The sequence below is a fragment of the Anolis carolinensis genome, chromosome 2 (assembly GCF_035594765.1).
Source record: "Anolis carolinensis isolate JA03-04 chromosome 2, rAnoCar3.1.pri, whole genome shotgun sequence".
Taxonomy (NCBI): Eukaryota; Metazoa; Chordata; class Lepidosauria; order Squamata; family Dactyloidae; genus Anolis; species Anolis carolinensis.
In genome coordinates, this window is record NC_085842.1 from 240,469,511 (window position 1) to 240,757,868 (window position 288,358).

General features: G+C 39.5%; 4 protein-coding genes and 1 long non-coding RNA gene across 6 annotated transcripts; 2 read left to right on the top strand and 3 right to left on the bottom strand.

Moving 5' to 3' along the window:
• The first annotated feature begins 1,108 nt into the window (after positions 1-1,108).
• Positions 1,109-53,711, top strand: gldc (glycine decarboxylase). Its single transcript, XM_003216567.4, has 25 exons — positions 1,109-1,398; positions 3,882-3,960; positions 14,779-14,914; positions 20,951-21,115; positions 21,850-21,927; positions 22,204-22,351; positions 24,661-24,857; positions 26,427-26,523; positions 27,149-27,254; positions 27,899-28,038; positions 29,449-29,529; positions 31,049-31,146; positions 32,370-32,454; positions 32,540-32,581; positions 33,420-33,562; positions 35,104-35,179; positions 42,247-42,372; positions 43,666-43,815; positions 45,113-45,225; positions 47,007-47,148; positions 48,317-48,428; positions 50,551-50,646; positions 51,476-51,648; positions 52,282-52,362; positions 52,878-53,711. Exons 1-25 carry the CDS (start codon positions 1,123-1,125, stop codon positions 53,019-53,021), a joined length of 3,084 nt encoding a protein of 1,027 aa, XP_003216615.2. The 5' UTR covers positions 1,109-1,122; the 3' UTR covers positions 53,022-53,711.
• Positions 53,712-55,058: 1,347 nt separating this feature from the next.
• uhrf2 (ubiquitin like with PHD and ring finger domains 2) lies at positions 55,059-144,725 on the bottom strand. The gene is made up of 18 exons (XM_062971940.1): positions 144,709-144,725; positions 144,227-144,471; positions 124,169-124,411; positions 116,596-116,858; positions 95,974-96,192; positions 87,463-87,572; positions 86,579-86,765; positions 84,976-85,099; positions 83,796-83,903; positions 83,145-83,249; positions 75,855-75,961; positions 74,783-74,945; positions 72,878-73,015; positions 72,068-72,191; positions 65,813-65,976; positions 65,508-65,606; positions 63,975-64,180; positions 55,059-57,624 (listed from the first exon to the last, which is right to left on the bottom strand). Exons 2-17 carry the CDS (start codon positions 144,377-144,379, stop codon positions 64,034-64,036), a joined length of 2,454 nt encoding a protein of 817 aa, XP_062828010.1. The 5' UTR covers positions 144,380-144,471; positions 144,709-144,725; the 3' UTR covers positions 55,059-57,624; positions 63,975-64,033.
• A 52,944-nt stretch (positions 144,726-197,669) lies between these two features.
• Positions 197,670-208,033, bottom strand: LOC134296602 (uncharacterized). The gene is made up of 2 exons (XR_010003397.1): positions 200,548-208,033; positions 197,670-198,037 (listed from the first exon to the last, which is right to left on the bottom strand). It is a non-coding gene; the product is annotated as an uncharacterized LOC134296602 (long non-coding RNA).
• Positions 208,029-260,837, top strand: brd10 (bromodomain containing 10). 2 transcript variants are annotated; one of them, XM_016991046.2, is made up of 8 exons: positions 208,029-208,714; positions 228,861-229,061; positions 239,966-241,353; positions 245,099-245,175; positions 249,403-249,492; positions 253,879-253,994; positions 254,203-254,375; positions 255,328-260,837. In XM_016991046.2, the coding sequence occupies exons 1-8, from the start codon at positions 208,062-208,064 to the stop codon at positions 258,966-258,968; spliced, it is 6,339 nt and encodes a 2,112-aa protein (XP_016846535.2). In that variant the 5' UTR covers positions 208,029-208,061; the 3' UTR covers positions 258,969-260,837. The 2 variants fall into 2 exon arrangements, with proteins under 2 accessions (XP_016846535.2, XP_062828011.1); XM_062971941.1 differs by lacking the exon at positions 228,861-229,061.
• A 4,336-nt stretch (positions 260,838-265,173) lies between these two features.
• Positions 265,174-274,723, bottom strand: mlana (melan-A). Its single transcript, XM_003216494.4, has 5 exons — positions 274,620-274,723; positions 270,990-271,084; positions 269,344-269,440; positions 267,529-267,633; positions 265,174-265,509 (listed from the first exon to the last, which is right to left on the bottom strand). The coding sequence occupies exons 2-5, from the start codon at positions 271,061-271,063 to the stop codon at positions 265,441-265,443; spliced, it is 345 nt and encodes a 114-aa protein (XP_003216542.1). The 5' UTR covers positions 271,064-271,084; positions 274,620-274,723; the 3' UTR covers positions 265,174-265,440.
• Positions 274,724-288,358: the final 13,635 nt, after the last annotated feature.

Consider the following 288,358-nt stretch of genomic DNA (forward strand, 5'->3'; position numbering starts at 1 on the left):
AATGCGGTTGCTGTTGCCCGCTTTTGGTCCAAAACTATTTAGTTGCTTGTGATTTCTTCTTTTTTTATTTCCATTATTTGAAATGTATTTGTTGTACAATGCTTTTGACACGAAATAAAATAAAGGAATTGTGGGAGTTGAAGTCCAAAACACCTGGAGAGATGAAGTGGGCTGTTATAAATTGTGGAAATTGAAGTCCAAAACACAGAGAGGGTCAAAGTTTGCCCATGCCTGGTCTACAGTGTTGGATCAATGAAGTTTGACATCACTTCAACTGCTATGGCCCAAAGCTGTGGAAAACTGGGAGTCATAGTTTGCCAAGAGTGTCCAAGAGCACTGATGCCTCACCAGACTGCATATCCCATGTGCACTGGAATGCATTCATTTCATCAATTCCTATTAAATGAATGAATTCCTATGCACACTGCAAATGTTTTATTCATAGTGCAGGGAAAAAACCATGAAGGAACAGCACAATAATTAAAATAAAGAACATAACCGATCACCACTGGGACCACCTTGACTGGCTTGTGCTAGAGTCTTTGTAATTCGTTCTTTAAATCCTCCTATCCTGTCAGTTTTTCCAGTTGTTTCTGCTCAATCCTGCTGTCACCTGGGATTGCAGCATCGACAGTCCATACTTTGTTTTTAATTATATTAATTATTTATTGATTAGATGCACCCTAGGAAGCACACACACGAAGCAACGGGAAATATTCTTGTGGGAAGCCATCTCTTTTTATGGTGGCAGGAGGCAAACCCCGAGGGCAGGGCGCTCCTGGCACAGAAACCCTTGGGGCAAAGGTTGCTGGCGGTGGGGGCGTGGGGCTGGCGAGCCTATGGAAGGCGTGGGCGCTCCTGGCCAGCCCCTCTCCTGCCCTCCCCCCCCCCTTGCGCCCATCCCGCCCGGAGAGAGGCGAGAGAGAGGAAGGGCCTAAGCGACCCGGGCGGCAGGTGCCTTGGGCGGGGCGAGGCCGGCGGGGGCCCCGCCTCCTGGGCTCGCTCAATCACCCCCTCACGCGCTCCGCGTGGGCTTGTGTATATAAGGCGCCCTCGCCGGCAGCAAGCGAAGGGTCGCGGGTTTGCCTTTGCCGGGGCTGAGAGATCCCACTCGGCTTGGCCATGCAGTCCTGCGCGCGGTGGTGGGGGAGAATGGTGGGCCGGGCTCCCAGATGGGCTGCGAAGAGGGCGCCCGGGCAGCAGCCAAGGCTGGCCGGAGTCAGGAGCGCCTCCAGCAGCAAAGACAGCAAAGCCGCCGCCTCTTCTCCTTCATCCTCCTCCCCGCACACCGTTCGGCACATCGAGCGCCTCCTGCCCCGCCACGACGACTTCTCCGAGCGGCACATCGGCCCCGGGGACAAAGAGAAGCGCGAGATGCTCCAGACCCTGGAGGTGGCGGTGAGGAAACTTTCTCCCTTTCTTTCTTTCTATTTGTCCCTGGACCTCGTTTCTTGCCCGGTCCGCTCCTCTTTGTCTTCGCCCTCCTCTCATCCTTGGCCTCGGAGCCTCCGGTGGCCTAGGGGATAAAAGCCTTGTCACTTGAAGGTTGGGTTGCTGACCTGAAGGCTGCTAGGTTCGAATCCCACCCGGGGAGAGCGCGGATGAGCTCCCTCTATCAGCTCCAGCTCCATGCGGGGACATGAGAGAAGCCTCCCACAAGGATGGTAAAAACATAAAAACATCCGGGCGTCCCCTGGGCAACGTCCTTGCAGACGGCCAATTCTCTCACTCCGGTTGCTCCTGACACGAAAAAAATAAATCCTTGGCCTCGTTTCTCTTGTGAGGGAAGAGAAGGGAGAGGGAGCCTGACACCCAGGCTCACAACACCCGCCTCTTGTTGACCTCGAAGCCCCTTTGTTCCCCTCAGAGCCAAACTGAACTCCTCTCTTGTTCTCTTCAGAGCCAGGATGAAGTCCCTCTTCCCTTTGTTGCCCTCAAAGCCAGCATGTACAGTAGAGTCTCACTTAACCAACATAAACGTTGGATAAGCGAATATGTTGGATAATAAGGAGGGATTAAGGAAAAGCCTATTAAACATCAAATTACATTATGATTTTACAAATTAAGCACCAAAACATCATGTTTTACAACAAATCAACAGAAAAAAGTAGTTCAATACAGAGTAATGCTATGTAGTAATTACTGTATTTACAAATTTAGCACCAAAATATCACAATGTATTGAAAACATTGACTACAAAAATGCATTGGATAATCCAGAACGTTGGATAAGCAAGTGTTGGATAAGTGAGACTCTACTGTATTTGAGAGCACAAAAATGCAGGACCACTCTGACAACCACCAGGTCAGGCTACACAGAGAAGGCGCTGAAATCCACAAGAAGCATGTGGACAATTTCAAGAGGAAGGAGGAAACCATGAAAATGAACACAATCTGGCTACCTGTATTTAAAAGGCTCTAAAATCAGGACAGTAAATAAAGAACAACACTCGGAAAACAGGGGAACTCCAGACAAGAAATAATCAGGGCCAGCTAATCACCTCCCAACAAAAGGATTCCCCCAAGCATGAAGCAGCCAAGCTTTGAAGCTGCAAGGCTATTCAGTGCTAATCAAGGTAGCCAATTGCAACATTCACATCTGCCTCAAACAGACAAGAGTTCTTTCTCCCACCCTGGACATTATTCCACAGATATAGAAACCCCACTTGCCTAGTTTCCAACACACTTCACAGCCACTGAGGATGCCTGCCCTAGATGCAGGTGAAACATCAGGAGAGAAAACTTCTGGAACATGGCCATGCAGCCCGGAAAACTCACAGCAACCCTGTTAACATTTTGTCCAGGACGCTACTAAAACATCCGATCAGCATTCCGGACAACAAAAAAGAAAACAGCAAGAGAGAAATATCCATTCTAGAAACACATTAGCCAGTCCTCTGCAAGAGTCAATCATCAATGGACATAATTTTTGAAAGAGCAGAGAAACCCATCTATGGGATGCACTCCTCTTCAGTGATGAAAAAGAAGAGGGGGAAAAAAACTTCTCTCACTGCTGGGAGACTCTATGATTCAATGGAGAAATAATCAGGGCCAGCTAACACCTCCCAACAAAAGATTCCCCCAAGCAGGAAGCAACCAGGCCTTGAAGCTACAAGGCTAATCAATAATAATAATAATAATAATCAACTTTATTTATATCCCACCACCATCTCCCCGAAGAGACTTGGGACGGCTTACAAAGGTAGTCCAAGGTGCACATAGAACATACAGTACATAAGTATAAACAAGTCACCTAAAATTATAGCAATCAATGCTAATCAAGCTGGCCAATTGCAACATTCACGTTTGCCTCAGGTAGACAAGAGTTCTTTCTCCCAACCTGGACTTTCTACAGATATATAAACCCCATTTTCTTAGTTTCCAACAGACCTCACACCTTTGAGGATGCCTGCCACAGATGTGGGCGAAAAGTCAGGAGAGAATGTTTCTGGAACATGGCCATACAGCCTGGAACACTCTCAGCAACCCAGTGATTCTGGCCATGAAAGCCTTCGACAACACATCCAATATGAATCTCCATCCTCTTAGCCAGAAAGCTAGCATGAACCCACTTTTGTTACTCTCACAGTGGGATAACCCTCCTCTTGTTGCTCTCAAAGCCAGGATGAATCTCTCTCCCCTTGTTCCCCTCTAAGCCAGCATGAACCCCCACTTAACTGTTACCCTCAAAGTGGGATAACCCTCCTCTTGCAACCCTCCGCGCCAGGATAGCATCTCCCCTTCTTCCCCAGGCCTTTCCCCCCAGTGCTTTTCCTTTGGGCCCCTTTGTCTGCATCTCTGCTCCAATCTCCTGAGAGGCTGTCCAACTTTGAACCTGCTGATGGCTCATGTGATGCTCTGCTTTGTTCCTTGCCTTTTTAGAGCATGGATGAGTTGATCGATAAAACAATCCCTGCCAATATCCGCTTGCGACGGCCTCTGAAGATGGATGACCAGATATGTAAGTGCCGCTTTGCCTTAAATGCCAATAAAATGCCCTCATGTGAAGGTTCTTCTTCCCTTTACTGTTTAGCTGGGTAGAAAATCACTGTTTCCTCATCACTTATACAATTATCAAGGAGAATTGTCTAAAAGACTCGTTGCAAGAACAATAAAGTACAGTGTGGAGTTTGCATAAACATGCCAGGGCATCCATATTAGTTTTCAAACTGATCCTGTTGTTTATTTATATTAATCATCTCTCAATACAGCATCACATTAATAAAGAATCTATTGTGCATAGTACATGTCGAATATCCCTTATCTAGAAACTCCAAAATATTCCAAATCTGAAATTGCCTACATGGGCGGCTTTTGTTTTTGTGTCAGGAGTGATTTGAGAAACTGCAAGTCGCTTCTGGTGTAAGAGAATTGGCCATCTTCAAGGACGTTGCCCAGGGGATGCCCAGATGTTTTATCATCCTGTGGGAGGCTTCTCTCATGTCCCCATGTGGAAAGCTGGAGCTGACACAGGAGCTCATCCCATTCCTCAAATTCGAACCACCAACCTTTTGGCCAGCAGTCCTGCCAGCACAAGGGTTTAACCCATTGCACCACCAGGGGCTGAGATAATGACACTTTTGCTTTTTGATTATTCAGTGTACAAAAACTTTGTTTCATACACACAATTATTTTTGAAATATTCCATAAAATTTTATTCCTGCTATGTGTTGAAGGTGGATATAAATGTTGTATTTAAAGTTGGGTCCCATCTCCAAGATATCTTACAGATATGCCAATAGAGATATTTCAAAATCTGAAATATAAAACACTTCTGGTCCCAGCCATTCCAGATAAAGGATGCTCAACCTGTATTGTAGGAAATGATGCCAGCTGAATTGGAATATTTATTTCAGTAAGAACAGATAGGTGTCAATCTTTCAAATAGGGAAGATGAGAAGTTTTAGAACTGTGTTATAGGACTTGCCATCATGTTTTGAGCTACAACAAATACAACATTTCTATCCAAAATATATCTGAAAGGTTTTGACATAAAGCTTATTGTATTCTTACAGTCTAGAAGTTTTCCTTTTATATGACATTATGAAAGACTTGCGTAGCTTTGTATGTCAGTTCATTGTTCAATGAGTGCTTCTTGCTGTCAGTTACAATGTGTGTAAGATATTGATTGCCAAAGTGATTGATGGAAGAGATCAAATCCTAACATCTAAAAATATTTGTTCTTTTATTTTAGTCTGCAGTGCCACTATAACATTATCCATAATAATATTCTATTTTGCAACTCAATACACAAATCCATTTTTTGCATCCCCTTTCCAAAGTGATCCTGTTTTTGTAAAACTTCAATATTCAAAATCTTTTCCTGGGCCCCTTCCACACAGCTGAATAAAATCCCACATTATCTGCTTTGAACTAGAATATATGGCAGTGTGGACTCAGATAACCCACTTCAAAGCAGATATTGTGGGATTTTCTGCCCTGATATTCTGGGATTGTGGCTGTGTGGAAGGGCCCCTGGTTTATTTTAAGCAACCCTTAAAAGTAAAGAAATTTGGAAGACTTTTAGTGGCAACTTAATGAATACGTTCTTAATAATTTGTCAGTAAAAGGTTCAGATTTGTGCCTTTCCTATTGGGAAGGAAGCAATAAGGATTTAGAGGAAGTATTTTAATTCAGCTGTTGTCTCTTCTCGTATAAAGTATTTTCTAATATGATAATGCTATCTACAAAAATTCCTATTTTAGGAAAGGTAATAAAGACACAATAAGATCATTCGCTCACACATCTTGCAGTCTCTCGACTCCCTGAAGACTATTTTTTGTCGTTTTCTCTTCTAATCCAGGATAACATATCAGTACATAGAAGCTAAAGTGATTTTGAGCCCTCTTTCTTTGTTTTTTGATGTTGCTCATCAGCACATTGCAGTTTGAGTGTAAACTTCAGGCCTTGCAGCCTCTTAGGTTTCTGGCCAGTTCAATCTGGTTAGTTCATGTTGATCTCAGACAACAGAAGCAGCAGCTGGGATGACAAGGCTGGGAGAATGATAGCTTGAAAAGGCAAGGCAAAAAAATATAGGCAGAGATAACAGATGATGGAAGGTTATTTATTTTCAAGCTTTTTGTTTATTCACTTTTTAGGTCAATATAATTTTAAAAGCATACATTATAAGTGATATAACCCTCTAGCAGAAATATTGCTGTTAACATGTCACATCCTTAAATCAATCAAACATAAGGGTTAGCATTTCCATATATTTACACAATTAAATTTATTTGCATAAATCTCTGAAATTTGTCCCAATGATGTCATCAAGTCTTTCAATACAAGTTTTGATGGGGTATCTGATTTTGGCAACACAATAGAAAATAAAGCAGTAGACATCCAAAGAGAAGTCACACATTTGCATATTTTGAATGAAAGTCAAATCCTTTCCCAGGGTGCATCTGCAATGTAGAATGAATGCAATTTATCACCACTTTAACTGCCATGGTTCCAGGATATGGGGTCCTGGGTGTTGTAGTTTTATAAAGTCTTTAGCCACCTCTACTTAAGTGATGATGCACCATCAAACTATAACTCCTAGGATTCCATAGTATTGAGCTATGGCAGTTAAAGTAGGAAGGAGCCGCAGTGGCACAATGGGTTAAACCCCTGTACTGGCTGAATGCTGACTTGAAGGTTGGCGGTTCGAATCCGCGAGATGGAGTAATTTCCCATCTGTCAGCCCCATCTTCCCATGTGGGGGCATGAAAGAAGCCCCCCGCAGGATGGTAACAAATCTGGATGTCCCCTGGGCAACATTTTTGTAGACCAGAGGTTCCCAAACTAAGGTCTGTGGGCCGGATGCGGCCCTCCAAGGTCATTTACCTGGCCCCTGTCCTAAACTTTAGGCTTAGGGTTGACCTAAGTCTGAAATGACTTGAAGGCGCACAACAACAACAATCCTAATTTTGGACTATTTCATCATAATCTGGCATCCCCAACAGTCTGAGGGACCGTGAACCAGCCCTCCACTTAAATGGTTAGAAGACCCCAGTTGTAGAAGGTCGATTCTCTCACACCAGAAGTGGCTTGCTTCAATTTTCTTCTGACACAATAAAAAAAAGTTAAAGTGGGGTCAAAGTGCATTAATTCTACAATGTAGATGCACCCCTAGTTATTCCTTATGCGCATTCATATGAGATACAGCATGTGTATCAGTGTGTTGATATCAAATATTCTCACCCAAAGTGCCTCTTGTTGTTAAAACGAATACAGAATACAGATTCCACCATGGAACTGGTTTCTGTGAAAATGTAGTTTTACAAGGCAGGATTGGGGAAATGCAGTTTCCCAACTACCCTAGACTCATCTCTCCTTTAACTAGTTTGTGCTGTTAGCAGTTGTATGGTTGTATGGCTCAGACACCTGTTGAATTACTTTTCTGTGTAATTCTAGCGACGTTGTGAACAATTAAATAAAGCCCTGATACCCTTTTAAGATACTTCATTCACTTCTTTTGAGAAGTCATTTATAACACCAAAGTCTAGGAGACTTGACCTATTCATTTAGTAAAATATCCTCTCCGAACCCCCTACACCAGTGGTTCTCAACCTGTGGGTCCCCAAATGTTTTTGTCTTCAACTCCCAGAAATACTAACTGGCTGGGATTTCTGGGAGTTGTGGGCCAGAACACCTGGGGACCCACAGTTTGAGAACCACTGCCCTACACCCTGCAGCACTTCTTTGGTTTTTAGATTCATTGTATTTCATATATGTCCTCCCTATACAGAGCAGAACTGCACAATGTCTGTGTGGTGTTAATAAGCTGAGTTCCACCTCACCACTCTATATATTTTGACATCATTTATGAATTTTTAAAAAAACAGATAGGATTGACTGCATTTTAACTATTGCGCATTGGCTCTAAGGAAAAATCCTGGCCCAAAGTTTATAACCTAAATTAGTAAATGCAGAGTCTCTATGATACAGCCTGTTTTGTTTGAATGGGGATGATGTTAATGTTGAGATTATATGTTCTGGAGCATTCTCTATTTTGTGCTGCCTTTCTGACTCTTGAAAAATGAACTCCATGCCACGAGTATGAATTAGAAACTTTCTGTAACAGTCACCTGTGATCCTCTGATAACGTGATGGGAACATTGATAGCCTTTCCATTCATGGCCACAGCGAGTTTATTCTGGTAATTAGTGTTACTGTTTAGTAAACTAGTGTTATTCTTTGTTAAACCAGTTTTGCTTGTTAAGAAACTAGTTTTATTAGGGTTTTTTATGTTCAAGTCACTAAAGGGTGTTAGTGAATATGGCACACCTCTAGTAAAAATAGTCCTGCCCGTTTTTTTTTTTGTTTTTTTTGGGGGGGGGGTTTGTCAGGAGCGACTTGAGAAACTGCAAGTCACTTCTGGTGTGAGAGAATTGGCCATCTGCAAGGACGTTGCCTGGGGGACACCCAGATGTTTTACAATCTTGTGGAAAGCTTCTCTCATGTCCCTGCATGGGTAGCTGAAGCTGACAGACAGGCGTTCACCCCGCTCCCCGGATTCGAACCGCCAATCTTTAGGTCAGCAGTCCTGCCGGCACAAGGATTTAACCCATTGCGTCATGCTTACCTCCAATTTTCAACTTGTAAGCTGATTTTTTTTCCAAAAACAAAGCATGTCGACAATAAGACAAATTCTGAAGACCCTATTGTGGTAATACCTTTATAAGGCCACCAAATCTTTTTCCAAAATTCTAAAAGACTATGATTATGCAATGTGATAACTCATGTCTATTCTAATTTGGTCTCCCTACCAGCATATGATTAATGTTGAATACATTTACCAGATCAACATGTTTATAAAGCAACAAGTCCAACAACTGGATTTTATTACTGAACATTTTGTACTTAGAAGCATTACTGATTCTGAAACAGAACAACAATGTGGAGTTACTGAGGAGGACAAGTACATAGTCTGACCATTCTCAGAGAAACTGTGATACAAACATTGAGCTAAATGTTCAAAGGGCTTTTCATTCTCTGCACATTCATTAGGGTCATTTTCTGATACTGGAGAAAGTGAAAGGAACAAGTGCTCACGTGGAACCTACTTAGGGCACATCTACATCAGAGCTTTCTAGATTGCTGCTCCAGTCTGGACTTCAACTCCCACAATTCCCAACAGCTGGTAAACTGGCTGTTTAACTGCCACTTTAACTGCCATGGCTCAATGCTATGGGATTGTGGGAGATGTACTTTTACAATATGTTTGGCCTTCGCTGCCAAAGAATACTGGTGCCTCACAAATCTACAAATCCCAGGATTCCATAGCATTGGGCCATGGCAGTTCAAGTGATATTAGGTAAAGGTTTCCCCTGACGTTAAGTCCAGTCATGTCTGACTCTGGGGGTTGGTGCTCATCTCCATTTCTAAGCCGAAGAGCCGGCATTGTCTGTAGACACCTCCAAGGTCATGTGGCCGGCATGACTGCATGGAGCGCCGTTACCTTCCCACCGGAGCTGTACCTATTGATCTACTCACATTAGCATGTTTTCGAACTACTAGGTTGGCAGAAGCTGGAGCTAACAGCGGGCGCTCACTCCGCTCCCGGGATTTGAACCTGGGACCTTTCGGTCTGCAAGTTCAGCAGCTCAGTGCTTTAACACACTTTGCCACCAGGGCTCCTTAAGTGAAATTAAAGTAAAGGTAAAGGGATTCCCCTGACATTAAGTCCAGTCGTGACCGACTCTGTGGGTTGGTGCTCATCTCCATTTCTAAACCGAAGAGCCGGCGTTGTCCGTAGACACCTCCAAGGTCATGTAGCCGGCATGACTGCATGGAGCGCCGTTACCTTCCCGCCGGAGCGGTACCTATTGATCTATTCACATTTGCATGTTTTTGAACTGCTAGATTGGCTGGGGCTAACAGCGGGCGCTCATTCTGCTCCCGGGATTTGAACCTAGGACCTTTTGGTCTGCAAGTTCAGCAGCTCAGCGCTTTAACACACTGTGCCACCACAAACTACATTAATTCTACAATGTGAATGTACCCTGGCCATGATTGTGTTAGGATTTTCTGGGTGTTATAGAAAACTACTCAAAACAGCAGAACATCCAAAAATAATCAAGAGCAGGATAGTTATTGTCGAGCAGTCAGCTCACAGCAAGCAGAGTGTGAAGTGCAATGTGGCAGTAAAGAATTTAGAGTTTAGGAGGCAAATATGCAGAGTTCTGTCTTTAAAATCAGAAAAGGTTTATTTACAAAAATAATAATTACATTTCTTAATAGTAAATAACTAGGTCTGAGCTTCTGCCAACCGAGCAGTTCAAAAACATGCAAATGTGACTAGATCAATAGGTACCTCTCCAGCGGGAAGGTAACGGCGCTCCATGCAGTCATGCCAGCCACATGATCTTGGCTGTTCAGCTTAGAAATTGAAATGAGCACCAACCCCCAGAGTCAGACACGATTAGACTTAATGTCAAGGGAAAATCTTTACCCTTACCTAGGTCTATGCTACTCTCAACTCCATCTCTCTGGGGATCAAAAGAGAGGGGAAAATCTCCAGACACTACATCTCTCCTGATACATAAGCAGAGAGAGATCTCAATCCACACAGCACACACTAAAAAGTAAGAAGCAGAAGTCAAAAGACAAAAGGCATGCACCTGCAAAGTATCTATTCTACATAACCAATCAGAATGAGAGCAGAAACAGAGAGAAGATATAGATAGAAATAGATACATTTCAACTGTCATTCAGTGTGAAAGGGATTTTCTTCAGCCTATTCTAAAGCTAACTAACTTCCTCACTGAGGTCTGCAGACTTGGGCAGTGTGGGGTTGTATTCCAACAGGTTGCACATGCTATCCCTTTAAATTCCATAGGAAACCTGACTTGCACCTATCAACAAGTTTGGCAGGGAAGAGGAAATCCAGCCACTAACCTCCCATCCTGGACCGTTTGGCAGTATTACACTTTTCTTTGGAAATCTGCATGTTGACAGCCACAGCTACATGATCACGATGAAAAATGATACATGAAGAATTTGTTTTCATGTAGCTTTTTCCATGCAAACATGCAAATGTTAGTAGATCAATAGGTACTGCTCCGGTGGGAAGGTAATGGCACTCCATGCAGTCATGCCGGCCACATGATCTTGGAGGTGTCTACGGATAACGCCGGCTTCTCAGCTTAGAAATGGAGATGAGCGCCAACCCCCAGAGTTGAACACAACTGGGCTTAATGTCAGGGGATAACCTTTACTTTTACTAGATTTTTCCATCCAACTGGGAATGGTCTTGGAAACTTATTTAAGCGCATGTATGGCACACCAGAGACCAAATTAATGCAATTGATTAGTTTTAAGTGCACCTAAGTAGCACTTTAAAAAACAAAACCTGAGCCATTATATTCCCTTTCTATAGGCCATATTGTGTGTTTCTGATATAGACAAATACAGATAGGGTAAGGGAGCAATTCACAACTCAAGTGGTTAAGTTCATTTCAGTAAGTGATATATGAACTGCCTTGAACACTTTGTGTAAATGGTCTTGTATCTTGCTTTTTTTAAAAAAAGTAATTTTCAATATTAAAAGATATTAAACTTTGAAAAGTTTTTATTAAATAAAAAGGAAGGTTTTTAAAAATGCCACATTTAGAGTGATATGCTCAATCTTTGAGGTGTGGAGAGTGAATTTTGTTGCTCTAAATCTGAAAAACAATCTATGTTCCGTTTAGAAACGTGCACTTTTCCAGAGAGAAGTAGCACCTTGTGTGTGAAGATCTGTACATGTTGGCACAGAACTTGATGCGAAGTGTTTCTTTAAACCCTCTTGCCTTTCCCAGGTTTCCAGATAACAGTTCCAAAAGATCAATGAACTCTTTTCTTGGTACATTAAGATCATTGCCTCTGATCATGTTATGCAATACCCTCAGCCAGCAGAAATAAACAAGATCAGCAGGAGGCATTTGTCCAGTAAAAAGAAATTGCCAGCTAAAGTTCCTGAAGGATTTCTCAACTATTTCAATGTAGTACGTTTGGTGTAATGCCGTTCATCCTATTCAGTGCCCTAGAAAACTGGAAACGGTAGGCTGAGTAGGATGGCTGGTTTCCAAGTGTTTCTTAATGAGTGTTTACTGTCCTCTTGTATTTCCAGCTTCCCTTTTATTGGTTTATAGCTTTCTCATTGCACAACAAGAAGGGGACACTCTCAAATTAACCAAATAGTTGAATGATGAAAGTCTAATGTCAGCTCTGTAATATGAGAATAAATGCAGCATACCAAAACGTTTGATACGTTTTTGTATTTTGGTCTAGACTCTCTGTGGAAAAACACTCCTAGAAAATAGTGAATTAAAAGATATCTGAAGCTACAGTGCCCAATTTAGTTAATTCTCTGAAACTGGAGCTAACTGGCTTTGTTGTATGAGTACCTTGTTTAGTGGCTCGTTTACTTTTGAAAGTGAGGAGTCAAAAGGAAGAAATGAAAAACGTTAAATTCTTAAGAGATAAGAAGTAACTTACCTGTGACATTAATTCAATTATAAGCTATTGTTATGGTCAGAACTGAGAGAAAAAACACAAATTATAAGTGGTATCTCAGGTGGTACAGGATGATAACACTAGAATCCCATATATGGATTGAAGTCAGATATTGAGAATAATATGCACCAAAACACTTAAAGACCATGCGTACAAATTAACAAAGGAAATTTTGGTTTGGGCTACCTAAGGGTGGATATCTGTGGGTGACTTTTCTCACTGTGTGACCTTCTAAAAGCCAACAGACAATGACAACAATAACATAAAAACAAATCACACCTCTATTGCAAGTCATCTTAGCAAGATATCTTTTTATGTATATATCATCTTAGCAAGAGGTCTCACTACCTATACATTATAAAATAAAATAATATTTTGCTATTTGAGTGCACTATTTCTTTCTGAATAGTGTTACAAGAAATAATATCATACAAAAGCTGACTGGCACAACCCTGGGGATCACAATCAAACACAGTGAAGACATCTGCCCTTTCGCTATTCTACTGCTGAATATGCATGTCCAGTGTGGAATACATCTCACCATGTTAAAACTGTGGATGTGGCTCTTAATGAGACATGCCACATTATCACAGGGTGCCTACGCCCAACACCACTGGAGAAATTATACTGTTTAGCCAGTATTGTACCACCTGACATCCATCGGGAAGTATCAGCCAATGATGAAAGGACCAAGGCAGTGACATCTCCGACCCATTCTCTGTTTGGATATTAGCCAGCATACCAACATCTTAAATCAAGAAATAACTTTCTAAGATCTGTAGAGATACTTGCAGCAAGCGAGAGTCCAAAAGAGCCCTCAGTAAGAATCCAAAAGTGGCAGGTTAACCCCCAAAACCTCAATCAGTGGCTGAGACCAGACGAGAAACTCCCCCCTAGGCACACAGAAGACTGGCGACTTGGAAGATTCTGAACAGACTGTGTTCTGGCATCACGAGATGCAGAGCCAATCTTAAGAAATGGGACCACAAAGTGGAGTCCACGACATGCGAGTGTAGAGAAGAGTAAACCACAGACTACTTACTACAATGCAACCTGAGCCCTGCCACATGCACAATGGAGGACCTTCTTACAGCGACACCAGAAGCACTCGAGGTAGCCAGCTTCTGGTCAAAGGACATTTAGTATAATACCAAGTTATTAACTTTGTTTGTGGTTTTTCTATACATTATAATGTATTCTCAATTCGCTTCTGACATGATAAATAAATAAATAAATAAATAAAATCTGAATAATACGTTATAAACTTTAAAACTGATTTAAAATATATTTTTCTGGGGTTGAAGGCTCAGTTTTAAGTATTGTGTCCTAGGGTACAGATTTTACAAGATCTTTAAAAGTTTGCCATTACAGATAATAGTGAACCATATCAGCAGGAAGTCTCCTCACCATTTAAGGGGTTTTAGTCTTCATTTGCATAATTTTGTTCTGAACATAAACATCACAATTAGTGCTATTGGAGTGGTTGCTGATAAAATGCTTGAATAATTAAATGATAACAGTCTAAATCCAATGTTCATCCTACGTAGAGTAGGTTGATTGAAATAAATGAGAGTTGTAAGACGCAACTAACTTAAGTGCCATTGTTTTCAAAAGGTCTACCAATTGCCATCTAACATACGTCTAACAATAGTCCTATCCTAAAGTTTCAAATAGCCTTGATAAACATCTCAACAGCTTTGCAGTGTTCTGTTCTCATGTGGCCATTTTTCCCTTCTGAGAAGCAAAGATCATTAGGAAGGATCCTGTTGTATTTCCCTCAGAAATAATTGAGAGTACTCAGTGAACAGCGGCAAAGATTTATTCATGTTTGCTTTGTAGTTTTGCAGAATTTATTCATGGATTTCAGAATTTGGAATTAAAGTTGTCAGTTGCCCTAAAACTACTAGATATTCAGCCCAGGACTTGACATATGATATCACAGGCTAGCATATTAGAATAGCTAATTAAGTAACAACCGAAAACATGAATTATAACCCGTACAGCAGTAGATTGACCTACAAATTTTTTTAAATGTATGACCTGGCAGGCTTTTTATGTGTCTCATGTGAAATAAAATAATTGTGACAAAGCTCTATTTACCTGTGGATTTAATTATTAACATTAGACAAGGCAAACAGACAGCTAGGATGGATCAGAATGTACAATGGATAGGAAATTGAAAAGGCACATAATGTCAGCATGCTCTCAATCAGGATTCTAATGCTTGCACAAGTTCATAATGTGTAACATTATTGGATCCACTGTAAAACCGATTTTCTAACTTTCTTTTTATTAGGTGAGAATGAAATCCTTGAAACTTTGCACAATATTGCCAGCAAGAACAAGATCTGGAGATCCTATATTGGCATGGGATATTATAACTGTTCCGTTCCCCCAGCCATTGTGAGGAATCTGTTGGAGAATGCAGGATGGTAAGTACTACATCCATTCCTCTATGTGCGTATATTAAAGAGATTGAGTTTGGGATTAATGTGTGGGAGTGTGCAAAAGCACCCACATCAGGCTGTTTTTTTTTGTTTTGTTTTTTTGTCCGTTGAATTTCAGCGAGCACAAATTTAGGTTCAAAAAGTTTTTAAGGCAATAATCTGGTTTTAAAAATAGGTTTCACTTTTTGAAAGCATTTCATATTTAAATGTACTGCTATTGGTATGCCCTCTCTGCAATGCGAGTAACACCAATATTTTAACCTGGAAGATGAGAAACTGAAATGGAAGTGAAAACAAATAGTAAAAAATGCTGATTCCATCTCTTCCTATAGCTTCGGCAACCTCCATGTGAGGAATGCTTCTTAAAAACTAGCCAAAAATAGAGGGAAAACTTCCCTTCCTTTGTAAAGTGTATTTGTTTTTCTCCCATGTACGTGATGGGGCTATAAGGTCAAATGCTATTAGGATTATCTTTGTTTCTCTAGGACTGTTTCCTTGTTTTTCTAGAGATGTTGATTGATGCATACACATTAAAAGCATTCCCATAATGAGAGATAAGGATATACTGCTTGCCATAACTAAATCAGCAGTCCATAGTCCACTTGCTTCAAAGTCAATTTGAATGATCTTGTCAGAATGGCAAAATCACCTTTTGAAATCTACCATTTCTTAATCAACAAGATCTCCCAGATATGGATCCCTTTTGCTGTATCGTTGCATGCATTTCATGCTGTGTGATATGAATGATAAAACATCGGTTTTACAATGAAGCCTTGTAAAAATATGGTTCATACCATTTTAAGATATGGCTTACTGAACTGATTTGCATGAGCAAGCTTAGAGTGAATATTGGCGAGCAACACAGCTTTGTGGATACACTGTTTCCTTTAAATTTTAGAGACAGAAAACTGGGTGTATACTAGTCTTGTGCATTTGTATGGAATTGCTAGCTGTTTCTATTTGTACCATTCGCATGGTCCCGTTTCCGTTTTCGTCCTCCGCTTACGGAAATGGATGCCTATACGAATGGGCTTTTCTGTCCAAGGTCCAAAAAAAATTTCAGGCCTTGGGCGGAAAAGCGCTAGGCTCTGTGAGCTGGGCCTACAAGCATGGAGCTCTCAATGCTCAACTGTAGGCCCTACAAGCCAGGCCTATGAGCATTGAGTGCTCGATGGCTCGTAGGCCCGGCTCGTAGGGCCTACAGTCGAGCGCTCAATTGAAGGCCTGGCAGGCTGGGCCTATGAGCATAGAGCACCCGGCTCTCAGCTGTAGGGCTTGCCAGCCAGTGCCTACAGCCAAGCACCAAAAATCAGCCAACCAAACAGCTACTGTTCCTTTTTTTCATTCGTTTCACTGTTTCTTTTGTTCCCATGGGGCTGTGCCATTCCATGCAATCCGAATGGACAGAACGGTACAAAACCACAAAAGAAACAGATAAAACAAGATTTAGGCCCTACTTTAGTATACACACAAACACAAAAAGTAGAATATTTTGCAAAATTAATACAGTCAACATGCTTTTGTAATATGAGTACAAATTACCTTTCTGGTAATTATCTCTCCCCCACCCCCCAGCTCAAAGAGTTGTGAAGTGACACAATTTTAAACCCATTGATTATCTGCCATTTATCTGTTTATCTGTTTAAAAGTTTATCCAAAGTATAAAATGGGTAAACATTCAAAATGAATGGTTTGGCTCACTAACCTACAATCAGCTGTTCGCAGGGTGACATTGTGGGAGTATGTTAGACTACACACATTTTTGTGCCTATGCTTCCTGACTGCCTTCATGCTCTGAGTCTACTATGGTGTTGCCCTAGAAACCAAACTAATTAATTCAGGTGACGTGACATGAACACAAATGAGTGGGCAGAGAATAGAAAGAATGCTTGGCTTCTTGAGTGAGTTGACTATAAGTCTAGACTTAACCCTAGAAAAACCACATTATCCAAGTAATCGTTGCTGCTTGGTTTTTATGGCACTGGTTGGAAATGTTTTGAGTACCATATTTTTGCAGCTTCATATATCGTTTACATATGTCTCTGGGATACACCGTATGATGCTATACTAATGTTATTTTAAAAATATAGACTGATTAATAAAAGCCAACTCAAGCAAAATTCTATACATGATCTTTAAGTATGAAACTTGTGTAGTCAGCTCTACCATCTTAAGTGCTGATATCAGGGGAGTGTGGAGGAAAATATGTACATGGAAAGTCGTTTACAGGAATGCTCTTCCTATGTGTAAACCAGGAATAATCAACTAGCAGATCTAGGGGTAAATTCCACTTCTTCCCTCCTCCCATGGGTTATAGTACCTCCTTCCAGCAACATTGGAAGTGAATAGAAGCTCATCTTCATTTTTTACTTTCTCTTCCATCTTCCTGAGGCTGCTGTATCTGGAGATCCTGTGTTGAGTAGGAAGAACGGTTGAACTCAGTGGCCCATTCGACCCCTTCAGTCTCTTATGATTCTTCCTCCCTCCTCTCTCTCTCTCTCCTTTGTTAACTAGAGATTGCTCACTTTGTTTTAAGGTTGAACAGTGAAGGGGAAGCATTCAGAAGAGGGCCTCCAGAAAATGTGGATAGAAGTCCATGTTGCCCACACAAGCGTTGTTTCCCAACCCTTCTGTAAATGGGATATTGGATGAGAAGGATTTTCTCACAGATCTAAGAAGGTGTCAAATACAGATTGAGTATCCCTACTCCAATAATTGTCCACATAGGTGGCTGCGATAGTGTTACCTTTTCTGATTGTTCAATATATACAAACTTTGTTTCATGCACAAAATTCTTAAATGTTGTGTATAAAATTACTTTCAGGCTATGTATATATTATATGAAATATAAATGAATTTCGTGTTCACACTTGTGTTTCCTCACCATGATATCTCATTAAGTATACACAAATATCCCAAATCCTGAAAAAAAATCCAAAACACTTATAATTTCAAGCATTTCAGATAAGAGGTATGCAACTTATGTTAATGTTATTATGAATAAAAATTATGTTGTTGCCTTTATAAGGCTGCTGTATGTCAGTTGGCTACTGAAAAACCTTGCAACTACTTTTGTAAGATCAAAGAGAAACCTTGTGTTTCTGCATTAAGAAGCCACTATCAACCACAATAAACTATTTTCAAAACTAAGTTTATCCAAGAACTTCCTAGTTCATGGGTAAAGGAAAATGCCTAAAGAGGAAGAATTAAAACGGTTGTTATGATAACTCTTTTGTATAGTTCATCTTGCTGGCTGTGAGTTATTAATAAAAGACTCCCAATACTTTAGCATAATAACACATGGTGGCAGTGTACAGACTGAAAGATCACACTATTGAAAACAAAAACAAAGGAAAATTACACCTCCGAGGAGACAGAGCACATGAGGACCTATAGTTGATTAAACATTAGGGAAGCATGTCAATAAACATTATGTCAACCGGAATTATCTACATTCTTTCATGTTCTTTGATGGATGAAAACACCACAAAATCTATTCAAAATGGATTTTGTAGACAGAAAGAAATTGATTTTTAGACAGCAGAGTGAGTTTCCCTGCTCTACAAATTCAAGAAAATGGTAGAAGAATTACAGTATTGAAAGGCGGAGTATTGATTCACTTGATGAATACACAGAGTGGTGTGCTGTAGTTGTCATTAGAGGTAAACAAAATGACGGTGTATATCCTCTGTGTTGCTTTGCCCCAGTTGAATAAAAATTAATCATGGAGTGCACAATGGAGTAGCTTGGAGAAGCCAAAGGTTTTGTCAAATTATTTCTTAACATTGACTTCATGAAACTAAATACATTGGTCAGTGCTTCAGACACTAAGAAAATGAACCATAATACTGAAGATATTCTATTATATGTTATCGTCACAGAAATCATGGTGGAACATCACAGTGCCCAACTATATCAGGTTTTTCAATGATCCTGGAAAGTTAAACAAGACAAAATGTGCACATGGTATATAAACTCTTCTTTTTTTGGGACATGGGATTAATGGAGAGATATCTGACCTGGAAAAAAAATAAGGATGTATTTCAGCCCACAAATCAGCTATGGAACTGCTTCCGTCTCTAGGTACAGTACCTCTCCTGTCTTACTTTACATTTACAAGCACATTGAAGAACTGTTCAAATCAAACAAAGAGTTTGCAGATGCCTAAGATTGGAACAAAGCTTCCAGAAGAGCAAAAACCATTGCACTTCCTCCAGTCACATTTGAATTAATGAGGAGATACCTCAACAGTCTTTCAACAAAGCCAAGATGTTGGCCAGCTTCATCCAGTTGGGAATATTTTGTATCAAAGATGCTTCAGAAATAGAATAGTATTATTTACTGAACTAACAAAGGAGAAGGTTGCAAATTACACTGAAGGAGAATGGCCAAATAAATACAGAGTGGGACTGAATCTACACGGGTTAAATAAAACTGCATCCTTACCTCAATCCCAGTCTTGTTGAAACTCTCAACGTTCCTTTCATTCCAAGATGAGAACATTTCTTTCTGACAACTGAGAGCTTTCAGGTAATTTTACATAATCTCTCATTTTTTGTTGTTGTTCATTTGTTCGGTTGCTCCTGACTCTTCGTGACCTCATGGTCACGGGAGCTCTGGTCCAGGCCAGAGCTCCCTGTCAGCCATCACTACCACCTCCTTCAAGATTAATCCAGTCACTTCAAGGATACCATCCATCCATTTTGCCCTTGGTCGGCTCCTATTCCTTTTTCCTTCCATTTTCCCCAGCATCATTCTCTTCTCCAAGCTTTCCTGTCTTCCCATTATGTGGACAAAGTACTTCATCTTTGCTTCTAATATCCTTCCCTCCAGTGAGTAGCCGGGCATTATTTCCTGGAGAATGGACTGATTTGATCTTCTTGCGGTCCAAGGCACTCTCAGAATTTTCCTCCAACACCACAGTTCAAAAGCGTCTATCTTTCTTCATCCAGCCTTCCTTATGGTTCAGCTCTTGCATCCATAGGTTACTATGGGGATACTAGTACTTTAACTATACAGACCTTCATTGCCAGTATGATGTTTCTACTCTTCACTATTTTATCGAGATTGGTCATTGCTCTCCTCCCAGGAAGTAGACATCTTCTGATTTCCTGGCTACAGTCTGCATGTGCAGTAATCTTTGCACCTAGAAATACAAAATCTGTCACTGCCTCCACATTTTCTCCCTCCATTTGCCAGTTATCCCTCAGTCTGGTTGCCATAATCTTGGGATTTTCAGTGCAACCCAGCTTTTTCACTTTCTTCTTTCAACTTGGTGAAAAGGCTCTTCGGCTCCTCCTCCCTTTCAGTCATCAGAGTGGTATCATCTGTATACCTAAAGTTGTTAATGTTTCTTCCAACAATTTTAACTCCAGCCTTGGATTAATCAAGCCCCGCACATCGCATGATGTGTTCTGCATACAAGTTGAATAGGTAGCATGAGAGTATTCAGCCCTGCCGTACTCCTTTTCCAGTCTTGAACCAGTCTGTTGTTCTGTGGTCTGTTCTTACTGTTGCTACTTGGTCATTATATAGATTCCTCAGGAGACGGACAAGGTGACTTGGTATCCCCATACCACCAAGAACTTGCCACATTTTATTATGATCCACACATTTACTCCACTGTTTTTGACAAAAACTAGGGGTTTTAAAATGTGAAGTTTGACCCATGAATTGAGATCGCAGTGATTTGGGGTAGAAGAGAAGTTACCCTGTAGAGCTGCACAGGTAAAGTTACACTTTAAAAAGGTACCTGTTCCGACTTACATACAAATTCAACAGAACCTATCTTGTTCATAACTTGGAGACTGACTGTATTTCTAAATTCCCCCTTCTGTTCATATTATAGCAATTGTTTAAATGCAAATAATATTACAATATTTATTATCTCATAGATCTGTAATTATGACACTGTCAGGAGCACCTTGGTGTTATTGGTGGTAGTGATGTCTCTGTGTTTGTGTTATTTAAACATACTTTTTAAAATGTATTGCTGTCTGAAGTATATGTGTTTTTTAATAGGGTGACTCAGTATACACCTTACCAGCCAGAAGTATCGCAAGGCAGGTTGGAGAGTTTGTTAAATTACCAAACCATGGTGTGCGACATCACAGGAATGGATGTGGCCAATGCTTCTTTACTGGATGAAGGGACTGCTGCAGCAGAAGCTATGCAATTATGCCACAGGTAACAATTTTTTAAAAAATCTCATTAATAAACTATCTCAAAATATATGTGCCACTGAATGAGTAATGCCATAGGCCTGCAGTATAAAATACAACTCCAAGGAGAAAGAGGACTAAATCAGAAAACATATATTGAATTTGGCTAAATCATAACCAAGTGAAAATTAGTAGGTCTTCCCTTGTTCAGAACAAGGGTGCATATATTCTAGTATGTTATTTGTGCAGTGTCCACCAAGACACTTCTGAAAAACTCACAGAATTCAGACTGAGGGTAATACTCTTCCTTTTTTTTTGCCAACCAGCAAATCAACCTAAATGCCATAAAAGGACTAGATTTTCTCTGATTTTAGAGGTGATTCAAGTCATCCCTGGTTTATTCTTGGATGGGAAACCACCAAAGAATAACAGCTGTACTAGGCTGTATTTCAGAGGAAGGAATTGGTATAATTATTTCTGAGTATTTCTTGCCCAAGAAAACCCTATGAAATTAATGGAGTTGTCATAAGTCAATAGATGACTTGAAGGAGCCCAGACACAACGAAGCATAGGAAGGCGTTCCATAAAAACTATATATTTTCTTTTTTTATTATAGCGGTCAACTATTGATATATCAAGATAGATAGAAGAAATATTTATTTTGGCTTGCATGGTGTAGGCCATTACAATTTTTCACATAATATATCAGAAATAATTACATTGCATGTATGCATTTTTCTCTCTCTCTCCTTCCAACAGACATAATAAGCGAAGGAAGTTTTATGTTGACATCAGATGCCATCCGCAGACAATAGCAGTGGTGCAGACTAGAGCAAAGTAATGTTTGTTTCATATTTTCTCTTGAAGACAATATAGCAAATATTCAAACTACTATTCTTGCATGGACAGTCCTATCATCTATACTAGTAAAACTGGCTAAATAATAAATGTGATTGCGATTCACTTGACAATAATTATTGCTAAGGGACAATAAATCAGATCATTGGTTTTCTGTCAGATATTCCTATTTGAATTTTGCTTTATTTTTTTAAAAAACATCTTCTCAAACAGGAAATAGATTGTTTTATTAGAACATGTAACTCTTGCTTCCAGTTATACCGGCATAACTGTTGAGTTGAAGTTGCCCCATGAGATGGACTTCAACAATAAAGATATCAGTGGAGTGCTGTTTCAGTACCCAGATACAGAGGGAAAAGTGGAAGACTTCACTGGACTGGTGGATCGAGCTCATCAGAACGGGGTAAAACAAGCCGATAACAACATCCCTCCATGATTTATATGCCTGGAAAGTTTTAATTGACAATTACATATAGATAATTAATCTGATCTAGGAGATTCTTGACATATATAGCTACTTATGTGCACTTACACAACTAACCCTACCTAACCTCTACCCCATTTTTGGTAAATAGCATTCATAATTTGATTCTTTACATATATAGCTACTTATGTGCACTTACACAACTAACCCTACCTAACCTCTGCCCCATTTTTTTGGTAAAAAGCATTCATGATTTGTTTTGGGAAAAGCATGACCTGTTAGAGCAGTGGTTCTCAACCTGTGGGTCCCCAGATGTTTTGGCCTTCAATTCCCAGAAATCCTAACAGCTGGTAAACTGGCTGGAATTTCTGGAAGTTGTAGGCCAAAACACCTGGGGACCCACAGCTTGAGAACCACTGTGTTAAGAGTCATAAACTTTTGGACACATAACCTTTTGAAAGGCATGATGTTCAGAGAAGACCTAAAAACTCGTTTGAGTGAATCTCTTCTTTAGTGGCAAATATCCACTAGCATTCATGCAAGGCAATGTGGCTTCAGTTATTAGACTGAACCTATTATCTCTGGTCTGTTAAGAACAACGTTATACCAATGCACAAAAATATAGCAGAGTTTTAGAAGTGTTGTTTCAGTTGCCCAAAAACAACCCATCTACTTTCCCTTAAAACATCTTGGTTTAAATCATTCTCTTAAGAGACAAACTAAAGTAGTCTTCATTATAAATAACATAGTTGGTTTACTCACAAACTTCATGTATTCAGCATACAGCTACATTACTTATCAATCCAGTTACAAGCTGATTTGAAATAGTTTTTCTGAGCAAATAACACAGGGCATCATTCTTAGAATCAACAGTCCAAAGTCTAAAGCATCTCTCAGAGTCTAATGGCGTCTGTACTCTCTGAAAGTCTAATGTCGTGTCTCCACTCTGAGTCTGATGAAGTCTTGTGGCATCTGTCCCCTGAAATGGAGTCTCAGGTCTGAATAGTCCCAGATCTGGGTCACATGGTCTGCAGTCCCTCCCACAACATAGAGTGAAGGTAAAACTGCATACCAGTGCACACATATACAATACAGTAAGCAATCTGAATTATATACGTAACAAATAACTAGTATAGGAGGCTTGTAGAAGGATGCTATTTCTGATACCATTTGTTTTTCAATGGGGGCAGCAAATCTACAGACAGGTTCTTCTTTCCTAGTCAAGGTACTATCCTTGTTCAGGGAAGCAGAAGATCTCTTGCAGATGGAACCAGTGATTTGATTCAGTATGAAGTAGCTTCCTAAAGCTCCATGTATGAATTGGTTATTGCCAGAATTTTGGAAAGTTGCTTTTTAGATGTGTTTTTGTTTCTGTTACTCATTATAGTGATCATCAATATAGTGTGCAAGCATTATTCATCTCTGTTTTTATATGTTACTTATTGTGCTATTTGTTGCACTGTTTATTGTGTTTTGTTACTTCGGGTGACCCTTTAGGATTTATAAGAGAATAGTATAAAAGTACTGTCAGCTCGCTTCTTAAAATGCCTTTAAAGTGAAATAAATTTAAAGGTGACTAGCTAATGTGATATATTATGTCAAGTGTTGGGCTTTGACTTTGGGGTCTGGCAATCCCTGTTCAGTCATGGACACCCAGTGGATCACCTTGAGCAAGTCACACTCTCTCATCCTCAGAGGAAGACAAAGGCAAACCTCCCCTAGACAAATATTTTCAAGAAAACCTCTGTGATTGGTTTGCTGTAGATTCGCCATACATCAGAAAGGACTTGAAGGCACATAACAACAAAGTAAACATTATTTCAGTAATAGTAACTTTATTCTTGTTCATTGTATTCTCACTGGTTGTAACACACTGTAGATAACTCAATAAATTTTGAGTTATTACTTCTAAGCTGTGATGATAGCACAGTATTTTCTATAAACCATTGGCAACAAGTAATTTATTTCCCTCTGCATTCATAAGACATCACATTAAGGTACTTTTATCGTTGATTTTTTAAATTTGAGAATTATCAGTTTCACACACTTTAAACCTTAGAATTTTTGGTTCATATTAGTTGTCTATAACATGTCTGTATAGACCAGGCATGGGCAAACTTTGGCCCTCCAGATGTTTTGGACTTCAACTCCCACGATTCCTAAAAGCTGGTAGGCTATTAGGAATTGTGGCCGTTGAAGTCCAAAACATCTGGATGGCCAAAGTTTGTCCATACCTGATATAGACAGTGGTTTGTAAAAGATCCAAGCAAATGTACCTGTTCTTTCAGACTCTTGCCTGCTGTGCCACTGACCTGTTAGCCCTGTGCGTCTTGAGGCCTCCTGGAGAATTTGGTGTAGATGTGGCCCTGGGGAGCTCCCAGAGGTTTGGGGTGCCTCTTTGCTATGGAGGGCCACATGCAGCCTTTTTTGCAGTTAAGGAGAATCTGGTGCGAATGATGCCTGGGCGAATGGTGGGAGTCACAAGGTAAGCTAACTTCCAGTCCACTATTTCCCAGGATACCTATGCTAAAAATAGCCTTTGCATATTTTTGATGCTCTCCATTCTTGCCATGTAATGCCTCTGTTTGGATAAGGTGGTTTAAGATTGTGGTCTTAGACACCCAAAAACTAGAATTTTACAATTGTTTGCTTATTGGTGCACTAATAGATCATTTTTTAGTTTTTTAAATCTCTAACTATATGTCTTCTAAATCTTGCTGCATAACAAATATACTTACATCAAACGAAAATGTTTACATTTTTCAGCCAGAGAGCTCTGGAGAGGAAAAGACACAGTGAAGTACTGTATATACTCATATATTAGTCTAGAAATTTTTAGCAAAACATTGACCCCAAAAATGGACCAATTTGTTCATGGGTCAATGTAAATACAGTAGAGTCTCACTAATCCAAGCCTCCCTTATCCAAGCCTCTGGATAATCCAAGCCATTTTTGTAGTCAATGTTTCCAATAAATCGTGATATTTTGGTGCTAAATTCATAAATACAGTAATTACAACATAACATTACTGCGTATTGAACTACTTTTTCTGTCAAATTTGTTGTATAACATGAAGTTTTGGTGCTTAATTTGTAAAATCATAACCTAATTTGATGTTTAATAAGCTTTTCCTTGATCAGTCCTTATAATCCAAGATATTCGCTTATCCAAGCTTCTGCCGGCCCGTTTAGCTTGGATTAGTGAGACTCTACTGTACTGTACCTTAATTCTTATCAAAAAAGAAAGAAAGAAAGAAAGAAAGAAAGAAAGAAAGAAAGAAAGAAAGAAAGAAACCATCCCCTTCTCTGAGTAGAAGGATGACGGTTGAAAGCCAAGCCCTGGGAGAACCTAAAACGTTTTTTGTGTGTGTGTCAGGAGTAAATTGAGAAACTGCGAGTTACTTCTTATGTGAGAGAATTTGCCGTCTGCAAGGACGTTGCCCAGGGGACACCCGGATGTTTGATATTTTACCATCTGTGGGAGGCTTTTCTCATATCCCTGCATGGGGAGCTAGAGCTGACAGACTGGAGCTCACCCCACTCCCTGGATTCAAACCGCCGATCTTTCAGCCAGCAGTCCTGCTGGGACAAGGGTTTAACCCATTATGCCACCGAGGACTCCTACCTAAAAAACGGAGGCCTCATCAGTGCCATATATAATCCAGATTATCTACTTTGAACTGGATTATATGAGTCTACACTGCCATATAATCCAGTTCAAAGCACATAATCTGGATTTTACATGGCACTGTAGATGGGATCTGACTCTCTTATTTCACAGGACTGTAATTTGCACAGTTAGATTTTGGAATTGAGCTATTTCGTCCCATTGCTCCATTATATTTTAAATGATACTGAAAATGTCTGTCTTAACAAACAAATTTGTTCAAAAATGCCTTAGAATTGTTCAAACCAGATTTAATAGTGCTTAAGCTTCTCAGTGTCACTGTTCATTTTTAACACATGCGAGTGTTGGGGAGCTCTCTTTATTAAAAAATACAGTGATTAATTTGGCTAGATTAAGGAGAGAGCAATATTTTCTTGTATGGTTCAAGGGACGCTACTGGGAAAGAAGTATATCGACTTGCATTACAAACCAGAGAACAGCATATCAGAAGGGATAAAGCCACAAGCAACATCTGTACTGCTCAGGTGAATTTTACTGCACTGTTCTATGACTTTAACTGCTAAATCCAGTGGGTATTTATATAACTACAGTATGTTTTTAAAAGGATATGTTGTTTAGATTAGAGCAGTGGTTCTCAACCTGTGGGTCCCCAGATGTTTTGGCTTTCAACTCCCAGAAATTCTAACAGCTGGTAAACTGGCTGGGATTTCTGGGAGTTGTAGGCCCAAACACCTGGGGACCCACAGATTGAGAACCACTGGATTAGAGCTTCCAACCCTGTGATTTTATGAGTCCCTTTGGGAGATAGGACTCACAAATAAATTACGATTATGATTATGATTATGATTACTACTACTACTACCACTACTACTATTATACTGCATCTCTGTTTAATGATGAAGGTGCAAAGGAGATCTCCATTAAGTAATTGTCTGAATGTAGAAGTAGTATAATATGTGGGCATATCTCTGTGTAATGTAGTCTTTTGAAGCAAAATCTCTGAGTGCTGAAGTATTCTGAAGTGTCAGAAATATCATTGTATCCTTTAGCTGAGTATGATTCCATTAAAATCAGACTTTTCCAATCAAATATATTTACATTAACAAACTAGCAAACATATTTATTTATTTCCAACTTTGTGCCTTTTAGGCTCTTCTGGCTAATATGGCTGCTATGTTTGGAGTCTATCATGGTGCTAATGGATTAAAACACATTGCAAGGAGGGTGCACAATGCCACTTTAATCTTAGCTGAAGGTGAGTGAGGATTTAATGCATGCATGAAGATAATTCTTCAGAAATGTGGATCATAGAATCATAGAGTTGGAAGAGACCTCATGGGCCATCCAGTCCAAATCCCCTGCCAAGAAGCAGGAAAATCGTATTCAAAGGACCCTCGACATGTGGCTATCCAGCCTCTGTTTAAAAGCCTCCAAAAAGGAGCCTCCACTACAGAGAGTTCCACTGCTGAACAGCTCTCACAGTTAGGAAGTTCTTCCTAATGTTCAGGTGGAATCTCCTTTTCTGTAGTTTGAAGCCATTTCTCCATCTTCTAATCTCAGAAGAAGACCTTTATGTAAAAGCTAATATCCACATTTATAGTATGCTAAGTCGAGGAATTGTTCATTGGACAACCTCAACTGCTTTGAGAGAAGGTCAGAAGAGTTACAATCATGAAATTTTATCTGCATGAGTTATTTATGCACCAGATCTCAGTATGGGTTTTCTTTCTACTATTCTATTTTCACCAAACCCAAACACATTTATATGTCCACTATAGTGCCAGTAGTCAGGAATTCTAGTACAATTCTTAATAAAATATTAACAACCAAAAGACATGCAGAACTTCATGGAAATGTGAGAAACCGTTGGAACAAAAATGCATATGTTATGACTTCCAGGTTTAAAGAGAGCTGGCCATAACCTTAAACATGACCTATTTTTTGATACCTTGAAAATTCAGTGTGGATGTGGCACCCAAGAGGTCTTGGACAGAGCAGCTCAGAGACAAATAAACCTGAGGATTTACAGTGATGGTGCAGTAAGTGATGATTACATTATCCATTATCCTGGAGTTATTACATTAGCTAGTTATTTTGCCCATTCTTCCAAAGCCTTGGAAAGTTGCTTTAAAAAGTAATTTAGGGCAAGGGAATGTAATCTGTTAGCACTGCAGCCTACTTTCATTAATTTTTCATTGCCTTTTTGAAAAAAGTAATTAAAAATAAGAAAATTGCTAAAATCGAGAAATGTCGCTCTCCTAAAATTTTTCAGTAATGCATAGTCATTTATTAAAACCTCTAAAAATCCTTTAAAAACAGTGGTAAAGTGATTTTCAAGATAGTTCTTTATTTCCAGGTTTATCACACAGTTAGTTACTTGTCAAACAGCATTGTGTACTGTGAGAAGGTCCTCCCTTGTGCATGTGGCAGGGCTCAGACCACATTGTAGTAAGTGGTCTGTGGTTTGCTCTTCTCCATACCCGCATGCCGTGGACTCCACTTTGTAGCCTTATTTCTTAAGGTTAGCTCTGCATCTCGTGGTGCCAGAGTGCAGTCTTTTCAGTGCCTTCCAACTCACCCAGTCTTCTGTGTGCCCATGGTGACACTATCAATCAGAGATCTCCAAGTCTAGGTCTTGCAGGCTCAGGGCCATGACTTCCGTGATTGAGTCTATCCATCCAGAAAGCAGTCTCCTACTGCCCTTCTAGCTTATCAAGCATTATTGTATTTTCAATGAGTAGTGTCATCTCCTGATATGGTCTGAGTTTAGTCATCCCTGTTTCTATGGACCAGTTTAGGCTTGATTTGCACTTTACCCATTTTGTTTGTTTATTTGGGGTGTGGCAATCTATAGTATCCACAAAACCCTCTTTCGGAATTTAGATTAACAATAAAAGAAAAATTCCTGATGGGCATCAATATGCAGGCAATAATGTTGGAACTTGATTCAATACAACCCATAGGTAGAATTTTCAAGATTGTGGAAAAAGGAATGATACATATTATTGGGAGGTTTTTGGGGGTTTTTTGTCTCTCATCCCTTTCATTTTGTTTTGCATCTTCAAAATTCATGTTCATTATAGCAGGAAACTGAAATTATATTTAAAGACAAGAAAAAATCTGATCCCATTTACACTACCATATAAGTAGACTTATATAATGCAGAATAAACTTCATTGAACTGGATTATATGAGTCTACACTGCCATATAATCCAATTCAATGCAGTTATTCTGCATTCTGAAACTGCATTATATGGCAATGTAGATTGGGCCTTAATAGAAATGAACTAATATTATTTAGCACATTATTTAGGGCTGAGACAAATGCATACAATGAACCTATGAGTTTGAAAATGCGAAAGAGAAAAGATTACAATTTTTCAATATGAAGCATTTACTGTGGATGATGTCTCAATTATTATAATTTCTCTCTCCAAACTGTCATTAGCTTGGAGTATCGCTTGATGAAACTGTAACGGAAAAAGATCTGGATGACCTATTATGGATCTTTGGCTGCGAATCTTCTGCTGTAAGTCAACCACAGCTCAGCATGAACACATTGGTGTGTGTGTCAGTTTGTATCTGTTAGATGGCTCATAACATAGTCCAAGATATCTCTCTAGAGTATTGAGCACGTTTGTGGTGTTAAACAAAAACTAGGAGGATTTGTAGACCTCAATAATTCATTCTCTCACTTGATGAAACTCTAGACAAAGTTAGCTACACACTAGAGTGCAGGTTCAAGTCAGACTAGTAATACGACGTGATACTAGAGAATGGGAATCTGGGAGAAGCATTTAAATGACTACTTCGCAGTGTCCCATATCTTTCTGAAAAGTTTCAATGTGAAATGCTCTGCTTGAAAAAGGTATCAAGTCTGCTTTCAGTAAAGAATATGAACTTTACTTATTATGAAATGAGATTTACAAGAAATAATGCAATTAATTAGTGAATTGTGAATAGCTCTACAAATTGGCAGAATCTGAAATAAGTTTCAATAAGCTAGCGCGTATCGGAAATTGCAGGCATTCTTCAATGGATCAAGAATGGTTAAGCCACCTAATCCTTTATGTCTACTGAAAGGGAATTTGAAAGAGATGTGAGTGAGATTTTTTTTCAGTGAAAAGGATCAGAAAAATAAAGTTTTAATGTCATTTAGCCCAATATTTTCAGCCATGTTAATATGTACAGTAAAAATAGTCAAAACTTGCACAAGATAATATCAGTGACCAAAAACTGCAAAATAGTTTGCAAACCTCAGCCTGAATCACATGTTCAAACCATTTTAAATGGAGAATATGTGATTTCAGAATCAAAGCAAATTGTTTCACAGTTCATTGGATTTTATTTATGGTGTATGTGTCTTCAAGTTGTCTGTCAATTTATGGCAGCTCCATGAATTTCAAAGGGTTTTCTTAGACAAGAAATTCTCAAAGGTTGTTTGGCATTTCCTTCCTCTGAAATATAGCCTACAGTACCTGGTATTTGTTGGTGGTCTGCCATCCAAGGACTAATCAGGATTGATCCTGCTTAATTCACAAGATCAAGCAGGACTTGATGCCTTCACGTATGGGATGTGGCAGAATTATAAGAAGGAAGGGCCATATTCTCGGTGCTTCTGACTGCATAATTAGTTTCTTCTTACTGCTTGAGAATTGTTCTTATAGAAACAGGAAGATTACTAAACCCTGTATAATTTTAATTCCACTTTTTCCTGGAACATTTAGGTATCCCTCCCTTGATATTTCTGATTCCTGTGCAACAGACTTGCATTTTACACCAAGCTTTTTGATTTTTTTTATTTCATTAATTAATGTTACACTCATCTTTTCTGCAGTTCAAAGAAAGATGTCGTTATATCTGCACATACATGTTTGTAGATCTTCTTCAAAAGTAATTTCTCCATTTTCTGGGTTGCTTGGTTCTCCAGTACTATTCAGTCAGAATTATTGAATCAGGGACAAAATTCTTACCTTACTCCTCGGAATAAACTATTTCTAAGAGAGGAGAAATCATGCCTAAGAGTCTTTCTCTCTTGTGTTTCAAAGGAACTGGTTGCAGAGAGCATGGGTGAAGAAACAAGAGGCCTTTTTGCTACTGCATTTAAAAGAACATCAACATTCCTAACACATAAAGTATTCAACAGGTTAGTGGACATCAGTGGAACTTCTTTACCTGTTTGATACTGGCATCCTACATATTATTTGATTTATTTATTTTGTATCAAAAGCATTGCATAAGTAAGTATAAAACTGATAAAAATAGAGGGAACACAAGTGCTTAAATAATTTTTGACTAAAAACAGGCAACAGTGACCGCATTGTCTTTAGCTTTAAACAATTCTTTAAACAATATAGATGTGGAGTTTTCTGTTCTGCTTCACAGTTGCACAAGGTGGAGGATTCTTCTAGGTAGTGCCATTTTGCCAGATTGTCTTTTGATCTGCCCACTCCGCTTCTGAGTCTGTTCCAGGGACTTCCAAGCTGCCCATTCTTGGTTTGTCCTGGAAGCAGACCCTCGTGGGAGACCATTCAGTTTGGATTTCCTGGTTTAGCTGCGCCGAAGGATACTCTTGCTGTGGCTGGGGGAACATTAAAAGGGGTGGTTGTTCTCATGAAACTTTTCCTTGATTTGAGTCTACTGGGAGGAGGCTGATAGTGATACAGAGGATAGCTTTCACAGTGTTCAACCTTATTTCTCTCATAGTTAGCAGCAACTTCCTGTCACACTTTGGGGGGGGGGCAATATTACTTGATAAGACAATATAAGAGATTCTATTACAACAGAATCCGGATGTTTTATTTCAAAACATTACTACAATGCTAGTCATGAAGCTAAAAATTAAGCAACCCACCTCACATTTTTGTATTCTATATTTATAATGCAATTTTGGCAGAGTCAATGCACAATCCATGTCTAATGGCAAAGGGTGTATCTACACTATAGAATGAATGCAGTTTTCACCCCTTTTATTGCCATACCTCAATGGTATGGAATGGTGGCACCAGCACTATTTGGCAAAGAAGACTAAATACCTTATATAACTACCTTTCCTGTGATTCCATAGCATTGAGCCTTGGCAAAATAGTGCCAAACTGCATTAATTCTGCAGTGTAGATGAACCCAGTGGCACATTTAGTATAGGATGCTCATAGTCATACTCAGTTGTTTTTGTATGTTTAAATCTGGAAGCTTCTTCCTAGCACAGATTTTAGCTGCTTGTTACGATTTGTGTTGTATTCATATTGTTTGTATAGCAACTTAATTTGGGGACAAACATAAACATTAAACAAGATGAAATTATTTTTGGATATATCTGTCATTTGACTTACATAATTTGTTTGCTGACTTTACATTTTATATCTGCAGCTATCACTCTGAAACAAACATTGTTCGGTATATGAAAAGATTAGAAAACAAAGATATTTCCCTTGTTCACAGCATGATTCCCTTGGTAGGTCTTAATTTAAATTGAATTTTTAAATATAGTTTTTAGTCTCCTTAGATGAAATCAACTGATCATATTTTCCCTTTCTCAGGGATCCTGTACAATGAAGTTGAATAGTTCATCAGAACTTATGGTAAGCTTTTCTCAGAGTCGTTACTTTTCTGAAACCAATATAGAAAAAAACCAATAATAGGTCCCTGATCCAGAGTTCCATGTGAGCATAAAGAAAAGTCCATTTTTAATGGTAGGTTCCACAAACCTTTATTGAGAAGGAATCTTTAATGAGAAGCAACCTTTAATGAGAAGGAATGGACTGGGCTTTGCACAGCTGGTTAATCACCAGCTGCAATAAATCTTACTAATCGAAAGGTTGGCAGTTTGAAGCCTGGAGGAGGTATTTTTTGGCATCATAAAAAGGAAATACCAAAAAAAAAGTGGCGATCAAAAGAAAGGAGGGACGTCTGTAATCAAAGCTCTTCGACATGTAGGATGGAGCGACAGCACCCCCCTGTGACCAGAATCAAGCACAACCTCCAGGTTGCCGAAGATGAGAAATGCCTCTATCTGTTGTCTGTCTTGTTTGTATAACAGCATTGAATGTTTGCCATATAAATGCTGTAAATAAATACATAATTAATTAATAAATCTTTGGAACTGGTGCCCATCTGGAGATTATCACTGGAATAGTTCCAGTTATTTGGGACATATATTGTAATAACTGATTTTATTTTGAGCATTTGTTTTATAATCTATTTTTAAAATAACTTTGCCCCTCAATCCTATTAAATTTCAAGAGTGTATTGGAATAAGTTTAGAAGTTTTCATTACAGTGTTGACCCAAGCCTAGCCATTGCATAAATCCTATGAAGAAGGTTGAGTCACATGTTGGAATTATTAATATTATTAGCATCATATAATTAATATACTTAAATTATTTGACCAAAAAAGTCTATCTTTTTTTTCTTGTGTAGCCTATTACATGGAAGGAATTTGCCAATATCCACCCCTTTGTGCCACTAGATCAGGCTCAAGGCTACCAGCAGCTTTTCAAGGAACTGGAGAAGGATCTGTGTGAGATCACCGGTTATGACAAAATTTCTTTTCAACCAAATAGGTATGATCAATCTTGCTTAAATCTCTGGGTAGGCTGCTTTTGCTTTCCTCATGCTAACCTGCACAAATGTGGATTGCAGCTACCAGTTATGTGGGCTAGAGTTGATGGGTTTGGCTGTCCTAAACCTTCTGGAGGTCCAGAGTCTTAATCCTAAAAGCTGCTTCACGCAACCAGATCACTTAATTTATATTATATCCCACCTTTATCTGGGACTCAATAGGGCTTCCATAATCATTTTCCTGTCCAAATGAGTAGCAGGCCAATTACACATACATGAACATAAGAATATAACTCACATAACATAGAGCAATTACTATGATGCCATATATGTATTGCAAATACATTCAGTTTAATATTTTCATATGGAAAAAGGATAAACTAATAGTAGAAATGGTATGTTGGAGTTCTGACATTGCAACTGCCTAACAAGAGTAGTGAGCACAGACTTTTTGTATACCTTAAACAGGGTTGAACTTAGAAAGTATAAATTATTATATGATCTTAATATGTGATGGGCAGAGATCCTGGTCCCAGTACCATACTTTCTGACCTTGTAGATGGAATTACAGCTATTTGATTATCACTGGCCAACATGCATTTTGGTGCCTCAAATGTTTGCCCTGTTTCTGGGTGTATTTGACCTACTGATTCCAAAAACAGCATCAGTTTTTCCCCCATCAGCTCTAGGTTTTGAGATACAGAACATATGCCATCTACTAGTTGCCATCTGCTCACCTATAGAAAATCATGATAACCATATATCGGAAACATAGGTTATGTGGTCTAGCAAAAAACCTAAAAACCAAGACACCAAGAAATTATTTTTTGTTGGGCTGTATTATTCTCCCAGGGCACTACCTATTTATAACATTATGGTTCCATTTTTAGTGCCATGGCTACATTCTTTCAAAATATAGAGCAGGTAGCTTGGACTTGGGCTAAAGCTCTCCAAATATCTCTCTCTACATACCAAATCCTATTATTCCCTAGGATGGAACCATGGCAGTTAAAGTGAACTTATAGTTGTAGAATTGTGTAGTATGAAGGGACCCCATAATCTGTATGTAGATTGAGGACTGGCACTTGTTTTTTTGGACTGTAGGAGTCCTGTGCCAAACCTGTATTGATACAATTCCATGCTGTTACCACCTATTAAAAACAAAGGAGATCGCTTTGGGATAGGAGAAGGTAACATGTCCTAAGCAGTGTTGTCAGAGCTCGTTAGTTAAAACACCTCAGTACTTTACTCCTTTCTTGACTTCTTCACAAAGAAGTCTAAAAGAGAAACTACTTAGTTACAAACACATAGTAATGGAACATCTTCTAGTCTGTTGAATAAACTACTTGCTTTCCAACATGGAATATAATGAAAGTAAATATTAAGTCACATTTTATATTCTCATGTCTCTATTCCAGGTTGATAGGGTGTATGTATAAAGTTCTTAAAGTATATGTTTAGGAACATTTGTTTTGATTATTAGTTCTGAATTAGTTATACTAACCTTGATTATTTTGCTACCTGTCTGGAAATTATCAAACAGTGGGGCTCAAGGTGAATATGCTGGACTGGCTGCAATCAAGGCATATTTAAATGCAAAAGGAGAATGGCAGCGAAGTGTGAGTAAAAAAAAGATAAATCTTGTCTAATGTCTAAACTCTTGAAAAAGAGCCTGGTTTTTCAGTGTGCACAGTCTAGTTGTGCTTAATGTAGGCTCAAAGGAGGACTGGTTATATGCTTATTTACCATGCCTATGAAGTCTAGATGTTTGTTATGCAACATAATTTTTCTCTGCAACAAAATTCACAAACAAGTGGTGCTTTTACTGGCCAACCAAAATCCAGAAAAATACATCAGATATGTTTACAAAGCTTCATTAGCTTCTTCATCATTGCTTGGCCAGGAAAGGTATTGTTCTTTTCTGTATTTTGGGTTTTGTTATAATCCTCCCCTGTTTTTTTTTCCCAGTCTTTTGCAGACACACTCCTTTTTATTATTTTGCATATAATCATCTTCAGACTATGTTTCTAATGTGTGTATGAAACATAAATGAATTTCAAGTTTAGATTTTGGGTCCCATTTCTAAGATATTCCATTATGAGTATGTAACTATTCCAAATCCGCCCCCCCCCCCAAAAAAAATAATAATATCCTAAATACAAAACACTTCAGTTCCCAAGCATGTCTGATAAGCATAGGCCTGGCTTTAGCACAGCAGGTTAAACATTAGCTGCAGTAAATCTTGTCAATCCAAGGTTAACGGTTCGAAGCCCAGGTCAGGGTGAGCTCCTGGTCTTTAGCCCAGCATTCGCCAACCTAGCGGTTCCAAAGAAAAAAAATGTGAGTAGATAAATAGGTAACACTTAAAAGCGGGGGAGGTATTTTAAGACATCCTTAAGAGAAAAATCCCAGTGATTGACTAAAAAAGAGGAAGTTTAGAAACAAAAAGCTCTTTGGCAGGGAGAAGGAGTGACAGTGCACCCCGCCCCCCCGGTGGCTGGAAACGAGCATAAGCCTCCAACATGCCGGGGATGGGAAAAGCCTATAGATATCTCCTATGTACAATTGTCTGTCTTGTCTGTGTATAAAATGCCATTGAATGTTTGCTGTATATGTATGTTCTGTGATCCGCCCTGAGTCCCCTTCAGGGTGAGAAGGGCGAAATATAAATACTGCAAATAAATAAATAAGGGATTCTCAACATTTATATCAGTGCTTTGGACTTCAGCTCCCAGAATTCTTGAGACTTGGACAAGCTGTATGGGGTTATGGGAGTTGGAGTCCCAAACACCTTGAGGACCAGATTGGACATCACTGATGCATATGGAAAACATAAAGCCTTATCAGCTACAGGTTAAAAGCTCCACTTATCAGGGCCCGATCAATGTTCTTCCCAGTGGACTCCACAGTGGCTCTCCAGATAAGTACACTTGCACGACCTATTTGAGCCTTAAAGTAATAGAGTCATTGTTGGATTTGTGTTGGGTTTCGGAGGCTCTTGGATTCAACAAGCAGTTTGGCAGACTTCATTGTTCCCCCCAAAACTCACAGTGTTTTTATTCAGAGGTAGGACAAGACTAATAGGGGTTTTGGCCTCTTAAAGTGATGCTGAGCTGACAGTACTTCTGACATCTTCAGATTCCTCCCCTGAAGCTCAGTGATGGAACAGAAGTAAAGCTTCTCCCCAGGAGAAAAAGAATGCTTGGACGTTGTCACAAGTTTTGACGCTCAAAGTGAGCCAAAATCTGTGGACCCTGCCCTCAGTTCTTCAGATAACAACCAACGAGTACAAGCATAATACAGATTTGTTGAAAGTGTTAGCTCCTTTATTTTTTGTTCCTCAGTACATTCCTTTCTCACTGGAAGTTCCCACTGAGGCCCCGTCTCTTGTGTCTGGAGAACAGCTATGCGCAGCTGGGTTTTTACTGCAGAAATCCGGGAAGTAGCTCATTAGCAACATTAAAGCAAAGCTGAGATTAGCAGAAAGGCATACCAAGAACTGGGCCAGGGCACGATGATTTTTCAAAACCTTGTTGGGTCAGCCAGAAGGCTTTTGTGTAGGGATTAGAGCAGTATTGTGAACTAAAATTCACAGCTAGGTTGCCTTGCTAATACAAAGTTGTCGGCTTCCGCGGCCATTCTTGGAAACCTCCTTCCCCATTACCATAATCCATAAAAATAATAAAAACCTCTGTTTAATTTTAGATCAATACAGATCATTATTTCAAATTTATATAGTAAAGAAGCACACATTTTTAAATTATATTAATTAAAAATATAAACTGCAACAGAATGAAAAGCAATTAAAAGTCTGATTATAAAAAAGAACAGTTAATTTAATGGGTTGCTGTGAGTTTAATTAATTAATTAATTAAATATCTTGATGGTAACCAAATAAGATAATATATTTAATCAAGCATTATACTATTCTTGATAATAAATTTGCTCTATGGAAGGCAATTGTTTAGACTGAAAAACTTTCTGAAGGAAAAATATATTTAATACAATGTTTTAAATGCAATATTATTAATTTCTATCTCGCCTTGCTTTCCATACAGACTCACAGTGTCTAACAATAAGCTTTTTCCTGACATCTTTGTGAATATTTTGTAAGGATAGGAAACAATTTTACCAAAGCCACAGCAGCTTTATATGTATTCTGTCTTTTGGCATTGTGGATAAAGGTATTGATAACTGTCAGGAAGGGATGAGAAACATGTGGCTCTCCAGATATTATTGGACTGCAACTCCTAGCTGAAGGAGAAAGAGAACAAACATCAGTGGAACTTGATATAAAGGAAAATCAGACTATTGGGATATATTAAAAAACGTTTTATTACACACAGAGAGGAAGTTCAATGTGTTTTAGCCAAACAATATTTTTTTAAAATTATGTTCAGAAGCGACTTGAGAACATACTGCAAGTCATTTCTGGTGTGAGAAAATTGGCTGTCTGCAGAGAGGTTGCCCAGGGGATGCCGGGATGTGTTAGCTGGGAGGCTTCTCTCATGTCCCCCGCAAGCTAGAGCTGACAGGTGGGAGCTTACCCTGTCTTGCGGATTCGGACTAGCAACCTTCAGGTCAGAAGTCCAGCCGGCACAAGGGTTTAACCCATTGCACTACCGCAGCTCCTTAACTTGTTGAACTTCCTTTATAGTGTTAAAGAAAGAGGGATGATGCCTATATATTTGAATGCAAAACACACACTGGTCACTTTTAAAAAAAACTCAGTGCACATTTGTCAGATATTCATAGGTACACAAAATAAAATCACTAAAAATATTAGAGAAAATCCAGTAGAGTTCCATTTAAATAAAACAAGACTCCTTATATAGTTACAAAGAAATATAAAAATCTATTTGGAGGTATTTCAGATATGTATGTCTTCAATCTACCAACATCAGCTAGTAGATTTCAGAATGGTACAGGTTGAGCATCCCTTATCCAGGATTCCAAAATATTCCAAAATCCAAATTTCTCCACATGGGCAGCTGCAGTAGTGACACCTTTGACCTCAGATAATTCAGTATCCACAAACTTTTTTATGCCCAAAAGTATTAAAATATTTTGTATACAATTAACTTCAGGCCATGTGTATAAGGCATATATGAAACATTCATGTTTAGACTTGGGTCCCATCTCCACAATATCTCATTATGTACATATGTACAAATACAGATATTCCAAAATCCAAAAATCCTGAAATAGAAGACACTTCTGGTCTTAAGCATTTTGGATAAAGAATACTCAGCCTGTAGCTGGGTATTATACTTTCTCGGATGTCTGTATATGTCTGTGTATAGAATAAATTTTCTTTTATCCAATACTCTGCTTCTCCTTTATATTTGGACAAAAATCCCTCTCAGCCTTAGCTAATATAACCAATTGATATGGGATGATGGGATATCCAGGCAGGCAGCATCTGGAAGGCCTTCTGTTCCACATCCCTATCAGAAGGCACAAGACTAAAGAAATGAATTTAAAAACTTTTTGTCACTTGTTGTTGTAAAAGAAGGACACTTTTCAATAGCTTCACAAGTGCTGGAAGTGAGTAATTAGCTTTTCAGCTATTTATGGTCATTCAGATCATTTAAGGAGACAAAGCCTTGTGTCAATATTTATGTGATCCTGAGCCAAACTTACAATCTCCTAACATTTTGGATTCATATTTCTGGTTGTTAATGGCTGAACATGATCGCCAAAGCCTATCTCTTCAAGCCATGCGGCATCACAATCAAAGGGTTTCTGATGTGCCACATATTGGGGTATTGTGAAATGATGCCTGAAATATTTCCTGGTTATGGGTCATGTTCAGACAAGCAGTTGCAGCAGAACCTCCCAGGACCTTTGCTGTGACAGCTGGCCTTAATCTGCATAGCTACTTCTGATAATGCAAGATTTTTGGCAATACAGTATTTTAAAATAGATAACTTCTAAAGTTGATGATGATAATAATAATAATAATAATAATAATAATAATAATAATAATAATAATAATAGCTTATTTATCTGTAGACCGCCCTATCTCCCCAGAGGGATTCAAGGTAGTTTCCAAAATATTCAGTGACAGCAAGGAGAAATATACAAACAAATTACAACAAAGCAGATCACATCAGACAATAGCAAAGATAAAACTTTAAAACCTATATAAACAAACACATAATATAAATTTATCACTAGGTAAAACAACTAGAAATTAATGACTAAAACCTAAAGAGATTTGAGGTGATTTGCCACAAGGAACAAGTTACTCTGTGTATTGTTTTCTCAGACCTAAGGCACTTAATCTCAGCATGCTCTCTCAATATTTTCTGGCATAAAAATAATAGCTGGCCACTAAGAGGGGAAAAATATTTTTAGAAGAATTGTACTTGCTTTTCAACTGATTCCTTTGTGTAAATAGGCAGAAAGTGTGGTAACAGAACTTGGATATCACAAAATGTTATATGGCAATACAGGGTGGATAGAGGTAGGGCTATATTTATAGCAATTGCTAACTCTTTAGCTAACCAGAACACTAGGAAAGGTAACAATATGCCCACCTGTAAAACAGAACCATGACAACCTAAATACCCTAAAGCAGGCATGGGCAAACTTCGGCCCTCCAGGTGTTTTGGACCTCAACTCCCGCAGTTCTGAACAGCTGATAAACTGGAAGTTGCAGTCCTAAACACCTGGAGGGCCTAAAGGCACCAGATGTTGTTTGTTCTCAGAAACTAACCTGGGTCAGCCCTGGCTAGTATTTGGATCAGGAATCATCCAAAAATACCAGGTGATGTAGATCAAGACTCCTTAAACTTTTCCATCCGTGACCCCTTTTGGCCCTATAAATGTTTACATGACCTCAAGTATATCAGTATATAAAATAGGTATAAAACTCAAACATTTATTGATACCAAATCAGCATTTGCAGGGCTAGCTAAGCAGGTTGATTTTCATTTTTATGAAGTACAGCTAAAGCATCTTCTGCGGATTCCATTATAAATACTACAGTTTGTGTACATGTCTAAAACAGCCACTGGGTGAGGTCCAGTAACCGTTTGTTGTTAACCAATTATTTTGTGACCCCAAGATTAAATGAAGGGAGCCTCATTTGGGGTCCGGACTCACCGTTTAAGAAAGAGTGCTGTAAACTACATGTCAGAGGAAGGAACTGGCAAACCTGCCTTTGAGTATTCTTTGTCTAGGAAAACGCAGTGAAATTAATGAAGTCACCATTAGAGATGTGAGCGAAAATTTTTCTTTTGTTTCCTTCATATTATCGTTTTGTTTCGACTGTTCGTCTACACAAAACAAATGATGACATTTCCATAGGAAACAAGAGGCAACACAAAAATGAAAGCCGCACAGTCATCATGCTTGCTTTCATTTTCCTTTCATTTTGGCCCATAACAATAAGCAGGTACTGACAGAAGGCTGCTTTCCCATTACAGCTGATGTATACCAATGGGTGTTAACAATAATATTAATATATATAAATAACAATAGTTATTTTGGGACCCTAAGTTGAGTCTGGGAGAGGAGTGCTTCCCCATTACATCTGATATGTACCAATGGGTCTCTCTCTCTCTCTCTCTCTCTCTCTCTCTCTCTCTCTCTCTCTCTCTCTGTATATATATATATATTTATATATATATACACACCCTTTCCCCCTAAAAATAAGACATCCCCTCAAAATAAGACCTAGTAGAGGTTTTGCTGAATCGCTAAATATAAGGCCTCCCCTGAAAGTAAGACCTAGCAAAGTTTTTGTTTGTAAGCATGCCCGCCAAACACAACACTAAAGCATGCAGGATTGGCAAATGTACACACCATAGATTATTGTACATGGAAATAATGGTAATAACAAGACATTCTTGATAGAATTCACAGTTTTTCTGGTTATGCTGGTTTGTGATGACAACTACTGTACAGTATATAATAAATGTTCATTTTTTTGTTCAACAATAAATGTGCATTCTTCTTCATGGAAAAACAAGACATCCCCTGAAAATAAGACCTAGTGCATCTTTGGGAGCAAAAATTAATATAAGACACAGTCTTATTTTCGGGGAAACACTGTATATAAATAATGATAGTTACTCTGGGACCCTAAGCTGAGTCTGGAAGATGAGTGCCTTCCCATTACATCTGATGTGTACCAATAGGTCTTAATTATATATTCATATTCCTCTGGAACCCTAAGCTGAGTCTGGAAGAGGAGTACCTCTCCATGACAGCTAATGTGTGCCAATGGGAGTTAATAATAATAATAACAATAGTACTCTGCAGAAGATCCAAACATTTTAAAAGTTGGTGGGCTAAAAGGGTAGAAGTGCCCTCAGTGTGTGGCAATTTTGACCACTCGGGGGGGGGGGGGGAGCCTCGGAAGCCCTCCCATTGCAGCCAATGGTCCAAAAATTTTCAGTCTTTTTCGTAAGGCAGACAAAAATTTTGTTCACATAGGCGTCCCATTTTCATTAGCGGGAACAAATACAAAACTGAGATGGAAACGAATGAAATTACACAAAACAAACAGCAATTCCATACAAAAGCACAACACTAGTCGCCAATAAGTTGAAAGATGAATTGAAGACACAGACACAATATAGTCTTAGGGCTTAACTGCTGAACTATTAACATCTTGAGATCAGATATGTACAAGATGAACTTTCTATTAATGTTAAGTCTCTTTTTTCCACTTTAGGTTTGTCTTATTCCTAAATCTGCCCATGGTACTAACCCAGCAAGTGCTCAGATGGCAGGGATGAAAATTCAGCCAGTGGAAGTAGATAAAAATGGAAACATTGATGCTGGCCATCTTAAGGCAATGGTGAGTTTCTCTCGTATTATACAGCTTTGGTTATTAGTTGCCTCTAAATCTCAAGATCTTGAAAAAATATTCATAGCAGAAAAACATTTTATGTCTTAAAACACTTGTTGATGCTAGATAATTTAGCAATTTAAACCAACACTGTGCAGCTGCTTCTCTTAGTTTCTAGACCATGTCTGCTGATCCATGACACTCTGCCTTATTTACTAAAAAAAGGTAGGCTTCTTGATCAGTAATTACAAAGTCTGTCCTTTGACATTGTAATTATGCAATTTATTGTCAAAGGCTTTCAAGGCCGGAATCACTGGGTTGCTGTGGGTCTTTCAGGCTGCATGGCCATGTTCCAGAAGTTTTCTCTCCTGACATTTCACCTACATCTATGGCAGGCAATCTCTGAGGATGCCTGCCATAGATATGGGTGAGATGTCAGGAGAGAAAGCTTCTGGAACATGGCCATACAGCCCGAAAGACCCACAACAACCCAATTATACAATTGCAGTTTTACAATCATTACACTGCTGCAATGACCAAAAGTGCCCCCACTAACAGTGATATTTGTTTAGAGAGGAGTATTTGAATTTTCAGCTCTAGCACCTTGCCAGACTACAAACCCCAACGTTCCTTTTATTGCAAATTTTAAAATATATTAAAAGTATAAAGATTAGAAACAAAAAAAACAAAAAGCTGAAATACAATGAAATAAAAGAAGACAGAGCAAAAATAAAGAGGGATAAGAAGAAAAAGAGACTTCTCCATCGTGGTCTCTGTGAAATTGCACATATGGCAGTTTGTGTGCCTGTGCATCAATCCCAGATCCTTTTAGCAGCTGTTTTAAGGTGCTTTGACTACAGCCTCACCCACCTTCCCCAAAAGGTATATATGCACCTGGAAGGGGTTGTAGCCTCAGTTCTCCACCACTGAGTAGCAACTGAAGAGCAAGACATGACAGATAGTGGGGAGGATGGGCAGGGATATGTGGTCCCACATATATAAGAATCATACTGTATATAGGTATAATTTTTGATTTACCCCACCTCGAGCCGTAAGGAAAGGTGGGTAATAAATTATTATTTATTGCCTCTCTCTTCAAAATTAAAAACCCCAAGATCCCATGAAATGCACCCATAGCAGTTAAAGTGAAATCATAGTGCTACCCTTCTGTAGTGTGAAAGTGTTTTAACCAGAGATATTATACTCTTTGCTCTGAGATATTGCAACGACCTAGAAAAGTGTTGATCTCTCTCACATTTTTCTTTCCCTTTCCACATTGTTCTCTTTTTTCTTATTGTGAAGGTGGATAAGCACAAAGAAAACCTAGCAGCCATCATGATCACATATCCATCCACTAATGGTGTCTTTGAAGAGGAAATCAGTGAATTGTGTGACTTAATTCACAAACACGGAGGCCAAGTTTACCTAGATGGAGCAAATATGAATGCCCAGGTAGGAAAAAAGTTTGCAAATTCCTTCAATTTGTAGAGGAGGAAGGGGTTTTTGGACAATGGCATATATAACCTTCTGGAAAAACACCTTTTGGAGATCATAACTTTTAGAAAAGCATGACCTTTCAGAGAAGAGTCAAAAACCATTTAGAGTAGAATCTTCTCTTATGCTATACAACTAGAATCAATGGTTTCAATTGTTAGACTGAATAACCTGCTATCTCTGATCTGTTAGGAAAACAGGGATTTGCCAGTGCATAAAAACAGCAGAGCTTTAGAAGTGTTTTTCAGTGCCCAAAAATATATACTCTCCCATCATGCACTCAAGAGACAAAAATGAAGTAGACTTTGATAAAAAAAAATATTCACAACCTTTATGTATTCAGCATACACTGTGCCAATTCTCTGTGCCATCCAGCCAGAACATCACTCACAACAAAACAGCAAGCAAGTGTGTGATCTCCGGTTTCGTGTCAGCAAGCAACTCTGGTTGCTCCTGACACTGAAAAAAAAAAGTGTGTGATCTAAAATCTGAAGTAATCTGCAGTAGCCTGGTCATGATCATGTGATCTGCAGCCCCTTTTATAACTTCTCAGGAACCATAGAGTAAAGGAAGCTGCATATTAGAACATACATACAGGAGACAATAAACAACAGGATCATAGATAAACATTACTAGAGAAGGCTTGAAGAAGCTTGTCATTTCCAACAGAGAGAGAAGAAAAAGAAGAGGAGGAACAACAACATCAACTGTAGCATGAAAAATGGGAGGAGCAACTAATTGAGAAGACAGTAGAATGTGTAGCCTGATGCTCCCAGATTGGCACTTGCCAACCATTGCAGTAAGCCCTGGTGCTAATGGGGAGGAGATAGTTGTCTAGGCTCTAAAAGCTCCCCATACATTAAAACCAAATTTTCACCCCTTCCAGCACCACTCACCTTGAGATATATTTCCATCTGGAGGCCTGGGGAAGCACAACAGTTCATTGAGACTTCGCCCTGTGTCCTGGAACCTGGCAACCCTTCCTTTGACCACAAGAATAAATTGGTTGGACTTCGCAGCTAATGTTGAGCAGAGCCAAATCCAAAAATGGATGCCCTGTTCAGCACTGCACAATTGGATAACTGCCTCTTATTGTGTGATAGTTTTCATCCCATTTTCACACCCATTTCTTGTCTATGTCTCCCCCATGGAGCCATTAGGCTACACGTCCCCCACTCACCCCAGTTATAAGCCGTCAACTTTTGAATTTGAAATGTGATGTCTTTGAAATGTTGTGATGTCCTTTCTCTAATAGGTTGGCCTGTGTCGTCCTGGAGATTATGGGTCAGATGTCTCCCATTTAAATCTTCACAAAACTTTCTGCATTCCTCATGGAGGAGGAGGACCTGGCATGGGACCAATTGGAGTGTTAGTATTGAACTCGTGTGATAAAGAATATTCATGTTTCTTTCTTTATTCATTAATATTTTAATAAAAATATACATTGCTGAATGTATTTGCTTGTAAACAAGCCCATCTGATTTTGTATACCTGAGATTATAATGTAAATAATCCTGTGCCATAGGGAAGGAGTCAGTCTACCAAATTTCCTGTTTTCAAGTGCACGTAACTTATTAGACCAAACTTTATTTTAAAAAGGTTTGAAGTGGTCGTTTCATTATTTTACAGAATACATCCTTTCATCCTATAACCTTCAAGAAGTAAAGTGAGAAGTATCCTTAATTCAAAACATTTGCCTTCCAGGTTCTGCATAGGGAGGAGGGAATTCTCCTTTTTAAAGAATTATTTGATGATTACTGTTTTAAGGACAGAAAGATGAACTACTGGAGCTATTTATGACATGTTGATAAGAATGATAGTGTTTTTTTAAATAGCCTTTGTATGATGGATTGCAAATGGAAGCTGGTCTTTAGATATTGGACCACTTGGCTAAAACTGATAAGCTAATCCAAAGTCCTGTTTATCATGCCAGCCAAAATACTAGTCTTTCCCAGTGTGGTTCTTTCTTCCTACGTATATCTGTCTCCTTTGTCTGGTAGACAAGAAAAACTAGGATTTGGGGGGTGGGGTCTGCATGGCACAGATTGGTTGCCTTTGAAGACTGTGGGTTGTCTTTGAAGACTATTTGAAAACTTCAAGTAGTCCAACAGGCAGCATCCATATTGCTCACTGGAATGGGGTACAGGGAGCATACAATTCCCCTGTTACGTCATCTCCACTAGCTGCCAGTCTGATACTAAGCACAATTCAAAATGCTGGCTTTAGCCTATAAAGCCGTAAACTGTTCTGACCCAGTTTACTTGTCCGAACGTATCTCCCTCTATGAGCCAGCTAGGTTAAGATCTTCTGGGGAGGCCCTGCTCTCGGTCCCACTTCCATCACAAGTGCGGCCGGTGGGGACGAGAGACAGGGCCTTCTCAGTAGTGGCCCCTCAGCTATGGAACTCCTTCCTTAGTGAAATTAGATCTGCCTCCTCCCTCCTGACCTTCACGAAAATGTTTAAAACTATGTGGGACCAATCATTTGGTTAGTAATCTATTTGTGCAATAAGAAAACATAGAATTGTGCAGTGACATTCTGGAACAGCCATGGACTGTGATACTGGACTGAATAATTTTAAATGAGTGGTTTCAAATGTTTGATATGCTTTTAATGATTGTTTTAATATATGTTTATTTTATTGATGTATGTTCTTATGGCATCGAATTGCTGCCTATATATGTGAGCCAACCAGAGTCCCCTACAGGGTAAGAAGGATAGGGTATAAATATGGTAAAGAAATAGATAAATAAATATTTTTTTCTGGCCAGTGAATGTTTGTGGGGAATGCCAGGATTGTTTCAGATGCTCTTGAGCACAGAGGGAAGGAGGAGCATAAGGCTGCTCATCTCTCTCTTACTGTTCAACAACAAATCTGGTGTGCCCACATGGTGACCAAATGTGTCTGGAAAGTCAGACCCACCCTACAGCCTCCTGGTTCTTGTTACAGACTTGGATGTCATCCTTGCAGAAGGAGGAATAGAAAACCCTCTGTTTGCGGGATACAAAAAAGTACAAATGCAGGCACAATTCCCAAATACACGGCCATGTGTGACCAATGAGATGCTGGTTCTAGTTTTAACACAGTGATGATTCAGTGAAAGGGGAGCTTAATCCATACATAGAACCTTTTGTTTGTTCCTTTTTAGGAAGAAGCATTTGGCTCCTTTCCTGCCTAGCCACCCGGTCATTGCGTTGCAGCATGACAAAGCTTCCAGCCCGTTAGGAACAATTAGTGCTGCCCCTTGGGGATCTAGTGCTATATTGCCCATTTCGTGGGCTTATATCAAGGTATTGGATTTCTATTACTTTCACTCATCTCTATGCCTCCTTCCCTTCAAGACTGTCTTTAGTAGTCTCAGGCCCTTTCATCTTTTAAAAATAAAGACGTGGAGATCATGTGGAGAGGGATTTAGATAGACTTGTTGATGTAGAACAGTGGTTCTCAACCTGTGGGCTGTGAGAACAAAAATCCGGCCCGAGAACCTCCTTCCTCTTATTTTATTTTATTTCTGCTTCTTTCCGCAGAGCTGACCATTGCATTGGATAGATCACATCAGCTCTAGATTATTAAATATGGTTTTCTGTGGGCGAGCAGATAGCGACTACTAGATAGCATATGTTCTGTATCAGAAACTAGAGCTGATGTGGTCTATCCAATGCAATTTTCTGAATCAGCAACCCAAATAACCAAACCAAATCTAAAGTTGACCAAAAACTGATTCATAACCCTTTTGGTACTAATGGTCCCTGGTCAAAGCGGGCCCTGGTCAAAAAAAGGTTGGGAACCACTGATGCAGAAGGACGCATCTACAATTGGACTTTCCTACAAACTGTACTGTCATCACTACAGCCACCTGAAAAGTTTTTTTAGAGGACTGATGAACTCTCCAGAATGGGATTTTTAAAATGGTGAAAATCAACCAGGGTTACTATTTACAAATAAAACACTCTGGGTTCTAAAGAATACTCTGAAATTTTCTCGTTCCTGACAAGAACTTCCCATAGATTTTTCATACTTCATTGAAAGCAAAAGGAACACTGTGCTTTCCTTTTGTACTGAAAAAGTCACAAAATTTAAAAGACGGACGGAAATTCACATAATTGCTCTGAGCAGAAAGAATATGAGTACATTTTTGTCCTTGGTTGCAAGAAGGGAATAAGAGAAATTGGACATTCCCATTCTTCTATTTGCATTGTAATATATTTTTTCTCAACATTGATTTAAGATAGGTTTTTTTAAACAATTTATCAGAGAAAGAAATGGGTCTTCAAATCATACTAATTTCTCGACTTCTGCATACTCCATTTCTATGTCCTTAGTGAGAGAACTCACCATTGTGCTTTTCAGAATAAGCTGTGTCCAGCTTAAACATGTATGTTTAGAGAGAGAAAAGAGAGTTGAGATGGAGAATTTTTCATATTATTTTTCATTATTCTTCTTTTCTGTCCCTTTCAGATGATGGGAGGAAAAGGCCTTAAGCATGCATCTGAGATTGCAATACTCAATGCTAATTATATGGCAAAGAGACTAGAGAAGCACTACAAAATCCTCTTTAGAGGAGCCAGAGGCAAGTATTATCACCTTGTGTTGTTGAAGGCTTTCAAGCCAGAATCACTGGGTTGCTGTGAGTTTTCCGGGCTGTATGACCATGTTCCAGAAGCATTTTCTCCTGACATGTCGCCCACATCTATAGCAGGCATCCTCAGAGGTTGTGAGGTGTATTGGAAACTAGGCAAGGGAGGTTTATATATCTGTGGAAGGTTCAGGGTGGGAGAAAGAACTCTTGCATGTTAGAGGCAGGTGTGAATTGCATTAATTCACCTTTCACTTTCGAGTTCTGGTTGTTTACTGTCTTGGGGAATCCTTTGTTGGGAGGTGTTAGCTGGCTGTGATTGATTCGTGTCTGGAATTCCTGTTTTCTGAATGTTGTTGTTTATTCACTGTTCTGATATTAAAGTTTTTTTTTAATGCTGGTAACCAGATTTAATATCATGGTTTCCTCCTTTCTGTTGAACTTGTCCACAAGCTTCTTGTGGATTTCTGTGGCTTCTCTGTGTAGCCTGACATGGTAGTTAGAGTGGTCCAGCATTTCTGTGGTTGGTTAATCAAGTGCTCTGCTATGGCTGACTTCTCTGGTTGGATTAGTCTGCAGTGCCTTTCATGTTCTTTGATTTGAGTTAGTGCGCTTGAAACTAAAAGGCTAATTTATGCTAATCAAGGTGATTAATTGCAACATTCACACTTGCCTCCAACAGACAAGAGTTCTTTCTCCCACCCTGGAGCTTCCACAGATATATAAACCTCTCTTGCCTAGTTTCCAATTTACCTCACTACGTCTAAGGATGCCTGCTATAGATGTGGGTGAAACGTCAGGAGAAAATGCTTATGAAACATGGCCATACAGCCCAGAAAACTCACAGCAACATATTATCACCTTGAATTCTCTTCTGCTCAATAGGGTGTGATCCAAAATGATAGTGCATGCTCAATATAACAAAGAAAGTACCAAAGTTTTAGGAGTTTAAGGAATTTTCAGCTGTCACCAATAATGTAGGAATATTGTTATTATATAATAATATTATTATGTAATATTAAAAGAGTGTCCTTTTGGTAAAAATCTATCTAAACAAATATGATTCCACCTTCAACATCTGTTATCTATGCAAACTGCAGGAAACTAGCTCTCCCCCCCCCAGCAGCTCTCACCCAAGTTTTGGAAGATGATATTTTCATAATTTTATCCATCTTCACTCCAAGGATGATCAGTACAGCTGCGTACCCTGTGAAGCAGCAGCTTATATAAGTAATTTTTTCTAAAGAACCTTTGTTTTGTTTCTTGACTGTCTTTTGCAAAGGCCTCTTAACTTGCCAAGGCACGACTGCAAGGAGGCTGAAAACCTTTGCTTTAGTTTATAACAAACCAAAGCTCAAATAATTTCCAAAATGACAAAGCTAATTTGTTTACATAAACCATAGTTAAGATTAACCATAGATTAGGTTTTACATAGAATCCAATACTGTGGTTAATTGACATCAGAACTGAAAGTATCTGCTCTTGTAATCCATTGGCGGAGGAGAGGGGAGTCTGAGATCCACCCACATCACTGTCTGTTGTTGCTCTGGATCACTTAGTCCTCATATTGTGCCTGCTTCGTATTCTTGCCATTCACCAAGCATGTGTTCATGCAGAACATGGGCTAGTAGCACTGTAATTAAGAGGTAGAAATGCATTTGTGGAGGAATTCTTCTTCCTAACGGGATAGTCTCAAGAGCTGTAAGAGCAGCTGTGAGCTCATTTGCTTCTCAGTGAAGTCAATATATCGCTTACCATTCCTTAAAAGTTATTTGGCCAGTTTTAATTAAACACATACATGAACTCACACAGATGTCTGTTTCTGTTTACACACAGAAGTAAAAAAGATGTATGGTTTTTTAAAAAGTAAACCCTTGAAGAACAACAATAGAGAAATTTGGAGAAATAATACAGTATTGTCTGAATTGATTCAGACAATTCTATTTAATCAGGTGTTTTACAACTGTATACAATAGTCTGCAGTATCCAAGTGAAAGTTGATGATCAGAGTAAAACCTGTGGCTATAAATAATTGCAAAACAACTACTGTATACCCTATGCTCCAACTAGATTTTTCTTGATATAAAATTGTGTATAAAACTTTGTTCTTATGCAGGGTATGTAGCTCATGAATTTATATTGGACACCCGACCTTTCAAGAAAACTGCAAATATTGAAGCTGTAGATGTTGCTAAGCGGCTGCAGGATTATGGTAAGAAGTCAAAAAGAGTGTGGCTGAGGGCAATGTTCCTTTTTAGCACAATGTATACCTGCTTATTTTCAATGTCACACCAAGCCCGATAGTTTACAGAGATATCCACAGGGTATTCATAGCTAAACAAGGTGAGATGATGGGGGGAGAGAAGACTGCTTCTATTAATGTTTTTCTTTTTATCATGATGTAAACTGCAGGCCAATAACTGGGCTTTGCAGATGGTCTTATATACTGAGAAGGGATATCCAGGGCAAATGAGCATTAACTGGACTCTGCAAATGTTGTGCTTCTAACAATTTTGGCTGGAACTATGATCTGTTACAAATGCATGACCAAAAGTTAAGCACTATTAATTGATTTGTATTCATAATCTCTATTCAGTTATGTAAGGAATAAATACATTGGGATCAAAGTCCCTCAAACCTGGTTTATCAGGCAGCAGCAGCTGGTGTAAGCAACAGGGATCAATTCTTCTATTAATCAGGAAGCAGTAGACTAATCCTCCCACCCTTCCCTCCAGCAATTTCTGGTACCATGAACAAAGGCACAAGGGATCCTATTTCTGGATGCTGCACTGAAAAGCACTTGCAGAAATAGGGTTGGAATATCAGTGTTATATCCCCACTGATAGGGGAACAGACTCAAATCTCTCCCATTGGCTGCTGCCTGCTAAATCAAGATTGGGGAGATCAGACTAGAAGACACTACATAGTTACGTAGCTAGAATACCCACTGTTTAGACTACTTATAGCTGTGTGATGGTACGGAGAATTGGTACATTTCCCAATAGCTCTTCAGCCCCATACTTATAATTTATTTTCCTTAGGATTCCATGCGCCAACAATGTCTTGGCCAGTAGCAGGGACTCTTATGATTGAACCAACAGAGTCTGAAGACAAGGCAGAACTCGACAGATTTTGTGATGCAATGATCAACATACGACAAGAAATTGCTGATATAGAAGAAGGGAGAATGGATGCTAGAATTAATCCATTAAAGGTTAGTAGCTGGAGGCCCCACTCCTTTTTAAAGCTGTTGCCTTTTAGTTTGGTTGAAGCAGTCTAAAGTGGATTGCCCACTGTGCATGATGGAAACTATGAACTATTTTAGAGACCTTATAGTTCTGCAGTTTGTGACCACGGAAGTAAATAAATCACTTTATTTTCAACTGTTGTCTCTTAATACACTTAAATGTCACCCACCTGATGGCCCCACATCCTGTCTGATCTCTGAAACTAAGAAGGATCAGGCCTGTTTAGTACTTGGAAAGGAGGCTGTGAAGGAATACCAGGCTTTGTAGGGATGTTCTGACAAATCTCTGATTACATCTTGCTATGATGGGGTTGCTATAAGTTGATATTGACTACTAGGTGCATAACAAAGATTCACTTGGTAGGCATTAATAAGAAAACTGATCAATGTCTGATCTATAGCCAAAAAAACAATTATAATACATTTTATGGTTAAGGGATTTACCATATCTTTCACTTGCTGAATGTTCTTGCCCTTATTTGAGGAATGGAACTATGTTATCTTTTTGAACAACTGAATGAGATGCATCATAAATCAATCTGAGTGGCAGATTTTAGAGAACTGCAATTTTCCATGTTTTAAACTTGATTTTATTGACAGATGTCACCACATACCTTGACATGCATTGCTGCTCCTAAATGGGATCGTCCTTATTCTAGAGAAGTAGCAGTTTTTCCTCTGGTATGTAATGCATTAACACTAATAATTCAAGTAACTTATTTTATTAAATAACAAACAGAAAGGCAATTATTGTTTCTTTTCCCGGCTTACATGGCTTCAGCTAAATGATACTGAGGAAACCCTTACTCCCTAACTATTGATGTGCCATAGTGCTTCCTTTAAGTGAGGTTGCATGGTGGTCTTGGTGTTGCACAAAGCAACTCCAAAATCTGAAATAGTCCACATGGGTAGCTGAGGCAATGGCACCTTTGCTTTCTAATGGTTCTGTGTACATACACTTTGTCTCATGCACAAAATATTTAAAATAATCCATAAAATTACATTCAGGGCTTTGTGTATAAGATGGCATTATGTACATATGAGCAAATACAGGTGCTGTATTCCGAATATGTTAGATAAGGGACTCAACCCTAAGATTTTGCCACCAACAAAATTCCAGCCAGTCTCTTAATTTTCTATAATGTATTAAGTTTACCTTAGTGATTTTTCTTAATATTTCTCCCCCTGTTCCTTAGCCATTTGTGAAGCCTGAAAATAAATTCTGGCCTACAATTGCTAGAATCGATGACATCTATGGAGATCAGCACCTGGTTTGTACCTGTCCACCAATGGAAGTCTATGAATCACCGTTTGCTGAGCAGAAGAGAGCATCATCTTAGTGTCTGCCTCCCTTCATCCTCTCCAATTGCCCTTTTTTTCCCCTCTTGAAACGACTGGGCTTAAATCTCCCTCTCTACATTTCCATTAAACAAGATGGATGGATTTCTTTCCGCCCAGTGAGCAAACTTTATATACAATGTATATTTTAAAGATCTTTATGCTGTTAAATTCTTGTGCAGCTACCTGTAAATATACTTGTATCAGGGGGAAACACACCAACGTGATGCAGTGCCTCAGTTTCTCCAGCTGTCCTTGCTGATGTGGCCTTCACCTGCTCAGAACCAGAGCTGCTTCACTGCTTCACAATTTAAGGATTACAGGGGTGTGAATAAAATAAAAAGGTGTCTTAAGCTGTCATGGCAGTGCCTCTTCTCCTTGGAGCACTCTATGGTAAAGGGCATCTCCACTTGATTTTGAAAGTGTGTGTACTCCTCTAACCTTTTGGGGGTTCAAATTAGTGAGTAAAATGTATTTAATATTCACTTTGTATAAAATGAAGACACAGAGCACAGACCAACATACTGTTAAAACAAGCTCCGCTAAACCTCTCTCAGTATTAGACTGTGGTCATAGATTATGGGTGTTTATAGCAATTTTCTTACCTCTAGCAGTAATAATTGTAATATTAAACATTTTCCGTTTTTGAACTCCAAATGTTTGCATTCCAATAAAAATTACTGGATTCCATAGCCTTTGTAGTCTGATTCAAAATTCTTGATTTTTGTAAAAGTGATTTTTATACCCAGGTTTCTGAAATCTGGATTGTATCTGGTGTTCACACAAAGCAAAAAAGCTGCCCATACGAGAATGTCTAGGGCCCTATTCCTCAGTATATTCCCAGAAGCCTGTGCAAAGCATATCCTCATGATCTAGAGCAGGGGTCCCCAAACTAAGGCCCGGGGGCCGGATGCGGCCCATCGAAGCTATTTATCCGGCCCCCACGGCACAAGGGCAGAAGCGAGTTGGGCTAAATGACCCAAGGGGTCTCTTCTTCTCTTACAACCATTATTATTATTATTATTATTATTATTATTATTATTATTATTATTATTATTATTATTAACATTGAGGCTGGGTGGCCATCTGTTAGGGATGCTTTGCTTGTGCTTTTGGTGCACAGAGGCAGAAGGGGGTTGGACTAAATGGCCCAAGGGGTCTTTTCCAACCCTCTTTACTATTACTATTATTATTATTATTAACATTGAGGCTGGGTGGCCATCTGTCAGGGATGCTTTGCTTGTGCTTTCGGTGCACAAAGGCAGATGGGGGTTGGACTCAATGGCCCAAAGGGTCTCTTCCAACCCTCTTTGATATTATTGTTGTTGTTTTGTTATTATTATTATTATTATTATTATTATTATTATTATTATTATTATTGCTTGGTGGCCAACTATAGTCCGGCCCTCCAACGGTCTGAAGGATTGTGAACTGGCCCCCTGTTTTAAAAGTTTGGGGACTCCTGATCTAGAGATTCTAGAAAGAAAAGGGAATAATCCAAAGTTACATTAAAATATATTCTGCATTCTGTTTAACTCAGATGTCAATTCTAGACATTTGCTTGTAGGAAAGAAAATTCCATTTCTTCCCTTTTAAACTGACAATTAACATCAGTACAGAACCAAGGTTTTTCTAAGATTTTGTTTTATTTTAGATTAATAGTGTCCACCTTATGTGAAACCAAGGTTAAAAATCACCTTAAAGTAATTCCATTTCTAAGGGTATTTCTGAACCTTATTGATATTTTTCTAATTTAATTTTCTTTCTTTCATGGAAGGAAACAAAATGTATTTCTTGTATGCAGCAGTTGTGTGTTTTAGTTAGAAATGCTAAGCCATTTCTCACTCTTAATTATATAGAATTTAACAGGCAAGATAATACTGCTCTGTCAGACATGCAATCAGACTGATTGTTATTTCTGGTAAAATTTGGCAAAAAAAACCCCACTCCAGATCTGGATTGCCTTGAAAAATAGGTCACTCATACATTCCCAGGAATGCATCTAGTACAGCCTGCTAGAGTAATTAATGCAAGTGAAACGAACTGAATTTGAATTTATTTGAAATTAAAAGATGGCCATATATCCCTTACAGCACACATCAAAAAACAAATCACTTTTTAAAGCCGCTATTGTACAATAAACAAATGTGCCGCAGAGTCCAAAATGGAATTACACGTTGAAGACACTCACGTCAATCTGGCTCCTATGAAGTGTTCTGTACCCGTTGTACAGAGCTGGCAGAAAAGAGGAAACACCAAGGGATCACTTGAAACTTATTTCATAGAAGTATAAATTATATTATAATGAGCACTGAAAGGCAATTTGATCACTGGAGTTGCGTGACACACAGGCATTACACTGATTTTTTTTCATATTGCTGATTCTCTGCCTCTACTAGGTGCTCATCATCTAAGCGAGTAAGGTGTTGGCTTAAAGGCTTAGATTTTAGCACATACTAGGAATTTGAAGACTACTTGGCCAGGGCTGGGTAGAGAGATTCTGAACCAGCAGAGTTTCCACAACATCACATGGTTTCTATCTGACATTCACCCTAGTGAGTGTCATCCAGAGAAATTTGAGAGGCCTGTAGAGTAGGAATGAAAGTCTCCTTCTGTTCAAGGCAGAAAGATTTTTTTGAGTTCATTGTGTATCCACAATTACTGTGCCAAAGAAGACTCACCTACTTGAGAATTAGGCCAAACTGACTCAACAGAATTTACTTTGCATAAGTGTATAGGGAAATCTGCTAAGAAAATTAAGCAAACAAAAACAGTCTACTTTTTAAGTTTTGATATTTTAGTTCTACTGCAGACTTATTTTGGCACAAGGTGGCTCAAACATCAATTGATCCTGGGCCCATTCATCAACCACAGCTTCTTAAACATTTTCCATCCACAGCCCCTTTTGGCCCGACACAATTTTATGTGACCTTGGGTATATAATTATATAAAAAAGATATTAAAATCAACCATTTATTGGTAACAAATCAGCATAGCAACGCTTGCTAAACAAGCTGATTTTCCTTTTCATGAAGTACAGCTGAGGCATCTTCTGCAGAGTCCATTGTAAATACTGTACAACAGATTTGTGTAAATGTCTAAAACAGCCACTGGGTGACATTCAGCAACTTATATTGTTACCAATTATTTTGTGACCCCAAGACTGAGCTAATGGGACCCCATTTGGGGTCAAGACTCGCAGTTTGAGAAGCAGTGGTTTAAACTACCCTGGCTCTAAACATCATTAGGAATTATAATGAATTTGCAAGTTTCCACTTTATTTTAAAATCCCATTCTTTGGCTTGTTCTGGGAGGAAAAGGGAGGAAAAAGAGCATATAAACTCAAGCAGCTTTGTTCACATAATGCCAAACCAACCCAGTATCTCAAAGCTTCAGTCCCCTAAATGCAATATAGGGATAATACCAGCCTGTCTTGAAGATTTGCAGGGTTCACTAAGACATGTATGAAATGCTCTATACAAACAAGAAATATATTGTCAGTTGTGTTAACAGTAACTACAATCAAAAGAGATGAAAATGTCAGCTCCTCAAAACAAAGGGCTTTCTAAAATACATTTTTGTAACATACAGCTCTCCAAGGCAAATGCCCCAAAGACTAATCTAAATCCCAGACTTACTTGCCCTGCTTATCAAAAATTTCAAATGGAATGCCATGTCCTATATAAAAGTCCTCCTCTAGGAAACGCTTACTTCTGGAGTTTTATGGCTGTAAAATACAAACAATTAACACTTTATGAATCATAAAATATTTAATAAGGTATATTCAGGGAGAGGAATATACTGTATATAAAATTTCAGATCACAATATGAAGCGATTTGAGCCCTCTCCAAGCTAGTGCTGTTCCCAATGCTGTATAAGATGTATTGACACTGATACAAGACCTACTAAAAGCATACAGTTTTACGTAATATAAAAGTGGCTTGTTTCATATGAAAGTTTTTACACAGCTAAGAGTATATTGAATACCCTTTTTAAGTGCAAAAAACACAAATCACTTTACATTAACAGCAACAATGCAGTAATATTGTTCTCAGTCATTAGTAGTCAACTTGCATAAGATACGAGAGCACAATGACGCTCACAAAAATAGACTAAAAGCCCGTTCTTGCAAAAGTAGTAAGAAATACAGCATAATGGGAGGAAACACAAAAAAGATTATGCACACCACTGAAATTGATGTTTTCTGAGAAAAACTGGCTTATGTGCTGGAGCTTTTTTGCAAAAACAAACAGCACAGACCAAGCAAAACCAATATTCGAGAGGCAGTGTGTAGCTAACTTCATCTGACGCACTCTTTAAATTCTCTGCAAATTGTTTTCCTCCATCTGAGGTAGTTACAAAAACAAGCTGAAGTATCTGCAGCTCCCACGGCAAGAGCCGAGGCTTTTTTCCAGTACACAAACTAGTTGACATCTGTCCAAAACTACCTTCAGTTTTGAAAAGACAGCTAAAAATTTGAAGTTCTTACTACACAAAAAGACTGTGAAATGGGAAAGAAGACTGAGTTAGCCGCTTCACAATGTGACAGTAAAGTGAATTTCCTCAAGCCAGCTGGTCCACAGTTGAGCTTTCTTTCCTAGCCCCTTCTGTTATGATTGAGCCTCATGGCTCTGTTACTGACAGACGTGGGCGTAAGACTCCTCGAGAGTCAGATACTCTCGAGGAGCGAGAGAGAAAAAGACTGCGAGACATATTTGCAGCACCATCTGACGAGGAGTCTTTCGAAGGGTTTACGGAGAGAATGGAGGAGGGGCTGGTTAGCTCAGAGGAGGATGAGATGGATTGGACTCGGGTAAGGGAGGAAGTGGGTGCCACTGGCCATGATGGGACAGAAGATGAATGGGGACCTTCAGGATTAGACCCATGGTTTAGCTGGAGGGATGGGACGGGATCCACAGCTGGAGATGCTGTTGGGCGTAGTCAGAGGTGTTCCAGCTCTGACGAGGAAAGTGATGAGGAAACGCCCGGGTTAAGGAGGACAGCTGACAGTGATGAAGATTTGTAACTGGCATAAAATGGGGCTTGAGAGCAATTGCAAATTGCGTTGGGCAAGGTAATCTGGGCAAACGCTTGGGATCCGTGTGTGTGTGGGACGCTTCCCTGAAGACTTGTGTGCTTTCCTGTGCTGTGACGTAAGTTGATTGGAATCCAGGGTCAGACGGCGGGAGGGATTGTGTGGGCATTTGTTTGTGCAAACCTGTGCTTACTCTTATTAGCTTGACCCTCCGTCGTTTTCTTGACGGACGCCATCTCCTGCTTTGAGAACTCGGACTGAACTGACCACGGCTTGTCTTCCCCCCTTCTTGGACTTGGAAAAACTACAAACGTCTGCTTCTGGCTTTGATCTACGGAACGGAACTGGTCTACTCAACTGCTACAATCCTTGGCTGATTTACTCGTGTTGGAGATCCTGTCTGCTGTGTGTGTGTGGGGGAGCGACGCAAGTTACTCTAAGCACAGTGTTGGCAGCAGAGAGGAATCTGCTGCCAATTAGTTGCATTCTTTGTATCTTTTGTTCCTTGGCTTTCGTTTCGTTTATACCCAGGCTGAAGCAAGCAGTTTGTTTTTACCCGGATTAAACTCCGGTTTAATCCGGTTTATCTTTTGAACATTTACTTTTGCCCCTTTTTGCTCCTAAAGGCAAAAACTGCCTGGCCCTTGTGTTTTACGGGCATTTTTGAGTTCTGTAATCTAATAAACTCTGTTACTTTGAATCTTGTGGCGTTCTGTCCTTGACAGATTGCCCAACGCCCATAAAAAGTTTATTGCAGCAATAAACCCGTCAGGAAGACGATGGATGAGTTAAGGGCCAAAGTAGACCAATTGCAAACGGCTTTTACCGTTATCCAAACAGCTCAGGCTGTGAAAGGACATGTTTTGACTCCTGAACGCTTTGACGGAACCAGGTGCAAGTTGCCAACCTTTTTGGCACAAGTGGAGCTTTATTTTTCTCAGCTCAGTGCTCATGCTTTTCCTACAGACACTAGCAAGGTGGCCTTTATTTTGAGTTTGTTGACCGGTCCCGCAGGACAATGGGCCACTAATTTAATTTTGGGAAATGACCCAGTCAAGGACAATTTGAATAATTTCAAAAAGTTGTTAACTGATACTTTTGGGGATCCTCTCCGCACGGAGAACGCTGGGTGGGCTCTGTATCGGTTGAAACAGGGAAAGGGGACTGTTTTGGATTACTTAAATAAGTTTAACCTGTATCGCCACCAGCTGGATTGGGGGGAAAATGCATTCATGCTTTTATTTACTGCCGGGTTAAGTGATATGCTCCAGGACGAATTAGCACGCTTGGAGCCGGCTGAAAGCTGGGACGCCTTAGTAGCTAAGGTGCTGCGTTTAGACGCAAGGTTCGAGGCTCGTAAACACTCAAAAGCAATGTGTGCGCCACCCATGCATGTAACCAGGGCACCTGTGGTGATGGGGGAAGAGCCCATGGAGCTTGGGGTCTTTAAAAAGCTGTCTACAGAGGAAAAGAGCCGTAGGAGGCAGCTGGGCTTGTGTTTGTACTGTGGGAATGCTGGGCATTTTGCCAAAAATTGTAATGTGAAACCTTCCCAGCTTTCGGGAAAAGGCCAGCCCTAGTGCGACGTGAGTCCAACGCACTAGGGCTCCTCAAGCAGTCAACTGAGGGGAGGAAGCATGTTTTCGTACCCATTACATTATCTGTTGGGGGAAGGGAACTTGTTTCTACTTTGGCACTGCTGGACTCAGGGGCTACGGTCTCCTATGTAGATATTGAGTTTGCTAAGAAGCATGGCATTCCTAGAGTGCGCAAGGCATGCGACGTGTGGGTGGAAGGAGCAGATGGGAGACTGCTGGAGACTGGGGTGGTTAACCATGAAACCTCAGCAGTAACGTGGGAGGTGCAGGGAGTAACGGGAACGTTTGTGTGGGATATTACGAGCTTGCCTAGATATGATGTGATCCTGGGGATGGATTGGCTAGCTGTAGTAAACCCACATGTAGATTGGGCAACACGTAAAGTGATCTTAAAGAGGCAGGATTGTTGCACTCTAAATGTTACTCATTCTGATATGGAGGGAGTGCCTGCTGAGTATGGGGAGTTCTCTGATGTATTTTGTAAAAGAGAAGCGGACAAATTACCACCGCACAGGCCATATGATTGCGCCATCAAGTTGGCAGAAGGTGCGAAACTGCCAGCAGGGAGGCTGTATGCCTTGACTGTACCGGAAAGGCAAGCTTTGCGGGAGTTTCTAGATGAAAATTTAGCCAAGGGGTTTATTCGCCCATCTAGTTCTCCAACTGCGGCACCGGTATTCTTTGTAGCCAAAAAGACTGGGGAACTTAGGTTGGTCTGCGATTATCGGATCCTAAACAAATACACCATTCGGGATAGGTACCCGCTGCCTTTAATCTCGGAACTGTTATCAAGGGTGCAAGGGGCTAAGGTCTTTACCAAGCTTGATCTGCGGGGGGCCTATAACTTAATCCGTATACGGGAAGGGGATGAATGGAAGACGGCATTTAACACGTGTTTCGGATGCCACGAGTTCCGAGTCATGCCTTTTGGGCTTTGTAATGCTCCTGCGGTATTCCAGAGGTTCATGAACGATGTGTTCAGGGACCTAATTGACCAATTTTTAGTGATTTATTTGGATGATATCTTGATTTTTTCTAAGGACGAGAAAGAACATCGTCAACATGTCAAGCAGGTTCTGCACCGACTGCGGGCTAATGGGCTTTTCGCCAAGGCTTCCAAGTGCGTCTTTCATGTGCCTGAAGTGGAGTTCCTAGGTCATGTAGTGTCAGGTAGGGAACTTAAAATGGACCCACATAAGGTTGACGCCGTCAACTCATGGCAGGAGCTGAAGACTAAGAAGGATGTACAAAGGTTCTTGGGTTTCGCTAATTACTACCGGGAGTTTATTCCGAATTTTGCAAAGCTCACGGTACCTTTGACGCAGCTTCTGCGCAAGAAACAGCCATTTGTGTGGGGGCGGGAAGCTCACGAGGCGTTTCTACAACTAAAGTCTAGTTTTCAATCGGACAACATACTAACCCATCCTGATGTTGACAGACCGTTCGTGGTAGAAGCGGACGCTTCTAGCTACGCGTTGGGGGCTGTATTGTCTCAGAAGGATTCCTCAGGGACCTTGCGTCCCTGTGGATTTTACTCGCGGCAACTAACACCCTTCGAGCAGAACTATACCATATGGGAGAAGGAGTTGTTGGCGATTAAGGTGGCGTTTGAGGTGTGGCGGCACTGGCTTGAAGGGGCACGGCACCAGATCGTGGTCAGATCTGATCACAAGAACTTAGAGCACTTGCAAACAGCAAAGAAGTTAAACCAGCGTCAAATCCGCTGGGCTTTGTTTTTCTCCAGGTTTAACTTCAAGGTGCAGTTCGTGGAGGGGAAGGCAAACTTGCGGGCCGATGCTTTATCCCGCAAGCCGGAATTTAAGACCAATGAGCAGGTAGTATGTCAGACCATCTTGCCTACTGCCTCTCTGTGTGTTGTAGATAATGAGCTTGGGTTACATGACCAGATCCTTGAGGCCCAGAAGGATGATGTGTGGACTCAGGAGCAACTGATGCTGCTCTCTGCAGGTAACCGTACCATACTGCCGCATCTCCAGGATCAAGACGGGGTATTGGTGCGTAGGGGGCAGGTTTACGTACCAGTAGGGACCCTCAGGTTGGAGGTGATTAGAGCCCACCATGACGAACCCATGGCTGGGCACTTTGGCAGGTTCAAGACCGTACAGCTTATCACCAGGAGCTACTGGTGGCCAAAGATGCGGCAAGACATTCTGCGCTTTTGTGACAGCTGCGCCGTTTGTCAGCAGAGTAAGACGCCTGTTGGGCGCCCTAGAGGGTTGTTATCGTCTTTACCTGTTCCGGAGAGGCCATGGCAAATCATTTCCATGGATTTTATTTCAGATTTGCCTAAGTCTGGGGGTTATACTTGTATTTGGGTGGTGGTGGATTTATTTAGTAAACTGGCTCATTTTATTCCTTGTTCAACCATTCCGGCGGCCCCTACGTTGGCCTTACTATTTACAAAGCACATCTATCGTTTGCACGGAGCACCCGAGGTGATTATTTCAGATAGGGCTCCGCAATTTGTGTCACGCTTTTGGAAACACTTCCATGAGTGTTTGGGGACTAAGTTAAACGTGTCTTCAGCTTTCCATCCGCAAACGGATGGACAGTCGGAACGGGTTAATGGGCTCTTAGAGCAGTATCTGCGTTGTTTTTGTTTAGATCAACCCACGGCTTGGGTAAAGTGGTTACCGGTGGCGGAATTTGCTTACAACAATGCGGTGCACACGTCTAGTCAGCATACGCCATTTGAGCTAACTTATGGTTTTCACCCACGGGGAGGTGTGGCGCCGTCGACCAATGTGGTCTCTTCGGACCCTGTGTACCGCTCTTCGGAAATGGCTGCATTGCATGATGTTGCCCGTCGCTTACTGTTGGAAGCTAAGGCAACGCAGAAGACTCAGGCTGACCGCCACAGGCAGGCAGGGGAGGAGTTGGAAGAAGGGGATTTGGTGTGGTTATCTTCCAAACATATTAAACAGGCTGGGGGAAAGTTTGCGCCTCGGTATTTGGGTCCCTTTCCTATCGTTAAAAAGATTTCTTCTGTTGCGTTTCGTTTGCGTTTACCGTCTAGTTTAAAGGTCCATCCAGTCTTTCATCGTTCGCTGTTGAAACTTGATACCTCTAGTCGTCGTGGTGCTATAGCGGAGGGTATCACTGCCACTTCTCCGCCATCGGGGGAGGAGGCCTTTGTGAGAGGGGATAGTGTTATGATTGAGCCTCATGGCTCTGTTACTGACAGACGTGGGCGTAAGACTCCTCGAGAGTCAGATACTCTCGAGGAGCGAGAGAGAAAAAGACTGCGAGACATATTTGCAGCACCATCTGACGAGGAGTCTTTCGAAGGGTTTACGGAGAGAATGGAGGAGGGGCTGGTTAGCTCAGAGGAGGATGAGATGGATTGGACTCGGGTAAGGGAGGAAGTGGGTGCCACTGGCCATGATGGGACAGAAGATGAATGGGGACCTTCAGGATTAGACCCATGGTTTAGCTGGAGGGATGGGACGGGATCCACAGCTGGAGATGCTGTTGGGCGTAGTCAGAGGTGTTCCAGCTCTGACGAGGAAAGTGATGAGGAAACGCCCGGGTTAAGGAGGACAGCTGACAGTGATGAAGATTTGTAACTGGCATAAAATGGGGCTTGAGAGCAATTGCAAATTGCGTTGGGCAAGGTAATCTGGGCAAACGCTTGGGATCCGTGTGTGTGTGGGACGCTTCCCTGAAGACTTGTGTGCTTTCCTGTGCTGTGACGTAAGTTGATTGGAATCCAGGGTCAGACGGCGGGAGGGATTGTGTGGGCATTTGTTTGTGCAAACCTGTGCTTACTCTTATTAGCTTGACCCTCCGTCGTTTTCTTGACGGACGCCATCTCCTGCTTTGAGAACTCGGACTGAACTGACCACGGCTTGTCTTCCCCCCTTCTTGGACTTGGAAAAACTACAAACGTCTGCTTCTGGCTTTGATCTACGGAACGGAACTGGTCTACTCAACTGCTACAATCCTTGGCTGATTTACTCGTGTTGGAGATCCTGTCTGCTGTGTGTGTGTGGGGGAGCGACGCAAGTTACTCTAAGCACAGTGTTGGCAGCAGAGAGGAATCTGCTGCCAATTAGTTGCATTCTTTGTATCTTTTGTTCCTTGGCTTTCGTTTCGTTTATACCCAGGCTGAAGCAAGCAGTTTGTTTTTACCCGGATTAAACTCCGGTTTAATCCGGTTTATCTTTTGAACATTTACTTTTGCCCCTTTTTGCTCCTAAAGGCAAAAACTGCCTGGCCCTTGTGTTTTACGGGCATTTTTGAGTTCTGTAATCTAATAAACTCTGTTACTTTGAATCTTGTGGCGTTCTGTCCTTGACACCTTCTCTTTTTTTACAGTCTGTAAGTCATTAGGAGAAGTATGTCAGGAGCCGAACAGTATCATCGCCCTTTGCTGTAACCAGGGAAGAACTGGTCAAGTAGTGTCTGAAGTATCTTGTTGGGGATCATGGTGTAGCCCTTTCCAAGGTCATGTCGGCAAGCAGGGCAAGTGAAGACCTCAGCTCTGAAAGAGCGCTGTAAACAGCTCTGTAGGACGGAATAAGGAAAGGAGAAGTTATACTTACTAAGAATATTCATTCTGGGATGGATGGGAGGAGCAATCCACAATGCCTGAGCTTTCCCCATATGCCGGTTAGGTTTGGCAGGCAGGGAAACCCCAGGCATTGTGGATTGTTCCTCCCATCCATCCATCACGAGAATATAAATTGCAGAAACAAAATAAAATCAGGATTGTCAGAAATGTGCCAAATATGACTCTGTGCTGACACAAGACACTACATTTAAATCATGCAGACCACGAAGAAGAATCAGTGTTCCCAAGTCTGAATGCCATGAGAAACTGGTGAGTTTGAATTTGAAATGAGATTGTTTTCTTTCCCACATGAAAAAAAGAATGTGGTGCATGAGCCTAGCTCACACCATGAAGGGAAGAACCCATGATTTTCATGTTTGGGCCTGAAAGAGGAATAAGAAAAAAATCCAGTACAGCCTCTCATGCCTTTAAGTGTTGGGTAAGCCACAGAATACCTTAGCAAAATGATCCTCCAGTATACCAACACAAAATAAAAAAAATTGAATTCACCCCAATATTTTGATGTAACTAGATGTGAGACTGGCCTTGGATGTGTAACTTCTTGTGAACATTTAAAGACAAGAATGGAACTATGGCACTATGGATGGGAAATCCCAAGCAGCTCTGCTGATTAAAACTTGGCCAGACTGCCTATAAGCAAATTAATTTTAGATGCTCAGAGATTCTATGTCCAGTTGGTCTGGACTTAGTATCCCTTCTTTTCAGTATTCTACAACTCTATCACAATTTTGGAACTAACTTCCAACCATGATGGATGTCAAGATTCCCAACATGTTTACACATGAACTGCAAGCTAAGGCAAGATTTTAAACACTAAGGGGGGTTAAATGGCACAGTATGATCCCAAAGTTGATTTCAATGGAAAAATTACAAAAATAATTACACCCTTTCCTGTAATAGATAGTGAACTACTGATTGTATTTGATCATGCCCACTAATTGATGAGAAAACTTAATATGTAAGATAATCTTTATCACAATTAACTGCAATAAAAATTCATTCCAGAATTCTTCTTTTTCATTAGCTATACAAAGCAACACCAAAAGGAGCTATTCTGGGCTAAGAAGCAATATATGCATGAATTAATATAAAAGTATCATGGACATTCTGGACCACAATACGTAATTTAATAATTCTAACAAAAATTGAAAGCAATCATTTCAACATACACTTGACCTAGCTACTGCTTCAAAATATGACTTCTTTGACAAATTCTTAAACAGGATTACAAATCAAAAGCAAAAGACCATAAATACTTACTTTACAGACATTGTGGAGGCACTCTGTGGTCACTGGTTGGTAAACCAGCTCCTGACAGCAGACACACATAAAAGATTGTTCCACTTTCTTCAAAAAATTCTAAGGAGAAAGAAAAAATAACTCAGTCTGATGGAAAGATCCTAATCATCATTTCATTAAAAAGGAATCTTCCTACAAAAGTTCCCTCATCCATTCCTGGTGGATCAGAACATGAGGTCTGAACTTTGCTACCCATTTTAATAGATGTGTTAGCTTTCAGCCATTGAAAAAATATTGAAAATGCAGAATGATAGTAAAAAACATACTGGTCCTTCCTTAAGAGAAACTAGAACTTCATCCCACACTTTCTGGTTTGGAGAGTCTTCCTGAATCAACCACTGCTGCTGCTGAGTTAGATCGAAAGCTTCTACTTTCTCTCCATCCTCCATCTTCATAGCTTTGGCTGTGTTTGCTGGTTCTTCTAGGCCTTCTGAAAAATACATCAACCAACAACTCTTCTTAAATTAATTCTTAAGACCATCAACATTATCTCTAACGGCAAGCTTACCGATGAAATTGTATCAACCTTATTGAAGAAAACAATAAAATTTATTGTATAAAAGAAGACAATAATAAATTGAATTTAAAAACCAGGAACATATTATATAAAACTACTAGCTGTGCCCAGCCACGCGTTACTGTGGCTTATGGGAATCCTTTGTTGGCCAGGTGGAATAGCAGTGAATAGCCTTGCAGTCTCAAAGCCTGGCCGTTTTCTGGAGTAGCTGGAGCTTTTTGTTGTATGAACGTAGAGGCATGGATGAGGGGTTGTGCGGCCAAGTTTAGTGTTTCTGGGATGTGTAGTTTTGTTGTTTTGTCCTAGGCCAAAATTTCATTACCCTTTTATATATATAGATATATACATACTAGGCTTGTCCGATCGATGGAAAAAATGTTTCAATTCTCGTTTCTAAAGTAGGGGGTGCCGGCGCTTCGATATAGAAAGTATTTCCGAGTTTTTCACCCAAAAATTTCGGATATTTCCGAAAATTCGTAATAATTCTTAATGTTTCTAAAATGGCGGACGCGCATACGCAATCGCCAAAAAAAAAAAAAAGGAAACTGGGGGGGACTTTTACAGGGCTCTCCCGCCCTCATTTCTTGAGCTATCCTCATCAAATTTGGTACAGTGGGAGATCACATTCAACACTCTTTGCTCAACAAATTGCAGAAAGTTTCCTGTCTCCTATGATTTTTGGTGAATTTTCATAACTTTTTATAATACACTATTTTTCAATATTTGAAGAAACCTGTTCCTGGTTTGAAAGTCTTATTTCCTGTTCAATTGGGTTCTTATTACTGTGAAAGTCCCTCTTCTACTTGTGTAGACTTTGGATTAGAAACGCAGCACACGCCAAGCAATGCCTTGGCAGGAGTGCCACTGTCCTTTGAAAACTATAAATTGCCTTTGAACTTTTTGATCTATGGTGCCACTGGCTGACCTTGTGATTGCCAAAATGAAACTCTGGCCGAGGACTTTGGATTAGAAACACAGCACACGCCAAGCAATGCCTTGACAGGATTGGCAATGTCCTTTGGAAACTATTTCTTCCAATGTACCCTTTTAGGTTTGAAAAAAAATGTGTGTCTTTGTGATTGATACAATAACACTCCGCCCGGGGGTTTGGGATTACAAACGGAGCATGAGGGAAGCAATGCCCTCGCAGGATCACACACGTCCTTTGGAAACTCTAACTTCCAATGTCCCCCCCTTTTAGGATTGCTAAGAAGGGCTGATCTAGTGATTGCTAAATTCAAAAAAAAAGGCAGAGGTCTTTAGAAATGGAGCGTCAGGAAAGCAATGCCTTGGCGCCCACGTCCTTTTAAAAATAAAAATTGCCTAAAGCCACAGCAAGGACTCTGCCAGATCCCACAAGCCCCAAGCCAATTTCCAAAAAAAACAAAAAAAAAACACACACACAATATCCAGTCAGCAACAACAGCCAGCCCTTAACAGACCCAACCCCCAGAACACTTAGCCCTCTCTCCCCTCAATGCAGGCAGCTTGATTCCCAGCGCAGCGCGAACCACCCTCTCTGCTCGGTAACCCAGCCCCGAATGGCTTGCCTGGGTTGGGGAGGTTTTTTTTATAGAGATCTTACACGTGGACGCGGAGGACGCTAGCCCCCACCTTTTCCAGCCATCGTGGAAGTCTCTGATTGGCCAGGGAGCGGTGGCCATTTTAGGCTGCGCTAGGCTCCCATTCAAGTTAGGTTGCAGAAACAAAAATATATATATATATATAAAAAAATTTTTGGAGGAAAAAATTTAACGAAACATTAAGACACAATTAGAGAATGGGCCAACGATGGTTCGAATTGCATTGCCAGTTGCGCCAGGGACAACGTTTCAATACTCGGTTCAAAAAGCGAGAACATTCCGAAACAATTCCGAAATAAGAATCATAACGAATTTTTGGACAACCCTAATACATACATATAAATATACATATAAATATACATATACACATTTATATACATACACATATATACAAACATATATAAATACACTAGCTCTGCCCGGCTACGCGTTGCTGTGGCAAAGTGGTGGTGGTATTGGTTAAAAATTGTGTAATTTTTATTTGCCATTATTTGTATTTTTTAATAAATTTTATTGTAAGTTATCTTTTTATTATATTTTATTACTTTCTTGTATTATTTTTAGATATTTTCTGTTATAGTATTTTATTGTATTAATTTTTTAGTGTTTTTAATTGTTTTTTAGTGTTCTTAATTATTTTTTATTGGGTTGCTAGGAGACCAAGATGGAGGAGCTTAGCCTTCTAACTGGCAGCAATTGGATAAAAGCAATTATTCCTCTCTCTCTAATTGAGACTTTATTTTTCTTTTCTTTTTGTTGTATCAACCTAGAGCCGTGGATGATGGGTTGTGTTGTCAAATTTAGAGGTTGGGGGGCCTGTAGTTTTGTTGTTTTGTGGGTCGCCGTGATGCCATCACTCTTTTATATATATACATAGAATCAGAGTCGGAAGAGACCTCGTGGGCCATCCAGTCCAACCCCCTGCCAAGAAACAGGAAAATTGCATTCAAAGCACCCCTGACAGATGGCCATCCAGCCTCTGCCTAAAAGCCTCCAAAGAAGGAGTCTCCGCCACAGTCTGGGGCAGAGAGTTCCACTGCCGAACAGCTCTCACAGTGAGGAAGTTCTTCCTAATGTTCAGGTGGAATCTCCTTTCCTGTAGTTTGAAGCCATTGTTCCGCGCCCTAGTCTCCAGGGCAGCAGAAAACAAGCTTGCTATATTCACATTTCTTCTTCAATTCTAACCTTATCGCCTTGACATATAGTATGTTCTAGCAAAATATGTCTTCAGACCTTATTCTTACAGAATGACAAAAACATGTGTTAGAAAGAGGCTAAGTGATTCTCCCTTTCATGTCAGTACTATGAAGATAGGATGGGGTGAAGGATCCCCCAATGTTTGCAGAAAGAGAAAGAATGAAGACTTTGTTACAGAAAGCCAACAGATTTGGGGGGGATGTATATAGGGCATAGTGTATTCTGGAAATGGACATGGTTGGCATCTGGAGACAGAGCTTTTATTAACAATCTAAAATCAAAGGAAATGAAAGTAAAAGTGGTATGGGAAGATAAAGAAACAGACCTTGAAGAAAGCAGATTTCTTTTATTTGTTTTGGGGAAAGGTATATGTGATAGTACGTGGAGGGCTAAACATTCTATATACTAGTATCTGTAAGGATAAGGACTCTATCACACTGCTTCTTAAACAGTGGGTCCTACCTTAAATGTCCATAGCTCAATGTTGGGGTCATGAAAGGTTTGGCAACAGTCAAAGCTTTCAAAATGCCACCCGTCTGGTAGCAACAACTGCTTCAGCTGTACTACACAAAAAAATTCTGCCTGTTCAGCAAGCTCTGAAAATGCTGATTTAATCAACTAAACAGTTGATTTTATACCTATTTCTTATACCTAGGTATATACCTGGGGTCACAAGTAGGAACAGTTTAACTGACTATTTTTTCTTGCTTCTCCCATTACTAAAACATCTGGCCAGAGAAAGACAAAAGTCATGCTACAATTTGTTTCCTAATGAAACTATTTTCACTTGAAAGCATTTTTAAATATAGGATTCCATTCTCTTTCATGTCATGGAGCTTAGCAACACCTAGTATTTATATGACACTTTTCCAAAGTTTCCTTGTCAGCACTCTAAGCTTCTATTAACAATCGATTGGGAAAGGATTGCATTGCTGTCCCAGAACTGAAGCAACAGTGACACAATGGCATGGCTATGACTGCTGAGAAGGAACAGTACCCCAAATGGAGGCCAGGAAGTCAAACAACTTAAGACTCCACAGCTGACATAAAAACAAGTGACTGACTTTATAGACACTAAGGAAGCTTAATAAAAAAAATCTTCCTTTTCTTACACACAAATTGATAACTTTTCAAGGACTGCTCAGGGTAAACAGAGCTTTCATAATACTTCCGCCACTGCGGCCCCAAGTAATTGCCTCCAGGAATGGTGAAAACAATTTTGAGGAGAAAAATCCTTGTGCAGTATGAGACATTGAGAAAGACCATGGGATGCAAAAAACTGCCTTGAAGTCTCACATGAGACCCCTTCCTACCCCTTCCGTAAGACAATCCTTGCATAGGTAGATCAGTGCTGGCTAGTTACATCAAAGTTTGCTATGTTCCCATTTTTATATGGGTAGCAATTTTAAATGGCTGTACGTGATGTTGGGCAGCCAGATTCCAGTTTTCCCTACAATTCCTTCAGCTGAAGCAACAGGAATTATCATTGGTGGTTTGACTTCTCGGCTAATGAATTTTCTTTATGGTTGTATCAGTTCCTTGTGAGGTTTGGTCTTGGAGAATGTGGACCAGTTAGTATAGTCCAGGGATGGCCAAACATGCTTAATGTAGGAGCCACATACGATAAATTTCAAATATTATAAAATACATCTATGTACCAATATTATATAAATGTTAAACTATTATTTTATATTAGTTTCAATAATCAAAAGCATGTGTGTGTGTGTGTGTGTGTGTGTGTGTGTACATACAGCCCAAAATTCTGACTAATTAATATTTTAACTATATTGAGTGTATCCAATGTTAATGAGCTACAGAAACCTCTAAGAAAATATGCAAATTTGCATCTTATTAACATTTAATGAGATTGCTAAAAATGAAAAGGTAAAAAAATATTTTAGCATATATTTATCTGTCTTAGTAAACAGCCAGCCAAAACACATAGAAAAACTAATACAATTACAGGCATTTAAAGCAGACATTACCTTACAAAATTATAGTCTTATCGTAATATTTTTACGACACACATTGCTACAATTATAGGACTATTTACTGCTAGTACTGGTGTTGTGAGTCTCCATCTTGAAACAATAGGCTCCATTACACGCAATGCAACCAAACTCAACACCCAATATCATACTAATTACCCCATAGCACTAAGATTATGGGTACTAGCTTATACAAATACACATTCTTGTGGGGAGGTTGTGAGTGGGATTTTTGAGGGATGGTGTGTTTTAAAATGCATTTTAATTGTATATATTATGTTTTGATGGCATTTTAAACCAGATGCACAATACTGTTTAATTGTTTTTTTTTTAATTTTTGTATTCGTCTTATTTAAAATTGATCAAAGTGTGTGATTGTTCGCCGCCTTGAGTCCCCTTGGAAACAACGGCAGGTTATAAATATAGTAAGTAAAACATTCTCCAGCACAATTCCTCTGTAACACAAAATTTCTTTAATCCCCAACTCAAATATAGTATTACAATTAACATTTCAATTCTTCAATATATTGACTCCCTATTAGCATTACATTTATGTTTCAATACAGTGACTTTCAATCTATATGTGGTAAATAATTACAAACCTTGATTTTTTAATGTTCCTATTATATGGATTGTAATAAAAACGAGCTCAGCCAATTTATTTCGGCTAGCCATACATCATATGTCAAAGAGTTACATATTTATTTATTTATTTACAGCATTTATATTCCGCCCTTCTCACCCCGAAGGGGACTCAGGGCGGATCACATTACACATATAGGCAAACATTCAATGCCTTTTAACATAGAACAAAGACAGACGAACATAGGCTCCGAGCGGGCCTCGAACTCATGACCTCCTGGTCAGAGTGATTCATTGCAGTGATTTATTGCAGCTGCTCTACAGCCTGCGCCACAGCCCGAGCCCAATATGGCTCGCAAGCATGCAGTTGGCCATATAGTCAAACTACGTGGCTAATGGATCCTGAAAGCAGGGCTGGTACTATTGTTAACAACATGGTAACTCTTTGAGATCACTAATGCAATGATGTCTAAACCTGAATAAAATTTATTCAGCTGCTAATTGGGAGGCAGGAGATAGGACAACATAATGTAAGTCGAATGGGGTAGAGGGAGATGAGTTCATGAGTTCAAATAAATGTTTCTTGGGCAAAGGCCCATGACTTCTATATTTCACAGCTAACAGATACCAGTAAATGACCCCCAGCAGCCATACCATCATCTATTGGTCTTTTCTGATTTCCATTGCTCTCTTCTGTTGGCTCCTGTTTCATAGGCTGTTTTTTAATTTTGTCCTTCTTTTCTTTACTAGCCATGGCTTCCAAATAACCTTCTGGGTACTACAACAGAAAAACATCACATCTGAGAAGCATTATTAAATAACATTCACATAAACACAAATATTTCCTGACTAACAGTGCATTAAAATCAAATAAATGTACATAATTTACATAAACATGAAGTTACTTCTATAGCAGTTCATTAGGAAAATTAGGACAGATGATATGAAAAGGAATAGTAAAGAGAAATGAAGTCCCAGAGTGTGAAAATAAAGAGAAAACCAGTGATGCACACAATGTCACCAGTGACTTGAGGCGCAAACTGAAGCATGCTCCTCTGTTCCTCCTTGGGATAGCAAACAGACTAACAGACCCAGGGATGAGGATTCAAGTGAACATTTTAACTCTTGAAGACCATGGTGGGTGGGAACTCATTTGGTTTTTCTACACTGTAGCAAATTATTTAGGAACTTGTTGCAGAAAATACTAACCAATGAAATCAATAACACACAGTTGATCACACACTACATGAAACTAGGTATAACTCTATTTTGGTCTCCTAAAACACTTCCAAAGAACATTAAGGAAGAACATTATTTTACCTATACACCCAATATCTTCAAAGCTGATTTTAAGAGAATCTCACTACAAGATATATTCAGTTGGCCAAAGAATTTACTATAGTTGCTAGAATAGTTATGTTCCAGTAAAACTTCTAAAAACTTTGACAGTGTTCACGTTCTAACCTGTAAACTTAAGCCCAATTTTTTTGACCGTTCAGTTCCTTCAGTCGTCCAAGGTGCAGGTTCAGCATCATCTCTTCGCAGAAGATAGCGCCAAACTAAGAATCCACATTTTCCAATTTCTGGCCAGTATTTCACCACCTAAATTACAAACATGCTTATAATTTCTGAGATACTTTCCATAGTTTCAAAATCTATCCAGTTAAATTACACCATAGTCATCTTTCTAAATGAATTTTACTTCTTTATAGATATGCATTCATTTTACTTATACCTGTGCTATCTAAAATATAGCTGGTGAGATGGCAGCTGATACTTTGATTTTAACATTATCCAGTCCTGGGCTTCCCAAGAAACTGCCTTGGAAAGAAAAAAAAAGATTCCTAATATTTGCACAAAGAACATAAAATATATTATATGCAAAATAATAGAATTATACAATTTGCTTTTACAAAAGTATCATACTTGGAACATTTAAAGTAAAAAAAATTAACAATAGTTACAAATAGAATTAATTTTTAATTTTTTGTTGCAATAAGAAGGTGACCTCTAGTCTCAATCCTTTTATGTTGAGCTTATTGTATCTAGCTATCTTTACCAAAAGTGGCCTTCATATCCACATATCAAAAACTCAAAGACACATATTAGTTCTAAGTCAGGGGTCCCCAAATTAAGGCTCGTGGGCCGGATGCAGCCATCCAAGGTCATTTGCCTGACCCTGTCCTAAACTTTAGACTCAGGGTTGACCTAAGTCTGAAACGACTTGAAGGCAGACAACAACAACAATCCTAATTTTGGACTATTTCATCATAGTCTGGCCACGCAACAGTCTGAGGGACCATAAACCGGCCCTCCACTTAAAAAGTTTGAAGATCCCTGTTCTAGATTATGTATTTAAAAATATCCTAAATATTACAGGAGTATGTTTAAAATACCAGTTGTATTGTTTCAAGTTTCCTTTCAGACAAGTAAACCATGAATGCGATCTCAACAATTTCACATTCCAAATAGTATTTCAAGTTTTTATTTCAAGTTTTTAAACTTGGGAAAACAGATAAGCTAGCCTATCTCTTCTGAAGGTTCCCTGTTATTATTACCATCAGCTGATACAACAGTTAAAGTAAATGATGGTCTTTTCCCCTCTCTTCAGAGACATCATGCATAGATGACTAATTCTGTATTGAGTGATCCTTAGTATAAAATTATTATTGCACCAAAAGGATTATTTCAGAAGTATTAATGTAAAAAATCCTAATAAAAGAATAATGGGCCCAATTTGGACAAACAAACATCGATTACACAAATGGTTTTTCCCACTTTCTCTCCAATGCAGTCTCCATGATCCAAAAAAATCCTAAGTAATGAGAAATCCCTACTAAGTAGTATGAGTTGTGACATGAAGGATTTATTTATTTATTTCTATCGTTTCTACCCCTCCCTTCTCACCCGAGGGGACTCAGGTCAGCTTACAAAAATGGCAATTAATGCCAATACACCAATATACAATAAGTAACATTAAAACAATCAAAACATTTAAATAACATTATAATCTACAGTAAACAAAAATTAAAACAGTGCAAAATGCTTGTGCCAGCTAAGTGGGAAACTCAAACAAAAATAATGCATAGACACTTCTGTATGAGAAGAGGTCTGCTCAAACAAGGTGTAATGTTGCCACACAATTTTGTCCATTTCTCCCTCTTCCACACCAAAATCTAGGAGTGTCCCCAAACCCTCTGAAAAAACATTTCAGGATGCTATAGCACCATGGAGCAGGAGTACAAGCAGCTCCCCAGTCACATTGCTTTGGAATCCAAATCATTTCCAGTCAACTCGAACTGGAAGGCTGCTATTGGCAGCTATTGGCAGACTTAACTGGAAGGAAGGATACAGAAGAAAAATGTGCACCTTATAAATGCCATCATATCTATTGCCTTCTTCAGGGGCATATTTGCTGATTCTTCGACCCTTTGAGCTCCGAACCACACGCACAGGCTTTCCAGCTCTCCAGTTTTTAGATTCAGCTCCATTTTTATCATCCAGTGGGGCATCACAATTCAGGGCCAGGGCCCTGCAAAATATGTTTTGGAAGACTTCATACGACATGTTTTCTAAAGTACCACTGGGAAATTCAAGTCAATTTTCCGCACACACTTTATTACAGTCAGGTCAAAAATTATTCATTCAATTCATATATAACACCAAATCACGTTTTTTAAAATTAAAATAAGCAGTGCTCTCTCTTGGGCTCTATGCACCTTCTGCTTTTTCTTCCTATGGAAACCAATTTGCTGCATTTAGACAAAGCAGCAAACTATGGCCAAACACCTCTTAGCTACTTGGGTTGGCATACCTTTAAATTACAAAAACATTTAGCATTTTGTTAGCATGTATTTAATAACTCCAATATCTCCTGGAAACAAATTGTAAAAAAACCCCAGCGTAATTGAGATTTACCATGTGAATAAATTTTGCTAAGAAAACCCCATGACAGATTTGTTTTAAGGTTGCCCTAAGTAAGAAAGGACAAGAAGAATACAATAGCAAAATAGTTTTGAATTATATTCTAGTAATCTAAAGCACAACTAATGAACAGTGTAGAAAAATCATTTTATTATTCATCACTTACTGATCAAAGAAACTTCCTTCTATATCAAGGCATGACTGGTTATCTTGCATACTTCAAATTCAACAATATAGACATATATATTCAGCTTATATTAACATATATGACTCAATACTTGATTATATCCTATGTATTACACTCATATATGTTTCCCTTTCTATTTTCTCTCTTTTCACATTTCTATAATTATTCAAATTTAATTTAAAAGAACATTTGCTACAACGATTATCAAACCAAACTGTTCTAAAACATAATTTATATAAATGTTTTCTTCCTATTTAAAGAGTTAAATAATGAAATCCTTGCTCTACTGAATGCTTCCTCCTTTCTTCAGAAGAAATTTGTAAAGCCTACCTGTTCATGTGTGTTAGAGTTTGATCAAATGAGTGTTCTCCAATCCTTTTATTACCAGAAAGATCTCTTCCTCCACTCCCAGTGTAAGTAAATTCATCCCCTCGATCCTACATGGAAATATTCATATATATTTTTACAATTATCAAACTAAGAATTCAGGATTGCAAAAGGTGGAATATACAATATCTATGCCCTATTTAATAATGGTGTTGTATATAAAATACTAATACTTCATCTGATGGAATCAAAACTGTTTTACTGTAATTCATGTGAGTGCAAGGGTGCATGCGTACAATGTCTAGATGTGTCACCTCTCAAAATCTCTTCCCAAGGATATCTGAAACCGTGGATATTAGTAAAACATATTTAGACTGTACCTGGGTCAGAAACATTCCATAGAATCACACTGGAGAATCTAGAGAGGCCCACAAAAACTTCCCAGGGTTGAGGGAGATTTTTCTGGAGCAATGGGTAAGTGAAACCATGAGTATTGGTTTATGGACTCCACATCACACACAGAAGTAGTGATGCTCCTAAAAGAACAGGTTTTTCTCACATCAATCCTAAGTAGGGCTTTTGGATGAGCATCCCACCACATTCTGAGCCCTGCCAACTCACACTATTTGAGTCAAAAGGCTGACGGAGGAGCTTCACTTGTCCTGGTTGAGTTTTACATTCAAAGCCACCAAGCGTGCCATCAACAACTGGGGGTTAAGGTTATCCTCCTAGTCCTTAGGTTTCTTGGAACAGCGAGTAAACAGTTACATTGCTAAGGGTATTACTCTCCAAGTTGTCATTACTAGTTTTATGCATTTTCAAGGCTAACAATATTCCAAAAATATGTATTCAGTTATTAGAATAATATTTAGCACATTCAGTTTTTTTTAGGAAGAGTATCAACAGAACAGAATCAAAATCTGTTAATATTTTCCTTAGTCTAAATCAGTGGTTCCCAACCTTTGGTCCTCCAAGTGTTTTGGACTTCAGCTCCCAGAAATCCTAGACAATTTACCAGTTGGGAACCACTGATCTAACTAATTTTGAAGTCCCCCATACTCACTTTGCCCTTAGTGACAGTTTGCTACCTTTCCTAAAACAGTTTAAGAAATCTGAAACAAAATTCCTACATTGCAAATACAGTGCTCCCTCACTAATTCATGATTCGGGTTCCGCAGATTCACTATTTAGCGGATTTTCCCATCCGACCCGCCCTCCCCTCACAGGCACAAAAGGACTCAGTTTGAGGCACGTGACCCGGCCCGCACTTCCTCCTCAGCCGCCTGCAGGCAGCACCAGTAGGCCCTGCCTGCGCCTCATCGCCTCAGGAATAACAAGAAATACAGTACAGTACGTTAAAAGAGGAAAAGAGGGAGGGAGGGAGAGAAGGGGGCTATATTTATTGAAATAAATAGTGCCGCTACTTCGCGGTTTTTCACTTTTCGCAGGCAGGCCTGGAACTTAACCCCCGCAAAAAGTGAGGGCACACTGTATGGGCAGGGAAATTTCTTTATCCCAAAGACAGCATTTCATTGAAGTCCTAAAATCTCAGAGCCTTCATCCTAGCAGGGCAAATCTACTCTTTCTTCAACAGACTCATCCATTCATATCCTTCCACACTCTTATTAACAAACATAAAACTGGAGCTTCAGACAGCAATTGTGTTTGAAAAAAGGTTCCATTATATTCCAATAGCTTCTTAAGCTTGTAACTTGTATAGGGGTTTACATCACTTAGAGGTGAAAATTTTAGGCTCCTGCAACAGATCTAAAAAGCAGTATTCTTATGCTAAAAAATCCCTCTGTATTAATCATTCTAGAAAAAATGTTGGGAGTACCATAACAACACCAAGTGAGGATATAATGAGTTAATTACAGTTGATTTCCCAACTGTACAGTGTTCCCTCACTACTTCGCAGTTCACTTTTTGTGGATTTGTTGTTTCGCGGTTTTTCAATAAACTCTAAAAGAATATTATAAATCATAAAAAATTACAATTTACAGCCTAAGGAAGGGAGGAAGGAGAAGCTGAAGGGAGAGAAAAGGAGCCCAAGCGGCAACGGGAGGAGAAGGAGGCCATTTATCAACACACGATTGGTTGATAAAGACTTAAAATAGTATAACTACTAAAATAATGTATACATATATAGTGTTTCTACTTCGCGGATTTTCACTTATTGCGGGTGGTCCTGGAACCTAACCCCCACGATAAGTGAGGGAACACTGTAAACACAGTAAGAGCAGGGGGTAAAATCAGTCTGAACTTTTTAAAAAAATAAACCCATAATGTTGTATACTGCAAGCAAATGATCTACTAATTTGTCTTATAAAATAAAAATTGATAAAATATAAAGCTCCATAACCCACTGAAAAAAAACCATAAAAAGTTATTATTTTAATACAATTACATATACTGATATAATAACCATATCATAAATCTTCCTGGCACCCTTCTTCTGTTTTAGTCCATTTGAGATTTAAGTTCATGTTTTCCATTAACCCTAACACATGATGATGTTTCTGACAATAACAAGGAAAAGGTGTAACTTAAAAAGAAAAATAATTAAAATATATAGGGCTGCATCCAACATGATGGCGATACAGGTCACAAAACACCTCTCCCTCCTTCTCTCTCCTGTAGCTCTAGAAACTTCTTAAACTGGATAAAACAAATTTTCCAGTTATCTGGAGTAGGTTTTTGAGGCGTTCAGGGGTGTTATGATGGAAAAGTGAGATGAAATCCCCTCAAAAGGATTCTATTCTTGTGCAAACAGATGTCCAACACTGAGTGACATCTTACACTTGACACATATATGGAGGCTACAGAAATAATGTAATTATAAAGGGGTCCTGGTCTTTAGAAGTATCTAAGTATTTGCAAGGCATTAGGCTAGCGTCATTAAAGAACTCAAAATAATACCTGTGTGGGTCCAGTACACACATGTAATGCTCACTTGAGTTAAAGGATGGAGAAGAGACCACAAAACTGACTTGATCAACTAGTCATATATCTCTGGATTTGGAAATTTTTAACTTGGTTTGGAATTGTAGGTGACTGTCATTAAACCAAGTCAATAAAAATCTCTTGGTGCCAACCAACCATCTTTAGAAGTTAAGGTAATTTGAGAATATTTGTGAGTTAGAGAGGCTGAGGCATAAAAAGTAGCTAACATTACAGCTCCTATTAATTTCCTCAGTCCTAATTAATAAAAAGTCTATTATTATGTCAGAATAATTTATGAAAAGTGTTCCCTATATAGAATTTATTCTTCAGTTGTTTGTCACGGGATCCTTTCCGGAACTACCTGAAATCTACTATCAATACTGGGCCATTTTTCAAAAACTGTAGTTATGCTTATGTATTCTTGCTCATATCGACAGATTGCGTATATAATGAATACAAGACTGTTTTTTCTAGCAACAGGTTTTTTAATTTCAAATATGTGAAATCTTATTTATAGAGAGGATAAGTAGATAGTAACATTCTTGGTAAGAAAATATCACTGCAAGAAAAAACGATTTCACAAAGGTGGAAGTAATTTGCTGCTTTGGTGCAATCCTGAACAGTAACCTAGGAGCCGTCACCATGTAAACATTTCAGTGACTTACCTAACATAAATATCACTACTATGGGAAGCAAACAGACTCAAGAAGCCACTCTCTGCTATTGAGGTACACTATGCACCTGGACCTTTGCAATTCTATTCAGGACTATGATAATAAACATTTCAGCATTGATAACATTTTTCAGAATGATTCTTTTTTTAAAAGGCCACAGTTTCTGAAGAATCCCCTTTCAGTGGGAACAGTTAAATAAGTGCTAATGAGAATGTTTACTTCACTTTCGTTACTAAAGATGCTTAACAACTGTTAACACATTGCTTACTGCTTTATCATTCACCTGATGTTTGCTTCAGTATTCTTCCTGATGGTACAAGAGCTGAAGAAGAGGTTGTAAACATTACTCTCATTGTAAAAAACAGCTTATGGCTAAACAAACCATGGCTAAATTCATGAAACGAAAAACACAAAGATTGATTCATCACAGAACAGAACAGCTTGCTGTTCTATTTATGAGTTACAAATGTTTCTCAACATCTGTTCCTAGGCGCTAAACAGCGAGATCAGTCAGAGACAATCTGTCACATCTAGTAATAATATCTATTAAAAATAAGTGGAATTCTCATAGGGCTTGTCTATACCGGCCCTAAAATCTGAAGAGGGCCAGAGGTTGCTCCTAGATAGCCAAATGACATCCAGGTTCATTCACTAGTGTAGGGTAAACCAGGGTGAACCATTTTAGCCCCGCATTGAGGGAGGTCAGGGAATGCTCCAGAGTATTGCTGAAACTCCAGAACAGCCCTGCACTTCATGCACAGTGTGGACAGCAGACCAGCCCCATGCAAACGGGCCTGCTGTCCACTTGGGACATCACCACCATCCCCCTTTCCCTTTGCTGACATCAGCAAAGGTGCCTGAGTGGCCAGAATGAAAGAAAGAAGTTTGCTCCTCTCATTCTCCCTAGTCACATGGGCGCCTTTACCGATCCCAGGAGCTCTCTGGTCATCTACCACAGTGACAGGGAAAAGGTTACACCCCAGCCAAGACATTTAGTGCTATTTCTCAAGCATTTGATCTGCCCCCAGCTAAGACCTAATTCTTTATGAAGACGTAAATATGTATCTAGCCTATACCGCTCCAGGCAATAGGTACAGACTCACACGACTATTTGTTTCTTCATATATAAAAAACTAACAGAGAGTAACTTGTTCTGTAATATGTTAGCTTTCTGCTTGCATGGAAAAATACTCTGCATTAAGAAACAATCTCTATGTCAGTGCCATTCTGGAGGCTGCAGTGATCTTATTCCAGCTACAGGTCATCATCTCAGAAAGGTTTCGGTCTAACATGAGAAACACCTCAGGAACCCAGGGTGTATTTATCCCGTAGCAACTGTGTTGAATCTAAGGGCTGGTTATATTCAGTGCTTAAATAGTAGACACCCAAGGAACCCTGAGTGCATCACCTTGAGATCCACCACAAAAGAAAGGTAAGGTGTAAAGATACCAAGTCACCTTGTCTGTCTCCTGAGAAATCTGTATAAAGACCAAGTAGCCACAGTAAGAACAGATCACGGAACAACAGACTGGTTCAAGATTGGGAAAGGAGTATGGCAGGGCTGCATACTTTCACCTGACCTATTCAACTTGTACACAGAGCAGAACACATCATGCGATGTGCGGGGCTTGACGAATCCAAGGCCGGAGTTAAAAATTGCTGGAAGAAACTTTAACAATCTTAGGTATGCAGATGATACCACTCTGGTGGCCGAAAGCGAGGAAGAGTTGAGGACCCTTATCACCAAGGTGAAAGAAGAAAGTGCAAAAGCCAGGCTGCAGTTAAACATCAAGAAAACCAAGATTATGGCAACCAGACTGATTGATAACTGGCAAATAGAGGGAGAAAATGTGGAGGCAGTGACAGACTTTATATTTCTGGGTGTGAAGATCACTGCAGATGCAGACTGCAGCCAGGAAATCAGAAGACGTTTACTTCTTGGGAGGAGAGCAATGGCCAACCTCGATAAAATAGTGAAAAGCAGAGACATCACACTGGCAACGAAGGTCCGCATAGTGAAAGCAATGGTATTCCCCATAGTAACCTATGGCTGCGAGAGCTGGACCATAAGGAAGGCTGAGCGAAGGAAGATAGACACTTTTGAACTTTGGTGCTGGAGGAAAATCCTGAGAGTGCCTTGGACCGCAAGAAGATCCAACCAGTCCATCCTCCAGGAAATAATGCTCGGCTGCTCACTGGAGGGAAGGATACTAGAGGCAAAGATGAAGTATTTTGGCCACATCATGAGAAGACAGGAAAGCTTGGAAAATATTGTGATGCTGGGGAAAATGGAAGGAAAAAGGAAGAAAGGCTGACCAAGAGCAAGATGGATGGACGGTATCCTTGTAGTGACTGGCTTGACCTTGAAGGAACTGGGGGCGGCGACAGGGAGCTCTGGTGTGGACTGGTCCATGAGGTCACAAGGAGTCAGAAACGACTATGTGATTGAGCAGAGAGAGAAGGTGTAAAGATAATAAATTGATGAATACTGGAAAATAGCAGGAGGACCTTCACATCAAATATGTTAACTATATAATTACTCCATTAGTATGTCTGTTAGTAAGCTTAATCAAAAACAAAATTCTGTTTTTAAGACAAAGGTTGTGTCAATGTGAGTGTTCAGATGTCAAAAGGTTCCATGATCAAGTGGGGGCTTTTATCAGTAGGAAACTAGGAAGATGCAATCATTTTCATCAATTCCCTTTTTTTTCTGCAACCCTATCCCCCAATAAGCTTCAGAGGGTTGTGGCTTAGAAGGGACTCAAGAAACAAAGAAATAAAAAAAAAGAATAAAAAAGAGGAATTTGCCAAAATTCCATTTTCTATATATAGACAGATATAGATAGATTTCTCTATAGATTCCAAGTTATTCGATGGCAGGAGGATATAACTGGACACAACTGTCTTTATGCAAGATCTTATATAAGGATAAAGGGTACACTCCCTGATTTAGAACTATCTGATGGAAGTTTGAGCCCCAGCTCTTCCCCAGATTTCCAGGAGAGAGGGTAGAATGGTTTGTAAGGTAAAGGGGGAGGGTCAAGGATAAGCAAGTTATGCACCACAAAATTCCAAAAAACTTTCTGCCAGTGATCTGAAGGTCTAAAATTGTCATTGCAAGGAAGAATTTGGGAATTTCCCTGTATCCCTTCATGCCAAGGTTTAGTCTTAAATACAGCGTATTGGCTACTGTATCTCAGGAGAGTTCTTCTCCTCATTCATCACTAAAGTCATTTCAAAGGGGAAACTAAGAATTCAGTCCCTATTCATGGTTTGGCAACTCCTTGGTTTTTCCAAATTGCCCTTACTCAACATAATTAGATCCTTGTTCAGCTGAGAGCCATTGTTTTATGTTGACCTCAATTGCCAAGGATATCCCGCAGTGACAGAGAAAAGGATGCATGCATCACCCATGTCCAAAGTTAGTTCTGAGAAAGTAAGTGGTAAGACAAGGTCATTTTGAGTCCCTCAATACTTCCTTGAAATTAGATATCTATTTTCCTCAACCCATTTAGATTCCCAAAGTATCCACATGCCGAAACTACCAACACAGAGAAAGATAAACCAAAAATACACCCATTTTAAAATGTTTGAAAATTGTGGCTAAGAGCTTTCAATTATATCGGTATATGGTCTTCACTGACAACATAAATAGCTAGAATAAAAAAAAACTTACTACTTCATCTTCAAATCCTCCAGCCAGCACAAGGGAGTAAGCACCATCACTACTACGGCCATGGATTCCACCAACATGAGGTCTATGAACACCTGCTTCACTCACCTTGGGAATAAATGAGTTATTTACAGCCAATTGTAATGACAGGATTATCCATATAAAGTGATGCTTGCTTTTCATTTGTGAATGACAGATTTCCATGTTCTATAACAAACCCCTTTTGCAATCTTGACAGTTAAAAAAAATTCATCATACTTCATGGGACTGCAATTCAAGAATTGTAAATTCAAAACTGATTTTTTTTGCCACTTCATAAAGTAAAAGATTTCTCCAATCACACAAAAAATCAACTCTATTTGTTTCTTGATAGGTCTGCCACCAAGTAAGTCAAAAGTAACAGCAAAGAAACTGAGAAATGGTCTGTGGTACAGAATGAAGATCCACTGGTGTTATTTGTGCTAGGATCTTGCGTCATGGCTGATGACACTACAAAATTAATGACTTAATGACAAAACCCAATCTGTTTTAAGCATAGAAAACAATACTTGAATAAACCTCTGTTATTTGCCCACTAGTGCAAATATCTCAAGAAAAAAGAAAAGTTAGTTGAGACTATAAATATAGATTAGAAAAGGTTTATCTATATCATACCTGCACTCTGAACTTCCAGGTTGCTCCTACTGGAACTCCAGGTATAGGTCCATAATGATTTGATGGGACAATAGTGCATTCCTTAGTACGACCAACACAGGCCATACCCTATAGACCCAAGGAAGACAAGTCATAAATCAAAATGTTTCCAAAGCTTTAGAAAAGATGTATGCTTTATGAATGATTGACCCTGGCCAAGCACTAGACCTAGAAGACATACATTATGTCCCACCTATATTTCTGGTGAAGCAGAACTATATTTTTTAAACTTGTGTTTCTAAAGTAGCAAAGATGCCACTTTTCATCAACTGAAAAATTTAAAAACAAATAAGTTTATTTTAACTTTTCAGTCAAGAAAATGTTGAGACCCTAATGAAAACAAGGAACAACAAAAGTACGAGATAAAGTATCAGCTATTAAAATCAATTAGGAAGAAACTATCTGAGTTGGGAGAATGGGACACTACTACCACAAAGACTCTTCCATGCACTGTCCTAGGTCATCATCTCCTTAACGTAACAATTGAAGGAAGGAACATTCAGAAAAGGACTTTTACAAAGGAACGACCATTTTCTCTTTTTACTTAAGGTGGTACTGGTGTGGGAGAAACTGGATACCTAGGATTGGGGCTACAAAAATGGTGTTTGGGTATAATTCCCACGCCTTGCATAAGGTACAAAATCTACAACAATGAAAATTGTCTGAGTTAAACAAGTCTTTGCTTCTAAAGTTTTTAAACTAAAAATACGATTCTATCACTTAATCAGCAAAACTCAGAACACTAATGGCCAATGTTTCTTTAAATGCACGGTACAATCTGTAGCCTAATAAACAGGTGCACAGAACTGAGTTGTTTTGTCAGTCCAGAAAGATAGAATGAAGCACCCCTCTTGATTTGGACCCATGCACCTCTTATCACACACTGATGGAATAAAATCCCCAAACCCCTTCTCAAATTGCAATTTAGGCTAATGGTTGAACAAAAATAACTCAACATTATACTGGCCTCCAAGACCCCTCACAATATTCTCCCTTAGACACTTCCCTAACTGGGATTTGGCTCTAAGGGGAGAGACAACCTTGCTTCTAACGTATAAGTTATGTTGCATTCCAGAGTCTATCTTTGTATAGGACATACAGACAAACACACAACATAATACATTTTTCTAATCATTTTTACCTTGCCCCAATCTCGCTGGCTGTCTGTACATGCAGATGGCATCTTCGCCTTCTTTTTGCTTTGCTTCAGCTTTTCCCCAGCTTTTACAACTTCATCCGAATCATTTTTACAGGAAGGGCAGTACCTAAAAGATACAGGCTTTAAAATTAGTAACTACAGAATGGGGAATGAGACAAACAAATAAGTACAGAAGTAATATCATCTCAGTAATTTTGTGCAAGATTGACAAATTATCTTGGTGGCAAAGAAAACACTTCCTGTTCACAAGGCTATGTTCCCACATTTCTTAGGGTCTTCTTTTCCTCTCAAAAGCAAGTGCAAGGTTAGCTGCACTCCTCTGCAGTCTTCTCAAACTGTAAAGTTCAGGGCAGGTTGAAGGAATTTTCTGTGCAATGCAAAAACAGGTCTTTCCACCTCCTGCTTGAAGATGAAGGTGGAATGGAAGCTTGCTTTGCTTTTGAATTTGCTCAGAGTATACAGCAAGCAAATAAAAAAACTTAACTTTCTCCATACCTAGAATTGTTGACATCAGGAAGAACTTCCTCACTGTGAGAGCTGTTCGACAGTGGAACTCTCTCCCCGGGGCCGTGGTGGAGGCTCCTTCCTTGGAGGCTTTTAAGCAGAGGCTGGATGGCCATCTGTCGGGGGTGCTTTGAATGCGATTTCCTGCTTCTTAGCAGGGGGTTGGACTAGATGGCCCATGTGGTCTCTTCCAACTCTACTATTCTATGATTCTATGATTCTATGATTGTGCTTAATATTGATTGTGCTAACATACCGTCTTTCCCTCACTTTTTAAATGATCATAAACTGTACCACTCAATTTATTCTGGGAAACTCCAGACAGCAGAGACAGATAAAAAATTATTTGATTTACTCTGTCATGCACTCATCAATGGCATTTGCACAGCTTGCATTCAAAAATTCCTGCGTCTTCCACTCACAAGCATACATTAAAAGTGATGGAAAAACAAATCAAGCTTATGCTGGCACTACAGTACAATAATGTATATTAAATAACCATAGTCATAATGGCAGGAAATACTCAATTCTGGAAATCATTCCTTCACAAGCAAAATATTAACAATCTCAAATTTTCTTCATTTGATGAATGCTAAAGGACTCTAATCAAACAGTTCATTAAATGCAAAGTTAATTTATCTAACAAGAATTCAGTGCCCTTCATTAGATTTCCATAGGTAAAGGTAAAGGTTTCTCATGTCCGACTCTGGGGGTTGGTGATCATCTCCATTTCTAAGCCGAAGAGCCGGTGTTGTCCGTAGACACCTCCAAGGTCATGTGGCCGGCATGACTGCATGGAGTGCCGTTACCTTCCCGCCGGAGCGGTACCTATTGATCTACTCACATTGGCATGTTTTCGAACTGCTAGGTTGGCAGGAGCTGGAGCTAACAGCGGCCGCTCACGCTGCTCCCGGGGTTTGAACCTGGGACCTTTCAGTCTCCAGCTCAGTGCTTTAACGCACTTTGCCACCGGGGCTCCTTAGGTTTCCATAAGAATGCAAATTCTTTAGCTCTGTAAAACTGAAATTCTATGCTCCCTGCTCCAAGAAAATGCTATACATCTGTGTCTTGCATTATTTACCAGTCCTCATCTTCTGGTATCTTGCTCAAAGGTGGATTTAGGCAGTATATGTGGTAGGCCATGTTGCACTCATCACACAGAAGTTGCATGTGGGCATCTTGTTTCCCACCACACAAATAACAGGAACAAAATCGACATTCTTTATCTGGGTCAGCTCTGCAATGCTTGCATTCAGGGCCACTCTTTCCTGCAAAGCAGAATGGAATAAACTGATATTCCTAATTAAGGCAAAGGCTTTAAAAAAATCATACACAAGACTGAGTAAACTAAGAAAGAGACCAAAGCATTTTTAATATCAAATCACACTTCAGAAAATATTTATTTTGAAAATCTCAGCACACTTAACAGATTACATTAGAATATATACACTGTGATGAGTTCATGAGTATAAGTGAAAAATCTATTTTAGGACAGTTGCCAAAGTATCAAAATTCATTTCTGAATTTCACACAAGTATGCTCATATGTAGATTTTCTTTAGAATAGTCCAGTATTAAGATTTATTCAGAGAATGAAATGCTTAAGAGATATACAAATGAAACAAATTGGAAATTATGAATAAATATATTATTAGTAAGTAACATGATTGACCTTTAAAATCTGAGTCTAACTTTGCCAATATACATGTAAAATTATATTCATAAAAGGAAAATGCTTCCTTATGTTTCTCTGAGAATATGAATGCCTTCAAACACACACACACACAGAGTTACACTTAAGTATGTACCTGTTCCGACTTGCATACAAATTCAATTTAAGAATGAATCTACAAAACCTATCTTGTTCGTAACAGGGAGGTTGCTTGTATCTATGCACGAAGTCTGTATTTTTTAGAACATTACTGAATAAGAAATTTCAGAATACCATGGAATACAAAATACCTACTTCTGAACTGTCCATCTGCAAATGTCAAAGGATACGCCCCTGGTTTTTCAATCTTATATATTTCTTCTATAAAAAGGAGTTTGCAATCATTTATAGCATCTTCTGGGCCTCTGAAATTAAGGCATAAAAGGAACTTAGCTCAGGTTCTTGAATTCCAATTGCAGTGTTGACTAACAATAGGCCAATAAAGGCTACCTCAAACAAGTGCTGCCTATTTTAACTTTAAATATATATTACACAAATATTAATTGACAACAAAATTTATACCACAGGCTAAAATTCTGAAAGTATTTAATACCATTTAGCAACAGCCCAGAAACTTAACAGTTAAATACTTAAAACAAAGTAAATAATTTGTGCAAGTAAAAGGATATAAATTAAATATGTTCAAAACCATTTTTAAATTTCTGTTTACAGTGCCATTTCTTTTTTCACCTTCAGTCACCCACAATAAAATTAACAACAATGCAAAACCACTAAAAACCAGAAAAACTATTCCAACGTTCAAGGGCGAGATATGCTCTACATAACAACCCAAAAAACAGACACACTGCATTGGAGAAAAAAGGACACAACTTTATTTAGTTGTTATAGTTGTAAACTGGGTTGGCGCACACATGGCTCTGCATTCAGACATCAACCAAACCACCTGTTGATCAATGAGCCCACAGGTCTGATCCACTGCTGGATCCCCTAGGAATGGTATAAAAGAGAGCAGTTGAGCAAAACCCCCTCTAAGACACCAGGTGATATGGTCAATGCATCCACCCACCACTGGGCAAAACTGGCTCCAAGCCACAAATCCAAATTTCCTGAAGAGAACTCCCTACAAAACCAATGCCTTTGATACCTGATAGACACTGGAAAGTCAGTCCTGGATCCATGGCCCTTGCCAGTGCCCTCTCACAAAAGTTGTGACATGTCACCTGCATGTACCTCCAACAACATAGGGAAGGAAGTTGGATAAGCTTGGAGAGAACTGGCTGAACCATGGCAGCACCACTATATATGCCCCACTGCCCATGACTGAAATGAAAATCATAAATATGGAACACTGTCAAGATGGGAGGAGCTCAAGAGCGAATGAGCAGTCGCAGGCTGCTTAAAAGTATTTGCTGGTGCCAATGATCAATAATCTTTCTTTCTGGGCCTCTGGGGACTGCCATGAAAAAAAACCCTTGCCAATGTGGCAGTTATTGCTCTGCTCCCACCCCAAAACATTGCTATCTGGTAAGTCAGGCAAGCTGTAAATGACAAAATGACAAAAGTAGTCTACTATACTTACAGGAAAAAGACCAAACAATGGTATGGCCATGATCAAGTTGTTTCCCCTGATTAATTTTTATAATTGTAACATATACCCAAATTTAACAATCAAGATAAAATTAAACACAACTGAAAATCAAACAGTTTTATCACTCTAAATAGCAAATTTATGGGATTTCCACTCAAACTGGGGCTAAAAGAAGATTACTGAGAAACAAGCTGGATATACCAGCAATCTGTGGATCTCGAGAATCACAAACAACCAAACAAATAAACAAAGAAAAATGCAGCCAAGTGCTGATTAAACACACTTAGTAGCCATGCTCAGGAAAAAAAAACTTTGGGTAGAGGGGGGAGATGCAAAATTTTACTGCAGGCCCCATTCGTGTCTCAACAATTTCAGTGGCCAAACTATATATGTACAATCTCGCAAGCACCAAATTCACAAGATTTGAGGACTGTTAAAAGCAAGGTCTCTTGGAAGTCACAAGTTGAAACTGGCTTGACAACACAAAACAATAAAGCTCTCACTGAAATCCACAGGATTTCAAGTGGGTTTAACTTTGGCCAGAGTTGTACTGTCTATATTCAGAAACATGAGTATTAAAAATCCTGATATTGGACAACAAGTTTGAAAAACAAGCAATAGCAACTAGTTCAGTTCTGGCATTCACCAGGTATATTACTTTCTGGTAGGAATGGAGCAGGCATACACTGATTAACACAATATGTTATATGTTCGAAAAACAATATACTCTTTTTTAAAGTTGTGCACACCAGACATCTGGGCTTTTCACAGATTCTCCATGCCATCTGCTATTCTTTGGGCATGATGGATAGACAATGCATTGAATGGAAGGAAAGCTGCTTAATTGTTACTGTCTACTTTGGTCCTCCCAAGTGCAATTATACTGTAGTTCATATGATAACACCAAGTGGGCAGAGGCAGCAGGCATTTACCGTATATACTCGAAGATAAGCCGAGTTTTTCAACCCTTATTTATGAGCTGAAAAAGCCACCTCCGGCTTATATTCGGGCCAAGGTCAAGCCAGCAGCGGAGCCTGGAGGCCACAGAGGCCACAGTATATTTTCTTTTCCAAAACCTCGCTTCTTCGCTTCTCCTCCCAGGCTGGTTATCTTATTTTTTTGAGAGAGACAGAGACAAGAAGCAAATGTTTTCAAAAGCGAAAGGAGACTGAGAGAAACCATTGCAAGCCAGATTGCATGGGTAGAAGGGGGAGAAAAAAAGATATTCTTGCAAATTTGCATGATTCATTACTATTACTATTATTATTACTACTACTACTACTATTGCAAGAGTCCAAAGGGAGGAAAGGAGGGAAAAGAGAGCAACAGAAGGTGTGTATTTCTTTTTCTTCCTAAGGAAACAAAAATGGGGTGTGTTTTTTTGGGAGGGGGAGAGAAGTTTTAAAAAGCCCTTTCTGGCTACTTTTAGAGTTTGAAAGAGAGAGAAAGAAAAGAGGTGGGAAAGGGCAGGAGAAAAGAGGGACTTTGTTTTTAGGGGGACTTTGCTTGCATTTCTTCCTTGGGTAAATGCATGCCCCAAAGCTTCTAAATATTTATATAGATGTTCCCCCTACAAATACATTAATATATGAATTTTCCCCTCATATGTTTACAGGTCTTTGCAAATCCTATGTAAATCTAAATAACTAGATTTCCATGTACCTGTATAACTGTTCCTATATGTATACATTAATTTTATATATGAATTTTACCCTCATATGTTTGCAAGTGCAGAGGGAAAATGCACATAAATAGGGCTTGGAAATATTGCAGGAGGAAAATGCACATAGAGAGAGGATTTGCAAAGGTTTCAGGGGGAAATACACATGTGAAATTAGTATATATAATGATAGATCTATATCTAGCCCTGCATTGTTTATGTAGGCATTATATGTTTGCCTGTTACTATGTTGGAAGCTGGCCTGAGTCCCCAGGGGGAGATAGATAGGGCAGGGTACAAATGAAACTGTTGTTGATGATAATTATTATCATTATAAAGTTATTGTTGCTTTTCCACTTATAGAGTTAGTTTACTGTTTTTCTTTGAAATACAGTAAATATTCAAAACATTTAACCCACTGATGCCTCAATTAATGTAATTTTATTTGTATCTAATTTTATTTTTGAAATTTACCAGTAGCTGCTGCATTTCCCACCCTCTGCTTATACTCAAGTCAATAAGTTTTCCCAGTTTTTTGTGGTAAAATTAGGTGCCTCGGCTTATATTCGGGTCGGCTTATACTCAAGTATATACGGTATATATCCAGTTTTACAAAATACCCAAAGACTGTAGACCTCTGGGACATATCCACACTGTATATGATTTTGCTTCCAGTTTGATTACCATGACTCCATTCTATGGGATCATGGGACCAACAGTACAACTGATACAGCTCTAGTACTCTATTCTAAAGGACTCAAACAGAGGAGTCAAAGGACATATTTACACTGACCATTAAATGTGGATTGAAGGCAGGTTTTTATATGATGCCACAAACATGCACTACAGTGCACTTTAAAGGCTTTAAACTAAGATAACCAAAATCAAGGAATACTCCAAAATAGATCCCTTAATGTGCATCAACACATTTTAGTGTTAACCCCATCTCACAGCAAAAATGATTCAAGGATGGGGCACTCTACAATCTGCATATGAGATTGTGAGGAATTTTAAGATGCAATGTCTGAGACTATCAATTTGCGATTACTGCATATCCTGGAACTGGTTCGAGGCCAGCTTCTGCAGTGTGCATAAGCATCATCTGGGCCATGAACCAGTTTCAGGATTTCCCATGTAATCATCCGCACACTGAAATCACCTCCATCTCTGCCAATTTCACATCAATCTAAGTGGTCAATGTACATATACCCTTAGTAACTAACAAAACTATATATCCCATTCCCTCAGCAGACTAAGCCATAGCTGGTACAGTGCCACTAAACTACAATAGAGTCTCGTTTATCCAACGTAAACGGGCCGGCAAAACGTTGGATAAGCGAATATGTTGGATAATAAGGAGAGATTAAGGAAATGCCTATTAAACATCAAATTAGGTTATGATTTTACAAATTAAGCACCAAAACATCATGTTATACAACAAATTTGACAGAAAAAGTAGTTCAATCCGCAGTAATGCTACGTAGTAATTACTGTATTTACGAATTTAGTACCAAAATATCATGATGTATTGAAAACATTGACTACAAAAATGCGTTGGATAATCCGGAACGTTGGATAAGAGAGTGTTGGATAAGTGAGACTCTACTGTACTATATTTGTGTTGTATGATACAGCCCTGGATTCCTTCAGTGTTTCCAGGCTTTAAGACTTCTATAAGAATTTATGAAAATAAATCTTTCCTCTTTATTTTATTTTTCTTTATTTGTATTTCACCTTTGTTGCAATATGAAATCTAAAGAAGCTCACAGCATAAATTAAAACAAAATACTGAACAGAGAGAATTCTAATTCTGTCTGTTTATGCCAAAAAAAAATTGTCACTGCTGCTATTCAGTGTTGTAATGTTTTTGTGGGTATTCTCACCCCTCCTCTTTAGTTTTATGTAAGTTTCTGGAATTTCAGCTCACCAATATTCATCAGAGTTTCCCCTGCCACAACATTGAGGATGGGAAAGCTGCCAAAATGTTTCATACCACAGGATCATGAGCACTGCTGGAATCAATACAGGAGAGGGAACGGAAAACCAAGGAAGCAAGGACTTGCCTCAGTTCTCTGAAATAAGTCTTACAAGGGAAATGTACTATTCAAATGATGGTGAGAAAACAGAAAGGGCAGGCACACATCCATCTTGAAGCCAGAATATTACAATTTTAGACAATGTCTGTGTGAGTAAGCAGCTTCTCTTTTTTCCCTTCAATACTGCAGAATTCTGTTCAATGCCTAAGCCCACTTTCACACAAGTGGAAGACACGACATGCTAAATGAAATAAACATCTTCCATTTGGGAGCCAATTTACAGGAACAGAATGTCTTTTCTGTGCTATCTATATCTTTGAAGAGCAAAAAGACTGGTCATTCACAAATACAACAAGCTTACGTAATAGTTCTAGAAGGTTCCAAACAATGCACTATGCAGGCATAGATAACCAATTTCTGTGAGTCACAGAGGCCACGAAGAATATATTTCACACACAAATTTTGTTTTGTAGTACTTTTCATTCTTTTCTTCATTTCATATTTCCACTTTAAAATTTAAAGAATCTAAGAATAAGTCTAAGATATATACTCATTTCCTTTAGATTAATCTTCTAAAATCAAAGTGCAAGTGCCTCTAATTTTAATAAAAGATAGTTGGGATGCCATCCTCTACTCACAAACTTAAATTAGAAGAACTCAATAGAATTTTTTTCTTACTATCACATATAGTACAAACATTTTCAATATTCTAAAAAATGGTTAGGAAAAGGAAAGCCATCTAAAGGAGATAGTTCTAAACCATCTGGCAAGAGATCCACAACAAGCAACTAATTGATCTGGCAGCAGCCATAGTTCGTTGCTATCAAACAACCTCCTCAAGGTCAGCAAGGAAACATTTGAGGCCACAAGACTCAAGACTGAACAAAGGCTTAAAATGCAAGAAATGTAAGTCATGAAGATACAATACTAATTTTAATACTGTGAAATAAAAGGTAGCAGGTTCAAGCAAAATTACATTTCTCCATGCCAAAATGTCATCAGTAGGTTCAGGGATGACTAAACTGTAGAAACAACCTAGAGTTTTACCATAAATTCATTTTTATTTGCTAGATACGTCTTATCATAATTCAATGTAATAAACAAAATAAGCAGAATTTCCTAGGGGGAGTCTGGCAAGCACAATGCATATGTTTGAAAAATAAAATGGCCTAAATTCTGGCCAAGTTAACTAGCACAACAGATCCTTCTTCTCCTCTCATCCCTTTCTTCATTCCAAAACTAACTCCAGGAGATATCAGAACACCCAGAATAGATTTTGGGGGCACATGGAGGTTCCAGTGAGAATCTGAAGTCCAATGGAGGCTGGTGACTTCCAAGTTAGTGGAGTTTAGTTAAAGGAGAGATCTAATGAACTAAATCCCACTAGCAAATAGGGTCAGGAACCTCAATAACTCTTTGAAAGGTCTATACCACTAGCCACCACTAATGAAATCATTCCTACTCCTGCTTTCAACAGGATAAGCAGTTTAATCTGCCAATGTACCCCACACTGGATTCTGGCCAAGTATTTTACTAGGTTAGGTGAAAGTATGTCATTATATTGTTTGTTTGTCACATTGGCTCTGCTGACGTTTAAACTTGTAAATTTTAACTAATTTCATATTTTTATCTTGTTTGTCTTGTTCTTTGTTTTCCTTAAGTTAGGTGTAAATTCATAATTTTGTTGTTGTTATCCCTCAATTTCAGTAATGTCTTTATTCTTTTAATGCGAATGTCAATTTGTTTTGTGGATCTTAGGTGGTTTTGGTTATTTTTTTCTTCTTCCAGCACCTTACAGCATTGAATGTTTGCCGATTTGTTGTAAACTGTCCTAAGTCCCTATGGGGAGAAAGGCCGGAATATAAATAAAGTATTATTTTATTATGACACAGCAAACAAGAAAGATATGCTGGATTTCGTATCACAAAATCACAAGTCGAACACTTCCCAAGTGTCTAGGACTGTGTGATGCATTTTCGGATGATGCGTGCAGATCCCAGTAGGGTGGCCTTTTGCAGTTGGCAGATCGTGATTTTGTCAATGTCTATTGTTTCCAAATGCCAGCTGAGATCTTTTGGGACGGCACCCAGTGTGCCCATCACCACCGGGACCACCTGCACTGGTTTCTGCCAGAGTCTTTGAAGTTCAATCTTGAGGTCCTGATAGCGGCTGAGTTTTTCCTGTTGTTTTTCATCAATGCGACTGTCACCTGGGATGGCGACATCAATGATCCAAACCTTTTTCTTTTCCACAACTGTGATGTCTGGTGTGTTGTGTTCCAGAACTTTGTCAGTCTGGATTAGGAAGTCCCACAGTATCTTTGCGTGTTCATTTTCCAATACTTTTGCAGGTTTGTGATCCCACCAATTCTTTACTGCTGGGAGGTGGTACTTGAGGCATAAGTATTATTATTATTATTATTATTATTATTATTATTATTATTATTATTATTATTGCAGCACTTGACTATCTAACAATCAAGGCAAATACAAACAAGTATATGCATGTCTCAAATAGCATTTATTTGGACAATACCGTTGAACTCTGTAAGTGCTAACAAACCATATATTTTGACATGTATTTTAGACAGTCTTAATAGAGTTGCGCAGTTATGCTTGCCATTTCACCACCGCTCTTTCTTATTGCTATGCCTTGCAATTTTGTCATTTTGGCAGTTTTTGCAGCAAATATAGCAAGTAAGTCATTTTCAATTGTGTTGACAAATCTGAAGATGTCATTTAAAAGTACTGAGCAGTCTATGATTTGCTTTTTCTATGGCATAAGATCACACCCCCACCCTGCAAAGAGCTCGGATTCATAAGGTTACGTATTTATTTTAAGAAACCAGTGCCCTTCTCTGAAATTATACTTTTAAACCTTCTACTCATATGAATCATGTGAACAATTTCTACCTCTACAACTTTTAAGATAAAACAGATACCATTTTAGTGGATGATTGTTGAAAACAAATTTACCTTCCACGCCTTTCAGAAGAAAATATGGAAAAAATAACAATATAGTATTTGGAGTTGAGTACAAGAAAACATTTTGTCATGATGTTCAGATTAAGAAGACTGTGTCCATAATCAGTTAGCAATTCCACAAGCTTCCCCATGACCAGTGAATGCATCAATCTTATTCATAATCTGAAGTGAAACATGCTGGCTTGTTGCAAACCTGGTAACTGTCATATATGGATGCTCACTTGTGCCCTACAGTATTGGAATCCTCTCAGTAGCTTGTTATCGGACACCACTGCATAGAGAAACAGCCTGGATGTTCATGTAGGCATTACCTTTTTTTACCTTTTTTAAAAGGGAACCCATTATCCTACCAGGGATAGACTTCCACACAGATAATCCAAACAAATATACACAGTTTAAAGTACCAGTTATAAAGATGGGAAACCCAAAAAATATAGGAATGATAAAATACACAGTGATATTATGACTGAAAAGAGAAATCACGACTTTTTTTGTTCCTTTGTAGATGAGTTGAAACATTGATCAATAAATTCTTACCCCAGCATAATTTTAGCATGAACTTCTTTGTTAGTCCTTGAAATTTCCCTTAAAGAGGTGATTTCTGCATCAAACCAAAATCCTCTTTCCTCTGGACTATCTACATTGTAATTAACCATCACCACATCACCCACACACAATTCATTCCATTTCAAAATAGTTCTGGCTCGTGGTCGTAGATTACGGACAGCCATTTCTACAATGCCACTCTCTGGATATCTGGAATAAAGAATAAAACAAAGGGTTATGAGTGCATGCAACAAATTACAAAACAAAACAAAGCAAATATAGAATTTTCATTCTGACTACCAGTAAGGTTAGACTTTAAAATCCCAATCTGAATTTTTTTTTTAGGAAAAAACATGAATATTTACAGTTTTTTTGGTCCTAAGATAATAATTGTATACATTTATTTTAAAGAATATCATAAGCCATGATTCAAGAAAATACACTAGAAATATAATCATAACAATATAGGTTTGCAATAAAAAGCAATACATTCTACACACTAGTAAAGGAGCCTAGGACGACTTCAACCTTCTGAAAACACAACGGAATATCAAGAACATTTTGCAAAATGGCACAGAATTATCTACTTTGTAAATGGAATGCTGGAACGGTAGTCTTATACATCCAAGACTAATAACGAGACATGAATATTGGATTGACTGATACTGATTTAAACTACTGTTTCCTTCTAAGAATAGTTTTGAACTTTTTTTGAAAAACAGAAACATGATTCCCATTTACGTAATTTCAAATTACAGATTGAGTATTCCTAATCCAAAATGCTCAGAACAAGGATTTTGGATGTACAGTAGAGTCTCACTTATCCAACATAAACGGGCCGGCAGAATGTTGGATAAGCGAATATGTTGGATAATAAGGAAGGATTAAGGAAAAGCCTATTAAACATCAAATTAGGTTATGATTTTACAAAGTAAGAACCAAAACATCATGTTATACCACAAATTTGACAGAAAAAGTAGTTCAATACACAGTAATGCTATGTAGAAATTACTGTATTTACGAACTTGGCACCAAAATATCACGATGTATTGAAAACATTGACTACAAAAAAGTGTTGTATAATCCAGAACGTTGGATAAGCGATTGTTGGATAAGTGAGACTCTACTGTATTTGGTTATTGGATTTTGGGATATTTGCATACAAATAATGATATATAGCTTGAACAAGGAGCCCACGTCAAAACACAACATTCATTTATCTTTCATATGTACCTTATATACATAGCCTGGAGATAATTTTATACTCAAGATTCATAATAATCTTGTGCATGAAACATCAAGTTTTTGTACACTGAGCCATCAGAATGCAAAAGTGTCACTTTCTCATCTGCCCATGCGGACAATTTTGTATTTTGATGCATTACAGATTTCTAGATAAATGATACACAACCCATATTACATGAAAAAGCATTTAGATTAATGTAATCCTAAACCAGAGAATGAAATCCTAGCATTTTCAGCCAAACTTCAATTTAAATCTTACTGAAAATGATGTTTACAGAACTAACAAGGAAAGAAGCAACACACAGGTTATAATTACGGTTTTCCACAAAATTGCATTCATGAATATTAGTATGCCTACATAAGTTCAGTGAGGATTTTTTTGAAACACACATCACAAATCTTAAAATGGGTATGTTCTTTCTAATTCCAAAATCCCTTCAAAAGCAGATTCACAGGTGACACGGGGGAGTCCTAGCACAAGTCTAAAGTCACTATTCTGCCCATACATATGAAGCATCCTGCCATATTTCTTCATATTTTGATCCCAGTTTTCAGTTCTGCTCCATGGCTGATTAAAAAACAGAGACTTAAAGTGGCTTTTGAAAATCCAATATTACATTCACTGGGGCAAAAATAAAAAGGAGTAGCACTTAGAAAGGCCACAGAACACCTTCACTCCTCCCTGTACTGCATGGTACAGATGACAACTCATGCTAAACCTTAAGAACATTGTTATCTCTCTTTATTACAAACAATTAAAAAGTAACCACAAGAACCAGCTCATAAAATGGACATGCATGAGAAAATGAAATCCTAAATTATCATAGAGTATGATAAATTCAGTTTCTGTCCGTGGAATTAACTGTGTAACTTGTGAGCAGAGAAATTATCCCACATGTGTTTGTCGTACTAGTGATTGCAGATGTACAGGAGATATAATTTCCAAGCATTATTATATTTTGTGCATAAAAATCCACAATCATGTGTATATAAAATAAATCCACCAATTAGTCTTTCTTCAGTCTAGCAAGTTGCCAAACAGTAAGTCAAAATCCAAAAGGGAGGTGTGAAAGCTATTATAAGGAGCAACCTGCAATCATTTTAAGTGACTTCATAAGTCAAGAGTATTAGTAATCTTTGAGTCAAAGTTTAAGCTTTCAAGCAATCCTAGAAGACTCAAAATATTTTTGTTGGATTTCACCTGTGCATAATGCTAGCTTTGAATTTTTATTTTTTTTTTGCAAAAACATATTGAACTACTCCTCTTTCTTGTGGTGTAGGAACCTATCCCTAGTCATTCCATGTTGTTTCTACCTCTGGTAACATTGTTCCTGTTAAAGAAGTAAAGTCCAGGATCATATCTATTTTGCTGAGCACAAAGTATTAAAACGGCTTCCTTATACTTTCTCATATAAAACAGTTCGGGCCCAGCCTATATGAGGGATTGCATCTTCTCCTATCAGCCCACTTGAGCCCTTAGATCAGGAGAGGCCCTCCTCTCAGTCCCTCCACCGTCACAGGTATGCTTGGTGGGAACAAGGGAGAGGGCCTTGTTGGTGGTGGCCCTGCGGCTCTGGTACTCCCTCCCCAAAGAGATACGTTCAGCCCCCTTGTTATTGACCTTTTGCTCCAAAGTGAAGACCTTCTTATGGAAGCAGGCCTTTCCCGATAACACACAAAACTAGTCACTTTGGTCAGATACGACCTCAAGGCTCATATAACCAGAATTATGGAGCTCTGAACTGTTTAATATGTTAGGATAACCTCAGTGGCCAGAGGTATAGAGTTTTAAACTATTAATGATATATGTTTTTATGCTTATTTATACTTATGTAATTTGGATCTACATCAGGGGTCCCCAAACTAAGGCCCGGGGGCCGGATGCGGCCCTCCAAGGTCATTTACCTGGCCCCCGCCCTAATTTATAATATAATATGTTTATATCAGTTTTAATAATATAACATATTGTATATACATATGGGGAGCCCCGGTGGCAAAGTGTGTTAAAGCACTGAGCTGTTGAACTTGCAGACCAAAAGGTCCCAAGTTCAAACCCCGGGAGCAGCGTGAGCGGCCACTGTTAGCTCCAGCTCCTGCCAACCTAGCAGTTCGAAAACATGCCAATGTGAGTAGATCAATAGGTACCGCTCCGGTGGGAAGGTAACAGTGCTCCATGCAGTCATGCTAGCCACATGACCTTGGAGGTGTCTATGGACAACGCCGGCTCTTCGGCTTAGAAATGGAGATGAGCACCAGCCCCCAGAGTCAGACATGACTGGACTTAACGTCAGGGGAAAACCTTTACCTTTTACTATATACATATGATATTGATAATAATATTATCATTTTATACAATATAATATTAAAAATAATACCATATAATAATATTAATTATATGTTATATATTACATATAATATTACAGTATAGTGGTATAGTTCAATATAGTAATATATAATGCTAATATTGTGCTATGCTAATAATATAATATATTATATGTACATACAGCTGCTCTGAGTTCCCTTTGGGGTGAGAAGGGCGGGATATAAATGTAGTAAATAAATGTAGTAAATTAATAAATAAATCATTTTGGACTTAGGCTCACCCAAAGTCTGAAATGACTTGAAGACACACAACAACAACAATCCCAATTAACCTGACTATCTCATTGGCCAGAAGCAGGCCTACACTTCCTATTGAAATCCTGATAGGTTTATGTTGGTTAAAATTATTTTCATTTTTAAATACTGTATTGGTCTTTCATTGTTATTGTTGTTTTGCACTACAAATAAGATATGTGCAGTGTGCATAGGAATTTGTTCGTTTTTTTTCCCCAAATGATAATTTGGCCCCTCAACAGTCTGAAGGATTGTGGACCAGCCCTCGGCTTTAAAACTTTGAGGACCCCTGATCTACATAATGTGTTGATTTATTATCCATATGTTGTGGGATGAGGATTTTGTATTATGTACTTGATCGTGGTTTTATATATGTTGCTTTGAGTCCCATTTGTGGGAGAAAAGCGGGATAAAAGTTAATAATAATAACAATAATACTTCAAATACTTCAAAAAGGAAGAAAAAGGAGGCGATAGGGCCTCTGCAAGGAGAAGATGGGGTAATGGCGACAGGGGACAGGGGAAAGGCAGAACTGCTCAATGCCTTCTTTGCCTCGGTCTTCTCACAAAAAGAAAGCCATCTTCTACCTCAGCAACATGGAATGGATGAAGGATTGGGGGAAATCCAACCCCAAATAGGGAAACAAGTTGTCCAGGAACACCTGGCCTCTCTAAACGAATTCAAGTCCCCACGGCCGGATCAGCTACATCCAAGAGTATTGAAGGAATTAGCGGAAGTTATTTCAGAACCACTAGCAATTATCTTCGAGAGTTCTTGGAGAACGGGAGAAGTCCCAGCAGATTGGAGGAGGGCGAATGTGGTCCCTATCTTCAAGAAGGGAAAAAAGAACGACCCAAACAATTACCGTCCGGTCAGCCTCACATCGATACCAGGCAAGATTCTGGAAAAGATCATCAAGGAAGTGGTCTGCGAACACTTAGAAACAAATGCGGTCATTGCTAATAGTCAACACGGATTTACCAAAAACAAGTCATGCCAGACTAATCTCTTTTTTCGTTAGAGTTACGAGTTGGGTCGATACAGGGAATGCTGTGGATGTAGCCTACCTGGATTTCAGTAAGGCCTTCGACAAAGTCCCCCACGACCTTCTGGCAAATAAACTAGTAAAATGTGGGCTAGACAAAACTACGGTTAGGTGGATCTGCAATTGGCTAAGCGAACGAACCCAAAGGGTGCTCACTAATGCGTCATCTTCATCATGGAAAGAAGTGACAAGTGGAGTGCCGCAGGGCTCCGTCCTGGGCCCGGTTCTGTTCAACATCTTTATTAACGACTTAGACGAAGGGTTAGAAGGCACGATCATCAAGTTTGCAGATGACACAAAACTGGGAGGGATAGCTAACACTCCAGAAGACAGGAGCAGAATTCAAAACGATCTTGACAGACTAGAGAGATGGGCCGAAACTAACAAAATGAAGTTCAACAGGGACAAATGCAAGATACTTCATTTCGGCAGAAAAAATGGAAATCAAAGATACAGAATGGGGGACGCCTGGCTTGACAGCAGTGTGTGCGAAAAAGACCTTGGAGTCCTCGTGGACAACAAGTTAAACATGAGCCAACAATGTGATGCAGCAGCTAAAAAAGCCAACGGGATTCTGGCCTGCATCAATAGGGGAATAGCGTCTAGATCCAGGGAAGTCCTGCTCCCCCTCTATTCTGCCTTGGTCAGACCACACCTGGAATACTGTGTCCAATTCTGGGCACCACAGTTGAAGGGAGATGTTGACAAGCTGGAAAGCGTCCAGAGGAGGGCGACTAAAATGATTAAGGGTCTGGAGAACAAGCCCTATGAGGAGCGGCTTAAAGAGCTGGGCATGTTTAGCCTGCAGAAGAGAAGGCTGAGAGGAGACAAGATAGCTATGTACAAATACGTGAAGGGAAGTCATAGGGAGGAGGGAGCAAGCTTGTTTTCTGCTGCCCTGCAGACTAGGACACGGAACAATGGCTTCAAACTACAGGAAAGGAAATTCCACCTGAACATCAGGAAGAACTTCCTCACTGTGAGGGCTGTTCGACAGTGGAACTCTCTCCCCCGGGCTGTGGTGGAGGCTCCTTCCTTGGAGGCTTTTAAGCAGAGGCTGGATGGCCATCTGTCGGGGGTGCTTTGAATGCGATTTCCTGCTTCTTGGCAGGGGGGTTGGACTGGATGGCCCATGAGGTCTCTTCCAACTCTACTATTCTATGATTCTATGATTCTATGAAATGAAGATGTTGATTTCGCATGTACTAACCCACCTTAACTATTATGAAGAGCTGGTCAAAAGTGTAATATCTTAAGTTAATATATTTTTGAAGATGAAGATAAATAAATATAAATGATTTTTATAAAATAGTAAATACTGCCAACGACAGCATGGTGTATTCAGAAATGTAGCAGTTTGAATTCTGAACCAATGATCTAATAGACCAGGATTCATATCCATGAAAACCTATTGGGGAAACCTGAGAAAGTTGAATCCTCTCAACTAGAAAGACAACAGTAAACCCCCTTTAACATGTTTTGCAAAGAAAATCAAATACAGTAGAGTCTCACTTATCCAACACTCGCTTATCCAACGTTCTGGATTATCCAACGCATTTTTGTAGTCAATGTTTTCAATACATCATGATATTTTGGTACTAAATTCGTAAATACAGCAATTACTACGTAGCATTACTGCAGATTGAACTACTTTTTCTGTCAAATTTGTTGTATAACATGTTTTGGTGCTTAATTTGTAAAATCATAACCTAATTTGATGTTTAATAGGCTTTTCCTTAATCTCTCCTTATTATCCAACATATTCGCTTATCCAACGTTTTGTCAGCCCGTTTACGTTGGATAAGCGAGACTCTACTGTAGTTCAATGGCAATGTACCAGCTATGGCTTAGTCTGCTGAGGGAATGGGATATATAGTTTTGTTAGTTACTAAGAGTATATGTACATTGACCACTTAGATTGATGTGAAATTGGCAGAGATGGAGGTGATTTCAGTGTGCGGATGATTACATGGGAAATCCTGAAACTGGTTCATGGCCCAGATGATGCTTATGCACACTGCAGAAGCTGGCCTCGAACCAGTTCCAGGATATAAGCGAGACTCTACTGTAATAGGTTTGCCTTAGGTCAAAAATTACTTGAGCACACAAAACAACATCAGTATGAAAAAGTAAAAGATGGCTACAGAGTACAGTAGTTGAGTAGTACCCAAATTAATTTAGAGAGAGAAAAAAACATTTTATGTATGTAGAATATAGATTCAAAGGACACTTTTCCATCTCATATAGTGTGGGAGGCAGAGTAGAATATGAATGTGAATCTCGCTTCAAATGTTACAAGATGATCTACAAGTAGGCATATGGAAAACACATGTAAAATCCAATGTATGTCTCAGTTCTCAGTTTATATATGGGATTTTAGTCACTCTGTTCTGGCCTATGCATGTTGATTTCATGCATTTGTGCTGTTATCAAAACTTGACAACCAACTCCATAGACAGTCAACTTGAAGAAAGGATAAACACACCAAATGGGATGGGAAGAAATGCGATTGTAGTCCACCATCATGTAAGACATGAACTAAGCTACAGGCAACTCATAGCTTTAGAAAGGTTAACTGACTAATGTTCAACAGATCTGCAGCTTGCAATAGTGATTGGGATTTTAGAGGATGGATGAACCTTTCAGCTAGAAAGGGGAGGTACATGCTATGAATATAACATGACTACTAATTGAGAAGGACAAGGTCTTTGTAGGAGAAATTTAAGGAAGGAAAAAGAACATATGTGAAAGATCAAAGACTTGGTTCCTCAAAAGCATCTGGGCAAGATGATGCAAAGTGTGATGTCAGAACCTTGATAGCAATTAAATTCACTCAAAGAAATATTGGAAATTTCTTTAATGCTAGGTTACAACTATGCAGGAAAATTACTAATGAAGAAAATGTGGTCTCGGTTCAATACCCTCAAAAGCCCCCTCCCCTCAACTCTCAAAGGTTACTCTGTACAGCCTCCAGGTCTTCCAGTCTCAGTCTGTTCATTTTATCAGGCTCTTTCCCACACAGGGCCCTAGATGTTTTCATTCTGTTTTCGTTCACCAACCTTGGCTGTGAACTCATTGCATGGAGGTATTCTGGTGTCTTGAACACACCAGATATGAGTCCACAACACAAAGGGTTATATAATAAACTGAAATAACATGGGGAATTCACTCACATCTTAATTCTCATCCAGACATTTTTTTAAAAAAAACTTCCAATGTGTGTTTGAATTGAAGATATATTTTAAATCAAATGAGAATTTCAATGTGCTAGCAAGTAAAGAACTTTTCCACATGTACAAGAATTTATGGGTTCAACATCAAGGGGATTCCACAATATTCACATACTGAAAGCCGAGCAACACACCTATTCACATTAGGGCAAATATCCAAGTAGCTGCCAGCCTTTCTTAGTTGCAAAAATTTAAATAATATAAATATACTTGGCACTCAGTATGCACTTGAAGTTTGGTTCCAGGACCTCCTTTGGATACCCAAATCTGTGGCTACACAAGTCCCATTATGTATGATGACATGGTAAAATGGTGTCCTTTATACAAAATGGCAAAATCGAGGATTATCTGATGCATTTAAAAAAATGTTTTCAAGCTGTAGATGGTTAAACCTATGGCTACAAAGTCCATGAATATGGAGAGCCATCTGTACCACAGAACTGTTGGGACAATTTCTATCACAGCCATTTCTTGTGGATAAAACAGATGCCCGCATCCATATATAATGGGTCCCTAAAGTTTTTAGATCACAATGTTTTACAGTGTCTGCCTTGTACACCTATTTCTATGTGGTTCTCCAATAAAATGTGATTCTGGGTGATTAAAATGTCCTGCCTGTCTGGATGATGTTAAATACCATGGGCACTTAATATATATATATACTCCTTTATATGAAAACCCTAAGTAATCATTGGAGCAATTTATCTATGGATAGAGCAGTGTGTAATGGATGCAAAAAAGACATCTAAACAATTTCTATTTTATGGAATTCTGAAACCTTCCAAAATCAGAACCATTTGCCACCAGATGCCTGCTTCCACCTTTGTCTCAGAAACTGTGACATTCATGCTTTTTGGTTCACATGGTGGAATTGGACAGCTGGTGGACTCCCCAAAGTTCTCCTATAAAATACAAGTGCTGTGTTTTTTTCAGTCTCTCAAATCCTCAGTCTCTCTCCAGCCTTGTGTTTCATAAATATCACAAGTAGCAAACAAGTGGGATGTAAGACTGGACAGAGATACAAGGATCTGTCAAATGGCAAGAGGCTCCTCTAGCGCTGAGCACTATGCTTGGATCCATGCTACTTCCAATTTCTCAGTCTATCTCCAGCCTTATGTCTTGCGAGTTCATTACTTGCGTTGTGTATGAGATGTGAAGCTGGAGAAAGGCTGAAAAATTGTGAAATGCTGGGAATACAAAGTGTTTGAAGCAAATCCATGACTCTGTACCACCACCCCACTCTATGGCCTCACAAATATAGTGCATATTGCACTACTTGCACTGCAAAATATAGTACCTGTTTTGCTACCTGTATTCCAAAATAAAGGGAAAATATCTAAAATATGAAACACTTCTAGTCCCAAGCATTTTGGATAAAGAAAGCTTAATATGTATCCTATTCCACTTAATGTCATCTGTATCTATATATATAAAAATATAAAATGATAAAGTTGTTTGCGCAGTGACTATAACAACAAAACTAAACATCCCAGAAATACGAAATTTGGCAACACAATGCAAAAGGCTTGCCTCCAGGTTACAACAACACAACCACACCACAAAACCACAATCCAGACCCACAAAACTCACAACAACGCATCATGCGATAACAACACAACTAAACGCCCCAGAAATACAAAACTTGGCAACACAATGCAAAAGCCTTGCCTCCCAGTTGTAACAACACAACCACACCACAAAACCACACAGGACCCACAAAACTCACAACAACGCATCGTGACTATAACAACACAACTAAACGCCCCAGAAATACGAAACTTGGCAACACAACGCAAAACCCTTCCCTCCAGGTTGTAAAAACACAACCACACCACAAAACCACAATCCGGACCCACAAAACTCACAACAACGCATTGTGACTATAACAACACAACTAAACGCCCCAGAAATACGAAACTTGGCACACAACTAAACACCCCAGAAATACAAAACTTGACAACACAACACAAAAGCCTTTTCTCCTGGTTGTAACAACACAACTACACCACAAAACCACAATCCGGACCCACAAAACGCACAACAACGCATCGTGACTATAACACAACAAAACGCCCCAGTAATACAAAATTTGACAACACAACGCAAAAGCCTTCCCTCCAGGTTGTAACAACACAACCACACCACAAAACCACAATCCGGACCCATAAAACTCACAACAACGCATCATGACTATAACAACACAACTAAACGCCCCAGAAATACGAAACTTGGCACACAACTAAACACCCCAGAAATATAAAACTTGACAACACAACGCAAAAGCCTTGCCTCCCGGTTGTAACAACACAACCACACCACAAAACCACAATCCGGACCCACAAAACTCACAACAATGCATCGTGACTATAACAACACAACTAAACGCCCCAGAAATACGAAACTTGGCACACAACTAAACACCCCAGAAATATAAAACTTGACAACACAACGCAAAAGCCTTGCCTCCCGGTTGTAACAACACAACCACACCACAAAACCACAATCCGGACCCACAAAACTCACAACAATGCATCGTGACTATAACAACACAACTAAACGTCCCAGAAATACAAAATTTGACAACACAACACAAAAGCCTTGCCTCCCGGTTGTAACAACACAACTACACCACAAAACCACAATCCGGACCCACAAAACTCACAACAACGCATCATGACTATAACAACACAACTAAACGCCCCAGAAACACAAAACTTGGCAAAACAATGCAAAAGCCTTGCCTCCCAGTTGTAACAACACAACCACACCACAAAACCACACTGGACCCACAAAACTCACAACAACGCATCATGACTATAACAACACAACTAAATGCCCCAGAAATATGAAACTTGGCAACACAACACAAAAGCCTTTTCTCCCGATTGTAACAACACAACTACACCACAAAACCACAATCCGGACCCACAAAACTCACAACAATGCATTGTGACTATAACAAATACAAAATTTGACAACACAACTCATCCACCTCCCCAATCCCTTGGCCTCCAAAAAAACAATTACAATAATAACAATGACAACAACAACAATAAGAATCAACACCATCACAGGCAAGAAACAGCCAGGCACTGAGGCTGAGAGGCCAGTCAGTGCTACACTGGGCCTCCCAAAAACAATACAGTAGCATCTAACTTATCCAACCTTCATGACCACTACAACAACAACAATAATAAACACCTACACAGGCAAAACAAAAAAAAAAGACTATTGTATCACAATAAAAATATAAACCGCACTCAGCAGAATCAGACATTACAACTAACAACATACCAAAGACAACAGGGATCTCAAGCAATTATCAATCAACACAAAAATTGAAGAAGGTAACAGACTTCAAATACGACTACTAATGTGAGTATAAAGAAAGTGGAGGTCACAGCATCAATACAACCTAATGTAGACTGAACAACACCACCAGACTCAGCCACAGCAACGCGTGGCCGGGCACAGCTAGTAAAGACTATAAAATTGAAATCATGAAAAAACTTGGGGGGGAAGGTGCAGTTCAGTCAAATCATTGTTTGAAAGACAAAGTCTTCATTCACATGCAAGTTTAGCTTAGCTATATTCTGGGATTCAGCAAACCATATTTGTCATCACAGAAATACAAAGGTCATCACAGAAATACAAAGGTAGTTACCAAGGGATTTGTACAAAGTCTCTTAAGAAAACCAGGACCAAAACCATGTGACATTGCTATCCTATATACATCTTTCTGGGAACAGGATCTACTCAACTGATCAGGTCGCTCTGGATTTCGCTATAAAAGGCTAATAGTGATCATACGAAGCAGCTGATTGAATACAATTTGTAGTTGTGTGTATGTGTGTTCCAAAAATATCTTCAGGGTGTCCTCAAAAATGTATACACCCTTAATAGTTTATACTAGTGGAATCTTATTCTGCATTCACACACCCCCTCCCAAAAAAAAAAAACAGGATTAAAAAATCCAATAGTAGAGAAGTATTGTGAAATTACAAGAGGAACTTCAACAATACAAGCAGTGTATTACTGCACTGGGATGAAAATCTAAACACCTTACATAAAATGGTAACTTAGGATAGAATTTGTAAATGATCAAATGATTATTATAACATTTATTATTCAACATAAATTCATTTACTCAGCTATCAAATAATTCCCATAACAATTATTAGCAGTTAAAGGGTGTGTATGTTTTTTGGGACACTCTGTCTATCAACAGTAGTACAGATCATGGGAGCGGGCATAGATTTGCTAATAAGAATGATTCATTCTGAATACAAATACACAAGGAACAGTTTCAAAATTGTAGTAAGCAACTGGTAAACTCAAGGGAAAGAAAGGTAAGGAAAGATATACAAACAGCCACAACAGGGAGAGTTAGGACTGGTGTCCATCACAGAAGTCCAGAAACCTATGACTTCAGCTTTCTTTAGCTTCTAATGAGTAAAACAATTTAGTATCTATTGTTGAAATCTCTACAGCTATACAGGCAGGAAATTGGTTTCTTTGTTCTTAGCGGAACTAAGAGTTTGAAAATCACTAGAATATCTTCACTGCAGTACTAGGATGCAAACAGCATTGCAAACTTGCAATTAGGAAGATTTAGAACATCTGCTTAAAATATGCAAAATTTCAGCCTTTAAACATTTATTGTAACAATGTGATATCTTCCTACATATAGGATTCAAACCTCAAAACTATAGCAGTGCAATGCAGCATTCAGAATGCAGCACTGCAGTACTTGAAATAACGCTGAATGGGATAAAAAAGCAGACTCATTTCATTTTCAGATACTGTTTACCTAAAAATGGGGTGTGGGAGCAAAAATAAAAGAAAGCTTCACAACCTCTGAGGATGCCTGCCATAGATGTGGGTGAAACGTCATGAGAGAATACTTCTGGAACATGGCCATACAGCCCAAAAAAACACACAACAACAAAAGAAAGCATTGCTGTTATTCTCTAGGATATTCTTCTCACATAGTGTAATCATTACAATGCTGGCACAAATTAAAAAATAATATACTTGTTCATTCATGCAACCTGCGCATCGCCACACCTCAGGTTTACTTGTTAAAAATCTAAGTAATAGATGTGATGCAGATTTTGTTGAAAGAATGCTTATTTTAATAGATGACTGCTGCTAGATATATCTGAAAATAACAATTTGTGTTGATTAACAAATTTCAAGAAAAAGGTTAAAAATAAAATTATTTAACAGACTTGTATCTAATGAAGTCTCAATATATTCAATGTAATATATATTTTAATGCAAATATAAGAACAAATTTTGAAAAACTCAATATACTGTGCAAAAGACATTCGAGTCTGAAGGCTTAACCCTACTGAGTCTGCTTCTAATTTTAAATATTAATGGCTAACATAGCAGAACTCTCATGTGATCCTCCATCTCTATGGAAACCTTTCTTAGCAATTGGTTGCCCATGAAGAAAGACTCCCAGTTTTCCTTGACCACAGGCTGTATTTGTACATTCCTAGAATGTGATTCAGTTACAAATGTTAACCCTACAGTCGAACATAACACATTTACCCTGAGTTTAAGGCTTTTTTCCTTCATCTTCCTCCATTTAGAACCTAAAAGAAATACTCATTAGGTTCGTTCACTGGCTGCACAATGGAAACTCGTAATACTATCACCAATTTCTAGACATTTCCTTCTCTCTCATTCTCCAGTGAACATTTAGGAAGGCACAAATTGTAAACAAACAGTATGAGCACAATCCAGTGACAAAGATATGTGCTTAGGTTTGTAAACACAAGCAGCCTTTCCAGGTGTGATCCTACACAAAGGAAGTTAATGTGTATGGGATAGGGAAGGGTAGGGGTTGAACTGCCTGAATTGTACATAGGTATGTGTATAAGCCTCACAAAAATATTTGTCACTATCAATTCATCTGTCAGGGCTGGGGAAAGACTAATTCACAGTCCTGCTTCTTCACCTCAAACAGCCGATCAGCAATGTCAAAGCTGACCACCTGTTCACTGGGGGAAATTCTTATACACAGATTCATGAAGTCCTCTACTACATATGAGGATTGATTTTTCTGAAGCAAACATCTCTGAGGCAAATTATACAGATTATTAATGTGGTAATATCACACATAGAGAGAGAGGTATCAGTCCTGTAACATGCTATTACAACTACTGGGTAATAAAAGAAATAATTAGAACACAATTCTTCCCTTCTTTTTGAGTAAATGTTGATATACTGTAAGCCACCATTTACATCCTCATTTTTTATTGTGGATGCAAATGGTGGTTTGGAGCTAGGCTGTTATAAGTTAAAAAGTTAGCAATCATTAGAAGGCAATTAGGGTTAAGAGATTGAAAATGATTTTTTTACCACTTTGCTGCTCTTGCACTCAGGAAAGCTGTTCAAAATGTAAAATCTCATTATAAATTCTTTCCAGGAATCATACAAATACTACATACTCACTCCAATGATACCTGCATGCATAAGGTGAGGGGGCATCAATATTATGTTGCTTATTGAACTGAGTTATTTATGTGACTATAGCAAGAACGTAATCTGGTCTTTATAAATATTTCCTGTCAGATGAAAGACAGTAATTGTTCTACAATGAGGACAAGTTAGAACCATGGTAATGAAGTTGGAATATACCTCTGATGTAGTACAAATGGTGAAAGACAAAAATTAGTAGTGAAAGGCTATCAGGACCTCTGACAAATTGAAGACAATTTCTGTTGTGCAGAAAAGTCTACAAATGAAAAATCTATTGCTAAGAAGGGAAAGAATTTCTGCAGGGGCAATCTTTAAGAGCGCCTTTAGTCTTTTCTCTGAAGAAGTTGATTCCTCAAGTGTCAAGGATTAGATGAAGCATTCTGTTTCTCTTTGACAGGTGAAGTGATGGAAGTAATGCTGGGATCTACTGAATCGTTGTTCCCTTACTTTCCTCTACATCAAATCCTTCCAGAAAGGCTGTTTGCTGCAGTGATGGTCAAAACGTTAAGCAACATCAAGAGAAAGGAAAATAGACATAAACAGCTTTCTTAAAGTGACTGTAGTTATCTTTGTTCCAGCCAAGGATTTGTTTTAGAAGAATGAACAAATAGGCCTGCCGCAGTGCTTAGGCACAGAATTTCTTGGAAGCACATTGTATAGGCAGTTCTGGAAGATGTCTGTTCTAGAAGACGACTGCATGTGGGGGATGGGAATTAAACCCAATCGGAGTGGATTGCTCCTCCTTGCTATCGTGAGAACGTATTTAGAACCTCAGGAAACCAAACTAGGTTTGGTTGGTCTTCTTGAGTCTTTCAAACCTGAATATTTCTAATTTATAGTGCCCATATTCTCTGGACACAATGAGACTGGACAGAACTGAAACAAGGCATGTTTGTAAAGACAGACAGAACTCAGGAGGTCCTTCAAACAACAATCAACATTATGTCATGTAGCGTCCAACTGTTCATTTAGCTAAGAGGAAGAGTTCAACCTGAGAATGTATGTGCCAGTTGTTCCTTGTCATCTGGAGGGTAATCAGGATAAATTACAAGCCATTCTCATAAAATATATTGGTACCTAGACTTAAAATAATACATTTACAAAGACCGACTAATTATAAAGGTTTTTTTTACCCATATCTAACTTACTTGTCAGGAATGAATAAATACAGAGTGGAACTGAACACCTTTTTCTTTGGGGAGTGGTGTAGAAGGGAGGGGCAAACAAGCTAGGAGCTTTAAAATATAAAAACAATTCCTTTACTCAATATGATATCATGTAATATATAATACTTTGCTCAAAGATTCTGGCCACTAAACAATTAACAAAAATTTTGAAATTGGATTGCTTATACAAGTACTTGACATTTGGCCATTTGTGACATTCTCCACAAAAGATATCTTCATACTGATTGAAACTAACATGAGAAGCTATTTTATTATGAGTCAAACCACAAGCCCATCCAGTTCAGGATGATCTCCACTGATCATGATTTCTACATTGATGTCAGAGTACTAGAGTCTTGATATCAGTACTCCTGCAGCACTTCTAACTCAAATGTTTTTCCTTTAGGCTAGAATGCTTGTAATGGAAAGCCACTGAAAAGTCATGCATGGTCAAACAATGCAACATCACCATAGATTCTAGTAATTATAGTACATATGAAAGTCAGACAATATTGGAGTCAATGTTAAAGTTAGTGAAGTTGGAATCAGACTTCTGAACACCAAAAACTATAAATATCAGGATGAAATACAGGTGACGGCAATGGCTTAATATGGTGCTCTGTTTTTTTTCTCTTTAGAGTCCTTTGGGATCAGTACTTGATAGAATGAAAAACAGTAGTCATTTCTGAGCAATACTCCAATTCATGTTATTAAGGAACAGTGAATACTACAGTTAAAACAAAACTCCAACTGAGCAGAGTAATCATCAAGACTAATGCATTCTTCCTAGCACTGAAAGAAAGACCAACACTAAACATATGGCGTTCTCAGAACTTGTCACATCTAACTCTATAGATTTGTCAAAGAAAGCTGCTGGCACGTTTTTCCATAAGAATGCCCAGAACCTATATAATCTATTGTGATAGATTTGTCTAGTAAACTGCAAGTAATGCAAACAAAATACACTTACTGCATCTCACTAAGACAAACAATTCGCTGCAGGGACTTTTTATTCACATAATGTGGTACAGTAGGGTCTCACTTATCCAACATAAATGGGCCAGCAGAACATTGGATAGGCAAAAATGTTGGATAATTAGGAGAGATTAAGGGAAGGCCTATTACACGTCAAATTACATTATGATTTTACAAATTAAGAACCAAAACATCATGTTTTACAACAAATCGACAGAAAAGGCAGTTCAATACACAGTAATGTTATGTAGTAATTACCGTATTTACGAATTTAGCACCAAAACATCGCAATGTATTGAAACACTGACTACAAAAATATTGACTACTAAAAGGCAGACTGCGTTGGATAATACAGAATGTTGGATGAGTGAAGGTTGGATAAGCAAGACTCTACTGTATTTTAAATAGGCATCTGCTAATGTGATAGTATTTAAAAGACCACAGTATGCGGAGAAAAAGTAACTGCAGTGAACTGTTTGTCGTAGTGAAATGGAGTAAGTGTATTTTGTTTGCATTACTTACAGCTTACTAGACAGATCTATCACAATACATTATTTCAGTTCTGGGCATTCTTATGGGAAAACATGCCAGCAGTTTTCTTTGACAAATCTAGAGTTAGATGTGGCAAGTCCTGAGAACTCAATAGGCATCTGCTAAGTGGAGCCCCCAATGGTGCAGCGGGTTAAACCGCTGAGCTGCTGAACTTGCTGACCAAAAGGTTAGCGGTTCAAATCCAGGCAGCGAGGTGAGCTCCCACTATTAGCCCCAGCTTTTGCCAACCTAGCAGTTTGAAAACACACAAATGTCAGTAGATCAACAGGTACCACTCCAGCGGGAAGGCAGTCACATGGCCTTGGAAGTGTCTACGGGCAACGCCAGCTCTTTGGCTTAGAAATGGAGATGAGCACCAACCCCCAGAGTAGACTTAATATCAAGAGAAAGCCTTTACCTTTTTACTAATGTGATAAGTTCATAGAAATCTGATGGGGAACGACAATAACACAAAACATTAGAGCAATGCCTACCCACACTAAAGTTAGAAAAGAAAATAGAAGCACTCTATAAAAGAAGGTAAAACATAGAATCATTAATCTAATTGTAGAAAAATACCATAGTGAGTACTGGAGGTGCTTTGAATGCAATTTCCTGCTTCTCGCAGGGGGTTGGACTGGTTGGCCCATGAGGTCTCTTCCAACTCTATGATACTATGATTTTATGATTCTGCCAAATCTGTGTAACAAGTCAGATCCTCAACAAAAAAAGCCCAGATAATATTGTACTGCCAGATAGTCTTATAGATTTTTTTATTTCAGTTTTGAATATTGTGTATAACAGAATAGACAAAAAAAACCCCAATAAATTACATAATATGGGCAGGATCCAGATTTGCCCTTTTATAAATATACGCCTCTTCCATTACAAAATGGACTGAAATGGTGTAAAGATTCTGCTGGAAGAAATTATGGTTTTTCAGTTTTCTCTTCTCTTCTCCAGTACCTTCCTAACAATGCTAGAATCCTTAGACTATTTAAAGTGGTCTTTCTGGAGACACAGTTTTATGCAGGAGAATGATATATGAAAACTATGGCTCCACACACAGGAAATCATTACTGTGTGTAGTCATGTTGGCTGGGGCATATACATCGGAAATAATATATACATATACATAGAATTTTCCTAATTTACATTTAAATATCTCATTCTAATATTCTATTGAATTACAATATGAATGCCTAATTTAAAATGAGTGACTTTGTTGTAAGATCATATACTGTACACTGATGAAAGAATTTAAAATATCTGCCTTAGGTATTTTTAAAAAATTGAATACCAGGCTCCCTTGCTTTGTACATCCAAATTTTATCTTTTCACCCTCTCCATGATTCAAAAAATAGTTTGCAATGAAATAATATACTACACCCAAACCACATCTAATAAAGTTAACATACACATTTGTGTTTGCTTCATGGCATCACATTCCAGGTCATGGTGTAGCGAATGCTTACCGGTTCAATCATTAATCCATTAAGCTTCATTAATAGTTGCTTAAAGAACACTGAATGCTTCTTACTTCAAAATCCTTGAATACAAATTGTGCCACCCACCCCTTTTTTAAAAACCCTTAAATTCACTGAGCTTTTCATTCTGTAATGATCACTGATTTTGGATTATTCCTTTGGGGATGAGGTAGTTGAAATCACACTTAGTCCTATTTCAGGCATAATCCTAGTTCTTGATTTATTGGGGGGAAATTCCTAAGATCAAGTCCATAAGCTTTGCTATTTATTTATTTTTTTTAAAAAACACTATTGCCTTTTAAAATTGTGTGTTCTGTATTTCCTAGTCCAGAATTGGCTTCCAGTAGAAGAATTTCTAGTCCATCATCTTCAAGAAACTCTTTTAATGTTGGAGTGGGGAAAGTGCTGCTTGGGATTTCCCCCCAATGTCCCTTGTGAATACGTAATTATTCAAAGCAGGATTTTTTTAGCAGTCTTTATTGGAAAGTATGTTTAAAGTGATCTAACTTTAGATGCTTTTAATAACATTGTTTACCTATTTTTAAAGTATTTTTTATTTTTGAAAAGGTTTTTGCTTGATCTTTTTAAATTATGGTAAGCCACCCTGAGTCCCATCTTGGGAGAAAGGTGGGATATAAATTCAATAAAATAAAGAAATAATAAAGAAATATTTGTGGCTCCAGAAGCTCCCGAAGATATTCCCCAATCCTCCAGGCATTTTCAATTGATTTTCAGCTAAAAATAGGTTGAAAACTACAAGATGTTGTGCTCTGCCATCCCCAAACACATGCCAACAGCCCCTCCCAACCCAGCCAAAAATTAAATCTGAAGAGACATCATATATCTTTAGTTTCAGCTCAGCACAGCACTGTGGCATGCCAGGAGCATAAGGACACAGCTGCTCACAAACCACAACATCCTGGTCTGTTCTAGGTAAGTTTGGATTCGACCCCATACCCTAAATCAAAACGCAATTTAACAAAAATAGACCTTAAAACTTGGCATTTTAAAACAGCAGACATATCTAGCAAAATCTCTGTACTCTTGTCATATCTTACATTTCTACAATACCAGCAGTCACATACTGTTTTCAAGTATTTCTCCCTCCTTTTTAACACTACAGTAGTGCCATCTGTTACCGAACTTTCATTTAAAAATCTTAAGGAAATGGAAACTAATTATCTCTTAATGTTATCCAATTTATCAAAGCAAATTAGTCCCTGCTCTTACAACGTGTCTTGGACGGATGAAAATATGGCCAAAACTAGTTACCAAGGCCCTGCAATTCAATACAAAGCAGATGAAACTGCGACACCCACCCACAAGTTCCACTTAAAACAAACACCTCTTTTTGTCAATCAAGAGTCAATGGGCATATGGCACATGCTCCAGCCCACCAGTCTCGCTCTTAGTGATTTTATGTGGTTCTCAAAAATATTCTCTACACTAATATTATGGCAAACTAAACATTATGCTGACAAAATGATCTTTCTATATATTTCTTGTCTAATATATATTTTGTTTGGTAATCGCACATAAAGGTTTTAAAATAGTGTGCAGTGTTCATTTTCCATATATAACTTCTTCAGAAAAAAATGTTACTGAAAGGAAATGAAAAAAACTGAAGAAAACATTTTATCCAAATTTAAAATAATAAATTATTACTGTGTCCCTCACAAGAAACACACAAACTGTTAATGTTATGTACTTTCTTTTGAATTTGAAATGTGAGCTTTTCATAAGGATTCCAATTTGTGAAAATTCTTAGCTTATACCAACCATATAGACTCACAAGATGTCCTCATAATAATATCAGCAGCACTTACTCATCATACTTGATATGATATATCGTATCTTCACCATTGTCCATATAATCTGAATAAGACGTAGAAGGTGCATTGTCCAAATGATTTATATTTTCTCTAGAGTGCTCTTGGCTTATGTTTCCATTAGTCCTTTTGTAATTACTGCCACTTTTTCCTTGTGCTTTTCCATTTTTATGTCCTTTTGGTACTTGAGTTACGTTTTCTATATGGGCTTCAAACCAGGATCCTATCGTCTCATCTCGAGCATCCACCAGTTCATTTATCTAAAAATAAATATAATATTTAGTGAATGTTATGTCGACAAAGTAAATGACATAATGATATTGCATTTTAAAATAACTGTATTCCAAGTTATAATACAATTGCATTAATTTAACAGTAGGAAGGTACTTCCATCTTCATGTTCTGAAAACCAAACAGAATCATGTTTTTTTTTCAGAAAATTATTTTAAAACAAAAAAAGTTTAAAAAATGTATTTATTGTAAAAAGAACATCTTATATATATATCATTCTTTTCTTTTTCAAAATACTGTTTTTCATTTATAAAAAAATATGCAACAGGCAGACTTACAAAGACCCTTTTAAAGACACCTGCAGTAAGAATCTATACAACTTTTTCAAACAACTAGAATAACGTAACAAATGGCTTCCACAGGTATGGAGAAGAATTAAATTTTTAAATTCAATATGTACAAATATGTCCTTGGAGGTCTGATCTACCATTATATCTGCTATTGACAAGCCATGTTTCCTTTTAAATTTGTATTATCTTAAGCTAAACTAAAAGCTTTTTAAAAAACTAGCATGCAACTCCCTATTGTTAGACTGCTTTTATGTCAGGGATACTCTGGGTAGATAAATGGTTCTACCTTGCATAAAGAATTGGGCTACAGAGTGTTTCATTCTCCTTTCTTTTTGCATGGATATAATATGGTTATAATATGAATCTGACAACAACAATGGAACTAGCAACATGCAAGATACATGCTTCTCTGCTGCTGCTCAGTCGTTTAGTCGTCTCTGACTCTTTGTGACCTCATGGACCAGTCCACGCCAGAGCTCCCTGTCAGCCGTCACCGCCCCCAGTTCCTTCAAGATCAATCCAGTCACATCAAGGATATTGTCCATCCATATTGCCCTTGGTCGGCCTCCCTTCCTTTTTCCTTCCATTTTCCCCAGCATCGTGATCTTTTCCAAGCTTTCCTGTCTCCTCATGATGTAGCCAAAATACTTCAGCTTTGCCTCTGATATCCTTCCCTCCAGTGAGCAGCCAGGCATTATTTCCTGGAGGATGGACTGGTTGGATCTTCTTGCGGTCCAAGGCACTCTCAGGATTTTCCTCCAGCACCAGAGTTCAAAAGCGTCTATCTTCCTTCACTCATCCTTCCTTATGGTCCAGCTCTCGCATCCATAGGTTACTATGGGGAATATCATTACTTTGACTATGCGTACCTTCGTCGCCAGTGTGATGTCTCTGCTCTTCACTATTTTGTCAAGGTTGGCCATTGCTATACTCCCAAGAAGTAAACGTCTTCTGATTTCCTGGCTGCAGTCTGCATCTGCAGTGATCATAGTGGTATCATCTGCATAACTAAGGTTGTTAATGTTTCTTCCAGCAATTTTAACTCCGGCCTTGGATTCCTCAAGCCCCGCATGTCGCATGATGTGTTCTGCGTACAAACTGAATAGGGAGGGTGAAAGTATGCAGCCCTGCCGTAGTCCTTTCCCCATCTTGAACCAGTCTGTTGTTCCGTGATTTGTTCTTACCGTGGCTACTTGGTCTTTATACAGATTTCTCAGGAGACAGACAAGGTGACTTGGTATCCCCATACTACCAAGAACATGCCATAGTTCAGGGGTCCCCAAACTAAGGCCCGGGGGCCGGATGCGGCCCTCCAAGGTAATTTACCTGGCCCTTGCCCTCATTTATAATATAATATTTTTATATCCGTTTTAATAATATAATATATTGTATATACATATAATACTGATAATAATATTATTTTAAACAATACAATACTAACAATAATACCATATAATAATATTAATTATATGTTATATATTACATATAATATTACAGTATAGTGGTATAGTTCAATATAGTATAATGCCAATATTGTGCTATGCTAATAATCTATATATATATAATGATAAAGTTGTTTGCGCAGTGACTATAACAACAAAACTAAACATCCCAGAAATACGAAATTTGGCAACACAATGCAAAAGGCTTGCCTCCAGGTTACAACAACACAACCACACCACAAAACCACAATCCAGACCCACAAAACTCACAACAACGCATCATGCGATAACAACACAACTAAACGCCCCAGAAATACAAAATTTGGCAACACAATGCAAAAGGCTTGCCTCCCAGTTGTAACAACACAACCACACCACAAAACCACACAGGAGCCACAAAACTCACAACAACACATCGTGACTATAACAACACAACTAAACGACCCAGAAATACGAAACTTGACAACACAATGCAAAAACCTTGCCTCCCGGTTGTAACAACACAACCACACCACAAAACCACAATCTGGACCCACAAAACTCACAACAATGCATTTTGACTATAACAACACAACTAAACGCCCCAGAAATACGAAACTTGGCACACAACTAAACGCCCCAGAAATACAAAACTTGACAACACAACACAAAAGCCTTTTCTTCCGGTTGTAACAACACAACTACACTACAAAACCACAATCCGGACCCACAAAACTCACAACAATGCATCGTGACTATAACAACACAACTAAACGCCCCAGAAATACAAAACTTGGCAACACAACACAAAAGCATTCCCTCCCGATTGTAACAACACAACCACACCACAAAACCACAATCCGGACCCACAAAACTCACAACAGTGCATCGTGACTATAACAACACAACTAAACGCCCCAGAAATACAAAACTTGCCACACAACTAAACGCCCCAGAAATATAAAACTTGACAACACAATGCAAAAGCCTTGCCTCCCGGTTGTAACAACACAACCACACCACAAAACCACAATCCGGACCCACAAAACTCACAACAATGCATTTTGACTATAACAACACAACTAAACGCCCCAGAAATACGAAACTTGGCACACAACTAAACGCCCCAGAAATACAAAACTTGGCAACACAACACAAAAGCCTTGCCTCTCAGTTGTAACAACACAACCACACCACAAAACCACAATCCGGACCCACAAAACTCACAACAACGCATTGTGACTATAACAAATACAAAATTTGACAACACAACTCATCCACCTCCCCAATCCCTACATTCACACTTGGCCTCCAAAAAAACAATTACAATAATAACAATGACAACAACAACAACAATAAAAATCAACACCATCACAGGCAAGAAACAGCCAGGCACTGAGGCTGAGAGGCCAGTCAGTGCTACACTGGGCCTCCAAAAAACAATACAGTAACATCTAAATTATCCAACCTTCATGACCACTACAACAACAATAATAATAAACACCTACACAGGCAAAACAAAAAAAAGACTATTGTACCACAATAAAAATATAAACCGCACTCAGCAGAATCAGACATTACAACTAACAACAAACCAAAGACAACAGGGATCTCAAGCAATTATCAATTAACACAAAAATTGAAGAAGGTAACAGACTTCAAATACTACTACTAATGTGAGTATAAAGAAGGTGGAGGTCACAGCATAAATACAACCTAATGTAGACTGACCAACACCACCAGACTAAGCCACAGCAATGCGTGGCCAGGCACAGCTAGTATAATATATTGTATGTACATACAGCGGCTCTGAGTTCCCTTCGGGGTGAGAAGGGCGGGATATAAATGTAGTAAATAAATGTAGTAAATGAATAAATAATTAATTTTGGACTTAGGTTCGCGCAAAGTCTGAAATGACTTGAAGACACACTACAACAACAACAACAACAATCCTAATTAACCTAACTATCTCATTGGCCAGTAGCAGGCCCACACTTCCTATTGAAATCCTGATAGGTTTATGTTAGTTAAAATTATTTTCATTTTTAAATACTGTATTGTTCTTTCATTGTTATTATTGTTGTTTTGCACTACATATAAGATATGTGCAGTGTGCATAGGAATTGGTTCGTTTTTTTCCCCCAAATGATAATTCGGCCCCTCAACAGTCTGAAGGATTGTGGACCGGCCCTCTGCTTTAAAAGTTTGAGGACCCCTGCCATAGTTTATTATGATCCACACAGTCGAAGGCTTTAGAATAGTCAATAAAGCAGAAATAGATGTTTTTCTGAAACTCCCTGGCTTCCTCCATTATCCAGCGGATATTGGCAATTTGGTCTCTGGTTCCTCTGCCTTTTCTAAACCCAGCTTGGGCATCTGGCAACTCTCGCTCCATGTATTGCTGGAGTCTGCCTTGTAGGGTCTTGAGCATTACCTTACTGGCATGGGAAATAAGTGCTACTGTACAGAAGTTTGAGCATTCTTTAGCGTTTCCCTTTTTTGGCATGGGGATATAAATTGATTTTTTCCAATCTGATGGCCAAACTTGTGTTTTCCATATTTGCTGGCATATGGCATGCATCACCTTGACAGCATCACATTCCAAGATTTTAAACAGCTCAGCTGGGATCCCATCGTCTCCTGCTGCCTTGTTGTTAGCAATGCTTCTTAAGGCCCATTCAACCTCACTCCTCAGGATGTCTGGTTCTAATTCACTCACCACACCAGCAAAGCTATCCTCTATATTATTATCCTTCCTATACAGATCTTCTGTATATTCTCGCCACCTATTCTTCATGTTTCTCATGGATTCCTAATACCCAGGCTAAATGCTGCTAATAAGTGTGCAATCAGAACTGGCTGTGACTTCAACACAATCCATTTATATAATCCACCACGAAACAAGTCATCTGAAACCACCAGATCAGTTTCTTATGGCCTGGCAGACTATCCTGGACCACTGTTTTTCAGATAAAAAAAGACGTGAATTATCGGTTGATTTTGTAAAAAGAAAAAGAAAAAAAGGTCACAGTAATTTATAACGTGTGCCATATTCTCCCATCTACAGAGCTTCCATTTTATATGTTCGTTTTTTTTCTTCTAAGCTTTCCTGCAGCTGTTTCACTGCCGCTTTCCCTAGCTTTATTATGGTAGGAACAGAGGAACATGTAGAAGATTGAGCCAGATGAAATGCTCTCAAAGGTTAAATCTATCCCCTAAGCAACCTGTCAGAACACAAGGAAGTAGATCACAAATTCAAATTAAAGAAGCAAATGCCAATATTTTGGCATAAGAAGACTCAAGAGTTATGACATTAGGTGAGTTATCAAACTGGACTTATAAACCTTGATAATAGGCTTCTAAGAAATGAACCATTAGCAATGCCTGAATTCCAGCTGCAGCAGTATGTAGTTCAGTATCAGCAAATTTCTATGGTAACTGAATATTAAATGAGACATGTGAAAAGGCTTCTACATTTTCTGCCAAATCGAACCAACATACAGACTCACTTGAAATACAGTCTCTAAAATCATATAAGAAAACTGTGTCTGAATGCTTCCAAAAACAAAACAAAAATCATACGGCATAATTTGTAATCATAATATAGAAGAAAGCATGATGTATTGCAAAACAGTTTCACTTAACCTCTGATTACAGTGATGAAATCCAAGAAAGAAAAAATATTCTAAATATATAATATTCAAGGTCTGTTAAGCATTTAAAGACATGTGCTACAACAATATAATCCAGTACTGAAATAAGAAAGCATTAATGACAAGCAACATCTTAATCTAATCCAATCAAATCATTCCCAGTTTCAGCTACCTTTATAAATTTACAATTAGTACATGTTAATATAATAGTATAGTTTTCTACATTAAAACAGAAAAATAATGCTATGGTTGACATAAGTTTATCAATTTTACCAATGAAAATAGAAGACCACATGAAAATTTGTAACTCCACTATAAATAATATTATGACAATTCAAAAATATTTGACTCCTATCCGTATTGAATTCTAATTAAATATTCTTCATTTAATATCACAGTGAAACTCCTATTTTCTCACAGATTTCTTTTTTTCTTTTTTTCTAAAAAGAGCTAGAATGGGTCACATCACATATTTTAGTTTCACCAAAGAAATCTAGGGAGACTTAGTATAATAGTCTTGTCACTCACTATCAAAAAGATGGTGTGAAATGAAGACAGCTAGTGAGAAGAGAACAGCCAAGCCTCTCAACGTAAAATATGTGAGAAACAGAATTCTGAGTTAAAACCTGTCTTGCTAAACAGTTTTGAAAGGACAAAACCTAGTGACAGTATTTCTTAGTTTTTTTATGTTACAAAGAGTAGCATAAATGTATCAGCTAAGGTACTCCTTGTCTGAATATTCTTAGCTTCATTCTGCATTTTATGCTGTCATTCATCCTTTACTCACAATGCTTGTGATCCTTTCAATAATTTATTTTTTCTTAAGATTCTACGTTTTTCAACCTTTCCCCACAAAACAATTCAACTTGATAATCTATTTTACTTGACTTCTTCAAATTTTCTATTTAATCAAGTAATTATTGAAAAAATGTAGTTTTGGTTTATTGTGTAAACTCATCTGATCCTGTTTATAAATCCTGTTGTTTTTCTATTAATCTGCCTTGTCTTTCTGCTTTTCATAAATTAAAACTGGATATTACGCTCCTTTTAGGAAAACAAAAGCTAATTGATAATCTGACCTTGTAACTCCAGCCAAAGCTATATACAGTATATATTTAGCTTTGGATAACATAGGGAAGGGTGAATATCCCTGTGGTGTTTGTTTTGCTGTCTGTTGTGCTGTTCAGAAGATTTCACCTCACTTTCTGTCCCTATGATAACTGGATTTTGAAAAATTTGGCTTGTGGTTGAAACAAGGATTGGTGAAAAAGCTTCAGTCGAGATACCTTTTCCCCATGATAACCTTACAGGAGTGAATTTCTCTTCCTAAGGGTAGATTTCTCTCACTTCCTGTTGTCTCACCCTCTTATGAATAAGTCAACATAGAAGAACCCGAAGTCAACATAAGGCTAAGTTAGCAAGTGTCCATCTTAACAAACCCAAAACCAGAGCACAATCCCACAACTTGTTTTCTTCTTAAACCAGGATTAAGCAAATGCAATTATGTCAATGTCAGCCTCTGGGTGGCATTAGGAGAGGGAACACTAAAATCTAGGTTCTTCCTACTTTCTGATTATGAAAAGGTAATTTCTTTCTCCTGCAGTCCACCATTCCAAAGGCCACCTTATTCAAGAAGGTCATAAAGGGCTCTTGTAAGGAAGAGGAAGATGAAAAAAAACCACTTGATGCTTCTCTGAAACTAAGCCAGAAGATTTCAAAGATATTAAGAGTTCAGACTTGTTTAAATAAACCTCTTGTCGCTTCAGTACAGAGCTTTCATTCCCTATATCAAACTCAAATGTATACATTTGTCTTCATGGTACTCATGGAGGCAAATTTATATATGTAATTATACCAAATCAGTTGATTACAAAAATTACACTATGTCAGCAAGATCATGAAAAAATACAAATACCTTGTATCGTCCAATGCCAGGATCGATAAGAAATGAGCGGGCTGATGTAGATGGCAGATTAGATGATCCACTGTTTATTCCTTGGGTGACTTTGTTCTTACAGTTGGAAACATTGCAGGGACTAGGTTTTCCATCTTTATTAGTCAATGAAATAGTAGGAGCATCCGATTCTGAACGTATCAAAAGCTGAACTATATCATTCAGTCCAACATTATAATCAAATAAGGTATGTCCATCTTCAAGCTATTAAAAATAAAATCCAATAGAACAGCAATCAGCAAATGTTATTTCAAAAGACTGCATTTTAGTATAAAAATTATACCAAGATACCACTAAAAGGTATTCAGATGTGCCAATTCACTGTAGACAGAAAACTGCATTATGACCAGTTCATACCAATCATAAATCACCAATACAATCTATAATATTAATTTGCTTTTAAAAACAGGCTTTGAAGTAGTTGAAGAGTAACTCAGAATGTAAAGTTCTAATATCTCATGATTCACTATGCATCTTTCCATCTCTGAACAAATGGATGGGATAACCAGCAATACAATTTAAGGTAATAATAGGAGTTGTCCATTATACGAGGGTTATCCAGAAAGTAGATTACGTTTTGGAATTAAAAATGAACAAAGTATAGGAGAAAACATTTACCATATGCAGTTGAAAGCCACATCCAAATACCACTTCTCAACATAGTGGCCATTCAAATTTAGGCAGTTATCATAGCAATAAATGACCTTGGAAAGTTCTCCCCCACAAAACTTCCCAGCTTGCGTCCTCAACCCCTTCCCGCAGCGTCGCCAAAACACTGTTGCCGCTTGGTTGAGGACACTACCATTAGCCCAGAAAAGCCACACCAGTTCCCAAAAAGAGCTTGATTATTGGGGGGCAGGGCTGAGATTAGAAGAGGGGCGAAGCCCAGGAGAGGCCGAGGCCCTGCACCCTCAGAGGCCGATCCCCATGTAGGGCCCCTCCCTTCAGCGCCTACCGCTCGCCTTTCCAGTCCTGGCGAAGGTCCATTTGGTTGGGGCGATCCCTCCAGCCCCTCCGTCCTGTGTACCTCCTCAATGCCATCTGTTCTTTGTCACAGGAGCCACGCGCAGCGGCGGGAGGAAGGGGGCCGAGTTCATCTGAGGCAAAGAGCAGGCGGCGTGGAGGAGGCGCGCGGTTGGGGCGATCCCTCCTTCCCCTCTGTCCTGCGCGTCTCCTCCACGCCACCTGCTCTTTGTGCTAATCGTACCGTCCACAACCAAGCGGCAACGCAGCGTTTTGGCGACACTGCGGAGCTGCGGGAAGGGGTTGAGGACACAAGCGGGAAAGTTTTGTGGGGGAGAACTTTCCAAGGTAATTTCTCGCTATGATAACTCCCTAGATTTGAATGGCCACTATGTTGAGAAGTGGTATTTGGATGTGGCTTTCAACTGCATATGGTAAATGTTTTCTCCTATACTTTGTTCATTTTTAATTCCAAAATGTAATCTATTTTCTGGATAGCCCTCATATATGAATCTATGGCCAACAGAGTTGCCAATACTTATGAGGCGAATGTCAGATTAGGAAGCAAAATATATTTAGAATATTTAAAAGCTGTGAAGATTATTTATCATTTATCACCTTTAACACTAAACTTAAAAGGAACAATCTTTTTCAGAATGTCAGTCCCACAAAGGAATGGGCTCTTTGTTTTTCCAGGAGGAATCCCAATCTATTGGAGATTCTACTAGAACAAAGGGAAAGAAACAAAACCTAGTGACAGTATTTCCCTAACTTGATTTGCATCCACTTTTGTCCTCACCGGACAAGTCTCATTACTTCAAAAGAATGAGATGTCTAAAGCAGCTTTTTCAGGGAATTCAGGAGGGATTACCCTAAAAATAAATGCAATAAAAAGCTTCACAGCCTTCCACCAGTAGGAGCATCTTATGGTCAGAGTTTTACAAATGGAAAATTCAAGCATTCATACTTTATGTTTTGTGTTATTGTCTTCCCACCACCAGATGAGCACACACATATTAAAAGATTTAATTAAACTGAATGAGATACTTCTAATTGCTTGATCTAGCTTCACATTTCACTGATGTATAGGCCAAAGAATAGGCCGTTTCAGAGTAGCCTCGGACTTAAGGAATATTTCTATCTCAACTGAACTGTTGGGTGCTTTTGCATGGAATGCCACCCTCCCTCAACTTAGCCTGCTCACTCTAAAGCACTGATCTAGGCCAAGCATGTTCTTAAGTATAATCAGTGTAAATGTGTATGCAGTTGCCTATCGTCAATCTATTAAAATATGTAACTGATGGCAAGTTAGAATCATTTTGTTTTGTTTCCCTTTGCTAAATGTTAAATGAATGTGTTTAATTCCATCCTTAAAACAATCCCCATCCAGTATGGGACTTAAATTGTTAATGATGCAAAGGAAGATAGAACTCCAGTCTGATTTGAAAATACCTTGCTTTGTGTCAGTTGGGAACCATGAGCTTCAAGTGTGTGCTCACATGCTTCAGTTTGGTAGTTTAGACATGAACTCAAAAACAGTACTGGGTGAGAACTAAACAGACTCCACCAAAACTTAAAGTAATATCAAGTGACCAATACTAGGGTCTTTACTTTTCCACAGGTCTACTTTAAGCATACATAGTTTGATAGATTAGTGAGTGAAGAAAGGTGAGTGCCAGCTATTCCACTAGCCTTTCAATAGATGCTTCACTATGCGGGCAGTGTAGCAGTTTTCTTCCTCTGGCAATTTCAAACACAAGAACAAACTACACTTTTTGCATAGCCTACACAACTTGTAAATACAGATACTCTTCCTTCCACATAACTCTCTCCATGCTCTTATAATAAAGAAAAAAATGTGTTAATCTGTTCAATGACACAAAGGAAAACAGGGAGTGGATATGTAGCATGACATCTGCAACTATTTTATTTCATCATGAGTTTCCATGGATTTCAATCTCCATCTTCAGCACATCTGAAAAAGTTAAATCTATAGTTCATGCTAAAACCATTCATTCACTTTTAAAGATGCAGCCAGACTCCTTCTCCTCCCACCTAAGAAAGAGTCAGACAAACCTATAGAAATGACTTATTAACAATGCTCACTTCATTACTTGAAGGAGTGCAATTACTCGTGTGTATGCCAAGCACCCCTCAGCCCCAGTTCACTGAATTCAAGGTTCAAATGCATTCTGCCTTGTATTAGAGTGTAGATTTACACTTGTACTGCAGCAGCCTAACGTTAGACATGTTTACTAAGAAACATTTTCTGCAAGAACTGAATGGGGACTGCTTCTAGACAGACATGTGCTTATGATTATAGTGCTCTCCTCTATCTTTCCACTTGAACACTCTTCTTTCACGTGCTCCCTCCTCCTTCTTTCCCATCTCTCCTATATTCTGGAAACTGACTAGTTTCCAATGCAACTGTTGCTAAACTGGAGATCCTAGAGGGAATTGGATAATTGCTCCACCCAATTCAGGGATGAGGGTTCTGGGAAGAATTTTTTTAAAAATAGCATTTGCACATTTCCACAATTTTTCTGAGGGGAGGGATACTAAATGACTTGGTCTTCATATTCTTTCCCCTCAAACGCCACAGGAGCCTAACAGGATTGACTCTTAAAGCTAAACAGAATCGGTTTTCCTCAGAGGAATAAAAAATAATGTTTGGCAGCTTAGACATGAACTCAAAAACAGTACTGGATGGGAACTAAAATAACAGCACACGTTAATTCTATTCATTCATCTGAATGAGTTTTGTAGTAGAGCTTCTTCATATTTGAAGAACTGCAGTGCCCACTATAAGAACTCTGATGGCAATGGAATATACAGGATTACAGTTTGTGCAGCAAAATTCCATGAGACATACAGGGTTAACAAATAGCTACAGTTTGCTGGATTTTTCAGGAAAAAAATAAAGTTGTATGAATTTAGTAATGGTTATTCTCAACAGTTCACCTGTTTCATTTGTTTCTGCATGAGAGGGAATGTCACAGAACTGATCCATTGTAGATGTTGTTCTTGAGAATGCTAAAACATGACAGTGTGTTGGGAACTGACTTTATTTAAATCACTGAGATGGCAAGGTTATATCTGGTCTGCACCATTATAAAAACAATGCTAGAAATGTAGGGTTTCCTACCATCTCCCTCATATGTTAGGTGTTTCATCTATAGAGAATCTTTATTTACACTTCTGTGCAAAGAAAGATGAAATCATATAAGCTCTACAATTTACTACAACTAGGCTAATAATGTCATGCCCTCACTAAAGGATTCTTCAGAAGAGGGCTCAGAACCTGTACAAGCTGCTTAAGCTTATCCTTCAAGAGGACCCTTGACCCTAAGAAAATAATAGATCATAGTCAAAAAGTATTTTTTTTCAGAGATGTAGATTCTCAGAGATGCTGGAAACTGCATCACTAGCTAGGTGATATGTGACCTATTGTATTTTACCTGCACTCAGTTGAAGCTCCTTGAGAAACAGGACAACAAACAAAGGCCTATCAAATGTGACAAGGTGTGATGACTCATGGGCCTTGTAGTCCTGCTCATGACATTGTAATGCCTGATGAAGAAGAAAACTTGGGTTTTTTACCTTCCCAGTCAGAACTGGAATCTTCTCAGCCAGATCTTTCCCAGGCAGATCTGGGAACCTTGCACCTGCAAGAAAGTTGTGTCCCAGAAGTATGTCAAACAAACCCTGAGCCTACATCTCCCGTGTTCTCTCGCCATGAGTTTTGTAAACAACAGAGGGGTTTGGAAGCAGCTTCGCGCAGGAGTGCTAGAATAGCAGCTAAGAATGTACCCAATTAAGCCTGCTTTTCGTGAGAATCTTTAAGGAGTCAAACATCTGGTCTCAGAGTTTAGCTTTCGTTTCTGGTTCCCAGAGAACTGCTTCGGCGGGAAAGTTAGACTCGATATAGGTGTTTTACCCGCGTAGTAACTTCGCGGAGTCAATTCGTCAGCCTCCGGAGCGAGTTGTGTCTGGACAGCGCGCTCCGTTTCAAGCCTCGTTCCTGCTCAAGCCTTGTTCTTGTTTCCAGCCTTCGCTCCTGTTTCCCAGCCTTTGTTTACCTACGGACCTTGCCTTGTTTCCCAGGACTAAACCTTGCCTTGTTTCACGGATTTTACCAAGTTATTCCACGGACCTTGTTCTTGTTCCTCGTTACCTTGTTCCACGATTCAAGCCTTGTTTCAAGTATCAAGTTATTTCCTAGCCTTGCTCAAGTTCATGGACTAAAGGACCTTGTCATCTCCCCTCACTTTGCCTGGCAAAGTGAGTGTTTCGGTTATTGGATTACAACTTTGGACCTTAATATTTCATATTGGACATTGTTTCTTTGGACTAATTTTGACCTTTCCTGAAAGGTCTGCTTCTGGACTAACTTTTACATTTGCTTTTACTAACTTTATATATTTCCTAATAAAGATATTAGATAGAATCTGGCCTCTGCGTATGGTTATTGGTGCTCTGTAGCCTGGGTCGTGACAGTTTGACTCCGCCACCCATAAGCACCAATTAACCAAGGCCAGAATGTCTACCGGAACCGTGCCGGGCGGCCAGCCGATTACCTACACCATCGACAAGGATGAGGTGGACCGAATCCGTGATAAGCTCAATGCACAGGATGGGGAAATAAAGGGTTTGAAGGAACGCGGAATCCGTCTTCCGGCCATGGCGTTGCCAACCAAGTTTACTGGAGAAGCTTCTAAGGTTCATGTTTTCCGTCGCCAATGCCAAGCTTATCTAGAGGCCCGTGATGCCGAGTTTCCCCAGGAAAACATCAAGGTGGCGTGGATTTACAGTCTCCTAGACGGGCCAGCGGCTAACTGGGCGACGGCTCTGTTCGACCAAGCCTCCCCTCATCTAAGGTCAGCGCAACATTTCTTGGACCACCTTAAGGCGACCTGGGGAATCGAGGACAATTTGGAGGCAGCCGGGCACAAACTCCGCCGCCTCTTCCAAGGAGACAGACCCATGTCTCAGTACATAGCCGAGTTCCGAGTGCTGGCCCACAACACCGGCTGGAACGATGTTGCCCTCAGAGGACAATTTCGGGAGGGTCTCAACATTGAAATGCTGGAGGAAATCTCCAAGGTGGATCCTCCCCAAACGCTTGAAGCACTCATCGATCAATGTTTACGGGCTGAAGTCATGATTGCCAACAGGAAACAGTGGGTACGAGGCCAGAGCGGTAGAGCTGGGGCAAAACCCCCCGCTCCCGCCAGCGTTCAGCCGCGTCCAGTGTGGAGACCCCCACCACCATCCCCATACCCCAGAGGGAGCGAGGAGGTGCTGATGCAGTTGGGCAATGTGCGTCCCAGATTAGATGCCGCCGAGAAGGCCCGCCGCCAACGCCTAAATCTCTGTTGGTATTGCGGGAATGGGGGCCACTTCGCCAGAGAGTGCCCAGCCAAAGGGAAGCCCGCCGCCCGTCTTGCGGCGGCGTCCTCCACGGAGACGAAGGCGTTTGAGGCGGCTGGCACACAGCCGGCGGGGGAAGCCAACGACCGGGCGTAGAGAGGCTCGCCAACCCGGTCAAGAAACCCATTCAAGAGCCGCCAACCGGGGTCCTGTTCCTTCTAGTGGTCACCTTATGGTCAGCAAAAAAGGGACCCGTCATGATCCACGCCATGATAGACTCAGGAGCTATCAACAATTTCATTGATAGAGAGTATGCCGACTCTCTGGGATTACAATATCATGACTTCAAGAATGCCCGTGTGGTACAAGCCATCGATGGCCGCCCTCTCAAGACGGGCCCCGTAAGCCAGTGGTCGGAACCCACCAGGATGTGGATAAGGGAACATATGGAAGAGATTTCCTTCTTTGTTACTGAGGTTCCCCATTTCCCTGTGATTTTGGGGATTCCATGGCTGACACTTCACGACCCAAGCATCTCCTGGTCCAACAGAGAACTGCAGTTTGCTTCAAGGTACTGCCAAAACCATTGCCTCGTAGCCAAGGTCTGCCATGCCACAGACACCGAGCCCATTATCACCTTGCCAAAGAAGTACTCCGAGTATTGGGATGTATTCAATGAAAAAGAAGCCGAAAAATTACCCCCACATAGACCTTATGACTGTGCCATAGACTTGGTGGAGGGGGCCCCGATCCCGCGAGGGCATCTCTACTCCCTGACTGAACCAGAGCAAGAAGCTCTCAGGGAATTCATAGAGACAAACCTTCGCAAGGGATTCATCAGACCCTCTCAATCCCCAGCTGCCTCCCCAGTGATGTTTGTGAAGAAGAAGTCAGGGGAATTACGCTTGGTGGTGGACTACAGAGCATTGAATAATATCACCAAGCAGAACAGCTATCCCCTGCCCTTAATCTCGGATCTACTAGACCGACTTCGAGGAGCCAAGGTTTACACCAAGCTGGATCTTCGGGGGGCTTACAACTTAGTTCGCATCAGAGAAGGGGACGAGTGGAAGACCGCCTTCCAGACTAAATTCGGATTATTCGAGTCCCGAGTTATGAATTATGGATTATGCGGAGCTCCCGCAACGTTCCAGCATTTTGTCAATGACATTTTCCAGGACTATCTAGATAGGTTCTTGATAATCTACCTGGACGATTTTTTGGTGTTTTCTAGATCACAATCAGAACATGAGAACCACGTCAAAATGGTGTTACAACGATTGCGGGATCATGGACTTTATGCCAAGCTGGAAAAATGCGCTTTTGATCTACAAGAGGTAGATTTCCTTGGATACCGTATCTCGCCTCTAGGGCTCTCCATGGATCCAGCCAAGGTTTCAGCAGTATTGGAATGGCGGGCGCCAACTAACAAGAAGGAGGTGCAGCGATTCTTGGGGTTCGCGAACTATTACCACAAGTTCATTCCAGATTTTGCCCGCTGGTCTGACCCAATCACTAGCTGCATCCGTGGAAAACAGCCCTTCCGCTGGACTGATCAAGCAGAGAAAGGGTTCCAGCAACTAAAGAAATTATTCACATCCCAGCCAATCCTTCAGCATCCAGATCCTGAAACCCTTTTTGTGGTGCAAGCGGACGCCTCTGATGTGGCAATTGGGGCTGTGCTCCTACAACCGGTGGGAGATCACCTTCATCCTTGTGCCTATTATTCTCGTCAACTAACCGCACCAGAGAGGAACTATACCATTTGGGAAAAGGAACTATTAGCCATAAAGGCAGCTTTTGAAACTTGGAGGCATTGGCTAGAAGGGGCCAAATTTCCCATTGAAGTCCACACTGATCATCGGAATCTAGAACATCTAAGAACTGCCCGCAAGCTAAATCAGAGGCAGCAACGTTGGGCTTTATTCTTTGAACGTTTCAACTTCCAGATTCATTATGTGACCCCAGCCCAAACCAAGCAAGCAGACGCCCTGTCACGTAAACCGGAATACGCTGCAGGACGTAAGGAGACCCTTGAATCCCAACTATTACAACCCGAGAACTTTGCCACGCTCACAGTGGGGAACACCAAATCCACTCCCATTGGTTCAACTTCCTCCACTCCAGGACCCATCTGTGCTCAAGAAATCAGGGCTAGTCAGCAAGCAGATCCCTGGGCGCAGGACCAACTTCGTCAAGGTCTGCATTTTCCCTTTTCGCTTAAAGATGGACTGCTTTGCTATAGAAATCATGTTTATATCCCACCCGGACCGGGCAGGGAAAAAGCACTTCGTCTGTGTCATGACTGCAAACCAGCAGGGCATTTCGGACTATTTAAAACCATGCATCTGATCCTAAGAGATTTCTGGTGGCCCAAGATCCGCAAAGATGTGGAAAAATATGTCAACACCTGCCCAGTATGCCAGCGCTCCAAGATAAGAAGGGAAAAGCCCTCAGGGCTTCTACACCCCCTTCCTACCCCATCTCGCCCATGGGAAATAATTTCTGCGGATTTCATCACTGACCTACCACCTTCCTGTGGATTCACCACGATCCTAGTGGTGGTGGACCTTTTCACCAAGTTAGCCCATTTCATTCCCTGTGAAGGCCTCCCCACGGCCAAAGAGACTGCAGATCTATTCCTTCAACATGTTTTCAGACTACATGGATTGCCCAAGAGTTTGGTCACAGACCGTGGATCTCAATTCACCTCTCGTTTCTGGAAGGCACTACAAAAACTATTGGGCATAGACTCTCGTTTATCTTCAGCTCATCATCCCCAAACAGATGGGCAAACGGAGCGCACCAATGCCACTTTGGAACAGTATCTTCGCTGTTATGTAAACTACCAACAGGACAATTGGGCTTCTCTGTTACCACTGTCAGAGTTTGCCTACAACAATGGAGTTCAAGCTTCTACAAAAGAAACGCCGTTCTTTGCAAACTACGGCTTCCATCCACGTTTCTTTCCCCCTGTCATTGAAACTTCAGAAGTTCCCGCAGCAGAGGATTGGCTGCAGGAACTCACAGCGGTGCAACAACTTTTGCTCCAACAACTAGACCAAGCCAAGGAGGACTATAAACGTCACGCGGACAAACATCGCCAACCGGGCCCCGAAATCAAGGTAGGAGATCGGGTTTTCCTGTCCACTCGCTTTTTGCCCTCCCATCGCCCTTGCCGGAAGTTGGATGCCCGTTTCATTGGCCCCTATCCAGTGGTAGCGCAATTAAACCCCGTGACTTTCAAACTCCAACTTCCGCGTTCAATGCGCATTCACCCAGTGTTTCACCGCTCCCTGCTCCTTCCGGCGGATGGTGTGCGTCCTGATACAGACCAACCGGCCCCCCCTCCTGTTTTGATGAATGGGGAGGAGGAGTTCGAGGTTGAGGACATTTTGGATTCTCGCTTTCACCGCCGCCGCCTACAATATCTCATTGACTGGGTGGGTTTTGGCCCTGAGGAACGCTCTTGGGAAGACGCCTCCACAGTCCATGCTCCTGATTTAACCCGTCGCTTTCATCAAACCTATCCCGCCAAGCCGCGACCTCGCGCCTCGGGGAGAGAGTCCCAGTTTGGGAGGGGCCTTGAGGAGGGGGATAGTGTGATGACTCATGGGCCTTGTAGTCCTGCTCATGACATTGTAATGCCTGATGAAGAAGAAAACTTGGGTTTTTTACCTTCCCAGTCAGAACTGGAATCTTCTCAGCCAGATCTTTCCCAGGCAGATCTGGGAACCTTGCACCTGCAAGAAAGTTGTGTCCCAGAAGTATGTCAAACAAACCCTGAGCCTACATCTCCCGTGTTCTCTCGCCATGAGTTTTGTAAACAACAGAGGGGTTTGGAAGCAGCTTCGCGCAGGAGTGCTAGAATAGCAGCTAAGAATGTACCCAATTAAGCCTGCTTTTCGTGAGAATCTTTAAGGAGTCAAACATCTGGTCTCAGAGTTTAGCTTTCGTTTCTGGTTCCCAGAGAACTGCTTCGGCGGGAAAGTTAGACTCGATATAGGTGTTTTACCCGCGTAGTAACTTCGCGGAGTCAATTCGTCAGCCTCCGGAGCGAGTTGTGTCTGGACAGCGCGCTCCGTTTCAAGCCTCGTTCCTGCTCAAGCCTTGTTCTTGTTTCCAGCCTTCGCTCCTGTTTCCCAGCCTTTGTTTACCTACGGACCTTGCCTTGTTTCCCAGGACTAAACCTTGCCTTGTTTCACGGATTTTACCAAGTTATTCCACGGACCTTGTTCTTGTTCCTCGTTACCTTGTTCCACGATTCAAGCCTTGTTTCAAGTATCAAGTTATTTCCTAGCCTTGCTCAAGTTCATGGACTAAAGGACCTTGTCATCTCCCCTCACTTTGCCTGGCAAAGTGAGTGTTTCGGTTATTGGATTACAACTTTGGACCTTAATATTTCATATTGGACATTGTTTCTTTGGACTAATTTTGACCTTTCCTGAAAGGTCTGCTTCTGGACTAACTTTTACATTTGCTTTTACTAACTTTATATATTTCCTAATAAAGATATTAGATAGAATCTGGCCTCTGCGTATGGTTATTGGTGCTCTGTAGCCTGGGTCGTGACACAAGGAAGGACAGAGACTACTCAGCCTTACCAATCTTCTTTTCCTACCTAACATTAAAAACACAGAATCCTGAAGGATATAGAATTATTATGTTTCATTCTAGAAATGAAAACATAATCCACATTTCCCAAAAGATAACTACACAGGTATGTCTTCTCAGTATTATACTTAGCACTTTATTGACTACGTCAGCTGCGTAACTATACCTTCCTCATGACTTTGACATATTTTGCACTTTGGCCCAGATCCGTGAATTCAACTCATGTTTTTAACACTTTATTTTGTACGTTGACCTTTTATGATTGTTTTTATCGATGTTGATGTTTTATTGTTGAGTAATTTGCTTTTGCTTTTATATTGTTGTGTCTGGGCAAGGCTCCATGTAAGCCGCCCCGAGTCCCTTCGGGGAGATGGGGCGGGGTATAAGAATAAAGTTATTATTATTATTATTATTATTATTACACTCCTTTGTGGAAGGATTAGAATTTGATGGCAAAGCATGTGCTTTAGAAGGAAAAGGTCCTAGGTTTGATTTGTTACAACTCTTAAGTAGGACTAAGGAAAACACCAGTCTGGGATCCTGAAGCACTGCTGTCAGTCAATGTTAATACTACTACTTGTTATACTGCTGTTTTGATCTTATGTTGTACTGTTTATTTTATGTATTGTATTATTTAATTGCATTATGATATGGTTATATTGTATTGTCCTGGGCATGGCCCCATGTAAGCCGCCCCGAGTCCCCATTGGGGAGATGGTGGCGGGGTATAAATAAAGTTTTTTTATTATTATTATTACAGTGCAGGAAGGATCACTGGCCTATCTATATCTATATTATATATATCATGTTCCTATATCCTTATTTTAATTCAGAGATTTTAATGATTTAAATCGTTTATAAAGAAGATTCTATGTAATCATAATTTTAGTAGAAGCACATGAATGCTTATTGTGGCCTCAATATATATTCACAGGTTTCACTGAAAGCCTTCAGGCTACATAATTATCCTGAACTGTTTTCAAATAAATTCTCAGTTCATGAAAAGGTGGAATCCCTTGCATTTATATCCAGATTCCTCTTCTTCAGATCTACTCCAGCTCCCCAGATTCTCTATTCACTGACCTTTTTTGCCAAAGAGGTAAACTACCCCTAGAAAATAGGTTTATGTTATAGTTTTGAACCTGACAAGGTTCAAAGAATAGAAATGACTGAACACAGTAGTAAGTTTAAAATCATATCACATAAAGCAAAAAGCTTGACAGTCTCTTCCTGCTAAAAAAAACAAAACTTATGTGTTAGTTGGATGCTGCTACTGGACATAAAGCTGCACATCTCACTCACTCTCTACCATTACTCTGCAGCAGAGCCAAGTCTTCCTTGTAGTAGGAAACATAACACCAGCTAAATATATATTTAGCAATGTTAGGGGTTCTACATAAGTACCTCTTATAAAACATACATACAGCTCTGATCTTCTAGAAGACTAATGGCAATGGCTGCTCGTAACTAATTATACTTATCTTTGGATTGTACTACTATTCAATGACTATGCACTGAGAACAGTATTGCTCATATCTATACACAATAATCTGAAATGAACCTATTGTCCCCTAGTTCCACAAAGGGCAGTGTGTAAGCTATAGTTAGGCCAGAACCGAAGAAATTAGGAAATCTGAAAATAGAAACAAAACACTGCTCTCCTTCCAATGAAATGAAATAAATGAGAATAGAAATCATCAACCCTGTTATTCTCTCAATGTAACAAAATAAAACATCTCACCTTACTGACAATAAGGCCACAATGGTAAGCATTTACTTTATTGGAGGGTGGAGAGGGGACCCAACTTGGAAAAGCAGTTCTGATGAGGCTGCTTATGAATGTTAGTATTTTAGAATACTCAAAGAGCATCAACTTTAACCAAAAATATGATCTGATTCATTGTAACACAAACATTTATAAATACAAACTTTAACAGTTCTTAAAATTAATTTTACAATATTTCACAACTTGATCTCTAAAATATGAGTACAAAAAAAGCTAGATTTCCAGCTATAGAAATTCCAGGTTCATATAATCAATTCGTTGCTTCTGCAATATCTAACTTCTTGGAAATAACCTTTGCTTATTCTAGTAAGACCACTGTATGGCAGAAATAACAGCTGCCCAGGATAGCTGAACTCCTGTGATCTTCTCTCAGGATTCTTCCATGCTATGGGAAGAGACATATCTCTTCAAATTTTTCAGGAAAGCAAAACTGAAATGGAAACAACCCTCAGTAGTAACAAATGTCATACTACTTTTCTATGCTATGTTTTAGAAAGAGGATTTACAACTGCAAAATGTAATAGCATCAGGACATTATGATCATAGTAAAAGCTATCTGTTTGCTCTGGTTCTGAAGGTGCAAAATAAAATCATATACTGTGACTTTTCAGAATAAACAAAAGCATGAATCTTTGTTACATAACTTCATACAAAGACATAGAACGAATACCTTGTGACACAGCTTTAGATGTTGCTTATTGCAACCAGATCACTCACTAATGTGACTTGAATATTGTGCTCCATGTAAAAAGGTATCCCCTGAGAATTATCTTCTTGAACAGGACTTGAACACTTGTCAACATGAGACTGATGCTACAAGTAATAAATTTTAGGTGTAGGAAGGGTAGAAAAAAAACAACACCTACTTTATGATTATTGGGGGTTTTTTTCCTGGCAGGAATAGTGCTTGGCTTGTATGACTTTGGACACCATGTATATCTACTTGTGAAGATGGACCACTATGCCTCAGGCAGAACGTGTTTGGCCCTTATACCACTATCCTAGATGTAGCAAACCCCATATAAATTTGACCACTGTTCTCTTCAACCTTGATTACTTTGAAATGATTGCTTAAGAAGCCCACCCATAAGGCCATCTCAAAAACCAACTTATGCAAACTTCTCAAACAAGATGCAGATCCATGGGTTTTGAAGATCAAATAAAATACCGAGACAGGCAGAGTAAAGAAGTTGTTTAAGATAAGAAGTTAACAGGATGACAATAATATTTTCATCCTATGTCTCTAAGGTGGGAAGTCAGTTTTGATTAATTTACTTTATTGTTGTTTTAGGTGGAGAAGGATAAGAGAAGTTGGGTTTTAATGGCTGTAATTGTGTAATAAGTACCTGTATTGTAAAACTGCTGACTTATATAAAAATAAATTGCTAAAAAATAATATAGAGATTAAAAACAAGATGCAGACTTATGGCCCTGATATTGTCATTTCCCTTCTGTATTTTTAACATCATAGTCTGATGAAGAAGCCAGCAAGTTTCAAAGGTGAGTGCAAGACATTATGTGCACTTTGGTTGGCCTAATCAAAGTATCCTGGTGATGTGTATTTTGCTGTATTTACAGAGTTGAAACTCCTATGATCGTGTCATTAAATACTGTGATACAATATCGCCTCATTCCTTCTATATCCTTATGTATTCCGAATACCTAAAGCTCATGACCTGGTATAACTTCACATCAAGAGATATTATTTCCCCCAAAACAGTATTTGGACCCTATAGAGATAAAAGTCTCTCTCAAAACCCATGGGTATGTATATCGTGCAGCTTCAGAACCTAAGGCTTGAGAGTAACAAAACATTTCCTACTAATCAATATGAGGGATGACTGTGCAGTCACAGTAAAAAGCAAACATTATACTATGTAGCAGGTGAAGTTAAAAATACATAGAGTCATGAAATTTAACGATACTTGCAAGTCCAAATATAATAATTGGTGTGAAGATACAGATAAGCAATTCCTAATGAAGGGAAATATGTTTTCCCCTTACTGGCATACTATACTGTCCTTTCTGTGTAATGAGGAACAGCGCACATATATTGTTTGTTTGGCATCTAATGATTGCCGGTTGTGAAGCCACTCTGCCCCCCCCCCCCCCAGGAGAGAAGGATGGGATACAAAAGTATGAAATAATTAAAATATACACAAATGTGAAACACAACCTATCACTATAGATCAGAAAAAGCTGGCAATAAGATGGCATTGATATCTTGGCGAACACTGAACACTGAAGTTTTGTTAATGTTAAAAAAATGAGAAAACCACCATTCTGCTCCCAAATAGTATTGCAGCAGGGACAGAAATTCCTTTAGTTTTTGTCAACCCCCAAGCAGATGATATGGGGTGAAGTTCGAAATAGGATCTCTCACATAATGTCCAGGGCAGAATAACAAAACTATGTTTCCTCATCTCCAAAAAGTAATTCTCAAAATACAAAATACAGATCAGTCCAAGTGGACCTATTCTTACTTGTTGCTTACTTCAATTTTTGTGCAGCATTTTGCTACCATTTTGAACACCTTTCTAACATGTAGACAACTCAAATCCTACTGTGATAATCTATCCCTTTATCAGGAATGCATTTTCAGAAATAAGGCATGAAACTACTGGCCCAAATTTGTAATGTAACAGGAATGGGATTCACATAATCCTCCATATATGGTTGGACTGTGGAACTTAGCAGCCCCAGAACTAATACTGCACAGACATATTTCACAGCAGTACTACTATTCTCAAGGAAGACATGATACTATATTGTCTTCCACAGGTGCTATGTGCAATGGCTTACTGGTCTCAAATGCACTGAATGAGTCTAAAAAAGTCAAAAAAGCTATACGTCTGTAGGATAGCATACACATTTGAGTGACTAGCCATATAAAACATTTCCTTTTCTGCCCAAAACCAGTAGCATTTTCTATAAAATGCTCAGCTTCTCTAGTATTTAATGTGCTCTTATGTTTTATTTTCACTAGTTTTTTAAATCCTCCTCTACATCTTACTTTCTGCATGCCTGGTTTCATCCACTAGTCCTTCATGGTCCAAAGAATATTGGCCATAACATGCTTCAGGGCTGAGAGTCAGATTTGCATATACATGGAGGCTCAGAGCTAGCTAGCCATAGCTGGAACACATCTTTCAAACACAATGGCTAGAAAGGCACAGTAGCTGAACCATGTGACTAGAACAGAAACCAAGAGAAATAAAGGGATTTTTTAATTTAAAAAACACACACACATACACAGAGAGAGAGAGTGAGTTATGAAAATGGGTAATACCAGAGTTCTGGGGTAATGAAACCTAACAGATGCAGTATGGCACAAACATTCATGGATCATCACAATCCATAAACACACTGTGCAATCCTTAAGATGTCATACATTTATTTCTGGTTTTGTTGGCAACCCCTCTAGAAGAACAATTTGTGGATTAGCTTTCTTTTACTCTGTGCTGTAAAAGGCTTTCATGGCCAGAATCACTGGGCTGCTGTGAGTTTTCTGAGTGTATGGCCATGTTCTTTTACTCTATTTGCTCACAGTAGATTCAAAGTGGTAAAATAATAAGACATTCCCACCAATCACAATATGTACGTTCAAGAGGCAGTTTCAGACACTTGCATTTTCCATTTCTTTTGTCCTCACAGCTATCATTACATGCTTAATCGTGTCTTAACACCATTACATGTGTACACAACGTATTGGGCACAATGATCTTTTCTTTTCCATTCTGGAAAATCCAATCAGATTAGAATGGCATAAGTACACATGTCAGAATGTAAATATGAATGTGATCAAGTGATGGCACATGGACAAAAGAGTACATGATTTTGAGAAAGATACGCCTTTTAATCAGTAAACCTTGGCTGAAGACGAAGGGCATTCCACAAAATGCTACTGCATTTACATTCTGGATATTGGGAGTTTGGTTTCGTTATCCTGCTAACTGCTCATTGTGCTTTGAAATTAAACTGCCAATCTTGAGAACAGATTAGCCAGTAAAATTTTTAAAAACCTAACTAACCGTTGCCAGGAGGAGGGGGTGAATGGAGAAGAGGAAGTGAAGGGAAAAACAACAACATCCACCACCAGACACAGACATTAAGGCAAATTTCCCTTGGCTAGGAGCCACTTCTCTGAGCAAAGCAAGCTCAGGGAAGCCAGCAACCAGGCCAAAAGTTGCCAGAGACCGCTGAACCACCGGAAGCAGCACAGGAGAGGCAGCAGGCAGCCATCCCAACCTGCCTCCATCTCTCCCCTTCCTTCCAAGGAAGCTTTGGCAGTTGGCCGCCTCCCTTGACTTCAAGACCCAGGGGAACAGGAGGAGTGGGCGGGTTGTTATTGGACTGCAAAATCCTCCTGCTCTTGCTAGCATAATCAGTGGCGATGGGTGACAGGAGATGCACTCCAAACATCTGGAGGGCCGCTCTTTTCCTCCCAAGGAAAAAGACAGAGAGATGGAGGCCAGGGTGAGCTGTTGGAAGCCATTTTCTACCTCACTTTCTATTATCTGCCTCTTGGAATCCAAATCAAGCCATTATCTTGAAAAAACACACATTCTGGATCATGTACATCATATAAACAACTGCTCCATATTTGCTTTAAGTGGTTTATAAAAAGATCAAAACACTGCATTTCAGAGATGGGCAATATTTGGATCTTCATGTGGTGTTGGATGGCAAGGCTGCATCTATTTATTTATTTGGGAAATTTCTGTATCGCCTTTCTCCTATCATTAAATAAATAAAACCATTTAAAATTCCCAAGAAGATAAAATATGACTAAAATGCAGTTCTTAGGCTTCTGTTAACCCTTGTTACGTCAGCTGCACTGGCTGCCAGTTTGCTACTGAGCACAATTCAAAGTGCAGGCTTTAGCCTATAAAGCCCTAAACGGTTCCGGCCCTGCTTACCTGTCCAAACATATCTCCCTCTTTGATCCACCTTAGAGGCTAAGATCATCAGGGGAGGCCCTGCTCTCGATCCTACCCTCTTGCAAGCGCGACTGGTGGGAAAGAGAGACAGGGCCTTCTCGGTGGTGGCCCCTCATCTATGGAACTCCCTCCTCAATGAAATTAGAGTGGCTGCCTCCCTCCTGATCTTCAGGAAAAAAATTAAAAACATGGCTCTGGGATCAGACCTTTGGTCAGTAATGGGAACAGTGCAATAAGAGACTATGCTTTTATAATGACAACTCGGACTGGCCTGGAATATGATCTGGATTATGTGATTTTAACTGATGTTTTAATGTTTTTTTAATTGTTGGTTTTCATGCTTCTATTTATTTGCTGATGTATTTTATATGCGGCATCAAATTGTTGCCTTGGTAAGGCCACCCTGAGTCCCCTTCAGGGCTGGATATAAGTGTGGTAAATAAATAAATAAACCCCAATTAAAAGCTATTCCACACAGGATGTTTTCCTAAAGGACAAGAGTGTGGGGGCTGCAGTTTGATCCCACTATAGCTAAATTCCTTAGAATCGTGGGAGCTGCAGTCTTCAGCCTTCTCTGCCCACGAGGGCTGGTGTTTCGCCAAACTACAAATCCCAGGATTATTCTGGAACACCGAGCTATGGAAATTAAAGTGGGGGCAAAATGCAATAACTCTGCAGTACAGCTGTATTCAAGTTCACATGCGAGGTGGTAAAAGTTGATGCAGCACCTGGAGAACCCCTTATTCCCCATCCTCAGGAGAGGGCCATTTAGTTGGAAAAGACCATACAGTCCCACCCAATTCTGGGTTATAAAATAGGGCCAAAATTCTGTTTTACATGACAGTGGTAGCTCAAATAGTATATGCTAAATATTGGGAAACCTCAGAGATACCTCCCTTAGAAGAATGGGAAAAATACATTACAGCTATGCTAATAATGGACAAAATAACTGTACTCTTGAGAGAACTATTAGAGAACTTTGTGAATGAATGGCAGTGATTCAACATCTCAATAAAAAGTATAATTAAACTAAAATATACATAGGGGATCCTATAAGAATGAAGACAAGGAGAAAGCAGATATTAATTTAGAGCCGATGATATCTTTATATCAGTGTTTCCCAACCCGTGGGCCGTGAGAATGAAAATCTTGTCTGCGACCCTTCTTCCTCTTTATTTTATTTTCACTACTTTCCGCAGAGCTTTGCTTTTTAAGGCCTGTTCCTGGGGTTATTTGGGGTGCTGATTCAGAAAATTACATTGGATAGATTGCATCAGCTCTAGATCATTAAATATGGAGGACCCCCCCCCCCGTGGCGCAATGAGTTAAACCCTTGTGTCAGCAAGACTGCTGACCTGAAGGTTGCTGGTTTGAATCTGGGGAGAGCGCGGATAAACTCCCTCTATCAGTTCCAGCTCCACATGCAGGGACATGTGAGAAGCCTCCCACAGGATGATAAAAGAAAAGTTGGGAACCACTGCTTTATACTGCTTTATTCAAATAGAAGACTGCGACCCCTTAAAGCAGTGGTTCTCAACCTGGATTCCCCAGATGTTTTTGGCCTACAACTCCCAGAAATCCCACCCAGTTTACCAGCTGTTAGAGCCCAAAAACATCTGGGGACCCCAGGTTGATAACCACTGCCTTAAAGAAAAGATACTATGTGAGAAATGATAATGAAACACTAATAGCTGGAAAATATTGGACTGTATGCAACAAATGTTTTGAAAATGTTTGGCCGTATATACAAACTATTTTAATTACAGTAGAGTCTCACTTATCCACGCCTCGCTTATCCATGCCTCTGGATAATCCAAGTCATTTTTGTAGTCAACGTTTTCAATTTATCATGATATTTTGGTGCTAAATTCGTAAATACAGTAATTACAACATAACATTACTACGTATTGAACTACTTTTTCTGTCAAATTTGTTGTAGAACATGAAGTTTTGGTGCTTAATTTGTAAAATCATAACCTAATTTATGTTTAATGGCCTTTTCCTTAAACCCTCCTTATTATCCAATATATTCGCTTATCCAAGCTTCTGCCGGCCCGTTTAGCTTGGATAAGTGAGACTCTACTGTAATTAATAAATATTGAGAGATTAGCAGCCGTATCTAAAACAAAACAAAATAAAATCGGGGCAAACAACATGGGCAGAGGAAGAAGGGCAGGGAAAATTGACGCCACCAAACCCCATTGTTTATTTTTCTTTCCACATCCCTTCCTTCCATCCATCCCTCCTTCCTTTCTTTTCCCCCGATTCCTTGGCTGGGCACAAAGGCCTCCTCCTCCTCAGGTGACCTCCTCAGAAGGAGGCAAGTCAACAAAGCGGCCGCCTCACCTGCTTGCCCCGGTAGAAGAGGCGCTGCCGCTCGGGGCTGACGCGGAAACTCTCCTGGATCTTCTCCCGGAGGCTCTCGATCTTGGTGAGGCGGCTGAGGTCGTCGATGGTGTGCGTCTGGGCCCCGTCGATGGTGCGCACCTGGATCCACATGGCGCCTGAGGGGAAAGGAAGGGAAAGGGGAGGCTTGGAAGCCCCCCAACAGTAGCCCCTCCGGCCTCCGCCTTTCCTCCTGCGGCAGAAGCCTGTCAGGGAGAGAAAGAGAGAGAGAGCCCCGTTGCCTTCTTCCGCGGAAGAGGAGGAGCCTCCCAACCACGGCCAAATTAACGGTCGTCGCCGGCGGCGGCGGCGGGAGCCATGTCCGAAACCGGAGCTCTGTGTGTTTACCAGGCTCTACACATGGAGGTCACGGCGCCAACGCGGATCTCGCGAGACTGGCGCGGACCACCCCCCCAACCCCCGCGCGCTCTCAGTCTCCTCACCGCTAGACCTTTAAAGAGGCAACAACAGAGAAGGAATCGCGCGAGGCGGGGGGAAAGGGAGGGGGGGGAGAAGATGCGGAGCTCGCCGTCCTCGGTTCCTATTGGCTCCTCCCCAAGCCACGCCCCTCCCCTCGCGCGCTGCCTCGAGGCGCCACTTCTGAGGAGAAATGGGAATCCCAGGGCCTTCCCACACAGTCCTGTATCCCAGAATAGCAAGGCAGAACATCGCAAAGTATCTGCTTTGAACTGGGATATATGGCAGTGTGGACGCAAGATAGCCCAGGGCCCTTCCACACAGCCATATAGCCCAGAATATCATGACAGAAAATCCCACAATATCTGCTTTGAACTGGGTTATCTGAGTCAACACTGACATATATTCCAGTTCAAAGCAGATACTGTGGGATTATATTTAGCTGTGTGGAAGCGGCCCCTGAACTGGAAATATATAGCAGTGTGGACTCAGGACAGCCCAGGGCAAGGCTTCCACACAGCCATAAGGTAAAGGTTTCCCCTGACGTTAAGTTCAGTCGTGACCGACTCTGGGGCTTGGTGCTCATCTCCATTCCTAAGCCGAAGAGTCGGCGTTGCCCAAAGAACCTCCAAGGTCATGTGGCCAGCATGACTGCATGGAGCGCCATTACCTTTCCGCCAAAGCAGTACCTCTTGATCTACTCACATTTGCATGTTTTCGAACTGCTAGGTTGGCAGGAGCTGGGGCTAACAGCGGGCGCTCATTCCACTCCCAGGATTTGAATCTGGGACCTTTTGGTCTGCAAGTTCAGCTCAGCACTTTAACACGCTGTGCCACACAGCCATATAACCCAGAATATCAAGGCAGAAAATCCCACAGTATCTGCTTTGCACAGTGATATCTGAGGGCCCTTCCACACAACCCTATATCCCAGAATGTCAAGGCAGAACATCCCAAAGTATCTGCTTTGATATATGGCAGTGTTGGCTCAGATAACCCAGGGCCCTTCCACACAGCCCTATAACCCAGAATATCACAGCAGAAAATCCCACAATATCTGCTTTGAACTGGGTTATTTGAGTCAACACTGTCAGAGTTTTATATTATTTAGGTCATTTCTTATGTGAAAATGGATAAGTGTTTGTAAGAATCATGTCCTATCCATGTATGACCAGCAGCAATCAAGACACCTGCTAAAGACTGAGTGCTATTAATAGAGACTGAGTAAATCTTGAGTTAGTGAATGTGAATGTGATTGTGAAGGTGATGGTGCTGCTGTTGGAGTGGAGCTGAAGAAAGATTGAAGATAACATTTTGTTTCACCAGTTGAAAGCTGCTGATAAAAGCCAAGGACTGTTATGTTTGTATATATTTTCATATAAATCTTTCTTTACTAAAAGACAGTTTGTTTTGGGGTTTTCTCCTTAGACGAAGGGTGCAACTTCCGCAGAAGGGGTTGAATGTTTGGAATCCCAGTTTGATAGCTGCGACAAACACTGCCATATATACCAGTTCAAAGCAGATAAAGTGGGATTTTATTTAGCTATGTGGAACCGGCCCCTGAATAGCAAGGCAGAAAATCCCACAGTATCTGCTTTGAACTGCAATATATAGCAGTGCGGACTCAAGATAGCCCAGGGCCCTTCCACACAGCCGTATAACCTATAATATCAAGGCAGAAAATCCCACAGTATCTGCTTTGAACAGGGATATCTGAGGGCCCTTCCACACAGCCCTATATCCCAGAATATCAAGGCAGAAAATCCCACACTATCTGAGTGTGGACTCAGATAACCCAGTCTAGACCAGTTAGATATGAGCTCACTAATGTTCCTAGTGAATATGCAGTGGAGGTGAAAAATAGATTTCAGGGACTAGATTTAATAGAGTCCCAGAAGAACTATGGACATAATTTTGCAACATTGTTCAGGAGGTAGCAACAAAGTATGTCCCAATGAAAAAGAAAACCAAGAAGGCAAGATGGGTGTCTGTTGAGACACTGGAAGTAGCCCAAGAGAGAAGGAAAGCAAAAGGAAACAGTGATAGGGGGAGATATGCCTAATTAAATGCATAATTCCAGAGGTTAGCAAGAAGAGATAAGGAACTATTTTTAAACAAGCAATGCATGGAAGTGGAAGAAGACAATAGAAAGGACAAGGAAGACAACAGGAAGGACAAGAGACCTCATCAAGAAAATTAGAAATATCGGAAGTAAATTTCAGGCAAAAATGGGCATGTTCAAAAACAAAGATGGCAAGGACTTAACAGAAGCTGAAGAAATCAAGAGAAGGTGGCGAGACTATACAGAAGTCATGTATAGGAAAGATAATAATATCAAGGATAGGTTTTACGGTGTGAGTGAATTAGAACCAGACATCCAGAGGAGTGAGGTTGAATGGGCCTTAAGAAGCATTGCATTGCCGGCAGCAGAAGATGATGGGATCCCAGCTGAACTGTTAAAAATCTTGAAAGATGATGCTGTCAAGGGGATGCATGCCTTATGCCAGCAAAAATGGAAAACACAAGAATGGCCACCAGACTGGAAAAAATCAATTTATGTCCCCATACCAAAAAAGGGAAATGCTAAAGAATGCTCAAACTTTCGTACAGTGGCACTTATTTCACATACCAGTAAGGTAATACTCAAGATCCTGCAAAGGAGACTCCAGCAATACATGGAGCGAGATTTGCCAGATGTACAAGCTGGAAAAAACATTAACAACCTTAGATATACAGATGATACCACTCTGATGGCTGAAAGCAAGGAGGAGCCGAGGAGCCTTATAACCAAGATGAAAGAAGAAAATGCAAAAGCTGGGTTGCCGTTAAACATCAAGAAAACCAAGATTATGGCAACCAGACTGATAACTGGCAAGTAGAGGGAGAAAACATGGAAGCAGTGACAGACTTTGTATTTCTAGGCGTGAAGATTACTGCAGACGCAGACTGCAGCCAGGAATTTAGATGACAAGATTAGAACGCCCACCACCAGCTTCAAAGTACAGGTCATACCCAATAAATATTCAAAATCAGAAGTCAGGTTAGTTTGTTACATTTAATAAATCAGAATTAGATCAATAAGCACTATGAGATGAGAGCCCAGAAACCCATAATTAAATTTGTTGGTACTGTGCCTTCAGGTCAACTCCGATTTATGATGATTCCACCCTATGTATTTACTCCAAGGACATTTGTCATTGGTTTCATGTTAGGCAGAAAGAATATGAACCATCCAACCATCAATCCTAATCTCCCAGAGTCTTAGGGTCCATCTACACTAGAATTAATACACTTTTACACCACTTTAACTGCTATGGCTTATTGCTATAGGATCCTGGGAGTTGTAGGTTTGCAAAGTCTTTAGTTTTCTCTGCCAAAGAATGCTGGTAAATCCCAGGATTTGATAGCATTGAGTCATGGGCGTTGAAGTGATGTTGAACTGAATTAATTCTACAGTGTAGATGTACCTTTATATAGCAAGTTAAGTTTGGGTCTAGAATGTGCTAAAATAGCTGTATGATTGACACAAAGTAAAACATTGAACATATTCAACAAAGTCTGATAGATCAATCATTACACCATTTAAATAAATGTTACATAGAGCCTTGCTTTACCCTTCTTGTCAAGGGCATAACTTCAATGAACTGACCCTCAGTACTGGATCTGTTTTAGAGTACACTATTATCATTCAGTGACCTTATGAGATTTTTTTTCATGTCAGGACCGACTTGAGAACCTGCAAGTCACTTCTGGTGTGAGAGAATTGGCCATCTGCAAGGACATTGCCCAGGGGATGCCCAGATGTTTTGATGGTCTTACCATTCTTGTGGGAGGCTTCTCTCATGTCCCTGCATGGAGCTGGAGCTGATAGAGGGAGCTCATCCACACTCTCCCTGAGATGGATTCGAACTGGCAACTTTCAGGTCAACAACCCAACCTTCAAGTCATCAGTCCTGCCAGCACAAGGGTCTAATCCACGGCACCACCAGGGGCTCCACCTTATGAGATAAAACAGTCTTTTATCAGATAGTAAGAATTTGAGCAGGATTTTACCCCTCTTATCCTCCCCCTTCTGCCGAGTTATCTGAGTGCAAACTACTTTTGCAGTTTAACTCAGCCTGGAGTAACTGAAGTAATGACTTTTGCCATCTTAACTACACCCTTGATTACACGTGTCCCAATTCTTACCTGAAATATGACCCAAGACAAGGAAGTATCTAAAGAAGAGGTGAGGATATTCTTCCCACAAAGCAAGGTGTTTCAGGGTGCTTCCTACCATATTCCATTCTGTGTCACTCTTATTTAGACTGCATTCTCTGCTAGATAGAATAGAAAATAAATGTCAATAAAACCACATTTGGAATCCTTCACCTTCCAATAATATGAGAAAATAACATCCAATGACTAATCTAATATTTTCCCCAAATTTTTTAGTCACCATATGGGACCATAAGCCCATACTGTTTTAGGAAAAGGTAAGCAGGTACTGTGACGCCCTGAAAGTAAAGGATATAATAAACAATGGTTTTATATAGATCCTTCTCAAGCCACATTTCAAGGTTGAAATCAAACCTTGAAAGTCTTCACACCTCTGAGAGGGGTCAGGGCAAAACAGTTCGTGATATAACATTGAGACCAAATTATTCAACCCTGGCCTTCTATAATTACATAGAGAGATGTCTGAGGTTTCTTTTTGCATTTTAACATTGAATATTATTTATCTGTGTTCTGAAGCAGGAATCTATGTTGCAAAGTAACACATTATGAAGAAAATTATCCAAGAATATAATATGATCAGTGCTAATCGAGATGGCAAATTGAAACATTCACACCGGCCTCAAATAGACAAGAGTTCTTTCTCCCACACTGGATATTCCACAGATCTATAAACCCCACTTGACTAGTTTCCAACAGAACTCACCACCTTTGAGGATGCCTGCCATAGATGCAGGTGAAACATCAGGAAAGAATGCCTCTGGAACATGGCCAGACAGCCCAGAAAACTCACAGAAACCCAATGATTCCTGCCATGAAAGCCTTCAACAACAAATCACTGAAATGGTCTGATCAGACAGAATAATGCATCTTGAATTGGCTGCTAAAGCAGAGTACAGCTTAGTTTTAACTAGGTTGCTGAAATGCAGAAACCACTTGATCCCTCTATCCCCCTGGACCCCTTTGCATGTCATTTTCAAGTGTTAGGAGTACTCTACAGAGAGGTCTGCACTGCCTGCAGGCCTTTCTACTAAGTTTTTGGGATGGGACATGGGGGGTTGGGGAGGAGGTGGTGGGTGCTTTCCTGCTCTTTCAGGCTCCAGGAATCTGAAGAATTGGGATGGCTGTGGCGATTGACCCCCAGTACTGCGGAAGCAGTCCCAGGAGTCAATCCCCACAGGGTCCACACTTGGAAACCCAGTTTCCTCCACATTAATTTGCTTTTGCCTGAGGCATTGTTTGGATGCCTCAGATAAAAGCAAGACATGTCCCACATTTTGGGCCTGTCTGGAAGGGCTCTAAATAAAGTTTGTATTTGTTAGGTCCAGGTATTTGTCCATTTATACCCTTTATCATTACTGTATCTTATCAGAATGATATAAAATGCAAAATGGGTGGAACATAACTAAAGCACCTGCTAGGTAACCATTCTTGCCAAATAGGGCCAAGTGCAAGAAAGGCTCAAATAAAATGTCTCTAAAAGTCACTAAAACCCAAGATGGCTTTGTAGAGTTCTGCGGTTAATGTAGAAAATCAGCCAAAGCTGCAATAATTTCATCTTATGCTAGCATTTGTAGTTGTTGGCATGCATCTGTGTATCTTAAAATAAGTTCTGTTGTCATTCATGGACCACTGCATGTAGTTAGTAGATGCTTTCATGGAGTTTCTTGCTACAAGCAGAAATGGGGCTGTGAAGTTGTCATAGTCAGAAATAAATTTCCACTTTAGTGTTGTTCAGCTTGCTAGTAAGCATATTTGGGGCAATTTTCTTCTCCTTTAAGAGGTTCAGGGGCTGGAAATAACTTATGTAAAGCTAAAATGTGTCATGAATCAAATCCTTCATTAGTTTTGCTGGAACATTTCCACCGAATCCTAAATTAAGTTGAAGGTGATAGTAATCTTCCATTAGTTTCAGTTGAGAATTAGTATTACATCTGTATCAAGATTTGGTAGAAAAACTCATTTAAAATCAGTGAAGCATTTCCAAAGCATCCAGCTTCACCAGGGATTTGATAAAAATCCTTCTTTGAAAGCAGTGGAGCATTTCTACTGAATCTTCAGTTGTACCAAATCTACAGGTCATCTCTTTTCTCTTCCACAGTTGATTTTTTAACCCCTAGAGTCTTTCAGCTAGTTTCATTATTTTTGAGGTCAGGCTTAAGAATTAACTTTATCCAACATGGTTGCTCTGTTCATGGAGGAAGCACATATGAGTGCAAATAGGAGGAGAGGAATACCTCTTGTTTCTGCAGTCTGTGTGATACATAAATCCTAGAACAGGGGTCCCCAAACTTTTTAAGCAGAGGGCCGGTCCACAATCCTTAAGACTGTTGAGGGGCCGAATTATCATTTGAAAAAAAAATACAAACAAATTCCTATGCACACTGCACATGTCTTATTTGTAGTAGGGAAAAACCCCAACAAAAATGAAAGAACAATATAATATTTTAAAATGAAAACAATTGTAACCAACATAAACCTATCAGGATTTCAATGGGAAGTGTGGGCCTGCTTCTGGCCAATGAGATAGTCAAGTTAAGTAGGATTGTTGTTGTTGTGTGCCTTCAAGTCATTTCAGACTTTGGGGGAGCCTAAGTCTAAAATTATTTATTTATTCATTTACTACATTTATTTATTACATTTATATCCCGCACTTCTCACCCCGAAGGGGACTCAGAGCAGCTGTATGTACATACAATATATTATTAGCATAGCACAATATTAGCATTATATATTACTATATTGAACTATACCACTATACTGTAATATTATATGTAATATATAACATATAATGGGGGGCCCTGCTGACACAGTGTGATAAAGCACTGAGCTGCTGAACTTGTGGACCAAAAGGTCCCAGGTTCAAATCCCGGAGTGGAGTGAGCGCCCGCTGTTAGCCCCAGCTCCTGCCAACCTAGCAGTTCGAAAACATGCAAATGTGAGTAGATCAATAGGTACCGCTCCGGCGGGAAGGTAACAGCGCTCCATGCAGTCATGCCGGCCACATGACCTTGGAGGTGTCTACGGACAACGCCGGCTCTTCGGCTTAGAAATGGAGATGAGCACCAACCCCCAGAGTCAGACATGACTGGACTTAATGTCAAGGGAAACCTTTTTATAACATATAATTAATATTATTATATGGTATTATTATTAGTATTATATTGTATAACATTATAATATTATTATCAATATTATATGTATATACAATATATTATATTATTAAAACTGATATAAAAATATTATATTATAAAACTGAGGGCGGGGGCCAGGTAAATGACATTGGAGGGCCGCATCCGGCCCCCGGGCCTTAGTTTGGGGACCCCTGTCCTAGAATCTGGTACAGCTTTTTAGTACTGAAGGGGATGGAAATATTAGACTACAGATCTACCAGGAGTATAATGTTGGATTTCAGTTTTAACTGCAACCTATTGGCTTATTTTGCATACCATTGCTTATTGACAGTATAGCACAATGCAAATGAGCTTAAGTTTTGGGCTCATGCGGTATCTTCTCTCTCCCCACTCTCCCCAACAGCTGGAAAAGATCAACCCCCTTCTGCTTAACTACAGCTTCTTATTCTGGATCAACAAACTGTAGTTAACATTATCTGCGCTTAGTATCAAACAAGTCAACCTCAGGCCATAGTTGCTGAAGTTGGTTCCTTTATGCTGTTGTTGAGAGGACTCTCATTTCCAGGTGGCACAGCAAACTGTACTTAAATAAAAGCTGGAATAGTTACTGGATTCCTTGTTCCAACACCTTAGGAAAATTAAGGAAAGGGTGGAGGAATGAGGTGTATCTACACTGTAGAATTAATGCCGTTTGACAGCAATTTAATTGCCATAGCTCAATGCTATGAAATCATGGGGATTGTAGTTTGGTGAGACACCAGCACTTCTTGGTAGAGATTGTGTAATACTACAACTCCAATGATTCCACAACATTGGGCCATGACAGTTAAAGTGGTGTCAAACTGCATTAAATCTATAGTTTAGACCAGGGCTTCCTAAGCTTTTTCACTAAGGAGCCATTTTGGCACAATTTTTTTTATGTAACCCCAGATATATGAGGATATAAAATATGTTTAAAAATCAAACATTTACTGAAAATAAACCCGCATTTGCAAAGCTTGCTAAACAGGATTTTTTTTTCTTTTTGTGAAGTATAGCTGAAGCATCTTCTACAGAGTCCACTGTAAACATTGCACAACAGATTAATGTAAATGTCTAATGTCTAGCTCAGTGGTTCCCAAACTTATTTGGCCTGCTGCCCCCTTTCCAGAAAAAATATGACTCAGCGCCCCCTGGAAAGGGGGGCGTGGCTTAGAGGGGTGGGCATGGTTCCTGCTCAAGAGGGCGGGGCTGAGCCTCTCCCCTAGTCCAAGATGTGGGGCGGGGAGGGGGAGGTGGGCGGGGCCACAAATGGGCGGCCAGGACTGGGATGGGCAGAGTTACGAGCTCTGAGGCAGGGCTGAGCTTCTATTCCTGTCCTGCGGCCCCTGCCAGGACACAGAGGGCGGGGCTAGAGGAGTGGGCGGGGCCTCTTCCCAAGTGCCTGACAGGGCTGAACTTCTATACCCTGCCCACATGTTCCAACAAGCACCTCAGGGGCTCTTGGGAAGATGCCCCACCCCTGCCCTTAGCCCCGCCCTTTAGTCCTAAAAGGCCTCTCAGGAGAAGTAAAGAGGCTCAGCCCTGTCTTGGGCTCTTGGAAGGAGGCCCTGCCCCCTTCCCTAGCTCTGCTCTCTGTGTCCCAACAAGCACCTCACCTAGCAATGGATTCCACCTAAACACTAGGAAGAACATCTTGAGGTGAGAGTTCGTCAGTAGACTATGCTGTCTGGGAGCCTGCCTCCTTCTCTAGTAGAGGCTAGATGGCCATCTGTCGGTGGTGCTTTGATGGTAGACTGAGATTATATTAAGCTGTCACATAGCTGCAGAGAAGCTAAAAAAAATCAATAGGTTGCTGCTGTTATTATTTATATCTCACTTTTATGCGTTACATAGGGACTACCAAACACAGCACCCAAACACAAATCAAGGAACATGAAAGGCTCTGCAGACTATCTCAACCAGAGAAGTTATCCATAGCAGAGCCCTTGATTAACCAACCTGGACACAGCATGTTTGAAAACACAGAACTGCTCGACCACTCCAACAACTATCGTGTCAGACTACACAGAGAAGCCATTGAAATTCACAAACGTGTGGACAATTTCAACAGAAAGGAGGAAACCATGAAAATGAACAAAATCTGGCTACCAGTATTAAACTCTAAAGTCAGGACAGTAAATAAAGAGCAACACTCAGAAGACAGTGGAATTCCAGACATGAAACAATCAGGGCCAGCTAACGCCTCCCAACAAAGGATTCCCCCAGGCTGGAAGCAGCCAGGCTTTGAAGCTGCAAGGCTTTTCAATGCTAATCAAAGCGATTAACTGCAACATTCACACTTGCTTCCAACAGACAAGAGTTCTTTCTCCCACTCTGGACATTCCACAGGTTTATAAATCTCACTTCCCTAGTTTCCAATATATCTCACAAACTTCAGGAGAGAATGCTTCTGGAACATGGCCATTCAGAACAAACAACTCACAGCAACCCAGTTTCAACAATTGCTTGCCTACAAGCAGGACTCCGTGCCTATGTGTGAGGGGAAAAGGGCTGGAGATGGCCAGGGGGCCTTTGTTCCCGCTTGGGGATGTGTTGCTGGTGGGCCTGTTTTGAAGGCGCGTGTCCCTTTAAGAGTACGGGGCCAGACCTGAGCGCACAATGGCCCACCTGGCGCATGGGATAGGCTACCTTTGTAGGGGTGGGCTGGTAGGAGCCCTCCCGCATCTGCAAACAAACTCTGGCTGGGAAGGAGAGGTGAGGAGGGGGGCCCGGAGGAGGACGGGGAGGAGGAGGAGGAGGAGCAAGCCCGAGCTTGGGCTCTTGGGAAGAAGCCACGTCCCTCCCCTGGCCCTGCCCCCGTGTCCTAACAGGTGCCCTCACCACCCCCCTGGATTGTTGCAGCGTCCCCCAGGGGGCGGTAGCGCCCACTTTGGGAATCACTGTCTAGCTACTAATTGACATTCAGAAAACTTTACTGTTACCAAATATTTCACAATCCCAAAATTGAGCTAAATGGGCCCTCATTTGGGGTCGGGAGCCACAGTTTAAGAAGCGATGCTCTAGATTAAAGTTAGCTGTATGAACATACTGTAGATATTGTTGCTCATGCAAGAAGCTTATATTGACAAATACGTCATTACTCAGTGATAGGCAACTTCTGCATTATTAGGGTCAGTATGATGGGAGAAAAGATGCAGACAAATTGTTTCGTTATCTGCCATGATATTGTGGTAATTCTGTTTTATCTTATCACTGTTGATCAACTTGAGTGTCATTCTTTGTTGGAAAGATGAAAATATAAATCTAATCACCCAGTCAATTCTGCCCAGTATTGCCATCAAATATAGAAAAAAAATCTTGTATTTTTTGTAGAAACAAATATAGAAGCATTAAGTACTATTCCATCATTCATTTAGAATGTCATTGATGTTTAAGGAATAATGCTTTTCTCTATTGTAAAAATGGACAAAAAAATGAAATAATGTTTGATAAAATACTCAGAATCAACGTATTATGTGCAGTGCTCTTTTCCTTTCTTATAAAAGCCTGCTTTCAGAATATCAATTCCCCATTAAATTAAACCCACACATAACATAGTACAGCCAGAGTATGCAGCCCATGAGATGAAGGATTTTTGTATGGAACTCTTTACACTTTTAACAAAATATTATCTCTTTGCATGCAAAGCCTCTGAACCTTTCACAGCACATACCCCAATACCTCCATTAGTGAAATAATCAAACTCAAATGGAGAGTTGTAACACCAAAATCCTCCAGGGGGCATGCTTTTCCTAAAAAAGAAGGTTCCTATCTCCATAACTTGTTTTGACCCAAACTTTTTGAAACAATAACTTCACCTTTAATGTGAAGATTATGAAATTACAGCAGTGATAAATGTGATGGGTGTAACCTCTGTGTCCATTGCCACTGCTTGCCCCATTTTGGGGGTGAGGCATATCCACTTCCTAAGAACATCAGGAGAAATTTAACAGTAGATGCCAATCTAGCAGCTTTGGAGATCATAATTCTGGAGTCTGCTGTGATGTGCAGCTTTCATATTAGTGAAGTTATGGCTCTCCCAGAATTTAATCTGAAACCCCTTTTTTAAAAGTTCATTGATGTGGTGAATGTTATCACCAAAATGTCTGCAGCACCATGGACAGCGCCCATCTCTCCCCATTCCCCCAGAAAACTCATCTGACCCTGAGGATAACCCTCTCTATGAACCAGTAATTCAGGCTAGCATGAATACATGAGAGGGGGAAATATACTGTAGCAGGAGACTTCCATCCTCACTTTATTATGCTGCCGTTATGTGTGAAGTCTCCATATGTATGAACAATGTGTATACACATACATTTCCTTCACATGGCTGGGAGATGTGTTTTTCACAGCTGTGTACAGTCAGCTTAAAGGTAAAGGTAAAGGTTTCCCCTGACGTTAAGTCCAGTCATGTCCAACTCTGGAGGTTGGTGCTCATCTCCATTTCTAAGCCGAAGAGCCGGCATTGTCCGTAGACACCTCCAAGGTCATGTGGCCGGCATGACTGCATGGACCACCGTTATCTTCCCACTGGAGTGGTACCTATTGATCTACTTACATTTGCATGTTTTCAAACTGCTAGGTAGGCAGAAGCTGAAACTAACAGTGGGCGCTCACTCCGCTCCCCAGGTTTGAACCTGTAACCTTTCGGTCTGCAAGTTCAGCAGCTCAGCAGTTTAACACATTGAGCCACAGTCAGCTTACGTATCTCCAAAATCAAACATCTATTGTCATAGAATGTTAGCCAGAGTGAAGCAACATGGAAGGAAAATAATAGGTGGCCATAGCAATCTACCTGATAATAAAAAATAAATTTCAACCCTGAGGGTACCCATTCCTCAGGCAACATATGCAGATTTCACAAGATCTATATCTGTCTCTTAAATTCCCAAGTTAATACTTTAATTGATACATTACAACAGTATAATAATACCCAAATCCATAGAAAATTAAATCTATTGACTTTAAGACTGAATTAAAAAGCACTCTCAATATTTTTCTGCAAAGGGATCTTGTGGCATTTCTGAGAATGAAAGAAAGAAGTTGTTAACGTAAGCCCACTGGCCATACATGAAACACCCTAGATGTTGTTGGACTGCAACTTCTAGCAACCCTAGCCAACATAGCCAGTAGTGAGGAATGCTGTGAATTGCAGAACAGAACCATGTAGGGTCTCATGATTCTCAGCCCTGAAATACGAATACAGCTTATCTGTCCAAACGTGCCTCCCGCTACAACCCACCTTGAAGCTTAAGATCATCAGATGAGGCCATACTCACGGTCCCATCAGCCTCACAGGTGCGGCTGGCAGGGACAAGAGACAGGGCTTTTTCAGTAGTGGCTCCCCGCCTATGGAACGCCCTCCCCATTGAAGTCAGGCGGGCTCCCTCCCTCCTATCCTTCCATAGGAAGGTTAAAACTTGGTTATGGGGCCAGGCTTTTGAATAATAATTGGCAGCGTTAATTATTATCATGTACGTTGGAACTCAATAGACAGACCCAGTTTTTTGAACTGAACACGCCTACCTGTATTTTATAATGTGTTTTATGAATACTGATGTAAGTTAATAATAATTTTTTAACGGATTTATATTGCACTGTATAATTTTTATATATGCATTTTATTGTAAGCCGCCCTGAGTCCCCTATTGGGTGAGAAGGGCGGGATATAAATATTGTAATAAATAAATAAATAAATACATGAATATGAATATATACACACACACAGAGGTAGTTCCCAAGTTACAAACATCCAACTTACAAATGATTCCTCGTTAGGCAAGAGGAGGTGAGAAAAAACTTCCCCTTTGGAAGGGAAATCCATTCCTAAAAGAGTTATCATGGGAGAAATGTATCCACTGAAGCTTCATCCTTGATCCTTGTTTTCATAACAAGCCAATTTTTTCAAAATCCAATTATCACAAGGATAGAAAGTGAGTTGAAATCTTCTGAACAGGGGCACAGACAGGAAAACAAACACCACATGAATGTTATCTCTTCCCTATGCAATCCAAAGCACATGTGTGTGTCGGGGGGGGGGGGGGGGTGTATGGCTGGAGTTATACTTTAAAATGTACCTGTTCCAACTTACATACAAATTCAACTTAAGAAAACCCTACCAAATCTTTCTTGTTCAAAATTGGGGACTGCCAATATATGAGACAGTTGGTTACTGGCTAAACCAGGTATGGGCAAACTTTTTTGCCTTGGGGCCATATTGTGGGCCTAGCTGGGAGGGCCAAACTGGGAAAAAGGGTATCCAGGCACACGCTGGGTGGAATGGACCTGGGAGGCGGAGAGCCTGGTAGAGGGCGGGGACAGGAGGGGGCGGGTCATTCTCAGGTTGTCCTTCTGGCATAAGGACAGGACACCCATCCTTATGCCAGGAGGATAATGAAACATGTGGTGAGTGCCCCGAACTTCTTCCTCAACACTCTTTGGGCTGTCCTCTTGACATTATGCCGGGAGGAGGGTGAGTGTGCTCTGGAGAGTTCTAAACCGCTGCATGTCTTCCTCAAGCCGTCCTCCCGGCATAAGGACAGGGATGCTCACACTGTCCTTATGCCAGGAGGAGTGTGAGGCATGCGGTGGCTAAGAGAACTCCAGAGGGCTCTCAGTTGCTGCGTGCCTTCTTCCCCCATCCTTTCTGCATAAGGGTCTGGTGAGCCATCGCGGCTTTATGCCAAGAGGACAGGGCAAATGAGGAGGGCCTGAGGTAAGCTCCCAGAAGGCCTCATCCGGCCCCCAGGCCTTAGTTTGCCCATGCCTGGGCTAAACTGTCCATCCTCCCGTAATGGGCTGTAGTGGTGCCTCCTGGACTGCAGACAAAAGACAAAGGAATACATTCAATTCTATAGTTCTGCGATTCCTAAGAGTACCCCCAACAATGTCAGATATCATTGGAACAGCCCCTCCTCAAAAAAGCCAAACAAGAAAGAACACATTGTGTTTTGTATACCAGGAAAAGCTCAGCAACATAACCTGACAGAACCTCTTAGGGTCATTTGGCTCTTCTGCAACAACTAACCACTGTGGATTTATCTTTAGTGACATGAAGGTCTGCAAAGGCTCTTTGTTTTTTGAACTTGTCATATGTTTACTGGGGAACTGAAAAAAATAAAGTCTGCTTTTGAGCAGGAAGATTTTTATAACTATACATTACTGATAGCATTGTGTATGTCAGCTTCTTGACATTTTTGCAAATGCTGTGATGAAGTAATGTGAAATTAGTTGTGAGCACTGATTCTTATTAGGTCCCTGGGGCAGTGAATCTGCTCTAAATATTATTCCAAACCTTTAAAGGAGCTCTCTGAGGTACTGGACCCATTTTGTCTCTTTTCAAGTTCAAACTAAAACCCAGAGACGATTCAGTATCTCCTTGATATTGAAGTGACCAGACAATACTGAAGGATGCACATAAATACCACAGTTGTTGCCCAGCAGATACCACTAGTACCACAAATACCTGGTGTTTTTCTACTTTAAAGGTTCTACCTTTTATTTGCCTTGATATAAGTAGCATACATATAATGACAGGGAGCAACTACTTTCAATAAAATTTCAGGATTTTTGAAGTGTAATTTAAAGTTGCTGGGTTTTTTGTGTGTGTGGTGGTATTTTATGAGCTATCCTTTTAATTTTAAAGACCTAAACTTCCGGCAACATTGTGTAATTTCCCTAAATAGCCTGAATAACACTGAATTTTATGTGTACATCACTGCTAAGCATGGTTTTAAGGTGCATAATATTCTATACAGGTGCAAGAATGGCGGATCTCATACTTAGGATGCATAGATTACCTACAAAGCTATTCCAATTTAAGCAGGAAGGATTTAAGTATACCTGGACCTTTGTCCCCTAGATGGCAAGAGAGAACAGATAAGTGTAGCAAAGAATCCAATCCTCCATTGTAGAACACAATTTGCTACGAAATTAAAGACAAGTAAAGACAGAATAATATCCCTTGTCTGAAATACTTGGGACCAGAAGTCTTTTGCATTGTTTTGTATTTTGGAATGCCTGCATTTGCGTCTACGTAGACAATGCAATCTCTTGGAGCTATAATCCAAATCTAAATATGAAATTTATTTGTTTCATATGCAGCTTATATACATAGCTTGGAATAAATTTTATACACAATATGTTTTATAATGTTGTGCATAAAACAAAGTTTGTGTACACTGAACTGTCGGAAAGCAAAGGTGTCACTGTCTCAGCCACCCAGGTAGACAATTTTGAATTTGGGACTATTTCAGATATTAGAATTGCAGCTAAGGGATGCTCAACCTCTAGTAATGTCTATTCATCACTGAGATTCACACTTTTAGTCTTGTCAAATCTGCCTTAGTTTGAGATTGTACAACAATTAACTGAATTAGACTGCAAGTAATACTGATTGGCAGTGCTGGGTGAACATTGAAATTTCCAATTATAATTCCATTCTTGTAAGCCTGGAACAGGCAACTTATTTAACAAATTAAAATTATATGCAAAATATAATGTTTACATTTACTTACACCTTTAGTCAAATAAGTAGCATTCTACCTTGACAAATGATCCCAAAGAAAATATATTTCACTGTTTCTGGAGTGTATTCAAGGAGAACTCCTTTCTTATTGTACAATATAGAATACTTTAGATGTATTGGAAAACAACTTCAGTCACAATTGCTTTAATATATTTTTATTTGAAATATGTACACCTTCCCATAGAGTATCCCTTCATCAAAATAAACACAGAATAGTGACATTTAAAATAATGAATTAGTTAATTAATGACCGGTTTAATTAATTGTGTTATATAAAAGCAAATAATTTTCCCCCCAAAAGAAGTTTAAGAAGCAGGACTTTACAAAAAGTATACATTTTTAACTTGCAGTAGATAATTGTTGGCTAGTATCTAATCTTCCATTTTGGGGCAAAGTATTGAGCAAATGGTGGCCTCCCAATTCCAGGGATTTCTGTAAGAAACAGATTATCTAGATTCATTTCAGTCTAGTTTCCGGTCTGGCTATAGGACAGAGGCAGCTGGGGAGGAGTGTGTCCCTTCTGATTATCCTGGATCACTCAGTGGCTTTTGGTACCATCAACCATAGAATCATAGAATCATAGAATCATAGAATAGTAGAGTTGGAAGAGACCTCATGGGCCATCCAGCCCAACTCCCCGCTAAGAAACAGGAAATCGCATTCAAAGCACCCCCGACAGTTGGCCATCCAGCCTTTGCTTAAAAGCCTCCAAAGAAGGAGCCTCCACCACAGTCCGGGGCAGAGAGTTCCACTGTCGAACAGCCCTCACAGTGAGGAAGTTCTTCCTGATGTTCAGGTGGAATCTGAACATAGTATACTTCTGGGTCACCTTTCTGGGATGGGGTTTGGAGGTACTGTTCTTCAGTGGCTCAGTTCTTTCCTGGATGGACATTCTCAGAAGGTGGTGCCGGGGACTCTTATTCGACTTCTTGGCCACTGGCCTGTGGGGTCCCTCAGGGCTCTGTGCTACCCCCATGCAATTCGACATATACATGAAATGACTGAGAGGTTATCCGGAGTTTTGGAATGTGGTGCCCACTATATACAATTTTAAGGTGCAGGTAGCACCCAACTCTAGTACTCCTTTCCACTCCAAGCCAAGGAGGCTGTCCTGATCCTAAACTAATGTCTGCCATCAGACTGGATTAAGGTCAGTTAGAAAGCAGATCAGGAAATAGAGATTCAGCCTATATTAGATGGGGATTATCTTCCCCTTAAAGACGCAGGTCCACAGTTTGGGTGTACTCCTGGACTCGGCATTGAACCTTGAGGCCCAGGATTTTGATATGACCAGGAGTGCCACCCCATATTTAAAGCTTGTGTTCCTTGAAATGCTGGATGTGGCCATGGTGGTACGTGCCTGAATTACATCCCATTTGGATTACTGTCTCTATGTGGGTCTGCCTTTGAAGAGTGTTTGGAAACTTCAACTCGGCCAAATAGCTGCAGCCAGATTGTTAACTGGGGGTGGCTACAGGAAATACAACTCACTTATTGCAACTCCCTGCCTCAGAAAGCCATAATGTCCTCTTCCACACAGCTGTATAAAATCCACATTGAACTGGATTATATGGCAGTGTGGACTCAGATAATCCAGTTTAAAGCAGATATAGTGGATATCTACCTTGATATTCTGGGGCCGGTTCCAGACAGCACTTTAACGCATGCCAAAGCAGGTTTAAGAAACCTGCTTAGGTGCACATTTAAGTCCACACATCTCCTCCTAAAGCACGTGCTTTTCCCAGGGGGTGTCTAGATGCCCTCCTGGTACCTTACGGGAGGGTACCTAGACCCGACCCCCCCCCAAAGGCCTTAAAAATTTAAAAAATGTACCCAGCTGCCATTAAGGTCCTGCTGGAGTCCTCCTGGTGCGTAGAAATGACGGGCCAGGAGACCGGGGCGGGGGGAGCGATTTTCCTCATGCCCCCCCCCTCTCCTGGCTCATGATTTCTAAAAAAGAACATTTTTAAAGAATGCGCAAGGATAGCCTGCATTGGTTTAGTTAAGCTTTTTTTTTTTTTTTACATTTTCAGACCCCTCAACCTCTGATGATGTCTGCTATAGATGTGGGCAAAACGGCAGGAGATAATGCTTCTGAAACATGGCCATACAGCCTGGAAAACTCACAGCAACCTAGTCATTTTTTAAAATTGAATTTTAATTAATTTTTAACTGATTGCACACTTTGGGTTTTAATCATGAGAGAAAAGTGGGGCAATAATAATAGTAACAGTAATAATAATAATAATAATAATAATAATAATAATAGACTCTGGCAGAAACCAGCACAGGTGGTCCCGGTGGTGATCGGCACACTGGGTGCCATGTCAAAAGATTTCAGCTGGCATTTGGAAACTATAAACATTGACAAAAGTATGATCTGCCAACTGCAAAAGGCCACCCTACTGGGATTTGCTCGCATCATCCGAAAATACATCACACAGTCCTAAACACTTGGGAAGCATTCAACTTGTGATTTTGTGATACGAAATCCAGCATGTCTATCTTGTTTGCTGTGTCATACTGTGTCGTTGTGTCAATAACAGTAATAGTAATAATAATAGAAGCCAACTCAAAGATATTTAGGTCCTAGGTTTTTACGATGAGAAGGAAATAACAAGACAAAGGAATTACTTTTTTAGTCCAAAAATACAGTTCTTAGGTATTTCAACTACGAGGGCAGCCAGCGGATCTGTTACCATGGGGATGCCATATCCACTCTTATTTTTACAACCTCTCTAATAGCTAGTGCAGATCGCATAGAGGCTCGCCTGGTGCTAAATCGATATAAGGAGTAACATCTCACACCTGGATAGATCCAATATGCAACAAAGAACCACTGAATTAAGAGCAACAGTAATACCAAAAGTGGATTTGCTACCTCTGTGGTAATGGATTCATTAGCTGTCCTTGCCCAACTATAGAATGTACAGAGCATAAGATATTTTCTTCTTGGTAACTAACCACTTATGTCCACCAGTCTTCATTGTGAGGCAGCTCTGAAAAAGTCAAACACAAAAATTTATTTATAACTTGTATGCATAAGAACTATTAAATTCACAATCCTATATCTATTTACTTTTAGTAATCCTCATTAAAACCAATGGGACTTTCTGGGATTTACCATAGATAGAGCCCAAGACTGGCTACTAAGAGGGATTGAGCCTCTAAACCAGGGGTCCCCAAACTAAGGCCCGGGGGCCGGATGCGGCCCTCCGAGGTCATTTACCTGGCCCCCGCCCTCAGTTTTATAATATAATATATTGATAATAATATTATAACGTAATACAATATAACACTAATAATAATACCATATAATAATATTAATTATACAGTAGAGTCTCACTTATCCAACATAAACGGGCCGCCAGAACGTTGGATAAGCGAATATGTTGGATAATAAGGAGAGATTAAGGAAAAGCCTATTAAACATCAAATTAGGTTATGATTTTACAAATTAAACACCAAAACATCATGTTAGACAACAAATTTGACAGAAAAAGTAGTTCAATACGCAGTAATGCTATGTAGTAATTAATGTATTTGCAAATTTAGCACCAAAATATCATGATGTATTGAAAACATTGACTACAAAAATGCGTTGGATAATCCAGAACGTTGGATAAGCGAGTGTTGGATAAGTGAGACTCTACTGTATATTCTTTATTACATATAATATTACTAATAATATTATAGTATAGTGGTATAGTTCAATAAAGTAATATATAATGCTAATATTGTGCTATGCTAATAATATAATATATTGTATGTACATATAATTTGTAAGCCACTCTGAGTCCCCTTTGGGGTGAGAAGGGTGTGATACAAATATAGTAAATAAATGCAGTAAATAAATAAATAATAAATACATACATTTTAGACTTAGGCTTGCCCAAAGTCTGAAATGACTTGAAGGCACACAACAACAACAACAACAACAACAACAACAAACAACAACAACCCAAATTAACTTGACTATCTCATTGGCCAGAAGCAGAAGCACACTTCCCATTGAAATCCTGATAAATGTATGTTGGTTAAAATTATTTTTATTTTTAAATATTGTATTGTTCTTTCACTGTTCTTGTTGTTGTTGTTTTTGCACTACAAATAAGACATGTGCAGTGTGCATCAGAATTTGTTTGTATTTTTTTTTTCAAATGATAATCCGGCCCCTCAACAGTCTGAAGGATTGTGGACCGGCCCTCGGCTTAAAAAGTTTGAGGACCCCTGCTCTAAACTCTGGCTACTACCCGGATGATCATCACCCCTGGCCTGTTTTTAGAAACTAGAGCTAAAAAATAAAGGAGGAACCATGCCACCATCTGGACCCAGCAACTAAATTACATATTCTGCAACATTTCATGGATGAAAATTGAAATATTTATAGTCAAGAAATGTCAGAGTGTGGTCAAGGTGGCAAAAGTTAATAATGAGGAATACTACATATGCTAGTAGCAAAGAACCTATTGCCACCACCAAAACTTAAGGCCATTTAAAGAAAACATCTACTTGGGTCAAACATTTCTTTTTACTGTGTGCTACCAAATCTTAGCCATAATCTGCTACCTGTAATTTAAACCAAACAATATATTTCAATCCTTTGTTTCCCTTCAGTTGTGTATGGCTTATTGTTGAGAAGATGCTTGGATAGAATACAAAAAGAGCCTTTAGGGTCTCTCTGTTACCAGTGCTTTTGTTGATATTATGGATGGAAAGGAGATGGGAATTGGCTTGTAATGTGTATTTTGGGCCAGTAAACCAGGTCTTAAAAATATATGTGGCTACTGGATGCCTTTAATTTGAATAGATGAGGCTGCCTTATACTGATTATACCACTAATTCATATAACTTAGTATCCCTTAAATCAACAGTGCATAAGATACACTGACTGGCAGAAACTCCCCAGAGCTTCACATAGGACTCTTTCCCAGAATTATCTAGAGAGTATTGGGATTTTCTCTGGATGTTTCTATACAAAGATCATGCATTCATATCTGAGATATGATCCCTTCTCTGAGCTATGCTCTTTCCCCTTTACCTGGAATATGGATTGACTTTGAAGCGTTGCCCAGCTCCTTGGTTTCGTCGTCGAAGATGCAGTTTTTTGCCTATCTTAGTAAGATAATACTTTCCGTCAAAGGACTGAAACTGTGCTTCTCCACTTGCTTCAAAATGCAGATAGAAGAGATGGCATTGTGCAGGGCTTGCCTTAAAAATATTAACAAATTAAAGGATTTTTAATGGCTTTGCTTTTGTTAAATATTTACAGTAATTATATGGAGGAAAGAAAAATGAAAGTGCAATGTTTTGTTATTGTATACTATTAACAGGAACTGCTCCATTATTAAAATAAGGTTTAATTTTTATTCTCAAAAAAAAATACCAATTTCAGGGGCAGTCTGATCCATTTCAGGAAGGTTGATCCATTTTAGACTCTAGAGATCATGAGTGGGCAACTGTGGAAGGCTAATGGGCCACATGAGACACAAAGGACCTCATCAGATAAGTAGGGAGAAAGCGGGGGAAAGCACATGGAACCATTCTTCTTTGTTCCCCACCATTTCCCTGTCTTCTGGGATGGCCTTCTATCCCACGTGGTTTCCCATCCTTTCCCCACTTCCTCGTCGTGTTTTGCAATTAGGTGTCAGGTAACACCCAACTTCTCCAATGGCACTCTGGACTCACGGAGCTTCACGGAGTCCCACTGTCACAATCATGCATAGCGTCTCTTAGTATAAACAGCCACTCACTATGCTTGTCGTCAGTCAGTCCAGAGTCAAAGCCAAAGTAGATTCAAACCACAAACCATGCAGGGATAATCCAATAGGCGTAGTCAATAGTCCAGTCCAAAAGTTCTCACCAACACATCCTAACTATACGTAATCCAAGGTCCAAAGTTAAGGTCTAACACATGAAGTCTCCAAGCTGTAGAAGATTCTAAACATTACTCCCAGCAAAGACCAAATCTAAAATGCCACTGCTTATGCTCCATAGTACAAGTGCTCTCACCTGTTGGCCCTTCTCTGCGCCAACCGGGCAGATCTACGCAGCTGAATACCATGAGTCCTCAGTTGCAGTCTTTCTGGGATATTTAACTCTGCCTCATTGCTCTCCTGATCCTGAGTTAGCTCAGGACTCCCACTTGCCTGAGGCACTAGGTCCTGCACTGTAGGGGTAGCTTCCTCAGAGTCAGGCTGCAACTGTTGTTGTTCCCTGCTTTCCACTGACTCAGGTGCTGGGCCTGGCAGCCCTTCATCTTTGTCTGTATTGCACTGGAAGTTGCCATGCATCATATGATAGGCTCCATGGGACTCTGTTTCTTAAACATGGAGAAACGGAGAGAAGACTGCATCTGATAAGGTCACTAGAAGACCTTGGAGGGCTACTACTACTTCCAATGTGTGGTGGGGAGATGGGGGCACTAAAGCTTTGTTTCCTCCAAAGCTTCTCTGGGGATATGTGTGCATTTCCAACACATTTTTATTTGGGGGGTGGGGAGAGAAGATCTTTAATGAGCCTAAATTTTCCTGGGGACCTGCAAAATGTAGTTGAAATAAACCCTATACTCCCAGTGGAGACTCTGTACCATTTTTCAGCAAAACACATCCAAACATTATGAAGTGCATTTTGAGGACATTCTGCACCCACATGAAGCTTGAAACTGTACTCTGTCAACACCTGCTCTAGATATAACTTTTCTTGCATGTGCCTTCTGTAAAGTTCATCATCATCAGTACTTAAAAATCAGGAGTGCTATTGCTTCTCTCAGTTTTATGCCTTTTGCACAAGGTTTTATTGTGTATGCTGTGATGTATTAATTACTTACACGCACACTCAAAATATTAAATGGTGAATAGTTATTTTTACTGTTTTCAGACTGTACTATATTTCCAAATCAACATTCCTCATTATACATTTACTATTTTCATACACGATTTTGCCAAAACATGGCAATGTACTTAACAGATCTGGAATAAATCTAAAACAATCTCCTGATTAAAATGCCCCTTTTCTCTTCTTCCAAGGCCAAATTATCTTTTATTGTCCAAAGCCCAGGACAAAAGAAACAAAGTATAAGGGGGTGGGGGGAACTGTACATCAGTTCTAACTTTAATGAGTTTGTTAGTCGTCCATTATGTCCTAGGACCTTTTAAAGGTTCGCGGATTATTGTTAATATTTTAAATGTTTTTTATAGTTATGCTATAAAACAATGATTTGCTTAATCTATTTTTAATTCAATACTTGTGTTTTAATTGTATATTTTATGATGTAAATGTGATTGATTGGGCTTGTCCCCATGTAAGCTGCTCCGAGTCCCTTCGGGGAGATGGTGGTGGCATACAAAAATAAAGTTATTATTGTTATTATTATATAACTATTTCCACAGAGAGCATCTGAAATATAAGAAATTGTTGTGTGTTGTATTCCAAACTGGCCCGCAAGTACTTTCCCTCTTTAGGAAGAAGTTAATCATCCACTCTTGCAACTCTTTGCACTGAAATACCTCAACTTAAAGATTCTTGTATCCCAATATTAAACTTTTGGAAAGAAGTATTTTAAAATGCTTAGTACATGGCAAAACAAAGCTATATATAGAATTTTAATGTACAAATAATTACTCACAGCACTTGGCCCCGCAAGTTCTGATTTGATTGCAGCCTAAAAAAAAGAGGGAGGAGCAGAGTCTTACCATTGTGTAATGATAATAGAAAGCAAGTAAGGGAAAGAATGGGTCACAAGGCAAGGAAAGCCATGGAAAGTTTTGACATAAGGTTTACTTTGCATCTATTTATGATATATAAGCCTTGCATTTTTCCAGATTTTTGAGCCAGTGATAAATTGGTCATAGACTGTCATGCAATTTTTGGTTGTAACTGTGCTGTATTGGTTTTAATTTGTAAGCTTTCTTGAGTCCTAATTTGGGGGCAGGGAAGCTGGCATATAAAGCCCTATATGTCTCGATTCCAGGTTTTTTACGGACGGTGGCCCCATCTACATAGACACTGTAATTCACTGGAAGTTGGCTCAAGGTTGGGTTATCTCCAAAACATTCACCCCCAATGCCATTGCCAAACTGCATCCAGTTGGAAACTGCATGTTTAAAAAAACTCACCAGAAATCCCTGATAATACTATAAATGCGTTGAAATTGATCACTGTATAAACGGTGCAGTGCTGCAAAGTGGAAGATGCATTCAGAGTGTTTGTCAGGACAGATTTAAAGAGGCAGGAGTTACAGAGGGAATCAAGATAAACAACTTGGGGGGAAGGTAAACACTGCCCCCCCTCCCCAGAGCAGCACTCCTATGGGAATCCTTAATTGTTCTCTGTTGCTTGGCTCTCCTGCAGAAAAATGCTGTTTTCAACTAACGCATTTTCCAGAGAAGCCAAGAAGAAAATTACCCCATTGGAACTTTGTGGACTCTGTGAGAGCTTGTAACCGGTTTCCGGCATGCCTGTGCAGGCAGTCCAGAGTGAACCAGATCTATTTTTAATTAGAATAAATGGCTGTATGGAAGGGCCGTATATTAGAGCCCATTAAAGCTCTACGATTGTTGGGAGACCCTTCTCTCTAGCCCACCACCATCTCAAGCTCTTTTGGTGAGAACAAAGGTTCTTGGCAGCTTTGGAACTTCCTTCTAAGAGAGGCCAGGATGTCTCCAACTGTGTTCTCCTTACATCAGGAAGTTATGACCCTTTTATGCTGTCAGACTTTTAGAACACTGAGTAGGGAGTATTTTTAATGCTGTTGTAAAGTTTGTATGTTGCCTTTGTTGCAAACCAACAATGTTTGGTATAGAGATAAAAATACTAAATATTGAATATCCTTTAACAAAAAATACAACAGTTACTCAGTTTTATCAGAACTAAACCATAATTAAGCAAGGATGTCATATCCCTAAGATGCTCAGTATCTTGGAGCATTATAACACAAAGTATTCCTTCCAGGCTTAAGAACACTAAATGGAATGCAGCTCAGTAACCATGTATGTATTTAATAAAGGTCAATGCAATTTTTCCCATTCATGGGCTTTGTAGACTATATGTGTTGGATTGTAAGGCCCAGCATCTCCAGCCAGCAGTTGGATAGCCCATCCTGACCAGGGATGGCCAGAACTGCTGTTCTATGCATATGATGGTACAAGGTTGAGGAAGGCAACCATAAGTTGCAGATAGTGGTTTGAATTCAAGTCTGACATATAGCATTGCCATGTCTTCACAACATTTTGGATTTGAAGAATGAGTTACATTCATGATAATCACATACCTTTTTCTCTTCAAAATTTTGCACATTAACTGCCTGCAGAAAGAACCATTCAAAATGTTAACATTCATGTTATCTTATAGTATACTATAACTATATGTTTAACTATGAGTATGAGTATTCCTTTCCCAAAATACATAATTTACAATCTAAGAGGAATGAGACAGAAGGGTTCTGTTGACAATATAAAGATGCACAATGCAGTTAACAATACACAGTGCAGTTGTTGAACCAGCAGTCACTGAGGAGGAAATCTGGATTATAGAATGGTACTAAAGAAGAAAGTATTAAAGTTCCCAGTTCTAATCTAAAACAACGCTATCCCTTAGATATAATATATATATAATCTCCACAAAAAATTGATAATTATGAGCATCCACTGAGGTTTGGTTCTAGGACACTTGGCATGGATACTAAAATCCAGAGATACGCAGAACGATGTTGTAAAATGATGTCCTTAATGGCAAAACCAATGTTTGTTTTTCTATTTGGGGACCAGGAGAGTTGTGGGGAGAGGAGGGAATATTTTCAAGTCATGACTGATGGAATCCGTGGATGCAGAATATATGAATATGGAGCTACTAACTGAATATGATCAGGATCTAAACATACAGTAATCATTCTGGACTTTTTAAGTGTCTGAATCCCGAATGTATAGTTCTTGTGATTAAATTGCAGGGTACTGAGTATAGTATGTATTTGAACCCAAGGGTTCAAATCAGGTCAATACTGAGGCTATCAAACTAATTTAAACAGTACTTCTCAACAAAGAAATATGTGGCTGTCTATTAAAGCCTAGATTGGGCAAATCGTTGTCAAAGTTCAAATGAATGTACTTTTAGTTCTCAGTGTGTTTGAGGGTGCATCTACAGCAGGCCTGGGGGCCGGATGCGACCTTCTGGGAGTTTACCTCCTAATTTTCCCTGTCCTCTTGGAATAAAGCAGCAATGGCCAGCCAGATCCTTATGCAGAAAGGATGCAGGGGGAAGGCACACAGCAGCTGAGAGCCTTCTGGAGTGCTCTTAGCCACTGGATGTCTCACTCTCCTCCTGGCATAAGGACGGTGTAAGCAGCCCTGTTCTTATGCCAGGAGGACAGCTTGAGGAAGACATGCAGTGGTTGAGAACTCTCGGATGTCTTCTGTCTCACCCTCCTCCTGGCATAATGCCAAGAGGACAGCCCAAAGATCGAGGGGGTATTGGGGAGGAGTTTCGGGGTAGTCACCATATGTCTCATTTTCCTCCTGGCATAAGGATTAGGTGAGCAGCTCTGTCCTTATGCCAGGAGGACAATCTGAGAATGACCCGCCCCCTCCTGTCCCCACCCTCTCCCAGGCCCTTCCCCTCCCGGGTCCATTCTTCCCAGCGTGTGCGTGGCTACCCTCTTTCCCGGCTCAGCCCTCCCGGCTGGGCCCATAATGCGGCCCCAAGGCAAAAAAAAATTGCCCATGCCTGATCTACACCAAAGAATGAATGCAGTTTGACAATACTATCACTGCCATGGCTCAGTGCTATGGAATCATGGGAATTTTTAGTTTTACAAGGCCTTTAGCCTTCCCTACCAAATCGTGATGGTGCCTCACATTTCCCAGGATTCTGTAGCATCAAGTCATGGCAGTTAAGCTTGACCTGCATAAATACTAAAGTGTAGATGCCTTCTCAATGGTTCTCTATCTGGCCTCAGATATAAATGCAGTTTTATTTACCTTCAACACACTGGATTCTTTCGTCAACAACAAAGTTTTATTGTATGACTTTTGGATCAAAGTAACTAGATGTTTGTCTTCAGGTTTATCTAAAAAAATAAGAAAAAACATCCTTGTTGTATAATTTAACAGATATAATCATTAAATTAAATAATGAGGAAGGTAGCATTTAAAATTACTTCAAAGCAAATTAGTTTTATACATTGGAATAGGAGCTGTGTTCGTACACAAGTCTGATGACATTTAACTTTAATCTTTGAAATATTCAACATTTAAAAGAAAGAATCAACCATGCACATTTTTTAAGAAAAGCAATGGAGAACATGTGGTCTTACAAATACAGTAGAGTCTCACTTATCCAACACTCACTTATCCAAGATTCTGGATTATCCAACGCATTTTTGTAGTCAATGTTTTCAATGCATTGTGATATTTTGGTGCTAAATTCATAAACACAATAGTTACTACATAGCATTAATGTGTAATAAACTACTTTTTCTGTCAAATTTGTTGCATAACATGATGTTTTGGTGCTTAATTTGTAAAATCATAACCTATTTTGATGTTTAATAGGCTTTTTCTTAATCTCTCCTTATTATCCAACATATTCGCTTATCCAACGTTCTGCCGGCCCATTTATGTTGGATAAGTGAGACTCTACTGTATTAAAATACTGTGAGTTCTCTTAGTCCAGGCCTCTGACTATGTTGACTAGGGCTCTTTGGAGTATCTATCTAGCTACTTCAAATAATCACATGTTCCCCACTCCTTGTTTAAACTAGGGTAATGCCACGCTATATATATATATATATATACATATTAAAGAATGCAACTTGGAACTCAGATCTCATTGATTGCCAAATCTGCTATAACAAGTTCGCTCCCAGTCAAATGCACATTGACCATGGAATGCAGTTTATCAATGACTGGCATTCTGCCTGGAATTTATGCCTTCGTAAGTGGCCTTGAACTGAACTAAATTGAATTGAGTAGTATCTCACTGTCTGCATTTGTTGTCATATATCTTGGGTTTCGCCCAATGTACCAAACTCTGATTGGTTCCTATTCAGACACGCAGGGTAGAGGGCAGAGTCACAGATCGCTTTATTTATTTATTTACGTCATTTCTATCCCACCTTTCTCACCCGAGGGGACTCAAGGCGGCTTATCACTTCAGTTGGCCAAGGAAAGATGTCAGGGGAACTTTCCCAAATCAGGCATCCTCAAGTTACAAATATTGACATTTTATAGACATTTGGAAATAATAGATATTGTTCTGAGTGGTACAAATTGCGATCCACAGTATTATTGGTGTAAAGTGTGTGGTGGGAAACTTAATAAAACCTTCATTGGAAGAATTCTTGAGCCTGACTTCTGTATCCATCACTTTCTGCCTGTGGGAGCTTATTAACATAGGAAGTTATTGTTTCAAGGGAAACAATGCTTGCTAATGGGCTGGAAAGGGGAAGACTCCTTGATTGAACAATGGATCATAATCAATAGCAGTCCTGGGATGATGGGTTTGGGATTTCTTTTGGAGGGAATTCATTGTATCCTTGTGGGAATGATATTCTTTCTGAGTGAATTTACATTCTGATCTCTGTTCTAAGGCCAGGGACAAAGCTGAAGTGGAAAGTCTGGTATCTTGAGCCCATTATGTGGAGGTGAGAAAAAAAAGAAGTTGGCAATGCCACTCAGGAGGAGGTGTTTTCCTGCTTCCAAAGCCAAGCAGGGTAACTACGGGTCATTTACCTACTTTTGTGGGTTCCAGTTTCAGATAGCACCTTCTTTTGGAGGCTGCCATGACATTACAACATATGGCCATCTGTTGCACCATGGAGTGACTGACGTGCCAGCTCAATGCCAATGGGCACACATTTGCCACAGCCCGATGTGCAATGGGCACCAATGTGCATTAAGACTAGTATTCAATGAGCATCAGGACACTGCTTAAGAAGTGCCACAGGACAATGGGGGCACCTGATGTTAGAAGTGCACCTTGCTTTATTAATTACTTTTCAGTTTCTCTCTGTTATTTTGGGGAGTTGGATTAAGACTGATAACATAGTAGCCTAAAACCTTTTAAAAAGCAACCCTGTTTAAAAATGTAAACAATTACCACTGCTATTGTTCCTGACATGTTTGTACATGAACTAAAATTATGAACATTATTCTTACAGTTGCAAAATATGCACCTTGCCTTTCTCTTCCCCAGGTGCGTAGCTGCATACAACCTTTATCATGAAAGTCAAAAGTTGCCTATCCCCAGTTTAGTCAATATTGAAGTACTCAAGTGGGAGGCTGCCCTGTTTTGAAAGCATCACAATGAAATGTATTTTAAAAAAACACTGATCTTTAAATCACAAGTAGAGTCAAATTAAATCTTACTTGGAAAACTGAAGTAGTTCATCTCTGTTTCAATATCATTTCCTAAATAAAACACAAGACAAAGCATTAAAGATTGTCTGGACATCTATAATTCCTTGCCACCAGGATGGACAAAAAGTACCTGTTGTCAAACTGCGATTCCCAGAAGCCCTAGCCAGCATAGCCAACAATGAAAAAAAAATCTGGGAGTGTCAGTCCAACAACCTATTGAAGTGCACATTGCCCATTCCTACATTACACCATAGTACTCAGCACTATTCTCATCCCCTGTCCCTTCCTTCATTCAGTATCTAGGCCAGACTTGCATAACCTGTGGCCCTCCAGGTGCTTGGGACTCTAACTCCCATAAACCTCAGACAGTTTATTCAATGATCAGGAATTTTGGGAGCTGATGTCCAAAACACCTGGAGGGGGCTGTTTCTACACCTTGGAAATAATACTTTTGGGGACTACAACTGAAGAATTGTTTAGCCAGCTGGACCATGGGCAGAGTTAAGAAAATGGGTTGAAAGGATTGATCTATTTAGAACATGTCTACACTGGTGGATAATCCAGTGTAGATGATGCATAAGCCTTGGGCATCCAAACAATGCACCCACGATAATGCATTTGAAACTGGGACAAAATGTTTAAAGTGGTTTACACCCAGGTTAAAAAAAATAGATGCAAAAAATAGCTTGAATCTTCAAGGAAGGGATGTGGGGATGGCAGTACCACCATCCACTCCCTGTACCTTATTTTACCCCCAAAATAAAAGCACAGCCTGTAGCTTCATCACACTCAGAGATGACTCAACAGACCTTTGGAGAAGGGAGGGAGGCTTCTGTCACATTAATGTAATCCAGTAACAGGGCAGTCTCCTGTGGTGGTAAAGAGGCTTTCTAGGTATTTTGGGGGTGAGACAAGTGGGGAGGGAGACTTGTGCCACTGAGGCAGTATAGGGCATTAATGTGACTTGAACCAGTACTCTTAATGCCAGTTCTTTCCAGATTTTTTTTTCCTGTAGAAGTGCCCTCACTTCCCATCTACACTGCCAAATAATGCTGTGTAGCAATGGCATCAGCTTGGTGGATCCATAAATCACACACAGTCTAATATAATTGAAGCTGGCGTAAGCTGCTTAATCCAGTTTGACCCTGGTTAAAAATTCAGGAATCGTCTGGGCAGTGGGGGCAACTGGAATAATGGGGACTGCCGTTTCTGATCCCAATATAGGGTCCAAGATCGCATCTCCAAAGCTATCCTGTGCTCACCAGGCTCAAGCAGTCTGGGGCTGTGGGATGGAAGTGCTACTTCAACGACAGAAAATCCTCCCTTACCATTCTTGCCTTCTCTATACTTCCCGATTCTTCATTATTGAGAAAACAATAGAGGTTTAGAGAAGGGGATCACCATTCACAAGCCCAGGTGTCTGTATCCTCAGCCATCCGCTATTCCTTGGGACCAGGCAACCCGGAGAGGTGGGATGGCAGTGCCACCCTCCCCTCCCTGCCCTCCCCCCATTTTGCCCCCTAAAATATGCAGCCAGCCTCCTTAACATACTTGTAATGTTTCTTTTGCTGTTTGTGCACTTGTTCAGAATATTTCACGTTACTTTCTGTCCCTGTGACAATCAGATTTGGAAAAAAATGGCTTTTGTCAGAAACAAAGATGGGTGATAAAGCGTCAGTGGAGACACCTTTTTCCTATGATAACTTTTCCAGGAGTAAATTTCCCTTCCTAAAGATAAATTTCCTCTCACTTTCTATTGTCTTATCACCATTTGTAATTAGGAGTTATACAAGTTGTATGTAAGTCTGATGTTTATAACTTTGCGACTACTGGCATTCTAAGCCTTCATAGTTGCATCACTCCAGTATCTGATAGAATTACAAACCCTAACATTAGAGGTCAGGAAAGTTTGCAACAAATGAGAAATGGTCCAGAATCATTTCTCTATATCATGATGGACTCTGCAAACAAACAAACAACCTTTTTCCATAGTTTCATTGACACGTATTTCCTTGGTCTGGAACTCTACTGCTTGGTTGTCTTCTGTGCGTAATACAACTTTTTGAGGGTTGACTCCTTCAGTATTTGTTGAATGCTGAGAAAACAAATGAAATGTGTTACAAAACATATCTTTTCATGGCATTACCTAGTTGGCTAACTATAATGAAGATGTACATCACAGTAAAGCAGCTTAGCTGTGAACAGAACTCTGCATGCAGGAATATCTTTATGTTCTGTTAAACACTAGAAATTTGTATTTGATTATCTCATGGATTAAAGGTGTTGGGAAGAATCCTTGGAATGCTGTTCCAACCCTGTGGGGTTGGAAGGGTCAAACTAGAGTATCTTGGGTTTGTCCTTGGAAAGATTTGTTTAAGTGAAAAATAAAGATGATAAAATATTATAAAGAAAGTAATTGATTATATGTACTCTACCGGCTGTTAGGAATTGTGGGCGTTGAAGTCCAAAACACCTGAAGGGCCGAATTTTGCCCAAGCCTGCTCTATAGTCATGAGAGTGTGGAACAGTGAGAGATTGGAAGAGGAAAGGGGAATGGCTGCTTTGGTTCAAGAGGGAAAAGGGCATCAGGAAGGGGATCTTTGCTTTAAGCTGGCAGCCTGGCTCCACATGCTGGCTTTCAGAAAAGAAGTGCAGACAAAGGAGCAGCGAGATAGAAACAATTTTGGAGGAGACCCACAGTGAAGGATACATGTTATCCTTCTTTAGGCTGTTTCGAGAAAACAGTATTTTTAATGGAAAATGCTTGACTGTAAAGAGTTTACTGGCGAGCAAATACCCTTTTGGACCTTCCCTCAACCCTACCATGGTTTTGGGGTTCCTGAAAGTCCTGGCTTTGTCCAAGCCAGTTCAGATCTGAGGCTAGATCCCAATACCCCCCAGCCTATTTGGACCCTCTGTGATTCTGCCCTATGGACTTTGTCCAAGCCAGTTCAGATCTGAGGCTGGAATATCTGGGATCCAACCTGTTTGGACCCCTTGTGGCTCTGCCTGACCCCAAGAGCTCCAAACATGTATTTTGTCCAGGTTAGGCCAGATCAGATAGTAAATGCCAGAGTGTGGGGGAAATGTGGGATCCATGGAAGTGGTAAGTGTGCTGCTGCCGGTCTGGGCTGCATAAAGACTTTATGTGAAGAGCACCTTGGCAATTCATTCTGGCCCCTTGCCCTAGGGAAACTATAGATCCCATCCATAGTACTTTTTATATTAGGGGCGGGGTAGCTGGTTTTGACAACTTGTTTACCAGGGGACAACGGGTAAATTTCTGTAGTGGAATTCCATTCTGCATTGATACCTACACTGTGCCTTTTATTTAGAGCTCATTTGAGCTAGTTATTTAGAGCTCGTTATGGTTCGGGACCTGTCTATCTTCATGACCGAGTCTTCCCCTATGAACCTGCATGATCTCTAAGATCTTCTGGGGAGGCCTCCCTTTCGCTTCTTCCACTTTCAGCTCAAGTACAACTGGTGGGTACGAGAGAGAGGGCCTTCTCGGCCGTGGCCCCCCAACTGTGGAACTCCCTCCCCAGAGAGATTAGGCCAGCACCCTCCCTGGCTACTTTCTGCAAAGAATTAAAGACCTGGATGTTCCGTTGTGCCAGTCCCTTAGATAACCAGACCCAAACAAAATTAATAATCAATAATCTACCCTTGCACTTTACCTTTGCATTAATCTGCTGCCATATGATCCTGCATTTTAGTTATCAACCTATCCTATACTGCTGCATTTAGTCCACCCATCCATGAAGATAACAGAAACAGTGACTGGTTACAGGTGGATGTTATTACTTTTGTGACAATGTGTTTTATTCTGTTTTTACTATGAATTGTATTTTTATGTAATGCTTCTTTTTAATTGTAGAGTTGGCCTAGCCCCATGTGAGCTGCCCCGAGTCCCTTCAGGGAGATGGTGGCGGGATATAAACATAAAGTTATATTATTATAAGTTTTCATCAGTTGTTGCACTACTACATGTGTTGCATGGGCATAAAATTTCTGGAAAGATATTTCATTTGATGCATGGGACTTTGGGAACAGTGTATATATGTCAACTTTAATCTATAATTTATTATATTCTTGTTATATAAATATATCAGGATTTATATTGCAATTGTGTTTGCAATTTCCAGTTATAGCTATCTCTATAGAATGTCGGAAGACATATCCTGGGAAGTCCATGACACAGACAAGTTGCTGATACCGAGTGTATTTGCCATTCTGCGCATTGCCTACTGCTTTACAAGTGTTATTTGGGAAAGACTTCATGTTGCTGAACTGCAGTCCTGAAGTTTATTCACAAATGTACTGCTGGCAAGAACTGGGACTTTTATATGCTTATGGCAGGGCAGGAGAGGCAAAACACACTATTTGCTCACAAATGAAAAATCAAATCTTGCAAACAATGTGCTGCAGAGGTAGAAAAAAACCCTCCAAGTGTTGCCTCTTTAATTTTTGAAGTGCTATCTGTAAACCCCTATCATTTACAGTTATTGTAAAAATCACAGATTGTCAGCACTAGGATGTAAATAGCAGTATTTAACGGTGGACTTGTACCATAACATGTAACTACCTTGCTCTATGATATGATATGGTGATTTTACTTAGAAATACTATGCATTCCCAAAAAGTGTGGTTTTATTATTTCTATTTTATTTATTTATTTATTTATTTATTTCCATCATTTCTATCCCGCCTTTCTCACCCAAAGAGACTCAGGGTGGCTTACAAAACTGGCAGAATTCAATGCTAATACACAACAATACAAAAGAATAAAACATAAGCAGTTAAAAATAGTTAAATAAATTAGCAATATGCAATATACAGATTTAAAAACAATACAAAATACTTGAGCCATTCATCCACAAAACCTTGTACATAAACCTTAATCCAGACCAAGTCGAAGCCAACAAAACTTATTCTTTGAATTTTAAAACAGTCAGCTTTCAAAACACTGCCAAGTCACAATTATAGGCAGAAAACCATCTGAATTACAGACAAATATGCTTGCCAAAACAAAAAAAAATATGTACATAGTTCTCACTTTATTACTGCTCTCTATATGAGCAGTAGTAATTGAAAATCAAGGACATCTTTAGGTACTGTGCACAAAAATGCATGTATTTGTGCATATTTGTAAAGAGATATAGATATGATGGAGATGATAGATGAAAGCAAGCAAATACTTAGTTTAAACATATGAGGAGTAAGCAGAAATGTTTAAGATTCTCATACTATGTTAAAGTGAAAATTCATTCTCTACCTTACCTGACGTGTAGATCTCATGCACTGCCTTCTTAGTCGTGGCATTCTGCAGCCTTTCGACTGGTTCTGTTGTATAGGCTACTGCTGTGCAGCACGCGTCTTCAGGAATGGTGGCTAAATGCAGTCTTTCAGCTGTTCCTGTCATGTAGTCTGCTGCCGGGACAGCACTCTTAATTTATTGACAGGAATGGTGGCTGTATGCCAAAAGCAAGCGGGAATAAGGTAGGGCACAAGACAGACATTGATGAGTTAACATGCAAGGAAATAACAGACTCAAGGGACCATTTGATTCAAGGAATTCAGTCCTTGAACAATTTCTCAGCACAAGATACAGAACAATGCTCCACTATGGGAAATGAAAAGAGGGCTGCTGAAAGGCTAGAATGATAACAGAGAGGCTGGATATTAAACCTGACTGAAATGCCTAAGACCAAGAGAGAATCAACATTGCTCAATCTGATAGCAAATATAGACAAGGAATTAATTCAGGTGCAGAGACGGCCAGAGCATGGAGACATTACATTTTCTTGTTTGGGGTTTGTTTGTTTTTCAAACTAGATTTAGCAGAATCTTGCCAGGCTGACCGGAAAAATCCAGGAGCTGTATCTGAAAGCACTCTTCCAAGTCATGGAGAAGATTTCATAGGTGAAGCAGAATGTGTAATAACAAGCAGGGAAGAACAGGAAAATTTACAGAAGTACAGTCTTTACAAATGTACAGTGTTTAATCACAATATAGAGCAGTGGTTCTCAACCTTCCTCATGTTGTGGTTACCCCCAAATGTAAATGGAATGGCATTATCTTTAATCCCAAAAAGAAGAAATTAAAGACAGCTTCCTCTTCAGGAAAAGTTATGGTTACTGTCTTTTGGGATTGTTGTTGAGTAATTGTGTTATCAAATATGACCGCTCCCACCCCTAATAAAAACAGAGACATAGTTCTTCCCCAGGGAAGTTCTCCAAGGATGGAGTGCCAAATGGACTACATTGGGCCCCACCCCTCCAGCCTCCCTCCAGCCTCCCTCCAGCCTCCTGGGACCAGCAGCATCCCCAACTCCATAGCCTCAACCCCCCCCCCCACACACACACACACACGCACCTGGCTCAGCTGTTCAGCCTGAGCCAGTCCACATCTGTGATCATCTGGAGCTCCACTGGAGATCACCTCATGGTCCCACTCACTCGCATCCTAACCAAGTTGCAACCCAGGCAGCTGCACTGTATCATGCACCTCAATTTCCAGACTCTCTACTATACAAAGTATCTTTATATATTTTTTCATTTTCTCTTATGCAAATGTGTGCACCAACACAGATGAATGAATTAAAATAAATAAAGCAAATAACCTTTCCTGCCCTGCTTGCAGCCGCGGCAAGATCACTCTCCCTTCACCACTCATTTCACCTAAGAATGTACATTGAGACACCTCATGAACTCTATCTTTTATATTTTTATATTTTTATAATCTTGTTACTATTGAACTATATGAAACAGAAGGCAGACCTACATGAACTCCAGTAACCACTTGGGCAATCTTTGCTGCTGCTGCTCAGTCGCATAGTCGTTTCTGACTCCCTTGACCACCTCCCTTGGCTCATTAGAAACCACAGGACTTCCCTGCCCAGCTGGGAGGAGATCCCCGGCCACGTCATCACCTCCTCCACCAATCAGTGCATGCTCCAGCTAAGGCCTACCTCTCAGCCAATCAGAAACCTGGGAAATGCTGGCCAGCTTCTTGGCGCTGGCCAATTAGGGAGATGGGATGAAGTAGCAATGTTAATGCATGAAAACCCTTATGTATAAAATGCCTGCTTTTTTCATATGCTTTGTACTTGTACCTTTGAGCACCTGTTGCTGTAGAAATGTCCTTTCTGCACAGCCTGAATAAATGCTTGTGTCATTTGCCTTCAACCTGGTGAGATTCCTGGTTTCTATCTCGAAATATTCACTGTAAGTGAAGCTTGTCAGCTGTTTCTCAATATCTGTGGATCCTGGAAAAACCTCAAATTTCCAGCATCAAATTCTTGTAATGTGATGCAAGAGGTGTGACCATTGACTCAGAGATATACATCAGCATCCTGAACAAGTTCAAGAAACATTTCCAGTAAATTTGGCCTGGCAAGAATTTAGCAGAAACGTTGCTCCAGCATGACAATGCAATCCCTCACACAAATCTGTGAACCTGGGAACACATCTCCAATATGGGTTGGATGGTACTGCCTCACCCATCCTCCAGCTCAGGTCTGGCACCATTAGACTCCCAACTCTTTGGGTCCCTTAAAGATACTTTGAGTAGAACTCACTTTGAAGTTGAGTTGGTACCAGCAAGGAATACATGCATTTGTTCCATGCTGGTGTAAGGCCACATAAGTTGATGGAGACTATGTAGTAAAGTAGTACATATAAAAGAAATGTTCATTGATATTGTCACCAATTTTCAGCCATTTTGAAATATATATATTCTGAGAAAAATGTGTGACATTATTTTTGATGACCTTCATATGCTAGCCTCCCTATATCATCTGCAGAAGAAGACAGAAGATACCAAACTAAGTTGAAAATATATTCTTAGATTTCTATAAAGAAGGATTAATGAGTCCACAGATACCATTCATTGTTTTACTAGGAAGGTAAAGATAAAACTCTACCAAACAGAGGCACATGGTGACTCATCCTTCAGACATCTACAGTTTGCTAGACTTCTAGAGATTCGAAGGCCTGGAAGTGAGAATATGTATAGTCTTGATGGTTATCTAAGACTACCCATGATGGTTTTCCAGGTACTATTTTTTCTTGAAAAAAAATAGGCAGAGAAACTGGAAATGGATTCTGGAATATTTCTTTCCCAAAAATGATATCTAAAACAGAAATAGCAGAAGACATTTATGAAAGCCAAGATACTGGCTCATTCTAATTTCTAGTTTTAGTTTCTCATCTATATATATAAAAGGGTAATGAAATTTCGGTCTAGGACAAAACAACAAAACTACACATCCCAGAAACACTAAACTTGGCAGCACAACCCCTCATCCATGCCTCTACGTTCATACAACAAAAAGAAAAGAAAAATAAAGTCCTAATTAGAGGGAGAGGACTAATTGTTTTTATCCAATTGCTGCCAGTTAGAAGGCTACGCTCCACCCACTTGGTCTGCTGTCAGTTAGAAGGCTAAGCTCCACCCACTTGGTCTCCTAGCAACCCACTTCAATCAGGCCTCTTCCACACTGCCTATAAAATACAGATTATCTGATTTCAACTGGATTATATGGCAGTGTAGACTCAAGATGAGCACCAACCCCCAGAGTCAGACATGACTGGACTTAATGTCAGGGGAAAACCTTTACCCTTTACCTTAACTACCACCAATTCCTCAATACTTTATTTCCCATACCACCATACTTCGCCACAGCAATGCGTGGCCGGGCACAGTTAGTGTCTTTTAATGGAAATGAATATTGTATGTCTACTTAGTGTTATGGAAGACAAGAGATTATTTCTCTCTCTCTGATACTAATGTCTATTATTTCTTCTGTTTTACTGGCTTTTGATTACTTCTTCTTTATAATTTTTATTTGAATTTTAGGCCTATATACAACGAAAGTGGGGGAACATCAGTTGATTTAGTAAAGAAAGAATTAGTTTTACAGAGACAAACAGCAACAACAGAGGAAAAAAGAGAAAAGAGAAGAAAGAGAAGAAATTGGGAAGAAATATGGAAGAAAAAGCTAAAATTCACAGCTGCAACTGACATTCGAGAAAATTGGTACAAAATGCCATTCCAATGGTACTATACACCAGTAAGGACAGCAACATTTTGTAAAAGTAACTCAAACCTATGCTGGAAATGTGGAAATAAAGTGGGGATCTTTTTCCATCAATGGTGGACTTGTGAAAAATTGGACAACAGTACATCAAAAGACACAAGAGATATTAAAAATTAAATTTTGAATAGAACCAGAAATGTACCTGTTAGGCTTAACAAAGGTTAAACTGAATGAAAATCAAAACAGAGTGCTCTTCCACATAAGTACGGCAGCCAGATTAGTACTGGCCAGAATTTGGAAAGAAAAGAAAATGCTGACTATAGATGAATAGATAGTTAAAGTAATGGACATAATACAAATGGACTGTCTGACACAAAAACTAAGAAATGGGAAAAATAGAACAGACTGGTCAGGTTTCATAGACTTCATTAGAAAAAATGGAATGGCTTTTATAACAGATTTATCCTGTGTATGAAAGACAATTTAAAGAAGGAGTGCTGGGAAACTAAGAAAAGCATAAAAGAACTAAAGAAGAACTCTTAAAAGGAAGATGGGAAGTCAATTTTTAACCCTCCCTGGTTTTTGGTGGGGTTTTTTTTGTGCTATTCTTCTCTTTTTTAATTATTTCTAATAAAGCGGCTCAACCTGCAGTCCTTACAGTTCAGGATCTTGTGGTATCCTTTATAGCAACATTGTTTTAAAGCAATTCAATTTGTAACTATTGCCTGAACTGCACTTTCAATTGTGTCATATTATATGTACAATAGAGTTTGTGTTTCTAAAGTAACAAAGTAATTTTAATCTCTAAAGGATGCTGATGTCACTTTTAAACATTTTTCCAAACATTTTCTGTTTTTCCTCCTTTTCATTTCTCCTTGGCAGATTCCATTTCAGTCTCGCGGGAGTTAAGCTATAGACTGACTGAGAGTGGCAAGGAAACAAGAACATAGGCATTGATAATTGCCTGGGGAAATTGTTTAAGGTAGACATGTGGCGATGAAGAAATATTTATCAAACTGGATAAACAAGAAATAAAGATTCGAGCATTCGCCGATGATGTAATTTGTATAATTGAAAACCCAAAAACTAAAATAAAAGATTGGATAAATAAAATAGAAGAATTTGGAAAATTGGCAGGTTTTAAAATAAATAAAAACAAAACAGTAATTTTAACGAAAAACATGTCAATAAAAAGCCAGAGGGAATTAAAGGAGATATCGGGATTCCAAATAACAAAAAAATTTAAATATTTAGGGGTATGGATAGCTAGTAAAAATAACCAACTACTAGATCTAAACTACGGAGAAAAATGGAAAGAGATTAAAAAAGACCGGACAAACTTAAATATATCTCTTATGGGCAGAATTGCAGCCATCAAAATGAACGTTCTACCAAAATTATTATACTTATTTCAAAACATCCCTATTATAAGAGGTACTAAATTAATTAAACAGTGGAATACAGAATTAACAAAATTTGTATGGAAAAATAAAAAACCACGAATTAAATTTAATATAATGATTACCCCCCAAACAAAAGGAGGCTTTGGCCTTCCAGACTTACAAACCTACCATGAGGCTTGCACATTAGATTGGGTAATAGACTGGGTTAAATTGGGGGGGGGGGGGGAATTAACTATAGAGGGATTTAATTTACGTTGGGGATGGCATGGCTATCTATGTTACGACAAAATGAAAGTAGATAAAAATTTCGGGAACCATTTTGTGAGATCATCTCTGATTAAAACATGATTAAAATATAAAAGATATTTTTAGAACAAAATTCCATTATGGCTCTCTCCATTAGAGGCAAGCCAACGGAGATTACTCGGATGGGAAAATTGGCCGACATATAAAGAAAATCTATTGATTAAAGAATTAGAAGAGATCCAAAAAAATTATAAAAACGTATCTTGGTTCCAATACCACCAAATAAAAGAAAGCTATAAAACAGACAAAGAGATTGGATTTAATATGACTAATAATTGTTGGGACGGTCTTCTAAAAAGAAATAAAAAAGTAATAACGATCTTATATAATAAGATACTTGAATGGAAGACAGAATCTGAAATATTAAAGGACTCAATGTTAAAATGGTCCAGAAATGTGGGCAGAAGTATAACCATGGACGAATGGGAAAATATCTGGAACAGAAAGATGAAATATTGTTATTCTATAGAATTAAAAGAAAATTGGTTAAAAACAATTCATAGGTGGTATCTAACACCAAAAAAACTCAGATTATTGTACAAAAATAGAGATAAGAAATGATGGCGATGTAAAGAAAAGATAGGGTCATATTTTCACGTTTGGTGGAATTGTAAAAAAATTAAAAATTATTGGAAAGAGATAGATATGGAATGTAAAAAAATTCAAAAAATTGACCTTGATTGTAAACCGGAATATTACCTATTAGGACTTTATGATATGAAAAACAAGGATAGAATATACTCTCCAGGGGAAAAAGAAAATAAATCTAAAATTTATATATATGCTGTAACAGCAGCAAGAATAGTGATAGCCAAAAATTGGAAAAACCCTCATTGCCCTACAAAAGCAATGTGGTTAGAGAAATTAATGGATATAAAAAATATGGATAAACTAACCTATTTACTAAAAAGAAGCACCGGTAAGGCAATGAAAGAAACAGACTGGTCCGAATTTGAAGAATACATAGCGGAAGAACTGAAAGGATAAGACAAGACACAGTATGGAAGAAAGAAGATTGGAAGTCTACCCCTTCCCCCCTCCCCCATTAGGCTACCTTTCCGGACGTCTGAATTCAGGCTCTTCCCCAAACTTTCCCTCTGACTCCCCAAAACCTATCCTCTTACAAATCTATCTTTCAATTCTTTTTAGTCCAATCTCACCAGCCCAATAATATGTATCCAATTCCTTAGGACTTTCAGAATCACTCATTCACCCCCTATTAACCCTCCCCGACTAACCTAAACCCTTCCCTCCCCATACCTTCCTTTAGCAAAACTAGAAGATGTAAATCTTTTTAAAATATTCTTTAATAAAAATGATTTTTTTAAAAAAAGAAATATTTATCCCTTTTTTAATAGTCAAAAAGAGACAAGCTTTTAAATGCACAAAACATCTGACGTGTTCTTGAATGTAAATATTTAAACACCACAACCTTTTATAACATACAGTTCAAAGTGACACTTTAGTAAGTAGAGCACAGAGCACTAGGAGAAAGTACATTCAAAAAATAATGCCCTACATTTTTTCTCAGCCATTAACAAAGATTGAAAAGTGCACTTTTGTACTTGAAATCTGATGTTTCTCCCACACGTGTACTGAATTTCAAGTCATTCTAACAGATGGTAGAATTGTAGTTAACTGTTAAGATGGCATCTATTGAAGAGTTCCATTATAAGCAATGAGCTGTAATTTAATTCTTGGTTCACTAAAACACAAGTGTGGTGAAAATCCATACATGTTTGTGTGCAGTTGTGCAGTTTATATAAACTTTGTTGAGTAGTGATCTAAAAGAGCTAAAGGGTCAGAAAATGTAGAAACCGAGCCCACAACCAGCAATCCAGCGATGTTGCACCGTGAAGATGCCATTATTAGTGTAGATGCCATTATTCATGCACGTCTATAAAGGAGGGTTAATGAGTCCAGAGATACCATTCACTGCCCTTAAAATTCCAAGTATGTTAGTCAAATTGCTTTATTAGAGAAGTTAAAGATAAAACTATACCAAACAGAGGCACATGGTGACTCATCCTTCAGCCATCTACAGTTTGCTAGACGTCTAGAGATCTGAAGGTCTGGAAGTGGGAATATGGATAGTCTTGATGGTTATCTAAGACTACCCATGATGGTTGTCCAGGGGCTATTTTTTCTGGGGGGGAGGGGGGGGAATGAAATAGTGAGAGAAACGGGAAATGGATTCTGGAATATTTTCTTCCCAAATATGATTTCTAAAACAGAAATAACAGAAGACATTTATGAAAGCTCATTCTAATTTCTAGTTTAGTTTTCTCATGTCTTTTAATGGAAATGAATGTTTTATGTCTGCTTGGTGTTATGGAAGACAAGGGGTTATTTCTCTCTGTGTGTTACTAATGTCTATGATTTCTTCTGTTTTACTGGTTTTTGATTTCTTCTAATAAAGTGGCTCAACCTACTGTCCTTACAGTTCAGGATCTTGTGGTACCCTAAAGGATGCTGATGCTTTTAAACATTTTTCTAAACATTTTCGGTTTTTCCTCCTTTTTAGCTCTCCTTGGCAGATTCCAGTTCAGTCTCATGGGTGTTAAGCTTTAGGGTGCTGTAGAGTTCCGGTTTATCCTCCATGCTGTAGATTATAAAACCTCTGTATGAGGGCATTAGAAGTTTTTGAGTGTGGTGCCATCAGTTTGCTGTTGACATCCATCTCTGCTTCTTCTTGTCTTCAGAGCTATTTGGGAATGTGCAGGTGCGGAACTGGTGCCTCTGTGCTTCAATGGGCTGGATGAGGCACAGTAAACAGAAGCTGAATCCCACAATCATGGAGGCTCTATGGATAACTTACTCGTATGCAAGTCTAGAAATTTTAGGCAAAAAATCAACTAAAGAAACCTGAGTCAGCTTATCCATGGGTCAGCATGAGTATTATACAGAAAATTTTATCAAGAATGTAAACATCCCTTTCTCTGAGTAAAGTGGTGAAAGGTATATTCATCTCGGAGAACTTAAAAGAAGCATGGATCCCGTAGACATATTCATGAGGTAGACTTATACATGAGCATACTGTATTGCAATGCACTCTACGTGGAGCGGCCCTTGAAAATGAACTGAAAAATGCAGCTAGTCCAAAGTGCAGCAAAAACCATGTTGCGTTTGTCAAGTTTTTGATAGGCTATTTCAGCGTATTTCCTTCTCAGATAAGCCAAAACAAAATATTGAATATTTGTTCTTTTCCCACACTACAGCAAATGTATGAAGGGGGCATAGAGGGAACTGGGGAAGAGAGTTTTGCTCACAAGCTATTAATGTGGGAAGGGTTCCTTTCCTTTTGCTATTGTACCAATTGTACATGCAATACACCTGTCTTCTGCCTCTTTCCTGTTGAGAATACCAGCTATAGTAAACACACTAAAGTGCAAAGAGGGATATATCCCTGCCAGTTTAGCTCTGTTTTAAGTCAATGTACACAAGACAATTATGCACATCTTGTTTATCTTCAAACTTTAAAGGTGCTGAATTCCATCCATAAAACAGACACTGGGGGACCTATCAGCTGGCACTGCTAGTAAATCATGTACTCCTGCAGATTTCTCACAGCTCATGGCACCTAGCAAGCGTTCATGGGTCAAGGGAAGTGATATTCAAAACAGAAAAGAAAACTCTAAGCCTTGTAATACTTTATATGTTCTCCAGTAAAACTGTGTACTACTGTATAATACGTTGTGAGGCGGCTCCATTCCCCATTTACTGACATGGCAAAATTGTAAAGGCTGCTATGTGGGGAAAGAGAGACAAGAAACTACCTTTTTCCATTTCTTTGCAGTAAGAAAGTTATATTAGGATTGCGTAGTCAGCCCTATATGATATTATCAGCCTTCATGCTTTTGTATAGCAACACCAAGCCTCCTTGGTTTGGATTGGCCTCTTACATCATGTCATCAGTTGTGAAAATGATAGAGATTGTAGTTCTACTGCCTTGGGAGGCAAATCGGTCTGCAAGCCTCCCTTTGCTGTTTTTCTGTCTGGTTTTAATGCAGAGTTTGACTATGGGAAACAGTATAAGATACTGTTAGCGCCCACTCTCCAAGCCTTTCTTCTTCTTCTTCTTCTTCTTCTTCTTCTTCTTCTTCTTCTTCTTCTTCTTCTTCATTCACACAGTCGTTTCCGACTCTTTGTGACCTCATGGACCAGTCCATGTTGGGTTATCTAGCAATCATGCATGCATTTTCAATGTGGGATGGTTTATGTAGTCAGTTTTGTTTGTTGCTTAGTAACCTGAAGCCAAAGCTGCATTCCAGAGTTGATGGCACCATTTTGAGGTTTTGCATGTGATGTGGGAAATAGGAGTATACTTCCTGGAGACTTACAGGAAGTGAGATATGCCTTTAGAATTTGGGACATAAAAGGGGAGACTTTCTTTTGTTCTATCTCTTTGGCTCTTTCTGCTCTTCCTGCTTCTTGATCCTGCCATACCATGCTGATGTTACTATTTGTTAAGAGATATGTAGTATCCTGAACTGTATTCTTTTGGAACTAAGATGTTTTTACCTGCATGACCATCATCATACAAGATTGTGAGTAAACATATTTCTACTATTTTACTTTTGATGTCTCTGATGCTTATTTTATGCACATGACTCTTTAAAGGGAAAGGGAGGCTGGCTATTTTTGCTTTTTTCTCACCTCTGCTCACATAAACCCCTAGTCTTCTGCAGTTTTGCTACTCTGCACCAATATCTAACTATATCGGTATCATAATTCTAACAGGTTATGAATATATTTCTAATAGTCCATGCCAGAGCTCCCTGTTGGCCGTCGCTGCCCCCAGTTCCCAGTTCCAAGCCTTTCATGCGAGCTCAAAAACATGGCTTTTTAGATAGACCTTTGACCTTGTGTAATCTATGTTCAGTTTTAAGGGTCAGTCACTCCACACTTTGATTTGTTACTGCAGATAGTCAACTATAGTTGCAGGTTCTACTGCGTTTTAGGAATTTTTTACAATTTTTATCAGATGGGATTTTATGTGTGCTGTTGTTTTATATTTATGTGCTGTTATATGTTTATGTACTGTTGTTTATATGCGACACTTTGAAGTGTTTCTGTGAGCTGCCCTGAGTCCCTTTAGGGAGATAGTGGCAGGGTATAAATTAAAAAAATGATTATATTATTATTATTATTATTATTATTATTATTATTATTATTATTATTATTATTATTATTATTACTTGTTAGAGTATGGTAGTAGAACCCGGAACAGCAACTGTGTGGAATGGCAGTGAAAACTCCAACCAGCAGATAGCAGCAAGGATTCCAGTCCACTGATTTGAAAATATCACACTATCTTACTCTAGCAAGCTTCAGTAACAGGCCACAGCAAATGAAAAGTCCTGTAATAAGTACTCCATCTGGGAAGTGCATCACTGTGGGACCCATTTTGGTCTCCAGTTTTTGAGCTCCAGTAATACTGTATACAAGTATATAATTCTAGTCGATAAAGATGGAATCTTGTGATTTGTAGATAATAGTGAATTGGACAGAAACCCATGTCAATAAGAATTGCTTAAATGCTTCTTTGCTCTTCTTTCATAGAAGAGGTGTACAGACAAGCTGAGATCTAACAAAACAATAATTCTTGCCTCTCAACCATTTCTGAGTCCTCTTGTTTAGATCTGGGTGTGGAATGGCACAGTACGTTCTGGCTAATGGTTGCTGGCAAGAAAGAGCAAACACCTCCCAAACTCCCTTTGCTCCTTGACTTATTTCTACAGTTTCAGAAAAATATACTAAGGATCCAAATGATTTTCTTCCTCATACATCTGCATTCTCTGGTTCTACCAATGAATTGAATGTGTTATTTTCTCTATGGGACCACAGACAAACAAAAAATGTTGAGTTCTGTAGATTTTTTTAAAAAAAACTTTTCCTCTCCAACTACCTTCTTCTAATCATAGCAATGCACTCATGCTTACAGACCTTAATGTCATGCCCTGTAGTAAAGCTGAAAGAAGTTAAAGATCGTGAGAGATGTCTTACTGGCAGAATGCAATTGGTGGCAATGAGAGAGAGGGCCTTCTTGGTGGCCACGCCAACTCTTTGGAACTTGCTACCCAAGAAGGTTAAAACAGCCCCTTCCCTGACATCTTTTTAAAAACAGCTAAAGATCTTCCTGTTCGACCAAGCTTTTGATGAAAACGCTTAGCTATAATTAGCAATTCAAGATGTTGGCTTTAGCCTAGAAAGCCCTATATGGTTCGGGTCCAGGCTACTTGAGGGGCTTTATCTCTTTCTACCGACCCACTCAAGCCCTGAGATCCTCAGGAGAGGCCCTTCTCTCAGTCCCGCCATCATTGCAGGTGCATTTGGTGGGAACTCGAGAGGAGGCCTTTTCGGTGGTGGCCCCGTGGCTCTGGAACTCCCTTACTGGCCCTTCGTTAACAAATTAAAACCTTTCTGTGGAACCAGGCTTTCCCAGACAAATGATAATAGGCACCGCCAGTCTGATAAATATTTTGATAATATTTGGCAAATAACTTCAGTGGCTGGAGGTTATGGATATCTTTCAATGGTGCTTGCTGTACATTTTTAATATGTACAGCAAGCACCATTGATATATTAATTGGGTTTTTATATCAGGATATGATGTTTTAACTGATTATGTATTGTGGTCGGATGTATTTGTATGAATTGTATATGTTGTACGCTGCTTTGAATCCCACCCACGAGAGAAAAGCGGGATAGAAATGAATTATTATTATTATTATTATTATTATTATTATTATTATTATTAATAATAATAATAATAATAATGACAGGAAGGCTAATTTTTATTGAGTCATGCTAATGTTTACCATCTGTCTTGTTGAGTTGCAATAGTTGTATTAGACAAATGTTTTCAAATATATTTACTTCTTATTGTAAATTTGTTTTATAGGTTATTGTTTTACATATGTATATTGTTTTGTATTGTCTTTTATATAATGTTGTAGACCACTTTGGGTCCCATTTAGGGAGAAAAGTGGGATATAAATAAAGGTTTTGTTGTTGTTGTTATCTTACTCCACAACTCCAACTCCAACACACTCACTATATCTGCCACTGTACCTTCTATTAAAGTGAATGTGTGCCAAATGCAATGGAACATTGGGCTACAGTATGTCTGCAGGGTCTTCCGTGAATGTGAAACAAGATTCATTTGGTTCCCAGAGTGCAGCAGTTCCGGGCATTCAATAGTGGACAGATACCTGGGCTTTTGTTGTTGTTTAGTCATTCACTTGCTTCCGACTCTTCGTGACTTCATGGACCAGCCCACGCCACAGCTCCCTGTCAGTCATCGCCACCCCCAGCTCCTTCAAGGTCAAGCCAGTCCCTTCAAGGATGCCATCCATCCATCTTGTCCTTGGGTGCTGCCATCATCTTGGCATCTGTGTCCCCTGGATGAACTTCAGCACGGAGAGGCTCTCCTTTTTATATTGCTGATTCCTTCTCTGTTCTGCAGGTATCCTCCGACTCACTGGCCTAGACAGAAAGCAAACAATCATGAACACTCCTTGTTGCATTTCCTGTTACATCTACCTGTTAAAACAAACTGTTACTTATAAATCTTAATTTGTACAATCCGGTTTTCGAGCAATAAATTTTAAAATAGTCTTCTCTCAAATCAGTTTTTCAATTGCAGCTCTTTTTTGTCTTGTAGAAAAGGATTACGCAGGCACACCTTCCTGTATAATCACTAACTCCAGATTGCATTGCATCAGCTTTTCTTTTTACTCCTCCTCTACTTCAAATTTATTCAAACAATATAAAAACTTGAGTTATATTTGCTTCATTGGCATTTAATGCTTCCTGATTATTTGGGAAGTAGAAAAGTCAATTGATCCAGCTCTTGTCAATGAGACACAGTTGGCCTCTGGAGCAGGAAGAGTAACTTTGGCTAACATACCAAATACACCAATGATAGCTGATAGTTTTTCGTAATGAATCTGTTCCATGTTTTAGTCTAAACTTTTTAAAGTGTTTAAACTTTAGCAAAGCCCCCAAATAAGCCTAACACCTTGGATAACTAACAACTGCAGCAAATTCACCATACCACTGATATTGAAATGCACAGAGAATGTCTCTGAACAGAGATATTATGGCTGTAATTATTTGTGTACTAGTCCTACTGCAATGCAGTGTATCTCTAGCTATATCTGAAGGTTGTCCAGAAACCCCAATTCTGGAAATGAAGCAGCAAGGTTGTTCCATGGGGCTAGCTACTTTGAAAACAGTGCCCTCATGTTGAATCAAAGATATTCATTATTATTATTATTATTATTATTATTATTATTATTATTATTATTATTATTACAAGCATTTATATCCTGCCCTTCTCACCCCGGGGGGGGGGGGGGGGGGACTCAGGGCGGCCTTATAATTATCAATCATTAGATGCTTAGCAAAAATATATAACATAGTATATTAAAATGTTACAATTAAAATTAAAACAAATAGCATTAATTAAAAGTCCATTACAAGTCCATTAGGAGGCCCCGGTGGCGTAATGGGTTAAACCCTTGTGTCGGCAGGACTACTACTGACAGGTCGGCGGTTCGAATCCGGGGAGAGCATGTGAGTTCTCTCTGTCAGCTTCAGCTCCTCATGTGGGCACATGAGAGAAGAATCCCACAAGGATGTTAAAACATCAAAGATCCAGGCCTCCCCTGGGCAATGTCTTTAAAGACAGCCAATTCTCTCACATCAGAAGCGACTTACAGTTTCTCAAGTTGCTTCTGGCATGAAAAAAAGTCCATTTTTAGACCCAATTCAAAGTTTTGATGCTAAAGTGTAAATCCCTAAATAGCTTAGTATTGACCTATCTACAAGGTAGCTGCTCCAATATGTTCCTGCCTGTCTTTTGAGGATGCTCCTTGGGTGATGCCAAGAAACTTCTCATCATGCTGGAGCTTGAATTTATTTTAAATCCACATAAAATCCACTTTAGGGAGGCGGCTTTAAACAACTCAGCCAGACAGGTCCTGGGCCTCACCAACCCCAGAATTCTGCAAGAAGCAGAAAACGCATTTAAAGTGAATTCATGCTCTAGTGTGATGAGGCACCTGGGTAGGACTCCTCTATGGAATGTCCTCCTAAGGAAGATCCACCACTCTCTTCCAGCAGGCACTCACCTCTCGATGCTATTTGAAGGGTGTATTTGTTTTTTATTGTTGGAGTGTGGGGGTTTCTTCGTGTAAACTTTGCTGAGATTTAATGTAAAAATTGTTTTATTGTAAAAATTTGAGTTTTAATATATTGTTTTTGTTTTTATATTTTTAAATCACTGGCATTGCCAGTGATTATATCAGTAGTATTGATAGAGGAGATCAAAGATTTGGGAGTCTCCCTGGGAGAGGAGACCCGTGCCAGCCCCAAAGAGAGGGTTCAGCAACACCTGGTTAGCTTGCGAGAAGCAAATGAAAATTATAAATTTCCCTATTCCCAATAAAAGGCTTCCCAAGTTTAGAAGCAGAGATAACTGAGGTTTATTCTGTCCAGCTGGATCAGGATGATGGCAGCAATAAGTTACAAGAAGAACTAGCATGCCATTACATAGAAAAATACACGTTATACTTTTGCTTTTTGAATTTTCCGCTCCCACCCACCCAGCTGGCTCCTCGCTGATTGGTCAGGGGAGCCGCTGATGTCAGAAGGCAGGAGGTGCGGTCTGGGGGCTTGCACGCTTCATCCAATGAGAGTGTGAGCCCCGCCTGTGACATCACTCCCTCACTGGCCAATTGGGAAGTTGGAGGCACGGCAACAGGAAAAACAAAGGAAAACATATGTTGATGATGGGATTATGAGTGACTCTATGGCGAGTCGTTTGTCAAGCGATCTGGAGAAAGCCTTCAGGCTCTCAAACTGGACCTGGCAATGGATTCATTGATTGATACAAGAAGTCTTTTGAATGAGAGTCTGACACATGTATGCCAGCCCATTGTGAAAAGAGCAGAAGCAGTGGAGATCTTGATGGGATTATGAATGATTCAGGGTCCTAGGAGGATATGGCTTTTGTTTGGTCACCAGTAGCTAATTCTTGTCTCCTTCACAGGAAGAATTAGCCTTTTATGATGAGTGATTTAGAGTGTCCAATTTTTTCTCTCTTTCTCAGATGGTCTGGACTTTGCCCACCGAGATCTGAGTAAGAAATCCATTGTTTTCTTCTTCAGGAGGTGGTCATGGTAATCCTTATTGGTAACACATAGCCTGAGGGCACCCTGATGGTGTTCAGACTGGGATGTCGTGCTGGTCAAAAGTTCACATCGGGGTCACCATGCCTTGTTTATAAGGGGCAAGATATCATAAGAAATAATAAGGATAATAATAATAACCAAGAGAAATAATTAAAACATTGATAGGAGAGATATGTGGAACCCACTGTGGGGAGAATCATGAGATCCAGCATCCCATGGGTTGGGGAAACAAACACAATCAGTCCTATGCGGCATCCAAAAGGGCTCTGATCTCCTTTTGCTTTTCCCATAAGGGAATAGAGGAATCCCAGGGGACCCCATCAGCCCAGGCAGGCAAAAGGGCTTGCTGGGGTCCCCCCCCCAAAGACTAGGAAGCAGTGTGAGGATTACATGGGGTTCATGCAGGGAAGGGAGAAAGGGGTCCCTGATACCTAAAAGTTTATAAAAAGACATAGAAAAGACCGTGTTGCCTGTGCTCATTCATAAAAAGGCAAACTCATTCATGAAAAGGGACCAATTCATATGTGGATAGGCAAATCAGAGCCATTCTGGTCATGGAAGGCAGCCTGCAAAGTACTCCCTTTGCAGGCAGGTAAGAGAAAGCAACATCGGATACAATTTATTACTCTGAGTTAATATGTAACAAAGGACAATGGAGCCTCAATGGGGGGAGAGTGCCTGAGGTTTTTAGCTACTGTAAGGGATACAATGTATCTCTATGACTGAAGACTTTTTGAAGGGGAAAACCAGGGTTTCTGTGAGCCTGTGGAATTCCTGGCAGGAATCAGCTGTGTGTCAGAGCAGTGTGAATGCAGGGGCTTGCGTGTTTGACATCAGTTTATAAATATTTTAAACAATCAGATAAACCAAGAACAGGGGGAAAGGAACCCTGAAAGAAGGTAAGGCTGGCTGAATTCCACACTAAATGAAGCACTACCTGCTGCAACATTTTGTTAACATGCCAGGGTTCCCCACCCAAATCATTGGCAAAAAGTTTTCCTTTGTTAAAATGATCATGCATTTTGTGGATATGATCTGAAAAACACTTACTGGAAGAATGCAAAATTCACTTCACAGTTGGCAAAGATTTCAGACTGTACTCCCACTAGCAAGCAACAACAGTTAATGAAATCATACAAAATCCCCTTCTGAAATATTCCTTGTTTTCAAAGTACTTCAGGCTATGTTCTTTGCTTTTGAACTGACCAAAAGGAGTTTTATTGATCTCCTTGTCCTGAATTATTTTACAACTTCCTTTTTCTCTTTCTGTGAACTTTTTTATTGAGTTCTAACACAGTATGTAAAAGGATATGATGGTTTTTAAGGCTTCTGGGCAATCTTTTGCTTTGTTCCTTAGAAGTTCCTAACAAAGGAGTTGAGAAGAAACAGCATGCTGTCTCCTCTCCCGCTACGTGTTTCTGGATCCCCAAAATAAATTGAGAAAACCAGTTTTTTTTTAAAAAAAAAAACCCTCAGAATTGAGGTTTCATGCATTTTTTGAGTCTACTTACCTTGATTTTTTGGATCTCTGCCATATAATGCAGTTTAACTGTGTTTTGTGGTCAGTGTAGAGTCAAATAATGCAGACTGAACTGCAGTGAATTGGGTTATATGAGCCTATGCTGCTATATTATCCAGTTCAATCTGAATTATAATGGCAGTGTAGATGGGGCCAGTGTTTCCTAACTTTTGCTGTTTGTTGCTCTGTGTTTTTTATTTATCAAATAAATTCACATTTCTTGTTTAATTATGGAAATTAAAACCATAGCAAGTTTTGGGTCAAATGGCCTAATATTCCCAATAGTCTCTGCCAAATCCAGGCAGTTGGATGATATATTAGTCCAGTTAGAATCGCACCAGTGAATGTGGAATTTACCTACCCTGTTTCCCCTAAAATAAGACATCCCCAGAAAATAAGACCTAGTAGAAGTTTTGCTGAATTGCTAAATATAAGGCCTCCCCCAAAAGTAAGACCTAGCAAAGTTTTTGTTTGGAAGCATACCCGCTGAACAGAACACCAGAGCATGTAGGATTGGTAAATGTACGTACCATAGAGTGTTGTACATGGAAATAATGGTAGTAACAAGAAATTATTGATAGGATTCACAGTTTGTCTGGTTATGCTGGTTTGTGATGACAACTACTGTACAGCATATAATAAATGTTCATTTTTTGTTCAACAATAAATGTGAATTCTTCTTCATGAAAAAATAAGACATACCCTGAAAATAAGACCTAGAGCATCTTTGGGAGCTAAAATCAATATAAGACACTGTCTTATTTTCAGGGAAACACGGTATGCATTGATATGTTTTCAAAAGTTGATTCAATAGGACATTAGCAAGTAGAAATAAAAAAAACTAAATAAATAGTCTCTTGTTCTCTAATGTGGGCTCCATCTACACTACCATACAATGCAGTTTCATAATGCAGATTAACTGCATTGAACTGGATTATATGTCAGTGCAGATTCATATAATCCAGTTCAATGCAGTTACTGTGCATTATATGAGTCTACACTGACCATTATAATGCTGGATTATATGGCAGTGTAGATGAGGCCACTGTTTGGCAAAGTGACAGACTCTTATTACAACTCTGTGATACAAAAAGATCCTGCATTTTAAAAACAGACAGAAAACTGAGGTGGTAAATGCACAACAGTGCATTTTCCTATAGGAAAAAAGAATAGGCTGGTTCTCCCATAGGTTTTGATTGGTAAACTAGTGTGGTAAATGTCACGCTTACTTCAAACGACCAGCATGAACACAGACCAAAGGTAGCTGTTATCAAAACCAATCTTTATTGAAGAACACACGACTTGGGAAAAGTCGAGAATGACATAATGTTTACACACAATCATTTTTATCACCTTTGCTACAACGTCACACCACACGTAAATATCATCACCAAACCCCACCCCACATATCACATTACTACCACTACAACACCAACTATTCATTAAAGCTGTTTTGATTCTCACTCCAAAAGTTCCCATGCTCCGGTGCCAGGTGTCTGCATGAGCTATCGGGGAGTGCTTGTTGTTATGGCTCCGATTCCAGAGCTTGCAGACTCAGCTCTGGGAATTGGCTCCTTGACATGGCGCCCCCCCTGTCGCCGACCTCTTCTTCTGTGCTTCGCCCGACACGACTCTGAAACAAACCAAACATGAATACTATATATCCATTTTATCCAAAGTCCCCATATACTTTTTTAACAAGCTGCGATGGAATACCGGATGTATTTTCCCCAGACTTTTTGGCAAGAGTAACTGGAAAGTCACTTCGTTTATGATCTCCTGTATCCTGAAGGGTCCAATGAATTTGGGGCTTAAGTTTTTCGAGGGCAGACCTAGTTTTATGTTTTTTGTACTTAGCCATACTAAGTCCCCCTTCTCCAACTTATCGCCCTCCATTCTTTTTCGATCTGCGAAGGTTTTATACTTTTTGTGTGCTTCCTTTAAGGATGCAGTCACTTGGCTCCAACATTCTTGCATCTGAGTTTTCCATTTCCCCACCACTGTTTCTTCATTCTCTGGCCACCTTGGCAATTGGGGTAACGGCTGGACCTCCTGCCCGTAAATTATTTCAAATGGAGTTTTATTTGTTGCGGAATGAATTGTAGAATTAAATGCTAGTTCAGCAAAGGCTAGCCACCTAGACCAATCGTTTTGTCTCTTATTAGAGTAGATGCGAAGGAATTGCCCCAGTGTCTGTTGGATACGTTCTACTGCACCGTTTGTCATAGGGTGGAAAGTGGAACTCATGCTCCTCTCTGCCCCTAATATTTCCAAGAATTTTCCACAAAATTTCGCCGTGAATTGGACACCCCTGTCACTGACCACCCTGCTAGGACATCCGTGCAGCTTATAAATATGATTTATGTACAAGTCAGCCAGTTTCTCTGCTGATGGTAACTTTGCCAGCGCTATAAAGTGAGCTTGTTTGGAAAACAAATCTAATACAGTCCATATATAACGATGCCCCTTGCTGACAGGTAATTCCCCCACAAAGTCCATAGCCACACATTCCCAAGGTCTGGTAGGTTCTGCCACAGGCTGCAATAGTCCCATAGGCCTCCCCCCCTTCGATTTATTCATGGCACAATCGTCACACTGGGTAATATAATTTTTTATGTCCTTTCTCATCCCTGGCCACCAACAATGTCTTGCTATGGCTTTCGTCGTTTTTGTAATTCCCATGTGGCCTGCGCTCTGGTTATCATGGAAACGATGCAAAATTTTAGCCCTCAAAATTGCAGGAACGTACAATTTCCTTTTTACAAACCATAGTCCCCCCTTTTGTTCCCCTTTTTCTGCGTTGGATAAAATCCATTGGTCCCCTTTGTATGATTGCGCCAGTTCCTTCTCCCAAATGCCCCCTTCGATAATTCTGACCCCTGCTGAGTTCTCTCTTTCTGTCTGTGCCCTCGTGCTGACTGCTAACCCCCATTGTTTTTCGGAAAATACAGTCCCTTCCTTTGCTGCAGCTATATCCTCGTGTTGAGGCATGCGTGAAAGGGCATCGGCCAGAATGTTCTGTTTCCCTTGGAAAAACTTCAATTGGAAATTGAACCTGCTGAAGTACTGTGCCCATCTAATTTGTTTGGGGGATAATTTTCGTGGGGACTTTAAGTACTGGAGATTTCTATGATCAGACCAGACTTCAAATGGGATTTTACTTCCTTCAAGGAAGTGCCGCCAGCATTCTAATGCCTTCAGTATAGCTAACGCTTCTTTTTCCCATATGGGCCAACATTTTTCAGTCTCGCTAAACTTCCTTGATAAATATCCACATGGTTTCAAATTTCCATTTTGATCCTTTTGCAATAGTACTGCTTGCAGACTCAGCTCTGGGAATTGGCTCCATGACAGTAAATATACGTCAGTACAATTTAGATGGGGGGAAAGATTAGACTGATTCAGTAGTTTTTTATTTGTTTTGCACTAACACTTTTCTCTGGAATTGCTACCCTTTGTTTTATTTATTTAAGGAACAATTGCATCACACCCACATGGCGCAATTGGCTGAATATAAGAAGCTGATAAATGAGAAGGATAACAGCCTACGTTTTACAGAGAAACATACCTTGCAGGCCAAGCAGATCAAAACAATATCAGCGTGGTGTGTGCGAAATAACCACAGATTTACCTTACTATTGAATTGTGCAAATATTGGACACGACACAAATTTGTGGTTTCCTGGGTGAAGTTTTATACAAATAGGATGTGGGGTTTTTTTCCGTGTCAGGAGTGACTTGAGAAACTGCAAGTCACTTCTGGGCAACATCCTTGGCCATCTGCAATGACGTTGCCAAGGGGACACCTGGATGTTTCGATGCTTTTACCATCCTTGTGGGAGGCTTCTCTCATGTCCTAGCATGGAGATGGAGCTGATAGAGGGAGCTCATCCGTGCTCTCCCTGGGTTGGGTTTGAACTAGCAACCTTCAGGTCAGCAACCCAATCTTCAAGTCGTGAGGATAAGCCAGGCAGAACTAATAGAGAGTAAGAGAAATAATTTATCTATATTTTTCTCTTGTGTCATCAAAGATTAATATTTAGGAGTATCTCTCTCTTGTTGAAAGTGCAATAATGCTTAACACCGAAGAGTTAAGAATGCCTCATAGTGAGCAGCAGTAAGAGGGTTTAACAGTTAGACTAACCCAAAGTGTCCTTCTTCCTTGTCTTCCTACCATGACACCTCTGTGATATAAACTGATACTCCTGGGAATGTTTCTCTACCCCTTCTCCTTCTTGTTAGTCCTCTCTGCTCTTTCCCTGGTACGGAACTGCAGTAAATATTTATTAATTAATTAATTATTACAATATTTATATCCCGCCCTTCTCACCCAACAGGGGACTCAGGGCGGCTTACAATAAAACACATATATAAAAATTGTACAATGCACTATAAAACAGTTAAAAATTATTAACTTACATCAAACATTCATAAAACACATTCTAAAATACAGATGAGCATGTTCAATTTTAAAGGACTGGGTCTGTCGATTGAGTTCCAGCGTACATAATAATAATTAACGCTGCTAAGCACCATGAGTAACTCTCCTGTTTAAAGAATTTATCATACCAACCTGTTGTTAATCAAGAGAATGGAAACATCCTGGGATATGTACTGTACGTTGGTTATCTCATGTCTCTGCAGTAGTGCTATGGTGTTGGTTTGCTGATCTTCTTCTGCATTCTCTACTCATCGCCACAACAACAACAACAACAACAACAACTTTGTTTTTATACCCTGCTTCCATCTCCCCGAAGGGACTCGGGGAGGCTCACATGGGGACGAGCCCAGCAACAAACATAAGTTAAAAACACAATTCATGAATTAAAATAATGTAAGAGTATAAATATAAAATGACATAAAACACATCAAATGCTTTAAAACCTGGACATAAAGTACTGCATGTGCAGAGGGTGAACTCGTGCAGAACTCTGAGTAGGGCTCATGGATAAGGGCGGAGGAATGGTCTCATTAAAAACACTAAAAACCTATAAAGGTGAGGAACAGTGATAAAGTGCAGTAAGAAATTGTAAACAAACTGAGTACCTGGCAGGACTATTCACTCAAAAGTGCACCGGAACACCCACGTTTTTAGGTCCTTGCGGAAGGTGGACAATGAAGGTGCCAGTCTGATCTCCCTGGGGAGAGAGAGTTCCAGAGCCGAGGGGCCACCACCGAGAAGGCCCTCTCCCTCATCCCCACCAGCCGTGCTTGAGACAGAGGTGGAAGCAAGAGAAGTGCCTCCCCGGAAGATCTTAAGGCCTGTGTGGGTTGGTAGGGGAGGAGGTGATCATGGAGATAAGCAGGTTCTCACTATCCTGTCCTGCCCCTTGTGTGTGTGATACGGTCATACAGGAAAAAATTTAAAAACAGAAAAGTAGGGGGGGGGGGCTGGGAGACAACCAACTCGGGAACAGCAAAGGATAGGCAGGAGAGAAGGAAAATCATGCCCACTGATAACAAAGAACGGAAAAAGAGCACCCAGGACACATTCCTCAAAATCGGAATTTGAACAGAGCTCACAATCAGCTTCAGTATCTGAGTGCACTTCCAGACAGTGCCAAAATGCAGGACAAAGGAGTGGGTTTTTAAAATTCAGGACCCCAAAAGGTGTCCAAACCCTGCTGCTGCTCAGTAGTTTAGAGTCGTTTAGTCCACGCCTGTCGGCCGTCATCACCCCCAGTTCCTTCAAGGTCAAGGCAGTCACTTCAAGGATACCGTCCATCCATCTCGCCCAGAGCTGGCCCTAGGTATTTTTCAAGTGTAGGCGAACAGAATTTTGGCGCCCCCCCCTCCAAACCAATCACTGAAAAATAAAAGCGTTGGATAAGTAAAAATGTCGGATAATAAGGAGGGATTAAGGAAAAGCCTATTAAACATCAAATTACATTAAGATTTTACAAATTAAGCACCAAAACATCATGTTTTACAACAAATCAACAGAAAAAGCAGTCTCGACTGCGCCCCTGTATGTTTTGCGCCCAAAGCGACCACTTAATTTGCCTCATTGTTGGACCGGCTCTGATCTCATCCTTGGTCAGCCTCTCCTCCTTTTTCCCTCTATTTTCCCCAGCATCCAAGCTTTCCTGTCTCCTCATGATGTGGCCTAAATACTTCAGCTTTGCCTCTAATATCCTTCCCTCCAGTGAGCAGCCGGGCATTATTTCCTGGAGGATGGACTGGTTGGTTCTTCTTGCGCTCCAAGGCACTATCAGGATTTGCCTCCAGCACCAGAGTTCAAAAGCGTCTATCTTCCTTCGCTCAGACTCCAAACACAGACTTTCATAAACTATTCAGTCAAAATTATCAATTTCATAAAAAGCACTGTCTATATCTGTGGAAGGTTGCTCAAAAAGTCTTGAATCCAATTATTTGCTTTTTAGAAAATTGATAATTTTGACTGATTAGTTTATAATATATTTTAGTTTTTATGGTATCTTCTCAACAAGAGCTTCCCTATGTACACAGCAATGGCACAAAGTACATAATCTGTGCTACAGTAAGCTTTCCAGAGATTGTTCATGCCCCATGTATGCTAATTTCAATGCATTTCAGCCAATCCATGTAATGAGATGTTATATTCTCATTTAAGCTGTTAATACTTTTACAGCTGTGCCAATGAGGATATGAACAGTAGGCTTTCAAAAATATTTATTGCGTGCTCATAGAGGAGCAAAATAGAGAAACATGAGCTATTTTTCTAATAACTATTTCCTGGCAAACTGTTGGCGGAGTCGTCCTTAGGTATTTTAATATAGTAGGCAAAGGTAATTTTTGCGCCCCCTCCCCCACAGCACGGGGGCGGGGCTGTGTAGCACAGGGGGCAGGGCCCCGGGGTGCGGGGGGGATGTGGTGCAGGGGGCGGGGCCGTGTGATGTGGGGCCACACAGCGCAGGGGCAGGGCCACGCGGTACGGGGCGCATGACGAGGTCAGGCCGTGCGGGCCGCATGGCAGCAAGGCCCAGCCTGCAGCAGAAAGAGCCAGGCTGCAGCGGGAAGGGCCAGGCCATGCGGGAGACGTGGCCAGGCTACATGGGCCAGGAGATATGGCCAGACCACATGGGCCGCATGGTGGGGGCAGGCCGCGTGGGCCGCATGGCAACAAGGCCCAAGCCGCCGCGGCAAGGCCCAGGCCGCGGCATCAAGGCCCGTCCCAAAGGTGAAGGAGGCCGGGGGGGGTGGCCTCGATGGCACCCCTGGGACGATGGTGCCACAGGCAAATGCCTAGATTGCCTGGTGGTTGGACTGCTTCTGACTGTTGGCTAGCTTTTTAACTGTGTCATTTGACAAAAATATCAAGAAAAAGTTATTGACAACTTTCTGAGAAATCATGTTTTTGCATCAGATATTATATAAGTTCTTCAGCTATTTTGCACCATTTTCTGGATTTTGATCTTTGTTGAGGCCTTTGTTGCATTTTCATTGTTATAAGAGTTGAGCCAGCGGAAATGGTAGGACTGCAAGGGGTGGATGTGCCCCAAACACAAGCAAAAAGCACACATTAGACTGGTGGAAGGCTGTCATGACAAGAATTTGCTTGACATGCCTTCCTCTTGGCATGCCTTTCCCTGAATTTATGCCTCTTCAAAATCAAAAGCACTGCTGGTAAGAGCTAGTTTCCAGTTACAACACTTGAATGATGGAGATAAAGAAACTTCAGTATTTCACTTAACAGTTGTCTGATTGTTAAGGAGGAATTATCCAACTCCAGAAAAGTGGCAGAACGAAGGGAGGAGGGATTTCTTACAAACTATGTGCGTACATTTTCCCATCTTGAGTCTATTGTCCCATTGGTTTTAGGACAGGCATAGTGCATCTCCACCAGGCATGGGCAAACTTGGGCTTTCTAGGTGTTTTGGACTTCAATTCCCACAATTCCTAACAGCCTATTGGCCGAAGTGTGCCCATGTCTAATGTAGAATGAATGCAGTTTGGCCTTTAACTGCAATGGCTCAATGCTGTGGAATAATTGGATGTGTATTTTGATGAGGGCTTTAGCCTTCCTTGCCAAGGGGGCTGGTGCCTCACCAAACTACAACCCCCAGGGTCCCATGGACCTGAGTCACCGCAGTTAAAATGATCTCAAATGGCATTTATTCTTCAGTGCAGTTGTACTCTCAGGCCCCTTCTACATTGCCATACAAAATCCAGATAATCTGTTTTGAACTGGGTTATATGCCAGTATAGACCCATATAATCACATTCAAAGCAGATAATGTGCATTTTCCGCTTTGATTATATAGATTATATGGCAGTATTGAAGGGACCTCTGTTAAGACTTAAGCACCTGCTACTGAAACGGTGCACCAGACCTCAACTAAGCCCTGATCGCCCCCTGCTGGATGACAGGGGAATAAGACCCCAAATGCAGCAGCTTTCTATTCCAGTTCTCCTTTGCATCAGTTGCTTGAGCAGGACTGATGACTTGAAGGTTAGGTTGCTGACCTGAAGGTTGCCGGTTCGAATCCAATCCTGGAAGAGCATGGATGAGGTCCCTCTGTCAGCTCCAACTCCATGCGGGGACATAAGAGAAGCCTCCCACAAGGATGGTAAAACATCAAAACATCTAGGCATCCCCTGGGCAACGTCCTTGCAGACAGCCAATTCTCTCACACCAGAAGCGACTTGCAGTTTCTCAAGTTGCCCCTGGCATGAAAAAAGTGGCTTGAGCATTAGATCACAACTCTGGACGCCAGGTACCCAATTCCCACTTAACCATGGAAACCTGCTGGGTAACTTTGGGCAAGTCACACTTTCTGAGCCTTATAAAAACAAATGAGAAGATTGTCTTGGAGTCTCCGTAAGTCGGAAAGGATGTGAAGGTACACAACAACATCAAGGCTCTCAGCATAAGAGCACTCTTCCAATATTCAAGTGCTGAAAAACCTAAACCTTCAGGAGGACTTGTTGTGTAACAAATGTCTTCCATTCTGTTTAAAGCCATCTTCACAATGCATTGGCTGAAAAAAACAAAAACTCCCAATCTCTCTATATATAAATTTTCTGACCATTTCTAACTTAAAATAAACAGCGAAACTAAACACCCAAAACCCACAAAACTTGGCCACAAAGGACATGGTCATCCCCGCTGTGTTTAGACATCAAAAAAAAAACAACAACAACAACAACAACAAGAAAAATAAAGTCCTAATTAGAGAAAGAGGAATAATCTTTTCCCATTGCTGCCAGTTGAAGGCTAAGCTCCGCCCACTTTGTCTCCTAGCAACCCACTCTGCCATTTAATGGTGCCCATTAATCAGGCCTCTTCCACACTGCCTATAAAATACAGATTATCTGATTTGAACTAGATTATATGGCAGTGTAGACTCAAGGCCCTTCCACACAGCTATATTATCCATTTATAATCTTATATTATCTATTTTGAACTGGTTTATCTTGAGTCCACACTACCATATAATCCACTACAGTGTGCATTTTATACAGCTGTGTAGAAGGAGCCTCATATAATCCAGTCCTAAGCAGATAATATAAGATTATAAATATACAGTAGAGTCTCACTTATCCAACATAAACACCCTGGCAGAACATTGGATAAGCGAATATGTTGGATAATAAGAAGGGATTAAGGAAAAGTCTATTAAATGTCAAATTACGTTATTTTACAAATTAAGCACCAAAACATCATGTTATACAACAAATTTGACAGAAAAAGTAGTTCAGTGCGCAGTGATGCTATGTAGTCATTATTGTATTTACGAATTTAGCACCAAAACATCACAATGTATTGAAAACAATGACTACAAAAACATTGACTACTAAAATGCCAACTGCGTTGGAGAATCCAGAACACTGGATAAGCAAATGTTGGATAAGTGAGACTCTACTGTAATATGAAATAATTACTGTGATATAATAATACAGAACAATATAATCTCTAAAACCAGGACAGTAAATAAAGAGCAACACTCTGAAAGCAGGGAAATTGGGAATTCCAGAAAGGAAACAATCAGAGCCAGCTAACACTTCCCAACAAAGGATTCTCCCAGGCAGGAAGCAAGCAGGCTTTGATGCGGTCTGACCAAGACAGAATAGAGGGGTAGCATGACTTTCCTGGATCTAGATCAGGCATGGGCAAACTTTTTTGCCTTGGGGCCACATTGTGGGTCCGTCTGAAAGGGCGGGAGGGAGGGGGGCTGTTTGCACGCTAGGCTCGGGACTATGGTAGGGCCTGGGAGAGTGACAGGGTAGGACCTGGGTCATCCTCAGATTGTCTCCCAGCATTAGGACAGAGCTGCTTGCCCCATCCTTATGCCAGGAGGAAGGCAGGACATGCAACAACTGTCCCAATCCTCTTCCCCTGATCTTCGGGCTGCCCTCTTGGCATTATGCCAGGAAGAGAGTTATACAGGTGGTGGCTGAGAATGCTCCGAAGAGCTCTCAGCCACCACATGCCTTCCTTGAGCTATCTTCCTGAAGGATGGGGCTACTTGCACTGTCCTTATGCCAGGAGGAGGACGAAACACACGGAGACTGAGAGCACTCCAGAGGGCTCTCAGCTGTTGCTGCGTGGCTTCCTTCCCCACCTTTCTGGCATAAGGACATGGCAGGCCACCGTATCATGTCAAGAGGACACGGAAAATCAGGAGGGCCTGAGGTAAGTGCCCAGGGGACTACATCCGGCCCCAGGGCCTTAGTTTGCCTATGCCTGATCTAGACACTATACTCCTATTTATGCTGGCCAAAATCCCATTTTTTTAAAGCTGCCGCATCACATTGCTGGCTCATTTTCAACTTGTTGCCCACGAGGACTCTAAGATCTTTTTCACATGTGCTGCTTTCAAGCCAGGCGTCCCACATTCTGTATCTTTGCATTTCATTTTTTTCTGCCAAAGTGGAGTATCTTGCATTTCTCCCTGCAGAAGTTCACTCTGTTAGTTTCGGCCCATCTTCTCTAATGCGTTAAGATTGTTTTGGATTCTGCTCCTGTCTTCTGAGGTATTGCTATCCCTCCCAATTTGGTGATCATGCCTTCTAACCTTCATCTAAGTCAGGCCTGGGCAAACTTTGGCCCTCCAGGTGTTTTGGACTTCACCCCCCACAATTCCTAACAGCCGGGGAGTTGAAGTCCAAAACACCTGGAGGGCCAAAGTTTGCCCAGGCCTGATCTAAGATGTGGATGAGAAATGGGCCCAGGGCGGACTTAACGACCGAAGCAGCCGAAGTCCCACCCGGGGAGAACGCGGATGAGCTCCCTCTATCAGCTCCAGCTCTATCCGGGGACATGAGAGAAGCCTACCACAAGGATGGTAAAACATCAAAAAACATTTGGGCGTCCCCTGGGCAACGTCCTTGCAGACGGCAAATTCTCTCACTCCAGAAGCAACTCCGGTTGCTCCTGACACGGAAAAAAAAAGCCGAAGTCCAAAAAGAAAAACCCCCCAAATCACAAACGCCGGGGGCCTAGCGGTTCCAGGCGTTTTGGACTTCAACTCCCAGAAGCCTCAGCTGCCCTGTCGAACGGTGAGGGATTCTGGGAGTTGAAGTCCGCGGCGCCTGGGAAAGCTAGGGCCTGCGCAGTGGGTGCGCCGCGGTTGCTTCCTTTCGCCCTTTCCCGTCGCGCCTTCATGACGCAACCTCCAGCTGGGGCCCAAAACAACGCAACGGCTCGGGAAGAGGGAGAGGAGGCGGCGGCGGCGCATGCGCAGTGGGCGGGGAAGGCCCTCTCTGCCTCTCCGCTCAGTGACAGACGGGGCTGTGGCGGCGTCCCTTCGAGCGAGGGCGGGTCCTGCCTTGAGGAAGGCGTCGAGGAGCGGGGGACATGTGAGGAGATCCCGAGGAAGGAGAGGAGGAAGGAAGGAAAGGGTTCCCGGCCTCTTTCGGCTCCCTCAGGCCTCCTCCTCCCGGGGAATGAACCTCCCTCAGCCCCAGGAGGAGGAGGAGGAGGAAGGCATGGAGGACGCCGAGAAGGCCGAGGAGGGCCTGAGCCCGGAGCTGGAGCACGCCCACCGCATCCTCAGCGAGTTCCTGCTGGAGAAGCACCGGCCTTTGGCGGCTCCCTTCCTCGGGCCTTGGCCTCCGAGCGGGGCCTCCGCCTCCGCTTCTCCTTCAAGCAGCGAGCAGGCGCTGCTCCTCCTCCCCGCCGAGGAAGCCTCGCCGCCGCCCGGGATGTGCCTGCTCAGGATGGAGGAGAAGTTCGCCACTGGGCAGTACAGGGGCATCGCCGACTTCGTAGGGGACTTCCGGCTGATGTTAGAGGCCTGCTACCGGCTCCACGGCGTGGACCACTGGCTCTCCAAGCAGGCCCAGAAGATGGAGGGGATGCTGGAGCAGAAGCTGGCCCTGCTCTCCCGGTAGGCGTCCCGAGGCACCCCGAAAACTTCGCCTGCCCGTGCCCGCCCTCCCGGTGTTTTGGACTCCAATTCCCACAACTCCTAATAGCCGGTAGGCTGTTAGGAATTGTGGGAGTTGGAGTCCAAAACACCGGGAGGGCCAAAGTTTTCCCTTGCCTGGAATGTTTTACAAACTAAGTTTCTATGCGCCCTCGGAGATGCTGGGAAACCAAGGAGAGAAGCTGGCATAAAGGAAAAACAGATTGGAATTTTAGGGTGCATTTCACAGTGTAAGAGTCTGGTAGGCACCCCCTTTTTATTTAGCCTGCAGAAGAGAAAGCTGAGAGGAGACATGATAGCCATATATAAATATGTGAGGAGAAGTCATAGAGAGGAGGGAGCAAGCTTGTTTTTTGCTGCCCAAGACACAGGATGCGGAACAATGGCTTCAAACTACAGGAAAGGAGATTCCACCTGAACATTAGGAAACTTTCTCCTCTTTGCTATGGAGTGTGGTGGAGGCTCCTTCTTTGGAGAGCTTTAAGCAGAGGCTGGCTGGCCATCTGTCAGGGGTGCTTTGAATGTGATTTCCTGCTTCTTGGCAGAATAGGGTTGGACTGGATGGCCCATGAGGTCTCTTCCAACTCTATGATTCTATAATTTTTTACAGGCATCTTGACGGAGTCTATTCAAAGCATGTTTCTAAAGGGGCTTCCTCGCTGTACACTTGATAATAATAATAATAATAATAATAATAAAACTAACTTTATATCCCGCCACCATCTCCCCGTGGGGACTCGGGGCGGCTTACATGGGGCAGAGGCCCAAACAACATAAGGACAAAATATAAGTAACATAATACAATCACAATATAAAACAGATAAAACAGTAATGCAATATATCAATTAAAACAACAATACAGGATAAAAAAATTACATTAAAAACACATAAAAGGTAAGACCGTAATAAATACAGGATAGATTATTAAAAACCTCTGGGGCTGATTAATTAATGACTGTATCTCTGAAGGCCTTATTTATTTTTAAATAAGTGCCTTATTTATTTTTACTTTTATTTATATTTACTTTTACTGCCATGGCTCAATGCAATGGAATCCAGCGAGTTATAGTTTGGTGAAGCACCAGCACTCTTTCACAAAGAAGACTGAAAGTGCATGTTAAACTACACTCTCATTGAGCCATGGCAGGGAAAGTGGTGTCAAAGTGCAATCATTCTATGGCAGGCATCCAAGTGAAGGGGACAAGGGACACCTGATTTAATTTGATTTAATCAGATTCATAAATAGCAATAGTGTGGAGAATGAGTTTGATTAAATAAATAGCATTAGTCTTTAGTGTTAGATGGAATCAATTGAAGAATCTGCCATGAGAAAACACAGGGCAATGAAACACAGGTAAGAAAACAGAAACAACCATCACTTCCTTAGATATGCAAAAGGGGATAAATTGAAGGTCTGGAATGTCAAGCCATGGAACTCACAATAAACCCAAAAAGCAAGTCTTTGATGTAGACCAATGGTTCTCAACCTGTGTGTCCCCAGATGTTTTGGCCTTCAGCTCCCATAAATCCTAACGGCTGGTAAACTAGCTGGGGTTTCTGAGGGTTGTCGGCCAAAACACCTGGAGACCCACAGGTTGAGAACCACTGGTGTAGACAGTTCAAACAAAATCGGGTTTGATGGATTGGACCAAAATTGATGCCTCAAAGGAAAGGAAAGGACCAGATAGTACATTGATATGTTTAATGACTGTAAGTGGAAATTGTGCATTCTTGAACTGCCCGGAAGGTTTCTCCTGCCTGCAGGCATGGGCCAGCTTCGGCCCGCCCTCCAGGTGTTTCGGACTCCAGCTCCCACAATTCCTAACATCCAGTAGGCTGTTAGGAATTGTGGGTGTTGGAATCCAAAACACCAGGAGGACCAAAGTTTGTGCTTGCCTGGCTTAGCTTAAGGCATGGAATGAATGCATTTGACATAGAACGCTGAAAGATCATGGTAAACTACATTCCTATTGACCAATGGCAGGGAAAGCGCTGTCAAAGTGCTTTCTATGGCAGGCATTGGCAAATTTCAGCCCTCCAGGTGTTTTTGACTTTAACTCCCCCAATTCCTAACAGCCAGTAGATATGCTTTTAGGAATTTTGAGAGTCAAAGTCCAAAACACCTGGAGGGCTGAAGTTAACTCATGCCTGTTCTATGGTGTGGATGTATCTTTAAAGGGGACAAGTCTGGTAGACAACTCCCTTTTTTAAACTGACATATTAAGTGCATTCAAACTATGTTTCTATGCACCCTCAGAATATTGGGACAAATATTTGGGACGGAAGCTGGCATAAAGTAGAATGGTTTGAAATTTCAGGATGTATCATCACTGTGGAATTAATGCAGGGTAAAGACACCTCTTTGATTGTGCTGTCGAAGGCTTTCATGGCCAAAATCACGGTGTTGTTGAGAGTTTTCCGGGCTGTATGGCCATGTTCCAGAAGCATTCCCTCCTGATGTTTCGCCCACATCTATGAAAGGCATCCTCAGAGGTGTGAGTTCTATTGGAAACCAGGCAAGTGGGCTTTATATATCTGGAAAGTCCAGGTTGGAAGAAAGAACTGTTGTCTGTTTGAGGCAAGTGTGAATGTTGCAATTGATCACCTTGATTAGCATAGAATGGCCTTGTGGATTCAAAGCCTGGCGTCTTCCTGTCTGGGGGAACCCTTTGTTGTGGAAGTTAGCTGGCTCTGATTGTTTCTTGTCTGGAATTCACCTGTTTTCAGAGTGTTGTTCTTTATTTACTATCCTGATTTTAGAGTTTTTAAATACTGGTAGCCAGATTTTGTTTCATTTTCATGGTTTCCTCCTTTCTGTTGAAATTGTCCACATGCTTGTGGATTTCAAATACTGGACCACTCAGGCAGGAGCAGCCAGGCTTTGAATAACCTGGTTGGCTATCTACACCAGTAGTTCTTAACCTGTGGGTCCACAGGTGTTTTGGCCTACAACTCCCAGAAATCCCAGTTAGTTTACCAGCTGTTAGGATTTCTGGGAGTTGAAGGCAAAAACATCTGGGGACCCACAGGTTGAGAACCACTGATCTAGACTATAAAGCAGCAGCAAGTCAATCTGAATTTCCTGCTAGATTTCAAGGTGATTTGCAGTATATCAGCGAAGGTTTTTTTTTTATTTCCATCTATCTAGTAGCAATAATTAGAAGACCCTATAAATGGAACTACTGAAAGTCTGAAGGGGGACCAATACTGAACTTTTTGTTCTAGTCTGAACATATTCCCACAAGTACTCGTTTCTCTAATTATGCATGCCCATTCTTCTGAATAAGTATTTTGCTCCTGGCTTAGGGATATCAGAATTGTATGGTTTTAAAAAAGAAGTCTACAAACTCCTGTTGTACATGGTTGCACTTCCATGTGAGCCTCTCATTTAGACTAGTGTGACTATTGTGACTATAGTTTGTTCATGCAGAAAAGTAGATCTGAAGAAAGTTGCTTTTGATGAGTTTAACTGTAAATACAGACTAGAATCCAGACTTTGCTACTCTCAGCCCAGGAACTTCTTTCATCATCGAAAAGACCTTTGATCCTTTGGGCTGTTTCCAGTTGCAGAAAGGGGAAAGAAATTATATTTCTTGTCAAATTATAATTCCCATGATGTCCTATTTGCTGCCTTACAAATGTGCTCTCAAAAGTTGTGGGATGCTCCATAACAATAACTCTTCATCATGCCCATAACTGCAACTTTACTTAGCAATTAAATTTCCATATCAGTTTATTCATATAAGTCTAGTTAGTTTATAGCTTTTTTTTTTCAGTTGAAGAAATCTTTGCTGTGGAGTTGCGGTCATATTTCAGACATAAAAATATAAAAGGGATCTGCCATAATACATAATACAAACCAAATTGGCCAAATAAATAGATGCAGTATTTTCAACTCCCAGATGTACTTACCTCTTTAAAGGTAACAGGACTCTCAAAGAAGCAAAGGCTCAGACACATAGCCTTTTAGGAATACTAAAATTAACAATAACATCCATCATTTCCTTAATACCCAGTAAAATGATTATTTGTTAGTATTACATTTCTTTGTGCCCTGTTTTTTCCTCAAGTTTGAGACTTAAAGCAGCTCACAACTTTGAAAAGATATACAATTAAAATGCACAAAATAATAAACTTTATTTTTATCCCACCGTATCTCCCCAAGGGGACTCAGGGCGGTTTACAACAGAAAATTGGCAAACATTCAATTGATTCAATAGATTAAAATAGAATTACATATGTTACAATTATTAAAGCAATCCAGTTTAAATGCCATTAAACCAAATAAAAGCTGTTAAAAATAGTTTACTAACATAGTTGTCCATTCTTAAACATTTTCTGTTTTTAAAGCCACCAGAAGGACAGCAGGGAGGGAAGCATTCTGCTTTCATTAGGCAGGGCGTTCCAGAACCAAGAGGCAGTCAGCGAGAAGGCCCTCTCTTATATTCCCACCAACCATACTTGGAATGGTGGTGGGACTGAGAGAAGGGCCTCTCCTGAGGATCTCAGGTCCTGGGCAAGCCTGTACTGGGAGATACAATCTGCTAAATAGCCTGGATCTGAGCTGTACAAGGTTTTAAAGGCCAGATCCTTGAATTATGGTATACCCAGAAACAAACTGGGAGCCAATGGAACTGTTTCAATTTTTACAATAGTTCACTTAAAAATAAATAAATGCACATAAAGCTTCAGATTTATTTTATTGTAATAGTCAAACCATTTTTTCAATTTGTTGATACTTTCTATTAATGTGCAGTACTTTTTGTTGTTAGAAACAGTTTGTTTATTTAGACTACATTTCAAAGTATTGTACACTTACTGATTTTATATATATCTACTGGGAAGTCAGTTCTATTGAGGACAGTGCCGCTCCTTTTAGGTACATGTAATAACTTTATTTTTGCATCCCACCTGCATCTCCCCGAAGGGGCTCGGGGTAGCTCACATGGGAAACAAGTCCAACAACATAAGTTAAAAAACAGATAAATAAAATTAAAACATTGTAACAACATGAAACACATCAACAGCAAATTAAAACCTAGACAATAATAATAACGGAATATTCAGAGGGTAAAATTATATAGAACTCCTGGGTATATACGGACAATCAGGGATCAGGACGGAGGAGCAGTCTCAATAAAACACTAAAAATCTAGAAGGCGAGGAGCAGTGATAAATTGCAATAATATGTGCCTAAGATTGTGCCTTCAAAACTAGCAGATGTAATTCAAATAAAAGTGTTAAATCAGATCCTCCTTGATTCAGGGAAAACATATTTTTTCCATACAATCTTCTGTTTAGGAATCTCTCCAGAAAATGCAAATTGGTACTCACATCCAATTTAGTGAGTCTAGTTAATTAATACATGTTCTCATTGCTATATTTAGCATATGAGAAGTGAATCGAGGGTACATTTATAATGTATTTAATAACACAAAGTTTAAAACTTTGCATTATACTAAATGTCTTTTGACCAGAATGCCACTTGGAATGCCTCTGGTGTTGCTGTGAGAAGGTCCTCCATTGTGTATGTGACAGGACTCAGGCTGCATTGTAGTAAGTGGTCTGTGGTTTGCTCTTCTCCACACTCGCATGTCATGGACTCCACTTTGTAGCCCCATTTCTGAAGATTGGCTCTGCATCTTGTGGTGCCAGAGCTCAATCTGTTCAGCAGGTTCCAAGTCGCCCAGTCTTCTGTGTGCCCAGGAGGGAGTCTCTCATCTGGTATTAGCCATGGTTTGAGGTTCTCATTGCTGTTATATAGCCAGTATTATTGAATATATCAATTAATCTTTTCTGATATATTGTAGCTTGTATGCAAACATCTGTGGAAAATAATATATATCTGCAAAACATCAAGACTTCCTGCTGTATGTTTTGTTTCATTTGGTCCTCCACATCCACAGATTCTCCATCTATGGACCCAACCATTCATGACCCGAAAATATTTTTAATTCCAAAAAGAAAACCTTGATTTTGCCATTTTATATAAGAGACATCATTTTACTCACACATTCAGGGCTTTGGTATCCATGGGGGAACCTAGAACCAAATCCCATTGAATATCAAGGGTCCATTCTACAGAGAATATACCATAATGATCATGAATTGTTGGCATTTGCAACATGTCAAACAATATAATACAGGGTAGGGGTTTATGAATGAGGACCTGTGATTTAGCTTTTGTGTTCTAGTATGCTTGTGATGTGAAAATCAATCATCAGTCTTTCCTGCAGAGGTCAAAGTGTCACCTACATAAAATGAAACAAAAAAATGTTTATATCCTAAGACTATATAGGAAGCTGAACAGCTTATGAATACAGATGTAGGAAGCAGGTACAGTTTTGATCAAAGTCCATAATTTAGTTAGGAATGCTTTGTAGTCACCACATTCTTCATTCTAAAATAGTATTATACAATGCAAAAGCAAGAAAAAATCCTTTTAGAAAGTGATGAAGGGTGGGTGAAATCTGAATCCTTGTAATTTTGGTTATGTTATACATCAGGGATTGGAAGGGGGTGGACTTTTCTGCCACCAAATTACCAAAACCATTGAAAGGGTATTGATTTTGCCAGCAGTAACCCTTCAAGACTTTGAGTATCTTTAAATTGCCAAACATCTCAAAACCAATCAAAAATGAAAATGACATCACTTCCCAGCATGTCAAACACAAGTGTAGCTCCTCCCCTTCTACAGTCATGCACCCTGACCTACATATGCAACCCTTGGACTGTTCAAAACACTGCACGCACAGAGCTTAGTCACGTTGTCTATTCGTAGAAGAAGCTGAGCAAAAATTAGCTTTCTTGCGTTTCCTGATGGTTGTTTTTACTTCAGACAGCAGCACCAAAACTCTTGACAACAGATCATTTTGGTTGTGCTTGAGGAGCTGATGTGAAGAAGAAAGGGCAGGAAAGGCACCTTCCACCAGTCTTCTTCCATTGATGAATCTCTGAATTTTAACCATTTTTTCTGCAATTTCTAGAACATTGTTAGCTACATCTCCCCAAGGAGGTTAAACCAGCCCTCTCCCTGACATCTTTTTAATAGCAGCACAAGCTTTTAGATACTTAGCTGTAATGACAGGAAGGGTAACTTATTGAGTCATGCTACGTTTATCATATCATCTGTCTGTTGAGTTGCTTGTAATAACTGTATTAGATAAATGTTTTAAAATATGTTTACTTATTTTTGTTGTACATTGTTTTTATAGGTTATTGTTTACATATGCATGTTGTCTTGTATTGTTTTTACATAATTTTCTGAGCCACTTCGGGTCCCGCTTAGGGAAAAAAGCGAGATACAAATAAAGAATTATTATTATTATTATTATTATTATTATTATTATTATTATTATTATTATTATCTGTATTGTTGCTTCCATGTTCTAAGAATGAGATCATCTACTGGATTGATTATCCAGTAAATTTGTATCTGATGAACAGTACAATTCTAATTTTAAACTCAATTTTCCTACTATAACATGTAAAATCATTTTTGTTCAAACATCTGTCTTCTGAATAATTTCAGTATCTCCTGGTAGCCTGTCATCTTCCTATGTGTTGCCTAGCACTGTCATTAGATAATTGAAAATGGTTGGTCAAGTATCATAATTCACATATAGTTTGTTTGTCATAAAGAGAATGACAAAAGATTAGTTTTTGAACATTAAAATAATATGTGGATCATTGTTTGAAGGTAAATAAATACTTTAAGTGAGAACATTAAATATTAGTGGCTGTCTTTGTGATGAAAATAGTTGATTACACAAGCTGATAATGTTTGCCTTTCCAGAGACTGGACAACACAGTCCCCCAAACTAAGGCCCGGGGGCCGGATGCGGCCCATCGAAGCCATTTATCCAGCCCCCACGGCACAAGGGCAGAAGGGGGTTGGGCTAAATGACCCAAGGGGCCTCTTCTTCTCTTACAACCTTTATTATTATTATTATTATTATTATTATTATTAACATTGAGGCTGGGTGGACATCTGTCAGGCGTAATACTAATGGCTTTTGATGCACAAAGGCGGAAGGGGATTGGACTAAACGGCCCAAGGGGTCTCTTCCAACCCTCTTTTTTATTATTATTATTATTATTATTATTATTATTATTATTAACATTGAGGCTGGGTGGCCATCTGTCAGGGGTGTTTTGCTTGTGCTTTTGGTGAACAAAGGCAGAAAGGGATTGGATTCAATGGCCCAAAGGGTCTCTTCCAACCCTCTTTTTTATTATTGTTGTTGTTGTTATTATTAATTATTATTGCTCGGTGGCCAACTATAGTCCGGCCCTCCAACGGTCCAAAGGATCATCAACTGGCTCCCTGTTTAAAAAGTTTGGGGACCCGTGGGACAACATATCCTATTAGCCACAGATCATTTAGGTAATATAATCCTGACAGTTGCAGTCCATCAACTGCTGCAAGGATAGATGATTCTTGCCACTGTCAAAAAGGGTGTGATTTTCTTAAAATAAGTCAGGGGCAAGGGAGACAACACACATAAAATTCAACATTCCACCTTTAAAGTGTTATGTGCCTTCATGGGCCTTAACAAATGTTTCTGCAAATAAAATTTTGGAAGCCTGCAATTTTTGATACATGGGATATTCATTTAATATGCATAAATCCTCAATGTAGATGTCAAGATACTAACTTCAGGCTGAAGGAGAGGACGATTAAACTTAAAATATAACCAAGATGGAAGAATTTTGTTCTGAGACTTTTTCAATTATATAGCTAATCCCTCTAAATTACAGCCCCCCCCAAAGAAAATCCAAATGCTGAGATAAAATTTCTTCACCCAAGTTCAACTCCAAAAGTAACGACAACATTTGCTTGATTTCATAGATTTCAACAGTTCCTCTACCTACCTTCTGGAGATAACATATTTCTCTAAAATAAGATAGATAGATATATATATATATATATATATATATATACACATACATACATACATATATATATATATATATATATATATATATATATATATATATAAAAAGGGGAAACACAATCTCAGTTAACAAAGCCTCTTACAAAGAAACTATTTTTTACAGTTGCCCAGCCTCCTGCTTTTCCTCCCTGTCCTCTTACTAGTTTGGGTTTTTGGTAGCATTACCATTGAGAGACTGGTGAAGAACAGTTGTAGAAACTAGGCTTTTGGTGTCGGGTTGCATGTTTTAAATAAACAGTACAATAAATCAGAAGCTGGAAGAGAATGGGATTCTGTTCTAGCCAGTTGTAGTATAGTTATAGGTGCCTGACAGATGAGGCAAACAGGAGCTGTTTACAAAAACCATTACTGAGTGTGGACAGAAAAAATAGAAAAAGGAATACAATCAAGCTTGCATCACTAGCTATTCCAATATATTATAGATGCAAAGTTCTGTAAATTTAGCCACCAGAGTGAAAATCAGGCAAAAGTAGAGACTAGTAAAAGAAAAAATCATATCTGGTGCATTCTGATGCATTCTGTAAGAAGCCTTCAGGTCATTGTTTTTTTGTTTTTGTTTTTGTTTTTTTTTCGTGTCAGGAGCAACTGGAGTTGCTTCTAGAGTGAGAGAATTGGCTGTTTGCAAGGACGTTGCCCAGGGGACGCCCGGATGTTTTGATGTTTTTGACCATCCTTGTGGGAGGCTTCTCTCATGTCCCCGCATGGAGCTGGAGCTGATAGAGGGAGCTCATCCGCGCTCTCCCCGGGTGGGATTTGAACCTGGCAGCCTTCAGGTCAGCAACCCAACCTTCAAGTCACAAGGCTTTTATCCCCTAGGCCATCTGAGGCTCTGCCAGGTCATTGTTAACTGATGTCAAGTTGACTTCGACCTATGAATCCGAGACCTCAAAGTCACCTCCAGACCTCAACAGCTGTGCTCATATCTTGAAGTTTCAGGGCTGTAGCTTCCTTAATAGGGCCAATCCATCTGGAATGCGGTCTTCCTGTTTTCCTACTGCCTTCTACCTTACCAAGCACTATTGTCTTTTCCAGTGAGTAATATCTTACCACATTATGACCAAAGTATAAAAGTTAATCATCTTGACTTCTAGAGAAAGTTCAGGCTTTATTTGCTCTAATACCTATTTATTTAGCACTCCATGATATCCATAGAACTTTCCCAATCACCACATTTCAGAGGAGTTGATTTTTTCTATCTACCTTTGACAATCGTGCATATAAATTGGAATTACAATAACATGATCCGTCCTAATTTTAGTATTCAGTTATACCCTTCCACTTTCGTAACTCCTCAGCAGATGGTAGTACTGGTATGCGGCAGGTACTGGCTTGTTCAGTAGACTCTCCTCTACAGTTCCATTTGACGGGAAGCCTTAGCATTGAACGGTTGTGTTGTTAAAGTGCAAAGTATGGAATCCTGTACAGACAGTCAGTCAATGTGACTTAAGCAACATGCAGTCATTGCATTCTTGACAGCAGAAGGTGTCACCCCAAAGGCGATTCATCAGAGAATGCAAGCTGTTTATGGTGATTGTGTTGATGTGAGTACTCTGCGTCGTTGGGTGAGTAAGTTTAAAGATGTTGAGGTGGGAACATCTTTGCGTGACAAACAAAGGGTTTAACGTCCTGTGACAGCCATCACTGAGTTTCACAAGCAAAAGGTTGACAGATTGATTCAGTACGATCGTCATATCACTCAGAGAGAAATTTCAAGCATAATCGGCATTTCGCAAGAACTTGTGGGTCACATTATTGCTTTGCTTGGCTATCAGAAGATCTGTGCACAATGGGTACTGTGAGACACTGATTGCGGAAGTGTTGATTTATTCCATGCTGGCTTCAGGAAACTTGTTCATCATTGGCAGAAATGTATCCAATTGTCTGGTGATTATGTGGAAAAGTGAATAGTGGTAGTTAAAGAGCACATTCTAAGGATTATTTCTGCGTTTGATTTATTAAAATATTCCCATCCAAACTGAAGCAATGAAGGTGGAGGCATTACTTTTCATTCAACCCTCGTATATTTTTACACTTCAGGGTCTTTTGGTTTCTTCATAGCTGCCTTTCCAAATACTAGCCTTGACAACTTTCATCTGTTATCCATTGAGGATTCTGTCTTTTTTTGACTACATATAGTGTATTCCTCACTTATAATACCCCTAGCCTTTAGTCCAGAGATCGTATGGCTCCTGATCAATTAGGCTTAACATTGCAAATATCTTTTAAATTATCTTTACATTCTATAGGGATGTTCTTCATGTTGCATTTTGGCATGATGGTTAGTTTAGAATTCTTCTTCAGCTTTTTTGTAATTTTTGATATTAGCAGTTCATGGTCTGTGCCTCAATCTGCTCCAGATCTTCTTTTCTATAAGGAGAATGGAACTTCTCAAATCTTCTGCTACCAATTTTGTGTTTGATTTATTTTATTAGGCATCAAATGGTGCCCTTGTATACAGTCATATCTTTGGTTTCCCAAAGAAAGTGTGTGCTTGCTGTGAACAAACTGTTGGCCTGACAAAATCCAATCTCCTCTGTTTCTTGATCCTAATCAAAATTCTCCTACAATGTATATACCGTATTTGCTTTGCTTCTTACTTTTGCTTTCCAATTACCTATGATTACCAACATGCCCTGTCTTGGTGTGTGATTAATTTCCTTTTGGGCTCCAGCATAGAATCTCTACAGTTGGAGCAGAAACTTGGATTATGGTAATATTGAGGGCTTTCCCCAAAGGCTTATTGATGTGATTCAGTCAGATGTTACATTATATCTTTTGGTTATCTTTATCCACTATTATACCTCCCAATTTTTCTCTTAGGTTTTCATTTCCTGAACGGTGTAATTACCTGACTCAAAACATCCCATTTCTATGCAATTTAGCTTCCTATTTCATGTTTCTCACCTTTCATATAATATGTGTTGTGAAGCGTCACACTCTCCTTTTATTTCTGAACACATCAGTAAGTAAACATCCTTTTGGCATGAGTCGATTTGCATAATTAGCTACAGCACCAACCATCCTTGTCTTCTGTTCTTTCCCTGTAACTTGTTAAGTGCTTTCTGATCTGTAAGTGTCATCTTTTGACACTTGCCAGCGTCTGGCAGCCAATGTCCACTGGCACTGGTTCAGGCATCAACACTTTCAGTAGTGCTGTGTTAAGTGACATATGTCTCTATTTCATATAAGGTCTGATATTGTACAACCTATACAGTGCAAAGTAACAGAGCATACAGATAAAGATACATGTAATGATGGTGACTTTCCCCACTGTGAGGTGATACTTCGACTTGACATTTGTTACCATTTGCATAAATATTGTCCCATTTCAGATGCTTGATATGTGTAAGTGGGAGGCCATGGGCAATGTGGGGCACCTGGCAGTTTGTGCCTGGCTCTTCTTTATCTCCTATCCCCATCAAAATGGATAAATACCCACTGTGAGGTCTGTAGATATTATTTATCTGTTTAGGTTGGAAAACCTTAGTTTATAAAGGCTTCCAGAGATGAGAATATCTGTTGTTTTTGTTTTACCTTGAAGGCCTATGACACCTCTTGGAAATATGGAACCCTTGTAAGACTTCTGTAATTTTGGATTAAGAGGCTATCTACCCATCTTCATACAGAACCTCCTGAGGAACCATACAATCCAGGTTTGCTTTGGCTCTATTTATACAAATCTTTTGAGCAAGAGGAAGGTGCCCCATAAGACACCATTCTCAACGTAATGCTCTTCTCTGTATGATTAATGGTTTTGCATCACTGCCTCTTATTTTCCAAAATCCCCTGTTTATAGATGACTCCTCTAGTATGCAGTGTTGTTTTTTTTTAAAAAGATATGTAAATCAAGCCCTTCATTTTGTATACTGTTCTTCTGTAGTAAATTATATGTTTTCTTGAAGTACCATATACCTACCCTCTCCAGCTTACATCCTGGTTTGTAAATGAAATAGATTCAGGGGCATATCTCAATAGTAGCAAATGCTTAACTTCTTGAGGGTGATGCTGAACAAGTAGATTCATCCTTCTAAATATATATGACTAAAAAAGGCACAATGCTAAATTGAATGTAAACTCCAGCTCATGGAAATTGACTGAAAAAAACAGACTTTATTATGTGCCACATTTATTTTACAACAGACTGAATTTACAGTTCTGTAGTCTAAAATTCTGTAGGGCCATCTGTCTGAAAATTGAACCCAATTCATCATCTAGAATTCAAATTGTGTCTTCCTATATATTGTACTTTGCCTCTGCAGATGGAGAATTAGTGTTGATTTGCATGATTACTTGATGCAGCATTCAAATTTGTTCTACTTATGGTGCTCACATGGATTGCAAGCTGAACATCATTTCTATTCAACTTTCTTGTATGTAGGCAGCATATTGGACAAAAGTTTAGCTTTTGCCCAAATGCAGACACTAACAACAAAACTTCCAGAAAGTGACATTTAAGACTCTAGGAATCTGTGTGTAAGCCAATAAAACCTTTTTAGCCTTATAAATGAAGAATCTGAGCAATGCCTGAACTTGTCTGTATATTGAGATAATTATTGACCAAAATAAACTTCAGCTTTATGCAGAATTCTTTGTGTAGTATCTGAGAGTCTTCCCCCAACTATTTATATTTTCTTCACTTAAAAAACATCCAAAATCTTTTCTTCCTAACTGTACACAAGGCGTGCTCACTACTTGATCTATAGTTAAAGTATTGATTTGCATTTTACATGGGATTTTCCAATGAAATATTGGGGAAAAGGTGATTACAATGTATATTTCTTTGTTTTTACAAAGTTCTAACAATAGAAAAATATTTATGTATTTATTTATAGTATTATATTCCGCCCTTCTCACCCCGAAGGGGACTCAGGGCGGATTACAATGCACATATATATATGGCACACATTCAATGCCATCAGACACACAACATACAGTATAGACACACACAGAGGCAATTTAACATTTCCAGCTTCATGAGGGTATGCTCAATTCTGGCCACAGGGGGAGCTGTTGCTTCACCGTCCACTAGTGACACCGAGTGCTGTACTTCCTCATTCCTTTCCGCGTGCTGCTGGCAGTTTTATGGTGTTGTAAATTAGTTAAATTAGCCTCCCTCATAAAGCGTACCTAAATTTCCTAGTTGACAGATACAACTGTCTTTCGGGCTGCTTAGGTAAACAGCAAGCTGGGATATTTAATGGTCGGGGGCTTAACCCAACCCGGGCTTCGAACCTCTTTTGAAAGCAATATAAGATTATTAACATTATAAATTGAGCGGGATGTTACAACAAAGAACAGCTATTCTGTAATTATGACCAGTGGAGCAAAATTGGTTCATTATTGTGCTGAATCATTTCAACAGCTGCCAGATATGTCATGTGCTATCTCTATAGTATACTGCTGAATTACAAACCTTACCTGACTGCCAACCTGACAGTGCATTGACATCTTGGGACAAAAACTTGTTTACTGCTCAAGATCCTCTGATTTCAACATTGATACTTTGTTCCAGATGTTAGAGAAGAAACTTAATTATTTTGCAGAATAATCTCTGTTTAATAATGCCCTCTCCACTGTGAGGCATAAGGATCCCAGGGATTTTGATCTTTTGTCTGCCCAGCTTCCACCAACTCCAAGCAATTGCATTATAAACATTGTTTGCTGAACAATGATCTCAACTCCCAAGAATATAGCAGCATTTATCCAGTTGTTTCTCTCTAGCAGAAACATGCATACACCCACCCGTACAAATATAGGCTACCTACTTTATATAGTATTTTAATTTTAAAAAACCATTGTTATTTGACTGTTAGATCATCAGCAGACTTAGGGGAACCTCCAGTATATGCAAATATACAAAAAACAAAAAAGCTTGCTAAGAGCTCTCAAAACAGTTCCATGAAGACTGAGCCTGTCTCTTAGGTGCAGAATGTTGCACATAATTCCTATGTGACAAAGGTGGACAACTGCAGAGGTGGAAGAGGCCAGTTTTCACCTGCCAATGCCTCCCTAGGAGGCTACACCAAAGTGTACAGACTCTCCCCCCATCAGAAATTATTTTGACTGCAAAAGTCCGTAAAAAATCTTGCAGATACCCCATTTCCCCCAAGGCAACTGAAACTGAATCAGGAAATAAGCATAATAATTACTTCTGATATTGTTTTCAGTCAATTTTAGGGATTCTTCCAAGTAGATTTTTAAGATAAGAAAGGATCTTGTACCAAATTCTTTGCACTTTTCAGCCGTTTTTGTTGGTGGTGGTGAGAACAAAAAACAACCAGATTTTTTTCTTTATAGGAAGTTTGGAGGAGTCTGGGAGTCATGGGCCACAGTTTGCAGCCCATAAGCTGCAGTTTGCCCACCCTTGCCATATTGCTGGTAGTGGAAACACCAATGAAAGATTTCTGGCTCAACTTATTCTGAGTAATGCAAACTTTTATATTATAAGTCAGCTGAAATTGTTTCATGTTTCATAGAGAAGAGTCTGAAGCGATAGATAGCAAAATAACAATAACATTAAAGAAAGATTAAAAATTATTTAACAGTGAACATTGGAATTAAAAGCTGAAGTAGTTAAAACATTTACTGTATAAACACTCAAGAGACACTCTGAGGCAAGATCTCTTTTGTAACCCCCAAACAAATGCTAAGGAGGAAGTTGACAAATTATTCTGAATTGAAATGTAGTTTAGCCTTTTTGTAGTTCTGATATAAAAATCAATGCATAAAAAAGTTTCAGAAGTAAAAACAGACAGCGCAACTTGAAAGGAAGTAGGACTAGCAAAAAGCCTTAGCCAGCAAAATCACTCATAATGCCATCTAAGCAGACGCTTCCCAGAAAATACTCCAATCCAAGGTCTGCTGTTTGTGTTTTAAGGAGTCTTTAGAATTGTAAATATGTTAACTTTCCTGTGTGAAACACCAAATAACAGTGTGAGTAAAAATGATTTCAGTGTTGTCAAAACACTCGCTACTGTACCATCTTGAAGGAGAGAATTTCAAGATAACAGACTCTTATATAAAGACTCAAAACGACAGACAAAATCGGGGCCTTTCTATTCAGGTCCTATGCTAATAGATCTGGAAAAGGGGCTATTGCATTTATATGAAAACATGTTTTTGTGTAACTCTGCATAGTCTTGTTGAGCTATGATTGAGTTGTGATGAGTGCTCATTGGCCTTCAGTTACATTACATTTCTGGGCTTGGAAAAATATTGTGTGTATAGAAGTAATTTAGGATCGTTTAGCTCACCCAGGTTTCTTTCACATAATTCCAACACAGTCCATAATTTTTGTTGAAATCCTGAATGTGCTTATAACCACAGGTACAAAACCAGTGAGTAGTCCCAACTAGAATGTACCCGTTGGATCAGTTGTTAAATGGTGACCTAACACTTATGCTAATCCCACTGATGTAATAGGTCTGTTCTACTTGAGACTGACAATAGGATTTGTGCCATTAATTGTTTGACTGGATTACTTTTTTGGCAAGCCAACTAGATACATGGCAGTCCTCCTTGTGGTTCTCGTCTTAATATTGTTGGAAATACTGATAGATGGCTGGACTTAAGATTTGATTACAATAAGGGGAATGGATAAGTGAGTCTCTTATTTTAAGAGGCATCTTACACATTTCAAAACTCTGGAATTAGAGAGAATGTTGCAGATGGGGGAATGAAATGTTATTTTTGCTCTTTAAAATTTTGCTGAAGCTTCCAGTATTGCTATGTATGTCAGAAAGAAAGTTTTTGTTAGCTTATTTCATTATTGCATAGATGTGTTATCAAAAATTATGATGATATCTTGGCATAACTATAGTATGTGTGTGTGGGTATGTGTCATTTTGGCACTAATTCTTTATCTCTGTCTATATTTTTAAAATAATGCAAATTACAATTTTACTGTATAGCAATGAAGTTTATTCTGATAAATTTGTAGGAAAATTTCTAAGGTGCATAAAGTGCAAAAAGATGTAAATGACCAGAGAAACTTGCAATCATGAATTAAGTTACTGGATAAGAAATGCAAAAGACATTGACGTGTTTTCAGCTGTGTCTGTCAGTTTAATGGAGACTGCTGGCTGAACATATTTCTGCATCCTACTGAAGCTTTCCTTATACCATATATGCTTCTCATATAGAAATAGTTAATAAGTAACATATGCATTATCTAATTATTATGCAGTATGATATCTGTACTAAATTTTTGACCTTCCTTTAATGATTTTCTCCCAAGTTTGGAAGTTAAAAGTGTGCCCTTTTCATTGACCATAGCTAAAGTCAATCATAAATGCCAGCATATGTTTAATATCCTGGAATACCATAGTAATTCCTTGTCTACCAGCCTAGAAAATGAGCTGTCTCCTGACAGTAGTTCTTACCCACACAATAATGTACTTTTAGTACACACAGGCAAGGCAATACGAAATATTCATATTAGGTTCTTTCAAAATTGTTATCTACATATATAAGTAGTAATTTTAGCAACACATCAGATTGAATTCTTACCTAGCGGGAAACACACAGTCCCACTATGACAGAAAGGTAATGCTAAAACCATGATACAGATGGATTGATTAAATAAAGGAAATCGTTGCCCTGGGTTTGCAAGATTACCAGAGCTCCTGGAGATCTCTTGCTTATAGAAATGCAATAAGTTGAATCCAGCTTGATAGCAACAGCAAAAAATATTGTCAAACAGGAAATGCTTAATTATAATGAAGACAGACATAATTTTGGAGGAATGTGAATAGAGTGACGATGTCCACTAAGCAGAAGTGACAGTTAGTGTACACAACCCCAGAATTATATGTATGTAGTAGATTTCATTATTAGCAGGAGGAAAAAGCAATGGAAAAGCAAGGGCTTTCCTAAATCTTTTAATAAGGAAAGGAAAGGAGACTGAGGGAAGATTTTTCCTATTTCTTTAAACAGGTCATTTATTTGTATAGTAAAAACTTTGTGAAACCTTGGCTGTTGCATGATTGAAATAATATGAGAGTAATTGTAGAGAGAGAAGGTTTTTCTTTTGCATTAAAAAAATGAAAACAAGGAGTTATGTGAGAAAAATAACAGTAATGTCATATGGGATTTAAAGTTAGCAAAATGTGGAAGCATTTTGATTGCCCAGATAAAATGGTTCTTCATTAAAGAAGCAATTTGCATTTTAATAGGTATAATTGGGAGTAATGTGAATAAACTCCTGATAACTAACAGTAAAAGGCAAGAAAACAACTTCCCAAAGTGTCTATATTCATTAATGTGACCAGTGCTTTTAAGAAAAGAATGAAACTGCTTGTCAGGGGTATACTGCTAAAAGGTCTGTGTATTATGGAGATGGCTGATTTCAGAGCGCACAAACTGCTCCTTGGTCTAACCAAGGCAGAAGTAGTACCAACTTTTTCAAAACCATACATTTCAAGAAATATAGGCACTTTGCAAATGTATTGTTTTCTTGACTTTGCCTTTTTGCCACTGAATAGTCCCATGATTAGTCTGAAGATTTAATGAGCTATAAAAAAAACTTAGAATGGATTTGAATGGAGTTTTAAAATGTAAAAGTACTATAAAATTCATACTTTTCACGATTCTTTGCACCCATCAAATACACAATAGCAGAAAGCAATCCACAGCATTGTTCTAGCTCAATGGGGAAAAACATTCCTCAAATTGTGAATATCCTTCCTTAAAAGTAGGAGTGGCCTTCCAGAAATTTTTTGAATAAATCTTATTTTTCCTTAACATTGACTATGCTGGATAAACTCTCATAAGTTGTAATTCCTGCTTTAAGGGGACAGCTGAAGTTGTTACTTGATTTTACAGAAGATACAGAAGAACAGTGGCGTATCTTAACAATAGGCAATCATTTCACTCATCCATAAAATGGGAACCTTATCCATCTATTAATGATTGAAATCTAGAGTGGCATTCTTGTTCATTCTTAAAATTAATACAAACATTATGGTAACTAAAATAGGAATAGTAGCTTGCTTATGAGTTGTGGTGGATTGAATATTACAGATTAAAGAACCATCATTAAGGTGGTTTTAATTTTTAAAAAGGTGTTGTAAGTCAAGGCTTGGTTTTGTCATCACAATCAGAGCATGGTTGGCCATTATGGATTAACTTGGACAGTCTCTCCTCTTACATTCTGATTCCTTACCTCTCTTTCTAGTTTGCATAAAAGTGTTTACCATGATATACCAATTAACAAACTACAGCTATAGTAAATGGCAGTTTGCCTCTAAATCAGAATTTGAAAATACAGGCTGTTACAGTGGTTAGATATACCAATTGTCTAATGCAGTTAAGTACAATGAAATGACATGTAACTTTTAAAAAATTATCTAAAATAATCTAAGTTACAATGCTGTACTGTTGGATCAAAATACAAATGAATATCTATTATAAATGTTTGTTCTGAAAAAGCCACGGAAGCAGGAAGCAGGCAGCAACTTTTTCTAATGCTATCTTGTTTAATATTTTCAGTGTACATTGTCCATTACAGAGTGTCAATAAAAATACTAATCCTTGTCTGTGAGTTATTACTGTTAGTACGGATGAAATATTGTAAAAATATTGAAATATTGTAAAAACAGTATTGTATTACTGTTAGTACGGATGAAATATTGTGAAATAATGTAAATACCTAATGCACATCCTACATGCATTCTTTTGGACAAAGTCCTCTTAAATATAGTGGAAATTACTTCTAAATGCACATGCATGGGATTGCAATTTTAAGGTTTGTTTCAACAGGGTATTTGATGATTGCTTTTATAATATGTAAATGTGGTAAAATGATATTGCATTTGCAATATTTGTTGTCTCAGTTTGATATATTTAATCTTTTAAAAATATACACTTATTTTATAAATGTCAAGAAAATATAATTGAAAATGGCATTATAAATTTGAGTTACCCCTTGAAAAGAATATTGTTCAATTTTAATGAAATAATCTGCTTTCACATACCAAACGACAACATAAACTTATACATTTTTTAAAGTTATGACCATGTTGTACTATGAAGAATACATACTACAATACAGCTTGAAGAGTAGCCCTGTGAATTTCTTTTAAAATGTAGCTTTTGGATTACTGCTGGTCAGGAAAAATATGATTGTGCATTGATTTGGTTTTTCTTTCAAGGCATTTGAGAGAGAAGACAGCAATAGCAGTAACATCTAAAGGGTTCTATGGGCTGGAAGATGAGAAGGGAACAGCTTGTACTTCAACAAGGCGTCGTTCTACACCACGCAGTTTAGCAGGCTTGACCACAGGCGTGTTTGAATCCGTAATGGTTCAGGTTCTGAGACAGGAAGAACAACTGAGAGCAAAAGAAGAAAAGAGGTAAAAGGCAAAAGTGGATTTTTTTCAACTATTCTTTTTCTTTTTTCCCCCAAAGTTTTGCTCCTTTGGAAGATCACTCATGTCTCTTGCCCATAATTTCTGATTTAAAAGAATTTCTCACCAAAGGGTTTCTACTTTGGTAATCTAGTATCCATACAGTTGTTGCTGTGAAATGTATTGCTTATTAAAATATTTTACAGTGAAACACTGGAATAATGTGTTAATAGTAACACTCCAAGAATTAGTTATAGCATTGCTAATTTAGACTAGAAATGGTACTATTCTTCTGTATCTGCATGTTCATGATTTAGGTTACATTTCATTATCACATTCCTATGTAATTATGAAGTACATTGTCTTTTCACATCAGTTGAAGTTACTGATTCATAGAAAAGCATTTCACACTGCTGGGAGAATATTTAATTTCTCAATGCATGCTGAATTTGGTGGCTACTAATTCAGATATCAGCCCCTTGTCAAAATTGCTTTCTTTCTCTAAGTATGCTGAATATGGTGAATAGTTATTCAGTAAAGCTAAAATATATTAGTAACATAAAGATGGGATTTCATCATTTGGGAGTAGGTGGGAAGGCAAAGAGAGTCTGAAACAGGTGGTTTTGCTGATCTGATAGTTTTGGTTACTTTGAAAAGCTTCCAACATTGTTACTGAAGACTGCACCATTTATGAAAGTGTATCAAAATGTATCTCTGGTCTACACATTTAACTAGAAAGTTTCTCACACATTTCCTCACAGCTACAGTTATCATAGAATCATAGAATCGTAGAATTGGAAGAGACCTCACGGGCCATCAAGTCCAACCCCCTGGAAGAAGCAGAAAAATCTCATTCAAAGCACCCCTGACAGGTGGCCATCCAGCCTCTGCTTAAAAGTCTCCAAAGAAAGAGCCTCCACCACAGTCCGGGGTAGAGTGTTCCACTGCCAAACAGCTGTCACAGTGAAGAAGTTCTTCCTGATGTTCAGGTGGAATTTCCTTTCCTGTAGTTTGAAGCCATTGTTCTGCGTCTTAGTCTGCAGGGTGGCAGCAAACAAGCTTGCTCCCTCCTCCCTATGACTTCCCCTCACATATTTGTACATGGCTATCATGTCTCCCCTCAGCCTTCTCTTCGGCAGGCTGAACATACCCAGCTCTTTAAGCCGCTCCTCATAGGGCTTGTTCTCCAGACCCTTGATCATTTTAGTCGCCCTCCTCTGGACGCTTTCCATCTTGTCAACATCTCCCTTCAACTGCGGTGCCCAGAATTGGACACAGTATTCCAGGTGTGGCCTGACCAAGGCAGAATAGAGGGGTAGCATGACTTCCCTGGATCTAGACGCTATACCCCTATTTTTGCAAGCCAAAATCCCATTGGCTTTTTTCGCCGCCACATCACATTGTAGGCTCATGTTTAACTTGCTGTCCACGAGGACTCCAATGTCTTTTTCACACGTACTGCTGTCAAGCCAGGCGTCCCCCATTCTGTATCTTTGCATTTCATTTTTTCTGCCTAAGTGAAGTATCTTGCATTTGTCCCTGTTGAACTTCATTTTATTAGTTTCGGCCCATCTCTCTAAACTGTCAAGATCATTTTGAATTCTACTCCTGTCTACTCCATTTTGAGTTCTACTCCCGGCCCGGGAGACTTAAATTCATTTAGAGCAGCCGGGTATCCCTGGATGACTTCTTTCCCTATTTGGGGTTGGATTTCCCCCAATCCTTCATCCACTCCATGTTGCTGAGGTTGAGGCTGGCTTTCTTTTTGTGAGAAGACTGAGGCAAAGAAGGCATTAAATAGTTCTGTCTTTTCCCTATCCCCTGTTAGAATTTCCCCATCTTCTCCTCGCAGAGGCCCTATCGCCTCTTTGTTCTTCCTTTTCCTACCGACATAAGCAAAGAAGCCCTTTTTATTGTTTTTAATGTCTCTGGCAAGCCTGAGCTCGTTTTGCACTTTAGCCTTGCGAACCTTTTCCCTACAGGAGTTGGCTATTCGTTTGAATTCTTCTTTGGTGATTTTGGGGCCTTTTACCCTAGCACTCAAGACATGGCTCTTTACTAGAGCTTTTAATCTATTTTAATATTTTTTTAATCAATATTTGTATGTATGTATTTTATCCTTTACAATTTTATCTTGTAAATCGCCTAGAGCATCGTGGATGGAGGGCGATTAATAAGTAATTAAATGATGATGATGATGATGATTTCTCCCTTTTGCCACTTCTTGTGCATGTCTTTTTTTAGTCTTAGACCAGTTAGAAGTTCTTTGGACATCCATTCTGGCTTCTTTGCACTTGTCTTGTTTTTATTCTTTGTTGGCACTGTTTGCATTTGCGCCTTGAATATTTCACTTTTTAAAAACTCCCATCCATCCTGAACTCCCTTGTCTTTTAGTATTGGCGTCCATAGAATGCTGCTCAGTATTTCCTTCATTTTTTGGAAGTCAGCTCTCTTAAAGTCCAGAATGCGGGTTTGACTTTTTTTCGTTTCAGCCTTCCTTTGTATCACAATCTGCAGGAGCACATGGTTGCTTGCCCCTAAGGATCTGATCACTTCAACTGCATTGATCTGGTCCTCCATGTTTGTTAGGATGAGATCAAGAGTAGCCGATCCCCTTGTTGTCTCTTCTACCTTCTGGACCATAAAATTGTCTGCAAGGCAAGCGAGGAATTTGTTGGACATTGTACTCTTGACTGAGTTTGTTTTCCAGCAGATATCAGGATAGTTGAAATCGCCCATGACTACTATATCTCTTTTTTTGTGCCTGTTTGGTCAGCTGCTGACAAAAGGCTTCATCAAGTTCTTCATCCTGGTTCGGAGGTCTGTAGTAGATACCCATGGCGAGATCTTTTTGAGTCCCGGTTCCCTTGATTCTTATCCAGATGCTTTCAAGCTGGTTTCCCGGATTGCCGTCTTGCATCTCTTCTGCAACGTAAATGTTTTTGACATATAGGGCTACTCCCCCTCCTCTCCCCTTTGTTCTGTTTCTGTGAAAGAGATTATAGCCTTCAATGGCTACATTCCAGTGATGGGGGTCATCCCACCATGTTTCAGTGATGCCTATGACATCGTAAGTGTGGTGTTGTGCTAAAAGTTGGAGTTTGTCTTGTTTATTGTGTATGCCTAGCCGTATCATTGGTTCCTACATCATCAACATGAGGGGGGAGGGTGATGGGGCTTTAGGAGCTTGGTGAGCCTCTGAGTGACATGGTGTATTTTTGCCCCCAGGAGGTAGCATGTTTCTCAAGCCATCCTATCATGTCTGGAAATGATGGCTTCCGTTCCTTTTCTTTGAGGATTGACAGGGTCTCTTTTGTGCAAGATAGTGTGTAGGTCCCCTGAAAAGTGTTCCTGTTGAAGTGGATTGCGTAGGTGTAAAGTGTAAAGACATCCCCAGTGCATTCGTCAATGACAATCCATTGAGATGCATCCAAGAGCCCATCCCTCCCCCAAGGGTGTTCCTGTTGCTCCTGGTCTACAATTGGGGATGGAACATCTGCATAGCTATCACCCTAGCTATCTGTGTAAATTAGATTGACACTAAATTCTTATGGAAACTCAAGTGTTCAAATATTGAGAGTGAGTTTAAAAAGTAGTCAGTGATGTCTTAGACTAAAGGGTTGGTATGTGGATGCCAAATATCGTATGGGATGATTCATTACTTGTGTGCTTCAATGTTTGAAAGTTGTGAAGGTAATCTTTTCTTGTGTGAACTTGTCATGCTTGTAATACAGTTAAAAATATGATGGCTGTTGATACAGTGAAGCAAATGGCTTCTTATTGTGTCCTCAAAGCAGGTTAGGATTTGTTTTGCTTACTGAAAATAATAGCTGTACAGTGTTCCCTTACTTATCGCAGGTGTTACGTTCCAGGACCATCTGCAATATGTGAAATTCCGCAAAGTATATTTCAATATTTACACATTATATTCGTATTTAGGTGGTCTTTCTCTCCTTTGCAAGCCTTCTTCCTGCACTTCTTCCTCTCCAGCACCTGACAGTTTCCCTTTTGCGCATGTGCCTCCCTCTCGTCGGCATCCAGAGTGACCCAGCTGGATGCTGACGAGAGGGAAGGTGCATGTGCAAAAGGGAAACTGGGATGCGCACAACTCAGAAAAAAATCGCAAAGCAGTGAAGGAGCGAAAAGCGAACTGCAAAGTAGGGAGGGAACGCTGTATAGCAAGAATTCAGGTTGCACAAGACTTTTCACATGGTGCTGTCATGTCAAAACAGATCTTATTCAGAGTAGCTGTAATTAATTCCAGTTAATGATTAAACACTAAAATGCACTTTAACATGCTAGTACTAATTGTTTTACAGTAAAACCGAATGTAGTAAGATGAAAGGAATAGCAGTGGGAAGAGATAAGTAAACAGACATACTTTCTGTGGTTAGTGTGTTTCCTTCAATAATATATTGAAGACCAATAAAATTTCTTCATGACTTTGTTCTTGTGAAACAGTAACAGATAATTTAATGCTTATTCGTAAAAGAATGTACTAAGTCAAAGGAAGCTTTGAGCTCTTTTTTCTCATCCAGGAAAATAATTTAGTGGGTATCCTTTTTTTGCTGTCCCTATTTTTCCATGACATTGGTAGACGTGAAATAATGTAATTATTTTGTAAATAATCCATCTTTAAATTATAGATTGTTTATTTGACTTGAATAACAATTTGTGATTTAATCACAAGTCCAGAATCATAAAAACTGGTTAAGTGTTTTTCAAGGTTTATAGGATCAGAGCAGAAAAGAGAAAATGAGGCCAGAATAAGGGCCTTGGCTTGAGCTCTAGGAACTCATCTATGATTTAATATTACAAACTTGGATTGTATAATTCTCAGTTTTTAAAAATCTGTATATTTCTTGATATTTAGTACATTAGCAATAGAACAAGTAACTTGTGTAGGTTAACCAGATATTAATCTTGACGTTTAAAATTTGTTGTAAATTAATATTGAGATTGGTTATTAATACTCAGATTTCAGCAAACTTTAAAACCATTTTAATGGTAAATTTGTATCGTTTTATTGTACTTGCTTTCTTATTCCGTTCTTAATTGCTGTATATACTTGTATATTAATCAACCTCATGTACAAGTCAAAGGGCAGGTCTTTGGGTGTGCAAAATTATGGATTTTGACATGACCCATGAGTATGTCAGGGGGTCATTCTGCAGAGGGGAAAAGTGCCAACACCATCTCAAGGGCCAACCACCCCTAGCTGCTTCTGCCATTTCCTTGCTCCAGCATTCAAGAAGGGGGAAAGTAATTCTGCACAGTAGATACTAAAGGAGCCCGGTTCCCCTTTTAAGCTTTCCCAGGAGGGACTAAGCTTTTACCTTTGTCTACTCTACTAAAAGTTGATTTTGAATAAGAGTTAAATTATATTACTTACATAGACCCATAGATTTTTGAGATGACAATTTTTACTGAACTCTCTAGACTTATACATGAGTATATACAGTATATACAGTAGTCACCTTATCTGTATTATTGAGGAGAGAATTCAAAAGTATTAGTCCAATGTCATGGGGCCCAAAGTTTTCCTCCTTGCTAAACCATCACCATGTTATAGTGATGTTCATGTAATATCTTGCAAGTTACCAGCTGATTCCAATTTTTGATATTTTAAGAGGCATGTGAAAGGCATTCATTTCCAATTATTTTCTATGTTGGAAATACTCTTATTGCTATTAATTGCACTCAAATCAACTTTGACTTATGGTGACCTTATGAATGAGAGAACTCCAGGCCACCCCATCATCAGTCTTCATATCTTGCAGATTCAGGGACATGGTTTCTTGATTGAGTCTATCAATTTATCACTTCATCTTCCTTTTATCCTATTACATTCTAACTTACTAAATATTATCATGTTTTCCAGTGAGTCATTTCTTCTCATGATATGGCCAAATTATGATAGACTCCTTTCAGTCATCTTGGCCTTTAGGCAAAATTCAGGCTTGACATTTTTATGGGTCTACTTTTCCAGCATCACACATTTAAATAAAGTTGATTTTCTTTCTATCTAATTTTTTCTTTGTCCAACTTTCACAACCTTGCATAGAGCTAAAATATGATGCCATGGACAATCTTTATAAATGATTACATCAGTTCCTTTATTATTGTTATAAGTTCTAGTCTTCTTCTGATATCTTGACTACAGTTTTCATTCTGAGCCAAGGTGTGGAAAAATCTTCATTTCTTTATAAATGTTTTATTATATTTTCGTGACTTGGAGATGTAGTCCCATACATCTAGAAGCTAGACTACTTTGAGAAATCATTGTCAGTGATTATAATTATAAGTACTGTAAACATTAATTTTATGTTTGAATAAAACACATTAGGTTATTGTTTCTGTTTTCCTACACACGTGCAATCCTGAATCAGTTCACATGACAATCTTTTAGTTACAGGCTTGGAAAACTGTGTGTATTTATTGTACACTAGGTAAGCACCAGCCACCACCAATATTCTTCCAATATAACCATGTGACCTGCTGTATGGCAGTGAATAGATCATGTTCAGGAAGAAAAATAGACCATGATCCAAGTAATCCTTGAGGCGGCTTCATCTTCTGAAGCCTTCTTCTTGCTTCTGTGAAGTATGTTACATATACCCATATGAAGTACTCCTGCTGAAATGAAATGGAAGTTGTAAAAACTAATTAGAGAATTTCCAGTAGGTAGAACTAATGTTGCAATTAAACTGGGGTCAAAGAGAGATTGATCCCAAAATATATGGAATACATGGGGTTAGGGTTGTCAGTGTCACAAAGGCGCAGGCATGTTAGCCAGCCTCGTTTAGCCCATTGTTTGTGAGTCAGTTCTTAACCATCTCTAACATAGTATCTCTGTATTTGAAAACTGACATTTTGTGCTACTTCATAAATTAAAGATCAACTGAGAGAAAGAAGTTGGTACCATTAGGCATCAGATGAAGTAGACTTAGTCTACAAAAGCATATGCTACAACCTTTTTTTTTCACAGTTAGAGGTGCTACGAGATCCCTTTGCATACTAACCTAGATTAACATGACCATGTCTTAATAATAAAGATCAAGTATCCCAAAATATTATATTAATAATGTTCTTCTTGATGTTGCAAAATACTGTACTGTGTGATCAGATATCCCATTAAATTTAATAAATGATAAGAACTATCTTCATCAACTTTTATTTCAATTACTGTATATTCTTGATGGCTTAAATATTATAGGTTGAGCATCCCTTATCCTGAATTGTGAAATCTTCCAAAATTGAGAGAGTCACACGTTTGCTTTCCATTGAATTATTTAACTATCAATTCCAATATTGTCAAGTTTGTTTGGAAGCAGCTATATCCAGCATTTCTGACAAAAGGTCTGGAAGAATTCAGTCTGGAACCTTTTGCATGCAAGATACGTTTTCCACCATTGACCTATGGTCTCCCCCCTTAAGTTTTAAAATTCTCTGAATTTTGTACTGGAAGCAGCATGCTGTATTCTTAGTCCTTTCCAGTAGTCCAATGCTGTATGCCACTGCCTCTATGTAGTTGTAGCTTGCTAGTGCTGCTGTTGTAGGAACTGAAGAAGTTACCAGGAAGTGGCACTGAATGCATTTATGCTGGGTTACTGCAGGTGGGGTGACATAGTTAAAATATCAGTGTAACAGATCTGGGTATGTAGACTTGGTAGTACGTCCCATTTCTGCCACAAGGAATGCATATGGCTCTGGCTTAGCAAGGGCACAGAGAGCACTAGGCCTTGATGTGGCTGATGCTTGGTCGCAAATTTGAATGAAGCTGTGTACTAAGAAACAGTAGGAACTGCCTGCTCTATTGCATGCCGCTGAGACTCTAAAATGGTAAGTAGTGCAGCCTCACAAATAGAGGGTAGAGCCCAACAAGGACACCTTTCCAGTCTTGAGCTGAACCTACTGTTAAATCTTGCTGTGCTGTTGAGGCTTATTAATAAAAAAAAAACAACCCAAAATGGAAATGAAATAGAGTTCTGTGGCAAATATCAGATGGGGGAATTAAATCTTCATTGCTTGAATCTAAATTGTGATAAAATGAAAATGAAACATGTTTGCAGTAGCCCAAGCTGGCAAAATAATAATAATAATAATAATAATAATAATAATAATAATAATAATAAAACTTTATTTATACCCCGCCACCATCTCCCCAATGGGGACTCGGGGCGGCTTACATGGGGCCATGCCCGGGAAAAATACAATATAACACAATATAAAAACAACATATCATAATACAATTACAACAATACAATAAAGAATCATATACAGTACAACACAAAATCCAAAGAGCAATATAACAGGGCAGGCCGCACTGACACTCAGTTAAAACTCGGGGTGAGAAAAGGATAAGAAAAAGGATAAGAATAAAACCACAGGGAACTAAGGAAAAGATAGCAGACAGTCTAGAGGATAAATAATGGGGGCGTAACAAAAGCATGTAACAGTTACTCTCCGAAAGCACATCGGAAGAGCCATGTTTTTAGATCTTTCCTAAAGTCTGAAAGAGTGGGGGCTTGCCTGATTTCAATGGGCAATGAGTTCCATAAACGGGGGGCCACAGCAGAAAAGGCCCTCTCCCTAGTTCCTACAAGGCGGGTCTGGGATAAAGGCAGTGGCGACAGATATGTCTTTATGATATATCTTGCTATAATACATTCATTCTTTCTCTTTTTATCATTTAATTTTTATGTGTTACTTGAAAAAGCTTTCAGCATTTTAGAGGAATCAAGACTTTTAGACTATGCTGGCTTGTTTTGTTCCCTGACTATGTGAAACAGTAACTTTAAAAGGGCTTTATGCACAATTCTAGCTATTCTTTTTTGAAAATGTTGATGGTGCAATAATACTTAGATCATGAAACATCTCAATGATAAATAGCAATTTATTACAGCTTCCTCTTTTGTTGAAAATTATAATATTTGTCCTTTTTATTGATTTTGTTTTATTTTACTGTATTTATGTGTCATCTTTCTACTACAACGAGACCTAAGGAGGCTATTAACACCATTTCCTCTAATGTATTCAAGTGGCAAAATTGTAATAGGAAGAGTACCATCAGTGTTAAAGAAGTATCATGTTAAAGAAATCCTTAGGTTTAATTACCTTAGCCTGTTGATGCGATATATTACATCATGTTTTAATGTATAGTGTTTTAATCCTCTATTTTGGTTGTTTATAAGTTAAATTGTGCTTATTTTATTTTTTGTTTTGCCTTTATCGTTGTTATTTGTTGGGCATTTAATGTTTGCCAATTTTTGTAAACCATCCTGCGTCCCTTCGGGGAGAGAGGGCGGCTTATAAATAATGTTTTTTTATTATTATATTACAGAAGTACAAACATTGTTCTAATACTCACAAAGTCATAGGCTCAAGTGGGAACAGCACAAAATCCCATCCCTTGAATACTGAGCATGTCCTTTTGATTTTGTTGTATAATTAGAAAATGGGTATGGAAAGTAGAAGGTTAAATAAAAGAATGGCTGGCTTCAACTCTGAATTACAGTATTCAAATTAGGAGACAAAATATACTGGATCTCTTTCCTGCATATATCACTTATTCTTGCAGTAGGTTATTTGTATAGATGTGGAAAAAGACATGCATTTGGAAGAATTTATTGGAAGTGAACGGCTGCTTTTGCAAGAGATGTACCATCTATTTTTTGTATAACTTGACCTCATGTATTTGTGGAGAATACCTTTTGGGGCCAAAATAATGAATTTTGCTATGACTCAAGGAAAAGTCAGGATTATGTAATAACCAAATCTTTTCCCCTCCTTTCAAAATTGCAGAGAGTAAACATACTTAGGAAGAGGTTTCAGTGGAAAGGGGTAAATTGTATTAATGATCTTAAATATCTACATTTATATAAATACAGAAAGAGAAAGAAATAAAATGAGGAAAAGTAATGAGAATGCAAATAGAAAAAAATTTGAAAGGCAGGAGAAGAGCAAGAAAAGCAACCTGGCTCTATTAGGGACCCAAAACAAAGGTAGTGATAAGAGGCAAAAAATTCCCACCCCATTACTACTCTCTTCCACCAACTGGAAAAAGAAAGACACCCTTCTCTCCTTCCCCAGCCTCCCCTTCCCTCCAAAGGGTGTCTAGCAGTAATGTGATGAATCCTGTAGAATGCGGTGTGCCCTCCATTTTGGGCACTTGAGGTGGAGCAGGATGGTTAGGGCCCTTTGTAATAAGGGCTTACTGTATATGAGGCTGTGGCAAGCATTTCTAATACATGCAGAAAAGCCTTTGAACCTAGTTTTGTACTCACATAACACAAACATTTCGTAGAAATGCAAACGAATGTACTGATGCTGAAAGGTTACCTTACAACCCAGAAGACACCATTCCACATAGGAAACAGCCAGACAGATTTTTTTCAAAAAATCTAAACTGTGTCCAAGCACCCCACAACCGCTTGTCCTGTTTCTTTTCTAGTTTCTTGCTACCCTGTCTAGACTCCTATGCAATACTCCCCACTTCATTCTTTCTTATTTCTTGGTGTTTATATACAAGCACAATGATAATTTCTTTGGTTTTTACAGTCTCAACTGCTATGTTTTTTCACTGAAATAAATAAACAAAATGAATTAGGGAACCAGCTACCAAAGAAAGTTTGGGGGGTTTCATTGGCATTTATGACCATTGCACATTGCTGCCTCCTGTCACTTTGATGGATACCTGTAGTGTCCAAAGATAAAAGGATAACATGCATAGAAGTCTCCATCATTTTTGCTGTTATTTGTTGGAGTTTTTTACTTCATTATTGTTAAATTATCCAATTTTCAGTTTTAAATCTTTTGAGAACTAGGCATTTTCTTTTGTTTTGGGATACCATTCCTTGTTTCTGTTTTTAATACTAAGCTGGAATTGTTTTTTATTTTTATTTTATTAGGCTTCGAGAGCAAGAAAAAAAAGAGGCAGAAGAAGCTAGTCAAAAAGAAATAGAGGAATGGGACAAATCCCTGTTATCTCAAGCAGCACCTTACCGAATGGAAAATATGTGGGAAATTCCAGCAATTGGTCATTTCCTATGTTTAGCACAATATATTTTAAACTTGCCTGAAATAGTCTTTTACGAATTGGAACGCTGCCTTTTGATGCCACAGTGTAGTGCTTTTTTGTCAAAAATAATGACTTCTTTATTGAGTCCTCCACACCGAAGAGCTACCTTGCATCGAAAGCCAAGTCTCCCTTACAGGGCCTGGGAAGCAGCACTTAGGCAGAAAGTACAACAATGGTATACAGCGGTGGGACAAACTGATAACCCTGAAAGTTCTGCAGAAAAACTTGGTCTATGTCCTCAGTTTTTTAAAGTCCTTGGAGAAACGAATCCTTTGCAAGAAAGACCATTTCATGAACTCCCGTTTTGTCAAAAAGTATGGCTATTAAAAGGCCTTTGTGACTTTGTATATGAAACCCAAAAGGATGTTCAAGATGCAGTACTTGGACAACCCATTCATGAGTGCAGGGAAGTGATTCTGGGCTATGACTACTTAGAACATGCCTATGTTCATTTCCCACAGTTCTGCGGTGCCGATGTACGGATATACAAACAGAAGCCCTTTCGTGCTCCTGAATTTCCAGTTCCTCCCATTAAGGTGAAAAGGGTACCACGTATTAAACTAGAAAAAGTGAAATGTGAAAACACCACTAAAAACAACGGAGAAATTAGTCCTACGGAGCTGTTATTTGAAACAAAAGTAGCACCTGGAAAAAGCATTTGTTCAGCAAAACCCCACTTGGACCTTTTGAATGTCGTGCCAGAAAAGGACAACCCCAGCTGTGAAGAGAACATTCATAAAGAGTGTGACTTTATGACAGACTGCTGTAAAGAAAATAGAGACAGGATCCTCATTCCAGGAGAGAATGCTGGGTTTGTGGGGCCTCTCAGCCCAGGAGAAATTCGGATTGTGGAAAATGGTGAAAAATGTGTTGAATCTTTAGTAGTGAAAACGGAGGCCACTCCATTAAAAGAGAACACTCTCAAAACCTGCCAGTTGCATGTGAATGGGAATCACTGTGACAATCCGGACATGAATTGCTACAGAGCTCCTAAAGATGTAACTCCAGACCTCTCTGTAGAAAACAAAACACTAAAGTTTAGTAAAATACGAACAAAGAAGAAGAAAAAGAAGAAAAAGAAATTGAAAGATATTTTGAATGAAAGCCTTCAGCGAAAACGTGAGCTTCACCTTCAATCACTGAAATCTTATAAACCTGAGATACATAATAAGTTATTCCTGATGAAAAAAAAAGCAAAACACAAGAAGCACAAATCTGGTAAGGAGATTTGATGAGAAGATGATTTGAATGATGCATGCTTTTGTTTGCGGATTTTAAAAGACACCAGAATTGGTTGCCTTGTATTTGAAGACGGTATTTATTTGATGTGTTGTCAAAGGCTTTCGTGGCTGGAATCACTGGGATGCTGTGAGTTTTCTGTGAGTTTGGACTTCAACTCCCAGAAATCCCAGCCAACTTACCAGCTGTTAGGAACTGTGGGAGCTGAAATCCAAAACACCTGGAGGTCCAAAAGTTGGGAACCACTGCTCTAGGACAAAGTCAAACTGGCAGGTGGCTGGTCCTGGCGATACACTGTTACCTCAGTGTATAGGAGGGAAGGCAAGCACAAAGAGAGAGAGTTACACACATTCCCTTCCTCCCATACTTGCTCAGAGGGGCAAGGGAAAGGGGTTGGGATGGGGAAGCATGAGGAAGGAGTGTGTGTGTGCATTCCCCGTGAATTCTCACTTGCTCAGGCGGGTGGTGGGAAGGGGATGGGAGAGCACGAGGAGGGAGAGAGATTAGTGGGTCTCCAGGATGGACAGAGGGAAAGGGACAGAGGAGAGAGGAGAGCTCCGAAGGTAGAGAAAGTGGGTGGATGGGGATGGCTGTAGTATACTGAGGACAGCAAGGACAGCAGGAAGGTGCAATTGCAGCTCCTCTTATGATGGCCGCATTCTCTCCATCCACCCTGAAGACCACGCACCATCTGCCCACTTCTTTCTCCTTAAAATTTTATTTCAATAACCAATGGCTTTAGTCTGTTTGTTAGTATGGATCCATTGAATGATTGGAACTGAGTCCTGAAGTACCAAATTTCTCATAGTTAACTGCACTTGTTGTAGTTGAAAATAACAATTGGATTTAGGCCTAAGCAGCATTCTGTTTTATGAGAGATTTGTTATAATTTGTGGTGTAATGATGCAGCATCTACAGCTAGCCGCAAGTAATAGCTATGTTATATACAGTACGTCATACTATTATATACAATTTTATCCAAAATTAATTGAAAGAATGTTATTTTTTTAAGAAAAGTACACAAATTGTACTTCGCTAGATGCTACAGACTGCTTAAATGAATGACAAATTAAACATTTTTGGGATCAGATTCTCACTATTATTCAAAAATATATGGAGTAATGTTTAACTATTATCCAGACAGCTGGGACATTATCCAATTATGTCTTCTTGCACAACATACATAACATTAGGTGGAGAAGTTTTTGAAATCCTATAAGTCCCCTTTAGAGTGGGATCTAAAAGGTAGACATTTTATATTTCTAATTATTTTAAGAGTTGTCAGGAATTGGTGGGACATAAATTCCATACTGCATTTGTGTTGACTAGACATTTTGCAAAGGTGACATCTACTCAAAACAAATAGTCCACCTTAAATGTAATGCTTTCCGATGAAACAAATGCTGAGCTGTTTTTCCTCCCTAAGTCTTTCTGGACATCTTCAAAATTTAGGGTTTTCTAAGTATTTCGTACATGACACATGTTCTGGCTACATAAGGACTTTCATTCAGATAACTGAGTTTGCTTTTGGTATATATGCAATAACTATACTTATTTGGGGGGCCCTGGTGGCACAATGTGTTAAAGCGCTGAGCTGCTGAACTTGTGGACCAAAAGGTCCCAGGTTCAAATCCCGGGAGCGGAATGAGCGCCTGCTGTCAGCCCCAGCTCCTGCCAACCCAGCAGTTTGAAAACATGCAAAATGTGAGTAGATCAATAGGTACTGCTCCGGCGGGAAGGTAACAGCGCACCATGCAGTCATGCCAGCCACATGACCTGGAGATGTCTATGGACAACGCTGGCTCTTCGGCTTAGAAATGGAGATGAGCACCAATCCCCAGAGACTTTCACGACTGGACTTAACGTCAGGGGAAACCTTTACCTTTACCTTTATACTTATTTAAATAATATGGTACTATGTTTGGAATTGAAGGATTCTGTTTCAAGTTCTGCATAAAAAGATATCAGTAGTTGATGTTCCTGTCTCCCTTAGTTTTTAACAATTTAATAGAACTTCCAGATACCTCCTGTGTACATGCATATGCTATGTTATAAGCCACTTTGAAAAAATGAAAAAGAAGGCACACAAAAGAGAAAGGGTGATATCATTAACTACTGGTCCATACAGTGTATGGCCTCTTGAAGGTAACTCCTCAAGGAAGGTGGTCCATCTATAAATTCACATGCCTTACAAGTGGACAAAAGATCATTTGGACTCCATTCTGGGGGAAAGATGAGGTATAAATTTAATCAAACAGTCAATTAAATACCATGCTTTTCACACAACCCTGTGTGTTGGAAGGATATGTTTTATTGTTCTTTTGGTAGACCTGATACTTCCTTACAATTCTGTTTCAAGTTCTGCATAAAAAGATATCAGCAGTTGATGTTCCTGTCTCCCTTAGTTTTTAACAATTTAATAGAACTTCCAGATACCTCCTGTGTACATGCATATGCTATGTTATAAGCCACTTTGAAAAAATGAAAAAGAAGGCACACAAAAGAGAAAGGGTGATATCATTAACTACTGGTCCATACAGTGTATGGCCTCTTGAAGGTAACTCCTCAAGGAAGGTGGTCCATCTATAAATTCACATGCCTTACAAGTGGACAAAAGATCATTTGGACTCCATTCTGGGGGAAAGATGAGGTATAAATTTAATCAAACAGTCAATTAAATACCATGCTTTTCACACAACCCTGTGTGTTGGAAGGATATGTTTTATTGTTCTTTTGGTAGACCTGATACTTCCTTACAATTTTGTGACTGGTAGGATTTTTTTCTTGTATCCTTCCTATTTGCTCTTTTCAAAGTGTCTCAAAGTAAGTTTTTGCTTTTAGCATTAATAATGATTTTCCACCTTATTTGTTCTGCAAATGTAGGGATTTTGGAATTTTTCTGTTCCTTTGAGCCTTAGACTTTGGCTAAATAATCTGTCTGGTTTGATGCACATAGAAGCCGTGATGGGTCAGTAGTAATATATATGTGTCTTCAAGTAAATTGACAAAATCAATACAGTATTATGGATTCTGTGTGGTTGGTTGTCTTGGAGAGAGAATAGTTTTCATTGTTTTCTGGTCCACAATCTTGAGATTTATAAAATATTATTTAAAAAAATATCTTGTAGCAAACCAGCATGAAATCCAGAAACCTTGATCAGCCATGTATTTAGGAGATGTAGCTCCTCCCCCCCCCCCATCCAATTTAAGAGCCAGTCAATAGAACAAGGAACATAGATCCATTCACCATTCAATAAGGGCTTATCCACCTCCTACCAACAAGGAAGACAGTGCCAAGGACCTGTGAAGGGAGTCCTGCTAGAGTTCTGTTTTGATAATTGAAACCTGCTCACAGGTGGGAGGTGAACAGAAGCATCCTCCTTGCACCCCATTTGTCAGTGAGTGGGCCTCTTTGTCTGATCCAGCAGTTAATTCTTAAAGTGGATTGAGGTGGCATTTACACAGCTTAATAGTCAGACTGGGTAGTCTTAATACAGATCAGTTACTGTAACTTTTGATTACAAATCAGGAACTGTAATAATGAATGCTAGTTACCCTGTTGTTTGTGCTTAATGAGTCAGAACCTCTGGGGGATAGATAGGCTGTGCTTCTTTCCATTCTGAAAGAGAGCTTTGTTTTTATGGATCTTTTAAAATTTGCATAATTCGATTTTTAAAATGCATTTATATTTATTTTTACATATAAAAATCTTCTTCCCTTCAAGGAAAAAAATCCATATCTAAAAAAACCATTATAAAGAAGAAAAAATCCATTACAAAACCTGCTGTTCCAGAATTTCAGGTAAATGCCTTTTTGATTGTAATATTTCTTAATTCCAATTGGGTTTAAGGCTGAAAGCAAAAAAGAGGGGAAAGCAGGGTTTTTTTCACATAGAGTAAATGATTAAATCTAAGATGAAGCTAAAATTAGTTGTTGGTACTTCTGTAGTCAGTTGTTTCTTGTCCCATTTGAAAGCCTCTTCACTCATAATTGCAAAGCTGTCCTTGCATAACGGTGTATTACACCCTCTTTCATAGAATAACACTGTTTTCTTTTACCATTCAAAGATCCTCAATTCTCACTGTACTGTTTCCCCTGCCCTGTTTGCCTTGCTTTCTGTTTTGTTGATTTCTCTTGTGATATCACAAAGCTGTTACATTTTTACCTCTAAAAATGTAAATTAGTAATAACTACAATTCCAAACAATCTAAAAAAGGTTTCAAGAGTGTAAATTATATAAACAGCATAAAACACAGGTATTCTCTTAGGACAGTGGTTCTCAACATTGGGGACACGGCCCAGCAGTGGGCTCCGGGAAAGAAAATCTGGTCCGTGAACCTCCTTCATCTTTATTTATTTATTTTATTTTATTCATGTTATTTCCGCTCCTTTCCACAGAGCTGACCATTGCATTGGATAGACCACATCAGCTCTAGATTATTAAATATCATTTTCTGTGGGTGAGCATATGGTAACTACTGGATGGCATATGTTCTGTATCAGAAAGTAGAGCTGATGTGGTCCATCCAATGCAATTTTCAGAATGAGCACCCCAAATAACCAAACCAAATCTAAAGTTGACCAAAAACTGATTTGTAACCCTTTTGGTAATAATGTTTGAGAGTGGGCCCTGGTCAAAGTGGGCCCTGGTCAAAAAAAAGTTTGAGAACCACTGTCTTAGGGAGTCTTGTTTTCCTAAACCAAACACTAAAACAATAAATACATAGATCTTTTACAAGCATATATTTTCTAAAATAAATATATACTTGGCCAGTTAAGAACTTTTAAATGCTCTGTAGCTGTTTTCAGATCTTACAAATATCACACACGTACCAATTATTACCTCCAGATCTTTGAAATACAGATCACTTCATCCCTCCCTTTGGTAGTAGAGATTGGTGGGTATAGGATTCCAAATCCTTGCTACTGTCCTGCTAATGGAGGCAGAGAAGAAAAGCCAGGGATAGCTCCATCATTCATGCCTATGCCAAACAGATAAAAGACCATCCTCCTTCCAAACTTTCACTGCCATGGATTCAGAGGGAGAGAAACAGCAGCATATGTTTGACTTAATGCCCTCTGCTATTGTCATTATCTTTTCCTTGTGTGCTCTGCCTTGCTTAGATTGTAAGTCTACGGACAGAGAACTGGCAAATTACAGTATTTGTAAGCTGCTCTGAGAGCCTTTGTGGCTGAAAGGTGGCTTGTAAATAATCTGTGGCTCCCAATCCCAAATAGGGTCCTCTTACCTCAGAGTCTGGGTCCCAAAAACTGGCAACAGTAAAAGGTTTCTGAATGGCACCTAGTGACTGTTTTATGCATTTTTAATTTTTTTGTGCAGTGTTTACAATGGACTCTGTAGAAGAAGCTTCAGCTATACATCATAAAAAGGAAAATCTACCTTGCAAATGCTGATTTGTTATCAGTAAATGTTTAATTTTTATACCTATTTTATGTACCTGGAGTCATGTAAAAATTATCAGACCAAAAGGGGAGAATTACTTTAGAGAAAAACTCCTTAATTAAACATTTCCACTCAGGATCTGAGTGGAAATATTTAAGAAGCCCTGCTCTAAATTTCCAGTCAGAACCTGAATGGAATTGTTTAAAAAGTCCTGCTCTATATCAGTGGTTCTCTGGTGGTTTTCAAACTAAAAACCTCAATCAGCATTGGCAATAGGAATTCTGGGAAATGAAGTACAAAGCATCTGAAGGAGCAAAGTTTGGGAATCACTGTTCTAAGTAAATAAATAAGGTTGTCCAACAGCCCTGTAGATAATGTAGGTACCATTTGCAATCATTGTCTTTTAGCTTAACTGCTAAAAATCCATTTTCAGAATTTGGATTGGATTGACATCCAGGATTCAGTAGTGAAATTTCAGCCACAAAGATTTTAGATGATGTCTAATGATTGTCAGAACAGTATCTTATCGCTCAGAGTCATGCAGTCAGCAAATGCTGGTTCTTTCTTAAGACTGCAAGTACAAAAGTACAGTGTTCCCTCACTACTTTGCGGTTCACTTTTCGCGGATTCACTATTTTGCAGTTTTTCAATAAACTCTCAAAGACTATTATAAATCATAAAAATTACAATTTACAGCCTAAGGAAGGGAGGAAGGAGAAGCCAAAGGGAGAAAAAAGGAGCCCAAGCAGCAACGGGAGGAGAAGGAGGCGATTTATCAACACATGATTGGTTGATAAAGACTTAAAATAGTGTATAACTACTAAAATAATGTATAAATATTAAAATAAATGTAGCGTCCCTACTTCGCAGATTTTCACTTATTGCGGGTGGTCCTGGAACCTAACCCCAGCGATAAGTGAGGAAACACTGTAACAGGAAGTAGTGGCAATAGTACAGCTATTAAACTCTGATTCACCAATAAATTCCAGTGGAAGAAGAAGGTAACAGAAAAACTACCATCCCAAATCCAGTTATGAATCCTAACTTGGCTAGGTCCATTGTTGACTCATTTTTACTTTCTTAATGTTCAACTGTGAACCTGTCTGGGCACTTACTTCCTTTACTTTTCTCAGTAATTGTGCCAGCATTATGATGTCATCTGCATATCTGAAATATTTAATGTTCTTTCCTCCAATATTCATGCCTTTTCCCCTCAAAAACGAATCTTGCTTTATGTATATTCCACATACAAGCTAAATTAATTGGGTGATAAAATATAGCCTTGCCTAATCCCCTTTCTGATTGGAACCCATTCAATTTTTCTGTATCTATCCTGATGATGACTTCTCATCCTGAGTACAGGTACACATCAGGATGACCAAATGTTGTGACATACCCATTTCTTTAAGAGCTATCCAAATTGTTGGACTGGATGACCCGTAAAAGCTGTTTTTGTTCTGATATTATTTTGTTCGCTCCATTATCCAAGGTTATTTGCAGTGTTATCCGTATTGCCACTTTGTTTCCTGAATCCAGCTTGGACATTGCCTTTTTTCATGCCGTATGTGGTAAAAGTCATTCATTGTTATAGAATTTGCAGGTCCTATGATTACTACAATCCATGGTGTTTCCTTTCTAGGGAATCAGAATGTATATTGAGCATTTCCAATGTGGGCCATTGTCTTGTTTTCCATATTTTAGTTAGAACTTGTGCAGTTTCTCTCTCCATAGCTTGAAGCTACTCTATTGGTGTGCCAGTTCTTCCTGGTAAATCATTTCTCCCAAATTTTCTAAATGTGTATGTTCAGCATCACATGGTTCTTCCTTCAATTAATTTTTGTGGTAAAAAAACATTCCTTCTGCACAGTACTAATAAGTATTAATTATTAATTATGATTATCTCTGAGGCGTCCCTCCCTACTGCTGCCCATTAGTTGTTTGGCAAATTCAGTCTGCCTCCTGGCAGTGCTGCTACCTTGAGCATTGCCTCTAGCCCCACAGAAGTGCAATCCCCCACCACAGACAGGTAGTGCCATGGTGGACATTCTGGAAGGCAGCAACCTACATTCAACAGTATATCAACGGTACATTAGTACTGAGACTATGTTCCTTCCATCTTGCAGCCCTTGATGGCAGTGAGAACCTGCTGGGAAGGTCTTGTCTTTGGAACAGGTTTTTTAAGGTTTGCAAAGAGCATTTTTCCCTGTTAGGAGCAGCTTTTGCAAGCATAAGCATCTTTGGATTCTGAACAAATTATTTTAGTAGAAGTAAGTCTTGTTAAAATTATCTGAAGTTAAAATTAAAATATAGTTATATATTTCCTGTGACTGATCTAATTCAAACCGATGGAAATTGAATGATTAAACCTTGGGAGCTGAATAAAATATGAAATAAGCAATACATTTTATGACCTTTGTTTTTAAAACCCTAAATGATTCATGTGTGCTCAGTTCTTTCAATGTAATAATTTAAGCATAGTCAGCAATTTAAATTTCCAACAAAGTTCCACAACCATTACCATAATACCTACTTCTGAGTAAACATGCTTGGAATGTGCACTGCATACCTGTTTTCTACAAAAGATCTCTGCTTGATGCAAAATGCCTTTTTAATTCTGATTTTAGCTTATTTGCACTAATCTTGATGAACTCAGGGAATTAATTGGAAAAATTGAAAATGAACTCAAAGATATGGAGAACATTAAAAAGAAATCGGTATGTATTAAAATTCTGTCTTACCTTTGTTTAATGTGCTCTCTTCAAGTTGTTTTTCTGAGGATTATCTGTTGGTAACCTACATGCACAGTGTGAATCATGGAAATTTTTTAAAATTTTCCATTTGGTCTCCATACTGGCTTTTAGTTATTAGCTTGTGGGAAGGAAAATGATTGCATATCAGTGTTTGGGCATTGCCTCTAGGGCTTTTTTAGTCAAATATAAATTGTGACTAACAGCATAGACAAACACAGTTTGTCCCTCCCATTACATTTCTCACAGCTCCTTTATCAGGTGTTGCCCTTTCCTCCTGGTTTATCCAGAGTGGAAGTCAGGGACCATATCACTTCTATATGGTGTCTCCCAAACTTTTGCTACTCTAAAAGTTCTGATTCTCACTCTAAATTGAAGGGAAATCATCTGTGATCTATCATCTAGTATTATAACAGCAACGTATGGCTTCATCACACACCTGGGACCTAGAGATGTCTGATGTGGATATATAGTAAGTAAGAGAAGACTCATTATTACCCAACAAATGATGGAATAACCAATCAGTTGCAGGAATTGGGGTAATATTGTTAGAATGATCAGAGTCAGAAAGCTTGGTTCAAAGGTAAGTAACTATCCACAGCTATACATGGGTTTTAATACTGCAAATAATGTAAGTCATCTTGTAACTAGTGGTTTATATTGAAGATTTTTTTAAATAGTTACAGTTTCAGAGAGAAACTCTTGCAACTGCTTCAGTATCGGTTCAAACTGTAAAGATGTATTGAATGGAACAGAAAAGGGTATATTTGTGACAGAATTGATGACCCAGCCCAAAATGTTTAATAAGTATTCTGCTGGCAACTAAAGGCATTTTGTTTTGCCTAGTCTTTGGGTCATTAAGTTTAACTGAAAACTTGTAAATATTTTTAAATGCCATTGTTTCTTTGGTTGATGTTTTGTCTGCTTTGTTTTAATTTTCTCTTTTAATGTTATTTTATTCTATGTTATTATATTGGTATTGCACTATTAGTAAACTGGGTGGAAAGATAGGATGTAAATTCAACAAATGGTTTAGGTTTAGATTCTCTGCTGTGTATAATTTAGAATATGTGTCATAGTACCATGGGATAGAATTGTTCAAAGTAAATTTAATGCAATCTACAATGGAACTGGCAGTTATCATAGGATATGAAATAAGGCTAAAGAGAAATTTCTCAGAATTAAGTTCCACTGAATGCAGTGTAACTTTTCTCCATTTGTATTATATTCTCTCTCTCCCCCCCCCCCCCCCACCCCTAAGCACTTTGGAATCTATACCAACAGTGTCTGCTTATTAACAAGACAGCATAAACACCCTAGTTAAATATTCACTTACAAGAGGCATATATGATGCTCGTTTTCCATTTCTAAACATTCAACTGAGCTTGAGAATATTTTTTCTTAACACTTCTGTGGATCTGGGCTCTCTATAACGTTCTCTCAAAGTAATAATTTTATTTTTTAACTACTATGTTGAATGTTTCTGCAGAAATCAAAAAATATTCAGAAATATAGAAAGAATGAAATTCTTTTACGTTCCAATCCTGTATGAACTAGCCTGGAAGTAAGCCCAATTAAACTGTGTGGCAGACATGTGTCAGTTGCAAGGCCTGCGGGCCACACTGACAGATTTGTGATCAGTGACTACATGTTGCTCAAAATAGGTAGCTTTTAAAGGCCCATGTAAATTTTGTACATATTCTGTATATACAGTAGAGTCTCACTTATCCAAGCTAAACGGGCCAGCAGAAGCTTGGATAAGCGAATAACTTGAATAATAAGGAGGGATCAAGGAAAAGCCTATTAAACATCAAATTAGGTTATGATTTTACAAATTAAGCACCAAAACTTCATGTTATACAACAAATTTGACAGAAAAGGTAGTTCAATACACAGTAATGTTATGTTGTAATTACCGTATTTATGAATTTAGCACCAAAATATCATGATATATTGAAAACATTGAATACAAAAATGGCTTGGATTATCCAGAAGCTTGGATAAGTGAGGCTTGGATTAGTGAGACTCTACTGTACTTGAACAAAATACATATCTTTAATAGTAGAAATGCAAGTATATGGTTCAAAGCCATGCCTTATCAAATCAAAATTAAAGAAATAGGTATAGTATCAACTTGTATAAAATACATCATTTAAAGTGATGTCAGAGAATTGACAGGGCAAGCCACAAAAAGAAACTGTTTTGAAGTCTCCATGGATATTATTGAATTGCGTTATTTCTTCCTTCCAAATATGCTACTATATTTTCGCTTATTCTGAGTTTTTATTGTGGGGTATGTGTATGTATTTTTTTTACATTTTTCTTTTTCTTTTCTTTTTTTTACTTTAGAAGAGCGGGCCTGCCCTCCAGGTTATTAGGCCTCCAACACCCAGAAGTCATGGCCAATTTGTTCAATGGTCAGGAATTCTGGGAGCTGAAGCCCAAAACACCTGGAGGGCCACAGATTGTACAAGCCTGCTTTAAATGAACATTTATGAACTGCCTTCCTTTCCTTTCATAATACAGACACTACACATGTAGTGGCCATAGGATGGCCAAAGTGTTGCCCTCTACATGTCATTAAATGCCATTTGCCTCACGCCTAGCCAACTTGGAATGACAGTCTGACAACATCTGAGAGCTACATTTGTCAATCCCCATCCCAGACCTACATGCTCATATAGTTCACTCAGCTATAAAAAGTGAATTCAGCTCTCTCTCATGAGAGTAAACATGCACTCGTGCAACAAGACCTTCTCATCTCATTGCCCCCTACAACAGAGCTTTCCAAATTGTGTTGCAACACGTTATTGTAGATGTGTCATGCAATGAGAAATGACAAAAATCATGGAAATCATATATATTTAAAATATAAATGAAAGATTTTCATGAGATATATTGTGTCCCCAAACATTTCGTTATAACAGTGTATGATTTGCTAGCAAAAGTGAATTACTGAATGTCTAAAAAGTGTGTCACCAACATGAAATGTTTGGAAAGCTCTGCCCTACACCCTTTCAAAATCTGCTTCAGATTGTCTCCCACCTCCTGGAGAAGATTTTGGGAGGGTTTAGAGAGATGCAGAGGGAATTTCATCTTCCATATTCTACTGATAAAACCTGTTTGTTAGCAGGATGAATTAATTGAATTCCATCCCCTGGACCTAAATGTTCTAGCTTGAAAGACTTTCTGCTCATTAACCATATCTATCTTGTGCAGCCTTTCAGCTTTATACATGATGAAATGTACTAATCAGCAGAAATGAATTATATGTTCATAGCAGTAGGTTTGATTTTCAGAGGACTGTAGAGTAGTAATTCCATTTCAAGGTAAAGACAATAAAGGCTAATACTTTAAATTCTAAGATGAATGGTGGTAGGGAGATTGGAAGCAGCTCATGCTTTAAGTTAATGCTCATAAAAATTAACAACAGACCTTTTAGCACCAAATTTAATTTCTCCTACTTTACAAATAAAATTGAAACTAAATTATTACAAAACCCTTACTTTTACTTTCATCTTTTAAATTTTCTTTTAATGTATCTGTCACATATAATATGATAATGTATGCTTCCTAGTCATAAATTTAAACATTTCTGTTAGACAGTCTCAAAATGCAGACGTACATACATCCGACTTACAAACAACTCATAGTTCCAAACAGATGAGACAACAGGAAATGAGAGAAATCTCCCCTTCAGAAGGGAAAATCACTCCAAAATGAGTTATGGGGAAAAGGGGTCTCCACTGAAGCTTTCTCATCAATCCACCAAACTTGGGGATTGCCTGTACCTTTTCTTCTCTGAGATGTACTTTTCTGAGATGACTTAAATTAGTCATCAGACCAGTAGGCAGCCCCAAAGCTTGCTTTATTCTTGTAGGTTATGCTAGGAGTTAATAACAGTTCATAATTTTTTAAAATTCACAATCCAAAGAAATAACATTTTTGTTTTAATGTGTAACATATGATACTTTATATCCTTTTCTTTAACGAGACCAGTAGTGTGCAGTATAATTTATGCACAAATATTCGTAATAAGTCTAATGTCACTGACTAGAAGACTTAAGTTTACAGGCTGAAAAATCTGCCTTTTTACTTTCTTAACTGAAAAAGATAATATCAAACACAATCTGTTTTTTTTCTCCTGTGTTAGTGTTTAGTTATAAAACTAAAACATAAAAAGTGTCTGATAATGTGGGCACTGAAGTACTAGTTATGGTTAAGGCAACTAGAAAATGGAGAAAAACAAATAGGTAAATATTTCATCCTGCCTTAGTGTACAGATTTCATGTAAGAATGTACCATTATTGGATACAAATGTACTTCATAATAATGGTATTTTCATATTTGCAGGGAAGGTGGTATCATCGAAAACAGGCTGTAAAGGAACTACACTGTACTCTGATACGGCTGCTAAATGAATTGTTACCATGGGAACCAAAACTATTGAAGGCTTTTCAAAGAAACAGGTAATTAGTTGAGTCCTTTTGAATAATGTCAAATAATAAGAAGTCGGCACCAGTTATCCTACTTTGTAATTGCTGTACAGTTTGGACAAAAGCCTGATTTCCACACCTCCAGCTTTTAACCAGTGAAGGCTGGAGATAAAAGTGTGCTTTTGGTAGCATTTTTTTCAAAGCTGATGATTTTATTTCTATCTCTGATGTTCTGTTGAAGGTCTCGATTAAAGAAGGACTATGATGACTTCAAAAGGCAACCAGATCATGATAAATTTACAAGAGAACAGTGGACTAATGAGGATGGTGAAGTAAATACTGGGAAAGAAGCTTCCAGCATATTAACCAGTGACTCTTCAGAGCACACTGAGTTTCTGCAAAGGGATTACACTGGTAGGTACCTTTGCTAGTCATTATGAGGAATATGTTACTGCAATGCTTGTAGGTGAGTTCCTCCTAAAAATAATAACTTTATTTATACCCCGCCACCATCTTCCCGCGGGGACTCAGGCGGCTTACAACGAGAATATGACAACTTAGCATAGAATACACACAATCCACTAAAACAATGAAATTTAAAAACAATGCAATACAAGATAAAAATGACATAATAATTACTTTAAAAACCGGAACATCAAATTGTTCTGCACAGCAGAGGGGAACAGTTTCATTTAAAGTGCTATAGCATATAGAGTGAGGAGCAAGATAAAGTGCCAATAAGGTTGTAAACATAGAGTAGATACCAAGTCAGATGGCCTATTTATTCAAATGCGCTCCTACAATTTGAATGATGGGAGTTTCAGTTGTTTTGTATATACTAATTGACCTAGTTTTCGAATATTTTGAAAACAATTATAGAGAAGCCTTTTTCATCATTCAGGTTAAATATCCTTTATTCAAAATGCTTGAGACCAGAAGTATTTTGGATTTCAGATTTTGGAATATTTGCATATACGTATTGAGCTATCTAGTAGATAGGGCCCAAGTCTAAACACAGAATTCATTTATGTTCCATATATACCTCAAACACGTATTTCAAATGTAACTTCATACACAATATTTTTAATAACTTTGAACATGAAACAAAGGCTGGATCTACACTGCCATGTAATGCAGTTTATATTCAGTTAAATTATATGGATAGTTCAGGATTCGGAGCATCTTGTATTCTGAATAAGGGATACTCAGTATTGAGGACCTGTTGATTAACATATTCTTTATAAAAACTTTAGTAGTACTATCAGAACTCCTAATTTGCATCAAAAGAATATTTGATTTTAAAGCAGTAGTAAATAAGAGTTAAGCTTTTTAAAAACACTGTCTTCTTCTTTCATATTTCTTTTAGATGTTATGAAACTGTCAGAAATGAATTTTGCTGCAGGAAAATCCAAACCACTAAGAAAAGAACTGACTTTTAGAGAAATACAGAAGAGAGTGCCTAAACCTGTTAAACGTCAGTCTAAGCAAAATAGTTGCCTAGATGATAGCACAAATGAGTTTTCACCAAGGAAACGGCTTAAATCAAGCACAAGTGATGATACAGTTCATAGTATAGAAAATGACCTCCCAGTAGATGGCTGTTTGACTAAGCAAATCGAATCCTCATTTTCAGAATCAATGGACACAACAGATTCTCCAACCTCAACACCAAACTTGATAAAAGGGACCAAACCCATCCAGGCCTTGCTTGCTAAGAATATTGGGAACAAAGTGACCTTAACTAGTCAGCTGCCACCGACTGTAGGCAGGAGTGTTTCTACTTCTGAAAAACTGATAATGACACCTAAAGGTACCTCCCCAGTCAATCCAGTGTTGCCCTGCCAGACCAGTTCCAAGAATCCTTTACAAGTATTGTACAAAATGCCTGATGGCCAATGTGTGCCAATAGACCTGCAGAACAATTCAGTAAAGATTCAAGTGCAGCCTGTGGCTGATGGTAAACCAGGAGAGAAGACCACAGGAGACAAAATCATGCAGCAAGTCCTTATTTTGCCTAAAAATTTCCTTATCCAACACAGAGACAGTAAAAGTGGAGCGAAAGAAATCTCATCCCTGCAACAAAAGGCTACTGAACAGCATGGCATCTCTCTAACCCAGCCAACAACTATCAACACTACTTTAGCACCTGTACTTCCGGTTTCATCTCTCAATGCTGCTGCCACATTTCTGCCCAGCACAAACTTTAAAAATTTGTCACAAGGGGGTAGTACAGGCAACAAATTTTCAGCATTGCCTTCTATAACCCCCACAGGGAATATATTAACTTCAGTGGTGACAATGAGCCAAAGTGAGGCTGCTAAAACTAAAACTGTAGTTTCAGCTGCCTCATCTCCTGTTGCTTCACCCACTGTTTCCTCAGCCGTTCAGACTCTGACAACCACACTACCGCAAAGTGTTTCTGCTTGCACCAGCAATTCCTCACCAAGATTAGCATCTCCACAAAAAAGTGCTGATGTTGGTGAAGCTAAACAAGAACTGAAAACAATCTGTATCAGGGATTCACAGTCCATCCTAGTTACTACGCGAGGTGGGAACACAGGGATTGTTAAGGTACAGACAAATTCAGACCAGATTTCCCCAAATAACTTAGCTCCAAATTCTGTTTTCACATATGCTTCTCAGCTTCAAGCATTTTTAGTGCCAAAATCAACACAGTTGTCAAACTCTTCAGCTGTAACAACAGCCATACCTAGTTTCCCAGCACTTATTCAATCCTCTTCAACCACTCCTGCTTCCAATACATCTCTTCCTGCTGGTATAAATCAGGAAATGGGGAAAAACATAACGGTTGCATTTGGGCAGCCTCTTAACAATGGTGGCACCATGGGTCAAGGTTTGCAAAAAACTGTACATGTATCCTCCCCTACCTTCTTGTCTCCCATGCCATCTAAAATTGTTGTGCCACCAGCAGCAGCACCAAACAGCTCTGCTAATGCAGTTTCTCCAGGAAACATTGGGCAGAATACAACATGCAATACCCAGATTCCTTTGAAGAATCAGCAAGTCAGTATAAATTGTACAAAATATCCAGTTACACAGCCTGAGTCTCTGCCCATAAGCGGTGGAACTGTGGTGAGTGGTGCTCAGATTCAAAAACTTATGTTGGTCACAAATCCTCCTCTTCTTCCTGCCTGTGGAGCCGCAGGAGTGAATCTGATTCCTGCTTCAACATGCACTGGTACAACTGCACAGAAAGTTGTTTTCATTAATGCTCCACTTGGCAATATTCAGTCAAACACCACTTTAACTCCAGAATCGTTTAAACAGAGCTTTCCTCCTTCCATAGGCAAAACATATGTTAAAAGTGCAGAGCAACCTCAATTAGTCCTCATTCCCTCTACTGTGGGGACCTCAATAAAAGTAAATGCATCGCCAACTGTTTCTCAGATAAAAGATGTGAAAATAGGACTTAACATTGGTCAAGCCATTATAAATAGCACAGGTAGTGTTCAGAGTGCTCCACCAATTAATATAATGCAGCCTACAGCTTCAAAAGATGCAGAAGAGAAAACTAGCCAAGGCATAATTTTGCCATTACCAACATGTGGTGGTTTGGTTCCTTTACGTTCAGATTTGGCATGTCAGAGTGGTACACCTGTCAAAGAGTCTCCAGTTGCTACTACAAGAGCAGCAATTCCATCCACAGTAACAACAAATGCGTGTTTAGAACCTATTTCTGTGGCATTGAGTGGATCTACTACTGGAGCGCGGCCTACTTTCTTGGCTGGTGGAATAGATACATCAACAAAAATGACGTCAGTTGTAAACTCCCGATTGCGCCCCTCAAATGTTGGAAATACCATGGCTATATCGACTGTGAAAACAGGACACCTTGCCTCATCTGTTCTTATTTCAACTACTCAACCAGCAGCAAATTTGACACCTAGTTTTCAGTTGCCAGGTACGGTTGCTTTGCCTGCAGCTGCGAATGGCGCCCCTCAAATGATGCCCACTGTTCCTCAGTTGCCAGGAGTCCTGCCTGCTGCACAGTGTTTGCCCCTTTCAAAAGGTCAGCCCCCTACATTGGTCCACTTTCAGCCACAAGGAGTTCCAGCTGCAGTGCCAATAAGTGGAAGTACACAAAAACCTCAAACAGCATTGCCCCAGAATGCATCAAATACAGGCAAAGTCATTAGCGTTCCTAATGTAGTTCCCCTGCCTTGTCAATTGCTACCTAATTTTGTAAAGCCGGCTCCTGTTCTCACATGTGCTCCCGGTGCCTCCACCACCCATACTGTTCCAGTTTCACCACCTATAGGTAATAACCTGGGAGGACAGTTGAATGAATCATGTATTCAGCAGAAAATAATTATTAACACATGCACACCTTTGGCACCTGGGACTCAGATAATGATCAGTGGCACTCGCTTCATTGTTCCACCTCAAGGGCTTGGAGCTGGCAGCCATGTTCTTCTCATCTCTACAAATCCAAAACTCGGGCCTCTTTTAACACCTAATAATGGCCATGGGATTCAAGGTGTATCCCATTCTGCCCCCCCTCCCCAGAGAACTCCCCAAGGGTCTAGTAATACTCTAAGTTGGCAGCCCTCCAAGCAGCCTTTGAAAAGCTTTACCAAAATTGTCAATTCTCTTGGGACTACCAATTCACTGCCGGTTGTACATCCGACGCCGCAGATTGTGAACAGCACTACAAAGCCAAGCACTCCATCTTTCACAACGGCACTGTTAACATCTTTGGCAACAGCCACCCCATCTACTTCTGTAGCTAAGACATCTTTGGCTGCTGTGACTCACACTGGTAGCTCACAGCTTCAAGGCAATACTCCGGTGCTGCATCTAGATACATCTATCAAAAAGCTTATGGTGAGCCCAGAAGGGGCAATTTTGAATGCTATAAAAACTTCAACCTCAAAAACCTCTGCATCTTTCTCTCCTGACGTAGTTTCCACAAGCAAAAGTCCTGCTGCTGTCTTCCCTAATTTTTTGAACTCTACCTTAGGAGTACCTGACACAGCTGCATCTTGAACTTAAAACAAATGAGCCGTTAAAATGTTAGGGCATTCTTTTGTGTACATCCTTAATTTATAATTGTTTCTTTTTAAAAAAAAATTAAGCTCTTACTCTGAAACATACCACACATGGGGGTCATGTACATGAACCCAAGGCATGTGATGGCAATTTTGTATAGATGGAATCCGACAGAAAGGGAAATGGACTGTTTTGCATGCTACTCCGAATTCATGGGTTGAATGGAGTCAGGATCCTTCACATGTCATATGTGTTACTTGCCCAGGTTGCCATTAACTGCTCAAATTTCGCAGTATTTATGACATGCCCAAAGGTTTTTGTGCAAAAGGCTGTAATTGATATTTTAAAATGGCTTCATCTTAGATTGCAATTGTTTTGCATTTCCCCTTTTTAAAAATATAATTAAGAAAACACTTCTTATAATACCGTTCACACCTGTGCTTTTCAAAGGTTGGGTTTTTTAGTAACGAAAATGGCCAAGCAGGCCATCTGTTAAGACTTATTGCAGAAAGCAGTGTTTCAATTTTTGGTTACCACATTTACAGGAATATGTTTCTTCTCACAGTTTAGACATGTTCCTTCTTGTTTATAAACAGTACAGATTTTTGCAAATTTAATTTTGTTCTTGTTTGTTTTTTTTTAAAAAAAGCATATTTATGCATTGTAAAAAAGCAGTCTATTCTGTAAAATTGTACATAATCCTGATTCCTTTCCAGTATGTACTAAACTATGTGTAAAAAGAACTACTCTGTCTTATTTATGTTTTGTTTACATAATGTATAGTTTTTTAAGTATTTTAGTAATTTTGGATAAGTGTACTGTTTAGCAATAATGCAGAAAAATCTGCATGTAATAATAAACAAAGTTGCTGTATATCTGCTTGATAAGCTGTATCAGTGTCACTGTGGAGACATGAGACTTGATAGCCCAAGGTTATGTATCTATGTGCATTAATAAATTTAAGATAATGGGTTTTTCAAAAAGATTGTGGGCCTAAGTACACTTACTAAGAGCCAAGTTTAGTAAAAACTAGTGGGATTTGCTTTGAAGCAGATGAACCTACAGTTATAATTTTCTAGCCTAGCTGTTCTTTAGACTATTCCTCACAACTTCTAAAGTTATAGCTGTCTGAACTAAATATTTTGTCCTGTTTTAGTTAGGAGAACAATTTTCATTAGGTAATTTATCATATTTGATGTAACAGGTTTGCATTGACTGAAAGATATTAATGAATTCATTAAAACGTCAAGGTTGGCGATTTTTGTCTTTGATAATAAGATGCAAGATCCAAACTCTGAAAATTGAAACCATCCTAGCAAGAACAGCAAACAGAATGGAGTAAGCTACAATTGATATGAGCAGAAGAATTAGATAGTTGGCCCTATTTGAAAATTCAAAATGCTTCTTAAATTAATCTGAACCTTCAAAGAATGCTTACACTGTATGAGGAGGAATAAGCAAAATCACTAGAATGAAGAAAACGATGTGCCTGAATTCAAGTTTCTGAATGTGAACATGGTGAGCAAAGTAGCAAGTGCAGGAACCTTTCTTTTCATAAGCCGTAAATTTGAAATGTGAATTTCTTGTAGCAGTGGACTTAGGTCAGTGAATGCAAGTCTTAAAACTCTTTAGGAAAGGTAAAGTTGTAAACAACGTTGGTTCACCCTATATTTGGCACATTTCAACTAAAGGAGGTTCTGTTGGACTGAACTGAACAGGTTTCTTTTTTAAAAAAAAAACTGATTCTTCTGAACCTCAGATACCATACTAAACAATGTGCAGCAGCATATTAATGTTATGGTAGATGATTGTTAATAAATGTTTTCTGTTGTTGAACATTATTAAAGATAAAAGAATTCTAGAGAATTTTAGGATTTTAGAGTGATTTGTCCCCAGAATAGTGATGTAAACAGTGTGATAAACCTATAGAAGTGTTTATTTTACAGACAAGGAACTGAGATGTGAAGCTCCTGTTCAGAGATGAACAGGGGCCCAAATCAACAGAAGTTTCATGGCTTCACCCTTCTAGCTCTCAACTCTAGTAGTTGGTGGTTGGGTGGTGCCTACTGCCTTACGTTAAACATTATAGCACCTTAATGGTGGGCAATTAAGCAGTGGGAATGTCACTGATCTTTTCCCAGGTATTCATGCCTTCCCATATACTTATGAATCTGTATATCCCCAATAACTACTAAGAAAGTTGTAACCACTGTTCCATAAATATGTCACTTTCTATTTTTTTATATGATGTTTGCTGTTTATGGGGGTATTAAAAGCATTCATTAAAAAATTAATCCCAAGTTAGTTGGTGGAGGGGGAATTTTCCCCCCAAAGTGCCAAGGACTACTGCTATATTGGTGTCTGTTGACTGCTGTTGTTTCTTTCTTGCTTGGAAACTCACCATGGACTAGCAGCCAATAGTTCAGGGATCATCACTGGTATTTGGATAAGACTGCATTAGAAAATTCTTAACATGGACTGTGAAACACATTTTCACTGCTATTTACAGCTATTCCCTATCTGCTCCTGCTTTGCGTTTTCTCAGAAAAGCATGATGTAATTGCAGTTGTAATTGCTGTGCCATGAAGACTTATTTAATTTGGCTACTAGGGGTGTGGTTTGGATTTGGATTAATCCTGAATCTAAAACTAATTTGTGTTGATTCAAGACAAGTTTGGGTAATATCTGTATCAAAGTGGGAAGCCACAAAAGTAACCAGATCAAAACATATACAGTATGTTGTATGCCACTTTGAATCCCACCCACGGGAGAAAAGCGGGATAGAAATGAATAAATAATAAAATAATAATAATAATAATTTGCACTTGGAGATGCAATACATTTTCAATTAACCGAAACTCAAGCAACCAGAATTCTCAAGCAACTGGCAAAAACATTGAAGAAACAATATTTTAAATAAAAAGCTGTTTTTACAAGACAGTAAAAGTGTTACATTAAGATAAGTTTGTCTTTATTTGTCTTAATGTGCTTTTAATTACTGTATTTCAGTTTTAATATCAAGTCAATACAGAGTTTAGCGCTCCATGAAGTCACGCCGGCCACATGACCTTGGAGGTGTCTACGGACAACGCCGGTTCTTTGGCTTAGAAATGGAGATGAGCACCAACCCCCAGAGTCGGAGACACGACTAGACTTAACGTCAGGGAAAAACCTTTACCTTTACTATAGTATGGTGTATAATAATAGGCTTATTTTTAATAGTAACATTCAAGCAACCATAAACTACATTTGTCTGGCATCTACCAATCCCTGTGGGTACTTGTTAACTGAGAGTTTACTGTAGTTATATCTCCATTTCTCCCCAAACTTGAAATAAAGCAGAGGCAGGCAACCTCAGTCCTAGAGATATCATTGAATTTCAATTTCCACCTTTCTACACCTTTGGCTATGCTGCCTAGGGATAGTAGGAGTTCTCCAGCCTGCCGTAATGAATACAACTGGGAAAGGGAAAGAAGAGGACTATAAAATGTAAGTTAACTCTGATGTAGGGCTTGGATTGTGCAAATGTGGCTGAACTACAGCTTCTAGCAGCTATAACTGGCACAGCCAACAGTGGAAAATCAAAACTTATGGAGGACAGCATGTTTCCAACAGTATTCCAAATTTGGGCCTCATCTATACTGACCATTTAATGCAAGTGACAAGACAACAAAATCCTATATGAAAGAAAGCCCCTGTTGCACATCAGTGCCCAGTGGTTTGGCCTCAAGATGGTTTCAGGATTTCCTATGGAATCATCTGCACAGCAGAATCACTTTCTTCAATACCAGTTTGAAACGGCATTAAATGGTCAGTGAATTAAACTCTTTGCCATTCATTATTAAATACCCTGTCCTGAACATTTGCAAGTTTCTTGCCTAGTTTTCTGAATGTATGCTATTTTCATCGATCCCAGCCACCGCCTACAGAAGTGTAAGCAAATGACACAGAATACTAAATTTGAATATTCCCCATTTACACAGAACTCTGTAAATCCTTCTGATATCAGAGCTACCCTTGTTGTAAATGTCATTTTAATTCAAATGCCTGTGAAAATCTAAGCAGCTAAATTCATCCATCTTTAGAAAACCCAAAACAATAAAGGTTGAAGAAAACCCAGCAAGAGCAGTGGAAGGCTTGGTCCCTTTTTATTTTTTAAATATCTTATTTATGCATTTCTAGATACGTAAAATCAAAACACTCAATACAAAGAGGAAAAAGAGAAATACAAAAAAGAGAAAAATGAATAAATTGTCAAGAAAACAAGAAAAAAGAATAAAAGATAAAAATGGCTTTCCATCTTCCAGTTAATATCCATCACTCTTCTTTATCCCCATTTTCTTCCATTCTAAAATATATTTGATGCTCAACACACTCTAAATACATGTGCCTATACTTACTTTGTACAAGAACTCATCAGCAAGTTTTCTATATTTTAGACACATAGTCATAAATATGTATAAATATGTGAGGAGAAGTCATAGGGAGAAGGGAGCAAGCTTGTTTTCTGCTGCCCTGCAGACTAGGATGGGAACAATGGCTTCAAACTACAGGAAAGGAGATTCAACTTCCTCACTGTGAGAGCTGTTTGGCAGTGGAACCCTCTGCCCCGGAGTGTGGTGGAGGCCTCTTCTTTGGAGGCTTTTAAGCAGAGGCTGGATGGCCATCTGTAGGAGGTGCTTTGAATGTGATTTTCCTGCTTGGCAGGGGGTTGAACTGGATGGCCCACAAGGTCTCTTCCGACTCTGATTCTATCTTCCAATCCTTTTGGGTGCCAGTTAACTGAGAGTCTACTGTATTCAAAAATTAAAATTGATTTTTATTTGTGTGTTATGGAATCTACTTATGCTATTTTTTTGAAAGGCCCTGTTAGATCCAAGCCATACCAGAAGTGATGGCATCAGACACCAAACAGAATCAGGTCACCAACAATTCCTGAAAAAGAAAGAGAAGATGGACTTCATAAGAGCATTAAGCTCTGCTGACACTCCCCGCTGTGTTGCGTTTTGTTCTTGCTTTAGGCTCCTTCTGGCAAAACTCAAAACCTATTTTGTCATTTCAGTCTGGTAGACAAAATGAATACCTGGAGTTTTTAAAATGCTTATTGTAGTTTGTACTTGACTTGTTTTGTTTTACCATGATCAGTTAGTTTGAGTTGTATTTTAAGAATATGTCGAGGTTGTGTTGTTCTAAATCACTCATGAGTGTGATTTGAAAAGAATAAGCTACTTAATTTCATCAACCCAGCTTTTCTTTCTGAAATGTTAGTAGCGGTCTTTTCTCTTAATAGGATGGGATACATTGTGCCATAAGTTGAAACTAACTTGATAGCAAGTACAGTAGAGTCTCACTTATCCAACATTCGCTTATCCAACGTTCTGGATTATCCAATGCATTTTTGTAGTCAATGTTTTCAATACATCATGATATTTTGGTGCTAAATTCGTAAATACAGTAATTACTACATAGCATTACTGCGCATTGAACTACTTTTTCTGTCAAATTTGTTTTATAACATGATGTTTTGGTGTTTAATTTGTAAAATCATAACCTAATTTGATGTTTCATAGGCTTTTCCTTAATCCCTCCTTATTATCCAACATATTCGCTTATCCAACATTCTGCCAGCCCGTTTACGTTGGATAAGTGAGACTCTACTGTATTGACAAAAACTAGTGCCAGGCTGATGGGGAGACTGGGATGAAATGGTTTAGGACTGAAGTGCAAAGGCAGAGGATACATTCAGTATTAGCCACTGACGCATAAGCATGAAGTTCATATACACACAATTCTACAGAGTTAGCAGGTTCTACCATATTTCTTCAATCAATTGTGAGATGCACAGACGGTTCAGTATCACCAACAGAAAAAATATTACATAAAAAGCATCCATGATTCTAAGGTGAACCCTGTTTTTAGAGATTTTATATGGAGGGAAAGTGCCTCTTAGAATGGAATAAATATGGTATGATAAGTCTTGCTGTCTTTACGTCTAATTCAACTTGCAGTTCTGGACTAGGAGGTGTGGATCAAGGCAGGAAATCCCACATCTGATTTGAACTGGGATATATGGCAGTGTGGACTCGGATAACCCAGTTCAAAGCAGATATTGTGGGATTTTCTGCCTTGATATTCTGGGTTATATGGCTGTGTAGAAGGGCCCACTGTCTCTTTAAAGTATCATAGATTTCAGAAACACTGGTTCTTGTTCTCCAATATTTATTATGCTTGGTAGTTTTCTTTGTATATAATTTCCATTAATATTAGGTTAAATAATTCCATACAAATAGAGCAAAGATGCCACAGGTGTGACATCAGTATCTTAAAGACCACATACAATAGGGAACAACTGGGCTTTCTTAAGCAGCAACTGTTTCTGGAACTATGAATAATTATATGCATTTAAGTACTGCTAGAAATCAATGGCAATGTATGCAATTAAACGGGAACTTAATAGTTTGTTCTTCTTTCATGGCGCATAAGGTGGTGGCAATGGGCTGGTAGAGATCTTGTCATAAGCCGGAGGAGCATCAGGCACCTACATTAATAAAAGTTGGGTGATAAGAAAAGAATCATATCAGAGAAATATTGACAAACTTTAACTACTTCCATTAGTATTTTTTCTTAAAGGTTTCCTGACATGTTCATGGTGAAGTAGACCTTTGAAAAATAGTTAATCATGTCCGGAAACATGTTCAAGGGACTGCTGCAGGTAGGAAGGGACAGGTAGCCCTGCTTTCTCCAGTCCACTTACATGTGTCTGAATCTCAATGTAAAACCTGGTTGCATTGTTAATTTGTTAATTTCCTTCAGTATTACATATCACAACTGTTGGGGAGAAAGAGAAGGAAACAAGTTTTTCCATTTAAACCTTAGCATAAAGCTTAAAACATGTGATGTACAGCCAGCCTTCCACATTCACTGGAGTTAAAGGCACAAGATTCTTTAGAAGTAAAAAAAATCTGAATAAAAATGGTACCCAAGAGAACATATCTCTAGGTATTTCTTGGTCTTCCAGCTTGACTCTATAGTCAGCTTCTGGAGGAAGTAGACCACAGAGTTGCACTGGAGAAACTAGAGATCCCTAGACAGAGAATATTAGAATCAAATCTACAAAAATCAACCCTGCAGATGTGTAACATCAAACGCAGTATATACGTACAGGAATGTAAGGCACATAAATGTGAAAGTAGCACATTGTATACAAGAGATGCAACAGTGGATTCTGGGAAAAAAATAGATAGCAACATGCAGCAACACAACACACAAATAGGCCAACATCACATCAGATACACAAATATACATAGATATAGCAGCTCTGCTTCCCAAAAATGTACAGTGCTGCCTCCTGTTCACACATTCAAGCAACAACAATTTCTCTTTTGGGGAGAAAGATCCATCAGAACAGTTTGATGAACTGATACAAGATCTACGACCCATCCTTACTGAAAATGATTGATTTTTTACAATGAAACCTTGAAGTCTCCTATCAATCAAAATACTCCCTGGGTTCTCATAAAACTTAAGCACACGCCTTCACAATATCCTTGAATTTTTAACATAGTGCATTTTCTGAGAGGGCACACAAAGAACTATCGTATGTCCTCCAGTGCAAACGTTTAAGAAGAGTTTAATTTAGCTACACTTTCTAAGAATTCAATCATAATTTAAGATTTTGTGCAAGACATTTTCTAGAGAATCAGATAACCTCAACCTTCAATCTTTCATAGGGGGAGCATGCTAGAAAAGGCAGTTCACTCTTAACCACTTCATGACATAACTTCTTCACTTAAAATCTGTTATTCCACTGGGTTCACCACATACATTTTGATTAAAATGTAGTTTTTGAGTCTAGAAACATTGAGGGCAGCATTTTTTCCAATATATCAGGAAGAGGTGAGGATGGATTTTTCCTCAAAACTCCGGATGTTTTGCCAAATTTCTAATGAAGCAGACTCGTTGCTCTCAGGTTAGGATCATCCAATTTGTGGGAGGAGAAATTGGGGGAGGAGTCAAAATAAATGTTTTTGGGCAATTTCCTTTTGCTCCCCAAGCAGGAAGGTTTGGTTGTAAGCTACCTCATAATGCTTCTACTTGCAAAAAAATAAAACAGCCTTTTAGGGTACCTTTATTCCTTCCTTTCATGATTTGTCTGTGTTGGGAGGGCCAGTGCTGTTGCCGTACCAAATGGGTTTCCCTCCCATCCCTTTTCTCTCCCTCCCTCCCTGCTCTTGGGAATTGTGGGAATGGAAGTACCAAAAAGCACTGAGAGGGATGGTGGGCAGAGCCAAATGTCTACAGTGTGGAAACCTCTTCATTGAAAAATACGCAAGACAACTGAGTGCACTAAACAGTGTGATTAAAAGGTAGGGGAAAAACGAAATGGAGTTAGACTGAACTCTTTTCTTCTGAACACTTCCTGGTGTAATCTGATGAAGTCCTAACTGTAAAGCTCTATCTGCCTCTCTAACAGAAGGGCATCTGGCTTTTGGCAGAACTGCACACTTTGGCCATCTGAAACAGCTTGACTAGATATAAGGAGAAATAGTTCTCTTACCGCCTGGGTATAGTTGCTGTTGTATTCCTGCAGAGACAGCTTGGAACCCAGTAAGGCACTTTTACCTTCTGATGTCTTCATAGTGGTCATTTTGAAGTTCTTACTCTATTTCACAGGCAGAACAGAGAGAAAGGAAGAGAAAGGCAAAGGAAAACAAAAATGAGGGCAAAATTGATTGTTTTGCACACGAGTCTTACATCTAGAGAAAATACAATCATGCTCAGTAAAGTGGACAGGCCACAGCATCGATGTATTGGTTTAAGCACTCAGGCCCTCTGTTTTCAAGATCTGAGCAGGGCAGTTAACGACTGAGGTTCTTGGAGACCTCCCATTCATAGTGTTGCAAAAAGTGGATGTTGACTTGATAGCAAATGACAAATTGCACCTGTGTTTATTGCTTCTCTCTGTCTCTAATACCAGATTCAAAATTACATTTTCCAGAATGTCCTTTCCATTTCTTTTCTGCACTTATCCAGCAGTGCAGGTGAGGAGCACATAGGGGTGCCCTCTTCATATTATATATGAAAGTGGGAATTTCCTTGTTCTGACATGGTATTACATGCCCTCTGCTGAAGCTAAACAGGTTTGTGTATGTCTGAATGGGAGGCAACTGCAACCCTCATGTTCAACTTATGTGATAGGGGAAAGGCAGGAAAGTGGAAAGGCAAGAAATAAATGTACTCAATAAGTCAGTTTTTTTGGTGACACGATCCACTATATTCATGCAGAACACTTTTATTTGCATAACTCCACCAAAGGTTTAAAATTTGCCAGGACTCAGCTCTAGCATCTTCTTTCACATGTCAAGGTTTAATGCATGAATATATAAAATGAAGGCATATTGGAGCCCCACTGAGCAGAATTATGTTTGCCTCATAATTAATGATTATTAATCACTAAGGACCTTGTCAGACAGAGGTTTTCCTCCATTTCTACACACTTTAAAGACTGAATACCACAGATCCTATCAATGGGTTGCCCATGGGATTCTGTCACTGCCAAGTGTAGAAACGGGAGGATTGAAAGGTGAACAGGAATCCTCTTTCTGCACGTAGAAATGCTTAAAAACAGGATTTTTTTTTCTTTGGGATAGGAAGTAGTGGAATTGTCCATTTACACTCCTTTTTGTGATGTTTCAGGGTGTTCATGTGGGCACTCTGATAATGACCCTTGATTCTTCTTCTATCACCATTAGTGGTTTAAAGATGGTGTGGGTCCAATTGAAAGAAGTGTGCTGGTCTCCTTGAGAGTAGGGATTCAGAGAGGATGGAGCAGATCCTATTGAGAGAAGTGGTTTAATATTGTGCTGGTCTTGAAATGGGAGGCTGTGTGATGGGAACTGAAATTGATGGTTGAACTAGAAACAGGCGGAAGTGAATAAATTCTACGTCTTTAAAGATGGAATGTCACGGAATACTATGCAAAGAAGACGAACCCTGTCTTATGACTGTTTTTAATCATGTTGAAGTTTTACTGCTCAGTTTAATGTTTTATCTGATTTGTGCTGTCGTGTCTGGGCATGGCCCCATGTAAGCCGCCCCGAGTCCCTCCGGGGAGATGGGGCGGGATATAAGAATAAAATTATTATTATTATTATTAACCCTCCCCTGCCTTGTGGGATGAGGACCTAAGTGTTCTTATGCACCAGTGCTTAATGACTTCAGGATCAGAAAAGATAGATTTTAATGAGAATACTTGAGTGTCAGCATGTTTTCCTTAAAATTAGGCACTGTCCAAACCTGGTGAGTCTAGCAGGCCAACTATAACAATAAATACAATCCTAAACAGGGCAGTAGTAAGCCAGTGTATCCTTACCAAAAGGTTTCTATAACCCCTGCGCTTTTTATAATACCAACATCCAATGAGCAATAAAGCTGCAAGAACCACAACAAGAAGTCCAATACCTGCAGCCCTGTAAAAAAGAAAAGAAAATAATTATGGAAAACACATATTTCTAGAGATGCCTTCAGTCTTTGCAAACATTAGACTGGGCATAAGCGTACAATACTGAAATCGCCTATACAGTGTCACTAACATACTTATGATGTTTAGGTCTAACCAACGTACAGATATAATTTTTTTTATTTAAATAGAAAACTTGATATGATAACAAGCCATAATACATGATGTCTCCTTTTTAATCAACAGTATAATTCCCATATCTGCAGAACCAATATAGGTGCTTGAACTTATCCAGTTTTTCAGGTATTCATTTAGGGCTTCTTGTACTGTTTCTCAGTAAACCTGTCATTTCTCCCATTGACAAATCAACCTCTGAGTATTCCTTATGTTGTTGAGCCACGATATGTCCCACCAGCTAAGGCCATGCAATGTTTTACTCTGGTTTCCGTTTGCTGTTTTAAACTGTTTTCATCTGGTGCGAGCCTTTTTCCGAATTACTTCGGGCCAGATGTGTTTTGGAATTTCACTTCTACACAGTGAATCATTGGCTGCCCTCTCCTCTCATTGGAAGAACGTTATAATTCCCGCTGCCTTAAGAAAGCTCAGGGCATTCTTGGGAATCTATATCACCTGGCATATTATTTTTCTGAATTCTTGTCATTTGGCAGACAGTACAAGGCGACAAAGACAAGGACAAACAGACTGAAGGATAGTTTTTATCCTAGACCTGTGGCTATGTTGAACTCAGTGGTTTTGAATTGATGTACAATTATGCAGGTTTTTAATATATATTTTAATTTTAATTTTAATTTTTTTAATTTTGAAAGGCTTTTAAATCTGATGTAAACTGTTTTTCTGATGTATCTGTTTGTATTGTAAGCCGCCCTGAGTCCCCTAATGGGTGAGAAGGGCGGGGTAGAAGTGATGCAATAAATAAAATAAAATTCCCTGGCCGCCAAATCCCTGGTTGCCATTTCCCCTCAAAAGGGAATCCCTGCCTGGAGGCGGCAATGTCAGCAGTGCTCTCAGCCAATCAGAGCACAGATCCAGACTGGCCCCTCTCAACCAATCAGGGAAAGAAGCAGGAGTTTTGAATTGCTGTCAAACTGTATAAGAAGTCTTGCTTCCTCTGTATGTTTTATACTTGTACACTTTGAGGCATCTGCTTGTACTTCCATCCCTTTTGGTCAATTTGAATAAGCCTCTGTGGCTTGTCTTCAACCTGGTGGGTGTTTCTCTGTCCTGGCCCATATGATTTAGCTTGCGCTCACTGGGCATGGATCCTTTTATCCATGGTCCTAGTTATCCACAATACTTGCCTGAGAAAACCCTATGGTTTCATGGGTTTGCCATAAGTTACATTCACACATAAGGAACTATCTATGATTCTGTGTTATTTTTGCCTCTGATAACCAGACTATTTGTTAAAGAAATAATGTTTTCTATTAAAATGATAATTTTCTGTTAAAGAAGAATTCAGTATGGATTAAGAGGAAGAAAATCATATTTGAAACCAAACAGGAAGGTGTTTTAAAGTTTAAAATTGATGCAATACTTACTCTTCTGTTGAAAGCGAAGTGAATCTCTTCCCTCGACCAAAGCTGCCATCCAAATAATGATCTCCTTTGGGCATTTTGTTTGGTAGAGGGCACACCTACAAAGTGAACAAAGTTAATAACCATTTCATACAATACAATCCCATAGTATTCTTCATATGCAAGACAGAAAACAAGATCTCTATGCAGCAGCACATATCGTAGTATGACCCCTAAATACTGGATTGGTACCTGCAGTTTTATCTATCCACTTGTAGCAAAATTTCTGTCTCTTTTTATTTAAGGAGAAATCATCATAAACCTTGCCAAGAAAACCTTATGATAAAATCACCGTTAAGTCAGAATTGACTTGAAGGCAGATAACAGCAAATTTTTATTCTGAGATTTGAGAAGAGCAACAATGTAGAGATTAATCTCATCTGCAAAAATAGTTTATGTTAAATTATACTCATGCCACGTTCTGACACTGACACTGTCTTTGATGCCAGAGAGCTCCTTTCTGTGAGCCAGTTAAATTAGACAAAAATTAGATTGATACATATTATGATTTCATAGACAAAGACTCTACACCAGTGGTTCCCAACCTGTAGTCCTTGGACCATCAGTGGTTCCAAGAACTAAAATATGGCCCGTGGCCTCATTGTTACTACACCGTTGCAACGAGAGCAACTGGTCTTGCAAAACTCTCTTATAGTGTTGAGGCAATGGGGATGTTGGGGGGCAGGGAGTGGCTGACTACCCACAAAAGGCATGACAACAAGCCTCCTGACTGTTGCTTCTCCTCTTCCTCCCTCCCCCTCAGCAGAGCTGTTCCATGAGTTGCCTGGAACCGGGGCGCCTTGGTATCTTCATTTTTAGGCCTGTTCCTGGGATTATTTGAGGTACTGATTTAGAAAATTGCATTGGATAGACCATATCAACTCTAGATTATTAAATATGGTTTTCTGTGAGCGAGCAGGTGGCAACTACTGGATGGCATATGTTTTGTATCAGAAACTAGAGCTGATGTGTTCTATCCAATGCAATTTTCTGAATCAGCACCCCAAATAACTAAACCAAATCTAAAGTTGACTAAAAACTGATTCGTAACCCTTTTGGTACTAACGTTGAGAGTGGTCCCTGGTCAAAGTGGTCCCTGATAAAGTGTTCCCTGGTCAAAAAAAAGGTTGGGAACCACGGCTCTACACTGTAGAATTAATGCAATTTGATATCCCTTTAACTGCCATTGCTCAATGCTATGCAATTATGGGCAATGTAGTTTGGTGAGGCACCAGCACTTTTTGGCAAAGAAAGCCAAAACCTTGTGAAACTGCAACTCCCATGATTCTGGAGCACTGAGCTATGGCAGTTAAAGTCATGTCCAATTGCATTTCTACAGAATAACTACACCCCAATATCTTAGTGGATCACAGCCAACTGCCCTATGCTATCATTCTCAGTCAATGACCACAACCATTAATAGGTTGTAAAGGAACAGTCTTCTATCCCTAGGACAGCTCTTTTTTAGTGATGTGCAAGGGCAACCAGGTACATCCTTCTGGTCCATTTGTAGTCAAGAGCAATTGTATGCTCAGGAGTTGTCTAGATTGGCCTTATGTACCTGGGAAAAGGCATGTGCAAGGAGGTACTGAATGCCTTCTTACGCAATAATGATTAATCTTTTTGTGTATGATGTGTATGAACCTGTCAACTTATGGAGATCCCATGACTTTCATAGGGTTCTCTTAGGCAAGGAAGACAAAGAGCTGATTTTGCCATTTCCTTCATCCAAAATATAGCCTACAGTATCTATGTAACTGGAGGTTACATCAGCATTGGCCAGCAACAGGATTCTGGCTACAGAGACAGCCATTGGCCTAAAAAGAAGTGTTGGCAAAGTTCAATTCAAAGTTCAATCCCATTTTTTCACATTGATCACATTAAAAGGTCATATATATACTTATGTAAGGGAAATAAAATATTTTAAGTTGGAGAAGTATAGCAAAGCAGAGGAACTCTCCCCTGAGGGGATTTCACACACTTTTCCCTTTCTAAAAAATGTATGGAGAGTGGATGCTTTTGTTTTTAAGCACAGTAGCATTTCTATTAGACTTGTACACACACAAGTGAAACAAGATGTGTACTACCAAAAGTAATTGAAATTTTGACATGGCATTAAATCTTCTATAACCTAACTGTTTTTATACAGAAGATGTCACAGGTTTTGCCTTCACTACTGTTGCAAATCAAGCAGCAAGAGCACGGGGGGATCCTTTGTTGGGAGTTGTTAGCCTATCCTGAGTGATTCATATCTGGAATTCCTATGTTTGGTCCACTCTAACAACCACCATGCCAGACCACACATATCAACAATTTCAACAGAAAGGAGGAAACCATGAAAATGAACAAAATCTGTCTACTAGTATGAATAAACTCTAAAGTCAGGACAGTAAATCAAGAACAACACTCAGAAAACAGAGTATCCCCCCAGGCAGGAAGCAGCCAGGCTTTGAATCTGCAAGGCCATTCAATGTTAATCAAGGTGGCCAATTGCAATATTCACACTTGCCTCAAACAGACAAGAGTTCTTTCTCCCACCCTGGACCTTCCACAGATATATAAACCCCACTTGCCTAGTTTCCAACAGACCTCACAACCTCTGAGGATGCCTGCCATAGATGTGGACAAAACATCAGGAGACAATACTTCTAGAACATGGCCATACAGCCCGGAAAACTCACAGCAACCCAGCAATTCCCCCATATACGCTTCTCTAAAAAGGGGGGGGGGTGTGCGTCTGAGAACTGCGGGTGATTTTTTTTATCTTTTTAAAATAAAGCTTTTTTTCTGTTGGTGTTACTAAAATTTGCATGCCTCTTACAATTAGAATCAAATAAATGTAATAGTAACTCATTTTCATCCAGGAATTGGAAGAGCATTTGTAGAGCAAAATTGCACATACACAGTACACATTAAAATAAAATGTCAGTCTTTAAATAACTGTCTGGAAATAAAATGGTCTCCAAATACAGAACTTCATTATTTATCATCTAGAAAAATAAAAATGCTGGAACAGCATACATTTTGAAAACTTTATTGGGTTTTGTTGTGATGTGTGATGACTACAGCATAGCTCTGCGAATGGGATAAAGGAATATCTATTATATTCAGTCTATGCAGTTTTAAGTTCTTCCTGCCCTGCAATCGTCTTATGTTTTTTCTAATCCCACAATCAAGACTTTCTAATATGTGTGTCATTTGTTTAAATGGCCAAAGAAAATAAAACACCCATATCAAATCAAATTGAATGGTTTAATCTGATTTCCGTGACTTCGCTCTCAAAAATGCACAGATAAACATATTGGCCACGATCTTAACCGCCGTTACATGACTTAAATCTGATTAAATGCAATGAGATTTGAACATCCTTTATGCAGTCACGATCTCCAATTTCCAGTAAGCATCACCACTCCAACTTCTGGTATGAATACAGAAAACACACACAAACCCATTCAGTGTGAAAAAATTTTTTTAAACAACACAAGAATAGAAATGCATTTCTTCATTTAATACATCTTTCAGAGTCAAGGAAACACTAGCAAAGCAAAATCTTAATTTACTACAGAAATCAAGAGCAAGGAATTTATGACTTACCTACTTACACAGATCCAGACTATGGCTGAGAGCTAAAAGTATCACAAGATTCCCCCCTCCCCAATCTTTTTTGCAAACTTTTTTTCACGTTTCCCTTATGGACAAGCAAGCGCTCATGACTATCACGAGTCTGAATTCCTGGCACCCAGCTTTTGATCATGCTAATTGGCGTAAAATGCTAAGTCCCAAGGGAAAGCTTCTGTTCTTTTAGATTCCCCCATCCCTGTTGCCCCTTCACTTCCCCTGGTAGCATGATAGTTTAGCTCTGAATTTCTAGGTATTCCTGGAGGAAAGGTGGCTTTTCCAACTGATTTATGTGAAGAATACAGAGTTCATGTTGTTCTCATCTTTCCCAATGGAAAGGTCAATTTCTCCAATTGATCTCTTCTTATAGAAAGGCCAGTTCATGGAATCTTTGTTTTCTTTTGCCTTCACTCCAAAGTCTATACTCATGATCTTTCATTATCTTATCTTACACCTCTCCTCAATATTTATTTATATAAGCAGGTTGATCTCTAATCAGAGCTTGGAACCATTATGGAGGGGGTTTTTTTGGGGGGGGGATTATAAATGCCATAATCCTCTAGTCAATATGGCCATGTTGGTTGGCAACAATCTGTCACGTTGATACGCCCAAAATGGTAATTCTTTTAAGCTCTGATGTCGAAAATCATTAGGCATAATGTTTAGTCCGGAAAATCGGGGGACTGCTGTCTGGACTGCAATCCAGACAGCGGAAATAGTGGCTCTGGAACTCTCTCCCCAGGGAGATCAGGCAGGCCCCTACCCTCCTCACCTTTCGGAAGAGCCTGAAAACTTGGCTCTTCCAACAGGCCTTTGGTGACTGATCTCCATAGTAATGGATTGACCTGTTGCTTATCTCATTTATTATACCCTATTCCTTTAGCAGGCCATAGTGTATGCCTTCGCCAGCACTTTAACGGGACAATAGTTCTGGGATCTACCTCACCCTGATTGAATCTGACACTAATTGCACTTTTTTGGCCCAGTTCTTTTTTTAGAGCCGACCCAGGATTTTATCATAGTATATTTATTGTATCTTGACCTATGACTTGTTTTATTGTTGATTGATTGTTTTATTGTTATGTTTTTATATTGTTTGTGACCTGGGCTTGGCCCCGAGTCCCTTCGGGGAGATGGGCGGGGTATAAAAATAAAATTACTATTATGTTATTATTATTTAAGTGGACAGAGGGTGCATCCAGACAGCCTCTTTAATGCGGGACTTCCCGCAATAAAAAGGGGCCTGTCTAGATGACATCTGTGTAAAACACGAATTAGGTAAAGGTTTCCCCTGACGTTAAGTCCAGTCATGTCTGACTCTGGGGGTTGGTGCTCATCTCTATTTCTAAGCCGAAGAGCCGGCGTTGTCCGTAGACACCTCCAAGGTCATGTGGCTGGCATGACTGCATGGAGCGCCATTACCTTCCCGCCGGAGCAGTACCTATTGATCTTATCACATTGGCATGTTTTCGAACTGCTAGGTTGGCAGAAGCTGGAGCTAACAGGGGGCGCTCACTCCGCTCCCGGGATTTGAACCTGGGACCTTTTGGTCTGCAAGTTCAGCAGCTCAGTGCTTTAACACACTTCACCACCCGGGCTCCTAAGAACACGAATTAATTCACCACAAACCAGAAAAACCCTGATTTGTGGTGAATTAATTTGATAGTGGGTTTATTCCACAGCTTCTTGGAAGGCGTGGGATAAATCCACTATTTCCGCTGTCTGGATTTCAGTCCAGGCAGCAGTCCCCCGATTTTCCGGACTAAATTAGCCTCGAAAACTTCGAGGACAACAACACCCTTCCCCAAAGCCCCCCAAACCCCTTTGAAAAGTAAAATAACGTATGCAGCCAGCATTTCCCTTCTGCCGGCCTTCTCCTGGCACATAGGAATGATGCGCCAGGAGAGCTGGGGGGGGGGGGGGGGGAGAGAAGGAAAATCACTTCTCACACACACACACTCTCTCTCTCCTGGCACTTCATTTCTACGCGTCAGGAGAGGGCCGTCTGAAGGGAAATGCCGGCCACCTAAGTTATTGTATTTTTTATGCTTTTTCAGGGGGTTTGGGGAGGCGGTTTGGGTGTCTGAGTGTTCTCCCGGAAGGTACCCGGAGCACATCTGGACACCCAGCCACAAAAGTGCGGGCTTTTGTGGCTGGTGTGCAGACTACAGTCCTCCCCAACCTGGGTTTTTTAAACCCTGGTTGAAGCAGACTTTTCTGCTGTGTGGAAGTGCCCAGAGTTAATATGTCTGGTTTTTAAACAAAACCATACTAAGAATAATCAAATAATCTTTAAAACTATTTTTTATCCCTGGCATAAAAATATACTAAGGATAATCAAGACTAGCATTGAGAACCAGTGTGGTGTAGTGGTTTGAGCACTGGGCTATTGTTGTCGAGTCATGGCACCCCCCTCCCCAAATTAATATGGACCTTCAAAGAAACTCCAAGCAAGATATATAATTTCTTTGTATTTTTAAAATATTTTCTGCAATAGCAAAGATGTTGGAGGCTTTGGAAGGACCCAGCAGCAACTGTACCCAAAACGATATCATATCAAAAACCTTTAATAAATGTATTAAATAATATTTCTTGTATAACTTGTATTGATAGTGTATTATATCAATTCTTAAATATATAAAACTGTATCAAATATATTATAAAGGCATCTGATTCCTCCAGTGCCCCCTATTTGCATAAGCATCTGGGAATGGAGATTACTGAACTGTTAGACAAACCTGCCCCCCCCCCCCAGCAATCTCCCAAGCTAAATAATATAAATTCCTTTGTGCATGTATGTGAGACAGATGATACCTTTATCACCAGGGCCCTGTTTATACTGTTTACCTGTTTAAATGTGGCTAGAAGCTTATGGTTCTCACGGAAGAGAAGATTAAAACAAATATGAATATATTAGCCTTCTGAAAGGGCGGCCAAGTCTCGGGTCACCCAGGATTACCACCTTTTGTTTTCTGGTTCTTGCACCTTTGTCTTCACAGAACTGGACACTTAAATTAATCAAGGAAAAATCTGCATGCACACATCTTCATCCTCTTCAGTTTGGTGCCCGCCACAGGGGCATCTCTGCAACCCCATTCCTCCAACCCCATGCATTTGCAGTAGATTTTGTTTTTTTAAGAAAATAGACAAACTAGCATGGGCATCCTTTTTCTTCAGCACATACGTTGGTGAGTACAGGGATATGCTTTAGGCTATAAGTCAATGCATGATTTGCAAGTAAGTGCTATAAAATTCAGTGGATTTTTCAGTATATCTTAATGAGATTAGCCTCTCTGGCAGGAATTCAGTGGGTCCTATTTCAAGCAGAGATATTTTTGTTTAAGTTGGCTTTTAATGTATAAGCAGGGGGACTGCTGTTTTATTGATCTTTTAAACTTTTGCATGTTTTAAATTGGTTCTAAATATTTTTTCATGAAAGTGATTGTAATTGTTTTTAAATCGTATTGTAAACTGATTTTAATTTATTATTTCTGGGAACTGCCTTTGTTCCATCCAGGGAGAAAGGAAAAATATAAAGCAAATAAATAATATCTGTAGGCACACTTTTATGTTCATATTGAGTTTAGCAGAATCACAAACATGTTCAAATTGGCACATGATTTTGCACTATGGCTATGCATTCAACTGCATGTAAATGCTAATCAGGGAAAGCACATAACATTTGTCCCCAAAGTTTTCTTGCATTCTTAAGTTTAAAACCAATATCTGTGTATTTTCTTCGCTCTTGGAATCAAATGCGTCACTGCTTAGAGAAAACAATAGGGGGCTCCATAAAGGGGTTCTTTGTCAATATCGGCACAAATAACCCACATGATGATAAGGCTTCTCCATTTGCTTTGCATGTGCTGATTTAACATTCAGATGACTTCAGATACCAGATATCAAAGGTCTGCTGTTACTGTTGTAAGCAATGAAGAACCCACTGTCATTCTTAAATGTCTTCAGAACAGATTGCTGCAGAAAATATTAATAAATACTCAGTTTCTAACTGTTACTAACTGCAGATGTACCACAACAGAACTTTCCAAACATTTCATATTGGTAACACACTTTTTAGACATGCATCATTTGCAACACAGTATATAAATAAACAAATAACTTTATTTTTAACCTGCCGTCTTTCCCCAGAGGAACTCAGAGTGGCTCCCATAAACAAAAACAAAAACAAAACAGTTTTATTAGCAAACTGGATGTTAAACCAACCTCTTATAAGAGACTAGCTGTGCCCGGCCACGCGTTGCTGTGGCAAAGTGGTGGTGGTATTGGTTAAAAATTGTTGTGTAATTTTTATTTGACGTTATTTGTATTTTTTAATTAATTTTATTGTAAGTTATCTTTTTATTTATTATATTTTATTATTTTGTATAATTTTTAGTTATTTTTTGTTATTATGGTATTTTATTGTATTAATTTTTTAGTGTTTTTAATTATTTTTAGTGTTTTTTATTATTTTTTATTGGGTTGCTAGGAGACCAAGTTGGAGGAGCTTAGCCTTCTAACTGGCAGCAATTGGATAAAAGCAATTATTCCTCTCTCTCTCTAATTAGGACTTTATTTTTCTTTTCTTTTTGTTGTATCAACCTAGAGGCGTGGATGATGGGTTGTGTCATCAAATTTCGACGTTGGGGGGCGTGTAGTTTTGTTGTTTTGTGGGTCGCCGTGATGCCATCACTCTTTTATATATGTATAGATATGGACGCATGCATAAATTGTAAAAAAGAAAACATATGGGGACACAAATAATCAAGTTAATCATGGAAAATTAAAAAAATTAACTAGCAAGAATTAAAATAACTGACTACAATAGATGGTTTAAAATTAAAATTCTAGTAGAATTAATAAATACATGAATGAAAAGTCAAAGTAAACTATATTCATAAGGCTAGTATCAAACTGGGAACCCTCAGATCTTCAGCAATACATGGCTACCAGAGAGAACAAGGAAAACTGCAAAAAGACCAGAAACAAAGGGAAGAAGACTAAATCCCTTAAAAAAACACATGCTTAAGGCTGGCCTCCCTTTTGCAGAGAGATTCAGTTAACTCTCCCATCCCTATGTAGCGTGGCCACTGCTGTAAACTTGGAGGGACTAGTAATCAGTATATTTATTTATTTACAAGCATTTATATCCCGCCCTTCTAACCCCCAAGGTGGGACTCAGGGCGGCCTTACAATTAGCATTTTCTAATGTAACATTAGAAAATGTTGACCATTTCCACTACCTTGGCAGTCACCTCTCCACAAAAGTCAACATCGACACTGAAATACAACACCGCCTGAGCTCTGCAAGTGCAGCATTTTTCAGAATGAAGCAGAGAGTGTTTAATGACCGGGACATCCATAGAGATACCAAGGTGCTTGTTTATAAAGCCATTGTCCTCCCAACCCTGCACTACGCCTGCAAAACGTAGACGGTCTACAGACGTCACACTCAACTCCTAGAGCGTTTCCATCAGCGTTGCCTCAGAAAAAGCCTGTAAATCTCTTGGGAAGACAGGTGGACAAATGTCAGCGTACTTGAGGAAGCAAAGACCACCAGCACTGAAGCGATGCTCCTACGCCATCAACTCCACTGGACTGGCCACGTTGTCCGAATGCCCGATCACTGTCTCCCAAAGCAGTTACTCTACTCCGAACTCAAGAACGGGAAACGTAATGTTGGTGGGCAGGAAAAGAGATTTAAAGATGGGCTTAAAGACAACCTTAAAAACTGTGGTATAGACACTGAGAACTGGGAAGCCCTGGCCCTTGAGCGCTCTAATTGGAGGTCAGCTGTGACCAGCAGTGCTGCGGAGTTCGAAGAGGCACGAACGGAGGGCTTAAGGGAGAAACGTGCCAAGAAGAAGGCCTGTCAAGCCAACCCTGACCGGGACGGCCTTCCACCTGGAAACCGATGTCCTCATTGTGGTAGAACATGCAAATCAAGAATAGGTCTCTTCAGCTACCTACGGACACACCCCCAAGACAACAGAAATGGAAGACAATCATCCTCGAACTACGACGGATCGCCTAAGCATCATTAGACGCTGAACAAACCAATATAAAATATAATATATAAAAACAATTATAGTTAAAATAGATATCATTAGTTAAAACATCCATATAAATATACATTCAAGAGCGTATTCCAAATCGTGATCCAGGTCTGTCCATTATTCATCCTAATTTCATTTTACAGTTAGTGCTGCTTCTATTGCTCAAAGGCCTGGTCCCATAGCCAAGGTCTGAGATTGATGAAAGGATAGGAGTGAGAGATCCTGTCTGATCTCATTACAGAGGGCGTTCCACAGACGGGGGCCACCACTGAGAAGGTCCTGTCTCTCGTCCCCTTCAGTCCCGCTTGCAAAGGTGGTGAGATCAAGAGCAGGGCCTCCCCCGAAGATCTTAAACTACAAGGTGGGTTGTAGTGGGAGATACGTTTGGACAAGTAAGCTGGGCCGGAACTGTTTAGAACTTTATAGGCCAAAGCCAGCACCTTGAATTGTGCTCAGTAGCAAATTGGCAGTCAGTGGAGCTGACGCAACAGGGAAGTGATATGCTCCCTGTACGCCGCTCCAGTTAACAACCTGGCTGCCACCTGTTGGACTAACTGGAGCTTCCGAACAGTCTTCAAAGGAAACCCCACGTAAAGTAGTCTATTTGGGATGTAGCAAGAACGTGGACCACCGTGGCCAAGTCCGGCTTCCCAAGGTACGGGCGCAACTGGCACACAAGCTTTAACTGTGCAAAGGCTCCCCTAGCCACCACCGAGACCTGGGGCTCCAGGCTCAACGATGAGTCTAGGATCACCCCCAAGCTGCGAACCTGTGCCTTCAGGGGGAGTGTAATCCCGTCCAGCACAGGCTGTAACCCTATACCCTGCTCGGCCTTACGACTGACCAGGAGGACCTCTGCCTTGTCTGGATTCAATTTCAATTTGTTCGCCCTCATCCAGTCCGATACTGCCGCTGTGATGGCACGCTGGGGGTGGGGGGGGGGAGAAAACTATATGTCTAGCTACCCGGTGGCTATCAGTATACCCTCTGATGTACTTCAATTCTTAAAATAAAGACTCTTGAGACTGGATAAAGTTAACCAAATAACTTTACTGAGACAAAGGCAAAGTTAACTTCACTCAGGGTTCTTGAAAAGCAAATCAAAATAATATATTACAGAGATGAGGTTTGCTGATTGAATTTAGTTACACTGGAAATAAACACTTGACTATATTTGTATAGTATGAGGTAAAATACTTGAATATAATTGTGGTAAGTCACTTGGTTATTAATATAATACAGAATCTAGATGGCAAAGTACAAACTATAATGAAGTACACTATGTTATAATGGTTATGAGGTAAAATACTCCAAACTAAAACAATATGATACAGTAGAGTCTCACTTATCCAACGTAAACGGGCCAGCAGAATGTTGGATAAGCGAATATCTTGGATAATAAGGAGGGATTAAGGAAAAGCCTATTAAACATCAAATTAGGTTATGATTTTACAAATTAAGCACCAAAACATCATGTTATATAACAAATTTGACAGAAAAAGTAGTTCAATACGCAGTAATGCTATGTAGTAATTACTGTATTTATGAATTTAGCACCAAAATATCATGATGTATTGAAAACATTGACTACAAAAATGCGTTGGATAATCCAGAACGTTGGATAAGTGAGACTCTACTGTATTTTGATGGAAAATGCAGGCTATAGTGGTAAAAACTAGGCTGTGCTTATGGTAAGTGCAACCTATAATGACTATATGGTATGTATGAGGCTATTGAGGTAAGGTATAAACTATAATGGTAAAATACTAAACTAATAATGGTAAAATACTCTAAGTTTTAATAGCTATATGGTATATCCCCTAGGCTATATTGGCTATAAGGTATGTACTCTAGGCTATAATAGCTATAAGGTATGTACCCTGAGCTTCAATAACTATACGGTATATACTTGCTATAGTAACTACAGTAGAGTCTCACTTATCCAACATAAATGGGCCAGCAGAACGTTGGATAAGCGAATATGTTGGATAATAAGGAGGGATTAAGGAAAAGCCTATTAAACATCAAATTAGGTTATGATTTTACAAATTAAGCACCAAAACATCATGCTATACAACAAATTTGACAAAAAAAGTAGTTCAATACGCAGTAATGTTATGTTGTAACTACTGTATTTATGAATTTAGCATCAAATATCATGATGTATTGAAAACATTGACTACAAAAATGTGTTGGATAATCTAGAACGTTGGTTAGAGTGATTTGTTGCAGCTGGCAGCTGGCTCCTCACCAGCCTGCGCCACAGCCCGGCCCTATATGGCTCCAGTCCAGCTTATCTGAAGGACCGTATCTCCTTCTATGAAGCTGGTAGACATCTACTATCTACAAGGGAGGGCATTCTCTCTGCTAAAGCATGCTTGGTGGGAACCCAGGAGAGGGCCTTTTCGGTGGCTGCTCCCAGACTGTGGAACTCCCTCCCAAGAGAAACAAGGATGTCCCTTTCCTATCAAGACCTTTCTCTGCCAGCAGGCCTTTGGGGATGAATAAGGTGCATGCTGCTGGGGAGATTATGTGTAGAGTTTGGGAGGGGGACTCTTAAGTTTTAAAGGCTATCATAAGTGTATTTATTATATTTCAATCTGCTTTTACCACATCGCACTCTTTAATTGTTTTTTAACTTTTGTATTGTGCTTTTATAATTTTGACTAAAGTGCGGGATTGTTAGTTGCCTTGAGTCCCTACATGAAAGGCGGGGTATAAATGAAGATAATAATAATAATAATAATAATAATAATAATAATAATAATAATATTTCAAGCAGTGACACACTGTTTGAAAAGCTCTGTGCTAGAAAATAGGATCTTGGACCTTCATCTTTTACCATTTTCAGATTTATTCTACTGACTGACAGCTCATTTCAAAGGATCATTCCTTTCTATATGTAGATTCATTTCTTGCTTTATTTTTTTTTAAACAGGAATAGCATGCAACATTCAATTTTAGTCCAGACCTTTACTGTCCAAACACCCTTACTTGATTACTTTATTAATGGTATTCCTAAATTCAAGATGACAATGCTTTGCATTTGTAACTTTCTCCTGGTTACCCACCACTTACTCTTTCTTCTTTTCTTTCTTTCCATCTCTTTTCTTTTTTGGTTCTTCATTTTGAAGCACACCAGGATGAGTCTACCATATCCAGACTTTTACAAAGTATAGCTGAAGATATGCATGTGACCAAGCATGCAGGCCTAGGCTGAAACAATTATTTTGATTATTTACTACTGTCTTGGCCGGGTTATTTGAAAAGAGCCTTGTTTGTTTTTGGATGTTAGGTAATATCAGTTTGGTCATATGTTATGTTATTTCTTAGAAAAAAAAAACTTAGTCTTTGTGGTGTTTTTTATGTAAGCTCCCATTAGAAAATGCATAAGGATGTGGGTGAACTACAATTCCCAAAAATCTTGGGTCAATCCTCCACAGACTTCACCAGTATTCACAGTTGGCCATATCTGTCATCAGATGGGTTTAGTGTTCTCTGAATACAGGTGAACTATAACTCCTGGATGTCAAGGTTAATCACCCCCAAACCTCACCAGTATGCAAAGTTAGCCGTGTTGGATCTGTGTGCCAAGTTAGTTCCAGGTCCATCGTTGGTGGAGTTCAGAGTGCTCTTAGACTGCAGGTGAACTATACATCCCAGTCCTTACAATTCCTATAAATCATGGTGAATTCTCCCCAAACCTCTCTCTCTGGTATGTTCAGTTGCTGTGTGTCATAGAAAATAATAGGAAAGGGTTAAGGGAAAGACAGTAGGTGGGATCATGCAAATTCCCACCAACGGAGAGAGAAAGGAACCCTGGGATGTGGCTCGTTGTAACCTGCAATGTCCTTGGAAGGAAGGCTTTGGTGGCTCCTCAGCACTGTGGGTTAAAGCTGTTTGTGGAAGCCAGAGGCTGTCTGTGTAAGCGAGCACCCATGTCACATGCACACATACACATTTTCACATTTATTATGTGTATAGAAAGGACTTAAGTTCACAGAAGATAGTTCTATCCACGGCTTCAATACTCCAGTTTTGGAGGCAATATGGAGGGTGTGATTGCATTCGGTCTGTAGTCTTCTCATAGACTTCTGAGTGGCCCCTGTGGGAAAAAAAATATTAAATTAGGCAGGTATAGACTGATAGGTTTGTTGGGATATTAATAGGAAAAGGCTCGCATTTAGCCTGAACAGGTCTTATAATGAGGAATACCCAGCATAAGAGCAATTTATTTATTTATTTATTTGCAACATTTTTATCCCACCTTTCTCACCTGTAGGGACTCAATGCGGCTTACAGGGTTGGCAAAATTCAATGCCCAAAAACAGAATTCAATAAAATCAAACAGCAATTACATCAATTAAATACTTAATAAAAAACAATCCCTGCCATTGAAATTCTTACATTATAAATTGTTGGTCAGATTGCAAATACTGCTATTCTCATATTATGTATGTAGTGTGGGTTGTGACAGTGCCTCTTCTAGGTACAGAAAAGAAAAGCAGTTAATATGGAAATTTAAATGGCGGAAGACTTCTAGCTTTCTTCCCGTCCTACTAGTTTTCTACAGGGTTTCGCTTGATTTGATTTGTGGAGATGCATGCAAATATTATCCTGTTTTGTACATTGAGCTTAGTTTTTAACCAATACAGACATATTACCTTATTTCTTAGACTCTCTAGAGGGAGCTCCAGTAACATATTACCCTACTATGCTTGACATTTATATGATTAAGACTTCAGACACTTCAAAGAAACTAATTAACATGATCTTTCTTTCTGAATAATAATTGTAACAGATAAGAAGTAGGCTGAGATTGTAGCTCTTACATATAACTATGCAAAGACATCATTACAATATTTTTTCCCCTTTCATTTAACTTTATTGCCAGTGAGTACCTGTAATGCATAAATGAATGGCATAATATTACATGTCTCCATAGTGCTTTCATCTGGCTATTCCAGTCATCCCTAACCTGGATTTGATTCAATCTCTCTATATAAAAACTAACTGTGCCCAGCCACGCGTTGCTGTGGCGAAGTATTGTGGTATGGGAAATAAAGTATTGAGGAATTGGTGGTAGTTAAGGTAAAGGGTAAAGTTTTTCCCCTGACATTAAGTCCAGTCGTGTCCGACTCTGGGGGTTGGTGCTCATCTCCATTTCTAAGCCGAAGAGCCGGCATTGACTGCATGGAGCGCCGTTACTTTCCCATCAGAGCAGTACCTATTGATCTACTCACATTTGCATGTTTTCAAACTTCTGGGTTGGCAGAAGCTGGGGCTAACAGTGGGGGCTCACTCTGCCCTCCAATTCGAACCTGCGACCTTTTGGTCCGCAAGTTCAGTAGCTCAGCGCTTTAACATGCTGCATCCCCAGGGGATATTATTTCCTAAAGCTTGCTAATATACAATATTTCTGATTGTTCCTTTTTTTGTCTGTTGGAGGCAAGTATGAAAGCTGCAATTAGCCAAAATGATCAGCATGTAATGGCCTTTCAGCTTTGAAGCCTGGCTGCTTCCTCCCTGGAGGAATTTTTTGTTGGGAGGTGTTAGCTGGCCCTGATTGTTTCTCGTCTGGAATTCCCTTGTTTTCAGAGTGTTGTTCTTTGCAATATTTTATGTACTTCTACTGTTTGTGTAGATGAAGAAGTACCCATATGCAGTGCTTGAGTGCACACACTCAAAAAAAGGCTGTGGTCCTCAGAAAACAGAGGATTTGCCAGACTTTGGTGATGGGAATACTTTGTTGGGTGGTGTTAGCTGGCTCTGACTGTTTCCTGTCTGGAATTCCCCTGTTTTCAGAGTGTTGTTCTATATTTAATGTTCTGATTTTAGAGACTGTATTGTTCTGTTTTATTATACCATAGTAATTTTTATATATTCTAATTGTAGTGTTTTTTAATACTTGGAGCCAGATTGTGTTCATTTTCACGGTTCACAGCAACATAATAATAATACAGTAGAGTCTCACTTATCCAACATAAACAGGCCGGCAGAACGTTGGATAAGCGAATATGTTGGATAATAAGGAGAGATTAAGGAGAAGCCTATTAAACATCAAATTAGGTTATGATTTTACAAATTAAGCACCAAAACATCATGTTATACAACAAATTTGACAGAAAAAGTAGTTCAATATGCAGTAATGCTATGTAGTAATTACTGTATTTACGAATTTAGCACCAAAATATCACAATGTATTGAAAACATTGACTTCAAAAATGTGTTGGATAATCCAGAACGTTGGATAAGCGAATGTTGGATAAGTGAGACTCTATTGTAATAATAATAATAATAATAATAATAATAATAATAATAATGATAGTAATAAGGACTTTGGTAATACACACTACTTCTCTCTCTTCTCAGCTCCCTTTCTGGAATAATCCTTTCTTGGAAGGTGTTAGCTGGCCCTGATTGTTTCCTTTCTGGAATTCCCAATTTCCCTGCTTTCAAAATGTTGCTCTTTATTTACTGTCCTGGTTTTAGAGATTATATTGTTCTGTATCATTATACCGCAGTAATTATTACACATTATTTTTATAATCTTATATTATCTGCCTAGAACTGGATTATATGAGCCCTCTTCTACACAGCTGTTTAAAATCCACACTGAACTGGATTATATGGCAGTGTGGACTCAAGATAATCCAGTTCTAGGCAGATACTGTGGATTATCTGCCTTGTCATTCTGGGTAATATAGCTGTGTGGAAGGGCCTTGAGTCTACACTGCCATATAATCCAGTTCAAATCAGATAATCTATATTTGAGATGGTGATGGGAGATGGTGGGAGATGGTGAGATGATGATGGGAGATGGTGAGATGATGATGGGATGGTGATGGGAGATGATGGGAGATGGTGGCGGGATATAAATAAAGTTTTATTATTATTATTATTATTATTATTATTATTATTATTATTATTTTATAGGCAGTGTGGATCAGGCCTAAGTGCCTGTCCGCTGGGTGCCATCGTGGGTGAGGGAGTTGCTAGGATACGAAGGGGGCGGGGCCTAAAGGCATCGGGGGGAGGGGGCTAAAGGCAGCAGAGCCTACCTTTCTCTCTTCTGAGGAGGAAAGGGGCCGAGGAAAGGGAAGTCCCGCCCACCATGGCAATGCTTTGAGGAAGTTGGATTAGGCCCCGCCCACAGGTGCAAGGTCCTCTGGGTAATGTAGTTGTTTCAGTTCAGGGGCAGCTTTGCACTTGCATGGCAAGCAATGGGGGTTTTATTTGGTCTTTATTTTTTCTTGTTTTTTTAATGTCTAAATACAGCCGGGATGACCATGTCTTTTGTGGCCAAGTTTTGTGGGTTTTGGGTGTTCAGTTTTGCTGTTTACCTTAAAGTAGAAATGGTCAGAACATTTATCTATATATATAAAAGAGTGATGGCATCACGGCAATTCACAAAACAACAAAAGTACAGGCCCCCCAACCTCAAAATTTGACAACACAACCCATCATCCATGCCTCAAGGTTGATACAACAAAAAGAAAAGAAAAATAAAGTCCTAATTAGAGGGAGAGCAATAATTTTTTTTTTATCCAATTGCTGCCAGTTTAGAGGGCTAATCTCTGCCCACTTGGTTGCCTAGCAACCAAGGGACAGCCAGGTTTCAGTTAGGGGACAGGCAGATTTAGGCCTCACTTAGACTTC

What these genes read in the sequence shown, in the direction of transcription:
- brd10 (XM_016991046.2), top strand. Translation starts at nt 208,062, where the DNA reads ATGCGCAGTGGGCGGGGAAGGCCCTCTCTGCCTCTCCGCTCAGTGACA. An exon ending in ACACAAGAAGCACAAATCTG is followed by an intron (nt 241,354 to 245,098) that starts GTAAGGAGATTT and finishes CTTCCCTTCAAG; the next exon opens with GAAAAAAATCCATATCTAAA. An exon ending in TCTGCAAAGGGATTACACTG is followed by an intron (nt 254,376 to 255,327) that starts GTAGGTACCTTT and finishes TATTTCTTTTAG; the next exon opens with ATGTTATGAAACTGTCAGAA.
- uhrf2 (XM_062971940.1), bottom strand. Translation starts at nt 144,379, where the DNA reads ATGTGGATCCAGGTGCGCACCATCGACGGGGCCCAGACGCACACCATC. An exon ending in CCTGGAAGTTCAGAGTGCAG is followed by an intron (nt 83,250 to 83,795) that starts GTATGATATAGA and finishes TTTATTCCCAAG; the next exon opens with GTGAGTGAAGCAGGTGTTCA. An exon ending in TTTCTCTTAAGGAAGGACCA is followed by an intron (nt 65,607 to 65,812) that starts GTATGTTTTTTA and finishes CTTTCTCCTTAG; the next exon opens with AATTTTTTGAAGAAAGTGGA.
- gldc (XM_003216567.4), top strand. Translation starts at nt 1,123, where the DNA reads ATGCAGTCCTGCGCGCGGTGGTGGGGGAGAATGGTGGGCCGGGCTCCC. An exon ending in GTGGTGCAGACTAGAGCAAA is followed by an intron (nt 21,928 to 22,203) that starts GTAATGTTTGTT and finishes TCTTGCTTCCAG; the next exon opens with TTATACCGGCATAACTGTTG. An exon ending in ATTTCTTTTCAACCAAATAG is followed by an intron (nt 33,563 to 35,103) that starts GTATGATCAATC and finishes ATTATCAAACAG; the next exon opens with TGGGGCTCAAGGTGAATATG.
- mlana (XM_003216494.4), bottom strand. Translation starts at nt 271,063, where the DNA reads ATGCCCAAAGGAGATCATTATTTGGATGGCAGCTTTGGTCGAGGGAAG. An exon ending in ACTTCGCTTTCAACAGAAGA is followed by an intron (nt 269,441 to 270,989) that starts GTAAGTATTGCA and finishes TCTTTTTTACAG; the next exon opens with GGCTGCAGGTATTGGACTTC. An exon ending in ACAGCAACTATACCCAGGCG is followed by an intron (nt 265,510 to 267,528) that starts GTAAGAGAACTA and finishes TTATTAATGTAG; the next exon opens with GTGCCTGATGCTCCTCCGGC.